General features: G+C 41.8%; 1 protein-coding gene across 1 annotated transcript; it reads left to right on the top strand.

Moving 5' to 3' along the window:
- Positions 1-48630: 48630 nt before the first annotated feature.
- On the top strand, positions 48631-258903 carry LOC310988283 (plexin-A1-like; the record flags this gene model as incomplete). Its single annotated transcript, XM_083974815.1, has 32 exons — positions 48631-49821; positions 71391-71573; positions 133108-133239; positions 146263-146363; positions 148392-148515; positions 148832-148985; positions 150658-150757; positions 159825-159939; positions 174432-174632; positions 184560-184656; positions 189822-190045; positions 199058-199209; positions 200228-200348; positions 200906-201042; positions 203227-203394; positions 210993-211086; positions 213255-213491; positions 218115-218258; positions 225353-225587; positions 230391-230539; positions 235079-235176; positions 235681-235839; positions 239908-239974; positions 244634-244780; positions 245386-245545; positions 246565-246668; positions 246761-246857; positions 249376-249566; positions 251567-251736; positions 252525-252737; positions 255949-256099; positions 258808-258903. 32 exons carry the CDS (start codon positions 48631-48633, stop codon positions 258901-258903), a joined length of 5712 nt encoding a protein of 1903 aa, XP_083830941.1.
- Positions 258904-288358: the final 29455 nt, after the last annotated feature.

Raw genomic sequence — 288358 nt, 5'->3', positions numbered from 1 at the left:
ATGGAACGTTACGAGACGGAGTTGTTTTCGAGGCAAATACGTAACGGGGAACTAAATTCCTGACACGACTGCTTGTGTAGCGTGGTGCAGAGTGAAGCTACCTTCCACTACACATTTAATTTGAATGTCTTTTATTTTTGTTCTGCAAAGAGCAAAAATATGTATTTTATCATCACAGTTCGCCACACACACATATTAAGTTCAGACTCAAGTGTGTGTTCTCATTCACTAAACATATTCACTGTTTTAACACAGAAAAATCATGAACACCTGTACCAACATCAAAACAATAAATCATGTGACTGCTGTATCACTATTCTTGACCAGTCTCATCATGTACATTCAAGATATCAACTTATTTAGCAAACACACAGTATCAATCACGTCTAAACATTGTCAAATTAATCATGTATCTATTTTAACCTATTTATGTATTTATTTATGAACTACACGAGCAGTCCGGGCTGACCGGCTCATAGTTTTCCTGTTGCTCGCGGTAACTACGCAACCAGTGCTAACAACAGGCTAGCCGTTTTCCGTACGATACATTGGCTGAGTAACGTCTATAAACAACAATACATAACGTCCGAACGGGATAATAAACCAACACATAACACATTCACCCACTCGTTACACAATTCTAACTCTCCCTTCTTACCTGCAAAGAGCAAAAATATGTATTTTATCATCACAGTTCGCCACACACACAATAGGTGCGTTCGAGATGAGCCAGGCCTGCGCAGAATCGATCGCCGGTGACCAGCACACAATGCATGCCGGTTAGATTTGTGTCCGACTTGATCCCGACTTGCTCTGACGTCATGCACGCGCCTGCAACGATAACCTCACGAGATCAAGGCGGCCGCAGTTTTTAGAGCCAGGCGCCGCAGTTGCTCTCCACCGACTGCTACCGCCTGCAAGCCTCAGGGCATGATGGGAAACGCGCCAGATCACGAGCTGATTGGCTCTTAGTTAGGACTGTCAGTGCCCGATCCGTACCCGGAACACGATCCGTTCCAGGACGCTTCTGCGCATGCGCACGCACATGCGCACTCCCCCCTTCTTTTAGTTTACGGCAGACACCGCGGATATGGATGAAAACAGAGACATTCTATGAGGAAAAACACAAGCACGTCGCAACGAATTCCCCTCTGTTCTATTTCTGATTAAATTAAATGTAATGTAGACCGATCAGTTAATTGTAAAACATTTATTTATTGATGTAAATGTGGTGATTTCTGCACATACAGACAGCAGCAAGTCAGCACTGCTCCTCTGACCAGCTCCTCCTGAAGCTTCACTTTTCATTTACACAAACTAATCAATGAGACCATAAATTAATCTGCTCGCTTTCTCCACCGGCATGACGACGTCTGGGTGACCGGTCAATCACCTCAGCCGGCCGGCTGCTGCCTCTGAGATGAGCCGAGCAGCGAGCTAACGTTAGCTCCCGGTGGCTACTCCCAGCTATGCTCCCAGCTCTGCTCCCAGCTAGCTCTGCACTTCTCCCAAAACCGGAGAAAACTTCCAAACAGACGTCAATTGGATAAACTGACCACAGATTAGGACTCTAAACTGTGACTTTCTCGCATGAAAAAATATTTAAAATTAATAAAGTGACGTTTTAACAACGCTACGGCGGACTTTTAGCTGCTCTACTGCTAGGCTATCAGTTAGCATAGCTTTGAAGCTAATGCCGTAAAACGGCGCATGCGCAGAAGCGCTGGAACGGATCGTGTTCCGGGTACGGATCGGGCACTGACAAGGACTGCAAACACTGTTGTATAATGTTAGATTATATGAATCTCATGTTGTAGGCCTACTGCTTAAAAAAATATTCACACTGAATCAAACTTATGTCCTGAGAAATATATTGGTTATTTATTGGACAATTGCAGTACAGCATAACTTTGGTGACTTCCTATTTGTATTGACGGCGGCTGGAAACTGTCCGACTTGACTGCAGCTTTCTGTCACCGCCCCCTGCTGCTGCCGCCTGCTCTCGCCGACCGTCCAGACGAGGCGCAGTTCATCTCGAACGAGCCTAACTTCAGACTCAAGTGTGTGTGTGTTCTCATTCACTAAACAGATTCACGCGTGACTTCCTTATTCCTGAACACACCGTGTAGCGAACGCGCCCTCTGCTGGTCGGAGTTAGGTAGCCTACTGCATACTGCTAGGTAACATTTCATTTTTCAGACAATAAACCACTCTTTTCTCACCATAAACACAGACAATTACTACCACACTCTGAACATGAGCTGTACTGAATGTAAATCATATTAAACATGTAAATAATAATAATAATGTAGGTATATTAAACCCACTCTGTATGCCACACTTGGCAGAGTGACTTCAAAAGCTGAAGTTGTTATGAGTATTTGTTCCATGTGTCGTAATGTTACAGGTGAATGTACAGGTCACAACTTGTCCATGAGTGCATTTTAGAGTTGTTCGATTGTGTATTTAGTTTGATGAGGGAAACTCAAATACCATGAGCCTCCATTGTGTAAGCAGAGCAGCCCTGCCAATCTAAAAACAGCTCGCAACGACAATTAAAGGTAATGAACCTACTCCTGAGCCTATAGGGATTATGGCAATAGGCGAATTTGCCAAAATGTTGAAATATCCCTTTTAAAGAATTTGCTGAATGACTAATATACAAGCCCTCTCTGATTCACCTTGCAGTCCCACAATCCCTCTGTAGTGTTATCTATTTATTTAAAGGTTTAACAATCAGGGACAATGCACATTAATAAAACATTTTAACAAAGTTCACTGAAATAGACTATGTTCCCTGAAGGAACAGTTGCAGCATTAGTGAAAAGAACACATAAGCCAGAAGATACAACTTATACTGTGTGTGGGAAGGTCTTTGAGTGAGCTATGAGCACCAATGGCTGCGTGAAGGTCCAATCTGCCTCTGTTGTTGAATCCCTAATGGAAGACTGGAGTGGGTAACCACGTGCCCGCACTATCCTTTTCATGTTACGCATCAGTTGGGTCAAGCTAAGATGAAATGTAAATGTTTGCTAGGGAAACTGAGATGAGGGTTACACATCGGTCCTGTATATTTTTTCACATTGAGTGTGTGTGTGTGTGTGTGTGTGTGTGTGTGTGTGTGTGCTTGCGAGCATGTGGTGTAACTCTGCATTATAATGTAGTGAACAAGGAGCACACATAAGACACTTTTCCACTGCTCCATCTCATGGGCAACTTTTCTGCAGGGTCTCTCTTGCATAAATGCTCTCTGTGACTTTCAGGGAATAATTTATAGTGAAAAAAAGTTGAAGTACATGTATGCAGTCGGCAGTCGCATTACAAAAATCTATTATATATAATGCATACTGGTTATTAATTCATTTTCTAAAAAATATATCAAGCCACTATACACCTGCAAATATAGAAAAAGAAGCATTCACAGTTCTCACTCGATCTGCTGAAATGCTTGGGGTCAAAAATATTTCAGACTTCGTGAAGTTCATAAAGTTTGTATTTGTAAATCAAATATAACTCTATTTTCCACAAATATAAATATTTTCACAGATGCACAAACCTGAAACCTTTCTTTTGCAGACACTGACAAGTACCAATTTTGGATTAATTTGTGAACATCACTTTATAAGTCCCCCCCTTTTTTTTAAAAAAGCCACTTGACCTTGATAGTCACAAAGCTGCTAATGCCTACACTGGCTGTGTACCACCAGCAAAACATGCAAGTAACTTTAACATGGGTTTACTGTTTGTTTCCTGTCTCCAAAAACTAATGTTAGTTTCTTCCATCCATGACCACAATGTCCTATAAGAATACAGTCATTATTCCAAAGGACTCTAAACTCTGATATTTCCCTAAACATGACCAAGTTGTTTCTGTGCCTAAATTGACCCAAAACCTTACCTCAGCATCATCAGGTATTTGTGGACTTATGATTTGTAACTGTTGGAGGGCATTGACAATGATGTCCGTCTTTTAATGGAGCTGACGGATAAAAACATATTTCTGTTGTTGTTGCACAGATTCAGATTATTTATATTGTTGTTTAGTTTGGAGGCCTTGTGGCTACACACATTTAGTGGAAGAAGATTTATGCATGAAAATAAATAAAACCTTATTTTTAAAACATAGAATATTAATGCATTAACCTCAAACTCAAGTAATGTCACCTGTAGCCTATAAACAGCAAATAAGCAGAGAATATGCCCCCACACCTGCATAGGGAGGTGTGTGTATGAAATGAATGAATGTAAATAAGTATTTACATATAGCAGAAAAAAGCAACGCCAGAAATTTTAGTATATGTATAAGTATTTCAATTTGCACTATGTACTATTCAGCTAACAACAACAAAACAAGTTTTTAGCTCTAATTTCTTTGCAGTCAACTATTTTATCTCGTGTGGGTAAATTTGACTTAATATTAATGAATGGGAGTCAAAAGAAATGTGCTGCACTGGGAAACGTACTGTATGTGAAGCTGCCGAGGAACGGCATCTTCACTCCTGCTCCGTTTCTGTGTAGTGTTGGAAACAATGCGAACAAAAGCCAGTCACCTTGTTCCCTCTATGGCTCTTATTCAGCGGTCTCTTGCTCACACATGTACAGTTTCAAAGGTTGAAAGCTCCCAGTTAGCCATAGCATTAGCAGCCTCCCCTGCTGTTCATCACTGGCCAGGCTGTAATTACAGACACATCCAGGAGAGACAAAAGGAGAAAGCTGGAAAGAAGTCTGGCCTTTTAGCACTGTTGTTTAGCCCAGTGTGTGTGTGTGTGTGTGTGTGTGTGTGTGTGTGTGTGTGTGTGTGTGTGTGTGTGTGTGTGTGTGTGTGTGTGTGTGTGTGTGTGTGTGTGTGTGTGTGTGTGTGTGTGTGTGTGTGTGTGTGTGTGTGTGTGTGTGTGTGTGTGTGTGTGTGTGTGTGTGTGTGTGTGTGTGTGTGTGTGTGTGTGTGTGTGTGTGTGTGTGTGTGTGTGTGTGTGTGTGTGTGTGTGTGTGTGTCTGCCAACACCTGTGAAATGTGTGTGGGTGTGCGTCATGTGTGCAATAGAGATCAAGGAAGAAGATCAGGAGTCCCGCCACCCACTCTCTTTTTTCTCGTCCCTTCCATCTCTGTTTGCCTCCATCTTTTCTTTCTCTCTCTTTCCCTTCCTTTTCAGACATTTCTTTTCTCATCTACTTCCCTTCTCTTTCTCTCTGTAATTGCTGCTTTATTTGCACTGAGTTGAGTCTAACATCAGAGCTCTGGTTTTGTCACTGATCAAAAACAAACAAACAAAAAAACACTGGGTAAGTAGAAGGCAACAAACTCCCCCCTTAACCCCCCCCCCCCCTTAAAAAAGAAAAAAAGAATAGAATAAAGTAAGAAAATTTGCCAAATGCATAGAGACCTCAACTCTAAAACACAAAAGTTAAGAGTTAATTTGATTTGTGTCTAAAAGCAAGAAAAAGAGGGATGAAAACACTGAGTTATTTTAATACCTAATTAGCATCTTTTCCAGGCAGCTCTCTGTGGAGATTTAATTATGATTTGGCATCAGCCGGCGTTTATGGGATGAAATGGACATTGTTGATCAAGGCTCTGTTGGAAGGTGGTGGAGATGGAGGGAGATACAAGCACACCAGAAAAGGGGATAGAGGGAGGGAATTTGTGGCGCTGGAAACACATTTTCATTCACACTGTGAGCGGTTACGTGCTGACGAGTCACGCACACTCAGACAGGACCATGTTGGAAGTGGAGCCATTTTTGCTTGTGCTAGTATTTGCACTTAAAGTCAAAGCGGCAACATTTGAGCAGAAATGTCTGTTTGGCAACTCTCTGCTGTTAGCTGATAATGAAAGCTTTCCCATTTCCTGTTAAGCACTAAATGTCTGCTCTCCGTCTTTTCCTGAATTAATTATTTGAGGCACAGGAAGTGGTGTGGTTTCTGTCTCTACTTGTCTCCTGTCTCTTTGTTTGAACTAAATATGACCATGGAGTGCTATATAGTTAAAGCAGAAGTAAGTGGAATGTTTTTGTTAATATAAGTCTTAAATAGTTATATCTTCCGACAGCAATCACTTATATAGAGTGTTTGGTCCGAAACACGGGTCTGTCAGTCACTCTGCTCTGCTGTAAGCCGAGGAGAAAACTTTCCTTGTATCCTACAACCTTTATCCAATGAGGAGAGAGAACGGCATAAAGGGGCGGTCCTCTCTGTGTGTGCAGCCAAGGGATGCGCGTGCATGTGGTGACGTAGGGACGAGGGCGGGGACTGCTAACTCCAACGGCTGACAGGATATATGAAAAAACAAACACATTTTTGGCAACTGAGGTAGATTGTAGCATCAGTTGAGGTCTGTTCATTGCAGTTTAACACAGCATTCAAATTGGGCCCCTCCTCTTGGGCTCAACTACTCATGCCCCCTGCCCCTGACAGCTATTGTCAGGACTGACCCATGTTCATCTGCTGTTCACATGAACTGGACATTGCCAGCAAAGGGAGCCTCAAGCCTCCACTATCAAACCATTGCCACCTGCGGCGGCTCCACCCGGGCCTGCGCCTTTAGGTTTTCACCACAGCGGCCACAGCTCCTATAGTCGCAGCATAGCCCTCAAGGCTCCCTTTGCCTGCGATGGCCGGGTATGGGCCCGACGACCCAGCACCTCACTCAGATTGCATTTCCTTTTCTTCGCCAGTAGTGTGTATCCACCATTTACCCCAGCTTGACGGCATCCAGTCACTTTTTATGCAAGGCCACAGCGCCAAACGCCCAACTGCACCTGCGCTCTGTGATTGGCTAGGGAAAACAGACCCAGAAACGTCCTGACTACACTAAAACATCAAAAATACAGCCAGAGGACAGGAGCTCTGCAGACTAGGTCACCACCACACGAGTAGAGCCCATAGGTGATGATTAAGCAGGATTTCTTTTATTTTTTTGTTTTTTCTAGGAAAATCCTACAGATTCTACCTTTAAATATGGATTCCTGGGAAAACCAGACCTTATCCACCTTATTCCGAACGTCAGCTATGGTCAACACCGGAAGCTGGTTTTGCACTTCTGGTGGAATTGTACGTTTACGTTTCCATGGTTTCAGTCGTTGTCATAGTAAACGCATGGATCTAGTAGCGCTGGCTTTTAACACGGATGTCAATTTGTGTGATCCATTGTTGGAGAAGAAACTCCCGCACACTTTTACCTCACTTGCAAATAATTTTTATTTTTTATGCCAACGTTTCAGTTAGAAACCTTCCTCAGGGCATCAATATCCATTGTTAAAAGCTGGTGTGATGATCCATGCGTTTTACAGATTTTCATTGAAAAAAAAAATCCATGCATTATCCATGCATTAACCGCAACTACCGAAACCATGGAAACGTAAACATAAAATTCCACCGGAAGAGCAAAACCAGTATATGTTTTTGACGTTCGGAAAAAGGTGGATAGCTGCAGTAATTATCAATGTAAAGGAGCAGCTGGTAACACACAGATAATTACTATCAGGTTGAGAAAGGATAAGCTGCATACACAATCATTTTGTGTTCCTGTGCCACAAGGTGGCTTCTCCAACTCCCTGGCTTTTTAGGAGACCAGCAGCAGGTCTGATCGCTCGATCCAATGGGACAAATTGATGAAATTGCAGATTATGACCCAATGTTTCACCCCAGTCGCAAAAATAAATGTAGCATCCATGTATCAGAAGCCACAGATCCTTCGAACAGTCTGTCTCAGAAACAAACTCTTGTGAGATCTTATAACACAGATCTATCTTCTCTATCTCTCAGTTCTGCTTTTGCTGCTTTACTGCCTTCACTTCCCAATAGCAGGACAAATATTATTATACATGGTATATATTTTTTAACCATTTTTGGAGGGAGGTGTTCGACTGAAAATACCTTGTAATGCTTTGGTCAGATACAAGCAAACAAGCTGCAAATTCAGGTGTAAATTAAAAATGTATCTAATATTGTTTTGTTACTGTATGTTCTGACCTGAGCAAGCACTTGCAAGCCTACCATTTCCTCCAATCAGCCCTGCTTGTAATGCAGCATCTTTTGTTATTGAGCATCTTTGTTACTATTAACTCTGCAGTTCCTCTCAGAGGGAGTTTTTTTTAGTACTGTTCAGCTCATTGCTTTGGTTTGACAAGCCAACACCAGATACTAACTACCCAGCACTAAACAGTCAGCAAAGTTGGTGACTAGCTGCAGTAGCACAGTGGCATGTTAAGCTGCTCAAGCACCACATATTTGCCAGAAGAGAGGTCTTTGCATTGTTGTACGTGTTTTTATTCAGCTGTTTGATGCCTTTCCAATACGGTGCAAGGACCTAGTCATAATGTTCACTGGGTACAGTATGCAGATGAATAGATAGCTGTGTTTGTCAGACGTGCGGCAACTATTATACCTCGAAGGCTACATACTTACTGAATGTTTATCTACTTTTACTTCACTTTCACATGATATTTTCAACAATGTTAGTTCACATTTTTAGTCAGTAGTCTAATGGTAAATAGTCATTATGTGGACATACTGTATTCAGTTTTTCTCCCATTTCTTGTCCTTATTATTATAAGTCACAACAATTATTATTATTTTTTGTAGCTTGAAGAGGTGGTATCATCTGTGGCACGAGTTGAAATGCACCAGCTGCTTTACAGGGACCAAACAGCCTATGGCACAAATCTTATCATAACTGATGAAGGTTCCAGCTGTGCAAGCAGAACCAGGCACATGTGGATGATGTATTTAGGATGAGAAATGAACCCCGAGACCAGCAGAGCCACATCAGGCCTCGTAAGACAATGGGAGTTAGCGGAAAGGATGTTCACACATGCACACGCGTGCACATGTACGGTAATCTGAGCAGCAGAGTATCATCTGTGTAATCACATCCTCTGCCTGAGTGTGGAGAGGAAGAACCTGACACTTCATCTCCCTGTATGAAAACTCCCTAGTCATCACTAATATGGGCAGAAATATCAACATTTAATATGCACAAGGGGACCGCAAAGGTCACAGCAGGGGCCCACGATGAAGAAATACTGTGCAGATTCTTGCAGCTGTGCAAAGATGATGGGGCTTGAAACAACACATCCTATTTTATTCAAGTTGACTTTCCTTCTCTCTCCTCTCTCTGAACCTCTCACTGTATCTATAGGATCACAGTCAAAGTCATGATGTCAACACTCTGCTCATATCACCATAATACAGCAGATAAAACACTGCAAAAACAGCTAAGGCTGTTGTGTGCTTTACTTCACTGTAGTTAACATTACTGAGACCCAGTTACCAACGGTTTTATTAAGTCCAATTATTTTTCTTTTTGTTGTTTCCCCCCCAAAAATCTTCTGGTTTTTTTGTGTTTTTTTTAATATTCAATGTTCAAGTTTTGTCTGGAAATTATTTTACATGTGATTATCACACATTATCACTGCCAACAATGTCTTTGTCTTTTAATAGTGTCCGACATTTTGAAATTGACAATAGACAGTTTAACCTGTCAAGTATTAGATGTCTGGTCAACTCAAGTATCCCAGGAAGTGACAACAGTATGTTAATGAAACATATAAGTTATGTTTGAGCTTCTCACTGTGATGTGTTTGAATCTGCCCTAAATAACGAACGAGTGCTCATAGCTGTGACAAAAGGAAAAAAACAAATACTCAGACAGTTAAATGGCAAATATCTGTGCTCCCTTGAATGCACCAGCAAAGTGAGTTTTACAGCCTCTGCAAGCTGCAGTGTTATCCTGGCCTGTTATATTCTAACAAGGTGCGGTATTATTTGGAAAACGGTCAAAAGTAGTGGCAGCTGGCAAACAGTAAATCATTTTTTCTTACATTATATTGTCATGCACAGTTTCCTCAAGGTTTTACAATGCACCAAATATGCTGTAAACCCAAAACAAACTCACATTTGCTTCAGTCAAATAGTATAAAATATGAATGTATAAAAACATAGATTCGTGCAGCTTTGAAAGCATAATAATCCTATAACTGATTGGCAGTTGCATTTGGAAATAATAAATACATCGTCCTTCACAAATCAACGTCCCCATGGAAACAAATGAATCATTCATTGCTTTTTGACATGCCACAGGTGCCAATAACCCAAGGACTGATTCCACAGAGCTGCTTCAGTGTCAGGGTGCTGGTGTTGTTCCTGCTTGTTCACTGTCACACTGCCCTGGCTCACTGGGACACTTGATTAGAACAGAGCTGTCATGTATGGTAATGTTTGTCCCACTCTTATCAGTGCTGTCAGCAATTCATTTTCTTTACTGCTGCAATAGGATGAAGGTTATGTCCGTTTAGCATGTACATTTATTATTCAGGAAACTTTTAATTTCAGATGTTTTGGTGAATATCTGGTGCAATTTAGCTCCAGCAGCCAGAAGTAACACACAAAACAGCACCAAAATGATTTGCCAAGTTAACAGGGAGCAGTGAGAGTTTTAAAACACACACACACACACACACACACACACACACACACACACACACACACACACACACACACACACACACACACACACACACACACAAGAAAGTAAGCGCACTCACTCAGGCACGCACACACTCCCGCACAACAGGGGAGGCATGGAAACGGAGCAGTGCCACTCTGCATGCACTATATGTGATGACAGGAGCAATCAATCGAGCTAAACAGGAGCAGCCTCTTATCAAGAATATATCACAGAATCTGATTCCTCTAAAACTACCTTCATCTAGTCATTTCTGAGTCTCAACCAGACAACAAGCAGCGGATGAACACGGGCAACCACAACCTGTGCCGGGTCCAATGCTGCCACCTATGCGCGTCTTGGAGCGGTGCGCCCGCCAATCCGCTGTACCACATTAATACAGCCAGGGGGCGCACTCCTGTCGCTAACCTCTCTCTCTTTCTCTCTTCCTTGCTCTCTCTCTCTCTTTCTCTCTCTCTCTCTCTCTCTCCCAACCAGGGGGATGCCGCCGGAGTCTAACCGCAGCTCTGCTTTCATTCATGCTGAGCGCTGCTCTCCTGTGCGCACGGAACTGCAGAGCTGAGCTTTGGAACCGGTGCTGGTGCCGCTGCTGTTGCAGTCTGACAAGCCCGCCGGGAATAGATAGAAATGTCTCCTGCTGCAACTCTTCCATCCTAATAACATGCCAAACAGGACGCACGCGAAGGACGCTTCGATCAGTAAGTACGGCCCAAACTTTTTGTGGTTGTTCATCATCTCTCTACTCGTCTTGGAGCTTCTCCCCCCCTCCCCTTCATCCGAAATGTTGGTGACATTCCTCTGCTTTCCGACCCCCTTCCTCTTCCCTCTCACTGTCCTTCCTTCATACCTTCCGCCGATGTCTCCCTCCTCTCGCCGCTCTTCACCGGGGCACACATGGACCAGTCGGTGTTGCGGGAGATAACAGGTTTTTGTCTTGTTTCATATGTGCGCTACGAAACGTCGCATGGCTTGTGTTGCGCACCCGGGAGGGGAGAAGCAGCCAGACGCGCGCCGAGGGTTGCGGATGGACTATCTCAGCCGCCTCCTCCTCCCCCCCCCTGGTGGAGTTGGTCAAGTTGTGGGTGAAGGTGAAGGATTGTGTGACTTGTGGATAGGAGCTGCGGATTTGGGATGCAAAGTGGCAGTAGGAGCGGGCCGTTAGTGTGAGCCCCACGGGGTGTTTTGTCCCACATGCCCGAGCCTGAATGTTTATATGGCACAGTTCAGATCGCAGGAGTTGACAGTCGACAGTTGTCGCAATATAATAATGATGCCAATACACTCCTAGTCTCCTCACATTTGGCTATAAACCCTCTGCTGGGCTCCACGGGCGCACGAGCCCTTAGGAATATTACTGGAGTTTAGCGTTTGTAGCTGTTGTGGTTTAATGTGATGAGTGTGTGGTGAAGAGGAGGACTGAGCATCGGTACATCTCCGCACAAGACACGCAATCAACTTGAAGAGGCACTTTGCGTCCACTGAGCGCGTGCGTGTGGGCATATATGGTTGTGTGTGTGTGTGTGTGTGCGCGCGCGCGAGGCCTTGTGAAGTGACAGCAGACTGTGCGTGTGTCTAAAGTGTGTGTATTTTGTGTACAAGTTTGTACGTGCCTGTTTGAAGTGTGTTTGACCTGTGAGGGCTTGAGGCTGTTTTTATTTTTATTTTTTTTTAGAGATGTGTGTGTGTGTGTGTGTGTGTGTGTGTGTGTGTGTGTGTGTGTGCGTGCGTGTCCTTTACCCACCCACCCACACACACACACACACACACTCACGCACGCACGCACGCACGCACTGCATCATCATTTTGGAGTCGAATCAACGTGCTTTGACAGTTTTGTGTCACCTTATGAATTTTTGACTTGAAATGCGTAGGTGAGGCAGACGGGCTGATTTTGAGAGACTACGGCGCCAAGCCACCGCTTTGGCTGCCAAGCACACAGAAAAAAATCTCTTTAGGTTGTGTGTGTGTGTGTGTGTGTGTGTGCGCGCAGAGGGAGAGCAAGGGAGAGCGAGTCAGAGTCTTCTCTGAACCTCCTCATCTCCTTTTCTCTCCCTTCTTATCTCACTTGGGGGTGAACTTGTGAGGATGTGTGTGTGTGTGTGTGTGTGTGTGTGTGTGAGAGATGATGTGGTAGCTATGGAGAATGCAAAGGGATGTATAGGGAAGAAAGACTTATTCCCCTCTCTCTCAACTGTGTGTGTGTGTGTCATGATGTGCCTGTGCTGGGACGCATTGATAAGCCAGAAACCCTGAACATCACCTCCACTTTGGGGCTGAGGCGTGACATCCAAAGTGACTGCGCGCATGGTTAAAGTGACATAATGACTGTGGGAACATATAACTTCCTGTTAGACCCGCAGACATGCAGTGTTTTTGGAGGTTTTAGCCTGAAATGAGTCAGAATCCGACTCCGACGACAGCGGTGCGGCGTGTGCTCTGAGCTGCCTGTAACCTAATTACCTAGTTTATTCTTGGAGTCCTTTATTATTAATTTGTTCTTAGAGGAGATCATCCTTTCTTTCCGCTCTCTATGTATCCACCTTTCTATGTATTACAGACGTTCTGTGTGTGCTGTAACCACTGTTCAGTCATATTTAAAGACTAGGATGACACCTCCCTTGTGGCACGAGTGTGTGTTCAGACACACATTTATCATACTCGCATTTTTAAGCCTGCTGAAGGTGTGGCTACACTTATTAATGATTGGACTGATGCTGTGTGAATGGGACCCAGTATTAATAATAGATGTTGTATCACCCAGTGACATCCGGTAGTTCTTGTCTGGGATTATTTGGGTGAACACTCTCTGCTCCGTGTTCATGAACGCAGCTTTCTTTGCTGTTGACCGAGTCTCGTCTCCGTGCAGCTTCCTTGACATTGAGTTTTATGAGCCACGTTATAAATGAGAGTGGACTCAGCAGGCTCACCACCTTTCCCAGCGGGAAACCATTGTGTTTAGGCCAAAGCATCAAGCGCCACGGGGAGTGTGTGTGTGTGTTTGTGCTTGTGTGTGGGTGTGTACGAGTGTGGGAGGTCAGGTGGGTGGGGTGCTGGAACTGTGTCTGCACTCTCAGACCCCAGCTGAGATGAGAGCCACAGACGATCGACAATGCACCCCGTGGTCCGTCTGCATCAAGCAGCTCTATACCTCAAGCGTCTGTAATAAATAAACCAGGGAGGAGAGGTGGAAATAGAATGAGAGGAAAGCTGATTATTGAAGCTTTTTGAACTGTTTCATTTTGAGAAAAAAACCCAGAGGAAGTATGTGTTATCATAACACACGTATAGGATGTGATGGAGGTGGCATTTAGCTAAGGGTGTGCGCTCATCGTGCCTTCAGAGTCGACAGTTAAACGGTGTATGGGCAGCCCCAGTGGGAGCCAAAGCATCAGCGCAGCAGCGTTAGAGCCGCGCTCTCTCCTGTCGAGCGGCAGATGACCAAGGAAGCTGACATTATGTGGCAAAATCCCAGTTTGAAGCCCACATACTGTACAGCACAAGTTGTTTAGACTGCTTTCGGGAAAACAGTTTGTCTGATGTGCTCAGAGCGGCATGTAAATGAAATCACAGAGCGACTTCTTCAAATTAAAATATGACAGATTTGATTCACTGGAACCACACAAGATTTAACAGGGAGAAATATGCACTTGCTTTTTTTTTTTTACTGCGCTCTATTGGTGGAATATGAGGCATGGATAGACTGCTGTCTCTCCCCTTGCTGGCTCCTCCTGTCTTGGTCGGATCAATTTCAGACAATAACAAGAATTAAAAGTATCCTCATCAAATGTACATCCGGGAACATTAGAGATGGAACACAAATTCTCTGGAGCCCTGGAGTCACTTGTGGCGGTGCAGTAAACTCTCAGATGAATCTGCCAGAATGGTATAAGGGATCATGGTGGGGGGGGGGGGGTTGTGGGTTGCCCAGCAGCAGCAGGTCTGAAAGTCAGAGTGTCACAATGATTTTTTTTAAAGAGCAGCATCCAGCAACTGCAACAATGCCTGCAGAAAGATGATTGGACGAGGGAGGAATCTTGTGAAAGGGAGGACGTCTGACAGTGGAGCAGAGCAGAAGGACAGAGGAGAAACAGATGTGATAATAATCGGAAGACAAGAGGGATCTCCTTGTAAATATATGAACACATAGTCGGTGCTTTATTTTGTGTAGTCGACAAGCGAATCCTCATTATGGTGACGATTATGGAAATTTCAGTGTAATCAGTAGAAGAAGCTACACTGTGCAGCTTCACCTCATATATATACAGAGTTCATTCTCTTGTGGTATAGACTTCAACATATGGCGATTCTATAGGACATGAGCCAGTTTGTCTTGTTTTTCTCGTCCTGCTCTGATCAGCCAGTGACAGAGAGCTCCCAGCTCCCGGTTCCTGCCTGAACGAAACAGACAGAGGGAGAGATTGAGAAGGGGGGCGAGAAAGGGAGGGAGAGAGAGAGAGAGAGAGATGGAGAGAGGCAATGGAGCTTTTAAGTTCCCGGCATCTTTTTGATGCAGCCTCCACAGTGAAAGGCCACAGCAGATCAAACAGGGCAGGCAGATTGAAATAGTTTCTCTTGTAAAGGGGAAGAGACGATCCGACAGTGCACAGATGTCAGAGGTAACCACCTGACGAAGACGCCAGCCAGTTTTTAACACACTCCTTGATTGCAAACGCTCGCTTCCCAAGTTCTAAATAGGACTTGCGAGGAGCTAAATTGTTGTTAGCAACGGCGTTCGGGATTCGTCAAGTGAGACAAGTGGCATGTGGGTGGGCGGGGAAGTTATTTCCTATCCTAGTGTGAGCAAGGATAATTCTGCTGTTGTTTTGTCAGCAATTAAAAGAATTTTAGCAGCTCGCTTTCCTCGGCTGCTGCGGAACATACAGCCTGTGTTGGCTGTCCCAAATGGCCAATTTCTTCCTTTATGTTCTGTGCTGTCTGAACAGTTGAGGCAGCAGAATAATCAGTGTGTGTGTGTGTGTATATGTGTGTGCATGCACAACCCATATCTCAACTGAAACTGCAACTGAACACTGAACTTGTCTGCATTTCCTGTTCTTCTGCAACATTAGTCCAATCAGCACATCCCCATATTTCTAACACACACACACACACACACACACACACACACACACACACACACACACACACACACACACACACACACACACACACACACACACACACACACACACACACACACACACACACACACACACACACACACACACACACACACACACACACACTCGGACATCCTCCCTTTTCCCTCCCTCTCTCCTTGTGTATATTTAGTTCTGCGCCAAGGTCAAAGTTAAAGTGCTTCATTCTTGTTTTTTCCGTACATGGCTCTCAGATGCGGGTCTGTGTTGTGTTGTGTGTGTACTTCTGAGAAGACTCCTCAGGCCATGATGGGAGGGGGTGTGGGAAGTGGGAAGGATGGACCAGTGCTGTGAGACCATGACTCTTGGCATCATACCCCGTGCACCGTATTTGAAGAACAATACCAGCTGTCATATTCTGTTTGCAACTCTCAACTGGGCATTGCAAGTACAAGGAAGATTTTTACCATACAACCAGAAAAAAAGATGTATATTTAAACTGAATGGGTTTGTGAGAGGGGTCTTTTTTTCTCTCTTGTTCATCTTGAGTTCTCCTGCAGGCCAGCCCATGTAAATCTTTCTGAGGTGAAAAGTCTGTGTTACAGTCCTTTACAGCCTGAGAGAGAGAGATGAAACTCTTTGACTGCTTCAAAGTTAATACTCGAGAATTCATATATTATGATGTAGCAAAACAGCTTCACTGCAGGCTTATCTTAAACAAGCCAGATGATGTCTGCTGCTTTGCACTAAATGACACCAAAAAAAGGAAGAAAGAAAAAAATGGTCAAAAATACAATGTCAGCAAGTCGAGCTTTCTCCACCGTTTATGAGGCATTTTGAATTTCACTCTTCAGATCTGTCACTTGGTTTGGAGACAGACGTGAACATGTCTGACACCAGAGAGGATCAGTCAGGATGGGAACAGGAGGGAACCACTTCAGTGCTGCAGCTTGTTAAGACGCGCTGCTGTAAAAGTGTCTCCCTTGACGTTTGAGGCAGAGAGAGAGGGTAAATGACTGGTGGGATTTTAGGGCACTAAAGTGGGGATGAGGAGGAATAAGTGAGGTCTGTGAAGGTGAGACGATGGATGCACAGTGGTAGTATATGGTACACCAGCTTCCTGCTAAGGCTCAGTAGAGGAATGAGTGAGTGAGTGGAAGAAATAGGCAGAATTGCAGTCTTGGGTGAAGAGGTCAGTTGGGACGATAATGACATGTTACACTTCTGCCTGGAAACGGTTGTCAAGTTGCAAAAATTAAATAGCAAATTAAAGCCAATAAAGTTTCATTGAAGCTTTTGAAATCTCAGCTGGTGACATGTCTATTCTGACCTCTGTCGAGGAAGAGAAAATGTGCAGGAGATAAAGGAGGAGATAGGGAAGTGGAGGAAACAACTGAGGCAAGGTTTCCAAAAAAAAAGAGAAATGGAAGGAAATGAAGGGGGAAGAAGAAAGAGCTGGGAGCAGTGAGGCAAAGAGAGGATGACGGTGTTCCTGACAATGTGATTCAGAGAGAGGAGGCGATGGAGAGGAGCGAAGGCACTGAGGCTGAGGTTGTACTCTTCAAACTCTGCTCTGTCTAGAAGTGATTAGGAATTCAAAGGGGGAGAGAGGTGAGGGGAGTGGCACGGGCGACTCAGTGACTCAGTGGATCAAACAGGCCTTCCCCTCTTCGCCTGTTTTTTTTTTTTTGATGGCAAACCTCATATCAGTCTGCAGATCACCATCACCAAGATTTTCCCAGTGATAATCTCCTGTTTTTCTGTGAGATGTCACTGTGCAGCCTGATCTTTGCTGGACAGACAGTTGTAATAACACGCCTCAGACTCTTCTCCGTTCTGAGGAGATCGACAGCAATCAGCAGGATTTCTGTTCCCTGAACTGAAACCTTGACAGGATTGTAATACCTGTGGCTGGCCGTTGAGGAGCTCTTCCGATGTAGCCTTGACCGATCTTTCACTATTCACCATGACTGAAGGATGAACTGATTACAAGTCGTGTCACTTGGAAATACACACAGAGGGAGCTGGGGATCAAACCACCGATTTTCCAAGTAGTGGATATGCTCTACCTCCAAAGCCACAGCTGTCCATAATAGACTCTAAGCTTATACATTAACCACCATACATGAAGCAGAGGATGGTTCTTAGCCCCCGTCATTCATTATTTGTCAGGTATATGTCTCCTCGCCATTGTGTCCTGTTTTGTCTGCATCAATGTATTGTAGCAGGATATAATTTGTATAAAATTAGGACAGTTCTTTTCAGCCAGAGAAGATAGTAATGTTCAAATGCACTTAAAAAAAGGGGTAGTGTCTGCAAACTCTATTGTCAAGTATCATGTCAGGAAAGTTTTCAATGAAGCACTCTGTTCTGGCAGTGAAATTGCAAGGTAAATTGCAGTCTAAAGTGAGTTATTAGCATCCTAAAAAAAGTCACGAGTGCACTGTAACTTCACTTTCATCACAATGCCGAGCTTCAGCTTACCCAACTGTTTGGTTTCTCCTGCTGTGAAAAATATAACAATCTGGAGTTCAGTTATCCTCAATTTCCACCGTGGGACCAAACAAAGCTCACCAACAGTCCAGTCAATATTCATATCCCTCAATTTCGACCAAAAAGAAGAAGAAGAAGAAGAAAAAAGCAATAAAGAAAAAGACCGAAACAAACACACAAAAAAACAGCATTTGTATGATTAGTGTTTCATCGTGCTGCCAACAGAAACAATTTGCCATCTGGGGAAAATACAAGGTAAACAGACGTTGTCATCGATCTTGTGCTTGAGAGATTTCGAGAGGGACCATGACGGGTCGGCTGCTTGGCCTCAGCGCGAGGGAAACTGTGGAACGGTGGGAACGACACCGAGTGACGGCGCGGAGATGCTGAGTCAGCAGGTTACAATGACACTCCCTCCCACCAATCATCTTTCACACAAAGCTGCTCTCACGCTGTGGCTCATCTCATTTTGTTGAGTGCTTAGTCAATCACAAACAGGCGTGTGTGAGGGAGGGGCGGGGTGGGAGAGGGGGGTGACCATAAGGTTTTTGTCTGTGTGTGTTCTGAGAAATAGGATCAGAAAACCATATGTGGTGCATCCTCTAATGTGTCTCTTGGCTCTTATCGCGAGCAGCGTCCCCGTCCAGGTACAGCGACGCGCTCAAGGACACCCCAGCAGGTGTTTTTTTTTTTTTGCATCCTTAAGCAGCTTCTGTGAGCACACGCACATTTTGGCATTTGAGGGCTTTGAAATTCAATTGCTTAATTGATTTTGCACCAACCTGGGTCGCTCTGGGGAATCTAGCCTCTGGTGCAGACAGAACAGCGCTACCGCTCCGACATCTTAAACTGACATTTTGTTTTGCTCTGAGTTGTAGGAGTACAGTAAACACATGCTGCTTGAAGGTAACTGGCTTTTTTTCTTTGTTGTGATAGATGAACTTCTTTGCTGGAGTTGAGAAAAGGGAACTTCCTCTGCTCAGTTTAAGCCTCCTACAGTGAGGTTCTGCCAATCCAGCTCCGCTTCCCTTCTGCCTTTTTGTCTTTGTGTGTGATTCTGCCAGCTTTAAATTCCCCCGCGCTCTGTCTGAAAGAAGTATACAGCTGATAAGACTCGGTAACGGTGGAGCGTTGGTAGTAAATGCTTCCACCCCCCCACAACAAAGCAAACCACAGGGTCAAAAACATGTTGAAATCCATTTAAGGCACCTTGAGGTTTCCTGTTGGTAAGTGACGGAGCGACAGCATCTCCTTGGCCACGGAAATTGCCCCGCGTATCGCTACCTTTACAGGGTGGTGATGCATGGGAAACCATTTTAAGGCAACACAGACGGGCAATTTAGCTTTTAACAGACCTGGGGGGGTGGGGGTGGGGGGGTGCAAATGGACGGAAATTGGAGAGAAAATGTTGAGTTTGGTAGAAGCAGCAGTGACACAAGCACAGGAGAAGCTTTTGTCTAGTGAGATGAATTTACTCAATAACCTCTGCCTAATGGGGCTGTCTATTATTTTCTGTTTTTGTGCCCGTCTCCATTTCTCTCTCTTTTTCCATTCCCCACAGCTTAGGTATTGTGTTCTATTATTTTGTGCTATTCTCTTGCCGTCTCTTTATTCTCTGTCTGCCTTGCTTTCTTATCCTCTCTGTCCTTCATTCAGGAAATTCATGTGGCTTTGAAAACGAGAGAACAAGAATTCTCTGTATTTAAATTTAACCCGTCAAACAGTATGAAGTGATAGTTTGTTAGGGGTTATATGGCGAAAAACCATGTAACTGCAGGGACAACTTGGTGGTTTGCTTGTAATGAAGTTTAGCACAGAGCTCACTTCACCCTCACAATGATTTGAAATCATTTTGCTGATAACTTTTTTTAAATTTATTTAATCGAGCATCATAATTAGGTCAAAATGTGAATGTGTCCAGTTAATTGCTTTAGAACAAACTCTATACAGAACTATGACATTCCCATAACTTGTGTTTACCACTAATTAGCCAATTATTGCATGTTTTATATAATATATAAAATATGGCAATATAACAATGTGGACATTATACTTACTACAATTTTGTCTCAGCTTTGTCAAGCTGAGGTGTTTAGCTCAAAGCACCACTGTGCCTACATGCAGCTCACAGAGATGCTGCACTGCTGGTCTAGATCTTGGTTGTTTCTTTTTGGCTCTTCTGCACATGGTTTTCTCGTATAAAAGACCAGAGAAACAGCTCCTCTTCTCTTTATATTCCATCATTATCAAGTGCACTGTTCTGCACTGTCACTGTTAGTGCTAGTGTGTCTTCTTTCAAAATGTGTGGAAAGATACTTTCAGACTTACCCCTTTTTCTGTTTTAGATTGGTTTTTGTTACAAGTCGAGGAGGTTTTCTGGATCATAATGTAATGTTATCATAGGTGTTGAGTTGTGTTTCTACTTTATTTTCAATAGAGTTTTGCTCAATTTTAACTGCAAAGGAGTCAAGAATTTCTAATTTTAGGATCAACAAAGAACATCGACCTTCTGTCTGTTGCAATGTCTGCTACAGGCACCAGGAGACTACATGCCCTCAAGTTCACATCTCTCATCTTCTAATATAGTGTGTTTTATTCATTCATAATCTCAAACTTTGTTTGGCTTTGAGTCTGGCCTTACAGGTTGAGCCGTCTCACTCTTTGAAGTCAGATCAGTAAATGTGAGATACCCTGAAGATGCTCAGCAGCTACTGTTCATACCGCTCTTTTATTTTTCACTCCTCATGATTCCATGTCCTCCTCAATTCAGTCCCTTTATCTATTTTTTGCAGCTAAGGTGCCGTGTATGACTCTTTTATTCCTGCCTCCCCCCCTCTCGCTCTGACTGGTTCTGTTGGTTTTGGAGATCTCAGCAGACTGACTAGAGGAGGCTGTGCTGCAGGCAGCTCCTTCTCCCTAATGAGAGAAATGGAGCCATTCGCTGCATACATACACTTCCAAGCTCTTTGTGTGTGTGTGTGTGTGTGTGTGTGTGTGTGTGTGGTGGGAGCGTTTGAGTGTTTATGTGTGTGGTTTTGTGAAATTGCTTGTGTGAACTGTTGTGTGTGCGTTTGAGTCAGCGTGTTCCTGTATGTAGCTGTGGGGTTTGTTTTTGAGCGCTCGCGTGCGTGTCTGTGTGTGTTTGTTTGTGTGTGTGTGTGTCTCTGTGTGTGTGTGTTTCATGTCTCTCCTCTCCACACACTGCTTCAAATTCTTTCCTCTTGTGAAACCGAGGAAACTGAACAGTTTATGGGGCTGTCGAACACAACATTTCATTTTCCCACTGTGTGCTGATGTACTTGACTTACTTCGCTGTGCACTGGGAATTCAACTCCATGTTTCTTCTTCTGGAGCACAATATTATAAACTCAGTTTGTCCATAGCTGCACCTGAGTGTGCCTTTGTGTGTGGGGTTGTGTGACATGGCACAATGTGTGTATGTGCAGTCGATCCCTGTGCTGGATATTTCATATGAAAGCATCCGTTTAACTTAAATTATCTTTACAACTAGATATTAATAAGTTTCTTTTTTTCTGATAAATTGATTCAATTGTGACAAAGTATCACAAACTGCCATCACAACCCAAAGCAACTACAGTTTTTGATTTACAGCCCCAATCTGAAACAGAAAACTGAAATGTAAAATTTGTTATATCATCAAAATCAATACAATACAATCAACCCAATTATCAATATATTTTTTATTATTTGAATGATTTTAATTTCAGTGTGATGAATAAAATGGCTCTGTCTTACGAACAAGCTGTGGTGTGATGTGTTGTGAGGGCAGTTACCTACTTGTCTGCTTGACTCTATACGTCGTAGTACATAAAGCACCGTTACGCGACTGAGTTAACTTGCAGTGTGTTCCTTATGTATGCTGTATTCATATTCCCCCCTCACTGTGTGTGGTGAGTCGTTGCACATGTCTGATGTGTTGCCACAGCTGCCGTGGGGGATTACTCTTGAGGCTACTACAGAGAGTGAGTGAAAAAAGCATGAAAAAGTGTGAATTGACCATAAAGCTCTGCCACTCTGAAGGGATTAGAAGGGGTTAAACTGCGGGACGTGATAAAGACTGCCATTCTCTCTGACACACACTTAGGCTGCTGCGGCGCGTGTGGGGGGTGGGAGGTGGGGGGATGTTCAACTTCCCTGACCTATACGAGCCACGTTGTCGTGCTTGTGGATGTGTATGTCTGCGCATTTCTGGGTGCAGCAATGTGTTTTTTCAGAACTTTGTGTGTGTGTGTGACCTATAACTACCATGGGGCAGCCAGGCAGTTCCAGCGCTGAGCAGCAGGGGATTACTGATGGGTTTTTCTCTGCATGCTGATGCTCAGAACTGGGAAAAAAAAAGTTGCATGGAGAGAAATACAGAATAGAAGGAGAGATGAGGAGGAGGACAGGGAGTGTGTATAAGTGTGTGTGTACGTGCGTGTGAGGGAAAGCTGGCGAGACAGAGTGAGGAATGAATGACAGCTCATGGTGCTGTTTAGGAGTGACTTAGTGGCTGTTGGGGTTGTGCAGGAATACAGCGCAAAACCTCGGTTCATCATCAGAACTCAGAGCTGTAGTTGTAAGATAAAATAAATTCCCTCTTATCATAAATTAAATAGCTGGATATCTGTTTCCAGTGTTGGAGCAGGTTCACCTCCTCCACGGTCGACTCAGATTGTTATTCCAGATGAAGAATTTATTTCCCTCCTCCCTGAGAAATTGTGACAAAGGAGGTATATTTTTCCATTTGTTTGATTTACTTGAAGCTTGCCATGAGTTGCCTTTTTAAACTTCAATACAGCATTGTCAAATTAGCAGTGCTACCTCGTTATGATTTCAATAAACAGAGGAGACAGATGGTAGCCTCTGTCTCACGCAGTTAGAGTTGATACTTTCAAGGATTAGAATCACATTTCCTCTTTTTGCTGTAGAGCTGTGAATGAAGTCATTGGCTCCTGAGAGTATTTTAACTCATTTGAAATGTTTATTTTAATGATATCATCACTGTTTATCCATAAACACAGATTTAATGATGCTACAGGTTTGTGTAACAGCTTTTGTTTCCCGACTATGACTACAGTGTTTTTTCTTTTTTTTTGGCAAATAGCTCTAAATACGACAATACCCATGAGCCTCAGCGGCCAAAAGAAGACAGTGTAGAATATTCAAATGGCTCCAGTTTTACAGTTGGGAACAAAAGGACATAGGCGCTAAACTCACACATTGAGACTACAGGTCAATATGTGTTTGTTGTTTGTTTTTTGTCACTCAATGAAGAAACATTAATCAATCATTCAAGAAAACCAAAATGATGATAAAAAATAATCCCCAGTTACAGCTCTAGCTCACATCTGTCTTTGTGTTTTTATAAACTCGTATCTTCCGAAACAGCTGCTCATCTTCAGCCAGAAGAGTTTAAGGTGATAGTTATGAGTGAGGGATTCATCTGTAGTCAGTATATTGTCTGCAGCAGACTCAGATCACCACACAGTCTCTGTTCGGACAAACAAATTAAAGTGAATGTAAGTGATGTCCTGCTGTGGAAAGTGTCATCAGAAAAACAAAAACAAACAAACACAATATAGCCACTTAAAAAATGCAGGATGTTGAAATCACAATCAGTTAAAGTGTTTGCTTTATTTCAAACTGTTCACCACTTTCCTTTACTTTAGAGCTACATTTTCTAAACTGTATTCCTATGCACATTACATCACAAATCAGGTAAGCTCTGGTTACATTTCACACAGCCCCATGTCAAATAACCCAAACCATCACTTTAATGCTTGTTCATGCCTTAAAAGTTCCCGGACGGTTGTTCAACATAGATGGAAATGCTTCATGTTCTCTGTAATTCTCTCCGAATCATTAAAAAAACACAATCACTGTGTCGCTGAGAAGATTCAACACAAGCAGCATGCAGAATTTCACAGCACTACTGTTTTCAAACAGCCCACCGCCCACCGAAACCCCCAGTCCCTCCAGTTTTCTTGGCTGCCCTGTTGGGGTTCTGGAAATAATTACCGTGCCAGACAGACCAGATAAGGCTGCTGCAGCGGCTGCAGCGGCTGCAGAGGGTTCATGGGTAGGGGTGAGAGGTCACATTCCTTCAGCCGTGATTAGATCCACTCTTCACACTGTTCCACTGTAAACTGTCACAGCTGTGAGAGTGCACATGCACCAAAATCAAAGCTTCAGCATCTTTGATAATTGCTTCAATAAGATGCTTGGGTGACGTCATAGACTCACTAACAGTCTTATGGATAGTGTAGACTGCCATAAATTTACAGCGGCAGATGTCACTGCAGTGGAGAATGAAAGAGATGCTCTGTCATCATGAAGGGGACCACCAGAAACTGGAGCTGTCGTTCACACTCGCTCCTGAAAATAGACCAGGATGCAGACAAAAGGCCATTTATTACAAAATCAGGTTGTGGTTGAATCAGTGATGTCATCCTCTCGCATCTACATGTCTGTCTCTGTTGAACACTAACAAGTGGATCTGACTTTGCTTCATGTGCAGCTGTTGTTCTGAAATCCCCTTCCTGCTGCCAAAGTGAGCCAAACCGGGCCATGCCAGGCTAAGCTTGAACATGGCTAATGGAGCCATGGATTTTTATGTGTTTGTCCTGGTTCAGTGTTTCTGGCACTTTGCTTCACGCTTGGAGTCACAGCGCATTTTTTCCACATTTTGCAGACTGGAAAAAGAGGCTACAGGGCCAGAGCAAGGGCTTTATACCCTTGCGCGCACACACACACTCTCTCACACACACACACAGACAAAAACATGTAAAAACACACGTTTCCATTCGAGCCTGTCCCCGAGGTTGACCTCTTCCCATGGACACTTGCACACGTGTTAATTCAGTCATGCCTTATGTCAACTTCACTCTTCTCCTGTGTTTCTTTCCAAACAAAGAATGAGTTTTAGTTGCATCAGAGCCAACATTGCAATCAGACATCGACAGCAGCGCCTTTGCAGCAGCTGACGGTTGACATTTGCGTGTTGATTATGTCTTTACATTTATGGCTGCTCATGTCTTGTTTACTTGAAATGTGGTGCCTGCTGGCGAAAAGACTATGTCAACTCCAGTGACACATGCAGTGGAGAGGATTACTGCTCCAATGCAACACGTATATATCAATTCTGCTCAAACATCTGGTTCTCTCTCTCTCTGCGAGTGTGTGTGTGTGTGTGTGTGTGTGTGTGTGTGTGTGTGTGTGTGAGCGAGTTGTGAAGCTGAGTGTTACCCCCACTCCAGAGGTCCTTTAGGGAAATGAATGGGACTGATATACTAAGAGGGGGGGCGAGGAGGGTGGTGGTGTTGGGGGGCTGGGCGGAGCAGCCAGATTAACAGATTTTATCACTGTAAATGGAACTTGTTTTCACAATCTTTGGAGCTCTCCTTCTCGTTTTCAGGCACAGACACACAGTCACGCAGGCGTTATTAGTATGCATCAGATGAACAGCCCTGGTGTTTCTCCCTCTTTTCACAGTCTCTCAGTGTTTAAGGAAGGATCTTTGTGGACAGATGTTGCTGGTATTTGGTGCGTTACACATTCTTGACTTCATCTTGCAGATATCTCATCTCACTCACCAGTACATGCTTATTTCTCCTGCTTATCAGTCTTGATATCATCATGTATCACCATGGCCGTGATGTAGAGTTTAGAGTTTGGCCGCCGCCCTTACCCCCAAATTATCAAAAGTAATCATAATCAGCGATAATCTAAATTTTCAGAATGAGATCTCTTTGTTTTTTTTCTGACGTGGACTCATGTATTTGTGATAAGAGTTATGGGAGAAGCTGCTCTGCTTCTTTTACACTTTGCGTGTCATATCCCTGCGTCTTTTACTTCTGTATTTTTCTCTGTCTTCAACTGCCACCTGACAGGACTACATTTAAGTGTAAACAGAACCATTCACCTAGAATTTGTAGAAAGAGGTAAAAAATCAAAAAGAACGCTCCTATTGAATGTGTTAATAGCTTTCCAGTGCTCTGCGACAGAAATGTTCAAAAAGCTTATGGAAGCCCGGAAAAACAAACACACACACACACACACACACACACACACACACACACACACACACACACACACACACACACACACACACACACACACACACACACACACACACACACACACACACACACACACACACACACACACACACACACACACACACACACACACAAAAAAGAAATAAACAATTGGAACCTGTGAGAAGATGCCCAGCCAATGCCAAGTTCCAGGAACTGAAAAGTGTATCATGACTTAAAATGTTCCAAAGCTCACTTGAAAATCTAGGATGCGTGGTCTTTTTGATGGAAGCTATCAGTCCTCCAACAGTGGAAACAGCAACAGATATATGATCAGAGAAATATGGAATATGGTCCCTCGTTCTGTGCCAAGAAATCCTGGCAAACAAACCTAATGCCTGTGTTCAGAGTGGAGGTTTTAGTTAGTGTATACACACATTTATCAAAGGCAGAGCTGAGGCTGAAGACGTATTCTTATTGGAGGAGTCAAACCTGAGCATTGTGAGGCCTGAAAACCTTTACCCAACATGCACCCCGCTGTGTTACACATGTGTGTTTTGTTTGAATTTAAAAATGGAAGCGATGGTATTTCTCGACTAATTTATGAGCAGAGGAAAGTCAGCAGGCCAGTTGACTCGCCGCCCTCTGTAACCTTGGGCTCCTGGCTTTCATTTGCTATGTGAAGGTGAGCTGTGACAGTCATCCTGATCACTCATAACTACTTTTATGAGCTGGTCCTCGCTGTTTTTTTATGGTGCCTCAGTTTAACGCCGGAGTGGGTGCTCGGCTCCGCCCACAGAGCTCGCTAAATGATGTTTCTTACAGCAGCAGCTACACAGATAAATCTCTGCTCAGCTAAGATCTGACAACATGCTGCTTGTAAACTGACAAATCATTTGTTTCACAAAAAATTGTGCATATTATATTCAGTTCAACATGACGGCTTCTTTCTTTCTTTCTTTCTTTCTTTCTTTCTTTCTTTCTTTCTTTCTTTCTTTCTTTCTTTCTTTCTTTCTTTCTTTCTTTCTTTCTTTCCTGTAATTTTAGTAATTTTCTTAATTCAAACTTGGGTCAAGCTGTTGATACTTTTCCAAAGGAAATTTCTCATGAATGAAAAAGCATTTGAACTTAAAAGAGTTTCTAACCTCAAAATGTTCCAGTTTAGAGATATTGTAACCTTGATTTCTTGGTCAGACGAGTTCTCCCGGCATTTCTTTAAGATGTCGTCTATAATCATCACTGACTTGGCAGGACAGTTGACATAACGTTATTCTGTCCCAAAAGACTGTCACACTCACCTGTCCCCCTGTAAACAAGTGCAGGTGGGAGCGTCAAGGGTTAATGTCAGATTCTTATTTAAAAATGTGTTTTATCACATGTGACATTTGTGTGTTTGTTGTAATCAGGAAATTCAGTTGACAAAACCGTGAAACTGAAAAATAGGTGAGAAAGAAAAAAACAGAGACTTAATTGCAGCAGTCACTGAGGCCGCTCAGAACTCAGTGACCAAATATTTTCAGTCAAATGTCCCATGGGACAGCATCATCACTGCCATGATGTGTTTCCTGTTCAAACAGCATGATGTGATATGAGTTCAGACAGTGGACAAAAAAAAACAAAAACTGGCTTCGTTATGGAGATAAATGCATTTTGACGAAAGAGAAAAGTCGTATTGTTGAAAACCGCCGTCTCTTCTATTAGTGGTGGTTAGCGTCAGTGAAGAGATGACAGGAAATGAAGGAGAGAGTCATCGCCTTAGTCACAAGGGCGTCCTGTGATTGCTGAAAAACTAGTGCAGCATGAGGTCACCACTGAGGATGCACAGTTTTCCAGGAAGCAGCAGTGTCTGAGGACTTGGGAGTGAGCAGCAACAACTTCAGAGTAGAAAAAGACTTCATGGTTTTTGACTTAACAACTTGTCAGGATGGAGTCTGGGTAATAACCTTGTGAACTCCTCCTCGCGAACATCTTCTCTCAGCGTCCTCTGGGGGTCACGTCTCCCAGGTTAAAGGGAGACGGGGTGTTTACAGTATTGGATTGCTGCCTTGGAGCAGATCCACATGAGACACAATCCCTTCGGCCTCTGTCTGCGTCTCTGTCTCTGTCCCTCTCTCTTTCTCCCAGCCAGGCCTTTCTGTGCTCTCACGCCCTCTGTGACCCTCAGGCCCAGGGGTGTCCCTTCCACATGCCTGAAGGGAGAAACTGTTTAACAGCAGTATCAGGAGGGTGCTCACTGTAACATAGCCCTGACTGAATATTTATTCAGCAGCAGCAGGTCTCTGGCTGTTGATGGGTGATATGAGCAATACTGATATTTTTGCTGTGGAGCCGTATTTTCACTTCTCAACACGGTTGAACTGCACCTACCGGTCAACATTAGCAGTGCCCGGGGTGTGTGTTTTTCCCTCCTGACCTTCTTATCACCACATTCAAACAGTTCAAATTACTTCTGAAAACACACAGAAACCTGGTCCAACTCAAGCTTGATCGTCCTAATTGTGTTTTTACTTTAAGTCTCATGTAAAATATTTCAAGTCATTAAAGAAAATGAGAAACTTTTGAATTCAGACTTTTGAACCCACTATTCTGTAGGTAAACAGTTTATTCCTTCATGCTGGTGATAACTCAGTGAGGCAGATTCTTCAAATTTGACACAAATGTTTACTTGGGCTCAAGGATAAACTTATTAGATTTGGCAGTCAAGGGTTAAAGGTCGCAGTGACCTCCACAAAACCGTTTTTTGCCCTTGTTGACATAACATCTTGGAATCACCTCAAGGGAATCTCTTCAAATTTGATCAAGTTAGCATTTGGGCACAAGGGTGATCTCATAAGGTTTAAGTGGCCAAAGGTCAAAGTCACTGTGATGTGACATCACAAAAAATGTGTTAGGCCCCTTGAATGTCACATTCCAAGAATGTATTAATGGTATTTCTTCAAATGTACCCTTGTCCTTTGGCCAAAGGATGAACTCATTTGAATCTGTTAGTCAGAGATCAAAAGTCAAAGGTTACAGTGACTTCACAGAGCATGTTTTTGGCCAAATTCATACACCCATTGTGACACAATTTTACTGAATGTCGATTGGGATAAATTGGCATTTTATATCCAGACAGTCAAATCATGTTCAACACTGTATAGCCCAGGAGGAAGAGGTTGTGACCATATTTCCTGTAACCTGGCTTGTGTGTGTGGGTGAGATTCTAGTTTGTACTCAGTTTTCTCCTTAAAACTGTGTTGATAGCTGCTAAATGAAGAAAGGACTTCATTATCATTGTTAGAAAGGGCAAGTAACAATAACAACAACCAGCACCCTGTAATTTGGCTGGACGTGCGTTGTTATTCGCATATGCACTTGAACTGTAATTTCCACACAGAAAGAAAAGTAAAACAAAGGCGAGTTCCAGTACATCACCACTCTCAACCAGGACAGCGAACATATGCGGCTAATTATTTATGAACCCCTATGGGCGTTCGTCTGCCAAAATCTACACCACATGACTGCACCCAGCTGAAATATTGCTTTAAGGTTAACAAGAGCAAATCATGAATATCTGTAGCTGTGTCATAAGAATGCAGTAAGCCGTGGGCAGGCCTTCAAGTCCACCTGCCTGAGATAAACACACACAGTCGGAGAGCATGGCTGGAGGGTGCGGGTTAAGATGTTGTGTTAACAAGAGCAAGGCTGTGCTCTGAAATGAGATGTGTGTGAGGGGAACTTAATAATGGTGATTAGTATGCACAAGGCTCTGTGCAAAGTCTATATTCTGAGTTATTTAAGTGTGTGTGTGTGTGTGTTTGCAACGGCGACTGATAGGAGGAAATAAGGTCTTCTTTAGGGTGTGTGTGTCTATGTGTGCATGATTGCAGTAGTACCACATAGGTATTATGTTTGTATGGCACTTTATTTTTGTGATTTAAGGCTAAAGGTGAACTCCTCCCAGTGCTTAATAGTTTCAGTTTTATCTGCTTGAATGTAAACCTGCTCTGAGTGCATTGTCATTCAGAATGTAATACACTCCTGCATATTTATTTTCCCCTTCTCTTTTTTTTTTTTTTACTTCATTTTTTTCATTCAATAAAAACAGGTACAAAAATATGAGGGGGTAAACACTATGGTCACATAAAGGTGCCATTTTGTCCATCTTACTCTGTTAACAAATGATCTACAATCTACAAATTAAAACAATGTCCATCCAGTGGCTCAGTCCAGGTGGGTCAATCCTCAGACAACTTCTTACAATGGCTTTTTTTTTTTAGCCACAAGAAATAGGATCTTGAACAGGTATATATAGGATCATTAGGAATATTATATCCAAAAATTTCACCAATGGCTCTCAGTACCCCCTCCCAAAATGACCTTATTTTTTAACATCACCAAAATACAGTATATGAGAGTGGTTGACATTCAGTTGCCCACATTGTCTCCACCAGTATTGTTGTTGACCTAATTGTTTTATTTTTTTTCGTGTAATAAAAAAACACGTTACATTTTTCCAGCCAAACTCGTATGATGGCTCTTAAATAAGGACTGCCAGTCACTCCCAGATAACTCGATGTTAAATAATTTTTCCTATTTCACACATACACTCTTCCCTGTTGCTTCAATCCACTTCTTTTTATGATCTTGAAATAATAGTCTTAAAGGTTCAGTGTGTAATAATTGGCAAGGTTTATTGGCAAAATCTGAATACCCATGAATATATTTGTATAAGTGTATACTCGCTATAAAATAAAATTTGTTTGGCCTTCTTATCATTATAATTCTTCTTTTATATATACAGTACATAGAGCAAAGGTCTTGCTTTAGAGAGTGTCGCCATTTTTTTTTTGTCCTCGGAGGCCATGGTAGGAGTGACTGTGAGCAAGTGAGTGAGCGCTGCAAACTAGAATCTGAACTCTAGATATCACAGTTTTACCCCCATATTACTGGACCTTTAAAACAAGAGAGCTCATCCGCTGATATCACGCTGATCATCCCACTCGATGGAAGATTATTCTCATAACAGGCTGATCTGCACTAGAAAGGAGTGAGACTACCTGATTCAACAAAGGTTATACTAATTATGATAAACAGGCAGAGACAGGATGAGGATAAGTCATCTTGTACATCAATATTCAAGGGGATATTACTGTGGGATAGCTTCTATCACATACTCTTAAATGGACTAAGTGACTTGCCAAAGTCCATGGATTAGGATTTAAGCACAGCAGCGCCGTCACAACCATCTGCTGCACAACCACTTGTTGCAGGATGTTTGCTCGTTGTTCTGAGTTTGGAGTTGTCGTCGTGCTGGATAATGAACAGTTTGGTGAGAATCCCAACATCTAAAGAGGCCAACTCTTTGTACATGAAGGTGCATACAGGTGTGTGTGTTACCATGGCAACCGCTTTGTGACTTGTATGGATAGGTCACAGGATGATTTCCTGAGCAATTCTCCACCAGCAGGTGGATTTATTAGTAGATTGCTCGGTAGAAGATCATGCAAGAATGTATAATCAATCATCCATGCTTTCAGAGCACAAAGAAACCCAGGTCCCTCTTTTCTGTCCGTCTTGGTCCAGTTGTCTAGTCTGCTGTGAGTTTGACAGATTTCAGACCAACACAGATGATGTGACACAAGTGCTTGTTTTAACTGAACCAAACAGTGAAGGTGTGAAAGCCCCCTCAGTGGCAGCAACACTTGTTCACTGGATTATAGATTATAGATAATGAACTGGTCATGAACTAAATGTGTCATGTGTTTAGTTGCCCTTCTTGTCTTCAGTCTGCAGTAACACCTCTCTGACACTTTATTGCCCCTCGTAGGGAAATTCTCTTTTCACTTGCCCACAGGGAGGTCAGAGGTCAGGTTCAGCTTCGGAACAGCAGCTTTGGAGCTTGTCTGGATTCACCTCCTTGCACAAAGGCCGTTCAGCAGAGCTGATTGTTTCCAGCATTCGGGTCTTTTGATTCATCATCATCGAGCCGAAGGATTAACCATCTGCACACCGCCATCAGGTCCTCTTTGTTTCTGTCACATAAAGGCCTATAGGATGAGACGAACACGTGCACAATGGTTAAATTCTTCACCCTGTGAGACCGTGGCTGCGCAGCAGCGCTGGAATGCTGTCAGTTCTTAGACGTGATAATCAGAACCAGATTCAGCAACCCAGGATCCCATCCAAGCGCAATCAGGCCTGTGCGACGCCTCAATAATCCGCCCTCCTGCTCTGCGACTGTAACCTCATGTCAAAAATGTAGATCCAGATTTGATTAGCAATGGAATTAGAGCAGAGTTTTCTTCAGTGTTTTTATGTCACGGCCCCCTGAGGGAAGACATATTAGGCTACAGACCCCCATTTGTTAAGATTTTGTCCCTGAGATCACATATGGAAAAGAGGTCTGTTGTTAATTTAGTGTCAACGGGGACTGAAGTGAAATGTGTGTCTGTCCAAAATGTAAGAGTGACGATGATGGTGCAGAGAGTGACATATGGATATAACGGACATCATACATTTTCTAATTGGAAACAGTTAAATTAAAGTATAATTAAGTTTTTCTACATGTTGATGTAGAGGCCATGAACACCCCCACCCCCACCCCCCGGGTGCACCTGGGGCCTACTGGGGCTACTTTGACAACCAATGCATTAAAATATATTATGGCAGGAAGTGAGGGTGGGTTCGAAATGTTCTCTGTGGACACTGGTCATACAAAGGCAGAGATATATGCTGTGTGCTTTAACATTCCTTCAAGAGCGGCAGAGGGATTTTCATGCAGGTCAGGAAAGAAATGGAGAAGTGGTGCCTCAGATCACAATCAGTCAGATTTTATGTCCCTCTCAAGTGAAACAGTCAACATGAAAGTAGCTGACATACAGCCTCACATCCTATATTAGACGTGGTTAACACATGTGCTCTATAAGCAGCATCCCTCACTGTACAGTGATTCATTTTATGTGTTAAAAAGAAATGTGCATATATTTTTCCAGTGTGACGATTCCATAGATGTCATACCTTGCCTTGTATGAGCTCCTCACCCTGCCATACAAAGGTCTGGCAATCAGCCTATGAACAGTTAATTCTTGTATTACTGCCGAAAAGCCCTTTGAGAGCATTTTGTGAATATTAATACTACGTCTAATGAAACTGAAAATTTATACTGGCGTGAAATCTAATCGAAATGTCACAGTGGAATCTTTTCAGGTTAAGAGCTCCTTAGATGCATTGAAACAAGAAGCGTGGGAGACTCGGTTTCTTTGCAGCAGCTGTAAACTAACTGCTGTAAAAGTTCTCCAGATGTGGGTTGATTTAACAGATAAAAAATTATACAAGAACTGATACCTAAAGGTCCCACATTTCTTGTATTTTGACTTTGTTTTTGAAGTGTTGATCCATAACTATGAAGATATATCTGTGGTTTTAAGAGATAAGTGTAGTTTTACATCTCGTCTCATGCTTCTTGTTGGAGCTCTAGTAACAACAGGTCAGTGAGCCAATCAGAAGCGATGAGGCTCTGAGTCTCTCTTGATTGGCCGACTGCTTTCTGACTGATTGAAGGAAACTATCGCTGATCAGGTAAATGGGTCAGAGGTTGGATGGCGGATCCAGGCGGGCGGCTTTGGGCATGGTGGACAGGTCACAGTTTTGTTGTAAAATCATAAAGTTAAGGAAAAGGCCGTTTATTTTAAGGCCAGGTATCTGAATACAGGCTGTGTGCATTGTTCTGAGGCTTTGGTGTGTTTAGTGTATTACTAGAAGCTAGTCATGTTCTATAATAAAAGAAAAGATAAGGAAATCTCTCTTTACAAAAAAAAAAGAAAAAAAAAGGGTGGTGCAAGGGGATCAATTACTGACACAATTGATCTGAAGAATCATAAACTTAGCAACAGCATTTAATGAATTTATTAAGAATAATGCAAACAAACAAAAAAATAACTGGTTTCATCTTCAAAAATGTGTGAATCTTCTGGTTTTTCCACAGTTTTGTATGCAATTTAATTGAATGCTTTTGGGTTGTGGGATTTTTATTGTTCACAAAGACATCACCAGTGGTTCAGTCTTAACCAAAGACCCATGGGGAAGCTAATTTACTCACCCGACCTTGAATGATAGACGAGAAGAAAAGAGGGATTGGATTTAATATAAGAGCAGCAAAAGAGAATGAGGGGTTAAACACTGTGGAGTTAGTCGAGTTCTTCTTCCATCTGATCTGAACTGCTGTGTGCACTTTAATAAGCACTTTCATTTATATTAAAGATGCAAATGTAGCCTTTACAGGGAGATTGATATGCATGGAGGAAACGTGTGCGTGCGTATGTGTGTGTGGGTGTGTATCACTTTATCAGGGTCCTCTGTTCATTAGCCCAGTGTAATTGTGTTAGCAGTGTTGCTGGCAGGGTGGGAAGAAAATATCTGTGTGTAAAGGTCACATCAGAGGAGAGATGACATACGGATAGAGGACACACACAAACGTTCACCGACATCTTGACGCACACACACACACGGCTCCACTCTCAGATGGACATAAAGACAGCTTTGGCTCTGTTTGCCATTATGTGTTTGGATGTCTCCTCTTGCCCTAAGGTATGCATATGTCTTTATGTGTGCGTGTATGTGTTGGTGTAGGTCTGTGTAGGTGTGCAAGTGGATTATTCAAGTGGCAGTGTTTAATCAAGTGTGATATTTCTGCTCTGCAAGCTTGCCATCTGCAATGTAGGCAGCAGAAAGAGCAGTCATGTTATCATTTCTGCTGTGTGGTATGTGCGTGCTTTACTTATAGCTTTCTTTATTCGCATGTTGCTGCCATTTGCCATTCCGTCAGTATTGTTTTGCAAAATTCACACCAAGCAATCACATTATCAGATGAGTCAAAGCAAGTTGTGCCAAATAATTCAGAGCGGTTACCTCACAAGCTATGAAGGCAACTTACCTCTCAAATATGATCAAAATATGCTGTTCATAGTTCTCCATGCGAGAACTACTTGCATGTATCTAAGTGCTTTTTCCTTAGTGTGTATCTGTGCAATGCAATTTTATGACAAAAATGCTGTCAAATATCATAATGAGTAGAGAATAAATTGGGTTGTATTGAAATATCGTTTTCAATATCCAAATCATAGGATCTGCACTCGGTTTAAAAAAGGTAAAATATATCACAAATGGGGCATTGTGGTGCTCATACTTCACCTAAAAATATAAAGGTGGATATTACCTTTGCAACTGAACTTGAGCCTAATGTCTTGAAGTAATAACAACACTTTTTTTTTTTCGCACCTCAGCCTTGAATAACAAACAATTATGTGATTGTAGGGAAATTATCCTTTCGCTGCCAAAAGCTCATTGTCAGCTTCACACAAGGAGCTGGACAGGATTTAGTGTATTGCTTTTAAACATTTAAACTTTAACACTGCAAAGCTCTATGAACCGGAAGTTTTCAAACTGCGTGGCTTCCTCAGAGAAAAAAAGATGTGAGGCAAAGATACAGTCCAGCGTGAGGTGAGGGGGACAGGTACACGCCGCGGTTCATACAGCACTAGGAAAGAGGCGGCTGAGAACCACTTGGAATTTACCACCTTACAAAAACTTCCTCTTCAGTCTCCAGAGAGTCAGCAGCAGGTACATCTTCAAAATCCACTCCCCCGTTTTTACAATGTTACCGTTGCATTAATTTTTTTATTTTTTAGAACTATAAAGGACCTTCACATGGCGGTTGGTGACCTGCCAGAGTGGCTGATGAAGGAGGCAATTACCAAAATTTACCAGCATTTGGCTCGTGGCTGCTGTTAATTTTTCACTCTTGTACCTATACTTCACAGCCAAAAGGCTTTCGTCCTGATTATCTGCAGCAGGAGTTATTTTAACCTCTTATTACCTCTTTAAATGATTGAAACACACTGACGGTGCTCAGATCAGCACCGACAGCAGAGTGCACCTGCTAGGACTTACATTACATCATGATGGCACCCGTGGGTAAGTAGAAAGTCAAAGTGAGTCACTTGGGACAAAAAAGCTGTTAAATATTAAGTGTTTCAAAAGCAGTTTTCAAGGCAAGAGTGTATAATACTGTGTGTAGTATATTTGCTCAAAGTTCAGGCTGTTTTTCCACGTACACTTTAAACGTCACAAAGAAAAATCTGCACTGTGCTCATTGAAATTGAGATAGTCGGCATCCCTGTGTTTTCTATATTAAAGTTGCATTTATCAGAGCACCAGGAGAATGTAAAGCACAGAGAGTAAACAACAGCTCTGCAGTTAATGACCACACATACTGGGAATTCTGTGTGTGTACAACATTACACAGACTGTAATGGGACAGTAAATGAAGGCTCATTGACTTGGAGAATTCACCTCTATAATCTGCAGGGCTGGCTTCAAGTATAAACCTGGAGAGCTGTCAATAACGTTGAATTAAGACTGTCAGTGAGAGCAGCTGTAAACACAGGAGTGCCACAGCGTGAGTTCGATTCTACAGTAAACAAGCTTGTTCAGACACGGACAGCTTAAAACTTCCATAAAACCTGTCTGTGGTCACGGTGAATACGCAGCTGAAGCCAGAGAGCCTATAAATGATAAAATAGCTGCAGCTAAAACCACATGCAGACTCTGAAGAGAGCCAGGTTCATCTGGGAGTTTTCACTGTCAGGGGGAAGGGGTTTTGGTTTTGGCTGAAGGGACAGATTGAAAAAAGCAAAAAAAAAGGTGACTTTAGGACTAACAATGTTTTCACAGAACAGGTAATCCGTATTTCACCGTAGCTTCGTCAAGTGTTTTCATATCTGTGCTGCATCATGCTACACTCTGTTCCCTGTCAATCATCTGACACCTTCAGGAGGAAATGAAAATCTCTAGGAAGCTTCGCCTAAAACACGTCTCCCCGCAACCGTCTGAAAATCAAACCTGAGGAATGTTATCGTAGGTTATCTGGGCTTTGGCTCAGAGACGCGTTCGAGCAACGTGGGCATTTTCTGGGCAGAAAAGATCCAGTGATGTGGAACGTGACACGTTGGGGACTGAAGGTCTGGATACCTCAGCCTTGGTCGGTCGGTCGGTCAGTCGGTCCACTGCTTTTGTCCAAACTGAATTATCTCAACAACTACCATGAAATTTGGTACAGATGTTTATGGCGCCCAGAGGATGGAGCATTGCTTTTTTCCCCTTAGCCGATGATGATGAGGTCGATATTTCCGATTATTCCGAACATCTCTGGACAACTAGGTGGAAATATAACACACACATACACACACACTTACTGTAGCACACACTTTTACATCCCCCCTAGGATGAATAAAAACTTTGGTGATATCAAACTTTTCATTTAGTGCCATCATCTGGTATTACATCACAAAGAATCACATGCCCATCGACCTTAGCTGCGCTGTGTTTACTGCCTCCGTACGGCCTCACAGAGCCAGTAGACTCTAAACTTTTAGCCTCGTTTGGATTTGGCTCTGGAACCTCCCCCAACTTTATGGAAATGCAATATTAGATCACTGGAAGACGCCTTTAAGCTTTGCAATTGATACAGTGACTCACTAAGTGCATGTTAACATTTCCGTTTTCTTCATTATGATTTTCAATTACATTACCATGCATCAAGTGTATTCAACATCTGGCTGTCTCCGCTCAGCTGTACCAGTTCAGTATGTTGTAATTAAAAAAAAAAGAAGAGTAGAGAAAGAAATCCTCTCTCAGTCTCATGCGGAGCAGACGTTTGCCAAATCAGTGTGTTTACATCCCCACCCTCCTAATGGCGACTGAACATTTGTACTAACAGCCTCACTTTATAGCCACTGTTACAGCACCGCCGCAACAATAAAACAGGTTTCTATTGCAGCTTGAGTATAAAGTCTCTCAACCAAGATAGATGGTGATATTCCTCTAGCCTCCAGATATGAAACTACAGTGTGCACTTAGTTTCCCATCTGTCTCCTCACAGACCTATCAGCAACAGTGAGGAACTCTCTCTCTCTCACTCTCTTTTTGTCCTTGTGTCAGGGTTTCTGCACCGTGTCCATTTTTTCTCAGTATGCATGTACACACAAACACAATGATTCTAATGCAGAGCTTCTCCTCTCCCAGATGTAGAATGAATGGAATGTGCAGTTTCTTTTTTTGTTTTCTCTTTCTCTCCATCTCTCCATCCTTCATAGCTCTCTCCCTCTCATTTTCTTAAACTGCAAAATTGCTGTTCTGCGGTTGGGAGCCAGCTTCGATTATGTACGCCAAATTCCCTGATAAAGAACTGTGTTTCTGCGCCTATTCAAGCACTTAAAGCCCCTCTAAATGGCTTTAGCTGCAGGGTCCCCTCTTTGGAGACTACACATTCACACACACACACACACACACACACAGTGATTTCAACACCCATCATGGGAATGATCCAACTGCAGGGTAATTTCTCTTTTTTAAGGTTTGTCAGCACATACAAATCTCTCTCTCTCTCTCCCACTTGCACACACACACTCACATTCCTACCGGCTCACAGCATCTGCTAATGTGCTTTCTCTCCTGCTGGACAATTAGTGTGTGTGGAATCGTTTGTGTGATTAGGATGGGACATGTTTGTGTGTATTTGTATGTAAGGCAGCTGTCCTGAGCACAAGGACAGCGTGTGTCATTTGTTCAAGCCACCTAAATGGTTAAATTAAGTTCTCGTGCGGAGAAGTCTGCAGCGAATTGAGAGGTTTTTTCGAAGGTTTCTGACTGACACCAAAAAGTGCAGCTCATGTCCCGTCCCCTCCATGTGTCAAACCTTCAGGTTTCCACCAGCATGCACAGAAGTGTTTCATCCTCATAGTCAATATGGAGCATGTGTTGAATAACTAGGCGACAGGTACACAATGAGTGGAGTTGTGTCTCCGGGCAACAGCTGAAATCCCCCAGAGAATGTGCTCTGTTCACCAAAACAGATACTGACATCCATCTATTTCTAGAGATGGTTTGTTTGAATGCGATGTTGGAATGATATACCAACCAGTTACAGGATTTTAACATGGTTAAGATACAGATCTTTGGTTTAACATCCACCACGGGAGTGAATAATTGGGACTTCTTCACTCTAACTATAACACTCAACAACTGCAACTTGCGTCTTGCGTACAAGCCTTAACTGTCTATTGCACTTACTGGCTTTACTGCTGAGATTTAGAAGATCAGCTTCATTTGTAATGCTAAATCTGAGGCTACAGCAAGGCGATAAAAAAATAATCTTATACTTAAAATAAGCATAGGAATTGTGAAAATATTTGTCGGGAGCACGTCTTGACCAGATGCACTTTCTTAATAGCTATATTCTTGTATTTACAAAACACATGCAAAACTTGAAATGTTAATGAGAGTGAGACTTAGAGATGCTGGTAGCTCTGGAAAGAGCCAGGCTAAACTTTCCCCTCTGCTTCTGATCTCTATGCTTAAACTAAAGGTCCCCAGAGAGTCGGGCATATTTGACTTATACGCATACTCATGGCGGACTCAATGTGGACCCAAAGCGGACATCCACCGGACCCGTCCGCGCAAAGCTACATTTTTTACAACCATGCGGACTACGCATACTCGGTGTCACACAATAGACATGTGGGGGCCTTAACTCTAACTAATTATTTGCCAGTGCTCTGATTCTCTTCCTGTAACACTCATAATTTTGGAATGTGACTGAGAAACAGCCCACTGGTTCTCCTGAAACTTGTTAGTATTAAGGTTTATTATCTGAATCAACAGAAAAGGGGGACATTTTGTCGTGACCATTTGCTCATTTACCTACCAGACTACAGACAATTGGATAATGTCAGAGCTGCAGGCTGCCGGCTGTCCTACCACATCCAGCCCCTCCACAGGCATTTATGCTGTCGTCTTTGTTTGTTTCTACAGTACTTGTGTGATAATAGTCTGAATAGCCACTCTGCCACCACCCTCCACCTCTTTATTGAGAGGAGAAAGCACTAGAAAACTAGTGGCAGGAATACACACACACATGCACACACACCCACACATCAGGCACTGGTTAATGGATGGACATGTTTGTAGCGGCAACAACTTTGGACTGTGGAGTTGCTGTTGACATCTGCAGATAAAGAATTCAAACAAAACCATTAACTTTTCAACAACTGTGGTAAAATCAGAGTGATGTTTTGTTCAACTGGAGTATAGGTTGTCGAGTGATTTTATTGTGGCCCTCTGATGTGTCACATGACAGACAGACAAGTGATAACAAAGAACCCAGTGCTATAGTGCAAGAATATGTTACTTTTATTTTTTTATTTTTTTTGCAGAAGGGGATTATTTCAGTGCATATTCTGTATATAGTCAGCACTTTCATCATTTCTGGACATTTTTCAATTCAGCTTCAAGAGTCATTAACAACAAAATCCCCAATAGAAACTCACTTGTAGCTTTCTGGGTCCATTTGTCTGGTTTGGCTGCGATTTCCTGTCTAAATATACACAGCTATTTCCAACACAGACAATGCCAGAAGATATAATAAATCTAAACACAACCAGACAGAGAGTCCTCTTGGAGTCGTTATGTTGCTCTGCTGTTCATTGTGAAAACCTCACATAACAATTTACCCACTTACAGAGTGATACTGTCATAGATGTTTTGATTGTGGGGCATGACTCGTCCTACTTTTTTTTTTACTTCTTGATTGGGAAAACTCTCACTACCCTGCTGCAATCATCATCATCATCATCATCGCTCTCTCCGCCTACATACGTCAAATTAATAGCAAGTGCTGCCCTTAATGGGAGCGTGACTGGCCTGGTGAGAGAAATTAATCCACACACGGGTGAGGTCTGATGATTTAAATAAACCAAACATACCAAAAAGATTTAGGAAAATTTAATCACTAATTAACTCCTGAAATGTGCTGAGCATGAGAGGATTTCTTTTTATGTATTTGAGGCAATGGAGGATTTTAGTCTTGTAAATCTGGTTTTGTGGCGCAAGGAGTTTGCACGCAGCAGCTCATTTTCACACCTAAATAATTGACTTAATGTCCATACCTGAGGGATGTCATGAATTCATATGAATATAATTGCTGTTCATATGATTTTTTTCCACTGCAGGGCGTGAACACGAGCATGTTGCAGTCGTCAGGTTTTTACTTTATCTGAGAAATCCTTAAATCCTTCCACTGTGGAGAGCTCAGAGACAGAGTGAGTGCATTGTGGAGGAGACTCAGTCAGATTAAGTGTGATTAAGGCTCAACTACTCGGCTCTGTTCACTGTAGATTTTTACTGCTCTGTCTGAAAGAGTGATGGCTGAGCTGCACCTGTCAGCTCGGGAAAATCAGTGTGCGTGTGATGGAGTGAATCTGTGTGTCTGTGGTTGTGGATGTGCATGCATGAGTTTATGTATCAGTATCTGCCGCTGTGTTTGAGACCACCTACCCAAAATAACCTGTGTAGGTGTGTATGGATGGGTCTTTACAAATGTCTCCCTGTTCGTGTGTGTGTGTGTGTGCGTGCGCGTGTGTGTGTGCATGAATATTTTTCTGAATGGAGTGGAGTCATTGTATTGTCTGCCTCCTACTGCTAATCCCCATTGTTGACAAAAACAAAGTGTGTGTGTTTCAAATCTGTGCTAAACCACGAGGAATTATGTTATGCTGAATGATTGCCACATAATTGAGCTGCGTGCGTGCGTGTGTACTGTACGTGTGCGCACGGTGTGATGTTGCACGGTGTGCTCCATTGGTTTGCCTACCACTGTGATTGTGTGTGTGGATGCAGCTGTCTGCGGGGTCAGTGGGTCAGTTGTGGAATGTGACTGTAAATGAACCACTGTGTCCCCGCCGCATGGTGCAAGCACAGCAGCCCACATGTGTGCGCACACACACACACACACACACACCCACAGTCCAGCCCACATTCTCTTTATTCATACAGCCTCAGACAAAACACTTGTTTTATTTCAATGGATTCACACACAAGTTGAGGCATGGCTCCAATTAGTTTGGATGACATGGCACATTGTCATTAGTGTCATCCAATTGTATTTGTATAAAAGATCAAAACAAACAAAAAAGACACAATGTAATTGAAAGATCACCCTTTGCCATTTGAGACAAGTAAACCTGTTGTGGGCATTGAAATGAATGCTCTACAAGCTGCTCAAGTTGTGAGTGAGTATCACGTCGGTCTAAATGGCGGTTTCGGTATATTTTCGGTTAATTACCCAGCCCTATCTGCTAGTGTCTTGTCTGCCACAGCAGCCTCTTAATGCTGAATGTAGTAATATGGACTGAAATCATGTGCTTGATATAAACACAGGTTGTGTACGCTTGTTGGCTGAGAGTCTAAACTCACTCAATTATGTTTCCATTGAGGAAAAATAATATTTTTTAGCAAATACTTAATTCTCAAGCTTTGAAGCATCTCAGATATGACTGCCGAGGGAAACAGCTCTAAGCTGACAACATCTAAACGGGGGGTGTTACACTGCAGTAGAAATTTTTACCACTCTGACATAAAACTGAGCCAACTATGGGGATAAAGACAAACATTTATCTTCACTAATAATAAGATCTTAATAATAAAAGGTAACATCTTCTGTGCTCCTCTTCAGCTGCTGCAGGAGGTGGGCCCGTTGGTCATGGAACTCTCTAATCAGTTAATTGCTATAGTCAGAAGTAACTCATTCACGTCACTACCACATGTTACACTTATTTCTAGATTGTAACCCTGTATAGATACAATGGCAGTTAAATTGGATTTGCCAAACAAGATATTTTTGCAGCGTGTGTAACTGTCTTTGTATCTATTTTAATCAAGTTCCCCATCCTCTCGTGTTTTCTTATCTGTGTCCGTCTCTCAGCAGCCAGGAGACGAGAATGTGAGTCGACTGAAGTTTGCAGTATTAGCACTTGTCAATATTTCGCCTTTTGGAAGATGGATTCCAAATAGAAATTTCCTCACGTTCAAGTGTGTGTCTGCCTGCTGCCCCCATTCTTACATTTCCTCCTCTGTCCTCGTCTGACCTGCACAGTGACTCTAACTCTGCTACCATCTGTTGTAAGAAGCCCGTAGTCAGGAAGTGAAATGATCAGATCACATTCTGTATGCATGGTTTGAGGTGTCTATTCTGCTGCATCTAAGCAAATAATTTAGTGTTTTTTTTAATTTCAGGAGAGTCATGATCAGACTTTACCAAATCCCCGTGCATACCTCCAGCAGGACAACTTTTCAAAATAAGTTATAAAGTTTAGGAATGCCCCTCTCTCTTCTCATGGACACAAACATGTTTTAACCTCAGCTGTGTCTACACACGGCAGTGCTGGAAAAATACTTTGGCTGTTCCAAAATGCACCTCTTGAGATTTGTTATTGTGGCCTCATTTTCAAATGTTGTTTCTGCTTGTTACACTGCATAGAGCAACTACCCCATAATATATGAGGCACCAGTCTTTGTTGACCAAGTTACCTGAGGCTCATAATCACCAGAAAACTGCTGAACACTGCTGAGGTGCTTCATGCCTTGTGGATTTTACACCTCACCTCTAAGCTCATAGTTCACTAAGTTAACTCTGACCCTCAGAAGGACAAACAATCAGGTGGCAGCTTGTCCATCGTGCAACAATAAAGACATTTTTTTATTGGAAAACAGATAGAAAAAAAATGTTTAATGGATCCAGACTTGTTATACTAGTTGAGCTTTTATACTATTTTTCTCCTCTGAGGGAGAATAACTCCCAGTTCCTTCTTTTGTGTTAAACTGAAATACATAATTCACTGATGCCCTTTGCTACGTTTTGTTTTGTTCCTCTTTCTTATGCCTTCCTGCAGCGATGTTGATGCAAATAAGGCTGCAAGTAATGATTATTTCACAGGCCCCAGTGTGATGTCTTTTTGAAAGTCTTGTTCTTACTGACAATTGATCCAAAACCCAAACAGACAGTGTTTCCTGCAGAAGGTAACAGGCTTTTATTATTTAATATTCCCTCTCTATGTATTTGGATAGATTTGAGTAAGAAGTTGTGATTTGATTTGTTTTCATTTGCTCCAGTAGAGTTAAAGCATAACAGGGTTGCTGTGTTTTTCCGATTGTGAAACATTTTCATGCGTACCAGATGCAGCAACAGCCGGACAGATCAGAGTCAATGAATCCAATATGCTAGATGAGTAATCCAGAACAACAGAGTGTTGAAAATTGCTTAATTATATTGTTGATTTTTGAGCTTTGAGTGGTAAAAATGTAGGTTATACTTAACTTCCATTATTACAAGTTTATACATCCTTGTTTTTCCCCGCCGTTATTTGTCCATGTCCAGCATTCCACCAGCCATGACTGACTCACAGTTTTAATTCGTGGAAACATGGTGCTGGCATTACTATCACATAGAAAAACATAAAATCCTCACATTCAAGTCACTAACAACCATGTTTCTTGAAAATGAAACAGTTGTTCCTGTGAATCAACTGACTGACTTGTCCCTTGATGTAAAACTGCTGTACTTTGCCTCGGTACCGTGCTCTGTGCTTCGCCTCGGTGCATTCACGGCTCAGACCACTGATCTGCCTTCACGTGGTCAGCAATCACTGCCAAGCTTGATGCAGCTCTGTCCTGAGACCCCGGCTCTAGACTGAAGAAAAAACCAATACGCATGTATTTTTAAACCCCACTTTGCCTCTTAGATGTTTATACCTTTTGATTAGTTGGTAAACTGAATGAGCTGGCTTTAAAACAACAGATGAAAAAACCATGTTCAAGTTCAAGTAAGTGCAGCGTGTAAAATAGCTTCTACGTTCAGCAAGAGCTGTAAAACCTCAGTGGTATCATCAGTGGTTTGCGCCGCAGCAGAGCGAATACACCGGTGAATATAGATGTAAAGATCCAACCCGCCTGGTTCACTGGCTTTAATCAACAGGGTCATGAATGCAGGTAACAGTACAGAGGGGTTCAATTTCAGCTCATGCCCTCGACATTTTCCTCACTGTACTTCATCCAGAAAAAAAAGTCTGTTTAAAATGGAAAGGATATAAATGTAAATGTTTATACTTTGCCTGTGGTTTGTGCAGTTGGGCTACATTTATTTATGCTTTGTGTACATACAGTTTATGTATAGGCTGATATTTGTGTGTGTGTGTGTGTGTGTGTGCATGAGTAGTGAATAAGATTGAGTAGCTGCAGGGCTCTCACGCATACATGCATGCAGACAAACACACAGACCCACACAGAGTGAGGCCAGCAGGCATGGATGTGAGCTCAATGCTAAAGAAGTGCTGTGTATAAATTTGCTTAAGTGTTTGGCCAAGGTCTGTGGCTGTGTGTGCAATCGATGTGCCAGCAGCAATAAATCAGCTCAGGACAGACCTGAACGCCTTTACAGCTTCATCCGATGTGGCAGGTGGGCTTCAGGAGGGCCCTGACGCACGCACACAAACACACATAAACACTCAGAGAAATGAAGGCCCAGATAATCCAAGGTTTTCTTAGATCAGATAATATGCTGATGAGTTTGAGGAAAATTAATGATATGATTTATCAAGTGATAACATTGTGCTATATTTTTTACAGATTTGAGATGGCTTCTGATGATATATCGCAGAGGAACTCAGACAGACCAGATTATAATTTATATCACTTTCAAAAGTTTTGCCATGGAGTTATTTAGTTTTGATATACACTGCACCATGCATGAATGTATGAATGCATGAATATAATTGAATAATATTACCTCAGAATGTAAATAAGGGAATATACACAAATTCCCATTTGAAATGTTTGAGAGGGAAATACTAATGAGAATGGTAACATGTAAATATGTCAAAATTGGTCGGAGCACACAGCAGTAACATTCATTCTCTACATGTTTGGTTAGCACATGTTTTTTAGCGCATCAGGATATTCTGTCTCACTTTCCTCTTGCATTTGTGTCCACGTTCACTTTCCTAACCATTGTTCTTCATCCATAAACTCAACCCATTTTTCTGTTTGATCTAATTCAGGCATTAAAGTAAGACATTTAAATCAATAACTTGTTTTTCACTTCAAAGACATCTTCTTCTTTCTCCTCTCATCTCTTTGTCCAATTTTAGTCACACAGCTCCCGACATCATCAGCACTCGGCTCCAGCGGCTACTAAAGCTGCACAGCCACAGAGTTCACGTGTGCTGCTTGGTTTTCACTTATTTATAGAATTTATAAAATACATCAGTCGGGGGTTTGATGAGATGCGGCAAAAATAGCCATTTCTTACCATTGGATTGATTATAGTGAGTAGCTAGATCTTCAGTTTCTTCCACTGTTGTGTAGTCAGGATGATTTCCTCTTCTTGTGTTGGGTGGCGGTGCATGAGTGTGTGTGTGGGCAGGTCCAATTTATGTCAGTTATGTCTGTGAATGAGTGTGTTGAAATGCACTGAAGTCAGTAGGATCTAAGGGAGTGTGTGAAAACGCCTTTGACCCACTGTACATGATGTCCACATTATGTGTGTGTGTGTGTGCGTGTGTTGCTAACTGCCAAGATGCTAACAGTGGCTGTATTGTCCTAATGGGACAGGCAACAGCATCGTCATCTGGGCCACTGTAATGATGGCTGGGCTCAAGATGAAAGACACTATTGACAAGAGATTAAGTCCCTGTGAGAGAAAGTGAGAGAGAGAGAGAGTGAGCGAGAAAGAGAAGAATGCAGTGAAAGAGAGGAATGAAAAACAGCAGCAGAAATGAGAGATGAGAATACTTTGTGACCAAACTGTGTGTGTACTACTTTCTGACCCAGCTCCATTATGAAACAAGCCTTCTCCTTGTGCTCTGTGTTTATATATATATCCAAACTCCAACCAGTGGACTGGAGTTTAGACAGGAGTGTGTGGCTGCTTCAGAACGGTTTCAGACAACAACCAACAAAACCACTCATATGTGTCGGTGTCACATCACAGACTGATGGGAGAAATAGAACTTGGTTGCTGGGATGGTTCTGTCTGTTGTGGCCTGACAGTTAGTTGAAGCTAGTAAAGAACAGTAAGTAGGAGAGGTCTGACTCTACATCCAGCTGTGGACATTGCAAAGTTTGGACACAGATATTTGTGAGGGCTCATAGTAACTCAGTGATGATGGTCATCAACAGCATTGTTGCTATGGCCGAATCTGTGGAACAGTTCTACTGTACAACTTTCAAGACTGTGCTTGTCCCCCATTGGATTCTGGGACAGTCCCCAGCCTCTTACAGCCACGACCCGGATAAGTGGATCTACAGTAGAAAATGGGTTGATGGATGGAATGGACCAGAAAATGGATAGATTGTTTGTCTCCTCTTCTTTATTTATGCTGCTGTGGCCCGAGGCGTCATGTGTAGTGGTCATGCTCGTGAACTCGAAATCTGCAGAAGGCCTTGAGGGAATTTTTTGCACATTTGGAATTGGCACAAATATCTACTTGGACTAGAGGATGAATTCAGCTAAACTCAATAGATTTTGATGGTCAAAGGTCAAGGTCGCTATGACCATAAAATGTTATTAATGTATTTTGGGGGATTTACTCCTTAATCTGTATACTAATTACATACACTTCAATACCTTCTAAATTCCCTTCACCACACATCTGTGTTTGCACTCAGATGGTTGGTGGTGTCGTGCATATTTGAGGCTGTAATTCTATAATTTTTCTATTTCTACTGTTTCATATTGAACAAGTATGCAGCCAAACTGCTTTCACTTATCTCCCTCTCACTGTCTCCTGTTTTATTGGGTTGAACCGCTTCTCTCTCTCTCTCTCTTTAGAAGAGGGGTCCCTGTATTTCTCTGCTCTGTTGGCCTGTAGTAAATATACTACAGAATTCTCCCTGCAGCGCTGCTTGCAATTTATGGATGTTTACCTGCTATCTCAGTGCTGGCTCACCCTCTACGTGTTCTCAGGTTGTGTTGCGTGCTGGTTTCCTTTTCCATGTGTTTCGTATCCACGTGTTGTTTGGAAAAAAACTGTACATCTACACCTTCTTGTGCTTTCATGCACTTGAGTGCATTTTTGTGCGCGCTCAAGGTGCGTATGTATTTCTGTGTGTATGCGCACTTTGTCTGCTGTATCCTTTAATACCTCCAGACGATCAATACGCAGAGGAGCAATGTTTGGCCCTGTCTTCTTTTAAAAGATGTACTCCACAGAGTAGTGTGAGCCAAGAGTCGAGAAGTCAATAAAACAAAGCCGATAGTGCCCTCATTTGTTTTTTGGACTTCAGCATCTAGGCCTCTGAGTCTGAGCTGTGGGCGAATATTAAGTGTCCTGTCATTTCGATACAAACAAATGAATCCTTTTTTGTCAGATGTTGAAGTGCGAAACACAATTGCATGAATATATTGACATCTGTGTTTGCTAAGATTTTTCTGTTTCTCTTTCTCAGGGCTGGCAGCAGACGAGACTGAGAATCGGGGGATGAGGTTATAAAAACAACAGTGGAGAAAGGAGGAGAAAAAAAGGAAGAGGAAGTCGATTGCTTGGAAACTCTTGTCTAACATCGTACCCTGCAGCCCAATAAGGCGCCGACTGACCCTGCAGAGGATTACACGGTCAAAGATACTCACCGACACCCACACGTTCACACCTCCCCTCCCTTCACTGCCATGTCCTCCCACCTCAACCCACCCCTCCTCATCCTCCCCGCCTTCTTTCTCCTCCTCTCCCTCGCCATACCCACCACCTCCACTCCCTCACCCTCTCCCTCCCCCTCCCTCTCCCCGCTTCTCTCCTTCTCCCCACCTGAGGGAGGCCTCACGCACCTGGTGGTCCACAACAAAACCGGCGAGGTCTACCTGGGCGCCGTCAACTGGATCTACAAGCTGTCCAGCAACCTCACCAAGCTGCGGAGCCACGTTACGGGCCCTGTGACAGACAACCCTCGCTGCTATCCTCCGCCCGGTGTCCAGTCCTGCCCCCACGAGCTGGTGCTGACCTCCAACGTCAATAAACTCCTGCTACTTGACGCCGCCCATAACCGCTTAATTGCCTGTGGGAGTACTTCCCAGGGAATATGCCAATTCCTACGCCTGGATGATTTGTTCAAGCTCGGCGAGCCCCACCATCGTAAAGAACATTATCTATCCAGTGTTGCCGAAGCAGGCACCATGTCGGGTGTCGTCATCTCCCCGGATATTTTCGGCGAGGGCGGGAAACTTTTTGTCGGCACCCCCATCGATGGGAAGTCCGAGTACTTCCCGACGCTGTCCAGCCGCAAGTTGATGTCTAACGAGGAGAACGCAGATATGTTCAGCTTCGTCTACCAGGACGAGTTTGTTTCCTCGCAGCTCAAGATTCCCTCAGACACGCTCTCCAAGTTCCCGGCCTTCGACATCTACTACATCTACGGCTTCAACAGCGAGCAGTTTGTCTACTATCTCACCTTACAGCTCGACACCCAGCTCACCTCGCCGGACGCGAGCAGCGAACAGTTCTTCACCTCGAAAATCGTCCGCCTGTGTGTCGACGATCCCAAGTTCTACTCCTACGTCGAGTTCCCCATCGGCTGCACCAAGGATGGAGTGGAATACCGCTTGGTTCAGGATGCTTATTTAGCCCGGCCTGGGACCCGTTTGGCACGTTCACTTGGTATTCAAGAGCATGAGGAGGTTCTGTTTACTGTATTCGCCCAGGGTCAGAAGAACAGAGCCAAGCCGCCCAAGGAGTCGGCTTTGTGTCTGTTCACAATGAAGCGGATAAAGGAGAAGATTAAAGAGAGGATTCAGTCGTGCTACAGAGGAGAGGGGAAACTCTCCCTGCCCTGGCTGCTCAACAAGGAGCTGGCCTGCATCAACTCGGTGAGTGTTATGAGACAGTGTTTTTGATTCTGATTTTCTGATCATCCTTCGCTCCACTGATTCTTCATGAGAAATGTTTTCATTGGCACTCAGGTGTGCGTGAGATTGTTTACGATTCTGAACGAGCCATTTCCCCTCACTTTTAAGTTTTGGGAGCAGTTTCTAGTTCCTGAAATAATAAGTGTGAATTTTAGTTTGTGTGGCTTCTGCTTGCTCAGCCTGTCTTTACCTTGCACCTTGCCAGAAGCATTTTAGTGGTCATGGGAGCAGGGCGTGTTAAATCCAAGCATGAGAGGAAAGTATTGAGTTTGTGTGTGTAGGTGAAAACGCAGACAGCCGTTTGGTTCTCAGTGACCAGCTTGGCAAGTTATTAGAAGTGGTGAGAACATGATCAAAACCAAACCAAAGAAAAAGAAACAAACCTTAAATGCAACATTTGGGGTAAAGTCCAACATTAGCCCAATGTTTAACTGAAATTTCCAGTAACCGGATACATTTACACCCCCATACTCTCGCTGCCACCCTACACCCAGAGCCAAAATCTCCACCCTGGCAGGATGGCAAATCATCAAAAACTGCTTGTGCATCCACATGACTTTCCCTGGTTGGCCTTTAAGTGGAAAATATGAATCTCAATAAATTCTTCAATGCAACAGCGCAACATTTTCCTCTGGTTTGGGCCAAAGCAGCCAAAGTGTAGGTGGGATTGCACATTTAGTGCCACATGGAATAAATGCTGTCTCAGTGGCTTTTCAATCCAGCATTATAGCACCATGGGAGAATGTGGGCAGCAAATGCAGCACATTTACCATGATCTTCTTAAGAGAAGAGAGGAGCTATATCTGTTCTGAATGAGAAAATGCATGACTACATAGTATATCATCATATGGTTTATTTCCGGCATCTATACCTGCAGCAGAGTAGCCCTTGTTTTCTCAGTTAATCCTTCATCCTACAACTTTCACAATTCTTTTATAATGTTGTCAGCTCTGTCAAGTACATTGGTAGTCAGTACTGATCTGTACGTACCACGTGAAGTGAATTCATGTTAACCTACCAGATGGGATGCAAGAAGACTTGCATGAATTTACCTCTGATTGTGATGTACTGCAGGGAGAAATATGTTCTGACACTGGGAGGAGGTAGAGGGGTGGGAAAAAAAATCCTACCATGCATTAAATTTCATGTCACTGTTGAATGAGGCGGTATTCCTTTAGTCTAGAGGACAGGACGGCTGACTGTTTAGGGATAGTTCTGTCCACAGGTCATGAAGGGCTCGTCCTGTCTTCATAGATGAGCTGGCCTAAGGGTGCCTCAGAGACATTAAGAATGTGTGTGTGTGTTTCACCTGCTCTCGTCACCCACATGTCACACACACACACACACACACACATACACACTGCCATGTATCCTCATGAATAATTCACCTGGTCTCACCTTCTGTTATTCAGTCGGTGCTCCATAACAACCTGCCATAAATCTCTGGACTCCTCTCCACCTCTCTGTCTCCGTATCTCTCCGCTATCCCATCTTCTCTTTTCTCTTCCGTGTCTTTCACTCCAGCCTCATTTGCATAAAGATTTCTTTCATTCTGCCAGCCCCATTGTCCCTCTGCTCCTTCTTTCATCTTCCCTCTTTCTGGCTCTGCTTCTCTCTGTTTCCCTCCCCTCAACTCGTCTCCTGACCTCCTCTTTGTCCTAGCTGTGGCCCAGGTGGTAGACCGGGTTTTCCACTAATCACAGGGTTGATGGTTCCATCCCTGGTTTCCCTTTTGCATGCACCAAAGCATCTGTGGGCAAGACACTGAATGTCAAAGTGCTGCAGGTGTGGCTCTCGCTGTGAGCGACTTGTAAAGTGGTTGATAAGGTTAGAAAAGTGCTTAAGAAAAGCAGCACACCTAACCGCCCATATTTTTACACTCTGACTTGTTTTTCTGCTCTTCAGCTTCTTCTGCCTCTCTCTCTAGCTCTCTCTCTCACTCTCTCCAGCCTTTGCTCTGCCCTCTCTTTGACTTTCCACTGAGTGATGAGGTATAGAGTGACTTACTGTGTAAAGCCAGCGCCCGGATGTGATTTGAAAATACAATGTGGAGGGAACAGGCAATCCAGTGAAAAAGGGGAAGAGAGTGACAGGGAATGAAAGAAAAGTGGGAGCTGTGGCTTTTATAGGAGAAGGGTGGGGATTGTGGGTTGGAGAGATGACAACGAGAGTTGAAGGAGGAAGGTAGTAAGAAAGGAAGGTGTGAGGAAGAATAGGAAGGGAAAACAGATTTATGAGGATAAAAAAAGGAAGTTGGGCTAAAGGAGAAGACAGGAAAGAGACAAGGAAGGGAAGGTGGAGGAGATGGGATATGAGGAAAGACTGAAGTGGGAGAAAGAGAGAGGAATGTGATCTGCTGTGGTATGTGTTGCTGTGCACACATTCATGGTTCCCGGAGGATGAAACCTTCAACATCGTAACACTTCTTCCATAGGTTAGAACAAAATGTTGTACAGATGTTCATGGCTCCCAGAGAGTGTGTCAAAATGACTGCGATGATCCCTCCACTTTTCTGTTGCATCTCTTTGAAGTCGCGTTTGATTTTCAGTGAAATGTCCCAACAAATATTGGATTGATGTGGCTTACATTCACATCCCTCTCAGGATTAATTATACTCACTTTAGTAATCCTCTGACTCCCCAGTCACTATTTAGATGTGTTCACCACTACACCACATCTTGCTAAATCTAAGATTATACCTGCAGATCATCACCATGCTAGCATTGTGAGCAGGTAAGAAGGCTAACTGTAGCATTTAGGTCAAAGCACTGCTGTACTCATAATGCTTTTATTCTATCAACAAGACAAAGAACTGCTCCTCTGAAAGCCACAGTGTAATTTGGACCTTGGTTTAATCATGGTGGGAAATGGACCGGCCTTTGTTGGTTTGTCCATTTGCTCATTATCTGTGATGTGTCAGACACTGCAAGTCTTGTACTGACAAAGCTTGGGGGAGTTAGAATGAGCTAGCAGGTTCAGTTTTTGTGTTTTAACGGGCCACATGGTCGCTGCAGAGATCAAACCTGTGGCTGTTCTTTTAAAGGATAATCACTCTAATCATTTCTCTCCCATGCTGCCTTTTCTCTCATTCATTTTGCACAATAATATTTTGTGGAGATTTTCTTACCATTATTGGAAAAAAGTAGCAGTGTTTTCTTGCTAAATGGAAGAGAGTCACTGTCTGTTCAGCAGGAAAACCATGATATGTCTTTAGATTACAGAAGCACATTTCACATATTATTGCGGCGCTGTAGTTGCTAATTTAATTTTCCCTTTAAAAGTGTCAAGGCTCATGCAAAACAATAACAACATTACCTCTCTGTGACAAGCACAGTGGTGCTGTGCTAGCACCATGTGGCCTTGTAGTCTGAAGTGTACTGTATACGCATGTGATTATGCTAATGAGCATACAGTTACATGATTGTCCTTTATGGCCATCTGTCGTTCTGCCTGCAATCGATCAAGGTCGTGTCAGCAGCACTCGCTCTGGGACGTCTCGGTGATGAATTTATCATCTCCTCCTACAGACATGTTCAGTGTTTCCTGACGAGAGCAGTGACAGCTCGTTGCCTCTGCACGAGAGTCATGTGGAAACTTTCATAGCGGCTCATTTCAAGAGACAAGGTCGGGTCAGCCAGTCAACACTCAGACACTCCTCTCTACCTGGAAGCTATCAAACTTCATCATGGTGTACAGCACTTGAGGAAATAATTTGATATAAGCTGCACGATGAAGCCCTATAGAAGATGTGTAGTATTTTAATATAGAACCTAGACCTACAGTAGAACAATGATATGAGATCTTGCCTCATTGCTAATTATTTTAGATTTTTTTTCCTTCATTACATCCAAAGTAGCAGCTTTAACAGAAACCACTGCAGCATGACTGTCCGTGGTGCTGATTTGCCAGAATGTAAAGACATACAGGGAAGAAACTGGGGCTCAGCTGTGGCCCACAGGCTAGAAATAAAGAGAGTGAAAACCCACCAACAGCTTGGGGTTAATCCAGGTGAATTTAGCTGGCTTTACAGCCAACTTCAAACTGAAATCCGGTTTCCATTTTCATTGCCAGCATGCACAATCCTACTCACTTCCTCTAATTAAGTAATTAAACATTGACAGCAGACAACTCTCTTCCTCCATCCTTAATACTGTCAGTTTGGAGTTGGTCGTTCTGGATTGATGTCCAGAGACTTCACCACACCTAACGCATTTAGATCAATCATTCAGACTTTATGTAAGGCATACTGTAGATATTGGATTTGGATATATTAACACTAGAGTGTCAAATGGATCATTTTTGGTCAGGCTTTTTAGCATATAGTGGCAGTGACATTAAAACTTCTAATTCTGTGAAAGGTGTGCTGTATTCTTTGACACATGATGTATGTTGAATCCTGCAGAGTTTCTTTTTGTTTTTCTTTTAAATACTCTTTAAACATGGAAAAAACAACACTTTATGATTCATCAGTAAAGTGCTCCATGCCACAATTGGTTATTATGCGGTTGTGTTTTTACTGGGAAAAGTAGACACTGAAAATAATTATGCAATTTTTTTTTCTCATTATCTCTTTTCTAAAAATCCTTTGTAGATCTCCTGCTCAGAATGCATCACAATACCACGGTAGATTTATGTGTTTGTGAGGATGCTCCAAGTAGGTTTCACTTGGGGTGAACATTTTCTCTCCCACACATCCTCACCGCGTTGGGTGTGGCTCACACCACAGGTCTCTCTCTGTGCATCTTTATGTCCACTCATTATCAGGAAGAGGCCAGTGTTGGTCTGGTGGGAGTTAAGACTGAGCGGTGAGTGACCTTCGCTGGCTGTGGGCTGCCATCCAGCTCTACAGCTATGTAAGCAGGCTGACCCAGCAACGCTACAGCCTCAGCATGACTAATGAGACTGATTCAGGCAGAGAGAGAGAGATACTATCCTCTGTGTGTGTATATATGTGTGTTTAGGACTCACTTTATCTCCTTTTTTTTTTGCATCTCTTTTCCCTCTGTATACTTCTGTGTGTGTTCATTTGTGTGTGTGTGCGCCCACCTCTTATCCTGGCCTCCAAAGAAGAGGGACAAAACAATGGAGAAAACAAACAGAGAAAAATGGGCTGATAATAAGAACAGAGAGAAAGAGAGGGAGAGAGAGTGCATGAATGTGCATGTGAGTCCGCAAAAACACTAGGTGGACGTCGGAGGGAAAATTGCTTCCAATAACAGAGTGCAAGAAGACTTGTCTATTGTCATTGCCCCCTATCTCTCTCTATCTCTCTCTGTCTACCCCTACCTCTCTCTATCCTTTCTCCCCTCCTCTCAATCACTCTGTCTCTGTTTTCTCTGAGCATAATAGTGTTTATTAATACTTATCAGTGTTGATCACTGCTGGCCAGGATTATAGTCTATTTCTGTGGCATTTTGTATTCTTCCTTCCAGGCAGTTAGTGACTGGAGGGTGTGTGTGTTTGCTTCATTCTCACTCTATCTCCCTATTGTATCTTCAGTCTCATTACCATTAGCCTGTGCCTCAGTGGACAGATCACCCGCGTTGCATCCTGCTCTGGACCTGCTTGGTTTGGAATATCACAGTTTTAATGGCTGTGCTTGCATCATACTCACTAATATGGCCTTAATATTTGATGTAGAAAAGTTGATGCATGTTAAAACCATATGTGTTATGCAGTGACCAACAGTAGGTTGTTAGAAAAATGTATAATGGGTAGTGACAGGGATATTAATCTCAGCACTGACTGAGGATACGCACAGTCTTTTACAATTGTGATTGTTGTATAGATTGGCATAGTGGGAGAACCAATTTCAGGCAGTTAAGACCTAATTCCCATTCATTTTCAGCAAAGACAGTGTTGTGTGACTTAAAGTTGGAGCACTTCCAGTTGCCTTGGGTGAGCATGAAAGTGTCCTAATTGAATTATCGGTGCAAAAGATGAGCAATTATGTTAATAAATCGCTGGATCTTTGTTTAAAAAATGGTTAAAAAACTCATCAAAGGTGCATAAAATTATGTAAAAGAGAAATACTGTGACTCCCAAGAAGCATTTCAGTGGAGAAGACTCACTTAATATTCTGGTGTGTGCACCATTATCAGTGAACTAAAGCTAAGGACTACACTAAATAGAAATTTGATGACACAGTGTTGCTGTGATTTTCAGAATCTTAATGAATTAGTTAACAAACGAGCTGGAAATTATTCTGGACTTACCACATATGGTTATGACAGTGGCTGAGCATGACACAGAGGTCCAGTAGTTAGCACTTTCTGTCTTAGTAAACAGTTAGCCAATCATTGTGCCAACACATCGACATTCTCATAGGATGTCATATTTTAGGCCACATTATAAATGTCCAAAAGTAGCTCTGATTTGGTCTCCACCAGCTCCTGAAGGAAATGTCTGGCTCGGTGTTTACTGTCTTCACCAGCTAGTTTCTAACATATTTGCCTGCTGCCTGCTGTGGCTGTAAAACAAGAACACTGACAAGAGTGAGAATTTATTTAATTGAGCTGAAATGAACTATTAGAAGAGCAGCTACCGCACATTTCTGTATAATCCATTTACAAATGAATGCTGATGCTTCACGGAGTTAATATGGATACTGACTGTTTGCGAGCCTCTCCAGAAGAAGGTCTTCCTTTTCAATATTCACAATGTGTAATATAATTGGAGCTCAAGAAATTCAGCCTGTGGACTAGGAGCCAAGATGTGTCATATTTTGGCTCGGTATTAAGTTTTTTTTTTTCTAGAGGAGCAGGTGAAATCTCATGCTACAGAGGTAGAATTCCTCCTTTGTTTTAAAGAATTCAAGTTTCTCTGACTCTGTGGGAGATTAAGAGACTTGTAAAGATGAATTTTCGTGGCGGTGCACGGGTGCGGTGATAAATACATGCAGTGCCGAGGCGAATTGCTGTCAAACGCTGTGTAGAATACAGCCCATTGGGAGAAATACTTTTTGATGAGGTGCAGTTTTCTCTCCTGCCTCTTGAGACATTTTGATGCATGACACTGCAAAATGTTACATACCTTCGGGCATTTTAATGTCTTAGCTGCAACTTCCACATATGTTTTTGTCTTGTGATATTTTCCGCCTCAGGCTGAATCACATGGTGCTTATCATGCTGTGAAATCTCCCTAATTTATAATGAATTCTCAATGGGGGATTTTCTCCGACTCAACTACAGTATGAATGGAGCCCATGAGCTGAATTTATTGCACAGTGGTACCCATTGTTAACTCTAGCACAAAACGGATAAAATAGATTAACGGCAGCTATAGTGTGTCAGCTTGTTATGAATTTGGAGTAATTTCAAGCTGGTGGCTGCTTGGCCTCTAAGATGTGTGAGTAGGACCTGAAGTGACCTTTTTCCTCAGAAGCTCCACAGTAGTCTGAGAGAGATTTCTAAGTTGACAGTGAGCAGAAAAATCAACAGAGGTGCAGTCGTTTAAGAGGCTCAGTATTAGAGTGTCACATTTTGGAATGAACAGTTCTTATCTGTCAGGAAAGGCTGGAATTAGATGTGGTTAAGTGGTGCGACGAGTCATGAAACCCTAAACTTTGCTTGTCTCTGTGTCAAATATCATTTCTGAGTTCAGCGACCAGGCTGCACAGAGGGAACCAAACGCTCTGAAAAGTCCAATTCATGTTTCCCATAGCTGCTTAACTGGGTCAATAAGCTGACATGGTTTTTCCTTCAAACGTGTGTGCTGGTTGTCCAGGAGACAACCCTCTGCAGCACACTCCCAAAACTGCTGACCCTGCAGCATCTAATGAAGAGTGTAATTATTTATTGATGAGCAGTTATGCTGTGGTTGTATATGTGTTTGTTTGTGTGGGTTTATGACAGCCATGAATGTCTGCATGTGTGCTTGTGCAAACACATTTGTTCATTAATGTGTATTTGTTCTTATACGTGTGTGTGTGTGCACGCACATGTCCCAGCTGTGTTTGGATTTTCTTGCTAACTGATCAGCAGGCGCCAGCAGAGGAGATGAAGCTTATAGACATCTCCAGGCTTCATATTATGCTGTGTAGGCCTGGAGACACACATGCACGCACGCGCACACACACACACACACACACACACACACACACACACACACACACACACACACACACACACACACACACACACACACACACACACACACACACACACACACACACACACACACACACACACACACACACACACACACACACACACACACACACAAAGTAAACAGCTAATATTGAAAATATGGAAAAAATTCAAAGTATACCCGGCCTAGACTGACTGCGCTCTTTGAAAATTCAGCAGCGTTTCCCCTATCTCCAATAAAAACTCAATCAAAACATGTCTAAAAATTACTCCTGTTTATTTGCTTCTTCTTTCCTCAACCCTAACCCTCTGTCTTAAACATGATCTTCCTAGCATCATTCTTGCAGTCGTACTCTTGCTGAACAAAAAGCAACATGTTTACTCACAAAATATGTATATTGATATTGTGAGCCAGCCAGAAACAAAAGCCTTGCAGTCACTCTCAACTCTCAACTGTTAAATTGCGCATACAGTACCATGTCCACATAATGGGTAAACTCTGATGTGCATATGGTTGAAAATGTGCGCCTGCTTTGTGAGCACATGCTCCTCTGCGTCAGTCTGTGTCCACTACTTTAACCATAAAGCAATAGTATTTTTTTACAGGCTCTCGTATTTGGGTGAATCCCTGTAGTGGTCTGTAATAATTGGATTATGGCTGTCAGGAAAGGCTTTAGTTCAGATTACACAGATTATAGTCTGCAGTGCTCAGATGGACAGCATGGCTTAAAGAGCATCATCTGGCTCCTGTTACATAGAAAGAGCATTTTGGCCGAGTTGCAACTGTGATGTTTGCCTACATTTGGTAAATGTAGGCCAAATGAGCAGATGTGCCCCCCGCCTAAAGTGTTGACAGTTTATACTGTACATGTTGCAGCGCCAGCCTGCCACAGTGTCGTCAAGTTGCAGTTACGTGACTTTGAAGAGGGCTTTTAATTTGAAATGATGGAGGTGGAGACTTGTTGTGACACTTGTCTGAAGCAAGAGGGAGAAAGAGAGAGAGAGAAGACAAAATTGATTCGTATTACGCAGATTTTGTCTGCTTGCGTACTACATGCTTTATAAACCTCTCAAGTTCACACTGGCCATCAGATTCTGACACATCCTGATAGACTTCTGTTCATGAGACCAGGGTAATTTCACTGATTTGAGCACTCAAAGTGTGGAAGCTGATGCACACCTAAAAAATCTTGAAAAAACAGGTGCGTCGGAGCATAGGTAGGGAGTGAACAAAGGCAAAAAGGGTCTCCCGCACACTGTCAAGTCACTTGCAAAAGACTTTATAAAAATAAAAAAAAAATAATGAAAAAAATAAAGTCTTTTGCAAGTGACTTGACAGTGTGCGGGAGACCCTTTTTGCCTTTGTTCACTGATTTGAGCACCTCAGATTTTTTAGCCCTGGCTATTGATCTCATTATTTTGGAATAATATTTTTTGCCAACAACACTAACTACAATATACTGACAAAATATGTGTACTGTAATCCATGTTCTGGTTCAAAAATATTATGTAGGTAAACTAACCAAATCAAATTGTTGACCTGACGGAAATGATACACATTCTCTTCCATTAACTGAAGAGAAATGAATGTGACAATATCCAGTCAGTCCACTTGTGGTTGTATAGGGGTGCAGCAGAGTGGAGCATCTTTCTTCATTGTGGACCTTTGGTTGGGTGCAGACAGTGGCTTGAAAAGGGAGCAAAACCAGAACACAGACACATTTCATTTTGGTTTATTATCAAGTTTATCATTAAATTACCGTTAATTACTGACAGATGTTGGAATCTGTCATTTTGGTGAAGTTGTGGTCAGTGAGAGCTCTGAGCTCTGCTGCCATTTGCTCACGGAAGAGAGAGAAAAGATGATTCAACAGCAGTTAGTTAGTGTCTGACTCTAGCTGAGTCGTGTGCAGTGTCAGTCCAGGTGTCAGAACTCAAAGTCACTCACAATGGTGGTGAGCACAGATCTTTCTTCACACTCACTCTAATTTTCACTTTCACTGTAGAGCCGGCCTGTCCTCACGTACATGCTGAAGTGGTAAAGTACAGTAAAGGGAGGATTAGCACTCGACTGGGATTAGTTTTGTTTTGCTGATACTGATCCATTAAGATACAGTATAAATCCAGATCAGGCCCGATGCTGATCCTTGTATTGGCTCACAATGCCTCCCATATCTATATATATGTACATCTGTGCAAATCAATGCAGAAATGAGACAAACATAAAATTATGATTAAATGTTGTTACGTAATACAATTGCATGTTACTGCATCTTTCTCTAGATGAGACCGGAATTACAGTGATGGCCAAATTACAACCTCAATAGATTTCATTCACAAGGCCAAAATCATGTTTTGTAACGTGACCATGACCTTGGCCTTTGACTTTTAACCACAGAAAATCTATTTTCTCCTTTAGTTCAGTTTAACAACACACCTCCAGCCCTGGATGTCTGTGGCACAGAGGAATAAAAACTGTCATGAGTTTCAAATTAAGAAATTCTTTGGGACTGAAATGTAGTTGGGTAAACTGTTGTAAATTGTTTTCTATTTAAAGTGGCTATATGAAAAATGTCCTATTGCTACAGCTAATGTTAGCATAAACTGCTGTTTACGACCGATCAATAGGGAACATAGCAAGTTCAGCATCAAGCTTGACTCCTGTTTACCAAGAGCTGTCTCCAGAGGCGGAGAGCAACACCAATGTTTCTACCACATCATCAACTGAAGTTAGCATGCAGCATGTAGCCTCGACTCTGCCCTTAAGACCTAGCATTGCTCAGGGGACATACATCTTAACCTCATGTCTTGTAAACAGAACAGTGACCACATCTGGCAACAGAGAAAACTACTCTTTTGGCAACACAACATGAGCAGGAAGTAACATTTAAGCATATTAGATGAGTCCTCAACTTATAGTACATAGACCACCAACACAGAGATTAAAATTCACACAGCAGGCAGGGTTAAAAATTTGCATCACTGCTGTAAACAAATATTTACTCTGCCAGAAAAACAACACGCTGCTGCACTGAGGCTTTCCACGTGGAATTAGCTGAGCTGCTGGCAGAGGCAACCCGGGGTAAAGCGAGCCACTGTCCCACTGTGGCACATTAACCTATATGGCCAACTGACACTGGAGTACTGGGGCTAAACCCTCGCTTCCCACAGATCTCTGTCTCTATCTCGATGGGATTCCTCCACTTTGTACATTTTGTTTTTTCCCCTCCCCACACCTTAATGAAATTATGACCCAGAAAAGTTTCCCTGGGGATTCTTGACAAGACCGGGCTGGCAATGATTTTAAATGGCGATCCAGTTTGTTTTGATTTTACCAGTGTGGCACACACGGTATTCATGATGCAGCCTCTACGTTGAACCTCAGCAATTAAATCAGTTCACCATCCCAGAAAAGAGTGTTTCAAGGTATACTGAGTGTGACAGATGACAGAGGCTTGCTGATGAGGCTTCATGCATGTGTGGATCCCTGTGGTGAAGGACGGGGGAAGTAAGGTAGTTATTGCCAAAGCTGGACAAATCATTTCACATTTTTATCTCCTAGCTACTTTGTCTTTTACTTTTCCTTATAGAAAGAATTGAAAGGAATTAAGAAAAATAATATTGGAATTTATGAGAAAAAGTACAACACACAAACAAACAGTTAGGCTACGTGCTATTCAAATTTGGTGGTGATGGTGCGGGGCGGGGGTAGTAGTAGAGAGAGGAGGCAGAGAGAGGATGAATGACATGCAGCAAAGGGCCGCCCGAGTCGGGATTCGATACGGGGCCGGCTGCGGCGAGGACTGTAGCCTCTGCACATGGGGCGCCTGCTCTACCAACCAAGCTAAACGACTCCCCGGTCAGTCAAGTTTTGTGTGCTTTTTTTTAATCAGAATTATGTTTCAGCTCCACACATGAGCACATCTGTTTTCAATCAGAGGGGGGGAGCGAAGGAATCAGAGACAAAGAAAAAAAGATAAAGGAGAGGAATGGAAGAAAACAATGAAGGAATCAGAGAATGAAAGAAAACAAGATGTGTGCATGGGCAGGGAACTAACCCAGCGGAGTAAAGAAACAGTACGGGATAAATCTAGCTGCAAAATAAATGTTGATCTCCTGGCATCCCAGCTATTTCTCTGACTCTGACCTATGGGGCTCAAGGCTCTCTCTCTCTCTCTCTCTCTCTCTCTCTCTCTCTCTCTCTCTCTCTCTCACGCTCTCACTATCTCTCTCCCTCTCTTTTGCCTGCAGCTTTTCGTTCCACCAGAGCTCATCTCCTTGCTGCCAGCTTCTCCCTCCATCTCCAACTTAATACTCCTCATTTCACCCAAGCCAAAACAGCAGATGCCGAAATGTCGAAGTGCCTTCCCTCCACTCGTGAACTTGCAAAAAAGTTAAAAAGAAAAAACAACAACATTTTGCCAAAAAACAGGGAGAAAAACAAAGCATGAAACCAGACTAGCCTTGTTCTGTATGCAAAAATCATGACGAGACATTTAAATAATACAAATGGTGCCCAGTGCTCATTTTGGCCTTTTGCTTGTTAAAATAAAAACCAGAAGGACTTTCAACACTGTGTGGAGTGAAAGACTAAAAATGATTTAAAGTAATCTGGAGTAGATTTTGATTTTTAATTTTTTTTGCAGATAATCTGGTGGATTATGTTTTTTATCTCTTTCTCTTCAATAGTTGACATATTTGCACTACCAGGGTTCCTAATTCCCTTATTGATTCACCAAACCTCAATGGAAAGCACAAGTGTTTTTTATGAAAGGATAACTTAACCTAAACTTGGAGTTTCTGTATAAAAACTCTTCTTATCTGACTTGACTTCTTTGCCTTCTCTGCACACATCAGTTTAATAGCATCAAATGGACAGAAAATGTTTTTAGCATCACCTGCATGTTTGTGTGCGTGACTGTGCATTTTTTTTGCGCACGCTACTTGACCACAAGACACAAACAAATTGGGGGACCAGCTCATCAAAGCATGGCTCCATGAGAGAAGCCAAAAGAACTCCACAAGGTGCCTTTAACTGATTAAAGCAGACACGAATATTGTTTTGCCCCAGTGCTTCATCCCAGCTCTCGTCCTTAACTTGTATTGGAGACAGCAACCGCTCAGTATTCAGCATCAGTGTCCAAGGTGTTGGGTGTTTTCATCATAATATTGTTACATGCTCATTGTGAGAAACTTGTAGCTTGTGCGTATCCAGTTATACTAGTCATTATGGTAACTGTAGTGATATGTTATGTGTGTGTGACGATGACAGCATGTGTGTGTGGGTGGGAGATGCAGATGCCTGTAGTTCTGTTGCCATTAGAGCAGACTGCACTGCCAGATGTCTGCACAAAGTCCACTCTGTGTGTGTGTATGTGTGTGTGTGGATGTCTTGCAGAGGGCGTGCACTCTCCTCTTCCCCACTACACACACATGCTGTTTCTCACCCACATGCACACAAATTCACATTAAACAACTGTGCGTGTGTGTTGACGCAGGTCAAGGCTTTGAGTGGCCCAGTCTGTTAGACAGATGTTAAAGATCCCTGCTGCACCCCCCCACCCCCACCCTGTCACACACAAATACACACTGTCTTCCTCTCATAAACATGGACAAACAAACATGCACATACACACACACACACGCGCACAGACACACGCACACTCACTCACTCATTAACAACCAATTAGAGAGCAGATATTGGCTCACTGGGGGAAACTAAAGGCCAACCAGTGTTGTTCTCCGCTTCCAACGCCAAGTCACAACAAATACCTGGATGTAGTCCAGTGTAGCGCAAGTGTGTGTGTGTCTGTTGTGTGTGCGTGTGTTGACTCCTTCTTCCCAAGTTTGGCAGTTCACTCTCATCCCCTTTCTTTATTAAAAAAAAGACACATGCACACGCAGGAACACACACACACACACACACACACACCAACCCGCAGATAATTAAATGCATTTTTTCCACTCTGCAAGTCTTGTTGTTCATTGCATCAGCCAGTACGTCTCTGTAGTACAACTCTCGCTTCAACATTATCTTTATCACATGGGATTGAGGCATGGGCTATGTTTAACATACACACACACACACACACACACGCACGCACGCACGCACACACACACACACACACACACACACACACACACACACACACACACACACACACACACACACACACACACACACACACACACACACACACACACACACACACACACACACACACCCTCCTCTCTCTCCCTCAAACACTCAGAAAAGCATGCGCACACACTCTCATTCTCCGTGGGATTGGAGCAATGTGTTTATGCCAGTGTTGGATGATGAGATGCTTGAGACATTTGGCTCTCTGGAGAGCATGTTGACAACGTCTCTCTCTCCCTCTCCCTCTTTCTCTCTCTTTCTCGCTCGCTTGCTCTCCCTCTCTCTGTGTGTTTCTGTTTACCTCCATCACTCGCTAACTTGCTTTCTCTCCCTTTCTTTCAATCTGCTGCAATTTTTCTTACATCTCTGCAAAAGAAAAAAAAATCTGCTGACAATTTCAGTCTATTAGACTGATGTAGTTGCTTTCATTCCCAATTACTGCAGAGAACTGAGAGAGAGATGCACACATACACACAATATAATAAACTTCTAGTACAGGGACAATGCCTCCTGGTATGTTCAATAAGGTTTTGCTGTTTTTTTGAGTTTTGGAACTTCCACCCGACATTTTCAAAGAAACAGAGACCCGATCGGAAAGGGACCTGAGGACAGTCATGATGTGAATAAACCCCAGGCTAACTACACTCCAATCCAAAATGCAGCCGCTCCACAAACACACTAATAGGGAAATAACACCAACACTGGCAGCAGCTTGATGTGGCACCAATTAAATTGCAGCAGTGATCAAACAGAGCCGCAGCACATCGTCCTCTGAGTCATTTAAAGCCATGGAAAGCAATTTTGAAAAATAAGTCATTCTTTATGGCTCAAAGACCAACGTCATTGCCTTTCAACAGCTTCCTCAGCATCAATGGACGACGTAATCACATAGTTTACTTAAGTAAAAGTGGCAACACTGAACAACAGAGTGAGACACACACAGTGAGCTTATTTTGGTATGCACCTAGACCTAGTTAGACTGAGAACACTTTGCCCCAGGATCAGTTCCTATTGACGCCCATTGTGGTCTGGTCTCCCAAAGCTATGTATCAAGAAGATGCCAATGTGTGTTTTGGTTTAGTTGTCTTTTTCAAGGAGAGCAGTTCTAATGATTGAGTGATCTTTGAAGTCTTTGTACACATACAACACACTTTATTAAGGACATAGTCAAAGGTCAAACTATATAAACTCATTTATCCTTCACACTAATCGTCACTGAGTAAAATATATGCTACTGCAATACAGGGAATAAAAGAAGGCACAAAGACATAAAAGGTTAATGCAGTGTGTTAGCCTATTGTGTGTGGTGTGTGTTTGCTGTGGTAATGTTGGTAACCTGTTCTTTCCACTGCTACATCTTCTAAAACCACAGTATGGTCAGTGCAGCTCTCATGTGGACACTTAATGGACAATTCAAAAGGCCGAGTCCTAACTCTCTCTCTCCCTCTCTCTATCTCCTCGTATATCTCGTCCCCTCTCTTCCTGGGTTGAGGCTCATTAGTGGCGACAAGAGCGCTGTTGACCCTTAGCCTCCCCCCTATGTCTCTCCCCTCTTTCTTCCACTCTTCTCTCCCTCCCACTCTCCTCTGCTTTCCCTTCATCTCATTTGCCCCACTCTTTCCCTCATCACCCCATCATCATTCACCCAGCAAGAGTTTGGCAGGGGTCTCTGTGTGTGAGTGTATGTGTGTGTAGGTCTGTTCTGTGTGTGTGCGCGCGTGCATATGTTGCCAGGGGCCAGCCTGCGCCCATGTACAGCAGAGGTCTTCGGCAAGGACAACACAGGGGACTCTGTCCTTGTCTAACCCCCTGGAAATAGAACAAAGGTGTGTATGTGTGTGTGTCTGTGTGTGTCTGTGTAATAATGCTATGTACAGTGTCCTGGGTATGAGCTATAGCTAGTAATAATAATAGCACGGTCAGAGGTCCACTAGGCCAACAGGGACAAACTATATGGTGCTTATAAAAGCACTAATAAAAGACTGGAGCGGGTCACCTTATGTTCAGGGCACAATAAAGGATTATTACACTGATTTACACCAAACTCTCTTTAACCATGTAGGTCAAGATACTGAATGAATTCAGTCACTGAATTTTAACACATCAAGTCATAACAAGTCAGAGTTTAAACAGTTTAAATGTTTTACAATGGGAATTAACTGGATCAAAATGGAAATGGGAAGTGGAAACAGGCCTGTTAAGTTGTGTCAAGTCTCTTGTATAAAATGCTGTAATGCACTTTTATTTATGCTGGCATTCTATTGGGCTCTTTAACACTCTGTGTTTGAAGTCGGGTCCACTTCAGTGTAACTGCCCAAACACCTCAACAACCACTTTAGCTACAAAAGCTAAACCGTATATCAGCAGCTAGATGGCTATAACAACTATTCATAAACTAACCAACTCACATGGGTAAACTGCATTTGCAGACTGTTCCTTCACTCTCTCTCATAGATCTCATAGATCAGTCACTGGTTGAACTGATGAGAGATGGGATAAGCGCTCGACACAGCTCAGAGAGTCATGTTCGTGAACTATTTTCTCTGTGTCAGGAGCAACGGGAACATCAGCTGATGTCACTGTAGCTTTGGCTGCCGTTGTCACAGTGGACAGACCCTGCGAGTGGCTTTTCCCACCAACTGCCCCTTGGATTCACCGACTGACTTCCCACAGGGCAAAAGCTCACATGTGTGTGTCAGGAGGAGACAGATGTGTTTACACCTGTTGGGTGCAGCTGTGGCATCTGTGGGTTTCAGTCTGTCTCTAATGCTTCCTGCACGAGGGCCATAATCTGCATCTGGATGCAGCAATGTGTGTTTTCTAAAGATGCACTCTAATGCTTCTTTAAAAAATGATTTATATACAGCAGACTTTGATTTGTGGTCATTAATATAAACAGAGTCTGGTTGAAAGGCTTTTTATTTAAATTTTGCCTTATGAGTCACTTCCGAATGAAAACGCTTCAGCGTCTCCTCAATGAGTTGCTGTAGAAGAATGATAGAGGAGGCAGACTGTAGGAATTACATGTCTACAAGGCACACAACAGCTAGCAGATGTCAGGTCTGTGTGAGGCCACATTTGTCTGCAGTGAAAACACGTCGACTGAACGCTCCACTGTGCCTCAATCTGAGCTGTTGACTCTACGGTAATGATGCAAGTCAGGCTAAACATAACAAACCATTAGCGTCCTCAGCACGCCGGTTACAGCGCTGGGAAGATGGCGATCTCACTTCTGTCTGTGCGAGCACCACAAACACTGGGAATGCAGATTAGTTTACAAGAGCGAGGCGCCTGGTGTAAATAAATCCAGGCCAAACGATGCTGTTACGAGTTACTATTATAAACAGTTTTAGTCCGGTTGTGCTCCTTCAAACTTTTGGTTTGGACAGGAACTAGGGAGCAGGCCTGGGCTTAAGTGGAGCAGAACTTGAGTGCTTGCTGCACAGATATTTAACCATCGTGACACATGAGTCTTTTTTTTGCCCCCATAATTTATTTTCATATTAACGGAGAGACCCCTGCAGCAGCATGTAGCTATTTATCAACCATCATGTGACCTGTAAATGATCCAACCAAGATCATCCTCACGATAAAGATAGGGAAGAAAGTCGGAAAGAAGGAGAAAAAAGAGTCTGAGAGCCGCAGGCTTGTGAAAGCACAAGGAAAAAAAAATCACCCTCTGGGAAGGACATGATTTCCCACCGGTCAGTCTCTGTGAACCTTAAAATAAAAAAAAAAGAGAAAGGGATGAGAGAAATATGTGAACACAGAGAAGAGGGAAGAGGAGGTTTAGCAGGGAGAGCTGAGAGAGGGATGGGACAGGAGATGGAGAAAGGGAGAGGAAATGAGTGAAAGAAATGAATAGAGGTCTGGTTCTGGTCTGTCTTTATCAGAGGAAACAAGGGGGACTGCATGGCAGAGACCCAAGGCCAGGGTTCATACTGTCACTGAGGCATGGCCATCTCTCTCTATTTATTCCCCTTTCCTTCCCTTCCTGCCTTACTCCCTCTCCTTCTGTTGGTTTCTGCTTTCCAATCCCTTCCTTCTTCATATCTGTCTCCATCTCCCATACATCACTTCACTTGCTTCATTTGTTTCCTCGCTCTTGTAGTATTTGCCACCCTTTGTCCTTCTTTTCCTTCTCTCAAATTACTCACAAACAGTCTCAAATTGAGAACATGTTTATGGAAATCATACAAAAGCCAAAGCATTGTGTGTTTGTGTGTTTGTGTGTATGTGTGTGTGCATCAGTCTGTCTCTCACTCATTTCGCCTCACTTTGTCTTTGTTTATTGAAGTTAAACTTTGCTGTGTTTCTGGCTGCCTTTGAAACTCCGGTAAAAGCAGACAATGTCTGCCACAGGCGTTTTCTCAACCTTTAAAAAAAGAAATGCAACACACATGCACGCGCAAACACACGCTCCCTGACAGCTTTGCTGTTTTGGAGGGGTGGGGTGATTGATTAGTCTCTATGGAGACGATACGTCTTGTAATGAACAAGAGGAGGCTGGCATGTTAATTTGTGTAGTGTGGGAGGCTCAATCACGCTTGTGCTTGTGTGTGTGTGTGTGTGCTTCCCCATGCATGTGTGGCCAGAAGTGCCGCTGTTTGCATATGTCTCCATGTGAATGAAGTGCTTTTTGTATCTGTGAATTCCCACTGCATGCATGAGATTATGCTTGTGCATCTTCTCTGCTTTTGGAAGTCGTCGCTGCAGGTGTCACTTTAAACATGAAAGTACCACAGAGGAAATGCTGCTGTTGATATTGAAAATACTGCAGAAAATATACCTTTTTAGGCTGAGGTGTTGGTTTTATTGATGCAACAGACACAGACTTATACAGCTCATATAAAACATGTACAAAGCAAACTGTCAAGAGGCATTTTAGTTCTGAGTGAAGCAAAACACATTCTGGACCACAAATCACTCATCTCACATTATCTACTGTTCACTGATCTTACCATATTTACATTACTGTGCAGAGGTTTGGGGCAATACTTACAAATACAATACAATCACTATCCATACTGCAGACAAGAGCCATAACAATAATTCATTTTACCAGCTGCAGAGTTCACACAAATCCATTATTCTTAAAATCAAAAACAGGCACAAATCATGTACAAAGCAATAAACAATCTGCTTCCTGGAAATATTCAAACATTGTTTTTTAACAGAGTTGGGGGTTAAAATCTGAGGGGGGAGTTCAACTTAAAACATCAGCAGGCACACACAACAATCAAAAGTTTTTGTGTTTCTGTTTGTGGAGTGAGGTTGTGGAACAAATTGGGTGAGGATGTCCAAGCATGACCCAGTTCAAAAAGCGGTACAAACACATGGTTTTCACGAGGTACAGGGAGGAAGAAGGGCTTTAACAATTGTGTGTTTTCATAAATTATTTATGTATCTGTTTATTTATTTTCTAGTTTTTGTAAATATGTATGTTTGGGGAGACTAATTGTTAATTGACTAGTGGAGAAGGGGTAGGTTATTATGCTTCATCCTGCTCCTTTTTGGATATGTTGGGTTCACATTATTATTGTTTTGACTATTTTCCTTGGTTTAGTTAGTTAGTTAGTTAGTTTGTTTCTTAGATTACTTTCTTGTGTTACTCATACATGTTCGAAATAAAGCAAAGCAAAGCAAAGCAAAGCAAAGCAAAAGGTGTTTCCATACCGTTTGCCATCCTGATTCTGACGTTCATACCTGAACCGTGCATTGATCTGGTACTGCATTTAAAACCAAATGTCCTCAGCTGTATGCTGATAGCTTACATTAAACTACAGATTGGAGCTGTCAACCTCCTGCAACCTGAATAACCATATAGGTCATATTCTTTCAACCCTGATATGACCCATAGGTGTGTCTTGCAATAGCACACCTAGAACAGGACCCTGGTAGTTAGCGGGTTTAAAAAAAACAAAAAAAAAACCTAAAGCGGCATACCTGTCTATCCGTCACCACACTAATAAATACTCATGATTTGGTTAAGTTGAGGAAAAACTTTGTTGCTCTTTACACTACATCACCTCACTTTGGCCCTGTCATAATTACTACAGCCAGTGTTCCGTAGCAACAAATGATAACAATGGATCTTCATGCTTAACAGATGATCCTCAGGGCTTGTTTTTTTTTACAGGACCGCCTTAAAACCTAATGTACATGTATGTGACTTTGGCGTACTGGTCTCTATATGTGTGTATGAATCGGCATCTATTTAATCTCACTTAGGGCTGTGTGGGTTGGATGTGTATTTCTCAGTGTGCCTCCTGTCAGTTGTGCGTATGCATGCGTGTGCGCGTGTGTGAGGTCGTCACAGTTAATACAGATGCTGTCGATTATTTCTGCTACACATGTCAGAGGCAGGGGAACCTCCTGATGCGTACATCGCTATCACATTCTTTTAATGACATGCCTATTACACGTGCACACACACACACACACACACACACACACACACACACACACACACACACACACACACACACACACACACACACACACACACACACACACACACACACACACACACACACACACACACACACACACACACACACACACACACACACACACAAGCATACAGTATGTTCATAAATCAAGCGTGACACATCAGCGTATCAGGGCAGCGATGTGCCTATATGAGACACTTTGATTATGATATGCTAATCTGACCTATAATTTGCTTCCCGTCATTCCTCTATCATCTCCACCAGTGTCCTGCTCATGTGTTCACCCTCCCCTCTGTGTTTATTCCACTTGCATTTGATTTACTCTTTTCATTGGCTTGTCTCTTATTAGAAGCTACACTGTCAGAGCTGTACACAAAGAAATCAATATTTAAAACATTAGCAAACAACTGTTGCTTCATTTAAACCATGCTGAGATGCTTGATTGCTCGGTTTGACATCACGTACCATGAAATAATCAAAGGCTGTAATGGAGGGGAAGACAGCCATCACAGAACTTACAGTACTGGTTAGACTGGGCTTTTTTGTTCTTAATGAAAGATACATTTAACTGTCCCACCTTGTCTATCAATTCTTTAAAAAATGTCCAAAAAAAGGGGATTTGAGAAGACTGAAGTTAATTTTCCCTACGACGCCCATTAATTTTACACCATTTCTCACTAAATCTGCAGCGGCTTGGCTTCGCTCCAGCACCATAAAACGTCCACTAAGTGCTGGTGAGATCGAAAGCCTCCCCCTTATTTAAGAATTAATGTTAGTTTAACAAGAGAAGGGAGGAATGTTAATGCTTGAGTTAATGGCTTTCTCTCCTTCTCCCCCCCTCAATATCAACAGCCACTGCAGATTGACGACAACTTCTGCGGCCAGGACTTCAACCAGCCTCTGGGGGGCACCACCGCCATCGAGGGCATCCCGCTCTACGTGGACAAGGATGACGGCATGACCTCTGTGGCGGCCTACGACTACCGCGGACACACTGTGGCGTTCACTGGCACTCGCAGCGGACGCATGAAGAAGGTAGGCATCCTGGTGTGTGTGTGTGTGTGTGTGTGTGTGTGTGGCTGTGTGCTCTCAGTTTGGTTTAAAAACTGAACGCACTGTTGCTGGGGAGAGAGTGAAAACCTCACAACTCCATTTTTGAAGGCTCATGGAGGTAACCTTTGTATTAACCTTGGAAAATGACAACAAACGCTTTAAACAGACAAAATTCAACCATCATTTGATCCTGTTTGACTGTTTTCAAAAACCCACAGTAGATGAACTGTCAAAAAAAATATCACAGTAAAAGGAATGATGCTGTTCTGCAGGTAGAGGATTTTCACCTGACAGCTACTGTTAAGTTTTTTGTTGAATAGTTTCGGGCTTTTGTCATTCATTGCGTCTTACACATTCTTAACAATGTGAGATATAAATTACAGCGGCAACTGACATAAGACTAATAAAATGTGACTAATATGGTGATTGAGATCGTCCTGCGGAAACATAACACTGAGTGTGTGTGTCTGTGTATGTGTGCGTGAGGGAGAGAGAGAGAATGTGTGTGTGTTTCGTACTCTGCAGAAAACCATTTTCACGTTGGAACAATTTTGTGTCATTTTGTGATGTATTTTCAATGGTCATTGGTTTTGGCATCGCTGACAAATGGTTTTGTCATCAGAAATCTCATTGCAGACATCAGCTCTGTGTGTGTATGTGTGTCTTTAATGGCATATTGTGTGTGTTCTGTCTTAAAATGGCTTTTCACTGCTTTGTCATTGCTTTCTAATGCAGCAAATGAGACACACATACCTTTGAAGAGAAAAGTATAGCAGGAGCTCTGGAGATGCCAGTTTTCTTCTATGATACATGGTTTTGTGTTTTTTTTGTGTGTGTGTGTCTTTGTGTGTGTCTTTTTTGGATGATGTGATGAGTGGAGCTCATGCTGCTAGACATACTGGAGCTGTGTGGGTTTTTATCTTGCTGAGTGTTGTTCGGTGGTCCAGTCAAGAGCCAGGGAGTGTTTCCGAGTGGTTATAAGGTGGGTGAAGATGATTTCTTTTGTGTCTCCTGTGTACCATGGGTGAGAAATTCCTGTATTTTGTGTGTGTTTGTGTTTGTGTGTTTGTGTCTGTGCTTTCAATGGCAGACTCAAAATCTAGTATTAAGTAGTAGTAACAGTTATTTCCCATCATGTTCAGCATACACGCAGCATGGGGCCTCTTTTTGTGTATGCGCGCCTGTGGGGTTAACAGTATGTGTGTGTGCTTCTGAAGTACCCCCGTTGAGTAGACCGCACAGTGTGTGTGTGTGTATGTGTGTGCCAATCAGCTGCTCCTTCATCTGAGATCCGACTGAGCCGCCTGTGTGTTTCTTTTTCTGTATTTTTCTGCGTTTTTGCTCAGCAGGACTTCTCCATACAAGTGTGTCTGTGTCACCAGTACTCTGGAGACTGAATAAAACAATCACCTGAGGATAAAAATAATTGAATACATACATACAAAATAAGAAATAAAGAAACAATCCATGCACATTTCACTTTAACTTTGAAAAGTTTAGATAATCTTAGTGTTTCGACTTTTGCCACATTGTATTTAACTGAACTATAAGGTTCAGCGGCTACAGTCTGCCAGTTGAAGCATCAGCTCTCTGTGTGTGTGTGTTACAGTAATGCTGCATCTGCTCATACAGACTACGACAATCTGCACATACACTTGTGCAGACACACACATGCCTCCTTACACAGCTTCCTGTCTCTGGTGTTTTGCTAAGTCGACTGAAACCTAGCCCACTAGTCCTTGCGCCTGACCCCTGGACATAGACAGTGTCTGTGTGCGTGTATTTGTGTGTGTTTGTGTGCAGACGGATGATTTGTGTGTGTGTTGAGCGCGTGGGGTCAGCAGATCCTGGATGATATCCCGCTGATCGGAATCCCATTTCCTCTCAGCCGGCGTGTCTTCCTGTGCTCCGGGATGGAGGGAGGAAGGTGAGCGTGGAGGTGGAGGCTGCCGGTGTCCTCACTCAGATCAATGCACATGCTGCAGTAACACGCAGTCGTCTGTGCAAGCGGGGGAATGGCGACACAGGACGACAATTAGCGTAAATCACCAGTCACTCAAGCTGCAGTTTATGAGGCTTTTATTTTTGTTGGTGGCTTTCCTCTGATGGAGGAGGTGATTAGTTTTAGCTTTAAATCAGGCCTTTCCGTATAAAATGGGAAAACAGCTGTTAAATGACCAAACTGGATTTGTCCAACACTGTTGGGAAGGAAGAAGAAGGGGAACAGAGGATTAGAAGAAAGGAGAAAAAAAATGAGTGAAGCTGAGGCAGATGGGGAGAGATGGTTACGGGCTGTGTGGTTTTATTGCTATTCATTGGGAGTTAAACTGTGCTCCTTGGCCTAATGAAATGTAAAGCTGCAGTGTATTGATGTCTGCACTCGCGCGCACGCGCACACTCATTAGAATTCCTACAGTGCGACTGTTGCTAAATGTGTGTTTGCCTGCGTGGACATGTCTCGGCTGCTAGACTCCCTCTATTGATTGATCTATGAATATATAATCACTGGTGTAAATCTTAAACCTAGGCAGTCCATTGGATGAGTGTTGGCAACTTTGTGTGTGTGAGAGAGAGTGACAGAGAGCGATAGAGATGTGACGTAAGCCAGTGTAAATCAGTGGTGCTTGACTTCAGCATGACTAATCAGAATGCTTTGACTGACTAAGCACAGCGTCTATGTGCAAATAACCCACTTCACATTTCCACTGCTGCACAGGTTTTCACTGTGCATGTACGGACTAACACTGTTGTGTTAGTTGCCCTAGTAGGCTGCTGTGGTGGCTTTTGAGTTGTATCAAATTAGCACTCAGTTGGCACATTCTTCAGCCGGTCTTTATTGGTTTTATGTGGCACCACGGAGGACGTGTGATTAAGAGCCTCATGTCAAAGTAAAGGCTCATTTTATGATTTAATGGTGCGGTGTGGCCTTCGTTAGAAAAGGGTTAAAGACGACAGCCGACAGTGACAAAACACTAGCACTGCACGGCTACTGATCTGCATATTATATTTAAGATATAGAGCTTGTGATGTAGATTGTATGACACGCCTTGGATGAAGAATATTAATTGATGAATTAATTAGTCAGATTTTGTAATTGTAGATAACCTTTAGCACATTATCATGTATCACAGTGGATGTGCAGTGTAATATGTGGGATACATGATGAAGAGTTGGCAGGATATTGAAGCAAAGACATGATAAACTGGACTTTCACCATCAGAATTTAATAAGGAGTGCTGGTTTTAAGTGTAGCTGCTGTGGGTAAATGTGAAATACTAATATGCTTACAGTATATGATTGGTTTATTTTTGTAAGACCAATTTTATTTTAATCGGGAAACAATTTGGTTGCGTTTGTTATTTGTTTATTGTTTAATTTAAAATGATCAGCAGGACTTTTATTTTGAAGGGTCATTTTAAATAGTCTGAATAAGTTAATTTAGCCTATACTTTTTACATAGACCTGATTAGGTTCTCATATCCAGGCTATATGTTTTCTTTGTCATACCTTGACAGTTTTGACTGCTGTCTCTGTCTTCCTCAGAAGAGTCACATGATGTTACTGTGACGTCTGCTGTGTGTTGTGTATCCAGGTTATGTCATTCCAACTGTGTAGCTGAACACACAGCTGTCAAAACTGTATGACAAAGAAAATATACACCCTAGATATAGAACCTAATCACGTCTAAGGGTTCGCTTAAAGTTATGAATGGGATTCCTGTTGGTCTGCTCTTGTATGTTTGACTCAGGGTTGGTGTGAAGTTTTCAAATATCAGTACTAATAGGAGTAGACAGCCCTCTAATGTCTGACTGTGCTTTGATGGACTTTTATGTGTTGACCATAGAAATGCTGTTTAAAAAAATGATATCTTAATTTAGACTACCTGCAGCTGTAGCCTATTTTAACTAGACCTAATGAAAACCATTAGATTTAGCCTGAAAGCTCTGGAAAAGTCCACTAAATGGGCCTTGAGCTGATTTTCCTGCACAGGTGCAATGCACTCGGTTCTGACTTTTACACAGAACTTTGGGATAGGATATAGGACCTCGAGTGCAGTGTGGAGGCTGGGTGGAGAGAATAGTTGTGATATGACAGAGTAGCCCTGTCCTCTTCCAGTCAGCTCTCGTGTCTGCAGCCAGCAGCACTATATACAGTGTACAGTATATATACAGTAGTTAGTATATATGGTTGTTCTTTCCTCAGGACTTCATAATCACACAGGATTACATTTTCCTTTTAAACACAACACTATACTGTATGCTGGGTGACAAGGTGGAGGTGGGGTACCGATAGCTTTTCTCAGCAGGAACCTGCTCTGTGTGCTGCCTTGTGCGCCGTTTACCAGAAACCTCCTAAAAAAAAAAAAAAAAGCCCTCCTCAGATCTCAGTAAAAACCTGGAAATCCTTTCATTCCCCTCATTTCGTTTCCTCTTTTGTCTACCTGAGAGAACAAGGCGCTCTCGCCACATCAGGCAAGATGAAAAGAAACTCTCAACAGCCTGAAGTATTTCCAGATTTCCAGAGAAACAAAAAGAGGCAAGCGCAAGACAGACAGAGAAAAAAAGAGGGAGAGGGAGATTTAGTCAGAGTGGTGTAAAGGTGTGTGAATGTGCCTGTATGCGTGGTGGGTGAAAGGAGGATGGTTTCATGTCATTTCATCATTTCCCTGCTAGCAGCAAATCCAATTACTTTACCCTTTCCTTTCTATCTTGGAAGATAGCCTGAGTGACAGGATTGGAGTACAGCACTAGTGAGGTAGCTGTGCCAACAGGTTGATTGACATAATGCTGGCACTTCACTGTCTAGAGACAAGGAGACAAGTGAGACTGGTTAGACTTCAGGGCTTCTCAGAGCTGCTGAGGTGGACTAGAAGTTCACCTGCCCTGCTCCTTCGATCGCTCATCCCTCCCACTCGGAGATGATCTAATTCACTCTTTGGCAAGATGCTCCACATGTTCCCCTCAGCGTCTGTGTGACAGCAGTGACATATAACTCCATCCCTATCCACCCTTTGTGAAATAAAAAGCAGCACATATTGTTCAGCTATTCAAAATATACATGTAGTTTACATGTGTTGTTGTGAGCAGTCCAGTAGTTGAAAGTACATTTACTGTACATGAGTACAATTTTCAGGTGTTTCCATTCTTTGCCAGTATACCTCCCGCCATCGATGAGGAATATCATACGTTTTACTCCACTATATTTATTTGACAGCTACAGATTTTGATTTGGCATAAAAAGAGAAAACAATGAGATTATGAATAACTATAACTACAAAACACCAATGAAGATTTGCTCTGCCGTAATTAATAACCTCCACATCTCTGAGAATTAATTTGTGACCCCTCAGTTGGAAATCAGCAGACTACACTTCTTATGTGTACATAATGTAAATCATCTACAGTAATTCAACACTTCAAACATTGTTACTGCTAAATTAACAATCGAATAGTGACATAATATCAAAAAGAGTAACCAGTGATTTTACTTGGATAATTTTAATACCTGTGATACTTTTACTGAAGTGTGTCTAGAGTATACTATATTTTTGTATTGATGCTATTACCTGAGTGAAAGAGGCAAATACTTCTGCTTCAGCGAGTGATTTTCCTCTCTGACTTTCACCAGTTATTTTATTGGAAATGCCATTAAGACTGACAAGATCTTTTTACAGCCTGTTAATCAACATGTCACTCTTTAAATTAATCTTCTGACCCATGGCAGGGGTTCTGCACACAGGTTGCACCAAGCGGCGCAGCAGCTCTGCAGCTTTCAGCACTGAGTGAGGACTCCTTAGATCTCCTCATAGAGTTTGATGGCCGTGCATGTATTGGCTCTGTAAGCTTAGCAGTAAAACTAGCTGTCAAAATGATTAAGCCTAATCAGGAAACATGGGATGGGAGGTAATTTAGCATGTGAATGCTAATTAGCACTAGCATTTAGACTGGCAGATGATGATTGAAGCAGCGCATCGGCTGCTCAGCCTGGTTAAATGGCAAGAACACCAGACTGGTAGAGATGATTGATAATCCTGGGTCGGGCTGCTGTCTGTTCCCTCTGTTTGTGTGCAAAGACTCTAGTTTGTCTTCTCTCCAATGCAAACTCGTAATGAGCAGATGAGCGCAACACCTGAACACACTAATTCCATCTTTATCCCATTAACCAGAAGTTAGTGGAGTAATGTCCTATTAGCTTCTCAGAATACACAACAGGCTTTCTGAGGTGTGTGTGTTTGTGTGCACGTGTGTGTGCGTGTGAATGCATCTTAGTATCATTTATACGCTTCTTTCCAGTGTGAACCCCTCCAGGTCTATGCATAAGAACAGAACAGATTAACTGTATACTAATACTCAAGAGGTTACAGTAATAAGACTCAGTGTGTGAGTGTGTGTGTGTGTGTAGTTGGTATGTGGACATGTCATAAAATTACATATATCAGTGTGTCGGTTTGCCTGTGTGTGAGAATGTGTGTGTAGCCGTTGTAAGAGCCTGTTGAAGGAAGACTAGTGTGTAAATCATGCAGAGATAATATTACTGCTGTGAGCGGTGCAAGTGTTTGAGTGAATTATCTTGCTATTCTCTCCACTAGTACTTCTCTGCACTCCTCCACTCCTTTGGTCTTACAGTTTTCCTGCCTACAACTCCACCCCTCCACCTCCCCCTCTCACTCCCTCTAATATGTCACCTTCAGCTCTCCCTCTCTTTTTCTCTTCCTCCCATCTGAGGTGGGCTAGATGCCCACAAATCTGCCTCCCCTGAGAATTTCCCTCCTCATCTCATCTACGTGTCACTGTGTGTGTGTGTGTGTGTGTGTGTGTGTGTGTGACAAACTGTCCTTCTCTCCTCTACTACTTGTTCCCTCTCTCCTCTCTCTCATTCTCTACATCTCCTCTTTCCATTAGTACATTAGTGTACATCAGTCTGCAAAAAAGTGCTGTTTCTGTCAAACCTTTTATGACAGAGAGAGAGAGAGAAAGTGAGAGAGAGAGAGAAAGACAGAGAGAGAGACAGATTCAAACACTCATAAGACAGATACAAAACTTATTTAACAGATCAACTTGGGAATGATCATTCAGCATACAAGATCAAACCAGCACTTACAAAAATAGCACTGTTATCAGTGTGTGAATGAGCGGCAAACACTGTCAATAGAAGTGATTTATCAACACAGCCTTTAGCCAATAGCCATTGACTTCACCTAGTGTATAGTAAACCTACATTAATGCAGGCAATGTCAATCTTACACTGTTAATAATGGAGAGGGCTTCTTATAACTGGGTATTTTCCAACCTATTTGTAAATTGATTTTAAAATGTGTCATACATGGTGTAAACTGTGCATTGGACAAAAGTACATAAATACACAAGTAGACATATAGTAGCATACAAATATTTGCAAATCAATGCCATAAATTATTTTTATTTTTCTTTCTTTCTTTCTTTCTTTCTTTCTTTCTTTCTTTCTTTCTTTCTTTCTTTCTTTCTTTCTTTCTTTCTTTCTTTCTTTCTTTCTTTCTTATCCATCAACATTATTCAATGCAGGAAATGAATCCAATAGTGTGAAAATGAGTCAAGGGGACTGTACATTAAACTGACCTCCTCTGGTTTAAGTGTCTCCTCGACACTCATCTGCATTTGAAATCCCCAGCTGTTACTTATCATAGAAGGAGACAAATGGACAGTAGGAATAGAAAAAAAAGAGTGAAGCCTTTTTTTCAAAGTCATCGTAGTGTCAGGTGAGGATGGAGTGATACAGAAATAGTCCTTCTTTAGTGCTGCTATAGAGTGATCTGAATTACAACAGCAGGATCTCTGCCACCTCCGGGACGGAGGCTGATATGATACTGTTCTGCATCACTTATTAGAGGCGGCTGCTGCTAATGTGCCATTGTGGTTGTGGGTTCAATTCCCATGTGGGCTATCACTTCATATGTATTACCCCCTGTGTCCTTGAGCAGGGCATTATCTCAGCAGTCCCTCTGGAGGAATATGGCTTAGTGTTAATGGATGGATGATGTGCATGGAGAGCTCAATGGATATATTAGTGAGCTAATGAATCTTTGATAAGTGGGAAAGCTTTGTGCGTGCTAAGAGACGGAAGGAAAGATCCAAGCTAAACCTATCAACTGTGAGATGGCGTTAATTCACATCAAGCCTCTGACATTGGTGTTGCTGTCGTGGAACGGATGCTGTTGGTGTTCTGTCTGTAAATATTCCCCATTCAGTTTGAAGTCAAATCGCCAATGAATCAGAACAAAGTCTTAAAAACAGGTCAGAGGTACACACACCAGTATATATGCATTGTTTATAACTTTACTTAGTTCTTTGAAAAATAATTCTGTTGTCAGCATTGTTCATGAGGCTCCTGTTACTTGCTTAGACTCAGGTTGTTTGGTAATCAGAATGTTGGCACTATAATGTAGCTCACCACCAACACATAGAGCCTTCTTTTAATCATGCTGTTGTATGTTCCACCATGCACCGTATTCGATTTCCATCTGATTCATCTATAACCACGTTCATGTCAACAGTATAACTCAGAGCTGTTGTCGCTATTAAGAGTGACTTAAAGTTGCTAAATGGCTGTAGCCTCTAGCTGCACTACCTTCTAATTGTTTTGGCCTCATTTACACCTTCCTTGGACACAGAGCAAAGTAAGCTTCCATTGTCTGATGAATGTAAGTCCAGTATTCACTAAGTGAAACATCAGGCTTTTCACTTGCTTCAAAATATTTACCAGCTTGGCCTGCCTGCCGTTTAGCGCTGGTCATGGTGGAGAAATTAAAAATATTTAATTGAAATACATGCTCCATAGAGCTGAAGGGAACTCGAGTGACCCCTTTCACATTAGTTTTGATTTACCTGTTATTAACATAATGATTTTGATTAGTGCAGCTTTTTTCTTTCTTTTTTTTTGAATATGGGTCCAGATGTCCAGATGTGTGAACACTGACAATAGTGAAATTGACAAATGAAGACCTATATTTCATGGTGCAAAAATGAGTATTGTATATATTTTTTTTGACTTTTTCCATTATCCACTATTTCCATTTGTCCACTGTCTACCAGGAAGAGCTTCTCCCTCTATGATGTAATCCGCTGTGTGAATACAGCATATTGTGAAATGTGCAGTCAGAAAAAAAAAAAAAGAAATCGCCCACTGTTAACCCTGTGACTCCAGAGATCCCGGCCCCTAACCCATGTAGACAACACAAGCCCCGGCACTGAGTCACAGCGTCCCACTGTTAGGACATGCACTGCCACGAGTGCAGACAAACAACAGACACACACGCATATGCAGACGTTCACCAGCAGCAGCCCAGCGATGCAGTCAGACAGCTGCTGCGCTGATGACCGGTGTCAGGTGCCAGTGGCCTGATTCAAGCTGGCTAACCTCCACACATCACAACATGTGTCTGCACAGATACAGGAGGGGACGGGTCGACATGTGTCTCTGTATCTGGCGTGCATCTGGAGAACAACTGGCATGTTGGGGGGGGAGCTGTGTGCCTGGCAACGGTGCTGTGTGTTTGACACTAACACATACACTGTGTACATTGTACTTGGATGTAGGTAAATATGCGGTGTACGAGCATGTGCATGTGTGAGCGCACATTTTTCTGTATTAACATCTGTATTAACATCAGGGGAAAGATGCTGCCTGGATGGGTGTGTGTGTGTGTGTGTGTGTGTGTGTGTGTGTGTGTGTGTGTGTGTGTGTGTGTGTGTGTGTGTGTGTGTGTGTGTGTGTGTGAGAATGACTGATTAGAGTGTGTTTGTGTGTATTTGTGCCTGTTCTGTTCATCTCTTTCACATCGAAGGAAGGATCCAGTGTCTGTGGGTGTGTGTATGTGCATGTGATTAGAGGGCACATGCAGGAAAGGATGCAGACTGTTTGTGTGCAGTAGAACTGCAGAGGGTGTGTTTTCCATTTGTTTATGTGCGTATTTGCAAAAAAAAAAAAAAAAGTGTGTATGTGTCTCTGAAAGTTACTGGTTGTTAGATTATAGGGAATCTCACACTCTGTGTTTGTGTGTGTGTCGGAGTTCATCTTCAATTAGTGTGTGGTGTGTTTAGAGTAGGAAGAAGGGTGTGTTTACATATTACAGCAGCTGTGCTTTCTTCATGTAGAATGGGATCTGCCCACCTGATGCCAGGGCAGCTGCCACACAAACAACCCAGTACACACACACACACACACACACACACACACACACACACACACACACACACACACACAACTGGTGCCAGTGATTTTTTTTTGTTTTGTTTTGTTTTTTTGTATCTCAGAGTGTGTGTGTTTGCTGTAGAGGGGAAGAGAAAGGGGCAGCTGCAGTATAAAGCCTTTCTCAACTGTTCCTCTAGGCTGCCCCATCTGTCTATCCATTAATACACACACATACACTGATGCATACACACAGTCCTTCTGTTGTCTGAGCAGACACACATGGCATACTTCACACTCGCTGGGGTCTGTCACGACCATAATGTCTGTCCTCTGATGTCTTATGCGAGGAAAATGTGTGTCTGACACCATTAACATGTAATAAAAAATGCTTCAGTATAGCAATAGAAGCAAGCGTGTTGTGTAATCACCAAAGCAGCCCCTCACCTCCACCCATCTCTCCCAGCCCCCTCCCCTAGTGGTTAAGTTTCCCTCCAGATTCAACCTTGGACAGAAGGAATGAACAACTACTTTATTTCCTGTGGTTGAGATTTCCCCGCACTCCACTGTGTGTTTTGTAAATCACAAACACTTGTTTTAATCCAGTGTTGTTTTTGCTCAGTCACCGCTCTAACCTTGGTTTCTCTGTATATGTTTTAGTCCAATTCAAAGCCAGCTTGTCTGCCAGACACAAGGACATCAGGCTATGGCTCAGCACCCATATGTTAATGACAGAAAGAGAAAGAGAAAGAGAGAGGCTGGGAGAAACTGAGGGTTGGTGGGGGTCAAGGAGATAATAATGAAATAGACAATAAGAAGGCTGAGAGTGAGAGAGAGTGTGTGCGTGTTAGAGAGCCAGAACATTGTCCTTGATGATGTATATGATATTGATTGGCTGCTCTCCAGAAGCTTCCTGATTTCTGATTTGGGCACTTGTGAACGTTGTGATTGCAGCGAGAACATCTAATGTCTGGAGTGGCCTCTGCAATCAAGGACAATGACCCTTCACTCCATGTACACCCTCTCTCACCCACGCTCTCACACACGCACACTCACTTGCATACCTAAAGCTTTCACATGTAGCAGCTGTGTTTTGGCTGCATTTTAGGATTATAGCGTCTCCTTCACTGGGTTGTCTGCTGCCTTTTCAAATAGGCTCTGTACGTCATTTCCTCGACACTGATGTCACCTACTGTTGGTTTGATTTTTGAGAGAGATGCTGCAGGTGTGCTAAAATCCAGAAATCAGCTTGCATATTAGTGCCACCCTTTCCTTTGTCCACAAGTCTGTTGGTTTAATTGAATGAGTTATAGATGTGGTCTGTGGTTAACACAAGCTCAAGACATTTTAATGTTTTATTCTCTATATATATTTATTCTATAAAATAAAATCCGTACATGTTTTAATCAAGGCGTCAGTAACAAGTGGCTAAATGAGAACTGATTAATTCACCAGACGGTGATTTGGCCAAACATAAGCTCTTTGTTTTAGGTGTTATGTTTAAATATCATACAATTTTGTTATAGCCCCATGGAAAAATCCCATAGGCCGTGTCCAGGGAACCAGGATGATGCTAACATCCAGGTTCTCCTCCCTGCTGCAGCCTACTGGGTGAAATACAAAAATCACAGTGTACCACTATACTAATGTTTACAGCCTCTGTAATCGCTGGACCACTTATTTTGTTCTGTTCTCTTTTCCACTCTTTCTCTCTTTTGCTCTGCTTCCCCAAACTACAGTATAACTGATCTGATACACAAGTAGAAACACAGAGTATATTTTGTGGAGCTGTTTGGCTTCATGCCTGCTCGGCTGCATCAAAGAATTTTCGCTTTTAAAGTTTGGAAGAAACTGTGAGGTTTCTTTGAGACGGAGGAAAGAGACAGATAAGACTGACAGACAAACACAGAGAATAAATGATAAAATATACACAGGTTTATATAGTGAGATAATGGAGGAGGACAAAGAACAGACCAGACCAAAGCTGGTGTGGAGCCATCTGGTCTCTGTGTCTGTGTGTGTGTGGGTTTGTGTTTGTGTGCGCGCACACACACCTGCTTCTATTGTATCTGAAGACAGAGGAGAGAATGACTTAGATTACTAAGGCTGATATCAAAGTCACACTCTAGGACACGCTCCAAGTGCTAGCCCTGCGCGCGCACACACACACACACACACACACAAACACACTCCCTGTCGCTCTGCAGCCTTTTGGTTTTCATTGGGAAGCGTACAAAGCATTCAGCTGAAAGACAGGCGACCTTTTCGTTGTGTGTGCACATATATATAAGTCTCCGTGAATGTGTGTGTGCGTGCACTGAAGTCTCTTCTCTAATTGAAGTGTACAGTGACTTGGCAGGCTGCCTGATGTTGCAGAGTCATATGGAGGGACAATAGAGGAAGAGAATGACACAGAGCGAGAGAGAGAGAGAGAGGGAGAGGGAATAAAAAGGGAAGGGGTGGATGTGTGGATGATGGGAGAGAAATGGAGAGAGAATAAAGGATAAAAGTGGAAGGGGGGGGGGGGCAGAGGAGAATGCAAATGAGCTGATGATGGAGAGAATTAGACAGTAACAACATAACTAATGCAGTTAGTCTTTTCCCAATGAATCATAATGCAACAATATTACATTTCACATGCTGCTTGTAATGTTTGGAGTCATGTTTCCGAGCGGCTCAGATACTCTGAGCCGAGGATATTCCTTTTTATTAAAACCAGAATCAAAGAGATGTGCACCATCTACCACTGGGGGGAGGTTTCAAAGTCAAGACACCGTGGCTGTTTTAAAAACAAAATCAACACAATGGCGCCACATTAGAAGTATGCCAATAACCTTTTAGCACTTCCTGTTTACAGTCTGCCCATCGATGTACAGGCAGTTACAGTAACAGCGTTACTTTGATACTGAAAGAAACTTTAAAATGTGTTGATTCTCAGGCAGCGTCTGAACTTATAAGTGACTGCTTCTCTCTATGTTGATTTATGGACATTTATTCAAGATGGATGTGAGAGATGTGATATATTTGGAAAGTTCAGGTCAAACTGTATCAAGTAATATGTGAATCGAGCTTGTCTCTTCAGGTTTATCTGAGTTATGACTCCATGAATGAGTGTAATTCTAGGTGCAGGTTATGGAAATCAGGTGATATATTAAAGCACTTTAATTGCTTCCATGAGCTGTTTGAGAAAGCTTCAGTTGGAGCTGCGGTGATGACATTGTAGTTTTAAAGCAGCTTGTGTGTTTTTTTTGACAATCAAACGTGTTGTCAGTGTTGTTTCTGTGCGTCAGTCACAATTTCCAGTGGCATCTCAGGCGTTAGCTGTCACACAAACGCGCACACTCACAAAATACTGTTGCACTTAGACACACTAATGAGCACTCTGTCTCCAGAATGAGAAGGCTTAATCCACTCAGTCTGAGGTGTGTTCAGGATTTGGTCTCATGCTCCTGATCACCTTCTGAGCCGGGCATGAGCTGCTCGGCTCTTTAAAGCACCGGTGTCTAGATAGACTGCAGTGAGTGTGTGTGTGTGTGTATGCTGACAGCCTGTGTCTTCTCATTTTTTGTCTTTTTCCATTTACACTAAACACCAGCATCCCACTTTGGAACTTTTTTTCAATCTTTCTGTTCAATCCATATAATTATATGTCGTTGTGCTTATACGTAGCTTTGATTAAAACCTAGCAGAGGTACTCATTTGTTATGCATACAGCAAAATGTTACAGTATGTTGCATAGTACATTTGTCCTACCGTATAGTTTGCTCAGCTCTTTGCTTTTTAAACTGATTCAGCTGCTGTTATTTACGGGTGCTTTTTATTTCCGTTATTTATTTTACCACATTTAAGGTGAGATATTCTGCCATGCCTCCTCTTTCGCCATTACACTTTATCTCCCACATATCTCTTCACAGTCATCTATTTGCTGCCGTCCATGCCTCAACTCTCTAGTTTACAGGAGAAAAAAAAAATTAGGTATTGTTCTCACATATGCACATAACAGGCGCGGCAGTAAAAGAAATGAGCAGCTCTGGGTGAAGCTTCAGCACTGAACCAGAACCATCGGCTGATGTGCCAGAGCAGTGAGGTTAATCCATCAGATTACAGCAGATTACAATGCACCAGGGATGGCTGAATGGAAGATTATAGCAGAGAGATGAGGGATAGAATAATGGATGGATGGATGGACGGTGGAGAGTGATAGAAGTTAAAGGATCAAGGAGAGATAAAGGGACGGGTGTTTGCAGTTGTTTTGCTGATATGAACTTGTTGAAGCAGTGGTTCAACTGTTCACATCAAAAAAAAAAGAACAGTGAGCGGCATATCTTTGTTTGACCACTTGCTCTGTTATGACTGAATAAGGGGAATTGATGATTATTATGATAATGTTGCAGCCCACCAGGTATGGAAAATAATCTAATATGTGAGTAACAGATATGTTTAATTCATTGTTGTATCTTTGTGTCATTTTTATTTAAGTCAACATTTTTACAGTTATTGAGCAATTAACACAATTCCCCTTCAGTTTATTATTACATGATAATTTGATCCATCTTAATTGATTTTAAAGTACTGTGAAGACCAAGAAATCTAATTTCAAAATAATCACATTATTAGGCCTACATACTGACGATCTGACAACTCTCTATGGTTGTCATTTTATTTCTGAAGTGGTTAAAATAAAATTTACCATATTTCTGATTGGCCCTCCCTGTTTGTTAAGATATGACTTGGTTCACCCCAGAGAAAGAATGTGGTCCTGTTTTCTGTCTCATTTACTCTGTGAACGTGTGTGTGTGTGTGTTGACTCTATGCACTCTGACCCGGTGTCGTGACATTTAATCCGTGAGCCGGTCACGCCAGTGTTAAATGGGACCATGGGACCTTTGAGACTTCTGAGCAAATAGGTGGACCACATAGCTGCTTGTGACTGAGCACCGCAACATATGACTTCTCCCCTTCCTGTTAGAAAAGAGAGTTCTCCAAGGAGCCCTTGGTTAAGATAGTGGAACAGTGCAGCCTGGTAATAACGTCTCAACTGGGCTCTGACAGAAGCCTAAAGAAGCGGGTCCTGATACTATTATGTGTGTGTGTCCCTTTGAGGATACAGCAGAGACAACTCACCATATCTGTGGCCTAGAGAAGAGGCATCTCATCTTGAGGCACAATATTAGCGTCATTTTTATAATTACACAAGTCAACATGCTCCTCGAGGGACCACTGGTGCTCAGGCAGGAACCACTGGTCTCCCTTGAGCCCAGTTGGAAAATCACTGGACAGGAGATTGTATCACTGTAATCAGGTTAGCATAGGATTCACCATGTCCATGTAAAATAGAGACCAATTGCTTTATTAACGCAGCAGAAACATTGTGTCCAATGTAACTGATTCTTGTTGATATTCTGAACCTGCTGTCTTTGTAATGAGTGAGAGTTTCATTTGCCACTAACATGCAGCTGGTTTATGTTGTATAAGCTGTGTTGTTCATAGCAAATAAGGAAGTGGAAGAGTGAAGAGGTTGAGTCAGATGAACAGACTGATGGACTGGGCAAGAGGCAGAGGAGAGAGTGAGAGAGAGGGAGAGATTAGAAATGAGAGGGCTCTCCACATCCTCCTGCATCAGTCCAAACAGCCTGCAACCCCAGCCAAGAGTCACACTGCCTCTCTCCTCCTTTGTTGGTCCTTCTCTCTCTGCCAGACAGATGACAGAATGTGGAGAGAGGGATTAGGGAGGAGAGGTGCAGGGAGACAAAGGATAACAGATTCTTGGACAATGTAGGTGTGTCATGTTTTGGACATTGTCCCTGTGCTTGTGTAAGTATTCATATGCAATGGATATGAATTCTATATGACCGAGACACCAATGTGTCATTGTTGAACGTCTCATTCAAAAAGCCACGGGCGTCAGGCTGCTGCCCCCGGGAAGTGCTTTCCACAAGAGTTTGGCTGCGGCCATGTGCTTCCATTTAGCCGAAAGTACATTAGTGAGCTCACTCGCTGATGTTGTGGTTAACAGTCTGTGTTTCAGTTCATATTAAAAATGTGGGGCAGGTCGACGTGTGGGGAAACCTGCTTTATGGACCTTACGTTACTCACATATTTTTTTATCATTGTGTTTTGCTGCTCAGCTCTCTCTGTTACTTTATCCACACACCCCAAAAAAGATCAACCATCTTAGACACATCCATCCCACTCACAGCACATACATCAACATGTGCACAAGGTAACAGTTCATAAATTAATGAATGAAATGTTGCTTCTATGCAGTGTGACTACAACTAATTCACCTGAGTACTGGCTGCTTTGTCTTTACACCATTTTGTTCTTCATTTTGTGACTGTTAACACAAAGGAAGTGTGTCATGCAGTTTATTTAGGTGTTATACTACTGCAGTTGCTGGACATCTCTCGTTCATAAGTACCGTCGTTTTGCCTGTGAGTCTGTATCCAGACCAGTTTAGTGGCATCACCAGTTATTTTGGGCTTAATTCAAACTTTGCGTCATCATGAAGGTGGCACACTTTAAACCAGGGAAGATCACCATGGTAACATATCAATAGGCCAACCACATCAGCTCACAGGGAAATTAATCATTATTCCTACAGGATCCTGACAGGGACAAATACAGTGCTTTTATTGGACACACCTTGTTTACCATGATAATAATGCCAGAGGCAGGAAAACCAAGTGCTTGTTAAGTCTATAACAGGACTCTTTCTCGAGTCTGGGATAACATGCAACAGTTTAGTTTTCATAATTAAAAATAAAATGATCTGTAATTATTGGTCATGTACCTACAGTGTATGTTATAAGGAAAACTCTCTGCATAGTGTTAATTAGCACAGTAAACCAATCATATATAACACACCCATAGTCATTATGCCATAATTAGACAAAACACAACAAAGTCATTTAATTTAATACATTTTGAACTCTTTAACTCGAGGAAATATTGAGCATGTTTAAAAGGCCTGTATAGCCATGTCCTCACTAGCATTACATTTAATATTTTTGATATTTACTTTTTGGATACGTTTCCTCATGATTCAGTGTGTCACCTCACAATGACCTAATTTCCAAACAGGTTTCACCATTTCATCATGATTAGCTGCCTATAAAGCTCCTAAGAGGCATCAGAGCTGGGCGGGAAAACTCAGAGTTAACTAAACCAGCTGATAACCACGGTGATGAAACATCAGTTAATCACCTGTTAGACACAGTGAAGCCCAGCGGAGGCAGACTGAAGAACTTTGTGATAAATCCCAGCACTGAATGTGTTTGCGTACACTGTAGCTGCCTACGTATATCTGTGTGCATGTTCGACTGCAATCCTGTTATGATTTCAAATTGCTTAAGAATAACAGATTTTATATTGAACACCTTCCGCCCCTTCCTCTCTCTCTAAGTGTTTTATTACCTCAGGCAGCAAAGCAACCGGATCAGAGGAAATGTTGCTTTGACTATTTGGCGTCAAGTGGATTCGAGCCCATGGGGAACAGCACTCTGTGTTCATATATATATATGTGTGTGTGTGTGTTGTTTCCCTCCCCCCCTTTTATTGTTTATTTGGATTGAACCCGCAATCTGCAGTGTTGCTCCCAGGTCGGCCATTGTGAGTTGTTTACTTCTGCGAAGAGGGGAAAAAAAGGAACAGTTTGAAACATTTTGAGATCGTCAGTCAGCCTCAGGGTGAAAGCCTGTAGACTGAGCGGGTTCAAAAAGGCAAAAAGCTTCACTTTTGGAGCTGGTGGGGAGCTGGGAACAGCGAGGTCAAAGTTCAACAGAGAGGAAGTTTAATAAAGAAAGAAAGGGAGGGCAAGATGGGGTAGAGGGGAGGGAGTTTGATTGATTGTTTCCTGTCTGTGCCCGAGTCTGCTCTCTCCACGCTGCTGCCCGCCCGGCTGCTCGCTCCACTACAGTGTCTCAAAGGGTCGTTTATTAGGAGGCAGGTTGCTGTTGCGGTGTAGAACATATGAAGAGAGACTCAACTGATAACATTTTGTTCCAATCAGACCTGAGCTGTGAAATTATTTGACTTTAAAACTTTTACAACTTGGCTCATATGATCAGCAATATCTGTAATAAACTGAAACAGTCGTAAAAGTCAGAAAACAGACAGTAAAGTCATTCAAAACCCAGGAAGGGCAAATCGGACAATGTCTGTGTGTGTGTGTGTGTGTCTTTGAGTCAACCGATGTCTCCCTCTCCTTTTCGTCTCCTCCGGGGTAAAGCGACTATTCAACACATTCCTTTGTTTAACCTCCTAATTGGAAGACGTCTAGCAGGATCACACAGTCTTTTATGGCATCACAAGGCTGATCTCACACACACACTCACACTCACTCACACGCACGCACGCACGCACACACACACACAGTGTAGTCTCCCACAGTGGCTGTGAACAGGGAACAAAAAGACACAAGACAAAAAGATCAAATTATCAGCTACATTTAATTACCCACAACTAGACAGACACAATAACGGTGCTAAATCCAGATTTGTCTCCGCTCGAAAGAGAGAGAAAATTTAGTCTCTCTCCCTCTCTCTGTCATTCCTTTGCAGCGGGGAGTTTTTATATTCTCTCTTTTTTGAAGGCATCACAGCAGAGTGAAGTGATGACAGCTTATCGGATTAGGGATCGCTGGATAATAAATACCCTTGTTTGATTTCTCCTCCCATACTCCTTAAACATGATTACTGCTTACTGTTACCGCCAACATCACATTATAGCACACTGCACGGCAGCACAAACATTAGCATAATGTTTATAGAGATGGTAAGAAGTGATGGCTATGAAGGGGATGGAGCCTTCCCTTTCTCGCTTTTTTTTCCCTTCATGACTTTTGTTGCTGCTCCGTCTTGACCTTGTTACCTGGTGCTGTGAAAACACACAGAGCTGCTGCCTCTGCTCTGCCACTTGTGCATGCCTGCTGCCACCTCTGAGATGATTTACTTAACAATGCTTGTAATAGAAGCATAATACCTCCATGAATCTCTTTTCTTACATTTAATCCCAAACTTTTGAATACAGGTACAGTTTGGCAAAATGCCTGGATATGCTTCACTCTGACTAATCTCCAAATTATTTTTTTAAGCAAGTTTTTATGTGGAAAGTGCAATGCCATTTTTTAAAAAGTCATCATGACTTTTTTTTTGCCATTTAAAAAGTCACCAGTGGTAAATGTATCAGCTGTGGTTACGTAATATACGCTGATTCTATTAAATAGCTTGACAAAGGGCCAAAGTGAAACTTGGCTTTTTGTCTGGTTAACAGGCTCTTTGCAGGCGAGTGTCTGCACTCAGCCAAAGGTCGTTTGTTAGTTAAGGACACATCACTCCAACAACTGCAGTTGAATTGCAAGTGGGATGTCTGTTTGAAGTTAAAGCTGATTTGTGTCACACTGAAGCTCCGCATGTTAACAGTTCTAAATCCGGACCTTTAGTATTTGGATCAAGTTGCTCATGAAAAAGTTAAGTGCAAAAACGTGTGTCTTCCGCAGTTCATCTCATTGTTTTATTTGCACCAAAAAGGTTGTGTACATGAATCAGGCTGCTCTACAGTTTCTAATGTTTATTCCCTCCCATTCAACATAAAGCAATTATAGGTATTTAATATATGCTTATAAATACTTATGATAAAATTCTCTTGAGCCAGCTTCATATATCACCAAATGTCCTCTCCAGATATTATAATTGCTTTGCTGTGTGAGATTCACTGCTCCTGAACTGTGTAGTTATGTGTGTGTACGTGGACTGGGTTGTGTTTGCTGTACACCAGGCCAGTGTGAGGCCACTTTGAGTAAGAGAGACCTTCAGTGAGCCAAGCGGCCGATAGAGCTATCAGTGTTTGTGCTCCACCACAGTGACACTGACCAGACGCCCAAACTATGCGTGTGTGTGTGTGTGTGCTTGCTACATGCATGTGCACATTAGCAAATAAGTATCGATTTGTATATGCAAGTGCGCGTGCGTGCATGTGTGTACAAGAAAACAACTTTCTGAACTTGTGACCTTGCTATGAACTTCACTCCATTCTCATTCAGTAAGCATCACAGAGAGCCTGTTAGCAGCATTAGCTAATTACAGCTGGGATGCTTGTTGGCTTTCTGTCCCCACAGCTCTTGTGCACACGCATGGATACACACGTGATGTACCCCAGCACGACTCTAAGGCACCAGTGTCTAGACAGACGTCGCCATGGTCGCTCTTTCACTGCAGAGACAAACTCCGCTATTGAGGAGTTTCCTCTCACTTACTGTAGTGTTTAGTGAAAGTTTGGCGCTCTCACTTTGTCCAAAGTACTCATCTTTGTATTAGCTTCAGCCGTCTAGAGGAGGAAGTAGTCACATGTAATGGAATTACTTAATCAAAGGAAGCAACAGGCTGAAATAATGGTGCGGAAAAGTCATCAAAATGTAATCACGTGATAGATTGTAAATGTTTTGCACCTATATTTTGCTTTTTTAGTCTTGTCCACCACTCACAGTGCTTTACCACATCCACCCACACACCCACCACTCCCATCACATGTAGAGTTTTTTTCACTCACATTAACTCATATCATTCTCCTTTATTAAGTAATTAATATTGTGGCATTACTCATTATATTTTTATGAGGGCAATTCCTCATCTGTAACCTGATGCATTTCAAAAGTTAAAGCAGAAGTAAGTGATATATTTGTGTTAATATAAGTCTTAAATAGTTATATCTTCCGACAGCAATCACTTACATAGAGTGTTTGGACTGAAACACGGGTCTCTCAGTCCCTCTGCTCTGCTCTGAGCCGAAGAGAAAACATTTATCGTATCCTACAGTTTTTATCCAATGAGGAGAGGGAACGGCATGCAGGGCTGTGTGTGCAGCCAAGGAACGCCGTGAATGTGGTGACGTAGGGACGAGGACTGTTATGGTGCGTTCAAGGAAACTCGTATTTTTCCGACCGTGAAGTGGTACCAGTTCGATCTGGTACGAGTTCACCGGTCGGAAGTTACAAGTGGCCGTTATAGTGACTTTCACCGGTAAAACAGGTCGGAAAAACACGAGTGGGTTGCCTGGAATGCTACAAAGTCGTAAGTTGTGACTTGAAGCTGTAATTTACGATTTCAAAAGCCTGCCTGGAACGCAGCATTAGCGAAAACGACCGGACCACTTACTTCTGCTTTAACCTATTTTGTATTGAACTACCTCGGTCTCTTGTAACTGTGGCAACTGTGCACCTTTTGCCTCCTTACTACTTGAATCTGTGTCTGAATGTATTACGTGTATATTGTTCTACTGTTGTTGCAGTGGTATCTGGCACTTTCAGCCCAAAACAAATTTCCTTCGTAGTATATCTAATCTAATCGACCACTGATGATAAAAACATCTAGTTTAAAGTAAAATGAATTGATTTTAATTTCACTTACTTTAAAAACAAACAAAAAACATTTATTATTTAAAATATGTGGCCCGAAGTCTTTGGCTACCAGAACATTATTACACCCACCTGTTCTTAATGTCTCACTCCAAACATGTGCAGCCTCAAAGCTCCTGGAAGGTTTTTCCACCATATTTTGGAACCTGGCTGCAGAGACTGGCCTCTGTTGAGCCTCCAGAGCATTAGCGAAGTCGGCCAGAGCTGTGTTGGGTGGTAGGGCCTGGCATGTGCTCAGCTTTTCAATTCATCCCAAAGGTGCTGGATTGAGCTGAGATCTGAGCTGTCTGCAGGCCGCTCAATTTTTTTTTTTCCAAACGAAGACATTTCTTCACCAAGCCATAAAAATAAGTGTGCTTCAAGGCTTTCTTGAATTTCATACTTTTAATTTCAGGTATGAAAATCTGTTTTTCTTCTACCACAGCTCAGCAAGGAGACAATAAAACTCAGAGAATGAGTTTTGTAATCACTTTATTCAGATAACTCAGACTACTGAAGCTTCATATTAACTCAGCTAAACAGTGGAATAAGCTTGGTGGAATGGAATTGTTTCCTGATTGCTTAGTTTGAAACAGTTTTAGGAGGGTATCATGGTCAATTTGGACAACATGGACAAAAACGGTTTAACCTGTCCCAAAACCTTGAAAACAGCTCCAAAAAGACAAAGAACGTCCGTCCACATCTCTGTAATCAGCTGTCGGTCAGCTCTAAGTGTTGCATTGTGTTGGATCAGTGCAGCTTTTGTCAGCGCTGCTCCTTTGAGGTTGGCTTGGTGTGTCAGGGCCTTATCAGAGGGAAAGGGTTTAAACATAAATTGGAGGCAGTCATCACAGCTGGAGACACCCTCAGAATGTACAAGTCGTTTCACCATCTCCACTGCAAAAATAATCTCCTCACTTTTTTTCCCCCAACAACAAAGGAAACAACATTTCCACTGCCAGCAAATATGAGGAATGTAATTTTCCATGGATTTGACATTTAGCACAACAAAGTGCCACACGTGACAAATAACTCCCGGGTGAAACATGGTGTTGACTTACTGACTCTCTTGATGTCTCTTCCCTCTTTGTCCTCCACTCTGTGTACTTACTGCCTCCTGAACTATATGCATTGATGAATGTCTTCCACGTCTTTGCATTGGTCGACTGAGTTCACTTGATGAATTAAAATTCGATACCCTGGATGCACACTGCCAGCAGGAAAAAAACTAACCATTAAGCTTGCTTCTCTCTTGAGGTGGAAAACGATCCCAGAGAGGAAAGCAGGTTCTTTTCATGGTGATTTCTTAATAATCATTTGCATAAGGTCGTGTGTTAACACATGAGCCCATTAGTGTTTTTTTTTTTTCAAAAACATGGCATTTGTGTTTTTGTCACCTTGTATTTGAAGCTTGTATCAAACAACACTCTAGTCTAATCTGATTGGACCTTCACTCAGAGGCACTGCATAAATCTTTCCCAGTACATTTCCTATGAATCCATTTAAGGAAGTTCAGATGAGTGAACAGTCAGAGAAACAGGGCTATTTGGCCAAGATTATTTGTGTGTGTGCATGCATGTGTGGGGTGTATATGTGTTTGTGTTTGTGTTTGGCGGACATGAACTTATCAACCCTGTCGCTAACATGATTACCCTCCAGCCATGTGGCCTATGAGTTAACACAAACTCCCTACCACACACACACACACACCAGGCCAGGCCACGCTGCCTATTACCCTGAGTGTCCTGGCTTGGAGACCCAACAGAAACAGACAGCACCAAAATATCACTGCAGGGTTCCCATGTCAACACTAGCAGATGCAACATTAATTCAATCAGCCATGGAAAGTCACCGAGCGGAATGGCTGCAAGAAGGCCAGCGTCCTGGAGCTGCGGTGGCAGCGTCAGGGAGTCTTCATGGACAACAGAGAGTTTTATTTTTACATTCTGGGTCATTTTGGTGGCTGTAGTATTTGGGGAAACCTATTCCAAATTCAATTTTCAGCTAGATTTAAACATTTCCTGGGGATCAAAAGAAAAATCAGGAACTGATATTTCCACAAGGACTCTATCTCTACTATCACTACAAATATGTGTTTTATTTAGTCACGGGAGAGTTCAAGTTTTATTCTCACTGTGTCTTGTTTCCAGATTCCTCTTCAGTTAGCATGAATGATGAAGAAGAGGGTGTTTTGACTGAATTGCAATGGGATGTCACAAACCTGTGATCATTTGCCTGTCATGCAGTTTCACGCTGGTCTCAGAATTTTTCTTCAATTTCATTAAATACTTTGTAGTTGTCAGAGATGATAAAGCCACTATTTCTCTATGTAAATTCAGTTCAGTTCACCTCAGGTCACTGCCCTGCATCAGCTTTGGCAACACCTGCTATAGACCTGTCACTGAATGTTTATGTGCAGCAGCGGGAGAAAAAGAAAATTACAAATATCATAGGAATTACTCGTCAGTGAGAATAATAATCTGTGACATTTCATATACATGAATGTCCTTTTAACCTGAGGGGTTCTAAACCTTTCTGGCACCTCGGACTGTTTAATATCAACAGTTGTTCTGCAGATGGAGAAGCTGTGGTGGGTGATGGAGCACTGCAGTGCTTACCTCCTGTATGGATGACCTACTTAAAATCTGTGTCCTGTTGTTGTGGGTGTGACAGGGAATGTGGATGAAAGGTTCAGCCGACTCCAAGTTTAAAGTGTTTCCCTAGGAAGTTGTGTCTTTTTTTCCAGATTTTTTTCAGAATTGTATTGTGTGTATTTTTGCACCCAGGGGATTGGGAACCACTATTCAGTGATAGACTGGGCAAATTTATCATTTTAGTTAATCTTGGCTGATCTGTGTACATCTCAGATTTGTTACGTGATTGATAGAGGTCACAGCTGTTGACCAATCAGAGCTTTGCAGGCAGGATGAAAACACAGCTAGCACCTATAAACCATGGCACCAGCTCCATATTTACTGAATGGCCATATCTTATGTTAACAAACATAACATGTTCACCTGTGTCCCTGGAGTGAAACATCTTAATATGTACCCACTTTTAAAATATGTATATATAGATTTTCATTTTTTAATCTTTTGTTTTAACCAATCCTTTCCACGGGGATTCTTGTAGTGCAGATAAACACTGATTATTAAACATTAAAGTAGTATCTGCATGACAAAACCTCATTTACATCCTTCCAGAAATCACATTCATAGATACACCAAATTGGATTGTGCTGCAAAAACCTCAAAGCACAATTTCACATTACATGTATAATACTCTCAACTATATTAAAACACATTTGAAATCATTTACAGCATTGCTATAGCATCAGGTTTCCTGCTGAGCTCTGATTGGCTCACTGGGAGAAAGGAAGTGCACGGGTCAGGTGTGATTGTTCATGAGGCTTTTGAGACTTTTTCATTTTGATTTTGTCACATCTGGTGTGACTGGAGAGACGTTTGTTTCCAGAGGTGTTAGCAGAAGAAGGAAAGGAGCAGCGTAGTTAGTCAGAGCAGTGATGGAGCTGTTAGTGCTTGTGGAACAGAAAATACAAAGAAAAAGACGCAACAGTCGTAGATTCACCTTTCGCTGAAGTGCCAAAAAAGAAAGAAAGAAAGTCACAACAATGGAAAACACTAGTGGAATCTAAAGCAAAGTTAATCTTTGCAGAGGGAGTATTGGATGACCTGAGGAAGAGAAACAGAGGCGGGTCTGTGTTTGTCCAGCTGATCGTGAAACTGAGACAGACACAGAGCAGAGACAGACTAAACACAGCACACGATGACATTTGTGTCTATAACTTGTCACGCTTGTGGAGAAAGGATGAGTGTGAAATGCTCACGGATGTATTCAACCGCTTCAACTGTTGTTTATCCCCCTGTGACATTTTTAGGGAAAACATGGCTGACAAAGGGCGTGATTTGTAGATGGAGGTGTTTAAAGGCTCTGTGTGTATCAGTGCAGCAAATTTGTGACTTTTAGAAGACTGCTTCTCTTAGCCTGTAACTCTTGTGGAGCATACAGCCTGCTGTGTTCTCTAATCCCTCTTCATCCTTTTGGTGTCATTTGCAGTGAGAAGTGCTGCACTGTGCAATCTGGCTGACATTAAGCATATCCTGCCATTTAGCCCCCTTCTTTACCTCCACAACTAGTAGCTTACTGTGACACAATCTGTCTCTTGCATTCTTTTTTTTTAAGCTATTCATCCAGGAAATGTTTGCTGAGCACACTTGTTCTGTTAGAACATCTCTCTGCCTCACTTCCATGTACTTTTGCACTCACTAACACCACAGACAGTCATGAGGGCCACTGAACACCAGCAGCACCTGGTTCAATGCCTGGCTGAAGGGCACGTCTTTATTAGGTGTCAGCGAAGGTTTTAGAGAAATTCTTGTGGTTTTTAAGTGGCTATTCACCAAAATAATGGTGACTGATTTTAATTGGAACCAGGTTCAGCCACATGAATAGTCCCTCTGAAAGCTGTTTTCTGTTTTCTCTCGCTTGAAAGTTCAATTTGACCTTGTGAATAGTAGGTTCAAAGGCACAAGTACAATGAAAATGAATCCATGTGATATTTTTCAAATAAAACAATATGTGAAGGACAGCTCCTAAAAAAAACATGGCCACATACAAAACACCTCTGTCCATGCCATCTGTTAGATGCCAGTCATAGGTCATTACAAAGGGCTATGAAGGGAATAGATTAGAAATAATGAAACAAATATGTTCACTGAATATAAAGTAAATTGTAAATCGATAAGATAAAAATATATCTTGTTTACTCAGTTGCCATGCAGACAGCTTAGATCAGTTACCTCCACATGATAGAGTATGGTTGACGGTCTCTCACCAGCATGTACAACCACCTGTTATCCTGCCACTGAATTATCAATAATGTGAACATCTGTATTATATGATACAACTGGATCATGAATAGACTTTTTGTTGAAGTTCAATTTTCCAACAATGTGAGAAATATCAAAGTTTCTTCACCTCCGATAAGTAGAAGACAAGATGTGAGAGGTGGACATCAGAAACCTGGAACACAAAACCAAAGTCTGTATGACAACCTGATGGATTTTGTGTTAATGAGGTTTACACAATACTGACGTGAGTGTCAGAAATTAGATAGTTCAAGATGCAGTCCACACAACAGGAATAGTAAGTTACTTTAAGTTACAGTATATGAATATATAAATAAATAATGCAAAATGTTAACCAGTCTGCCATTAATTAATATTACCTGATTTATTAGCTGTACTGATTTATCAGTAGTGCCTTAATCTGTATAATCAGTCACTAATAAATGTGTATGAGAAAAAGTTGAGTACTCTGAAAGAACATAACCATGACGTGAGGTTAGTTTTGAACTGTATTTGAGTGGAAACTGAAATGTTGGATGTTTGGGTCATTCGGGCACATTCAAACACTTTGACACAAAATGTAGCTGAAAGTTTTTGTGATAGTAAGCTGCAACTAAATGCTGATACTTGTACACAGGAGTTAAAACCTTTTTTTTAACACATGCACCACACACTAATGTTTCTGCAGTAAATGCAGTGTGGAGCCCGGTGGGAAAAGTTGGTTTGATGTCTTGTTTCAGGATTTTTTTTCTTTCGACAGTAGAATATTTGAAAGACAAAAGCTCGCTGAGTGGGTTGGAAGTTGAATGTGAATGTGAAGTTCGCCGTGATTGAAGTGCACCAAGGCTTCATCGCCATCCCTCCATGTCTTGGCTGTGTTTTTGCCCAGTCTGTGGGGGATTTGGATGGGGCCATGGGGTGCCAGAGAGTGGGGCGAATCAACATGCACTGGGGCAACAGAAGGTGTGTGTGTGTCTCTCTGTCTCTGTGCCTCCCTGTGTGTGTGTGTGTGTGTGTGTGTGTATGCGTGTGCACAGGCGCTAATCTTCTATGAAGGGGGTCCACCAGGATTAGTATAATCAGGGGTTTTCGAGGACCCCCCCCTCCCACCCCCAACAGCGTTTCACCTCCTTATCCTGTCATCCCTCTGCTGCTCGGCCCTCCATCCACCTCCTCATCCACTCAGCCTCCATCACCCCCCTCCGTCTCTCCATCCTTCCCCTTATCCCTCCATCCTTCCCTGAGTCTCTTTACGACGCTCTATTCCCAATTCTCACCCAGCTCCTCCATTCATCCCCCTGACCTCATCCTCTTACACTTATCCTTATCATTACCTTCTGCATTGTAGGCATTTAGCTCAGCAGCTTGGAATTACAAGCTCCTGTACGGGTGGAGTGCAGCTCTGAGATACCGAGAATCAAAGTTTAGTCGTCCCAGCTGTGTCTCGGAAAAAAAAAAAAAAGTCGGATATCTTGTGAACACTGACCGACCACATGAGAGCAAAGTGCCTGCAAAAGCAATTTAGAGAGGGGAGTGTATCTGGGTGCAGGGCTGCACCACGGACTCAAGGTGTGGAGGTTTAAAATGCTGATATTCTAACAACAGCTACAACCAAAATAGAAACACAGAGAAATGGCACTGCATACAAATGTGAGCTCACTCAGGCTTCATGTTATTCATTTACACTCGGCGACAGGGAAGATTAACCCTTTTAACGCTGATCTTTTTTTTCTCACTCCCTTTATTTGCAGACTAAATGTCATTTCTCAGCACCCCACATACGGTGTAGTCCTTTTTTGGATGAGGCAGGATACTCAGAGAAGCCTGCATCTTCTGTGTGAAGTGTACTGCATGAAAAAACAAGTTGATGAGACATTCTGTTCCTCAGTTGGTAAACAAAAATGCACTGTAGGGTAAAATCTGAGTCACTTCTGAGCTCTCTTTTTTACAGGAATTCAGGTTGAAAGGACACAGCTGCCCACATAAACTTTTGGTTGAACCTTGCAATGTGCACTCACTACGTTTTAAAAGGTCTCTGTGTGTATTTCAATTACTCAATTTCAACCTGAATGTGTTGAGGCTCAATATAGACTGGTATGGTGTGGTTTTGAATCAGTACTCTAAAAAGTAGTGCATCATTTGGGCTGAAGTGCATCACTCAGGCCTGTGGGGTAATAAAAGTTATAGCATGTGTTGGATGTAAACATGTTTTCTCTTCCTCACAGAATCAGCCAGTAACACAAGGGGTGTGTGCGACTGAAGCTGCTTTGGTTTTCTTGGCTTTAAAATTCAACGTCATCCCCCATGTTCTCAGCCCTCTGTCTGCATATATCTCCTTAAATGCTCCACTTTATCCCATCCCCTCATCCATTTATCTTCCTCCCTCTGTCATCCACCCCCTTATTTCAGCACTGGCTCCTCCATACAGTAACTCAACACTTCTCACAGTCAGCCTCATCTACTTATCTTCACCCTTTCGAAAGGTCATTACACGCACAGCCTGTTTTGCCAGATTAAAACAGAGGCCTATGGAAAGGAAGATGAGGTGTGTCATATCTGGCAGCCTCCCACCTTATCAAGCACACACACACACACACACACACACACACACACACACACACACACACACACACACACACACACACACACACACACACACACACACGGACATGTGGACACGCATGTGATCATAGAAATACATGCAACATGCTACCAAAAAAAGAAGTGTGGAAATGTTCACATCCAGTCAAAATACACATAACACACATAAATAAAAGTACTCACACACACCTCTAGATGTGCAGGCTCATAAAGCTGTACACACACTCACTCCCACACATGTGCAGTCATACAGTACATGTACTTCCTCCCATTCTATAGTACACACACAGTCATACCCACAAACACATCATTCATAATTCACAATATACACTTACACTCGAGCAATCATGAGAAGAAATAGAGCATATATGAAATACTTATAGTTAAAAATAAAAATAAATGAAGAGATGTCATTGAGAGTGGAGAGGGAAAGAAGCAAGTTTAAGGAGCAAGAGGAAAGAGACATTTATGAAAAGAAAGAGGAGGAGGCATGGAGAAAGGGATAGCAGGCCTTGAAATAAAACCAGTAAAAAAAAAAAAAAGAACAAACTGAGCTTTTAGAGCAGGAGTTAAAAAGGAAAGGGAGGTGTTTTTTTGTTTTTTTTTAGATTTATTTTTTGGGGAAAAAGAGCCGGGGGGGCGGTGTGAGCAACGCCATAGGAGAAGGATTTGGCTGCGAGTGATGCTGGAGCCTTGACGAATACAGATGAGTTTGAATTCACAGATGTAAAAAAGGACAGAAAAGACCGTCGCCAATCTATGGGGAAAGAAAACAAAAAACAGTAATAGCAAAGGTAGTCTGGACCGTCAATGCTCCGACTGGTGCAACAACAGGGAACAAATTGGGATTCCACGGTCGCACAAGTCTCCCTCGCTGTTTGCTGTAGTCCTGGCTGGAAAAGGTGGTGTCTTTTTTTTAAAGAAAAAAGAAAAAGGTTACTTATACTGTCAGGACTTAGGCACAGGAAGGACTCTTGGTTAGGGTTATGATTTATTGTTTTGTTTTGACATTATTATTGCAATGTTGGAAATGTGGAATGAAAACCACCGAGAAAAAGAGTAAAGTGGCGAGCTGTTGCCAAATCCTCAAGAAGTGAAAACTTCTGTCAGTCACTCTCCCTCTCTTTTTCTCTCACTCTCCCTCCCTCTCTTTTGTTTTTCATTTGAGTGTGTGTATGCGCATGTATCCATTTCTTTGAGAGGGTCAAAGCCTTGTATAATATGTCTGCGAAGCCCTCATGTTTTTCACATGCAGATCAGCCACATAAGCCTCTCCACGCAGGCTTTCACATGGACCTCCTATAGTCTTCAGCTTCTTGACAAAACCCACTTGTCCAGCATAGTTGGCCGCCCGGCCACCAGCTCCATTATGTGGGTACAATGCTCAGTGGCTGCTGTGGCTGTTGACTCGGCTGACGGCTGGAGGCTCCTGTTGATTCTGCTTGAGTCAAAAGCCTTTGTGCCTGTCTGATGTAGAGAGATCTCCGTCTTCATTTTTTTTGAACGTCAACGTTCTTTGTGCCCTGAAGGACGCGTCAATGTTTGCTGACTCCAATCAATCACGTTCTTACAATGGGACCATCAGTTTCTCTACGTGCTAAATCAAGTTCATACAGTTGTTAACCAACATGTTGAATTAAAATCCTGTAAAACTGACACGTTTATTTGCCTCACCGCGTGACAAGAAAAGAGGTGACTTTAGATTTGTTGTCGTAGTAATTACAGCTGCAACGTCTGATTATATTCACTGTCAGTTAAAGGTACGATATGTAAGAATGTGGCCAAAATTGTTGCTGCAGTCAAATTCAAAACACAGCAGCGCGTTGTCCCCCCTCCCCTACCCACCAGACTCCAGGTTGCCAGACAGCGACGCGCTAACCTCCGCTCTGCTCACTCAGTCAGTCTCAAAGCAGAGTAAAAAGCTAAATATTCATCAACAACCTCACTGTTTTATTGCTCTGACTCACAGTAACTACGAGCGGAGTTCACGTCACTCAGGTGATCTGCAAGTTATTGTTACATTCACCGCTCCGACGCTGTGTCTGCAGCGCTGACACACACACACACACACACACACACACGCACGCACAGACACGCACACACAGACACACACACACACACACTGTAACCCCGCATCTACCGGAGCCGTAGTGCGTGTTAATCACGCCGTAGATGAGCCAACATATGAGACGTCTTACCGCAGAATAAACGACGCGAGCCGCTCCGGTTCTCCTCCACTTTCTGACGTCGGATCATAAAACATGAGGACCGGAGACAGGCGACCTGACCGGGACAGACTCCTCTCATGAACCGCTCCACACGTTCACAATCACTTCATTTACCATCGGCTCCATTTCGCCACATTTCCTCCCTCTTTTCTAACTTTCACTTTGTAATTCTTCCCTTTAGCTTTAGCGTTAGCAGCAGCTCAAACTAACTAGGCTACATGCTCACAACAGCAAGCTGTGTAGCCTATTAAACGACAGAGCGACAAGCCGCTTCTACCGTGTGATATCAAGCAAATATGACCAATAACCGATAATAGAACACAATCTTTTTTTTCATGATCTGGTTTTATCTCCCAGCCGTATTTGCAGCTCAGTGGAAGCTAACTGGCAACCCGGAGGCTGAAATGCCACAGACGCTGTGACAGGGAGAGAGCGCTGGGTGGCGACACAAGCCAACCATAGAAATTCAAAACATAAACATGATTTGCGGTCCGCAAAATTTTTTTTTTAATGCGAATATCTTGGCTGTAGGATTGTTGTTGGTGAGTTCAGTATGTTATATGAACATTATTCCTGAGTCTCTGTTACATATTAGGACGATTTTACAGCCAGTTGCTTTAGATTTCTTACATACTGTACCTTTAATCTTCAAATTAATTTGTGATTAATCAGGTTGTAATAAGGTTTTGATTTAGTCTATGAAATGTGGAAAAACATCATTAGAATTGTCCAACACAAACAGGCCACAACCCAAGGGAAGGGCCTCATCAGAACCAAATGCTGTCCACCTTGTTGCCTGATGAATAATTGATATTGTTCACTGGTGATCAAATTTTATAAATTCTCTCTGCATCTTGAATTTAAATAATCCACCAACCCATTCTTCCCTTTATAGCATCACATACCCAAATTCTTATTTGTTACCTGGTCAGCATTGTAAACAAAGACAACAACAAAGACCAAATCTGCTGAGGGCAGCCAGATGTGCATCACATCAGAGTGTCAAAGCATCTCACTAAATTCCCACCCCACACCCCCCACCCTTGTCGTGCTTAGACACAGTAAATTTTGAATATAAACAGATTGTTGCAGAGAATACCTCATTTGTGCCGTATGAACAGTTTCGAGTTATTGAGGTTTTGCAGTCGGTAATAAAAAACAAAACAACAAAAACCTCCCGTGGGATCTCCTGGTAGCCATGGGGGCGGGTCAGGACTCCTGGCATTCACTAAAATTTTACTTCCAGGAGTAAAGGGTCTTCAGCTGAGCCAAAATCCTGAATTTTACTGGCATGAGTTGCCTGGCAACTGAGCTCACTGACCAATAGCTCATCGTAGCCTATGTGTATCTTTGCGTTTGTGTGTGTGTGTGTGTTTGCATGCACCCGTTTATGTTGTCTGTTGTAATCTCCACAAGCCTTAAAGCCTGAAGCTTAACCTGTTTTATTGCACTGCATTCCTATAGGGGCACATGTTAGCAGACACAAAGGAGGACATGCTGCTGATCACAGAAAATACACAACACATACAATCACATCTGTTATTAATCTGAATGAGTGAATAAAACCATTGAGTGCATTTTTATAAGCCTTTCACTTCTGTGCCGGTGCAGATCTTTTCACCAGAAATAATGACAAACACAAAACCAATATTCTTTTGAAAAAAAAAAAGAAAACTTACAAGAAATCTCTGATTATCTCACAACTCTGACAAGAAATATGAAATAATATACATTAATTGCAGCAACAGCACACTGTGGAATGAAAGTCTGAATTTCCCAAATGTGTTACTAAGTTGTCTTAATTCACAAAACTGTTCAGGGTGCTATGAATGCCTCGGTTTTCTCTTCTTTTTCCTCTCTCCTCATTAAGGCGCTGTGCCCGAGCTGTCCTTCCAGAAATATAATTGAAAGCGGAGAGAAAGGCAAATGTTGCTTTAATCTCATTTGCAGGCGAACAATGGGCCTGGGACTGCGCTAAATTCATAAAAGTGGCTTTAATGCAATGAAATTTAATGAGGTAATTTGTGATGGGGGTGAGATGGTAGAAGTGTCCTGCCACGTGCAAGGGTACATACATACTCTCTCTCTCTTTCTCTCTCACTCTCACACACACACACACACACACACACACACACACACACACACACACACACACACACACACACACATACTACAGTATACAGTACAGGAGCGCACAAATCACATGGAGATTAAATCTGCCACATTACAGTGATAGTTATAGTAAGCTAAAAAAAAAGTTTGTTTGTTTCCATTGTGTTTCCTTTGAATAGGCAGCTGAGTCATGCTGTGTTTGTGATGGAGAGTGATTTGAATCGAAGTTCGCAAACACTGACTCGGAATTTAAGATTCAAGCCTGCATTGTCTCTGATCAGACACAGATGGGATTACGTCTTTAAATTTGATGATCACAGAGGAATGCCCTTGATTTTAATGCTTCCTCTGTCACAGCTCTCTGGACTCAACCTCTAATGCCTCTGAGACAGTTAACACCACTTCCCAGTGTTGACATAGACTCCAGATGGAGCTGTCGACCTCAGTGGGACATGGCATCCACTCTGGCAGGCATTTTTTTTAAACCAGCTATTACCAGCTATCATTGTCTCAGAGCTCTGTATCCTTATATCTTTTTTTTTTTTGAACGTTTCTCCCCAGTTTGAAAATGAGAGGCAGTAAAAATAGCAGGTCAAACCAGGAGGTGTTACAGTGAAATTATTCATTGTTTTAAAAGCTTGTTGATCTGCTGCTGAGCTAACATGCTAGCATGTACAAAGTCATGTTTCCTTGTTGAACATGACAAATTAATAGCGTCTCCTAGCTTGACAGGAACAGAAATCACCGATCCAGTGAAAACCACATGTTATTATAGTAGGCTGCGACATGGCGAGATGGAGGCCTGCGTTAGAAGCTATGGCTTAGGCTCACATGTTAGAAGCTAATGAAGCTAACACAGCATTCCAAAGGGTTTTTGGAGCGCGTTCACAGAGGAAGCTGGTCTTGGGTTTGAGAAGCTGCTTTCCCTCGACAAGATCTCATCAACCTTTGGGAGTTAAAACCAGCGTGCATGGCCATGAGGCTCGAGACGCAACAGCTACTCCTGTGCAGCCAGATGGATTGGTAGTGACAATTTGCGATGCAGTCTTCTTGTTGGCAGGTTTTCCAGCTGTCTGAAAGTAAAATTCAAATTTGTATGAAATAATCTCATATTTGAAGCTGCTTTGTGATCATCCTGACAGCCAAAGAGAAGGGAAACAGTTTTGAAAGTTAGAAAGGCAAATTGAAAGGGAGTAATGGCTAAGAATCACATTTCTGTGGTTTCCAAGTTTCTTTTTTTTGGGCTTGTTATCCCTTTTTTAATATTGACAGAGAGACAGGGATGTTGTGGAGAGAGAGAGAGAGAGCACACGAGAGAGAGAGAGGATGAAGAAGATGAACCTAGGCCACTGCAGACAGCACTGAGCCTTAACAGTATTGACTCTCCTAGGTGAGCTGCCACACATCCCCATGTTTAACACACACCCTTTTGTTATTCTATTGAAAGCACCAAGGGCACAGTCTGTGTTTTGGAGAGTGTATAGGAGTAGCCTGTGTATACACAAGATACACTTCAACAATATCTAATAAATATTTATACATTACAGCAACAGCTTATGTAACTAGATTAGATTGAATCGTCTCCTACAGTTTCAAACTCTTTGTTTTACCATCATCAGTATGGAAGTCACACTCTCATATTGGTTTCACTTCCATGCAGTGGGTTAGCATATAGTGTATAAGCCAAGGTACTTAAAGACCATATCACTTCTTGGCACCAAACCCACTGAGTTCCATTTCATTATGAATGAAATGAAACTGAGCGCTGAAATTAAAAGCAATGAATGACTCTCCTCACTCATATTTCATGACCTAGTTACAGTTACCTTCATAGTGTTTCCAAAGCTGAAGTGCTGGATAGGAGTGTGCGCACAGTGACATAGTAATTTGTGTGTCTCTTTGTTGTGTGATGCTAAGAAGTTGTAGTGTGCGTGTGTGTGTGCGCGCGTGCATGTGCACGCTGTGTTTTAACTGGATTGGCTTGAATACTCTCGTACTGTAACCCCCTCCCTACCAACACCAAATAGTTGGAACAATTCATTTGAATCATATACTTTTATATTTGACTTTGGAGCAATACACACACAAACTCACACACGCTTCTTTTTGTGCTGCCAAGTCGTGGTGGTGCTGCTGCTTTGCTTCCTCCGCAGAAGCCAATAACAGTTTAACTGTAGGCCCACTGTCACTCAGCAGCACCAAGCGAGAGTGAAGGATGAAAGTGAAAAGGAAGGAGGGAAAAGGAGACAAGAAAAGAGCGAGAGATTAAAAGCGGAGAGATGGATGAGACGGAGGAAGAAAGTAAAGGCAGGGGAGGGAGGGGAGGGAAAGAGATGGCTGCTGGTCGGTGGTGCTGGAGCGAGGGGTGGATGAGAAATGTGACAGGAGGGAAGGAAAAGAGGGAAGAGGGGGAAAAGGAGAGGAATGGATGAAAAGAGGGAGAGAGCTTTAGTGAAGTGGAAGTGCTGTGGGGAAAAGAGTGGCGTGGTGGTTGATGCTAGCAGCTTTATAACAACAGTGTTAGCGGCTAAATCTCTGCCAGGTCTCCCATCGATCACAGGTCACCACAGGCTTAACAGACCCAGAGCTCAGCCTGCTAACTGCTAAACTCCAACTCCCACAATCCATTTAGTGCCTCACCTGATGACAGGAGCAAATTGGAGTTGTTTAATGAACTTAATTATACAGTCGATTTAAATACAAACTACAGATCTGAGCTTTAAATGTGAAGTGTAGATGTGTTGCTGTGGTGTTACATTGCTCCAAAGGAGAATTTTATCAGGACAACAGTTTGTTCGACTACACAGCTGGACATGAAATGTCTTTTTTGAACCTTTAAAGAGCCATGTTCTTTTCCCCATCTAATGACGTGGAATTATCTTCGTCCTAAGATTAAATATCTCTATCAGCCAACACCCTAAGCTCCATTAGCCAAGAGATGAGGTGAGGACTGGAGACATTATCTTAACGGAGGTGAATTGCCTTCCCACTGGCATAGGAGGGGTTAATCACACTCTCATCTGGGGAATGGGATGTTGAGGGAGGAGAGAATAAAAAAAGAGATAAGAGATAGAGAGAGGGAGACCTGCTCTGCACCTGTATAGTCTCGGGTCAAGGTGGGTGTGGTGGCCAATTTTAATGAAGGATGCACACGCAGACAGGAGTCATGGTCACTGTCTCTGGAGTGTGTGGCACGTTGGTCTCAGTGTGTGCACACATCATGTTGCCTGTGTGTTCATGCATGTAGTCCTGTCTGCAGGAGTGACACTGAGGAGCAGCCAGGCAGTAAATGAAGTTCACCCACTGGACGACCGGGCCTCTGTGGGGCAGCACACAAATCAAGTCACTTTTATTTATTATGTCGCCCATAATCAAAAAGTTGTGCTGGAGGCTTTTTACAATCCATTCAGCATAGGAAGTCTGTTTATTATTAGACTGAATAAGTCCGTTCAAGTTGTGAAATCAAATGGTTTAAAATTCAAATCAAGCTCACTGAGAGATGAAATGGCCTCAAAACAATAGAGCAGATTCAATACATAAATAAATGAACAGGGCATAAAAAACATAAAAAAAATCCTGCAGAGTAATTTGGAAACATTTGACATTTAAATTTTTTAGTGCAATGTTTTGTTGACTAGTGGTTGGATCGCTGTGAATGTGTCACAGGTCCCCATTAATGCCTCCTAATGGTGCGTTTACGGTGCCCATAGGATGAAGTGTAATAACAGCCTCACATCACGGATCAGATGAAACAAAAGGGGCCAGTGATTAAAATTCAAGCTGAATTCACTGACAACCGTGCACTTAGCAGTTATTTGGTGCGTTTCAGCCACGTGTGTCTGCACCCAGGGTTTGATCATAAAACACTGCCTGCACTTGGGATTAAACACTCAAAGACAGAGCTGAGCGTTAATTAAGTGTTTCATGCGTATTTCCCAGCACCGCACACTAGAGTGAAAGCGAAAATATAGTCAGAGATTCATAATGAGACATGAAGCCATATGTTAGGGTTGCAGCAGGAGGTGCGCAGTGTAGTGTGGTGTAGATCTGCATGCTGGCTGGATGGAAAGCGCGTGTAAAGATGTTTAAATCCGATTTTTACATTAACAGACTTCAGATTCACACCCCCATCAACTCTTTGCGATTCCACAGAAGATATAGTAACCTTTAAATCCCAAACTCTCATCTGTGCGATCAGTGACAAGGGCCAGGTTGTCCCAGACACCTTCCTCCTTCTTTGATATAACAGCCTCTGCTGCACATACACACACACACACACACACACGGGCGCACAGGCTTCACCCACCTATATGAAGTGACACTAATGGAGCGTTCCATAATCTGCTCAATCCATCTATCAGTAATGGGCTGCACTATCAATCTAGCTCAGTTGGGGGTGGAGTGGGGTGGAGTGGGGTGGGGTGGGGTGGGATGGGGGGGCTGCTGTATCCGTGCTCACCCTCATCGTAACCATCCCTCATAAGGTGCGTAATAACCATTCGCTGGGGTAATCTCCACCGTGATGAGACGGCTTCTAGCCAGCCTTGACCCCGGTGACACCGTGGCTGGTGATGATGTCATTTCCTCAAATAGGACCCTTGTCTTGAAGTGTGTCAGTGTGTGTGTGTGTGTGTGTGTTTTTGTGAGGTGACTGCTCATGAGTAGCGGTCAAAGCTCTGATCTCATCTGTCTCTCTCAGCACACTGATTGAATCGAACGGCCAGAGAGAGAGGGAGAGATACAGGGAGTGTTCAAAGTTGGGGGAACGAGTGAGTGTGTTTGTGTGTGTGTGCGTGAGCGCTTCTCTCATTACTCTGAGGAGAATATGAAGCAGGTGCTCGGCTGATTCTCCTGTTTGTTAGCAGGGAGTAGCAGGAGGTTTCAGCTTTTCCAAAATTCCTGTATTAATGAGCATGTTCCTGTGAGGCGTGCCAGCGGAGCCGGGCAGCCGGCATCTCCTCTGCCGCTTTTTGATCTTCACAATAATGGAAAACACAAAGACGGTCTCTCCCTCCATCTCTCTGAGTTCACATGAATTCACTGGCTGCCTTATTGGCGCGACGCTGGGACTCCAGACATTGCTGACACCAAATGTGACAAAAAAAAGAATTTGCATTCATAACATAGCAATATATCAAAACTATAAAAATGACTACTCTTCTCCTCCCCTCATTTCCCCTCATTCCACACACACAGACAATTCCTCTCATCACAGATACTGGGAATGTTCGAAAGACTGGGACCTTTTTTTTTTGTCTTCATCTTATTTTTTTCAGTTGCAATTACAAAGCAGCTTATTTTGGTGAGGTGGTGTGACACTGCTTCAGCGTCTTTTGGTGTAGTTTCAGCCCCGCTGTCTTTATTCCTGTTCACCATTCTTAATGAGCGCTCTGTTGTGAGGAGCAGCAGTGATCCATGACCTGTTTACACACCTTTCACTTTGCAGAGCAGAGTTTATCAAACTTTTTGGGCTGTCATCGATCTTCTTAATGTGGCCTCCCTAATTCGTGTCAAAGCATTTAATTCATGTGTGGCTCAGTTTCATTGGAGCAACTGAAAGACTGAAGAACATTAACCTGTTCAATTTAAGGTGACTTTAATGCAATTCAATGCATTTTTATGATGCCAAGGTAAAGAGGAGCTGCATAAATCAACTACTTCAAAAAAGAAAAGAAATACAAAAAATGTACATACATTGAAGTCATTAGAATACTAGCAATTTTTTTTTTAATGCAAATGAAGTGCAATTGCTCTGTAACTGGTGAGCCAAAGACAATTTTCCACCATTGGTGGACAATGAACGTTTATTCTATTTTATTCTTTTTTTTTTTTTTTGGAATCACAGTTTCACAGATTCTTTGTCTGAGAGCCAAGGCTGGTGGTCCAATTCCCAGCTCTTCTACAGTAGTTCAAATTTCAATGTGTCCTTGAGCAAGATGGTGAACTCAAATTGCCCCCAATGTATCGTTGTTGTGTCTGTCTGTGTGTGTGTGTATGGCAGGACATTGTGTTGTACTGTTGTGGACAGCAGGAAACGCACACACGCGGCTCTGCACCACAGTGCACCAGCTCTCCGTGTATGTGCACATGTTCCTCATATTGGAAAATGAAAGTCAGTCCGACTTCCAAGAAAAATGACAACCTCAGTTATTTTAGCAAATGACCAAAAAACAACATATGTTTATGTTCAACTGAAAAAAAGAAGAAGAAGAAAAAAAAAACCCTCTGGCAAACGTAAAAATTCTAACTTTTATCCATCTGGAGTACAAGACGCTGTAACACTGCGACGTAGTCAGACGGGTCACAGCTTTCTGTTCACTTCCCATTTCTTACTGACACACAGCATCTGTTTCCATTTACCCACAGCCACAATTGTTCTTTATTCTAATGCAAGTAGTTATTTGACCTCAAACCACAGTCTTTACTCAACCATAACCAGGTCGGTCTTGTGCCTAAACCCAATCAGACCTTAACCACAGGTGTTAAAGACGGTTGTAAAGTTTTTGGACGGCTGTGGACCGGTGAATAGGCGACATGCTGAGGGTGGATTTGTTCTCTGTCCACCATTTCTCCAGCTAATACACAAAGTTGCATTACAAGCCAGAATTCTCAGCATTTGTCTTTTTTTGTGCCAGATATATAGTTTGTGGAATCTTTTCCATCACTTTGTCCTTCATCCTCCTCCACGCCACACACACACACTCGCAAAGAACGAGGGAGAGTGTTTGTGTCTTTGTCTACATGTTGCTCCGTCAGCTCCACCGCTTCTTAATTGATCTTTAATGAGTTAACTTGTCATTTTTCTTTCTGGAGCCCCGGCCCTGCAGCTCACGTTTAGTCTCTCCCACCCAGACTTCTTGTTTCTTCTTCTTCTCTCAGGAGGCTGAGAAACAACCTCATTCCAAGCTGCCACTTTTGCTTTTAATCACCATGTGTGTCTTTCCTATTAATAGAAAGGAAAGAATCCATGGAAATTTAACTCAGACTTTTATTTAATCTTTTACAGATGGAGCGTCAGTTGCGGGGAGATTTATTCATGCTGAGAAGAGACACTTTACTATTTTTCAGCTCTTAAATATGCAACATTTTCACCGGACACACAACCCACTTCATGGCAGCATTATGTTCTGTTGCTACTGGGCAAACGCATCACTGCTGCGATCGCGGAAAAGTTCATATTAAAACTTCAGTGAAGGATTGCTGCTGAAAATATAATGATGTGGATAAAACAAGACGTCTGCACTTTTCCAGAGATGTTTTACTTGCAGCAGCTTTAAATGATTTTGTCAACGGACGTCACGCTTCAACTGGACTTTAAACATCGGACTGTTTTAATTCTGATTTGCTGCTCTGTGTGTGTGTGTTTGCTTGCTCATGATGGAGGTTAAGAGTGACAATGGCCGCATTGTTTCTTGCAGCAGCTGTGATCGTTTAGAGGCAGAGACAGAGAGATTTTGTGTGTGTGTGTGTGTGTGTGTGTCCGTGTGTGTGTGTGTTTTTGCTTTTCGCTGGCGTCCATGTGGTGCCAATGTGACTGCAGGATGGTCGCACCTCACTAATCATGACATCATGGTTTCCACTGGGCCATTTCCATCCCTCCTCGCTCTGTCTTCTGCCCTCCCTCTGTCTCTCTATTCGTTTCTACTGACGCTGAACTTCCTGTCTCTGTAGGGCAAAAACTTCCCACGTCTGCGCTCTCCAAATTTTCAGTTTCTCTCTTTGCGTTTTTCTTTCAGTCTCTTTTTGCAAAGGCAAAATGGGGGGGGGGGGGAAGTAGCCCAAGCGAAAAAAAACAAACAAACAAAAAACAGAGAGAGAGGCAGAAAAAATGAAAGACCTGCGGAAAAAGAAATTAAGAGGAAGGATGGAGGGATTAGGGCACTTACAGCTGGATTGGTGTCTTTTACTGCCTGGCACAGCACACACACACTCACACACACACACACACAGGCGCCCACCCACAGCAGACGGGGGATCAGCACTTGCCCACATTCCTCCCAAGCTTACAGTACCACACACACAACTGCAGAGACTGGCACATAACCACACTAACTGCATGCGCACACACACAGTTATATAAACATACTGTATTTCTTTCCCACATATATATGTAAAGGGTCTTTTAAAGATTTCACTCACTGACACAATTCAAAATGTTATTAAAATGAGGTTAAAAAGTCTTCATATACTCATTTTTAAAATGTATAATAGAGAGGATAACATATAACTTGTTATGCAATCTAAAAATATTCCCAACACCGTGTAGGTTTGCAGCAAATGCTTAATAAGTTTATTTAATGCGTTTACCTCATATATGTCTTGATTTTCCATAACACATCTGTCTGTCTATGGGTTGAAACAAGTGCAGTTACTGCTTTCATATGTATAATTTGCCCTGAGGGTTGCACAAAATGAAATGAATGAAATCCTTAAAATCAATAGGACTTACACCTTTAGGGTAAAAAAACTCATGAAGAATCTGCTTATTAGATTTTTCCAGATTGTTTTCCAGAACGTTAGCCATTAGTTTCAGGATAGGTTTTTAATGGACCAGTGATGATGGTGGTTTAACAGAAAAAATGAAAATGATGCTATATAGATTATTAATGGTTTAAAATATCATTTAGACCTGATATACTTTATAATGTTGTATTTCAATCTGCACTGCACTAAGCTCTGAGCTTTGCTGCCTTGTCTTCCACTGATGGTTGATTGTGGATCCCGTTTAAGGGGGATATTGTGAATGAACAGTTTCTAACTCACAAAAATACACAACAGAATGAAGACAGGGTAGTTTGTGTGTCGCCAGAGAGGCCACCATTATGAGGAGGATGTATTATACAGTTAGTATACGGGTGCAAGAAGGCTTTGCTTGAACTTACTGGGCCTTTGTAAATACTTTTTGACTACAGCACTAATTCTCCAATCTGCTATGGATGTTCCGGGCCTTTGTTTTGATGTAGTAGACTGATAAATGGATTTGACATGTTTTGATTGAAAGTGAGGTTAAACCTGTCAAAATGACTTGAAAGGCAGCATTTTTTTGTCACCGGATGGAGTTTTTACGCAAAGATAAGGAAACCTGTCACCCTGAACACGCAAACACACTCCCACAAGCACACAAATGACTATTGACAACTCCACATTTTAAGCTGACAGTTCTGTCCCTGGTGCCCTCACATCCTAGCTCTCTACTACAGCCTGTTGGGCCCCTTAGGTCACATTCAAATGATGACGCTGTCACTTCTACAACAGCCAACGCTTGAGTTGATGGCTTTTTATTCACCACCCCACAGCTGCAAAGGAGCTGGAGGTTTGGGGGTGTGACAGGAGATCAGCCCCGGGATAGTGCTCTGTCAGCGGACGAGAGTGGAGACAGCACCCTGGCTCCGCCACGGTGGAGGTGGTGGAAGGTTTTTGAAGCTGCGGAGAGCAGCCTGAGGAGAATATCAAATTCAGTGACAAAACTTTTCTTCTCTGCATTTATTCCCTATTTTGTGTTCACTCATCATCCCTTCAAAACACTCAGGCTCTTCTGTTCCTCTACCTTCCCTCCTAACCTGCTACTGTCTACTGAAAAACATTACTGCTGGTAGCTTTTACTTCTCCAGCTCAATAATAACAGCACAACCTTTCATAAGCAAAGATTTAACAGAGAAAAAAGGTAACATCATATTAAAATAAATTATAAAAACAAATATTCCTTTTCAGTGCTTATATGAACCACTGCACCCTGCTCTCTGTACTCTGTGAGAATTGCACAGTGCCTTCTTGGTTTAAATCCTCTTCTCACTGGGCACCACCTTCAGTGTGTCATAGCAAGGACACCTTGTCCCATTCTGTTCCCACAGGGGTGCCCCAAGGATCATTATTGGAACCCCTTCTATTTCCTCCACACACAACAACAATTTGGTCAAATGCGTACAGCTCATATTACTGCTGAGCTAGTTAACAGTTTAAGTTTATTGTTATTGTGGCCTGTAAATGATGTGTTGTGTTCTGTGCTGTTTCATTCTGTATGTCAGGCAATAGTAATTGAACACTTGTGAGAATGGTTACATTATTCAGATGCTCTTTTATTTTCTGGGCTGGTCACACAAAACACCTTTTGTCAGTTTATTATTTGTACTCTACACTGAGAGAGTCTCTTGAGGTTGTTGCACAGAATATCATAAAATAATATAAAACTTAAAATAAAATGTGGATGTGTTTTAATGAAAGGGATTACATCGGTAAACATCCAGTTTCCATGGAGACCATTTGTTTGCTGGCTTTAGTGCATGTGATACCAATTATCATCTCACCCGTTGGCTTATAGAAAGAAATGGCAGAGAAAAAGATGAAATAAGTAAAATAAAGAAATGTTGCCTTTTTATTTATTTTTATTTTACCTCTATTTTGTGGAAAAGTGAACTGTTGTAATATATTCACTATACAGTACAGTATGTTCTACCAATTGGCTGATCGGTTGAAAGAGCTCAAACCTGACTTCTTATGTACAGGCACCTCACCTCCATCTCATCACTCGCATCTGTCTGTCTCTCCTTCATCTCTCTCCACCTCATCATCTCTTTACTCAGCAGTAGTTTGTCTTTCTTTCAAATGAATACAGTGGTAAAAAGAGACAGTAAAAGGCTATAACCGAGTAGAATTGGTGGTAAAAGGAAATGAGCAGAATTGTCATTAAGGAGAATCTAACGAGGGAGAAAAAGTGATGACGGGAAAGTAAAGAGAAATTTGCTATGGAAGAAAAACTGAATCATATCCAAATCTGCGCCTGGGGGTGTGTTTGGTTTTCGTAACGGGTGTGTGCTGGCAGGCAGGCTGGTTGGCAGGCTGGGTGACTGTTTATGGAATGCATGGCTTTAGCTTTACCACCAGCTGTGAAATGACCTGGGTATAGAAGCAAAACCCAATATCCATAAATACAGGTACAGCAATAATGGGAGGGATGAAACCTTTCATAGCCTCCAGTCACGTGGTGTGTGCCTGCAGGAACTGTGGTTTACAGCCAGGCATTATCTGCAATGATGCTGTGGTAAATAAAAAGGTGAGTAAACTATTGTGTGACCCTCAGGCATAAGGCAGCAGTATAAACAAAAATCAATTACATTAGCACAGAAGCATTGATATATATTTGGCCCCTGAACAAATCCATCCTCTGGTAGCTTTCTTCAGTTTGATGCTACTGACTCTAATGTTCAGTATGAATTCACATCGTAAAGATTTTTATCATCTCGGACAGGTTGTTAAAGTTTGGTTAACACTATCCTGCACACATAAAAAAAGGTAATGTGGCTTTATTACGGTTTACACCATAGAAGCCCTTTGTTGGACCTGGCAACATAAACCATTGTGTCAGATGGAGTTGGAAACTCTGTGTTGTTAGTGATTTTAATAGCACAAAGAATCCTTGAAACATGTGGCCGAGATGTAAAAAGGTCAGTGGGCTGAAGTGTGTTTGTGTGTGCGTGGACGTGTCACTGCCTGGCACGGTAACCAGATTACCAGTCATGGGAAAAGCTCTGCATGTGTATGTGTGTGTAGAATATTAACCCATGCTAGCAGCTTTAATGACTCAAGCCACGCTAACATAGCACAGCTCTAGCATGGTGAAAGTGTCAGGCTGTCATCTGGCTTCTCTACCACAGTGGTCCAGACTGAGATGTGGCTTGATAATTATGGGATGAATTATTATGACATTTTGTCAGCCAATCAGAAAGAAGGTTCTGGTTTCGATTCCCAGGACTTGAAACCTTTCTGGTTGGAGTTTGTGCCTGGGTGTGTTCTCTCCAGGTTTTCCAGCTTTCTGCTGTCATCCAAAGACATGCACACTAAGTTAGCAACTCTAAATTGGTCGTGTCATGTGTAACTCGCCCTGGCCCATGTTCCTCTGGTGACCCTGTATGGACGAGCTGCATAGATAGTGGATGGATGGACATCTTAGAGGCGTAGCCATGACATCTTGTACAGGCGTTCATATCAAACCAGTGGATTGTACTTGTTTATAAAGCCAACAAAAAAAACAAGCATTCATTAGGTTTTCATCCACCTGTTTTATTAATTTGTGCTTGATGTGAGAAAATGCCAGAACTTCAATCATAGAAAAGATCAAAATTTTAATCAAGGTTGCTCGACTCGCTCGCTTCTCTAATTGCATACATAGTGCTTCTATTACTGCCAGTTCCTGTTTGATGTCTCCACTCGCGGCCCCCCAAAAATAATGGGAAAGCTAAAAGAGTGACAACATCAGGAGAATCTGCCGGTCAAGGACAGCGTCCCTTGTTCCAGTCCAGCCTGTGATCCTTGTTGGACGTCCAGCAGGCTCTGACGGCGTGCCAGTGGCTGTGTGCACGCCGGAGTGGGCTGGCAAACCTACTGTAACATCAGTGCTACTGATATCATCCTGTATCTAACCTGGTGTTAGTTACAGATAGGATCAGTGTCTGGTTACAGCTCCTCTTACACTCATTACACTGATGGACTGTAACTCTATCGCACACTCATTCACACACACGCGCGCGCACACACATACACCCATGCTGGTAATTAATTGGCACATGAGGTACGACCCATGTAAACCCAACCAAGTGTTGTCGGACACACGAAGAGCGCACACCCGGACTTACACACGCACAAATAGTGTTATAGCATAATGAATATAAATTGAATGATGACTCATTAGTAGTTTTTTCGTCTTATCCTGCTACAGAACATCCTGCAGCTGTTTTATCTGTGTGTGTGTGTGTGTGTGTGTGTGTGTGTATGTATGTGTGGGAGAGAGAGTGGAAGTAGAGTTATGTTTATGCACGCGTGTGTGTAAATCCTGTAGAATTTGAATATGCTCCGAAGTTGCAACAAACTCTGCTTTTGCTTATGAGGAATGCGTGTGATTTTGCAAGATCTCTTTATTTCTGTGTGGTTTTCAATGTCTGTGTAAAAGAGAGAGAGAACTAGTGAGAGAGAAAAAGAGTATGATGGGTTTCCTGTGTGTTTAAACGACGGCTAGAGGCAGAAAGATTTTCATTTGTGTGAGTGTGTGTGTGTGTGTGTGTGTGTGTGTGTGTGTGTGTTGGCAGTGATTGTACCCTCAAAGCACATTCCACCGCAGACCACAAAATCCCGTCTCGTCCTTTCTCTAGCCTTCCTCATTTTCTCTTTCTGTTTATTCTCTCTTATCTCTCCCTCCGTCTTTCTCTCTCATCCCACCTCCAACTCTCAGCATCTCTTCTTCTCCTCCTTCTTGTTGTTTTCCCTCTCTCCCTCTGTTTTCCCTCTCATGCCTAGAAGGTCTGCGGATTCAAACTCTTCCTCAGCTGAGTGACTTGGAGTTTCATTTAGCAGAGCAGCGCACAGTTAATAGTAGAAATCAGTCTCTGTTTGCTTACAGAGGGGTGCGGGCTATTCGCTGGCATAAAGTGAATAAGTGAAAACAAACAAAAAAAGAACACATGAAGGAAACTTATCTGTTAAATGATGTTGATCTGAAGACCCATTAACCCCTCACCAGCCTGAGTCTCTTCCCTTAATCTGCCCCCACACCTGCTCACACACTGTGAAATCCACAGGCATTTTAGCTACTAAAATATGGCTTCTTGTTCAGGGAATCAGTCATTTTTGAGTAACAGGGTTGCAGCTTTCTCTTTTTTTCCCCTTCCCGCTACTGCTGTTATCTCCACTACTGTGATACCTCCATGCAGATACACTTACTACACAGCAGTGACACCACCAGGGGAGTGTGTTATTGTCTCCCACCGTATGGCTGTTTTAAATGGCAATTTGAAGCTCCGCTGGCTCTATAATTAGCTGTGAGCTCCCACAGGAGAGGGGAAAAAACTGGCTTATCATCTCTCCTTTGTAATTACACATCCGAGTAGGGCGACAGACGCACAAATAAGCAGACACGAGTGCAGACAGAAGCACAGACATATGAAAGGCGTGCATGTATCGGCATCTACATGCACATTTATAGTTCCCACCTGTGCTAATACGCTAAAGCTTCTCCATCAGTCTGACTTTCTGCCTGTTCACTAAAGGGAGCGACTTTTTACTTTTTGTGTCAACAGCTGCGACAGATATACAAAAGTGGATATGAATGACAGCACAGCAAGAGAACAGACAGTCCACAAATATCAGTTCTGCCTGCCTGTCTCACCCCGGCGCGGCTGTGAGGCGCTACACGGCGGCAGATAGACAGAAAGAGGAAGACAGAGTGTGTTAGAGGCTGTGGTCATTAATCTGACTGCCCACATGCTGTCTCTGTCCCCAAGACAAGAAAGCAGGGACGACCACGAGAGAGGATATGCAGAGCAGCAGCAGGAACATAACAATGAAACCCTGTTACTGTCACAGAGACTCATGACCTCAAATATAAAGGTGCTAGCTGAGTTATTTGTTATTTAATCACCCTCTTCTTTTGAGTTCCCCAATTTAGTTGTACTGTATGGAAAGTTGACCAAGTGTTTGCCAATTGGTCAGATATAAATGTTTTTACAGCTTCTAGCTAGCTGAGCTTAGTTAAGGTGACTCTCTTGACATGATGGTCTGATCCAAGCTACAGTTGCGTTATCTTGATTTGCTTCTTGGCTTTATTGACCTAAGTGACTTTAGTCACTTGATCAGACTTACAAAACTTAACTTTGGCTGGCAGCTTGAAAAGTACACTCCAGATTGTGAAGGAGCATCATGGTGTTATTAAGGCGAGGCACTACAGGCAAAAACACAGTTTTTTTTGTGAAATTATCAATTTTGAGATTTTGGGCTATTTTTCTTCCTATATTCTTTCAGAAAAGTTGGAAGAAATGGTAGACAATCCACAGGTGGCTATTTTACTTCATTTTGTCGTCTTTTTTCAGTTGATCACTATATTCTGAAGGTTTTTACAGAGGGGATTGTTGGTATATCATTCAAAGCCTGATTTATATAACATTTTATTCCTAAAAACATGGTGAAATTAGATTTTTCTAGGGCTGGTGACAGTATTTACAGAGTGATAAAAAGAGATATCCCAAATCCCGTCTGTTAAAATGTCTGACTCTAATATGTCAACAAACTAAAACAACAATTTTAGCGCATATTTCATTACTGTAGTTATTGCCTCATTTACATATTTAAACATATAATTTGACAAAACTTGTAATACAAAAAAAATTGTATTAATGTAAGTGATAAACTTGGGAAGTGTCATGGTGATATCTGTTAGTTAAAATTCTTACCCTATTCACCTGTAGTGGAAATGAAATAATGAAAATAACACCGTGGATAATGACACCAATAATTAAACTAGAAGCAACCAGAATGATGCTGTTAGTGGCATTGTGGGATAGATTGAGCTTGACACCTACTTGTGGCTAAAAATCAAGATGCTCAAGTTTTGACCAATCTTGTTTCAATTTGTATCTTGCGAATCCTTAATATTCATGAAGTAATACAGTAAGCAGCTAAGCTACAGTAGCTAGTATTATATTTATGTTACTTTACAAATTTGATTTAATTATTATAATTTATTTTCTTGCTAAAAATGTCCACATCATGGACTCCAAGGCTTTTGCACAGTAGACCCATAAATGACATGAAGTGATGTTCCAGCTCTACCATGTCACGTAGCAAGTGTTAGGAAATAAATAATGAATGACAGCCATCTTCCAAGAATGTAGAGATGACCGTGGCAGTGTAAAGAGCCCTAGCTGGTGCTGATGAATGTTTACACAGAAGAAAAAAAAACCTACAGAATATCAGTGAATTGATCCTGAATGACTCTATGTGCTGATGCTGGCAAGTCTCTGGGCTCTCATTAAACCAATTTACCCAGTAACTGCACAAGTGATTGCTGGTGATCTGTATGTCACTGCTGCTTTCCCACAGCTTTTATTTTATGAGGGGATGAAGACTTCCCTTCAAAACAGTGTGAAAGCTACTTTGTCTGATAGAGATTAATGACTTGGGAAAAAAAACAAAAAACATTTCCTCTTTGCATTTCTTGTTATCTCCCAAGCACAAATTAATAATTCACACCTCCTCTCTTCTTTTAATTGCTTTCCCTTAATGTACTGTATCTTCACAAACAAACTGGAATGAAGCTAAAGTAGCAACACACACAATCCCTTAGGCTTATCACTGCTCTTCACTCAACTCACCTACAACTTTGGGTATAGCTGTTAATGAATTCATATTTGTGTGTTTGTGTGTTTGGAGGGCAGTAGCCTAGTCACGGTCTGTGTGTGTATAGCTGTGATAAGCTCATGGCCTTTGAAGCAAGCCTGTCTAAAATGTGTCAGTCACATCGCTCTTTCTCCCTCTCCCTCTGTCTCTGCGTCCCGGAATTAATCGTCGTGGCAACAGGCCAGAGGAGGAGAGCAAAGAGAAAGAAAGAGAGAGACATCTATCATTCGCTCAGTGGACGTTCACCCTGTGACCGCACCATGACATTGTTTTCTTTATTTAGTTCATTCGGGCCAGCGGCTGATAATTTATACGCACTGCGCCTTTAATAATGACTGTCTCCTCCTCGAGGTGGGGCAGGCTCTTGTTTACGTACACACACACACATAAAATGCTCAGTCAACATTGAGGTCTTGACCGCTCTTTGTCAAAGTCAACACACGCACACACACACTGGAGGAGTGGCAGTGATTAAGTATCCTTTCCTCCTGCTGTTTGCTCCAGTCAGGCTGATCCGAAGGAACACAATTGTGTGTGCAGATACAAAGTTTGTGTGCACCATCAAATGGAATTTTATCGTTTAATTCCTTTTTCTTCTCTTTGCTTTTAAACCCACACTCCCCTGTTTACCTTGAAGACAGCGGTACGGTGGTCCACAAGGCCCACACCTCTCTGCTCTTGACAAATTGAGCTAGTTTAGCAGTAGTTTCTCTACTCACTACAGGGCAAAACACAAATATACACACACACACACAAGCGCACGCACACACACACCTACACACACAAGCGCACGCACGCACACACACACACCTACACACACTAGCTAGGCTGCGCGATACACCAGTGTGTTCTGCTTGGCTGCTCATGTGTGTCAGCTGAGCTGGTACATCAAGGGAGGGAAAAAAAGCAAAAGAGAGAGAGAGTGTGACAAGTTGAAGAGAGAATGGGATGAGAGAGGGACAGATGGATAGAGAGGGACGGAGAGAGAGAAAAACAAAAGAGAAATGCAATTGTTTCCAAAGCTCTGAGGAGCGAGGGAGAGGAACGGCGGCGCCAAATCAGATATTGCGAGGGAAGTGAAACGCTGTGTAGATGCAAATACAGACTCACAAACACACATATCACTGATAGAGCTGGAGAGATGAAGATTTGTCCTCACTTATCCTCATCTCAGAGCTGTCAAGATAAAACTATTATGGCTGGAGTGTGAAAACAATAGCTTAGGGCCAGCAGTTATATTTTGGGTGCAGGAATGCATCCTCCTTCCTGATTGCTCTCTCTCTCTCTCTCCACTGACCTCAGCTTTCTGTTTCACCTTGAAATCCTCGGCCCGACATGTTGTTCACGGCGACCACAAACATGTAGAGAACAGGGGACTCGCTCACGTCTGCACGGTCTCATCACCACAACCAGCATAACGGTAGCTCTGCCTCTGTATCTGACAGAACATCTCCTGTGCACAGCTGCTGTCAAATGAACACTCTGCCTTTGTGTTAAAATAATACAACTGAATCAACAGGAGCTTGTAAGTGATGCAGATATCACTGGAACAGTATTACTGTTACTAGTCGACGCCTGAACGACAGTGTGGTGCTTTTATATTACTGTAAAAGGGTTCACTTACTGAATTTATCCTGAACTTTCAACCGTGTGGTTCATGAAGGAGGATGGAGTTTGCTCTGTTGTCCTGGAGATGGATCTGTAAGAATCACAGGAGATCATTGTTCACCATGGAAAATGAAAACAATCCAATCCAAGCCTGATGTGAAGTGGATCCAGACTGAGCTCTTAGTGGGGATAATTCTCCGCTGGTGTCTCCAGAACCTTAGCTTGTTAAATATACTGTAGCCCTTTTAAGACTGTCACTATTAATTGTTAATCATATGCATCCTTTGCACTTTTTAACGACTCCTGATTTTACACTGAAAATGACTAATAAACTTACTAATTCATCAATGTCTGCCAGTTTTGTGTCAAAACCTTAAAAGCCTAAACCATAACAGAGCAAAGCTGGTTCAAACAGTTGAATACGGGTACTAATAATACGATTCTGACCCAGTTGAGTATGGCAGATGTAATCATAGCTCATCACTTGTCATTTATTCCGATTATTTTACTAATTGCTGAGCAGTTTGTGTTACTCATCCCTTTAGCTCCACTGAATGTGTCTCCAACAACCTCCACAGCTGCCACACCCACATGTCTCATCCTCAGATTTTAATACTTGTAAAAAAAAAAAAAAAAACAAGACACTGAGACATGTTGGTTCAAAGAGCAGGCAGCCGAGGCACTGGAGCTTTTCACTGCTCATTACCATCCGAGTGTGAGCGTCGGCACACAGTGCTCCAGAAAAGTGAAAAGGAGAAGAAAAGGGAAGGACAGTGACTTCACACATTACAGACCCTGAAGAGAAAACTGTTACTGAGCAATGTGTTTACAACCCAAACCTGCTCCCTGTTGGGGAATTGGTCTTCTACAGGGAGGTCAGATGTGTCCCGACGTGTGGAGACAACACCTTCCATGCTCATGACCATTTCAGCAGGAAGGACGGCGACCAAACACATGATGTTGCAAAGCCGTTTTTTTTTTTACCAAGAAAACATGTCCTCTTCGAGCACTTTATGATTTCAAATGTATTAATCCAAACACGCGTAGCCTATATAACCTGGACCCTGCTTACAAACGCAGTTTTCATTACCCACCCTAGTTGGTCCAGGTTTCAAACCGACATGTGTGCTGTTAGATATTCTGCACAAGTGTGTGGATGTCAATAGCTTCACATTGGCCTCCACCTACAGGATTTGCCTCAGGGAAAAATGTGGACCTGCTGTTTTAGCACAAAGCCAGACCTAGTTATGTCAGTGGCATTCTCAGGGGTGGCATGGCACAATGGGACCAGAGGAGGAGGAGGAGGAGGAGGGGGAGGAGGTGTAGGAGGTGAGAACACTTCACAGAAACTACCTTAACAAGTCATTTAAAGCTAATGATAAGCTGCCATTGGGCGTGATGGTTCGATTTCAATGCAAATCAGCTCATTTTCAAGATTGTAAGTGAATAAGTTGTCATTATTTGATACCAGTTGAATGATTTGCTTTATTCTGCACTGTTTCATGATAATGACACTTGTTACTGAAGTAAGTGAGACAGCACTGAAATTAAAGGCTCTTTTATGGTCCCCTAACGGTAGAGTTTTTCACTTGTTTTAAAATAAATAGGACTTAATGTGAGGCTAAATGACTAAGAATGACAGGCACTTTTTTGCATTGCAGTGATTATGGAAGCAGAAGGGGAAGATGAAGGGGAATGGAGAAGGTTGGAAGAGTGGGAGTAAGAGAATAAGAGAGATGTAGAGATGAAGTCGACAAAAGGGAGAGAGAGGAGTTGAGAGAGGGATGAAAGAGATGTAGAGGCAAAGATGACAAAGAGAATGAAGAACGAAGCAAGCAACCATTCCAGGCGCTGGTTGCAGCTTGTGGTTATGATAGGAGCAGGCAGGGGAGCCAAGCTGTGTGTCTGTGTGTGTGTGTGTGTGTGTGTGTGTGTTGAAGAAGTTTGTGAGAGCAGTGCTGTGGGGAAAACTCAAGTCCATCATGCTTGAGAAAGATTAAAGAGGTCTTACGCCCGCAAACACACACTCCAAACACACGTGACCATGCCAGCCTGACCCGGCTGACAGCACAAAAAGCACTGTGCCCTGTCTCACTATCTGACAAGAGGGGTACAGATGCAGCTCTGGCGAAGGGAGCTGTGTGGGCGCGCGTGCTTATCTGTGTGCTTCTGACTTGAATAGAAAGAGACGTCTTCTGTTAGTGTCTTCTGGTTATGAAGTGTCATTTTATAGCACATATTTCCCAGCAGGGATGTAAGTCAAAGGGATACAGTGACATCTTGACACTCTCGGTGCCCTGCAGTTTCAATGAGAAACCTTAACAGCGCTAATAGTGCTAATAATGCGTGCCAGGAGTCTGGGGAAGAAAAATAACATCAGTATAATTCAAGCTGTTGTCAAGTTATACCTTTGAGATTTTTCAGTCTAATTGCTCTTGCTGCTTTAGCCACCCCCTGTCACATTCTGGCAAGTCCAGGCAGCTGAAAGTGAAAATGGTTCACTGCTGCTCAAAACAACCACTGGTGGAGGACTAACATGTCAGCTGCTCACAAACACAGCTAATTTTTCAAGCTGGTGCATGACTCACTTACAGCAAAATTCTGTTTTTGCACACAACTTGGCTCTCACTTTTTGTACTCTGAACCTTTATCCAACAATGTTTTCATAACCAATACAAACGACAGTCAAAACTTTGTAAATAGAAAGTTATTTCAAAGTCATAGTTGTATTAACAGGAGAGGTTTTTTTTTTTTTTGAGATTGGAGAAAAGTAGCAGATTTGTGAAGGAATCTCTCAAATGAAGAAACTGAAAAAAAATCATATTATGTTCACTATATAATCATATTGAGATTGATTCATTTCATTGGCATACAGCAAAGTATACGTACATATCATGGAGCAGATACGAAGGTTCTCTGTGTCTAACAGCTGCCTCAGGGTCTTTTTTCAGGTCACTACCAGATAGTGTAGGTGCAAGACATAATGTAATTCTGTCTAATATCTCCGTGACTGTCACATGTCCTTGACCGCCTGTCATATTAGTCTTGGACCACTTTGCTTTAACTTAACTTCATGTCAGAAAACTTGCTCTTCATTTCCTTCACAGTCACGCTCACTGCTTCGATGAAACATCATCGGCAGCTGTAACACCAATCTTTGTTGTTTTTGTCGATAGGCTACCCAATACAACTACAGTAAGTTACCTATATAAAATGTTATCCTTTTGTCTACTTGTGTGAACATCTTGATATTTTAGTGATACTATGATACCACAATACAATTCATACTTACCCACAGAGGGGAATATGTAGCTTAACAGTATATGGTGTCATCTAAAAACACTTAAGTAGAAAATAATAATAGGCCTATTGCACGATGCCCAACATATTTAATTGAAAACAGAGTTACAACCATCAGCACTGTCCACTCCCAGTCAGAAGCCAAAATAATGCAGCAGAGGAGCTTTAAAAAAAACAAAGAAAAAAACGCACATCTATTTGACTTAGTTTTCTTAGACTTTATGTGGAGCTGTCAGGTTTTTTTTTGTGTTGCACTAGTGTAGTGTATTTTCCACCTGAACATTTTTGCTTTAATATCTTGAATTATCTTATGTTTTTTATGGTGTTTTCTTAGCCTAAAAGTTAAGGGATAGGTTAGAAGTAATTCACCATTTGGATAGGAACTTCATTTGTAATAAGTAACAGTCTATAGTTAAATGGAATAAATATAAATACATTCAGATGTTACAAGAGAAAAGGCACACGCATACATTTACAGCAAGATGTTTAGATTAGGTGTCTAGTAGTAGTGTGGAATGTACCCTGAGAAATGTGTTTCTTGTCATCTACCCATCTCTGTGGGTCATAGTTTCTGGGGATACTGGACACTATCTATTCTTAAGTTAGCTTGGTCAAGAGGTTAAATGTCAGAAGGCATAGGCTATTCTGTTTTTAGATCCTGTCTTTGACTGACCATCCTGGTCAGTTATATCCTTCTGTGGGAGAAGGTGGAGTTTTAGAAAACGTATATAAGGTTTGAGCTTTGGGCCAAGAGAGAGAGATCTCATATTGGGCCAGAGATGCTCCACGATTAGGCATTTTTGTACACTGTTCTTCTTCTTGTAATAAACCCTTTTTGAATGCAAGAAAAGACGTGTCGGCGGTGATCACTTCTATTCATCAACACATCAATATACCACACTAGCAACAAATGTTTTGATTACTTTTCTTGGAGGTGTAATTAACCTTGATAGATTATTATCTAACCACCACTGATAGCCACACCACAGTCACACAGTTGAATCTCAGCAGCAACAGACACATTTACAGTCACATGATTTGGATGGTAGCATCTGATGCAGTAGCTGCTGTGATAAGAGCGGTTTTAAAGGCATTTCTGTAAAAGAAATATTTCCAAACAGACTATGTGATCAGAATAGTGAGTTTACTGTACGTTCACTGGACCACACCTTGGCAGTGTTGTTCCCTTTTAAATCCAAGCCAACTATTGTTAGCTGTTAGGGAAACAGCTTCATAGTGGCATGCTGTCACCGGCCAGCTGTCTGCCTGTCATTCTGTGTGTGTGTGTGCATATGTGTGTGTGTGTGTGTGTCACCTGGGGCCGGCCTCCTGTTGTGAGAGCAGCGGTGCGACAAAAGAACAATGATTAATTTCACTCCAAGTAACCTGTCTCGCTGATGTGCCTCTACCAAGTGTGTGTGTGTGTGTGTGTGTGTGTGTGTGAGAGAGCTGTAGACTGTGTAGTCAGCAGGTGTGCTGTGATACTTTGGATGCCCTCCACTCAGGGTCAGACGCACACACTCACGTACACATTCACTGAGATGACTTCCTTATAAATCCTGGCCCACTAACTCGCCCTGACACTGTTCAGTCTCTCTCTCAGTCTGTCTCTCTGTCATTCTCATTCACACTCACACACACACATACTATCTAGGTGACTGGTTGCATACGTAATATTTACTTTCATCTTTTTTTTTTTTTTTTTTTTTTTTTACAAGCTGTTTGTATTAAATTGAAAATCGTCTTTGAAACAGATTCCTGCTCTCAGAGCGTTTAGCATCATCTGTGTGTGTGTGCGCAGACCCCCCTCTCAACAGATGAGACCAAAATCAATTTCATTAGGGATCATGAATACAATGAGGAGCTGTTAACACACACACACACACACACTCATCCACACACACTTCTGTAGATTTCATTAAGGAAATGCCTTTTCCCCTCCCTCTGTTCCCTCCATCATCAAAGAGCTACTTGAACATTGAGGACACCGGTTCATTACTTGCCCTCACCGGACATTTGTAACATCGGTTTCAGTGAGAAATGCTAACAAGGTTAACAAGCTGCTCCGATCTCCTCCTCTTTTTCCTCTCCGCATCCTTCCCTCCTTCCTTTTTTCTCTTCCCTTCCTTTTGTCCAGCCGTGTAATTAACTAGATGTTTAACAGCTGAGGTTGGACAGGGCACTGCTGTGTCTGGACACACACACACACACACACACACACACACACACACACACACACACACACACACACACACACACACACACACACACACACACAGTGGGAGAAAGAGGTCTGTGTCTCTGTAGGAGGAGAGAGGACAAGGGGAGGTGTTGAGGCAGAGGGAGGAGGAAAGAAGGAATACACAAAAGGGAAAAAAAAGAATGGAGAAGAGCTATAAGGGATAACATTGGCGGTAAATGGAAGAAGAGAATGAAAAAGAAGTGGAATCAAAGAATAAAATTGAATAAAATACAAGTGAAAAAGCTATGGATCATGTGGCATTCAATGCCTACTGTGCACGCCTAGGGGAAAAAAAACAGAAGAAAAGACACAAAGGAAGTCAAACAAAGCTGGTATAAAAAATGAATGAGGGACAACTTTAAAAAAAAATGACAGATTGTCTTTAGAAGAAAAAAAAAATGACAGCAAGTCATTGTGTTTTCTCACCTGACCCAAAGGTGTGACCGGTGTTTGAACCCCTGCATGGTATTAATCACTGCAGCGCTCAAGCTCATTACTCTGCTTTGTTCACTTTTATGAGCTTGTCCTCCTCTACACACTCCCGGCACACTTGCGTGCACAGACACAACCACACCAAGTGGTCCTCTCTCTATTGCACCAACCTTCATCCAGTCTCATCTGTCTCTGTCATCATCATCGTTGTTGACATTGTCGTCAGCTTTTGCCTCGATGCTGAACCCATGTAGCATCTGCACTGCAACGCAATCTTGCGAGCTAGCTTGTTCTTACTACCAGTCTCAAAACAGGCAACTTCAAACCCTTCAAACCCATGGAGAGTGAGTAGAGATTTCAGCAAACAATAGCACACGTTTCTGATTGGACAGTTGCATCTGTGAGGCTACAGACTCTTTTTAGGCTGAACTCTATTCCTACTGGTTATGTAGTACACAACACCTGTGATATGAATTTGCACTTTCTTACTCCCTTGTTGGCTCCTCTTATTTTGGGATGCTGTTGAAAAGTGCCTCCTTGGCGGACACTTCTGACAGTAAGCTAATACAGTAGAATGAACACACTGTGGCTGTCCTCACCAGAAAAATACAACACTTTCTTTTTGAGAGCCCTAAAGCAACAATGAGACCCTTAAGTAGCTTATTTGGAGCAACACACTGCAGCCAGACCAAACCAGGTAAAAAAGTGGGTCAGGGGATGGATGACATGTGACTTTGACCACTTGTATTTGTATTATTTATTATATATTTTATTCCATTGTTGCTCTTTTTAAGGTTGCCTTGTACAATCTGGCAGAGGGACAAACGATGAAAACTAGCTTTGTAAGCTAACTTGGGTGCATTTACATGCGTTTTTTTTATTTTTTATTATTACAAATGTTTATTAATGTGCATTGTCCCTTTTCAAATAAATTAATTCATGTCCATGATCCCTCCCTAACCTGAACTATAGAAGTGACAAAAATGCTACATACATTCACTTCTAATGGTTTAAGCAGGCACTGACAAATGAAAGATGAAAAAGCCCCTACGATAAACAGTGTGTTGAGTCTAGGAATTTTGTTGGCACATTTGCTTGTACTTATTTAACTGTAAATGCGAGTGTGTGTGCCCCAGGCCCAGCATGCATTTTTGTGTACACCTGTGGACTTTAACGTGTGTGTAAGGGTTACAGTGTCCTTGGTAATATCAGTGTTGGTTTGGTAATGAGCCTAATCCCAGGAGGATAGAGGAGCCGGAGAGGTCTGGGGGGTGGGGGGGACGCAGGATGGTAAAGAAGAGTCCAAAGTCAGAGCGTGGGTGGGAAACTCATTAGGAAAAGTCACCTTTAACTTCCATCCCGGTCCTAACTTTTCCCACAGTGTCGTCACTGTAGCTGCATTATTTAAGGTGGATTAGAGAGAGAAACCGTCCTTCAGCTGAAAGGTTGAAGATGATACATGTTTTACTGCGCTGCTCCGAAGCAAGACACACAACCTGCTCATTGCCTCATCAATGTACATCACCCTGGAAAAGGAGCACTAGCTAAATGCCCGGAATATTAATGGTGAAATTAGCGATCACTCACACGGCAGTGTCCCTGCTTTGAATTGACTGAGCAGAGCGATGTGTCATTTCAGCCCGGATATATCCCAAATAAACATTATGTTTTGAAACTAATTGATTGGAGGATAATTTGAATGCAAATAGCAGCAATTACTGTTCAACACACTCATCAGAGAGTGGCACTGCTGAGCAGGAAAAAAAATACTATGATTGTGGGGCTCCAGAGGAAAACTAATTGTTAAAAAAAAAAAAATAACAGTCTGCTTTAATTAGTCATAAGCTTTCAGTAACATCAAAGTGGGAACCTTTATGGGGTTTGTTTTGGTTTAGTAATCATCCTGGAAGCAGTTAGAAAAGCACAGTTAAGCACCTTTTAAAACAGGTTGACACTGCTTTTGGACCAGAGTCTCTTTCATGTTATAGCTGGAGCTCTTTGCTAATAGGCTCCAGGAAGTGAGGTAGTGGACAAATAGAAATAAATAAAAAATAAGATCCAGATGCCCCACTCCTGTGGCTTTGAATCTAGAGAGCACAGGCATGACACAAAGAAGTGACACATTTATCTTTGTCTCTGTGGTTCCTTGTGATGTAAACCTATGATGTTCATTTGAAAACCCTTTCGATATGAAGCCCGGTTGTGAATGCACAATTTGCATCACTTCAGTGTGAATTGTAGAAAAAACAAGTGAAAAAAAAGTAGATTGTCAGACTCTTAATGGAAGTTTGCTGCCACTTCCTCGGTCTTGTGTTTGGACATGGGAACTTCCAGAGTGCAGAGGTCGCAGAAGGAGAGCACAGACCTGCAGGCTAGTGGAGTAGATGAGAAACTACAGTCACCTGCTCCAGTCTGCGGTCGCTCCCCCTGTGCCAGCTGACCTGAATCCCACTCCAACTGCCCTCTGCCCCGAGCTGTAGGGCAGAGCATGCTCCCTGCTCCTGTCCCCCCACCACCACCACCACCACATACATACAACACACACACAGTCCTTCACTCATCACAAGTGATAGAGCAGCCTCGGGCATGTAGCAGTCATAGACTGGTCGGATGAAGTGTTTTTGTTTGTTTGTTTGTTTTGTGTGTGTTTTTATGTTTTGGGCTGTTGTGTATGTGAGTATTTGAGTGTGAGCTGTTGACAGTGAGAGAGAGCGAGAGAGAGAAGTCGTCAGAGCTGCAAGTACAAGTGGACAAAAGGTCAATTCACACCTAAAGTTTTAGTATGTGTTTTTTTTTGTGTGTCTGTGTGTGTGTGTGTGTGTGTGTGTGTGTGTGTGTGTGTGTGTGTGTCTTCATGTGGGAGCAACTGTAGCAACAGCTAAAACAAATAACCCTGTGACAAGAACAGCCGTGCAATTTGCATCTTTCGACACAACATGAACTTTGAGCCACAGTAAACCGTACACATGAGTCCAACATTGTGTGTCAGCAGCATCGGATTCCAACAAAACCTGCTCCTCTTTGTTCTGTTTCTGTGTAAACATCCTCACATTTTAGCTATCAGTGTAAAATCCATGTGTTTTAATATTCTCAGTGTCCCACTGAGTAACTCCTCAAAGCTGATTTGTCAAAGCACTTGACTTTTAACCAAAGCCACTTCCTCCTCTTAAGCAACAAAAGCACATACAGTGATGACAGCCTGTCTGTTAGTGAATCTTCTGTTCAGAAAAAAAAGATTAAGGGAACTCTGGAAGTGATTTGGCAGATAATAACCGCAGAGACTGTTGAGACTATAATGAGAAAAAAAGGAGAGATGACAGAGTGAGTCTAGGCGACGGAAAGTTTTAGAAGACTAAACTGCTGTCAGGTGATGGATGAGCAGATAGAGGTCGGGAAATTAGAAGGAGGAAGATCCAGACAAAAAAGTACAGAGGGAAGGGAGAATTTACTCTCTGGTACAGCAGGAGTGACCCTCGTGGCTCTGTCATTTTGTCAGGACACTTAACACTGGCTATAGCATCAACAAAAGAACCAGCGTTTAGTTGTGTAGAATACTTACACCTACCATGAGGCTGCTATGATTTCGAGTTTCAGCATAAATTCAGAACCAAATAAAAGTGCTGAAAATCTCATCTGCCCCTTAGATAGATGTTTTTCAGCTGACGGCAACTTTTTGAGTAAACTTTTGAAGTGTTACAGCAAATGAAATGGGAATTGGATGTATTCATATAAGGTGAAAGGCAATTCATGATTTTCCTGAACACAACCGTAGCAGCTGTGCATTAGAAAAGATAGAATGGGTCTAATACAAGATTTAAAGGTATTCAGCAATAATTTGTTGTCATGCTCCGAGGTTAGATGTGTTCAGTGCAGCGGTCATTGGTGATAACAAAGAAACAAGACTAGTTATAAACATAATATGGTCGAGCTGTGAATGGGTGTGCACAAGGTGCCATAAGTCCAACGCAGTGGTTATTTCTTTCCTGTTCAGAACATGAGCCTTTTCTTTTACTCATGCAGACACATGGGGAATGAGATCAACACAACTAAAGGTGAAATATAATTTCAAAATGCAGGTATTAAATCCCCCTTTCAGTTCATGGATAGCGCCAGGCATGCCAAAACATTCATTTATACATTTTAATATCTAATATAAAATAATGTGTAACTGCACAATGTGCTGTTAACATAAAAAATAAACATGCTATTATCAGAAGAGCACTGACTGTGAAAGTCCATTTGAAATGCCATTGTTGTTTACACGTTAGACTGACAGTCATGGACAGTCGCCGATGTCGTATTGTGCTTAGTAGCCTATAATGTTTTAGATTTGTTTCACCCAAATGCTTTGCCTTTGGTCATTTATTCTGTTGTTAAGCAAAAACCACTCTCTTCTGTCCTCTTTCAGATCCTAGTGAACTCCATTACCCAGCCTGCCTTGCTGTATGAGAATGTGGTGGTGAGTGATGGAAGCCCCATCCTCAGAGATCTTCTCTTCAGCCCGGACCATCAGTACTTATACGCCCTCGACGACAAACAGGTATGAAAAAGCACACACAAACACTCAAAATGCAGTGATCTATCCATGGAAGGTTAGAAGGGGCATCCCATAATGCATCCCACAATTGCCATTGAAAACCATGAGGATATGAGGACTAAATAGTTGCTATCTGTCTGTGGTGATTTTAAGGTCAGATCTAGTGATACATCCCCTGTAGCATACATCTACACTTAGATGAATGTGTGTGGTTTATGTTTGCAACAACACATGCTCACTCGTCACTGTTGAAAAAAAGATAGAGGGTTGTAAAGAGGGAGCAGAGGAAATAAAAGGAAATTAAGACAGAGGAATAGCACCATAAACAGTTGATGAGGAAAGACGTAGGCCTATTTAAATCATACACGGGGGGAGAGAGCAATCTAGCTAATTGCATACATGCAGTGCATACATGCCTTCTTTTGCAAATTAAGCAGTATTACATGTGCACACACACACACACACAGCCATGAGTGCTAATTAATATCATGAATATTAAATGTATTTTATATAGTATGAAGCCTCATATCCCCCCTCCACCAGGGATAGCCTACAGTATACATACAACCTCTGCATATTAATTAAAGTATGAGAGATTTAGTCTTTTAAAGTATGACAGCTTTAGATATTTGATCTGAGCTCTGCAAGACAAATTAAATGAAGTTTCAAGGTCTAACTATCTATACTAACTGCTTTCACCCTGAGTGCCTGGTTGCAAGTACATTTCAAACATTAGCTGTTGTGTTTTATTTGACCTCCTCTTTCAGTAAATAAACTAATATACCAAAGAGAAATGTTTTTCACACAGGAACACGGGTAAATTTTATTTGTATAGGCCTACACTTAATATATTTATTGTACAGTTAGCAACCAAGCTAAAAAGCATGCTAATGATTAGATTCATTCCTCTCACAGTCCTTAAATGAATTATACAGTTACAGTCACAAGGGGAAGGGGGAATAAACAAATCTGTTGCTCATCGATTTGCAACGGCAATTGCTAGCACATTCTAAGCTGGCTATGGTATTAATGTTAAGCTCAGTAGGCACATAAACATCTTAACCATGTAACCCTATAGTCGCCATACCTTTAGAACAAATAATAAGCAATGTCTGCTTCTCATTACTGCTGTTATATTATTGAGAAAATATGTATTTTAATGGACTGAGAGTGTCGAAGAGTATCTCCACTGCGACAACTTGTTTTTGTCGTTGTAATTCTTTTAGTTAAATGTAATGTTCACTATCATGTAACTCATAAGTTGATTTTCTCTCATTTACCTTCCAATTCCCATACCTGCCTAATCTGCAGAGTATAACCATGAAATCCAGCAGTGTGGGCACCAAGGTGTTGTTATCTTGACCTGTCTTCATAGAGAGTGTGATAGTGCAGTTTGTCAGAGTTCATCTGCAGCTGCTCCTCCACTCTCCTTCCTTTACCTGCATGACTCTTATCTCTTAACGGTTAATGACCACGATGTGATAACCTTCAATGAGACTCCCCACTACGTAGGCAGTAGCTGCCATGCGAGAGCTGTGTAATTTACCAGCGATTAGACATAATTGACTTCCACGTGTCTGAATGAGTCCAAAGAGGAAGTGGAGTGTAATTGATACAAATGGACGTTGTCTGTGTTGATTTGACCGGGGAAATAAGGCCCTTCGATCATGGATAGCAGTCCGGGGAACTGTACTGTATGGTGTACTGTAATGTACTGTTTATAGGGAGATACATAAGCTTATATTCAAGCAGAGGGAATGCACCCACATTAAACACACATACACTGAAACACATAATTATGCATGCCTGCATGGAAAGACAAAGGTGAATTCAAATAGGATTTAATTAACACCGAAAACAAAATTACAAACAATAAACAATGTGAGTTCTTATATTCATAGTGCAAACAGTAAAATAAAGCTGAATTTCCTGATCATGACAGTCGTACAGAAAAATTACAAAATGTACTGTAATTGCAAGGTCAAGTCTCAGATGAACCTGAGAAGGTGAAACTAGAGCTCCGGGAAACCTTCAGAATCAGACTGTACATTTGCAGGGGAAAAAAAGTGAGCTGTCAACAGAGACTATGAGACTTAAATTATGCTATCAGTTATAATGATAATACTATAGCAGCATTGTGCCTGTCTCCAGTAAGTATCTCTGATTTAGCCAGCAGTGCTCAGCAGCTGCTCAGCAGGATGAAGAAGGCTGCGTGGAAAGTCCACGCTGGGAGTGTTTGCAGATTTTCCCTTTTAACTCCTGTCATCTGCATTAAATATGACTGCTATTGCTACCAGATAGTGTTTTTCAATTATTAAAGCTAGTGTTTTATTTTTGATGAGTGCTGATATGTCCACGACAGGTTTCTGCATGTTAGTGCAGTAAATCTGGGATGTCCTGTGATGAGGGGAAGCCTGGTAGACACCTCTACGCATGATTCTCTACACAGACTAGATTTACAACATGACCAGAAATCCAGTGTGAAGGGTTTTCTTTTTCTATTTATACTCCAAATAAATTTGTGTTTTTTTTTTTCTTTAAGGATTTGCATGCATGTTCATAAAAGACATCAAAGACACTCATACCAAAGATTAAACTAGCGCTAGCAGGTAACTAACCTATATTAGCATTTAACAGGACACAACTTTCCTAAGTAAATCCTTTTTTTAATGATTAGTCTATTAGTGTGTGTCATCCATAAAGAAACTAAAACCCAGCATGGTTGCGGTTTGCAGGGAATTAATGTGACAGCTAGCCTGACGAGCCAGACTATATCACTAAAATGTATAAATATTTTTGCTGCCGCTAGGGTGCGTCTAGATTTCTAGGCTATGTGACAGCAACTATTGGTTTACATCTTTTTTTACAGAGCTCTCAAATCCTTCAAGGTTATCTTTTTGCACCGGATGTTGTGGCTTTCATCTATAGGGAGAGTTTATGCAAAGCTAACTGCTTCTCACTAGCATCGTATTTAGTTTTATGTATTTCTCAGCAAGCGACTTCAAGCGATTCAAGACAGTATGAGATCATGTGATGGCAGGTTTTGTTTTAAATTTGATCTTTTATCTCTAATATTGTAATTTTGTTTCCGTGAAAATCTGTATCACACTGCTCGACAGAGTAGACAAGAGAGAGTGACTGATCTCTTTGAAAGTAGAAATAATGGCCTTTCACTTCAACACTGACCAAATTCACAGTCCAAATGAAACAGAATAAGAGAGAGGGAGAGAGAGAGAGCAGTGGTGGGAGTTGAGGAGGTGGGAAAATATAATTGGTTTGCAGGATATGCTCTGTTCCTTTCTCCTGCCTTTTCAATATTCTTAGGGGTCCTCACTTTCAGATGGAGTGAGTTTGTGGAGTAAGTGCTCTCCCAGTAGTGGCTTCAGACAGCATCGTATAGAATAAGGATCTTCCCTCTGCAGCTGAATGTGAACTTGTGTTTCAGACAGTACAGGACCAGAGGGTGTGCAGAGCCTCCTCAGCTTGCTGATGAGGAACGTTTTCTTAGCCCGAGACTGTCTGGACTCGTGGTTGTTGTATTGTGCAATGTATCGTGGTTTAAGGTCGCCGGCCAAGCCCAGGGGTCTGTAAACCGCTGCTTTTTTCAAGCCAAAGAAAGTATCCCAAACAAAAAATAAACTGATTTCTGTGGTCTGTGGACTGACTTTTACTTAGACCTATGATCCAATCTAATGAGAAAATACAAGGAATGACGAATTTCCAAACAGTGGTGGTACAGTTTAACTGTGTTTGATGAGTTATCTTGACACTGCAGGACTATTATCTGCCTCTGCCCAAGAGTATGGATTTCCAATATGGCTGCCAGGGTCATTAGTGAAATGTGTCTTTTAAATTTACAACCACAAACACATAAAGTGTTGTCTTTGTATGTCTTACTGATCTGAAGGTATGCTTCTCACTTCATCCTGAAAAGATATTAAGTCATTTTAATACAGGTGTGTGTGGTCAGCATTCTGTCAAGTTAGGTCAAGTTAATGGTGACTTTCTGTTGGTAATGTAGATTAACTTATTAGTATAGGTGTTAATAAGTTGTTTAGCCTATATTGTGGTAGGTTAGAGGGTTAGCAAAAATCAATGTTGTCTAATTCCTGCTTTGCCAGTATTTAAGATAGCTAAATGTAGCCTATGTTTTGTTTTTGCTACAAAGTGTTAGCAGTAGTGGCTGTTCACTTACCATTTCAGGGGAAATGTTGGAGTAATTTCCAAGAGTTGCCTCCAGCAGTGGAGACAAACCCTCTGACTATTATGTACACCACATCTCCAGCCCACTCAACCTGTCATATACTAACTATAGTGCCAACTGCCAAGTAACTTAGTTTTATATTATTAATATATAGTGCCAGATGTGTAAACCAAATGCTTTGCCAAATGCCATGTGATGTTTGATAATGTAAGGCTAGCCGGGCTGTAAACTTATGGTTAACATGTTAGCAAACAATTGCCTATTAATGCATCTATCAAGGAGTGGGACTTTCATTTGCAAATATTTGGATATTTTATTTATTTATCTATTTTACCCCTTTAACCTCTGTTTTGGTTTCTGCAATAACCTATTTAGATCTTCAGTTTCTAATTGCTGGTCAGCATGCAGCAATGCGCTGGGCTAAGATCAAACCAGCGAGATGAGAGCCAGTAAATTAAAAGAGCACAGTGGGACCTCACCGTTGGGTGGCATGATGTGCATGATTAACAACTCCCTGAAAGTTGTTTAGCATTATGTAGCCTTAACTTTTTTCTTTAATAAAAAGGCTTCTCAAGGAGGTGACACAGCTCACTATAGCACCCACAGGACCTCTTCTCACCATGCCACTTGTAATCCCATCATATGCATGGGCTCTATGATGAGCATTTTTCACAAGTGAGCTATGCCTACCCTTTTTGTCCTCCTCCTCCCCTCTTCACTCCCCCCACCCCTTCCTCTCTCCTTGTTGAATAATAGAAATGCCAAGTGATGAGAGCTCAAACATCAAAAAGCCCATTTCCCAGCTTGACAGAGCAATTTACCTTTTCCCATATCCACTCACACACATAATTAAAAGTGGAGGATTGGTCTGCAGCGTATAGACTGTGCATCTGTACAGCAGTAGAGACTTGCATGTAAGCATACACGCACACATTGAGAGAAAACATAAAACTGTCCGATTTACTGCGAGAGGAGTTTTCGATTAGCGAGCGATGGATTTATACATGGCTCTGTTGTGTCTCTGCTATACACACACACACACACACACAGGCACCCACACACTCAGTTTCTTTCTGTCCTCTCGCTCTCTGTATCTCTTTGTTTCTTTCCCTACCTTTAGCTTTTGGTCGGTCACTTTCTGGCCAGTGACGTCACATCATTACATCGTTTTTTGTTCATAAAAACCAACAGTGACAATAAATCAATTTAATCATTGCTGTTGTTTCCTCCTTACATGTTCAAATTGCCACGATCTAATAAAAAGAGCAGAGTAAGAGAGATTTTTCATCCTGTCATTACCGTCTGTTGCTGACGTCATCGAGACAGACATATTTCTTGGATCCTTTATGTCCCCATGGTTGACATCACCTAATTGCTTTAAAGGAAGTGACTAAGTGAATTACATCTCATAATATATTGATTTCTACTGTACCTTTCTACCTAATTACTCACTTATCATATAATTACCTTCTGCTGCCTCTAAAGTGCTGCTGTGAGGTGAAGCTTTCTTTTTACCTAATTCCCATTATAATGACTTATTCTTAAATGTGATTACACGCTAATAGAGTCAGGGGCCTTGTATTTTATGTTTTGGTTTGTTCTTTGGGGATTTGTCATGTACTTTTTTCTTGTAATCTACTGGATGTTCAGTGCAGATCTGTAGCCAAGGCCAGCCTCTGATCTTTAGCGACACAACCAGATTTTCACTACTGTGCTCACAGGGCAAGGTCAAGCCTGTCTGCTTGTAAAACAGCTTCGTAAGGTGACCCGCTGGCAGCCAAAGGCTTCGCCCCTGCCTCAGTGAGGCCGCTCAGACAGTGGCATAATGGTCTGATGATGTACCTCCGTGTATTGATTTAGCTACAGTACAGAAATGTACTGAGCTGTACTGTACTGCACGGTGGAGAAACCCTACCCCTGGCACCACATCAGAGAGGGTTCATATTCAATTCACTCAGCATTTACTGCACTTGGAGGTCAGGGAGAAAAGACTGCCGTGTGCTCCTTTTTAAAACAGTTTCTTTGGTGTTTGTCCAACTTTGAAGTTGCTAAAAAATGTTAGTGAAGACGGGGACAGGGAGAATAATGAGGAGAGGATACTGAAATCTAATGGAAGTGCCCTTGGCCCTGTCAACTGCTTGCCGAGTTGAGCTTTGAGATGGCCTGTCTCAGCTGTTGTTTTGCGTGGGCAATCTGAAATTAAAGTGACAGGATAGTTAAAACCACTGCTTAGAGACAGAGTCATTTCCAGCAGAAATTAATCGTGAATATAGAGTCTGAGGTGTCTCTGAACGAGACATTGAAGTATTTCAGGGCCACTGCTGTGTAAAGATGAAGTTTAATACTTGACTCTTACTGACCACTGACCTCTCTGAATATTTTTATTTTGTGTAAACCAAAATGAGCAGTGACTCCACAGTTGATGTAAACAGTGACTGTGGGAAAAGGAGATGCTATGCCTGGCTTTTTTCCAGAGACAGAGAAGCTGTGCTTCTTAAGTTGACAGCAGTAGAGGAAGTGTTGCAAGTGTTGATAGCAGCTCTTGCTTCTGTGCTCATTAACAGTCTGTGTGGCGTCCACCGGATGTGTTGTGGTGTTTTTTTCTTGTGAGGGTTTCAGACCTGGGCACAATTACAGTTTCTCACAACTGGAGACTGCACATCAGACCACCTCTACACAAAGTCCAGTTCAGGCAATTAGTGCTGAATTTCATAAGCAATTAATAAACATGTTTTTTTTTTTGTCATTTCAAAAATACGGAACATGTTAATGCTATATCCTTACAAAAGTTGAGATGGATAACTTCAGAATTGGCAACTGATAATTGTTCATTCATTCCTATGTTATTCGTATTATATGAATAATGTTTGCACTGTCATTTCTCGACACACAAATATGTATACACACACATACACTCCTACCCCAAGGTGTCTGTCTGTCAAGGCAGAGATGACTGATCGGCTGATCAGAATGTGATTTGTGAGACGATCAAAGAGACAGACAGAGTGCGAGAGAGAGGGGAGAGAGAGATGTCTTAATGTGGCTGAGAGGAATAGCGTGACTTGGGTTTGAGCAAGGGTAAAGTTGATTTGTCAAAGGACTGAACTGTGTGTGCGTGTGTGACAGGGAGAGAAGGTCAAGAAGGACGTGGGTTGTGTTTCCTGCAGGTTTGTAGTTTGAATGTTGATTTTTGGAGCAAACATCAGTCATATCTGCAGTCAGAGAGGGAATTGTATATTTGAACTTAAAGCCATGGTTGTACATTTTAGTAAGGAACTCACCACTCACGTGTCACGAGGTTGTCAGGGACCCAGAAAATCACTGCTCTTTCACACGAAACAGTCCCACACATGACCTACCTGTGATTACCTGTACAAGTTCTAATTTGGAATTGTACAAATTTACCAAACAAAATAAAACATGTGCTTCACAGGTTTGAACAAGGCCAAGCTCGCTGTTTACCACTGCTGCTGTGCTGTAGCTTCATATTCAACTGTTCAGAGTGACAAGAAAGCAAAAAAGCAAATAAGACAGGGGATGTCCTCACATGGTCCTTCAGGTGAATGTGGCTTCTTATTCACCGTAAAAGGGAGACTAATATTAAGGGTGTATTCTTACATGAAGTTGTGCCTACTGCAGTTTTCACTGTAATCGTAACCTGATCATACACAATACAGGGTGGTGATGTCACATTAAACAATGTCTTCCTTCTGTCTTGAGCAGGAGTGACACAAATGTATAAAAATGACAATCATGTAAAAGAAGGTGACTGTACAGGTTCTGCTGATCATATACTATCAGGAGGGTGTTGGTTTTATATCACAGACCCTGGGTATGAAACCGATGTTCTCATTGTTTGAATATGTCAAATACATGCAGGTGATCATAGAGCTTGTGAAAACAAGATGCAGTACTGTAGATTAAAGGGATAATGATGGAGAGATTCTCTCTCTTCAAAAAGGTCTACAGTATATGTCTCCTCTGTTTCTGCTTCTGCCATCTCTTTTTTCCATGCTTTTGTCTGTTGGGTGTTTACCAGTGATCTATGGCCTCATTCACCGTGTTTTTGTGTGTGTCCAGCCAAATTCAAGACAGATGAGAGTGGGGCACAATGACAGAGAGAAAGAGAGGGAAGGAAATTGGATGAACACATGAAAAATATATATAATAAATTTGAAAGAAACTTGAAAGAAACTAAAAAAGTGTTTTATAAGAACCTGCTATTATTGGACTGTGCAGAATGAAGTCTATTTATACTGTGTGTCATATGTAACATTCACCACTCATTGTCTGTGTGAATGTGTGTGTGTGTATACCTGCATGCTTTCTGCGTGTTTGTGCATTGGCTGAATTGTAATCTGGAGCCACATGTCAAAGTTCACACAGTTTATTAAGTCTCAGAGCAGCTTCATGAACAAATCCGTCTGCATCAATGTATGTATGTTACCACAAATTGCATATCTGTGCTGTGTCCTTGCTGGTAACATGTGTGTATGTGTATGGCAGCCTCAGAATCCAGCTCCCTGGCAGAAGGAACCATCCATCACACCATTGTGTAGTGATAGCGCCTTATATCCCCCCCTCAATATTATACAGATGGGACAATTACAGCTGGGCCTATAGCTGCGACTAGCTGGGACCACACGGGCCCCATATGTGGAATGAAACATCAGTCGCAATTACATTTGTGTGTCTTTCTCATCCATCCTTTGCAGCACCCCCTTCCACCCACACCCCCGTCTTTCCTCTCATCTGCCACTATAGGCAAATTAAGAGCCTCTCTATCACAACCCAAATGAGAGAGGCTCATTTGTAGCCGTTATTTATTTGTAACCGTCTCCCCACATCCACCCAGCGTCTCCTCCGCTCTCCTCTCTCCTCAACTCACACTCATACACAAAACATTTGAATCACAGGAAGGTTTTTTCATCTTCTCTACAAACACTGTCCATTATTAGTTTGAAGACTAAAACTAATGGTTGAAATGGACATTTTTCCCTCTGTGACCCCCCTCTCCCTCCCAACTCCCTCCACTGTCCACAGATGAATGTGTTTCCCTCTGCAGCGGCAAATAGGGCAGGGATGAAAATGCCATATTTAATATAAGTAGGTGATTCTCACTTACTTTCTCTCACATACACACAAACACGCGCGCGCTCTGTAGTCACCTCAGTAAGACAAAGAGTCTTTGGCAGAGCATCTCTCATTTCCCATCCCATTATCTGTTTTCTAAAACTCAATAATTGAACTGTTCTTTTGGAATACATCATCCGCCCCACTATCACAAAACCCCATTGAATAAACTTCTCTCCCTGGCTATTGTGCTTGAGCGTGACATGTTTTTTTTTTTTTTTTCCCCACCTCCCTCCATCAGATAGGCTGTATTACTAACATGGTATTTGTCCAGGCGAAAGTAATAACTACAATTTGCTGCTATTTGGTGTCCTGTAAGAGGCCTGTGCCTGGTAATGGTTGCATTATAATAGTTATCAGACACAGGTTACTATTATCATGCTATGAATCTGCCATAAGATAAGAGGAGACGTACAGTCTGAGGATGAAACAGGGTTCTGTGATGTTTGCATGAAAGCTGTCTGGGAGGATGTATCTTAAGGTAACATCATATTAATATCATACAATATCCAAACCACAAAAGGACAAAAGAAGCAACAATATATCATGGAGTGGCTAGTATTAATAAAGTTGTTACAGCATCATTATATCAGATTCATTCAGTGTGATTGTTAACATAATACACATTCATCACCATTGGTTTTGGATTTCCCTCACTTGTACTATAATGACTTTGCTAATATGGCAGAGTTCACAGCCATGCTAGTGAGGTGGGTGGCACTGCGCTTTGAGCTAAATACCAGTGTCATGGTATGCTCACATACTTACAATGGTCATTTACAATGCTAGTATGCCAATGTTATGCTGCCATGTTCACAATTCCAGTTTAGCATGCTAACATTTGTGTGCAAACATGACACTGAAACAAAACTGATGGGGATTTATTGTGACTGTGACCCAAATGCTGCTAAATCATACATGTCAGAAGGGAAACCTGAATCGCTCCTCATCAGACTAATCAAGCTGTCTCACCACGCCACCCGTGGAGTGCAAAGCATTGCCTTGAATGCAAAGTTTTGATGCAGACTGATCACGCTGAGCCACAACTGGATCAGATCCTAGCAGAGCGCTCTGCAAAAGGTTGGCAGCAGCAGTGGGAGCCATCTGAAGGAGGGCGGAGCTTGGGGAATTGAGGGTGCTGTTAGAGGAGAAATAGAGAACAAAGGAGACAATATGTAAACTGGTATGATCTTCACTGAAGCACTGATGGAACTAAAGAGCCTGGATGACACAGAAATATATTGAACATTTTTAAAGGACACAGCAACATGAAAATCATCATATTTATGTGTGATTAATTATGCAGCAGTTGTCTGGGCAAAAGGTATGAAAATAGCCTAATTTAACTATTTGAAGATTAAGAAGTCTTTAAAAAAAAAAGTATATGAAGGTAGTTTCCTCTTTGAAGGTTGCTGTGCTGCTGTGCCTGCAGCTTCTATTAGAATTCACCCTGAGCACTTTCCAGCTCACCTGGTGTGCCCCCTGCGTCCGCAGCGTTATTGATGTCGTACTTCACCTGACTGTGGCAGCTGGAGGTGTGAGTACCCGCATGTGCTCATCTGTGTGAACTTGTCTTGGGTGGTCAGCGATGTATTGAAGTATTTAACAACTGCCCCAGAAAACTTGTCTCAACCTCTTAATTTGCTTCAAATAACATTCCCACTGATGTGTGGGCCGGTATATGTGTGTGTGCGCACATTTGCCTGAGGCAGATTCCTGTCTGACAGTCTGCCTGTCAGCGGCAAACAGCATCCACCAAGTCGAGATAAAACATACGGATGCAAATAATATGCATTGGAGATTTTAGAGATATAGAAGTGAGAAGGGTAAACCTCAGTATGAACATGCAATGCTGCCTTAGAGTTTCCTACAGCCTGAATGAAGTTCAACCTGTGCTTCCTGGTAATTGCCCAGACAGATGGCAGATGGTGAAGCTGCAGACAGCAGCAGAAAACATGTCTGTTTAATGGTACCTGCAAAGACAACTATCTGTGGGAATGGACTTCTTAAATGGTAACTCCCGTCTGTCTCACCGTGTCCCAGAATGTTCACAATCTTCTTTGGTAGCAGTTTAACAGACAGGTACATTTGGACAGCATTGTTTGATGTTCTTGTTAATACCCAGATTCTATGGTTTCCCCAAAGAGATCATTAAAGTTTCATCTTATCTTAGTCATACAGACTCACAGATGGCAGTGGGTAGAGATTTAGCGGACAAAAGGAGTAATCCTCAATGTTTATCTGAATGGTGTTAAGTACAATAGCAGATTCTTTACAAGGAATTCACAGGCATTAACCAACTGTGGTCTTCTTATGTTCTAATGACTATAATGGGTAATGCAGAAAATGATTTTGAAGATGAGAAGAGTTTGGAGACAGCTGTAAGATTATAAACAAATTTTATTTTCTATCTAACATTAGAAACAGGTGAAACTTGTTGGGATATCATGTATCTGGCAGTGTAATAGTAAAGAAAAAACTGCTTTTTTTCTGCATAACAAGGCCTCAAAAGGAATTTTTTATCACACAAATGCAAATTTAGGGGGCAGATTAGGAAAGTAATTGTCAAAATTGATGCAAAAGAGGCAAAGACATCCTGATTTATAGTGCCAAGTGCAGGTTAAGCTCCAAAAATCCTGCATCCTACACTTCCCATAATCCCATAACCTGATGTTTTCTTTGACGTTATGCTCTCCTGGCTCAGTTAAGCCCACTCCATGCCCCTTGTGTGTAACTTGCACTTCTAAGACTCCACTGAAACAAGCAGCTCTGTGAAGCTTTGAGCTAAAGGCTAATGGCATTCCAACAAACTCATGCAAAACACAATGCAAAGATACAGTACTGATCTTTAGCAGAGATGGTGTTTAACATGCTCAGGATCTTAGCTTTAGCGTGTTAGCATGCTAACACTAAACACAGAGCACAGATGAGGCTGACTGCAAGCATGACAACATCGTCCATACTGAGATTTTTAAGGTGAAAAGCTGTGTGGTCTTCCATCACTTCTACAGCTCACCCTGTGGTGTTTGTGCCAACATCGTTGCGCTGCTAGAAGAACAACTCCCCATCAACAAAACCACTCGACTGCTTCCTTGAGGGAAACACAAATGTTTACAAAATGTACAAATGACTATAAAGATACCTTTGACGTTGCCACCCATCGCTAACCCATTGCTAACAAGCTAATCATGTGCAGTGTCCAGGCTCAACAAGCTGAGTGAATATGAATAGGTGTGTTAATAATAAAAGAAGAAAGAAAATAAGTAATGTTCAGGTGTTTTTGTGATTTCTAGATGTTTCAGAAAGTAGTATCTTTCAAAATAAACTGCTGTCTTGCCTTAGTACTGGAGAACTGTGGGCGTTACACCAAATTTTACAGAGCGATGTGGGTCAGAGGGTGTAATCTTAACCCATGTGAGTTTTTGCATGTGTTTAAACCTCAAACTGTTCCCCTCTAGCTTGCCTTCTTTGCAGCGGTGTGGAGTCGTAAGCGGCACCTCCAGAGCTGTTTATCTCTGATAGTCACAGTGGGCTTGTTCCTTTAATCTCATATGTTCCAGGCACATGACACCTTGGGTAGATCCTGTTTATACTAGGCCCATATTATGGTATAAGCCTTTTGAAGGTGGTGGTGGACACAAGATTTGTGTGCAACATTAACCAGGTGTGTATTTGTGTGTCTTTTCCAGGTAACACGTGTACCAGTGGAGAGCTGTGAGCAGTACACCTCCTGTGGAGCTTGTCTGGGATCAGGAGATCCTCACTGTGGCTGGTGTGTGCTGCATAACGTGTAAGTGCATCTACTCTGCATCCATGCAGTGATCTCAGTGGTTACACGAAGCAGATGCTCTTCAGTTGATGATAATCTGTTACTGTGATGAACAGAGCTGATGAATTCCCATCAACTCACAGTGATAATCTGCTTCCACAGGGGCCCCAATCTCTGACTAGCAGTTTAGACTAAAACCTCCAGGTTCAGGTGCTCACAATGATCTAAATTACCGTAGGACCACACCTAAAAATAAAACTATTTATAGTTCATAGTATTTTTCCAAATGCCCAACTTTTCCCACTCTCTGACAGTCTCTCTTTCAAGGCCTTCATGGAGTTTTACTTGCTCATACACATCAAATCTGGCAGAAATATGCACATGTAGAATAGAAAAGAAGAACTTTGTAACCCCTTTAGATTCCAATCAGCATCAGGTTGGCGTAACTGAATTTCCAAAAGGTGTAATGGATGCATAGTAAATATTTTTTCTTTTTTTCTTTTTCTGTTCAATAGTTGGTAGTTACGGACTTCTAGTTAGAAGTGATGGAAATAATCTGTTCTTGAAGTAATAATCTCATTCACAAACATGTCAGCACTTCTACTGTAGTAGAGTCAACAATCCCACAAGCATGGCACGTAAGGATGGTGGTGGTGGAAGCTGTAGCAGCAGATGGGTGGGCAGTCAGGTATCCGTAGAGTCTTCACTGGCAATTGTTACTATTATCACCTGTATGATTGGACACAACTAGTCATTACAAGCAGCTGCTGATAGTAAAGCATGAATGAGCAGCTGACTGTTGCCGATCAGTTGCTCTGCCTGAACTTATATGCAATACACTGTTTTATTTTCTCTAAACCAAGTTCAATGTTTGACTGTTGTGTTTAACATGATTTGTATTTATCTACTATTAAGTTGGACAAGACATAGGAATATTTATCACTATTGATACACCATAGTTTGACTAATACATCCCGAATGGTGAATACAATTATACATATTACATATATTGTCGGGGTTCCAGATGCCTAAAATCGTAAGGACCATATAATGTTCTGTCTTAAATATATGTCATTTCAACCTATGTGTTCAGCAATTTAAGTGCATAGGTTGTTCAGATTCCTCCAATCAGAAACAGACTAGAATGATGACACTTAAACTGCACATGCTCAGGTAGACCATCTCACCCCCAGCAAAACAGGCGACACATTTAACATTTGGCACTGCATTTATTACCATTAATTACTGACCACAAAGCAGCTTTTGTTGTGCCATAACCTTGGGCAGCCCTAAGGGGTCCACCACACTCTACCTGTGACCCTGAATCACACTCATGAGACACCCCTAAAAACATCAAAGTTGAAAAATATAAATAAATCAGAACACGACACACCCAAAAACCAAAAGCCCCCAAGCTGAGAGGCAATGAACAACCCCCCACCCTCTGTGCCCTCTGATGCTGTCACTAGAGCTTGTAAACTCTTCCTTCCCAGGCCAGATGCATCTCATGTGGCAGTAATAAGGAACAGCCTGGGTGGAGCCACTGGGGACAGGATACAAACAAGTTAATTTGGGAATTGTTTTGTGATGCTCTCATGTTCTCTCTACCATAGGCAATGGAATAGCTACATTGTGCCTATTTGGCCTATGTTCATTAGGGGTGTTACGAGACACAAATTTAAGAAATCTACAATGACAAAATATATGACTGGACCAACAGACTTTTATTTAACCGAGTTGCACATGCATTTCGAAATGTTTTATTATAAGTCTTTACATGCATGATGTAAGCATGAGCTTTTAACTTCTTCTTCCACAAATTGAAACTAAAACTAAAATGTATTAAAGTTAAAATAAAATATTTATTTTCTTTTTTTCAAGTGCAAACAATATTATGTATGTGCAGTGTTTCCTCTAGGATTTTTTCAAGTAGTGGCAGCGACCCCCCCAGTGCCACTACTCGGATACTCGGATCAAAGTGAATGATATGTCATGTACAGTATAATCACATGGCATAATTACATCACATGACATATCGTCCTCCCCCAGATGTTCAAGGAAGGACCGATGTGAGCGAGCTGAGGAACCTCAGCGCTTCACCACCAGAGTGGAGCAGTGCGTCCGACTGTCCGTCCAGCCCGACACTGTCTCTGTCACCATGTCAGAAGTGCAGGTACAGCATGTTGGTGTATATTAGTGTGTGTGTGCGCGTGCGTGTGTGTCAGAGTTATGAGTGTTTGTGTTTGACAGGGAGGTGGAAGAAAGAAAGATGACAAGGAAAAGTGAGCAAGATAGATGTGAAATGAGATTATATAAAGCTTGTTTTCGTGTCATCACAGGCAATCTGTCCATCATTTTGAGTGTGAGTGAGTTTTGAGACAAATACCTGAGCAGCAGTTTCTGCCGTGGGGCAGTAGAAATCTTGTCTGATGTGGTATATCAGTTTAAATCTATGTTGTCCTTCACCTTTCTGCCTTTGATCCTCCTAGTTGGTGCTTCAGACCCAGAATGTGCCCAGTCTGTCTGCTGGAGTCAACTGCTCCTTCGAGGACTACGTAGAGACGGAAGGACGCATCTATGGTGGACGCATATTCTGCCTGTCCCCCTCTACAAAGGACGTTGCCCCCATCACACGAGACAGAGGTAATTTTTTGTAAAAATCCAAGACCAACAATATCTGTACTGAACCCCAAAGTGCTCAATACTGAATAAATAAACCAAATTATGGATTATTATTACAAGATACAAGTGATGAATAAATTGTGTAAAATGCATAAACGAACCAACAAAATGATTAAAACACTACTCATTATTATGAATGTCTTTTTGTATGTCTCTTTATATCTTTTTCCATGAAAATAGACATTTTGCATCTTTCCAGCACAGTGATCTATTTCAACATGAATTGTAATGATAGTGACTCTGCTAGCTTAAAGGATAATTTCCGTTTTTTACAACCTGGACCTTATTTCTAGCATAAAATAAGATCATTTTACTCACCCAGAAACTTTGGTGTCATTTGGAGTTGTTTTGACGAAATTAGCCCCAGTGGAGCGGCGCGTATATCCGTATAATGCGAGAACACGGGGCACGCAATGCAGCCTCTAAATAACACATTATCCGCCGCAAAACTCGTTCATTTCGCCAATATTTTGTTATGATACACTAGTGATATTCCCCTCCGAGCCCGTGGTGGCATGTTATCAACATGCTGCGCCTGTAGGTTGACTACTAACCTCCGACCTGGATGATGTCATCTCCGACCGCTGCCCGGCGCGGCTAACTTGCTACGGCTAATGCTATGGTTCGTTTCTGCGTGTTTCTGACTTGTCAGAACAAAATGAGCAGCTGGATGAAGTTCAGCTTCCACAGGCTTCCTCTCCTCAACCTGGACTCACTAAAGCTCCGGCTAGTTGAGCTAAAAATGGACCCGAATGCCGAGGCAGAATGATTATTATCAGAATGAGCCGGGCAGCGGTCGGAGATGACATCATCCAGGTCAGAGGTCAGTAGTCAACCTACAGGCGCAGCATGTTGATAACATGCCACCACGGGCTCGGAGGGGAATATCACTAGTGTATCATAACAAAATATTGGCGAAATGAACGAGTTTTGCGGCGGATAATGTGTTATTTAGAGGCTGCATTGGGTGCCCCGTGCTCTCGCATTATACGGATATACGCGCCGCTCCACTGGGGCTAATTTCGTCAAAACAACTCCAAATGACACCAAAGTTTCTGGGTGAGTAAAATGATTGTATTTTATGCTAGAAATAAGGTCCAGGTTGTAAAAAACGGAAATTATCCTTTAAGAGACACAGGCCATGTGACTGGCTGGGAGGTGAGAGGGCGACAACAACACTGCCGTTAACTCTGACGGGGAAAACTATTTATACATATGATATTTAATAATTGTATTCATTAAACACTGTGGGACTCTATATATGCATGGCAGAGAATTAGTCCTACTGGTCTGGAAGATGCACCTTCTGTTAAAAAAATAAAGGAAACAAAAATATTTTGGCCACAAACTGTGTTTGCAGAGTGGTTTCATTTGTTGTTCCACAAATTTCTTTGTCTCATTCAGCTTTGCTTTTAAACTCTACCCTCTACTTTGTGATAATCCAAATAAGAAACTGTTGATTCACAAATTTACTGAATTTACTGCTCTGCAAACTAAGTGGCTACAAAGTAGAAGCTTAACAGGAACTGACAAAAAATGTTTGTGTACAATAACACTTCAGTAAGCCTGAGACTTGGCACACACTAATCAGTTTTGCACTTGTCTCTGATGTGGGTGTTTTGTCTCCCTGTAGGTGATCAGCGTGTGATAAAGTTGTATCTGAAGTCGAAGGAGACAGGAAAGAAGTTTGCCAGTGTGGACTTTGTCTTTTACAACTGCAGCGTCCATCAGTCGTAAGTTGTCTTTTGGTTTTCTGCACAAAATATAGTTTAAATGGAAGCAGAAGAGAAAAGTGGGAGAAACAGTCATTGCTTAAATCCCATTTCCTTCAACGTTAAATTACCTTAATGCCATTTAAGATATACTGGAAATGGTGATCAATAGAGGACTGACTTTGGTTCTTTACCAAAAGCAATAGTGGTAAAAATATTGGCCTGAAAATACGTAACTCCTGTAATGGAGAAAGGAGAGAGGAGTGTGCAATCTTTGCTAGTTCATTGTTCTGTGTTTTTTTTTTTTTTTTTAACAAAACAATTACTTCATTAAATCTCAAACAATGACGGGACCACTGTTGACTGAAATAATATACTGATTACAAACCATGCAAGGAAGGGAAGGGGCGGCCCAGCTATGGAGGATACAACATGTCAGCTGTTCTTTAAAAATGAATTACCCCCAATGTAGGTACAGGGAGGATTGAGTGATGTTTCAGCACTGGTTTGAAAACTGTTTTCTTTTTTTCTTTTCTTTTTTTGTGTGTGGTTGAGTCTGAAGGAGAGCAGGAGAGACAGAGACCTCATAGAGTCTTTTCTATTATAATCTGTTGAGGAGAGTTTTTAATTTAAATTGAACTTAATCAGGGTAGAGTCTTTTCTTTTAACACCTGCAATATTACTTTGGTTGATGACATATCATTTGAACAGTAAAAAAGAGCTTTAAAGGAGGAAGCTGCTTTGCTGGCTGTGAGAACAGTTCTCAGCTGGAGCTCATTAATCTTTATTTTGTTTTGAGCTTTTCCCCTTACAAGAAACTCACAGGAAACTCGTGTTGTGCACATAATTTAAGAGCAAATGTTGAGATTTAAAAGATCTTCACAAAATGAAATCAAAGCTTAACTGGCTCCATCATGAACTAGAATGAATGGTGCTGAAAATTACACCAAAAGTCCTTTACATTTGCCAGTACTGTATTATAAATTTGTATTAAAAAGAGGTCATTGATAGTTTCATGTAGTACACAGGAGGAGGGATAATTCATCTTTAAATAGATAGAGAAGGAAAGGAGAAACAGGAGGGAGAGCGCTGTAGTGGGACAAGGAGAAAAACTTCCATTCCCGGAGAGGTAAAGAGGGAAAAAAGACTTACAACATAAGAGAAAACAGAGGTAAATAGTCAAATTACACAGTCACTGGCAGAGAGAACATCATATCAGCATAAAAAGTGGGTGGATTTTTTTGCTAGCTTTTTTGAAAAAGCTAAGCGACTTAAAAGATGCCAAATCTAGTAAGATAATTGCTAAGTTGGCTCCACTACTGTTAGCTCAAATACACATTTGCCAACAGCATCAATAGTAGTGTCAGTCAGATACATTATAACTCATCAGCTGATCATGTACACTATTAAGTTGTGAGAAAAACCAGAACACTATGTAATAGGCCACAAATTGGCTTAGAGCTTAAACTTTATTTAATTTCAATTAGATTTTTTCCCCCTGGAATTGGTGAGTTTGTTTTGTAATTAGAGTTCTTTAACTTTTTCAGTTGGATGTTTCCAAACAGAGAAGGGAGAGGGTGTAGAGAGAGATCAGTGGGATCAGCCTGATAATGAATGAAGAATGTTGCTCTTTAATTGACTTGCCTTGTTAAATAAAGGTTAAATTAAAAAAGAAAAAATCAAAATGTCATCCCTTAGATGACTCCAGCACTCCTCCAGTGCTGAGCCGCTGAATGCAATCTCATTGATGAAAAAAATAAATTAAACAGAAGTAATTTTCACTGGTATTTTTTTTTTTTTTTTTTTTTTTTTGGGGGGGGGGGGGGGGGGGGGTTGTCTAAATAGTACCAGAAAGTAAATAATGACTCAGAGACTCTGTCTTCAAAGTCGTTTTCTCTCTTCTTTGAGCTGATGTTTGCATTTTTAAACATCTGAAGAACCACGAGGATAAAGACAACAGACTAATAATGGATTTAAGGAACGTCAGCTAACCATAAAGAGGCACATTTAGCTTCTGTCTCCTCTCCTCGAATCGCAGATAAAGGACCTCAGTGTTTGTGACGGCTCCTGTACGGCTGAGTTAAGTTTAAAACCCAAACTGCTAATTATGACAAGAAGCGTTAATTCCTGATCACCGGCATTAAAAGAAACTTGTAATTAGCCATGTAAAGTGCACTTGTCCTGCTTTCATTGTCTTGTGTGCCGCCATCCATCCCCGACTCCCTCCCTCTAGCCCTCTAGCCCTTTTTTACATTCTTGCCTTCCCACCTTCTCTTACTTCCTCTCCTCCCATTCTTCACTTTACCTTTTTCTCCTCCCCCCTTCCCAACCGCTCTTAGCCCCCACCACCCTTTACTTGCCCCTCTCTCGTTCATCAAGCCCATTTATTGCCTGCACTCTGCTCTTGGCCCTGCATATATCTGCATAGTAATAGGCCGTTAATTAGCTGTAGCCGTGGTGCCTGTGTGGAGATGGTCATAATGGAGTGGGCTTGGAGAGAGAGAGAGAGCTCACCTGGGCCACTTCTGGGGGCCTCCAGGCCTAGTTCAATGACTTGATTCATATTGTGAATGTGTGTGCGTGCACATGTGTGTATAGAGTTTTCAGTTTCTAAGTTAGCACTGGAGTGTCTGTGCATATTTGTATGCATGTAGGAGGTGTTTTGGTGTGTGTGTGTGTGTTTATGCTCTGTACCTCTGATAAGCCACCTTGCCCTCCTCCCGCTGCTGCATAAACAGGCACACTGCTGTTTAAGCCTTTGATGTTGGCTTCGCTGGCCCCCTCAGGACTCCGCAGGACTGTACAACTACTGTGCAGTTATTACCACAGCAGCTGTAACATAAACTCACATATTATACACTACTCCCCCTCTGCTGTCACCTTTCGCCTCTAAATCTTTGACCCCCGCTCGCGGGAAAAGCCGAGCGCAGGAGTCGCGATGTTCAGTGGCAGATAATGGAGTTGTCGCGTAGGCGTGGTGGGCCGGGTGTGAAAGTGTAGCTCAGACCCACAACGGCAGACACACAGAGACGTACAGTACAGCATCAGCACAGATGCACAAGCAGAGCAGCCCTGCAGGCGAGCGCCCAGACAGGCCGGCGTGCAACTTAATACAGCCTAATGGTGGATACAGCACCGGCATCACCAGCCACACACATTCTCATGCAAACACACACGAACAGGTGCGCACACAGTCAGAAGGAGCGCGTAGAGACAGAAGGAACAGACTTGGCACTGCGAATTGCACTGCAAGCTATTTACATACGCTGTTACAATATTAGAAATTTGCATTAAAATAGAGGTTTGGAATAGTTTAATTGAGCATGCGGGCGGAGGAATAATTCATCTTTAAACAGAGGAAGAGAAACAAACAGGAGGGAGAGCGCTGGAGGGGAAGAGTGGGACAAGGAAGAAAACTTGCATTCCCTGAGAGCTGGAGACGGAAAAAAGACAACTGAGAAGACGGAGGCATGAAGAGGGAAAGAGAGATATAAAGCAGAGTGTTAGTGAACAAGAGAGAGATTGTGCCTATTGTGTCAGGAATAATGCGTCCCACACAGCTAAAAGGTTTGCGCCCCAGCCTCAGGCCACCATGACCATTACAATATGAAAGGGCTGAAATCTATGCAGTGAAAAGAAGCACTCATGGGAGGGGGCCAGCCCACGCTCCGGCCCCCAGGAAGGGCTCTCATTTCCAGGCTGCCCGTCTGCTGCTGCTCCCGCTCAGAGACCAGCCATCGTCTCGTTAGAAACGCTTTCCGTTAGTTGATGTTGATTTTGTGGCAATAGTTGTTGGTCCAATTTTCAGCAAATGTGACCCGCTTTAATTAAACTGAGGGTTGAGACTCACAGACTTACCTCTTTTGGACGTCACTGTGATTAGTCGAAATAATATCTCATAATGAGTCCCCTGTTGAGACTCTAAACTTCTCATTTGGCTCATCTGCAGCATCCTTTATTGGATGAAACACAGAGGGGGCTACTTATAGATCACATAGCACAGTCAGTCTTATCGGTCTTCTAAACACTGCTCGCATGAAAGATGTGGGCGACGCGATCAGAGGTTTTAATCTGAATTACAATTTATAGCTGTTTAAAGGACTGATTAGGCATTTAAGCTTTATGATTTTTGCCTTGAAATGTGTTTAAAGAGCTTATTTCACTTGGGTTAACACATGTTGACACTTTCTTCTTGGATTTAAATGAAAGACTAACCTCTTAATTAAGAAAGAATTGCGGCTTTATCTGTGCCTGCATCCACATTGACCAGAATTAAATGAGCATATAAACGTTCTCTCCTTTCATATACATCCATGCGGGTCCATTCCTCGCATATCAACAGCTTTGTTCCATCGATCCAGCCTCACTAGAACAAAAGCTCTGAGAAGACGAAAAGGCGTTTGACCCGGCTCTGTTGCTAGGCCTTGTTAAATAGCAGGGGATTTTATTGACTACTTTGCAGCAGTGCAGCCACTTACCCAAGGCGGGTGTCCAGGCATTGACAGCTCTACTGTAGAACAAGTCTCCACTGCCCAGGTGACCCAAAGGAATGCTACGATGTCAACATGGGTGACAGCTTGTGTGTATTAGTGTGTCTCACTCTGTGAGTGTGTGTTATGGCGGACATGAGCCTGCGTGCACACCCCTGTGAATGTGTGCGAACATGTCCCTGCAACAAGAAATCGATAAACCCCGGGGTTAATAGTGAGGAGGAACTGGCTCACCAGCTCTACTAACAAACATCAGACTGTTAGCATAACCCCAGTCCACCTTTTTTCCGATGGAAATCCACTGGCATTGATTGTAAAGCTCTCACTGCAGTTCAGTCTTGTCTGACTAGCTTATCACTGGCTATATGAAGACCTTTCAATCACTCTGACACCCTCATAAGGCAATTCAGGAGTTAACCCTCAAAAATCTGAATAAACCAAGGACGAGGGGGCAAAGACGGGGCGCGGATTAGACTAAAATCCAATTTAAAGCCAGTCTTTCCGGCAGCAGGGTGGCATGGCGAGCTGAGCAGTTGTCCTTCTGTTTTCTGGGCTCGTTTTAAACCCCCATGGTGATTCATTACTGTGGTGTTTTTGGACTAGACTTGGCAGAGATCACGTCAGTCAAACTGCGCAGGTGGTATTGCGATTTAAGAGAGCTTTTCTGTACTCACTAGACTGAGTCATGGCTTTGTGTCATTGATAAAGTATCACCAGAAACGACTACACTTGTAGGCTACACTGTATGTCACTCTATAGATCTGGATATTATACCAAAGTGGACTCAGCATAGATAGATTTGATTAAAATCCTTCTCAAGACAAGGCCAGAGGTGATGCAGTTTCTTGTCTGGAGCAGTTGGTGATGATTTTCATTTGTCAAGAGCCTCAGCCACTGTTGTGTTTTCACAGCAAGAGGCTATAATACATGTACTGAGAAGTGTACATCTTCAGGGTACAGTTAGGTGCTATTGAAATTAAACTGTGCTTGTTAGCATGCTAGCGTCAGGGAGAGAGCTTAAAGGACAATTCTGGGCAATGTCAACCTTTGGCTATAGTTTCCTAATATTTTAGGTCTAAAATAATTAATCGGAAGATTTTCTTTTTAATTGCCTCTGTTATGCAGTAGTTCTGTATGTCCCCGCATCGTCACAGCAGCATATAATGGGAGCAGACTGATCTTACGTTGTTTACGTCCCACAAAACACATTTTTTTCCCACAAACAACATCAGATGGCTATTCAAACATACACAGAGGGGTTTGATTACTTCAAGAAAGCCAACATGCTTGTGAACGGAGCTGTAATACAACATCTTGCAAAGTTTCGCTCGAGAGCCGAGTTGACCGTCTCAGTATGTTTACAGGTCGTCTGAAGCTCTCCCGTTGTTTTACCAACAAAGGAATATTAACTCTGAGGCACAACGTTTTCGTAAGAGTAAGTCTGGATATTGTTTATTCTACCTGTAAACATACTGAACGCATCAACTTGACTCTCGCCAAGACTTTTGTATTACAGCTCAGTTTACCGTTCACAACATGTCGGCTTTCTTGAAGTAAACAAACCCCTTGGTGTGTGTTTGAATAGCCATCTGACGCTGTCTGTGGAAACAAATTGCGGTTTTGTGGGATGTAAACAGCCTAAACAGTGTAAGATCGGTCTGCTCCCATGCGATCCGGGGACAGACAGAACTACTGCATAACAGAAGATATTCAAAATAAAATCTTCAGATTGATTCCTAAAATATTAGGAAATAGCCCCAGGTTGAATTTTCCCGGAATTGTCCTTTAAGGAATTAAGTTTGATCCTAAACTTTCAGCAGTTCTTCCAGACTCAAAACTAAACAGTAGCGAATGCTAACATCTGTCATGTAGCAATAGAAAAACGTACACATGGCTACTATTGAGTTTGTTAATCTGTTTGAAAACAACTGCCCATTTACAGTCAGTCATGTTATTGGCCACCTGTGAAACGTAAGTTAAATGTTAAGATAACTGTCCTCTGTAGCTTTAGCCTGCAAACACATGGTATTGATCTTCTTATCTCACTCGGGCATGACTGTATTTCTCAAAATGCCAAACCAAGCAAGAACCAACTGGCAAAGAACCTGCATCATTAATTATTTTAAGGTAAAATTAATTAATGAAGGTGTGAATAACGGTGTGAAAGAGCTTTTTCATGATTCTCAGTTAGTTGGAAACAAACAAACAAAAAAGACATTTTCATTCACAGTTCACAGTTGCTCCATTCTCCATGTAGAAGCTATTCAAACTAATTTAAGCCAACTTTCAGAGATTTTAACTTATTGGGAGTAAATATCCTTCCCTCCAAAAATAATTTAACAAGGCATTAGCACAATGAGAAACTGCCAAGTACAGTCTTAAGGTGCCATACAGTCATGGTCGTGATAATAACTCTGCAGAGTTATAACTTGATGATCGGCCCCACAGGTTTCCAGTCAGTCTCCAGGGCAGATGTGAGTTGGAGGGCTGAGACTGGGGGTGTGTGGGGGTTGAGTTGTAGGAGGACTGATTGAGTACAGTGACAGCAAATGGGAGAGAGGACTGACATGTAATTAGAGTGTGCTTTTCTGAAGCCAGTTAACTGAAATTTGGTACAGAAATGGTGTGAAGACGACAAAGCCAGTACTTGCTTTAGCGGAAAGAGAATGTCAGGTTCGGAGCTACTGGACATATTCTTCTATCAGTCACTGTAGTTATCGTTTTAACTTTTTATATTACTGCAGTCCAATTAAAATGAAGATGAGTTGGTAAGTGGAGACTTCCTGTATATTCCTGTTATTGTCAGCTAATTGACAATGAGACCTCAGTACAGAGCTGATGTGAAAACACTTTATTATGAAATGATCGGGTAGAAAATTAGAGCACAACAAAACAAATCAAGTTCATACAGGAGACGTGGACAGGAATGAACTTCTGTTTCTCACTTTTCATTATAAAAATAAGACTATTACAGATTTTCGCAAATAAAAACAAACAGACAAACAGATCTTTTCATTTTTACTCAATCTTCGCTGCTTTTTTTCCCCTCTTCTGGTAGCTGTCCTTGCATTTCTCTGGTTATGTGCTGTATGTCTGAATGTGTATGTTGTTCTTCCTTAACTCTGAAGAAGGAGAAAAAAAAACATTATGTTATTTAAAACAGGCTTATCTTGGTCTGCCAGCTTAGTTCACTGTAAGCCTCCAAGCATGGAGAATAAGAGGAGAGGAGTGGATCACCAAGGATTCTTCCCTGCTCTCTCTTGGGTGTTTTGAGCGTCCGCCTCGGCCTCGCTGACAGCTGGAGTGAAGTCTTAATGCACAAGGCCACAGTTACACTTGTCATTCAAACCTGATTTCTGGAGATTTGGACCATAAACATTTGATGCTCTGTGAATACGGTGATGCATGTCCACGCTGGGCCTGTCAGCGCGTGATATGCGTCTCCCGTTGAAGGTTCTCTTTTGATCTGTGTTTCTGCTTGTGCTGTATTTAGCCTGGCAACAGTTCTCCCTGAGCATATCATACCTAATCTGTGATGAATTCAGGTCGCTGTGGCTGCGTTTTCCATTGGTGTATTTAATGCTAGTTATAAAGAGTGATTTTAAATGTCAAATTTAGGAAATTTTTGATGATGCCTGTGTTTTCCGTGTCTTCTAAGTGTTGCTACACATTTTCCTTTTTAAGCAGTGAATGTGGTTAACATTAAACAGTTAGCCTTTACAGGTCCCTGAAACTTGCAACAGAATCTTTCTGATGCAAGTTGACGTTGCATTAGTCAGTCGTTTTAAATCAGAAACTGGCTGCTTGGATGGACAGCGAATAATGAAATTCTCCCCTGTGGTGTTTTAGTTTTGTAATTGCGTGAGATGGACTGAGCTCAGTCCACGACTGCAAATAAGAGAACAGAATCGTGAAAGTTATTTTGTGTATTAAGTAAGTACATTGAATTTCTTTCTTTATTTGATATTTTACTATGTATACTTATGGTTTAATGGAAATGAAGCCTCATCCTTCTGTTTTTCCAAGTAGCTTTTTTGAACTGTTCCATAAAAAGAGGACTATCAGACCACACATAAGATAAATGTGGTTTTCAGTCAGCAAAAGCAGAGACTATCTTTCCATACACCGATGCTCACTCCATTGCACAACTATGTCAGTCCATCCTGGTCTTGTTCACTCCATGTCCACAGTTGTGCACTGAGTTCAGTCCATTTCAGACAATAACTAAAGTGAAACACTCCAGGGGTGAGTTTTATTATTCATTGTCCATCAAACAGGAAAACAAAATAGCGGCACTCTCCACAGCATGCTGCATTGTTCTTCCTCTGCTCTGGCTTCTCTCTACCCTCTATCCGGTTGCAATTGACTCCAACATTTTACATTTTGCAGGTGTCATGAAAACTCATACAGTATATTTGCTCTCCCAAGTACTTGGTGTCTTACAGGTGCTCTATGTTTCCCCCTTTTGTTCTATTTGGAAAACACATACACTTCTAAGGAAAATAAAGGCAGCATATTCTGTTTCAAATGATTGTGATTGTTGCTTATGTTCAAAACCCCTGACATCCTGTCCTCTTTCACACACTCACTCTCTCCAGGTGCCTGTCCTGTGTTAATGGAAAATTCTCCTGTTACTGGTGCAAATATCGACACATGTGCACGCAAGACGCCAGTGACTGCTCCTTCCAGGAGGGACGAGTCAACACCTCTGAGGTGAGGGTGTGAGCACACTCGCACACACTTGCACACATACACACGTGCAGAATTACAAAATCACACCCCATCCATGTGGTTAAACGTGTTTTCACAAATACTTGCACACAAAGAGACACAGATTCAGAAACACTGAAATACATGAATACATTTAATAATATTAATGCATGCACACACTGACACACATAAGCGTGTATAGTGTATAGTGGCATAGTAATGCAAAGGGTGCAGCTGGGACCTGTACAACATTTGTGTGTGTGTGTGTGTATGAATGAGTACTGCTGTGAGTGGCCCAGCAGCAGCTGTTGTACTCCAAGCAGTGCTGGATTTATTCACTTATAAACAAGGAGGGGTGAATGAGTATGCAAATAGCAGCGCGTGCTACTGTCCCAAATGTTATATTTGCATGAAAACCCACATCCATCCACAACATGACGGGCTTCACACTCCCTCTGTCTCCGTCGAAGGCTCCGTCTCTCACTGTCTCTCACACAAGCAGAAGAAATTCTCACTCAAACACAAATGAACTTTTGTGTTTTCACAATACCTTCAAACCAGCATGTGCATGTTTATCCAATAATTTACGAATAGGACAGTCCCTTTTGGGAGTTTTGTTTGAAAGTGTGTCTCTGTGAGTGTGTGGAACACTTGACTCCACATTCACTTGTCATCACATCCTCCCATAAACACACCGTGCTGACATCCCCATCTAGTTTTGAGAGCCACACCAATTTGCTTTTTCTTTTTTTTTTTTAATTTGTTGCACATGTTACTATGGTTACCAAGACGATTTGAATGTCAGCTGGCTATTGCTGAATTGTGGTACACTGACACACACACACACATGCCATCACCACATCCCCACATAGATTATTGTTATTAAGCTCCCAGACAGTGCATGTGACAGCTTTGGGCTTTTCTCTCTCTGTCATTGAACAGGTAACAATTTGAAGCAATGCATATGTACACTAACACAGCAGCAGCAGTTTTGTCGTCACACATTTATCTCCCGTAGCCTTGATTTTGTTCCAATTTGCCAGTCCGCAGCCCCTGCTGAAAGCAATATTGCCCATCTCCGCTGCCTGAAAAAGTTTCCCCTGTGTCATTAGCAGTCGGTTGCCAAAGTGATTGAATTCACACTACACTGGTTATCTTCCCAAAGGCATTTGTCATATTTCTTGAGGCTGACTTCACTTCATATCTGATAAAATTCATAGCATCTGCGAATCTGTGCCACAGGTAAATCACAAAAACACACCTCCTCCTCCCTGTGTGTGTAAACAGATAAACACTAATGTATAATTCTTGCCCTCTCAAAGTAAATATAAGTCTCTGCTGTCACTTCCTGGGTATGTAAATATATATAAATCAGCTGTATTATGACAGCAGATAAACAGAGAGGCGCATTAGGGGCGACCAGGCAGAAAATTGCCAGAGTCAGAGAAACACTTGAGAAGACCATCAACAGAAATGTGTATAAACACAAACAATGAGAGAAACAAACACCAAGACAAACAAACACAGAGACAAACAAATTTGCTCTGCTCCAATGAATCCCAGCATTGGGCTGGTATGGCAGACTGGGCCCATGCTCGGCCTGGGGGTTGGTTCAAATGACTTTATTCAGATTTAGAGGAAATAGGAAAAATGAGATAACAATAAAAAGAAGAAAACAAGTAATAGAAAATCCTGATTTTTGCATTCATTGTCCTGCCTACCAGCTCACCTACTTGTCCCTTTACTGATTGCAATTTGCCTGCTTGTTAATTAAGCTGTTCATTAATTTTACATGGAGCTGCTTTTTACTCTGGATATTTTATGTCCCGCAAATGAATTAATGTAGCACAAGATTGACAGCGGAGACTTAATATGGCTGCCAAGTAACAGCCCCAGATGGAAGCTTTGACAAGGAATGGTTTATTTTCCTTTTTTTTATGAGAGTGTAGAACAAGTCCTCCAACCTAAATGTCCAGATCATAAGTCCTTATACTATGACAAACAGTAGCATATAAGTTGCAGCCACAGCAACAATTGCCATCATGGTGTGACTACCAGTTTGACGTGAGGAACAAATAGCAGCATGCAAGTCACCTATAATTTTTGTTTGCTTTAATGACTGTGGCCACTAGAGGTCACCTAACAATGAAATGTTACTCTACTATAATAATGCAGTGGTTGTGTAGAATGCTACAACTGCATGCAACAACAAGTTAATCATTCGTAATGACCTGAGCCGCTGATAATTGATGATACCCTAATACTGCCTTCATGTTTTGTTGACTCCATCATAAATATAAGTAGAACACAAACACTTTTTCTGGAATCCTGTGGGTCATGGGATTCCTGTGAGATTCCCTCAGGATGGGATTCATTTAAACTACTAATCATGTGAGTCGGACGAAACAGGAACAAAACTCAACAGAAGTGGGCAAAGCATGAATTGTATTTACTACTATACTGATGCAGTGAATGATATATCATGCCTCTGCTTGTTGTCCCATTAAAATTCCCATCAAACTTATTCTATATATAGTCTCTGTATTCAAAAAACAGTGTCCATGTTTGTTTTTGCGCACATGTAGCACAGGGAAAAGGCAAATTAGTGGGTATGCTGACGTCTGCACACCAGAGTCTCAAATACACCCTTTGATGCTGGAATTTACATTGCGAGGACCCCGGCTGACCCCCCGCATACTCACAGATGTGGAAAGCAGAACACAGACTTTAAGCTGCATGGTTGGGTAAATTTGCCGTTATGGATAATTAAAAAGCTCTCATTAATTGGGGATCTTTGACGGGAAAGTCAGACAGGCTGTGAGCCCACCCTCCACTCCCAACCCCTACATGGTCTCTCCCCACGCTGGTACAGTAAAGGAACACGACCTCCTGCAGTGGCATTAAATGTTGGAATTGGATGTTAAAACTGAGGTGCAGCTTTGTCCATTATGACTGCATTACTCCTGATTCTGGCCCGGTTGAGATGGAGGATATAATGACTGTCGTGGTGAAAGCTCTGTAGAGCTGTGTCGCCTTCCCCCATAAACTTTGCAGTGTTTTTTAAATCTGGTAAGCCTTAAAACCCCCTGGATCTTTCCTCAACCTGGCCCTTCTGGATTTAATTGTCTCACTAGCACCTGAAGCAACACATCGCCACCAAAGTAGCCCCCATGTTTTTTTAATGCAGTGTTGTTTTCTGTCTGTACACCTGTTTTCACCTAGGCTGCAGTAGCTAGATTGTTCTTCATGTGTCAACAACTGGGTCTGTCGATTTTAGACCCTTTCCCCCCCTATTTATTCATTTCTATTTTAGGACAGCGTAGCTTATGGAGGGTATTTATTTAGGTCTGATTTATTCATGAAGACACTGCTTGGGTGAAATCATCTGAATCTTTGGAAAGGAATGCTCATTATGAGCCGATGCTTGTTCTGCATCAGCCGCTCTGAAACGGTTTAACTATCGAGGCATTGACCTTTTCAATGAGTGAGACTGCACCCCACCAGCTCTGCCTGTTCTCAGTCCCCTTTCACCTCACAGCATCCTCTTTTCAGTCCTCTTCCTTTTCTCCCCTTTTGTCCTATTCATCCCTTATCTCTTGACTCTCCCTTGTCCTCCTCCTCCCTTCAGTCCTTTCTTTCTTTTCCTGGTGAATCGACCTCCTTACCGTCAGTAAAACACATAAGGTCCATGATGCATTGCCACGGCACATGGGATTGAACCGCTGGCTTCGTAGCCTCGCCTCATTGATAATCATTAGCAGGCTGTGTCGGGCTCCAGATGTACAGAAGGTGAATATAGATATGTGGATCAGCGTTAGCCTTCGTGCCGCTAATTAGAGGATGAATCACCATGATGAGTGAGTTGGCTAGATGGTCGTATGTTTCTGTCAAGTCACCTCGCTGCTGCAGGAAGCGCCAGTGTGTATGAAGGTACCCACAAACACCCACAGGCCATCCCATCCTATCACTGCTCAAACCCTGCGTCTCACCAGCCGTCTCCATATGGGTTTCCCTTTTTGATCTCTAACCATGCGAGCTCTTCCCTCTTGTTCACCCACTCCTCATTCCCTCCACAAGTCAATTAGCAGAAGCCAGACACTCTCTCTTTGTGTCTTTCAGCTATTGGGTGTCAGAGTTACAGCTGTTGTTCCATTGGTGCTGGTATCTGGAGCTCAGGCTGGTACATATTTCCGAGTTGCCCAGCTCTGAGACTCTGGGGCTGGGGCTGGCACAGAGTAAGCTTCCTTTTTCCCTCAGAGTTCCTCTGGCTGGGGGAGCAGCCTGCCACTGATAGACTCAGCAGTGTGGGTGTGTGTGTGTGGGCACATATGTGTGTTAATTATTCAAAGTGTATTAAAGCTTAAAGATGCATCTCCAGATGCTTCTCTGATCGTTGGCGTGTTTAATGGAGAGAGACAGATGAGATGAGAAGCGAAAGGTGGAGCATCCACAATAAAACATAAGGGGAGGAGTGTGGCAGTGGCCTAGTTGTCAGAGAAGAAGCAAGCTTGCTAAAACAGCCATGGGCCTCATTTATGAAACTATATACAAACTGCACATAAGAAATTAAGAAAAAAAAATCATGCAGTTTTCCCTTCAATAAACAGCCTGCAATTTTACACACATCCTCCAATAAATGAATAATAAAATATATACTAAACAAGTGATATCACCTCTAATATGGCCCCTTAAAGTTGTTACAATATTCAAAAATGAGTTTAATACACAGATTATAAGTGGAAGAGGATACCGCCAGAGCAGGGCTTAATGTTTTATTATCTCCCCTCTCTCCCCAGAAGAAGATCAGAGGTCACAATAAAATGCCTCTAATTAAGTTTGTGTCAGGAAGCTCATTTTTAATTGTCTCATTATTGTTGAAAATTGCAGATTGGACAGTGCATTTGCCCAAATTGCTCAAGGCCAGTTCGTCAACAAGCTTGGTGAAATTAGGATTGATTAAACATGTTGTTTTTGGTCTCCATGGTAAAATAAGGAAAAAAAATTGGGACAGAAAGAAAAATCTGAGGATGGGTGAGGGGGAGGGTTGATATGCTGAAGGAGGACAGGGAACGATGGGTGGGCAAGGGGAAGGAAGATAGATGACACACAAGGGAGAGGAAGTATCAGGGTGGTAAAATATATTAAAAGAGGGAGAAGATATCAGTTTTGATCGGAGCAACATTAACAAACGACTGAACGGAAAGAGAGGAAGGAGAGAGTGAGTTGATGAAAGGTGGAGAAGGATGGAATAGTAGGAGAAGGATGCAAAAGATGTTTAACCATTCAGGAGATGAAAGGATACTTGGGGGTCGTGACACCACCCTGCGCCTCGTGCCGTGTCTCCTTAGCATCTACTCAATAATTCCATGTCATTTAGTTAATGCTATCTGCCCTACTTTCTCCCTCCCTCTAAGCTCGGCTGCTGAAAATCACTTGAAGACTACTTTAGAGCTACAGAGCTTACTTTTGTCTGCACAACATACATAGGAAATGCTCAAAAGTCACTAATGATTAAAAGTGGCAGATGATTCTCAGCCAGTTTCTTTTATTTTACATGGCGGCTTATTGACTTTCTACTGCCTTACATTCATGGTGCACTTGACTTCTTTTTAATTTCTGTTAATACGCTCAGCTTTATGAATGTATGAAAACACAAAGATAAAGAGTCAGTGAACACTTGTATTACTCATGTGATGATGGTTTCCTGTGTTGCTTTTCTCTCTTCTTCCAAAACTTCACTCCACTGTTGCTCTGAAGGCAGAGATGAGTATTCATATACAGTTCTTATGTGTCTCCTGTGACTTTCCTGGAGTGTGGCACTGAATGGCTGTAGTAGCCAGTCTTGTTTGTTGATACCAGATGCTGCAGCAAAGAAACTGATGTAGTTATATCCTTGAAACTGAAGACTTCAATCTATGTTTATATGATGCGCTCCATTATGTGAAGGCTGTTGAAAGTCCATGGCTGTGTAAGGCTGAGTATTTAGGTTTCAATACCACAACTTGTTGATACCACCCTTGATGTATATAAATACAAGTTACAGAGTCACTTGCAAAATTGGTGAAGTCAGAAACGATATGATCACAGAATATTGGAAGAAGACTGGACAAAGTATTCAGACACTCAACAATGTGTTTTCTAAAAAATATTGATGTTCAATGTCTAGCCCCGAGGATTCACTGGTTTCATGACAGATTCACTAAACAGGAACCAACATAACTTGAAGGCTACTGAAAAATTGTAGAAGGACAGAATCCTCTGATCACATTTGTGGTGTCAGAAAGAAAGTCACAACAAAGTTCATCTTGATCCAGTTCAAAACCTTCTGATTTTTTTTTAAATTCATATAAATTAATCTGCGTCCAGGGTGTTTTTTTGTTTGTTTGTTTTTTTACAATAGCAGAAATAAATTCACAATTGTTCTTCACTAGATGTGGGGCCTCTTTGATCAGTGATGCTTTATTAGAACATACAAGCATTTTATGTATCTAAATGTAGTGACTACCTATGGGACTGGACAGCTTTCCAGTACGTCTGCAGTCTGCATATGTCATAAAACATCCATGATCAGTGATAGAGGATGAAATAGGGGCTGAATCAAAAGTTCCCCAATATGGGTTCTGTCATTTAAGGCAGTCCTGTCACATTAATTCATATTGCAGCTTTGTTGCGAATATAGTTCAGCAGCAGTGTGACTTCTTTCCAGGTTTCAATAGTAGAAAATGATAATGACATGCCTCGATTAAAAGTGATGAAAGTAATACGGTTTTCAACAGGAAGTACAATTTTCTGCATTCTGATGAAGCTGTAATGAAGTCAAAGTGTTGCTTATGTTCATATTTTAAGTATCAGCATCTCAGTTCGTAGCTGCACAAACTCTTTCTGTGTTTTTATCTTTCCTGCTTCACCCGTCTCGCTCCATATCCCCCATAGTAAAGGGCTGCAAAGAGTGGGTGGACACTCCAAAAGGCTTCTAACACAGTTCAAAGTGTCTTTTATTTAACAGAAGAACTCCTAGTGTGGTGCGATGCCCTCCTTCCACCTGAGACTATAACTGAGGTTCATTTGAGCAAAATAGATGAAAAGTTTTCTTGTTGAAACGAAGCATGGGGGGATGAATCACAAATGTAGAATAAAAGATGAAACAGGCTCGCAGAAATGATAGCTTTCAAAAGTTTCTGGCCCACAGTGAATTTGCATGCCAGATACTACGCTGCGTCTTTTATTGTGAAGTTGACTGTGTTGCATATTGCTTAAACTTTCCCAGCCTCTGGGACCTTTGAGGCCATGAAGCTCATTCTCTCATCCCAAGACTAATAGTGGATATAAACCTAAAAACAAGAAGGCAGATGATGGGGAAGTCACTGCATTTATCTTGGACTTTTATAGTGTCCTTGAAAGGTTGGCTGATTCTTAGGTGGGTCACAGGGATGTCTTATTATTCACTAGGTCACGGTCTAAAATGAGTCTTCTTTTGGTTGGTTCCCACATGGCAAGGAGCGCTGTGCCATTTTCTCTTCACAAGATGAAACAAAATTCATCAAATTTGGTTCTGTAGGCTAAAAAAGAAAAGAAAGGGAGAGAGCAGACGGCTGTACTTAGTGAGGCCATCCCGGATAACTTCTCGTTATCAGTCGTGTATCTACTGTGTCACCCTCAGAAATACACGCACACATACTCACAAACAGCCTGCGTATTTTTAGAGGCTCCTATCGATCCACTAGCAGATGCTTATCGGCGACATCCTCCTCTTTGACCATCCAGGCCCGATAGCATCCAGATAGACACACAATCGCACTTGGTCATCAGAGATAATACACAGGGCACTGCTATTCTAATGGAGACATGTGTGATGAGGAGCTCTATACAGTCAATGGAGAAGAAGTCTTTTCCCAGTAGTCACAGCATTTTCTTTCCTATAGCTTCTTATTACTCTTGACAAATGTAGATCTGTCTCAAATGGCAATGCTTTTTTGGCCGTCGGTAGCAGGTGATTGTCTTTTGTTTTTTGTTTTTTTCTTAATCATTGGATCTTAATCAATTGTTGTCTTTTTAATACAATTACAGTTGTAATGTCCTCTGAGCAGAGCTACTTTGTAGTTCAGGGCAGATAGGTTACAGGTTGTGGCTAGCTGGTTAACATGCTAACCTCTGTCAAAGAACAGACATGACAGATATGTGATTTAACTTGTTCTGCGTTCTACCAATGGACAAAGCTTAACTAGCATCATTTCCTCTGGACTAATTCATAGTGTGATGTGTGTGGTAACACGACATAATAAGGAGGAACAGTGCTGTAATAACCACACACATACCTTCTTAAATAAACCAGATTGTGTACGAGCCGTAGCCATTCCACATCAAACACTCAGACAGGGCCCAAAAGACTCTCATAGTTGGACCCAGCTGCTGCACTGATGGATACCAGTTTATGTCTGACCTCTGGTTGACCTCTTTTCTGGGTTTTTTTACATAAGGATTTACAGCATTGACTGCACAGGCAACCTTTAGGGAGGGGGTGTCTGATACGTTCTCTGAGTGTAGCAGAAATAGCTGGATGCTGTGATGTATGGGTTTGATAAAGCTCCCTTTGTTTTGACTTGTCTTCACTTGCTATAGGGTTATGAGAGACAGATACAGAGATTAAAGAAAAGCTGTTAATGAAGGGAGAGGGAGAGAGAGAGAAAAGAACATTCTGGAGGAAAGATGTGGGAGAAAGTATTTCAGGTGACCTATATATACGGCCTTATGACTTGTCTGTGTGTTGATTGAATGCACAGATCTAATGGGATCACGAGCATGAACCATTGAACATTATTGTGGTATTCTCTGGAGTGTGTGTATGAGTGTGTTACTGTTACTTTCTGTTGGATTTATTCTCTAAGGGTGTAACTATATTAGTGTCTAAAACTGAGACATTGCTCAACAGATGACTCTTCCCCGCTCTCCTGGGAAATGTGGTCATCATATCAGATCCTTTCCCCTCCCTTAGTGAGTGTGTGTGTGTGTGTGTGTGTTTTTGTCTGTGTGTGTAACAGCACTGGTCGATGGGGTCTCGCCCCCTCCTTTCTGAAATGGTTCATTGGACTGTAACGCTAATCCGTGGGGACCCTCTACACTGCGGTGACCCCCTTGACACTCACACACATAGACAAACACACACAGACGCCCTCATCCATCATACACAGGGGTTGTCAGCGCCTCGGTGAAGCGGCCTCATGGGTGACAGCCGGCAGCCAATCGGGGCTCTCGCCTCATCTCTGACATCACCGTGGATGCGATATCTTCATCCTGATAGAAAGTAATTAGAAGCGAGTGAAAGAAGGTAAACAGATAATATAATGACTTTAAGTGTGGCAGAGCCAGATATAGATTAAGTAAATGTCATGTTTGTTTTTTTTTCTTGTCTTTCATCCCACACATTACACCTCCATAGCGACGGAAAATGAAAGTTCGTAAACATTATACTCCTGCCTCGATGTATAAGTTTTATGAGTGATTCTTATTCCTTAACTCTGCAGCTCTACAGACTCCAAGACAGCTGGAAGCATGCATGGCTTGCAGGTGTCATTGTGTTTAAACAACCTTGCAGGTACACAGCTGGACACCAGTGTAGTTAAACATACACATATTTGGTTGAATTATACGATGGGATAGGTACCACAATTCAGCAAGGACATTGTGACAGTATCCAACAATCATTTGATACAGGTACTAATTTCAGCTGACTTTGATATTTAAAAAACATAAATCCAACATCTGCCTAATGTCTCATGGGACATAAAATACTGACATTCTGTTAAGTGCTTCAGATTGGGAAATATCTAAATGTCACAATGACATTCTGACATCTACATTTCCAAACAATATCCAATGTCTGTGTGAGGCTTGAGTTGTAGCCACCATCATCTTTCTGATGCAGCATCGATGCCTGAGAGGCAGCAGAGCAGGTAGAAACCAAAGGGTGGGAGGTGAAGAAGGTTAGTAAAGTGTTTGAAGAGACTGCAAGACGAAACTAAAGAACAGACAAGAGAGTGGAGCAGGTGTGGTTTGGGTAGACGTGACCTGACCCCATCCATATGTCCCTGCTAACATCACAAAGCTGACAGTGACTGTTGGACTGTGAACCGTCCTCTTTGTCTTGGATCAGTTCCTCAACTTCTTGGTGAGATTGTCAGACACAGACATGTGACGTTAAGAGTCATGGTGTAGAGGCCGGTGCAGCCATGGTAGCTAACATCTCCTGTGTGTTTAGGACTGTTCGTCATAACTCTTCCTCCTTGTAAAACCTTGTTTTTCATTTCATCGCAGTTTTCAGATTTACATCATCCTGAGCCAACTGTCCAGGAACCAACATCAAACAGCTGAGTCTCAAACACCCTGCAACCCTGCAATGCCATAATGCAAGACAAGAAACCTATGATTTGTAGGCATTACCATTCAAATATACTTAAAGGGATAGTTCAACATTTTGGCAAATTGGCCCATTGCCATAATTAGCCTCCGTAGCTTCGCTCTGAGCAGCCTGCCGCTCCGCTCCGCCGTTCTAAAAAAAGCTTACACCGACAATTAAATGTAACGAACCTACTGCTATGACTATAGGGATTATAGCAATGGGCCAATTTGCCAAAATGTTGAACTATCCCTTTAAGCATCTACATGTGGAAGTGACCGGATTAATATAACTGTGGCCTTCAGTACTCAAAAATCATACAGACTGCCCGTTAATATGCCTAGATAATACCGCAGAGGTGTTTTGCAGGAGGCCCACAGATGCCAGAAGCAACTGATAAACACTCAATAGAAATTTCCATTTGCAGTATGGAATGTGAGGTGAAACTATTTTTTCCCCCCTAAAAGCTTACCTCTCCACCTTTGATCACAGTTTCTGTGTATTTACCCCCAAGGCTACTGTAAAACACTCCACAGGTCTGAGTGCACTCAGTTACTGCACAGAGCCAGAGGGTAAAATTTAGCCTCAGATCAGTCTGTGTGTGTGTGTTATAGCAATGGTTATATGTGTGGATAAGTGTGTGTGTGTGTGTGTGTGTATTTGATTTGTGTATTCACCTTAGGCTATAATGTGCAATTTGGGTATACATATCCCGATATAGCATAGTTTGTGTGTGTGTGTGTGTGTGTGTGTGTGTGTGTATTGGCTGTCTGGGAAGTAGCTTGGTTAGATAAGTGTATGTATGGCTCCCATGTTGCTGTGCTCCACCCCTGCCTCGCTCTGTTGGGAACTTGACCTTCTAGACTCTCATCCCCGACTTTAATAAACGAGTGTATGGCTCCCAAGACCTTGCCTCGCCTCCTCATCTCCTCCCCTCCTTCCTTCTGCGCTTCACCTCTCCTCATCTCTTTCTTATCCACTGGTTTATCTCAGCTCATCCTCTGCATCGCTGCTCATCCCAGCCTCACTGCGCCATAAATGTATGCCTCAAGACACTTCTTTGGATGTCACACGATTCCCAGTGGCCGCCAGTGGCAGACAGTGTTGTACTGGGAACCTCCACTGGTGCGGAGATAAAAGAGGACGCACGCTCCGTCAACTCTTCGGGCCCGGATGAAATAAAGGTGGAAAAAACAAGGCAGGTAATGGGAGAGGAAACGAGACGAAACATACAGAGAACATCAAAAAGATCAAGTGTGAGCGAGGGGAAGGAATAAAAGAGAGGAGAGAAAGCGAGGGATTAGAGGAATCCCCCAGGTAAAGAGATTGTTGCGACGCATTGTGTAGAACTGCTCCGCTATCTGATGCAGACTCAGCTCTGACACCTGTCACCACTCCTAATGAAACAGCTCCCACAATACTCTGCTCCCAAATCTTTTGTTCACTCGCTCCCTCCTTTGTGTGCGTGTGTGTACCTGTGTGTGTGTGTGAGTGTTTGTGTGTGTGCTACCCTCTGTTTTCCCCATACATCTTCGTGAAATTGTGTCTTTGTATTGTATGCAGGTCCTATGTGGGGGATGCCTTTGTGTACGTGCGTGCATATTATCATGCTCCTCAGAGGGATGTGATGTTGTGCTTTTTATCCAGACTGGTGCATCGGTAATAAGGAACAGACCTTAGGAGAGAGAGAGAGAGTGTGTGTGTGTGTTGCTGAAGCAATAGGGACCAAAATGTGCAGGGGAGAGGCACAGATGTGAAGTAGCCTCTCTCCCTCTCTCCCTCTCTCTCTCTCTCTCTGTTTATGTGAGGCAACCAGACAGGATGTCCACTCCGCAATTGGAGCAGATGCTTGGGCCTGGTTATCCCGATATTAACAATGACTGCTACTTTCAGACTAGATATTACCATGTTACACACACGCACATGCACACATGCGTTCCCTCTACACATGCGTTCCCTCTTCCTGTCTGGCCTTTTTTGGTCGTGTTTTCCGTTTTATTAGAGGCTAGAAGCAGTTCATTAGTGGTCTGTCGCCATCTGTGAATACTTTAAACTTTAACTGTCAGCCTCACTAATTGACAATCTGCTTCACTCTGCTCGCTGCCATTGATTTAATCTCGTCTCTGTCCCTCTCTCCTCGATTCCTTCCTATGGAGCTCATTGACAAAACATGACGATTTTCAGATTTTCTTAAGAGAAGCATTTCAACGACTAATTGTGAAGTTAATATGGGTTTCTGCTTTCATTTTTTTTATGTCTCTATTATAAAGTTTACACATACATTTGTGTTTGTTTCATCAACTCTTTTGTCTCTTTACGCTCCACTTCTTTTCTCAACTTCAGATGTGCTGAATTACAGATACAACTTTTTTGAAATGTTCCTTGGGACATGTAATTTCACATCCTCGCCATTCCACCCTGCATCCTCACATATGGCATCCATGCAATCACCTCCTGCTGTGGGAGCGTGCTGTAATAAGGCGAGGGGAGTAGTGGTGTCTCCGGGCGCCATTACGTTCAAACCTCTCGCTCCCCACCACATCCTCTCCTAACATTCCCAGGCCAATCTGCAAGTCATTACCGATGCTCCATTACACAGTAGCTCAGCGCAGAGCAAACTCATATAGAGATTGCCCTGCACAGTATGCTTCTGCTGGTGTGGTTTAACTTTACGTAGTCACTGCTGATTAAACAAAATGAAGCTCCCACAGATTTATTATTGCAGATATAAACGATCGCTATACCTAATAGGAAAGTTATAGTTTGCTTAATGGCGCTTTAAGTGGAATATGACCTGATTTATAAGTTCTGGTTTGGTATTTGAATGGCCTTCATGATTGTTTACCGCATCTCCAGATGAGCATCAAACACACTTTAGTGGATCTAGCTAGTTTAGTGGTAATTAGAGACTTTACGGTATTGCAGAGGCCTTAATCCACTCACAAAGTCCTATAGCCTTTTAGTCAGACTTAATATTAATCAAGATTCCCACAAATATTATCCCCAAAATATTCCAACAATTATCAGGTAAATAACTCCAGCTATGAGTAAACTGGTATTAAATCCAACTTGGGGCTTTTTCAGCTGTGTTCTGACTGTTTTTAAGTCAACACACTGAGAGAAAATATGCAGTGGTGGTAAATAATGTAACACCAATCCCCACACACAAATAAGATGTAATTGAATCTCATTTATTGAACCAGTTAAAAACACAGTTTGAAATACAAATTAATTCTGGGAGCATGAGCAGTGATGTAGCATGGATTCCAGCTGACAGCTGCATATTGTCTTTTGATTTACTCAGGGCTTTAAAAAAAGCCTTAGAGATTTCAATTATTTTGCTTCAATTAATACGGTGCAAAGCCTCTATTCAAGCCAAATTTTTTTATTGATTGAAGAGCTGCTGAATGGAAGTGCTGACCCCTCAGTCATCTCCCTCTCTAATCCTGAGACTGGAGCTGTTCGACACTACAGCACAGTGGAATTAACACTGTCCGTGTTTCTAAGAGACGCTGCCTCTGGCTCTGTTTTTTTTTTCTTTGTCCGTGCTGAAAGAATTTAGAATATCCTCTGGTGTATTCTTTTGGAGGGAGAAAACATGCCTAAAACCCGTAACGGCCTCATTAATGTGCAGAAGTGGTCGATTCCAAAATGACATGTGCTCATTTTGAAAAGTAAAATGCCACATTCAATCATCAGCGTTTCATAAATAAGACAAGAGTTGATCCTCAAGAGTGTTGATAATTTGTAAGTGGAGGTTAGAGGTTGGTTGGCTGAAATATTCTTTTCCACCATGGGAAACAAAGGAGGCTGCAAAGGATCTGAAGCAGCACAACACCGTATGTGGTTGGATGCTGGTTGGAGTTGTGCAACGTCATGGTACCAAAATATATTCACTGTATCTCTGCCAATTCAAATAAATCATGCCTTTAAGGCACGCTGGAGTGTATTGGATCTGGATTTGTAGTCAGGAAAGAAGATATCAGTTTTCTCTATCCAGAACATTTTGTCCAGTCTCATGTGCATCCCGCTGAGAGCTCCATCTTTACTTTCCATGCACGTTTCAGTCTCTTTATTCTTTTTTTTCCCCCCTCATTTCCAGGAGTGTCCTCAGATCCTGCCCTCCACCCAGATCTACATCCCCGCTGGCGTCATGAGGCCGATCACCCTGCTGGCACAGAACCTGCCCCAGCCTCAGTCTGGACAGAGGAACTACGAGTGCATCTTCCACATCCAGGGAAACACTCACAGTGTCCCGGCTCTGAGGTTCAACAGCAGCAGCATCCAGTGTCAGAAGACCACGGTAAGACCACTCACACACTCACACACTCACACACACAATTACAACAGCTTACATCACCTGTTGTCTGTTGACCTGATAAATGTGAGTTAGTTTAGTGGATAAGAGGCTCGTTATTGACTCATTACTATCTCAGCCAATCCTGATCAACTATCTCATTGCTGCGACCCATCCCAGCTGTTTAATCTGTCAACAGGAGCTCCATCCTGGACGGCCATGCTGGTTTAACCATTAGGCCTTACTGTACTGCTGGTTAGCTGCAGCGCGAGGCAGAGAAGGCAGCAGTCATAAACCACTGCGACAGAGACTTGAAACTGAGGCATATGGCCACAGGGACCGACTGTCGCAAAGCCACTCTCTCTCTCTCTTCATGCCCACTCCTCATTCCTGCCTCTCAGCCCTCAGTCAAACTGTCCCCGCTAATAGGGAGCAACCATTTCAGCAATGTTAATTTCCTCAACTCCGATCGAGGCTATGAGACGGAGGGGAGGCATTTTAACGACACCAATTATGACTTACTTAACGAGACATATGATTAACATGCGAGCCGCACACCGCAGCGCTCCCGCTCACAGTGATAGGTCCAATAGCGAGTCGTCGCAAGTTGAAAGGCAGCAGGAGGCGAGCGTGTGGCTTTGGCAGCTTCCGCCAGCCGCCTTTTCTCCAGCCTGTCACACACTTGTCAAGGGCTCCGGGTCGTTCAGCCGGCTGCCACATTACCACCGGGCTCACAACACATCTCTGATTTGTGGCCACTTGCTGTTTTTGAACTCTACCCAGTCACTAACTTTCTCCCCACAAAGGCAGAGATTGAGCTTCAGCTTTGTGGTGACACGAAAAACAGTTATGAGCCACATTACTGAAGTTGATTTCCTCCTAGTGATGATGGCTCCTACAGTTCCTTTGTGTTTTTGGAAAGCTAATTTGTGCATATTTAGTCGCTTGTCTGTGTAATTGCTTCATGCAAGTGAGTGTTCTGATAGATTTGACGTTTTGGGTTGTTATTACAGGTTTTTGTCAGATTTGTCTTCAGTGACCTGACTACTTAAAAGCCCATTGAACAAAGAGTGAGTCAGACAAATAATTATTGTTGCACATCAAGTTGGATATTTGAATAAATTTGTCAGGATTCAGAGGCACAATTTCTTACAAAATCAAATCTGGCTTTAACTATTGAATTACTCTGTGTACCTCAGACTTAGTGAGACCTTTTTGAACAAGTTAACCCTGACCTCCGTCACTAGCATTATAAGACCAGTGCTTCCAAATACAGTACCTGCAGATAAAAAATGAATTGATTGAAAACAACAGATGTACGTAACGTTATTTTCTGTTCACTCTCTGTTGGGATTTAAGTGTGCTCTGAAAGCCTCCCACGCCTCCAAACACCAGCACTTACTCCAGGAAATGGCTGTTTGCATCCCCAGCGTTTGATACACTCACATTCACTCATTACTACAGCACAGCCATACAGCTGAGAGCTGCTGATGCTGGAGGACAGAGACCTTCCTCAGCAAAGACTCACTAGCAAAAACCAAATAGACACACACACATACACGCACAAACATCAATTTCTTCACTCCTCAGTGCACTTTAATGTTTAGTAAAATACCAATGCTCTCAGCAGGAGGCAGGAAAAATAGTAAATATACAGGCCCCAACACAACTTTGCAGCCGGTGATGAAGCTAGACAGAGGGGTGTGTGTGCATGTGTGCGTGCAAGTGTGTTTGCAAGTGTGTGTGTGTGTGTGTGTGCCTACATGTGCGCATCCATGTGGTGTTGCAAGTGAGTAAGCCTCCTCCTCTCCAACCCCCCTACCTCTCTCCTCGTCAGGTGGGACTGTGATAGGATCCAATTAAGGGAGCTGTAGATAAAATGATGATGAATTGCAGTGGTGTGGTAGACTGACGGACAAAAACACACACATACACATACACACACGCTTGAACACTCACATATTCGCAGCACACGCACACACACACACACACACACACACACACACACACACACACACACACACACACACACACACACACACACACACACACACACACACACACACACACACACACCAGCCTGGTAAACCACTAAAACAGACAAGAGGGAGGCGAAAAGACAAAGAAAGAGAGAGCCAAAGAGGAGGTGAGGGAATTAGTGCCAGACAATGACGATGCAACAAAGAGTGCGATAAAGGAAATAGAAGGAGGGAGGAAAGAATGAGAGGAACAGAGACGGACAGAGGGGAGGAAAGACAGACTAAGCTCAGCAAGCAGACTGAGGGAAATAAACAAACGAGGGAGAAACAGATGGAGAAAGAATGTTTGAGGAATATAAAAGATGTGCATGTCCGGGAAAGCGATGCTGAAAGAAAAGAAGAAAATCATGATCCAAGAGAAAATGAGACAGCTGAGATGAACTGGAGCAGCAGAGGGTGGAGGGACAGTTGGGACGAGAGGGGGTGGTTACAAAGTACTGTGCAGTGATGCTTTTCAGATATTCAGGTGGACAGTACAGTGCAGTACTCAGGCAAACAAGGAGCCCACATATCCATTCCCATGCCTAAAACTATTCAAGATGCCCACCATACTAATGCCCTTGCAACTAAATATACTCTAGCTAATATAAATATACTTACAGTAATGACATTGTGCTGCATACGCAATATACTGTTATTAATGACAGTGAACAAAACATTTTTGTCAATGTTCTGTCAATGCAGTATTGTGACATGCTGATGCAGTTTGAAGATTGATGTGTACGTTGCACTTCCACATCTCAAATCAAATATGTTTCATAATGTTCTCATACTGCACCAGTAGGTTCACTTAAGTTCACTCATTATGAGCAGTGGTGCTCAGTGTATGGCAATAACTGTGTATGTCCTCTGTGGCTCCAGTGATGTCAAGACTCTATCAAATTGCATGATGGTAAGTGCAGCATCCAGAGGTTTTAAAAACAGCTCAAAGCTCAAGACTCAAAGTGAGAAAATCTTGGATTCTGATTGAAATGTGTCTCTTGTGACATTATGGAAATCAAATACTAAATCTTTAAAAGTGCCCTTTTAAAACAATAATGTGTTTATCATTTTGATTTGTTAGTTATTCTTTTATTGATTCTACAGCTATTTATAATTAATACTGGGTTTGTCTGAGAAGTTTCCATGTGGGGCAAAAAATATGGATGAGAGCAATAAGAGTGAAGCAAAACAGTTAAGATGAAATCATTATCACCAAATGAAAGGCATTAGACTGCTCCATAGAAGTGAGAGCAAAGAGGTTTTAATTCTCTGTGGATTCTTCTTAACTAATGTCCCCTTTCATTTTACACATGTATAATAATAAAATATTGATACTGTGGTATAAATGTTAGTCTCCCCTTCACGAGCAATTACTTTTCATCTGTAATAGTCAGTGCATTTTAGGGAAGAAATCTGAGAATGAAAGAGTTAATCCAGACACTCAACACACACAGCAGAAGATCTCTCTATGATTGAGAACCTGCACACCAGTAACCATTGTATTCAGTATCCTCAGTAGGCAAGTGTGTGTACATGTATCACAGCTGGGACAGTAGAGTGTAATAAATCACAGAGAAAATTAGCCAGCAGTAGACGTACACTCATCCATTTAATCTTACTGTCTCTTTGTGCATTATTTAGCCTCTCGCCAAACACTGAAACATTGAACTTGCATACGCAAATACACCAGGGACCCAAAGTATGCATGGATGCGCAGTGGGACGCTCACAGGAAAACACATGCTGGCAGGCGCACACAAACACGCCCACTCACACTCGCAGGCGCGCACAGATAGGGCGCGTGCAAGCTGCGATGATGCCTACTGGTTTCTTCATGGACAAACACACACACCCTCCCCAGGGGTTTGGAAGCCCAGTGTGAGGCAGACATATGGAGATTCTCCACATGATCCTCTTCCTAATCATGTGGAGCAGACGGAGACTGTAGCATCAGCAACAACCAGCAACCTGCTTTACATGATTTATTACACTGACACACATAGGCTATCAAATGCTACGTGTGTGTGTAACTGTGCGTGTATGAACTTCCCGCTGTAAGTCCCATGTATCAAGCATGCGAGTGAGCAGCACAGTGCATTTTTTTTAGAGGATGACAGGGTGCGTCTCTGTGTTCACAGACCGAGTTGGCCACAGTCTAGACTGTTCCCTGACTTCCACAAACATGCTCCTTTTACACATAGTGCCTGTGCAATATACGGTCCACTATACAGACGTTTATGTTTCTCTGCAACACTACCTCCTACAAATTACATTTATATAGTGACTAATTTACCCTGCCAAGTGCATTTTGGAACAGTAATTTGTTATAGAAGTCACAAGGAGGAGGTCAATAATGATGAATGATGGAGAAAACTCACATGTTTGACAGCAGAGACTGCAGCCTGTGTACTGCTGCGTGGTGTACACAGTGGTGCAGATGGTATTTGGACACTCAAGTAAAACAACATTGTGATTCAATAGAGAAATAAAATAATTGCACATCAAAAATGCACTTTGAGTACTAACGCTCAAACTGAGAATACATGTGTTATAAGACTACTATACTATATCTAATGCATTATTGTGTAATATCTATAGTTGGTCAATGTGGAGCTGAATTTAAGAATTTAATATCAGTATCTTTCAGATAAATGCAGTGGAATAAAGAAAGTACAATTTTCCCTCCGAAATGAAACATTTGCTACTAAAACATCAAATTAACATAAAGGACATATTTTTTTTTATATATATATAAATAAATATTTTATCAGTCCATTCTCTCATTCTGCTGACTTTCTCTAAGACAACAGTCTTTCCCTGACCTTAACAGGAAGCAATGACCTTCCTAACCATACCCACAAGTACCATAATCATGCTAATCATGCCCAAAATTGCTAGGAATGGTTATTATAAGTACCAGGAATGGGATGTAACCTAAATAGTTTGTTATAAGTGTAGAACATATTTTACTCATGAACTATGCCTGAGTAGAACTTTGTTTTTCCAATTTCTGCCACCAGGAACTTCTACTCCATTTATTTCATAGTTAAGCCATCATTTTTACTCCTATAAAACAAAATCATAACAGAGGTAATCTTGGGTCACTTTTCAAATATCATGCCCTTATAATAGTTACACTTAAACATACTGTATAGTTAGGAATAGGAACTTTTTGAGGCCAAAAGGTAAAACTGTCCATTATTTCACCAAAGATGAAGATGAGAAAAGCCTTAAAAAAAAGACTGAATAAGAATGTGTATTCATTTTGTGACTTTTTCTTGCCTCATATTTATCATATTTGGAGAGCTTTTACTTTTGATGTTTTATTTGGTGAAAGTGATAGGAGGAACTTGAAAGCAAGACTCGTAAATATTGATTTTATACAGTTGTATTAATACTTTATTTACATAAAAAACACAAGCCTCTTCCACTGCTATCAGAGTACACAGGTTTACAGATATGAAAGTTTTAGGTGACGTGTGAAAAGTAATGCTAGCATTTTTTTTTTTCCGTTTTTTACAGATTGTATTAATTTATACATTATTGGTGCACAAACAAAAGAAGCTCAACTGAAAGCCCCATTGAAATACTGTGTGTGTAAGTGTGTGTTATAGCCGTGTATTTTTAACACACGTTATCCTTCAATGTATCCTTCAACATGACTAATTACACGAGGGTGACCTGCACACGCACACATATGCACAGCTCTCCTTTTTTTCCCTACCTTCGCCTCCCTCACCAGCCAGCTGCTCTGTTTTGTTAACACTGGCAGTTTTCAGTTCAGACGTTCAAGCATGTACTCATACACACACACACACACACACACACTGCCATATCTATTCATACAGTCCATGGAGACATGCAATCCATGGAGACGATTCATGTAGCGAGAGAATAAACGAGTGCAGGAGCAGATAACGAATGAACCCCAGCCAGGCTGGTGTGTTACTGTAATGAGGCCAGGGACGGCTTTGTGCTCACCTTGTACTTTTTACACCTCCTCCCCTCCCTCTCCTTTTTTCTCCTGTTGTCACCTCCACTCCCTCCCTTGTCCCCTCTCAACGCCCCTCCCCCTCCCCCTCCTCTCTATACTCTCCTCAGCCTTATCGCCTCCTTGTTCAAACTCTCCTACTCTCCTCTACTCTTCTTTCTATCCCATTTGCTCTTCTCTCCCCCTTTCTGTCCCTCTACTACTCTCTCCTTGTCATCCTTTACTGCCTCTCATTGCTTCTCCCTGATTTCCACTTTGCCCTCTGTTTCTTTCCTAATCTTCTCTCCTCTTTTCCTAATTCTACTGCTCTCACTTTCCCCTTATCTCCTCTTAAGCTGTCCTCCACTTTCATCCAACCAACCATACTGCGTCCGCTGCTTTTCCTCCTCTCCTCTCCTCTCCTTTCCCCTCCCTTTCCTCCTCTTCCCTCCCTTCCCTAGAGGGGGCTACACTATGAGTTGGCTCAGGTAGATTAATTACATGCAGTGACATGGAGGAGCTGGCCAGAGGCTTCAGTAATGAGTCTGATTACTCATCTCCAGCAGCTCTGGACGCTCAGGGGAGGGAAGTCAGGACAGCAGGCCAGCTAAGGGGCCTCTCAGTAGGCAGAGAGAACAACTTTTACCTACAGGGCTCCTCCAATAAAGAGTTTTTAACAGCACTTGTGCCGCCACTTTAAGATCAAAGCTTTACCAGGAGTTATTGACACGCTGATCAGTTGTCAACAGCTGTTGAGTTCAGCAAGTTAAAAATGTGAGCATTTCAAACAGGAGCCATCGGTTTCTCTGAAGGAAGCCGTATCTTTCCTATACTGCCATAATCAGTTGTTGCAGTAAGCTGCAGGCAAGCACGTAATCTCCAGTAGACCAGAGGAATGCCTAGTATGGAAGAAATCCTACATGGAGGCCAAAGAGGTAACCCAGAGTGGAATGGCTCAGAGACAAAAACATAATTGAACGCAGGAAATTCAGAAAACACAAGCATGCATGGATACTAAATCATACAAAACAAAAGACAGCTACAGTTCCTCATTAAGCCCTGAGAGAGTTGTTGTTTTTTTTTGTTAAAGAAAGATGACTTTAGGTAAAGCTCTGACTTGGTCTCAGCCTGCGAGTCAAAGCAAGAGTGATGTGAGGCTGGAATGGATTTCTCAAATGACTTTTTTTTTTATCGGTTTAGCATTTGACTGTATCCAAGGAAAGACATGGTCCTTAGCTACAGTTTGATTACAGCACAGTTCATGTCAATATATTGGTTAAAGCCCTGCTCCTCCCCCTTTTCTTCTGCAGACAAATCACATTCACTCCTACTAACACGGACACATCATTTATATCTATATACTGTACATGGATAAAATTGTTAAGTGACCAAAAAATAAACAAATAAGTAAATAAATGAAATAGCTACCTTTTGTTTCCCTAAAGGTTTTCAGAATTTGCCATATTTTAACAGCCAGTAGCCTACTGTGTCCTGTGTCCCACTCACGAAAGAGTCCAAGTGAAGTTTCCAGTAGGGTCTACATAAAACAAAATGACACTACAATGACACAATATTTGAAAAGGAGTTTATTTACTGTTTAATACAGGCAGCCAAACAAATTAATTTCTGTCTAAGTCATAATTCCTGAAAACCCGGACTGTGCCAGACTTCAGTCCAACTCATGAACTACAAAACTGAACTCAATATCCAAATGCAGATCCTTAAAAAAAGGTCACCTTAGCTGTAATCTCATGTCTACTAAGCATAATTTCAATGAGAAGATGAACTACTACACAGTGGTCTAATACTGTATTGTTGATAAAAATGAAAATGGGAATGTTTGTTGATGGGAAATTGCTTGTTCTTTTAATTTAAACCTTAAAATATGGGGGTGTGGGGGGCGAGGCTGAATCTAATACCAGGTGCCACCAACTACTACTAAATATGTTAAGAAACTAATTTTGAATGTCAGAGGTCAGAGTAGAGCAATAACTGGTGACTGATAAGACCAGTATGATGGATTAATAATGTATGCAAATTTTTACATTACTGAACACCAATCCTGCTGTATTTGAAAATCCCAAACTTTTTCTCTGGCGCCAAGTGAAATATGTAGAGGATTTTAATAACATACAAGATCATCAGACTTATTCATCCAGCACCATGCTCTTTGTTTTTGATGCAATTTTAGCAAATATTAGCCGAGATGGGGCGTGAACACTGCATGATAAATATCAGTGTAATAGCATTTGTAACTGTTAGCACATAGCTCAAAGTGCAGCTGTGCCCGAGTATAGGCTCACAGAAGTGCTGGCATGGCCGTAGACTCCCTCGCCTTTGTCCCTCTGTTGCCTCTTCTCCTTTCACTGAATTTCTCTCAGCTTTGCATCAGCCTACAAATCATCTTTTACTCCCAAGCGTGCCCCAGGAAGCGGGGTTAGACAGCGGGTGACGCTTGGTGTGACTGGTGGCACGGTGTCGCTGTGTCACACTGTGGTTTGTGTCGGCGTTTTAAACCATGTGACAGTATGAATAAAGCATGATGTGGCGGGCAGCAGAGTGGGCAGGGAGTGACAAGAGAACAAGCTCACCTAGTGTTTTGGTGATGGCAAACAAGTCGAAACCCTTAAAGTTTAATGGGAGCCTCTCCGTGGAGAGAGGGGGAGTAGTAGGGCATGTGTGTGCGTGTGGGTCCTGTGGTTTCACCCGGGACACTGGCTGCCATACACAGGTCTTCAGCCAGTGGGATGTAATAGTGATGCTAATAAAATCAACATCCTACCTCATGCGTGATGGATTAGAGTCCCACTGAACTATAGTGGGAAGGGAATAAGATCAATCAGCATTTCCTTTGTGGCAAAAGAGTGTTTTGGTTGAATCCCTCTCCTCCGGAGCTGCTGACCTCCCAGAATCCTGTGGTTTCACTGGCCTTTGCTTCTCTCAGCTTCTCACTGTCGCAGTAGAGATCCAGACTTCCCACATCCCGTCTTATGTGGCTGATTACACGCTTTCCTTTCACTCCTTTGTCCTCTTGTTTTTTCTCTTCTTTTTCCTCTGTTTACTTTTTATCTCATCACCTCAAGGCTCTCTACACTGACCTGAGACCATCCCTGAAATAACACATGTTTTTTTATATATTCCAGTAGCTTATAGACTTTGCTGGTATACAGACAACCCATGCATGTCATTATGTGTTTAGTCTATTAGCATAAACCGGAGTGATTCCGCACATGTCACATCATATGTGAACATCACATTCACTCCTCCATATGTTTGGTATGGAGCTGGATCAGAGAGATTGTGGAGAAAAGTTTTGACTCTAAGTGTGTGTGTGTGTGTGCATGTGTCTGTCTCAGGGCCTGTTGCCCATATGAGCTGGTCGAACCGTGTCTTCCAAATCCAGTGTGTCAGGGAGCAAATTGGAAATGCCAATTTCACTTTACACTAGCCCCTATCTTATCTCTGCCTTACCCTCATCCCACCACTTAGCTCATGTGTAAATGAATAAGGTCCTCTCACATGTCCACCGGTGTCCGATTCCTGTCTGCTTTCACTGCTCCTGACCACCCCTCTTCCTCTTCCTCTTCCTCTTCCTCTTCGTCTTCATCCCTTCTCCCATTTTCCTCTCATCACCCGTCCCATGTCCTCTCTTTCTCCATCTCGGTCTCCCTCCTTCTCCATTCAGCCATGCCCATTCAACTGTAACCCATCTGTTATTTCTCTGTGTGTATTTATGAAATATGTCTGTTTTGGTGAATATGGATTTATGCATGTGTTCATGCTCGGGCTGTATCACTGTCTGCAATGAACAGGCCGGGGCGAATCACTATGCAAATGAAACAATATCTCATACAATTCCAAATTTGCATTGAATCCATTATAAATCAACAATTTTCTTACACGTTTCTCTCACACGCTGTCTGTGTTTGTGTGTCTCTCTCAGTATGACTACGAGGGCAGTGACATCAGCGACCTACCAGTCGACCTCTCCGTGGTGTGGAATGGAAACTTTGTCATTGACAACCCGTTCAACATTCAAGGTAGAACGCTTTCTTTGTTGCCCAACCAAAAAAAAAAAAAAAAATGAGACTCTCCTGCTTGTTTATCTGTCGGTAATGATTTTCTGTGAAGCCAACAATACCGTGTGCAGTGTTTCCCCTTCATAAGAAATCTGTAATTTCATTTTTGACAGCCATCAGGGAGAAAGGTGAAAGTGTACCATTAGTTTGGAAAAACACTGTTCTTGTCTCTGGGATAAGAGAGGGGCAGGGGGAGTGATTGATGGATGGCAATGATAACAAACAAAACATCCAACACAGAAATTAATAGGGATGGATGTTAGAGAGGAAGATAAACAAATGGAGAAAGAGATAGGCAGAAGAAAGGATGAAGAGCAAGAAAGATGGGTGGATGACAGGTTGATAAATGCACCATGTAATGGCGGGGGGTAGATGAGAGTAAAGGGAATGATAAAGAAAAACAGAAAGCGACATGGAGGGATGGCATTTATTATTTTTAATCGCTATTTGTGCATGAAGTGGAAAACAATTACCAATTCTAAATTCTTTATCAAGTGTAATATATTGGGTGGTGGAGGCTAATGATTTTAGACGTCCCATTACACAAGATAATATAAGTCTTGCTCTCAAGTGTGTCATAAAGTCTTTTGCTCTGAATTTGCATGTCTAGAGTCAGATTAACTAACCCTCCCCACTCTGTTCTTTTCTATTTTCTATTTTTTTTTTTTTTTTGTCGATTTCATTCACCATTCATTGCGGTTTTAAAAAGACACACATGCACATTTTAATCTTACATCCTTTGTTTTGTATCTGACCTCATTTTGATAAATGTCAGACATGCAGTTCATTTTGCAGATTGCTTGGAAATTAGTTGCTTATCGGTCATGACCTAATTCTCCTGCTAGTGTAATTTTATTTAAAATGTGCTTCTTCAAGCTTTTCTGGGGGTCTGTGCTCAGAGATTCTCTCTGGGGGATTAAACATCCTGTGTTTACCATGTGCTCAGAAGTGTCGTAGCTGTCACAACAACAGAAATAATCCCATTTCTGTTCAATGGAGTAGATGGATCCTGGATTCTGTGTTGTTGAGCTAGACCTTCAGATATAACGACAGAGAGCTAGTGATGATGCACATATACTGTAAAGCAGTTACCTGTCTAACTATGTAACTTCGTGATTTCTGCTTTCCAGACAACACAAAACTGAATACACCTAAAACACAATGGCAGCCGACAATGTGTAAGGTGGTCATTCCACCACACTGTCCGAAACTGAGCTACTGAAACTAATATTTGACAAACTGCCATCCAAGTTCTCATGTATCATGATAATACATCCTAAACCCTGTTGATTCTAACCATCAGGTCCAATTTATGATTTCCCAAGTCCTTTGAATTATGACTATACACTGTACCTACAATGCCATCAGTCTGAGCTGTACTGTGTATGTTTTTTTCTGTACATTAGTATGCTCACACACAGTTGTAAACATTATGTGACTATGTTGTCATTGTGAGCATCTAGGGTACTTTAAGTCGTAAATATCACAATTACTCTTAATCTGTCGAGCTGTGAAACTGTGACTGGCCCTAGATTTACCTCTTTAGAGGATATGGCATGTTATAGATTAGAGATCAGCCAGGACTCAGAAGATACAGTTCTGCGACAATTGGTTAAAAAACATTTATGCGTAACCTGCTGTCTCCCATAATGATGAATAAATAAAATGTAAAGTTGAATAAATATGATTTAGACGTCCAATGCTTTAATCACTGACAAGATTTTACTTGTTATGTGTCATTTCACAATAGCCTATCAGCCTTGGAGTGACTATATTAAACCAGGTGGCACTGAAATACTGCAGAGAGAACAAACATCATACTGTTTTGAAAACACAGACCCGCCACATCATGATTTTGTTGTAGCACCTCAAAATTCCCAAATTTCCTCACTGCTTCCTGTTGATAGTTTGAAAATAAAGTGTTGCTGAAAACTGTGAGCTGTGAGGAATCACGGGGTGCCTCTTCATACTGTGTAGAGAGTGTTTCTTTTCCCTTTTTAGAGGTTATATGGGGTTATATGGATGACTTTGAATAAAACTCATCACTGCGCTTTTGACATCCATCTTTCCAATGTGAGGTTTTATACAGCAAAGTTATCCTGATAGCTCCTGAAACAGGCCCCAGGGATGTGTGCCACAGTGAGCGTTTTGCATGTGACAGGATGGTGTGGAGCTCTGAGAGTTTTGGAGTGTGAAATCCAATGATCTTACAGGTAGTGTGCGTGTGTGTGTGTGTGTGTGAACTTGACAAGCATGTTATGACTATGAGTGAGCAGTACGTGCTTCTCAGCTTTCTAGGTGGCAAGGATTTTATGCAGGCAGCGTCCCAGGTCATTGGAGGATTTCTCAAAAGAAGCCAAAGACAGACTTGCGAAACAGCTGGCTAGGTTATGGATTAATAATAAGTATGAATCAACAACCTTATCACACCCCAATAGATATTTTATGGTTATTTTGTTCTAAAGCCTCACAGAATACCCATTAGGATTATACAAGTTCAATGCAATGCTTAGTGTTGAAGGTCTAATGCTTGTTAAAAACGTGCATTATAAACCCGTCCTCACTCATACAAATCTCATAAAGACCTTCTCCTTTTCTCCTCCTTTTTCTCTCCATCCTTTATTAATCCCCTCCACGCGCCATCCCTGCCTCTTTCTTTCTGAATTGGAGCTGTATTATCCGTCTGAGGCAGAGCTGCTCGCCGCTGACCCGGTTTTGCCCCGGTGTAAAGTGGAGATGTTAATGTTAATTAAATCATTCATTTGGTTCAGATTAATTAGTGTCGCGCTACTTTTAAGCTGAGCCGTGGCTAATCAGATTAGGGCGAGGAAAGGGCCGAGGCAGGCAGATGGATCCTAAAGACGCTCGCTTTGAAGTCCGGCTGCCGTATGTCTGCCGAGGAGGAGGTGAAGGGAGGAGATTCTCGCATGCTCTGTTGCTCTGTTTTTTTTTTTCTCTCTCTCCCCCCCTATGTTTTTCCACTTTAGTTAATTTCAAATCTGTTTAGCTGGTGTGACGGCAAACAAACCTGCCTGCAGGTTTTGGCAATATCAGTATCAACAGAGATAATTATGATGGAGATTAACAGATGATAAGTGCTAACAAACAAAAATCAAAAGATCTTATCCATTTACCGGTATATTTCATTGTCTTGTTTGCATGTGACCTCCCCTCCTCTATTTGTTTTTCACATTCTCTGTTGTTTTGGTCTCTCTCCACGTCTCTCTCTCTCCCTCCCTTTTATTTCCTCACAACCTCTCGCTCATTCCTGCTCTATCTCTTCCCTCCGATTCTCCCAGCCTCGCGGGGCCTCACCATCTTTAAATTCATAACAATTCTTGTTGCTGTTTTGTTAACAAGCGCAGCTAAAATTTATCCTCCCCCTCTCCCCTGTTTTCTTTCATCTCCCTCCCCTCTAACTTCTCAGGTGTTTGAGGTTGTAATTATTTATTTATCTATTTATTTATTAATATATATTTTTTTACTTTTAATGACTTTTTCCACTTGGCAGAGTTTAGGGAATGGTTTTATACACAACAAATTATCAATTCCCTGTTGGCATTAGAAGACATTACCTGTTGAATTAATTTCTCTAATATCCCTCCAGGTCTCTTGTTCATGTTTTTTAATTTTTTTTTCTCTATTTATCTGTGGGAACAGTTCTCTCATCGTCACAGCCTCAGAGTGGTAATAATCACCTACTCAAGGTTTAAGGTGTTATGTGGGTGATTAACATTCATTTATGCCGGTCCTTTGCTCTCTCTGAAGCTCACAGACACATAAATACCTGATTACTTTTTTCTTGCCACTGTTGTACTTTTTTTTTTTCTTTTCAAATGAACAACTCACAGAACTTTATGTTCAATGAAAATAACAATACCCACCCAAATACATAAAGCTTCTAGTCCAGACATTTGAATTAGGCTATAGATAGGCTACAGAGCGTATTGCTACATGTACATGTAGGCTATGAACCTATGATAGTTGTAGAAAATTAACAAAAAATTATATTTTCCTCAAATGTTTAGTAAAAAGAGATGAAGAAATATAAACATCTTTACAATGTAGAATGAAACACAGTTTATTTGAATGAATGTAGTTTATTTATCGGAGTTAAAGCAGAAGTAAGCGGAATGTTTGTGTTAATATAAGTCTTAAATAGTTATATCTTCCGACAGCAATCACTTGTATAGAGTAGTATAGAGTAGAGTCACTCTGCTCTGCTGTAAGCCGAGGAGAAAACTTTCCTTGTATCCTACAACCTTGAGGAGAGAGAACGGCATAAAGGGGCAGTCCTCTCTCTCTGTGTGTGTGCACGCCAAGGGGGCAGTTGCATAGACTGAGGACGATGCGCGTGCATGTGTTGACGTAGGGACGAGGGCGGGGACTGCTAACTCCATCCGCTGACAGGAAGTTAGCCAAAACAACCGGATCGCTTACTTCTGCTTTAAGTCTGCCTATAAGGTACTAGTACAGTATCTGGAAAGATTAGCTGAGGTTGAAGTTTGTAATCAGAAAGTAGCCCACCGGTATGGTCTAAAAAAGACAGTGTCTATTAGAACCTTTACTTTTTTTGTTTTTTTTTGTTTTGTAAAACCTCAAACTGTGGAGTATAAGTTTGTTTATGAAATTGTTGGATAAAAGTGCAAGAGACAGTAGGGACCTGCTACGATCCCAACACATTTGATTTTGCATTTGTTTGATTAAGCATTTGTGTGCTAGTTTTTCGGTTTTATTTTTCATACAAATGATTTCATACTGGGGGTTATACTGTAACTGTATTAAAAGCTGAAACATTAAACTATATTAAATAGGGGTGTGACTCTGAAATTAACGCTAACCATGCTCAATTAGCTATGTTAGCTTGCTAGCTTGTAAACTCTCATTAAGGAAGCTATGCTAATCATGCAGAATTGAATTTTACTGCCACTCTTTTAATTAGTGTATTACAGTGAACATTTAACATTTAGTTAATGCTAATAATGAGAAACTTTTGTTCAAAACACTGAGACAATTTCATTCTCCAAAGCTGCCCACTGACTGAATAACATTTTTGACTATAGCCTACTTCATCAGTTTCAGCTATTACATCTGTCTCTGTCCCACTCTTTCCGTCTCTCAACCAGCCCACCTGTACAAGTGCAGAGCATTGCGGGACAGCTGTGGTATGTGTCTGAAGGCTGATCCCCGGTTCGAATGCGGTTGGTGCGTCCAAGACAGAAAGTGCTCCCTCAGGCAGGAGTGCACTGGCGGAGGAAATTCCCACCTCCCACTGCAGCTGGCTGAAGGTGGAGGGTGGATGCATGCCACCTCTGGAAACAGCCGCTGCACCCACCCAAAGATCACTAAGGTAAGCATGTGTGGGTGTGTGTTTTTCTTGGTGTGGCTGCATACTGTAGATGCCACCGCTCACCACACACATTGAGCAGGATGCAATATTTACTGATTATGTGTAATTGAGGGGATGTATTTTCAGGCATTGATGCATTTTTCTGTCTGTGTGTGTCTGCAAGTCGACAATTGTAGCTTTTCAGCTGAGTGATATGTTTTCATTTCTATGTTTATGGGGTCATACAGACTATGTGCATGTTACACAGTATGAATGCCATCCATTACTCTGATTTTGGTTTATGAACTATTCTGTGCTTACATACATGCCCAAATTTAAAAGGTATTCTGTCTTTTCTTCAAGTCTCTCCCACACAAATGCACCCAAGAAGAGAAAATCTGCTACACAAAAACCCACTGAGCGGCTTATTTATTTATTTGCTTTTTTCTCTCTTTTTTTTTTACTGTTAATGGAATGGTTGCCAGGTACACAGACAGAAAGTGTTGAGCCTGGCTTCCTTTCACACACAACTGAGTCAACTCCAAATCACAGAAAAGTTCCACTTTATGGATGAGCTGACATGATATAGACAACATTTCATGAGCCACTGCTCAAAAACATAGAGTTGGATGCTACTTTGGCAGTTGATGGGAAACCAGCGTGACCCCTGCCCTTTGAGCAATGGTCAAACAAAAATAGCCCAGCCACACAGAACATCCATCATTGCCTGAGCTTACATGTGGAGTTTAAACCTTTGCTGAGTGTGGTTCAAACTGAAAATCAGCTTTTAGATATTTCCAAACACCATCAGAAAAAAATAAGAACAAGTTGTAGTGCATGGTAGTCCTTAATACTGGACACACAACCACTGCCTTTAAATTAATTCACTGGTTTAACATCAATCTATTGATAATAGAAGATAAAATGACCGTTCACTGTAATAAAAAAAAAGAAAAAAAAAACAATGTACAGGACGGTCAGTGTTGGATTTTAGTGATGCAAAGCTACTATAAATATCACCAACCCTTATAATAAGCCCTGCAATTACTGTATGTAAACATAAAACATGAACTGGAATCATTCAAAAGTATCTCTCTCTGTTTAATATCCAATATTTCAGGTTAAAATTACTCCAACATTTTTATTTTACAACACACAAACGTCAGTGCTGCTCCCACTCTTCTGAAACTGGCTACTGTGACAGTCACTTTGGCTCCAGCAGATACTTTTTCATGATGTTGAAAACAAAACAGACGATGCCGAGATGAAAATCAAGTTCAAAGTTTATGAAAAAGCAGGAGAAGCCATATTTTCCTCATTGTTCATTTTGCAGCTATTGAGACTATGTCATTTGCTTTATCCTACTATTTTTAATTTGAGTGGATTTGGCCTATTTTAAACCCTGTGGTTTTCAAATGTAAAGAAACATGAACTCAAGTCTCTATTTGATCTTGCGAGTGGACATGTTAAGGTGAAACAGGATGGCACTATGAGTTTAGAGAGTGGAATGGTCACTGTTAGGAAAGAAAAATTCCCTCGGATTCCCTCCAGTGTTACATTTCTGAAGTCACCTGTAAAGAAAAGCAGCACTCTCTCTTTGAACTCCAATCTTGTCAGTTCATGAGGAGTGTGGAGTCACCTGCGCAGATCCAAGGCTTGTAAACCTTGATAGGCCGTTGCGTCAGCTCTCTTTGTTGAAGCCCCCGTGGTCATGAAAGCCCTACGTGTCCTGAACTGAGAATGAAAGCTGCTCTATTTTAATGTGTTGCTATTAAAACCCACACATGTTGGGACCTTGTGCCTGCCCTTGGCACAGAAATGGTATTATTACTCACTGTTACATCAAACTGGTACTCTGGAGACAGGCATGTAAAGGTTTGTTTGGTATTGATTCCTCTTTGTCTTTAAGTTGTGTTCATTTTTATATGATACTGTCTCTCTGTGTATTGATGTCTTTACACACAGCCTGTTATAGATTTCAAATTCATTCAAGTTGGTTTTCTTTGTTTAAGATTGTGGACTTTTTTATTTTCTTACCTGCCGGATAAGAGCCTCAGTGCCAATCCAAAACAAGGAGGGAAAATCATTCTCAGCTTCCATAAAATGACTGTTAACATGTTTCTTTTAGAACTTGGATAAAATCTGATAATATTCACAGTTTCTTATTTTGTTTTAAGAGCAGTAAGACTCATCAAAGCCTCAGTTTCTGATCAAATGACTAGAGACAGTCAGTTTCTTTCTTGCATTTTTCTTTTTTTAATCTGAATAAAGAAGGCTTTTTATCTCATGTGTCTGAGATTTTGTCTCTTGACACGAGGCAAATCATTTTGGGGTCATGGGGTAGGTTCAGATCACACTGTTGCTGGATCATGGGTGATTCTGAGGTCCTGACTCTTAAATAGTAAGGTCTGTCGTAAGGCATTGAAGTTGATCTGGATAAGAACGTTAGTAAAATGTCTACTTCTAACTACTAACCTGTATCAAAAAATGCTTTATCGATTGACAATGTGGTGGAACAAGGACAATCAGAATTCTCTGCACTTCCGTGACTGTCTTGTACTGACACAAGCTGACCATTTGCATTTGGCATATGTCCATTCATATGTACATTAAACATGCACTTGCAAATTAAGAAGAAAAAAAAAAGGAATCTATGTATATGAGCAAAGTTTATCTTATGTGTTCATGCGTCAATGAGTGTGTGTGTTTCTCTGTGTCTGTGTGTGCTCGTGTACACAAGGGCATGAGAAGGGGAAGGCAGAGTAAGAGTGATGTGTTCTTATTTTATGATAATGGTACACGTGGAGTGAAACTGGGGGTAATAAATGTCTAAAGAGTTATGAAAGTAAAAGACATCTTGATACGAGGACAGTGGCTGTTGTCTCTGTTCTCTTGATGCATGGATTCATTTTGCTCTGTTTAGTTCACAATTCCTTTCCAAGGAGGCGGCACAATAACTTAAAACTTTTATTTATCAAGCAGCAACATCAGCCATCGAGAGGATCAGCCCCATTGGTTTTGCGTCAGGGAATGTAACACTAATTCACTGTTCACCTAACAACCATTCAGCCAGGAACAGGTTAATTTAAATAATGAGAGAACCAGGTATATTTTTCATCATATATCCTCAATGTTAGTTATTTAATCAAGAGATGATTATGTGATCAGACCATAAATTGGACAAACGGCACCAACTGCATGTTAGACCTTCAAAGGTTAAGCTACTTCATTAAGTACAGGGTAAGGGTCAGGTTTTAGACATAATTGTTTTAAGATTAACTAGGTTCATTAGTCTCTGCCTGGTAACAAAGAGAATGGCATTTTACTCCATTCATACTCAAAGGTACTGCCTGTCCTGTATGCAGTAGGTTAATCATGAAAGAGTCTCAACATATTAAAATGGGCTCAGTTGATCCTGTCACAGACAAGAATAGCCCTAATTAACATTGGTGTCCAACAAACTAAAATCCATATTGATAAAGTTGATACTTCCTGTACAATATTCCCAGTTTTTCTTTGTTTTTTCAAATATGTTTAAAGGTACATTGTGTAAGAATTACTCCCATCTAGCGGTGCGGTTGTCGCAAGCAACTCAGTCCTACATGCTGCATTCACGTGAAATCGGTTAGACTGAATGCAGCATTCAGGTGCAGTCCTCACAATCCTCACTGCGTTACCGCGGTGACTTTTCACAGACGCCACCTCGACCTGAGCTGACAGCTCCGGTATCTCCGGTGAGTTTCCGTGGTTTCCTACTGTCACGCTGCCACTGAACGTAAAAACATGGCGACACGACATGGCAGCCAGCACCGAGCTTACCCGCCGATGTATATATGAATGATATGAACGGCAAATTCAGAGCTAACTGGAACACTTCAGTTTGTTGATGGGGGTAATTATTAATGAATGAAAAACATACTTTTGAACGAAATAATCGATTTTCGTAGATAACAGGAGAACTTACACAATGTACCTTTAACATAATAATGACATTATCCAAAGAAATTTAAATCAAAAGCAACTGGACTTGGTTATTTGTCTAGGAAGACGTTTCACCTCTCATCCAAGAGGCTTCATCAGTTCATGTTTGCATCTGACCAGTCCCAGCCTAAAAACTTCTTTGGGGATAACGATGACCTGGACAAATGAGAATATTCACAGGCATAATAGAATATTTGTTTGAGGCATTATTCCTAAGGAAGAAAACAAACCCATAAAAAAATTCCCTTGCAAATTGAATTTCCCGTACGCCCTGTTTGCTAGCAGTTTCCTCAAACTATTTTTTTAACCACATAAACAATTTTACCAGCAGTTTTTAACAGCAGCTGCTGCTGCTTCCATGGCTCATGTGTGGTTAGCACAGCGACCACAGCAAGATTACCATGTGACAGAACACACACACATACACACTATACATACTGTAGAACTTCTAGGAAACCACCGTTATAATAATTGATGATTTGATGTGGCTACTATGCGGTCAGGACTGCAATATAAAGTCTACATCACCACAAAGTGACGCCACAGTGCTTTACCTCTACTGGATTACTGGTGAGTGGTTCTTTGTGTAATCCTCAGAAGTTTCCAAGCATAGTAAGGAATAATAATAATCGATAAAAAGATAAATTGTATTTATCTATATTTCAAATCTGATTGATGTGCAGCCATAGTTATCCTTCAGCTTTGATGTTCCTTAAAATTGGAATGCAGTGGACAAGGCAGTGGGAGGTCCAGTTCTCATCATTCATCTGTGCATTGTCAATTTTGACTGTGGGTGTCTCAACTTCTGATAACTCTGATGACTAATTTACCCTCAGTGTTGACCGAAAATGGCGTCAGAGCAGCCAGATACGTAGAAGTAAATCATTATTGATTGTTCTGAGCAAAACCAAATGTTGCCCCAAAAACAAAACAACTCACATGGAATGCAGTTTCACACTAAATGATGGAGAAATAAAAAATAAATAGCAGGGGGGAAAAAATGCTGTTCAGTGTCAATATCTGGCTATTGCCTCTATATAGTTCTGTGGTTAGCAGCTAGTTGCTGGCAGAGACTGTGTTTTACTCCAGGCATTTGTGGTCCTTTTGTCAGTCATGTCCGAGATCAGTTTGGTTGTTCATGTGGAACAATTATATTTGTTATCCTTTTGCAGTTTTATCCTCAGGCTCCTTAGTTAGTACTTAAATGCGGTTCTGTTGTATCGGATCACGATCTACCGAAAACCATTTTCAGGGCGTTTGTACTTAACATTCCCCAGAGAGTGGTGGTTATGTGGCCTGGATGTAGTGGTGTTGTGTCAAATCACTGCAACGTGAGTCCAAAGCTGCTTGAGATCCCATTTCCACACTGTGGCATCTGTCTGCATGCCCGCAGGCTCAGTGAGCGCTAGTTATCTTGTTATGTGGTGCCATACTTTTATACTTCCAAGAGTTGTTGTGAGGTTGCAATGGAAATCCACTCTCAGATGTTAGAGGAACATTATTATGGTACTACCCAACCATTACAATCTGTCAGTCATAACAGCGTGTAGGTACTGTATAATGGACTTGCTCCATCTTCTACAGTATACCACAGGGATCAGGTTTCAGATACATAGCTAGATATCATATTGTGGTTGATTAGAGGCAATGTTATTGCTTACTTAAGTGTCCTTGTTCCATGGAGTATGAAAGGCATCTGTGTTTGGTCAGCAGCTCCACTTACTGTTGGTTAGCCATTCTGCATCCAACGCTTTAATCATCTTCTCAGTCTCGCTCTCTCCCCCCTCTGAGGTTTTTGAGGGATGTTGAGATTGCCAGTTCTTGTTTGGGTCCCATCGTGCTGAGTGCATGAAGTGGTAGTTTGCGCAACATATGCCCCGGCTATCAGAACCTCACCTATCTCCTCACAAATATGGATGAGTAGTGACAGATGGTCATGGAGCCACCACAAGCACCCGAGCTCGTTTAGCTGAGTAACAGCTTCGCTGAAAGTGGCAACAGAAATCTAGGCATTTAAAAATGCAGTCTGTCTTTCATTTTAAATAATAAAACAGGAACCATGAAACCTGATTATTTGTACCTACTGGATATCCTGTCAATGCCAATGATATACTAATGAGGCTACACAAGTATGACAGTACATCAAATAAATACACATCTGGACACTTAACTACAGGGATGTTGGCCGTGTAAAACTAAAGAGGAACCACAGCTGTTCCTTTTTCTTCTAAGTGGTTATAATTGAAGCCAAATCTTACTGCTATGATTGACTATTTCAAGCTTCACTTTGCTTAAGAGCACCTCTGAAATATGACAGATTCCAGGTAAAGATTCAGAACAACATTGAGATATCCATTTTTATAATATTATGTGACCTTTAAAGTACAGTTTGATACATGAATGGAGGCTGGCCACTTAAGTGCATCAGTAGTGAAAATAATTAAGCAGTTATGTTGCAATATTACATTTATTTTCCCACTGACTGTTGTGTGTGTTGGTTTGACAGTATTTGTTTCCATCGTTCTCAGTGGTGATGTTGGTAATCCGTTTTAGCAGCACTCACTCTTCCCTCTCTCCCTCTGTTGCCTGTCTGTCTGTGGCTTTGCCAGTGTTTATATCCCAGGCCTCGGTGGCTAGCTGCTAATGTGTTTTGTGGTAGCATAGCTTCATTCTTCCAAAACCATCTGAAGCCCCATTTCTACACCCTGACATCTGTTGTCCATATCGTACCCTAGAGCTCGATGGCTACTCACTCCGGTCAGTGTTTACCAGCTATTGTGTCTCTGGAACCAAAGTGCTGAGGCTCCAGTGGCGCCTGAGGTTCCAACGTGAGTCAGCTTCCAAATAGTAGGCAGCATTATCCCCAGCTCCACTCCTCTCTCTGTGTCTCCCTCGTGGTCTCTCCATTCAGTTCACTCCATGTTGTTCTGCAGATGATTTTACATTGTGGGATGCGAGGTACCAGTTTAAAACTCCAACACAAAACGCTTGATACATTCAGACATGACTATATCTCTCTTTCTCTTAAACACGAAGCAGATAATGTCTGCCTCGAGCTGTTCTGTCTTTGTGTATTGCAAACGAATGCCCATCCCTAGCACAATACTGCCAAATGTATTGTGTTTTTTTGCTCCGAACACGCAACAGCGTCCAAGATGTGGTCTGTCTGGCAATCTGTCGCACTCATGTTCAGTAGCTTTCTGGCAAGATGAGCAATAAGTTCATTTAAAAAAAATCATTAGGTAATTATATTGAATTTGAAAAGATTTAGTACCCATATGTGTATTTTCCTGTGTGATTATAGCATCTTTTAAATGATTGTAAGAACATAAGTTTGTGGAGATATGAGATGATCCTGGGGAAAGTCTTTTTGGATACCGATGTACCACTGCAAGTCAGTTTTTTTATTCTACTCATTAAGGCTTTTCTAATATGATTTACTAAGGCTTTTACTGTACCACAGACTTTGAGACAAAGCTTATTTGGTATATTTATATAAATATACACTACCGGTCAGCTTTACCCAATAACCCATTACAGTATATACACTGTAGGTTAAAAAAGAAAGGCAAACATTGTGCACATTTAAAAGGAAAGGCAACAATGGAAGTACATAAAGCCCTGAAATGTAGTGCAAACAGTTCCAACAGGACGATGACTTACAAACCCTCTGCCTGTACAAAGGCAGTGTGTTAACAAACTGTGTGACTAAACACCTGATGCATCATTAGGCTGGTATTGCACTGCAGGACGCAGCACTGTATGTTGTTATTAGAGAAAAAGACAGGTAACAACGGATGACCAGAATTTCAGTCTGAAGGTGAAAGTAAACCGACCTGCAAGTGCAACACATCAGTGGGAACTTCTGCAGCAGTGTTTAGATGAACTTTGCTCGTATTGATTTCTGTTGTGGGAAGACACAAGTGCGAATAAAGGGCAATAAAAAACATTACCTGTTGTTTTGAAATTGAATTATGAAAAATTAAATGATATTTATGTGTTCTAAAACATCTGTTTGTCTTTGTGTATGTCATGTAATATGTGGTAACTACATTAGAGGTCTAAATGCTTCAGTTTATGAGTTTCTGTTCATGAGCCAGCAGTGTGGCCTTTGCTTCTGAAGCAGGGTGCAAGAAAAAAGAGGTGACTGATGACTGTCCCCATATAAGAGTTTAGAATTATATCTCATTTACCTGACAAGACACATTTTTCATCCTCCAAACTGGTCCATACTGTTGAAATTTGTCAAGGTCTGTTTTTTTTTAATAACTTTCTGCTCTATAATAATAGCAGTATCCCTTCACACTGTCAGTGCCTGACTTTGCATTTCCACACTGCACTGACTGCTCAGCCAAGCACTGCAGGAGAACAGGGCAATGGACAGATTATACATAATTACCTTGTGATGCTTGTTAGGGATTAGGTTTGCGTGTGGATGTCCGTGCCGTAATGTGTGTGCGTGTTGGTGACAGCCACCGTCCATCAGTCACCATATTTGTTTTGTCACACCACACCTGTCCCCGTTACGCGCCATAATCTGGCTAGATAAATCACATTATGGGTCGGCGACGCGGCTGTACGTTACAGCGCCACAGCCTCGGTGACAAAGCCAAGCCGCTGTAATAAGTTTCAATTAAACCCCCGAGATGACGCCGGTTTGGTTCTGTGTGTCAGCATAACTTGTTTTTTCGCCCCCTCTCTTTTTATCATATTCAGTGTTTTTCAAAGGCAAGGGGGTGATTCTTCTTCATTAAGACTTGAATCACCTGATATGGGCAATTCTGTGTGGTTCGTTTGTGTGTGTATGTGTGTTTGTGTGTGTCTGGGGTGGGCTGTCAGCTCTGTGTGTTTTTCTCTGCGTTACTTGTGGGGACTATTTTCATTTTAAACTGTTTGAGTGCAGCGTTCTTTTGTTGTTAATGTGAGTTTGTGTGTGTTTACTTATGTCAGTGTAAATTGTGTTTGCATGCACAAGAGAAATGGGTAAAAAAAAAAAATTGATTCTTCTGTCTCTCTTAGTTTTTCTTAATTCCCTTTGTTTTTTTTTTGCAGTTGTTCCCTGAGACGGGGCCTCGCCAAGGGGGAACCAGGGTGACCATTCTGGGGGAGAACCTGGGTCTGCAGTTTAGAGACATCCAGATGGGTGTCAGGCTGGGCAAGGTGCCCTGTGTGCCTGTTGAGGAGGAGTACGTGAGTGCAGAAAGGTATGGAGAGGAGCAGGAGGCTACACACACACACACACACACACACACAGAATGTAAATGGCACTGAGGTGTATATGCTCACAAAGTGCACATACTCAGAAAAATGCATTTTCAGGTGCACACAGACAGCGGTTGTCTCTTACCAGAACACACACTCATAGATCTGAGGACACACACACACATACACACACCAAAGGCAGCACAGCAGCATCCTGCCTGCGCCTCTCTCATCCTGACCAATCAAACGTGTATATGCGCAGCCTTATTCAGCGAGCGGAGAAGATAGTGACATCAGGGAGGGTGGTTTTGTGTGTCTGTAAATTCTATCTGTCGTTCCCCTCCATTACTCCCTACATATGCTCTTTCCTTTATTTTTTCTCATCCCTCCATCCTGACATTTACTCCTCTGCTGGGTCCTACACGGCTGAGGAATTGGGTTCACGCAGATCAAACAATCTCTCTGTAGTGCAGTTAGTTGGGCAATGATGCATGTTGAGATAGAGGGCATCCCTATTCAAATATTACACACACATCAGTTATTTTACACATTATTCTTGACGTGCCTGCGCCGCTTCTAACATTGTCATATTTTTTTTTATATCCTCCCCTCTGTCCTCGTCAGAGTCGCTTTGTTTTCTTTTTACTTTCTTCACTACTCCTGAGACATGGATTCAAATCTATCGTGTCAGATTTCTTTTTAGTGCAGTGCTCTATGCATACAAAGCCTGCCGTGGTGGTCACGTGACCGACCAATCACTCAGCTCTAGAGCGTCTAGAACACACAGTACAGGGACTGCAGGTTTATCAGGGAAGCGAATTGGCCGCGTGTGGATGTGCTCGTCCTTTGTGGTTGATGTACAGTATGTCCTTGCTTTCGCTATCTTGTTGGCACAATTGTGTAACTCTGCAAAGTGGTTCATTAATAAGGCGAATCTATTATTAAAGAGACCAAAGAAAGAAAACAACAAAAACAATGAAACCTTCACCCTGACCTCCGATTTCTTCCTATCATCTACAGAATAGTGTGTCTGCTGAACGACGCTACGGGCTACAGGGTCCAAGAAGCTCAGGTGGAGGTGTGCGTGAGAGACTGCATCAACGACTATAGAGCCCTGTCACCAAGGCCGTTCACCTTTGTGGTAAGCACAATGCAACGAGCTTCTTTTGTTGGATCTGTTTTTCTATAAGAGTCACGTTGATTCTGCTCTCTTGAAAAGTTCTCCACGAGGTAGTGAAATGATTTACCTTGAGAATGATGCTGTGAAATGAAGTGATCACACAAGCTCATTTCAAGAATTCTGTAGAAACCAAGTTACTTTTGGTTTTTAATTCCACTACCATCATTTTTAAGGAGGACCATTGTGTCATTAAAGTTTAAATACCATGGATACTAAACGCTAAATGAGCAGGTCCTTTGGCAATGGTCAGTGCTTCGTCTTCAAGCTTTTTTAAGTCCTGTTTGTTTTGCCTTAATGACTTTGTCAATATCAGCTATTACAATAACCTATGCATTATTGACTTTTTTAATGTCATCTCATTTATCTTGATTCTTATCTCTCTTGATTCTACTTATTCAGTTTAGGAGAATGGTACTTAATGCCGTACTGAAGGCCACTTTATATTTGCAAAGTATATCATGTAGGTTTTCATCCACTGCTATGAAAATGAAGTTGTGTTTATTTCCTCTCTCGTCCAGACTCCGTACTTCACCCGTATCCAGCCGTCTCAGGGGCCCATTTCTGGCGGCACCCGGGTAACCATTGAGGGGAGCAACCTGAACGCAGGCAGCTACGTGTCTGTCAGCATAGGACCACAGCCCTGCCACTTCAAGAAGTGAGGATCAATTTTTTATTTTTTATTTTTTTCCCATCTGAATGAAATTTTAATCACCCCCATGGTGGAGAAATAGGAACATCATAAAGAATATTTAAAATAGTAAAACATGTTCATAACTATGACTGAAGGTACTGGAGAAAATGCTGAGATGAATAGAAATAGAAAATATGTGTATATGAATAAACATGCTCTTTTTAAGGATTTGTTTATGTGCAAAACCTGTCATCATCATAAAGATGTTAGACGCACATGTAAGCATGTAACCAATGTGTCAGCTGATGGCATATCTGTGTGTGTGTGTGTGTGTGTGTGTGGTGGTGGTGGGATGCTCACTACTGTTTGTGCTTAAGCGTGTGTGTAGCCTGCAAACACACAGCATCCCTTTGTCTGCACTCACACCGGCTTTTCCTAATCTAGCGCAATGAAAAAATTCCAAACTATCACCACAGTTGCTGGCATGTCAAATGCACGGATTAGCTTCTCGTAGCTAATCTCCATTGAAGCAAGTGTGTGCTAGCTTTGATGTCACAGTGTCATTTCTGTGCCGCAGCCTCCTCGCAGTAATCCAACATCGCCGCGACTGTTCGCTCACCTCAGCTCTGTCTTTATCTGTTGCACCCTCACTGTGTAACTGTGTTTGTGGCATCTTGCGATTGTTGCTGGGGCATGCGTTCTTTGTGAATGGGGTTGCCATGGTTACAGGCTCACCCTTTTTCTCCCTCTTTCTGTCACACTCTCTCTCTCTCTCTCTCTCTCCGTGTGACTGCTTTGGTGTATAGAGGCACAATAGAATGTGCACTACTACATTAAAGTGTACGTGCACACAAATATGCACATGCACACACACACACACACACACAGACACACACAAACCCATCCATGCACGCACGCACATGTCGCTCCTGTGAAGTCATGGCCCAGAAAAGCAGCCACCACTCAACTGTGCTAAATACATATTAGATAATGTAGCTACTGGGGACTGCGCACAAGACTGCCGTTGAAAATGTTATTTTGCCTGTGGGACATGCAAGCACGGACACACACATCTACAGCACATACAGTACACACACACACACACACACACATACACACAACCTCTTTCCAACCCCTAGTGTTTGTGACTGGTGGCACCGATCTTTTCCAGAGCACCAATCAGAGCAGGTACAAACTTCATTAAACATGACTTTAGCTCCCTGTTTTTCTTTCTTCATCTTTCTAATCCTCCCCACAGTAAAGCTATTCCATTTCTTCTCATATAAAAGAATGACAGGCTGTGGAGGAGGGGTTACATTAGTCATAATATACAGAGCTGTTATTGCTGTTAGAGCTGTTATTTTCACTTTTTATTTTCACATTTTACTGAAGTATCTTTCACTGCTTGTTTAAATGTGTTTTTCATTTTTTATTATTAATTTTAATAACAAGATCCATCCACTGTATGAGCTCCCTCATATCAGCCAATACAATCAATTCAGTGTTATCACATTCTTAAAAAAAACCTCCAGAAAATGATATCTTCAAAAAGTATATTATAGATATTTTTAGATGAATGACAGCCATCAACTGATTTGCATTTTGAGATCTGAGATGCAACATGAACAGCTGTTTATGTACCCTAAATGCAAACACCTAGGGGTTAAATATCAATATCCCAACCTAGATCATCGATTAATACGAAGGTATAAGTGATGCCACAGACAGTACAATGGACATGCAATATACTGTACATTATTGCAAATGACTCATAGTGCTGCGTTTAAAAGCTCCAACTGTGATTAAACAACTGTGATGCTGCGATGCCGTAGGCCAGGAGACTGGTCAGCTTACGGGATTTAACAGGCTATTTTGGGCTGACATGCACTGGTCACCAATGGCTTTATTTAATCAAATTAGCGGCATATGATTTTAAGGGAATAAGATTAATTGGCTTCCCAGGCAAGACACTGGTAATTACAGTAAGTAAGCACAATGAGCAAATCATTAAGTGTGTCAACTCTCTCTGCTCTTCTCTCTGTTATGTGAATTGTTGGTTTCGTCATTTTTACTTCAGTTTTGGTCTTTCCTCGAAGAAGCAGAACTGTTATAGATTAAAAAGTTCAAAAACGTGATAAAGTTGTTTAGGTTCGACACTTGTTGATCACCTTCCTTCAACTTGTTCCTCCCTTTCCTCTGTCCATCCAGGAGGAACGCCCGCGAGATAGTGTGTGTCACCCCAGCTGGACTGGCACCAGGCAGTTCTTCAGTCCTGGTGGACATTGACGACGCTGAGCTCAGAAACCCGGAAGTCAAGTTTAACTACACCGAAGACCCCACAGTCCTGAGGATTGAACCTGACTGGAGCATTGCCAGGTAAGCCACTTTTGCCTATTCATTTATTTAGCTGTTATTGTTGTATTTAGCTCATTTAGGTTCATTTTGTATCCCAGGCTAGATTTCCTCACAACTGGCTTGGCTCAATAATTTGTATTTGGCAACTTGTCATCTCACTAATTAACAGATTTTGGTTGACAGAGAATATTTGATAAGTTATAGCAACAAATGGCTGTTGCTCCAAAAATGAATCCATGTTGGAAACGTCCTACAGGGAGCTCGATAAATGCACCAAACAACTGCAGTTGTGTCTAACTAGTGCATTGCCCATTCAAAATGCGCCTGTGTATAGGGGCTGATTGCTTGGCCTGTGTCGATCCAGCTTGCCTCTTTCTGGAGAACATCATCCAAACAGCCTCTCACTGCTCCTGAGCAACACACCCTGCAGTCTGTCTTGTTTGTTACTGGTGGGGTTGGCTGCTCTGCTCCGATAGCGTCTGGCTGATGGTGGGGAAAGTGCTGTCGGCCCTTCTTAAAACCCTGACCTGAGCGCTGTAAATAGTCTGGTTGCCGCACTGCCCTTGTTATGTAGCTCTGCCATTTCCGTCACATCAAGAAAAGCAATGTTTGAAGCTTCTATACTTTAAAGCTGTTCATCCAAAAAAAAAGAAAACTCTAAAATCAATTCTTCGCTTCTTTTGGCCTCGAGCAATACACCTGCAAAGTTTGCAGTCAATTGGACGAGCGGCCGTCGACAAAATCAAAATACAGACAGACAGAGATTCATGCCTGAGTTCTGGGTGGATGTTCTGATGGGTTAGTAGCTGGAGGAAATCAAGGTTTGGACCTTGACGTTTATAGTAGTGCTGGTGACGCAGCAGCATTATCAGTGCAAATTTGAGGAAGGGTTCTTGAGGCAAACATAAGTACTTAGATGTGAGTTCTGACAGCAGGTTTGGATCGTGGCAAATTGACAGTGCCTCTGGAGATTTTTCATCAAACTCTAGTAAAACCTTTTTTTTTTTTAAGTGGAGGAAATCAGCAGCAGCAGCTCCGTTGATCCCAAAATGAGGAGTGCGAGCTTGTCAGATTACACAGCCCATTAATTGTTTGAACGTGATTGGTGACTGAAGAGGCAGCTAATGCTGATCAGCTGATAATATGTGAGGCTAAAGTTCTCTGCCTGAACTAATGCAACTCTGGGTTTCACACTCAGCTTTCCGCAGCCTGTCATGCGATGCTGCAGCGTGTATCCCTACGCTAAATAAATTAAGACCCTCCACTACTCAGCATTGAACATGACAGCAGCATCGCTGGAGAGCGCCACACACAAGCAAAGGTTTCGCATTAAAGTAGATTTATTGACAGTGGAGGGCACACGCGCACATACACACGTACACAAACACTCACACACTGGTCTTTATGACAGATACTTGGCACTGCAGAACCCTATCCCTTACCTCAGCAGCTTTTCTCTGTGGGACATTGGGTGATTTTAATGTGCCTCGGACTAATCAGTGATTTGAATCCTGTCCCGGGCACATATGTGGTTGATTTTTCACCCACTACCACAGCATTTATTAAATTCACAAATGCGCACTCATTATTTGCCCCTGATGGCCCTTGTGTGATTTAAGGCCTGTCGGAATCCTGGGTCTTGAAGTGTTACAGCTGGATGCCGGCTCGCAAAGGAAAGCCACTATTTTTCTACATTCTCCCGCATTATGTTAGTCTCATCTGAAATTATATGTACATTTTCCATATACAGTAATTCATCAGAACATTCATTCTGTCTTTCATATATGTCTTTTTTCTTTCCCTACTTTCTTAATTTATTCCAAGATGTTGAAACAGGCCACTGCCCTGTTTCCTCTCGTTTTACCTCCTTCCCTCTTCATCCTTTCTTTCCTTCTCTGTGTTGCCTCCTTCCCTGTGGTGACTCATCAGTAGATCATGGTAGCGGATAGATGAAGAGCTTGTTAGAGAAGAGTGTTGATGAATCCTGCCCTGTTCCCTTTGCTCGGGAGAGCTGGCCAAGAAGCAGCTAAGGCCCAATCACTGCCCTCCACACCCACTGTGAGGGTACGTGTTTGTGTGTGTTTGTGAAGCTCCAAACTAGGGTTCTACTTGAGGAAACTCACTCAGGGGTGATGATCCCGCATATAACAGACACAAGCATGCACAAACACACACAGACAAACACACGCCCCGCTGATTCCCAGAGTCCCTGATGTTTGGCCCCAGATCCCTCCTCCATCTGGCTGAGAAAACCACTAACCAACACAACCTCACCTCACAAACAGCGACAAAACAGTAATACACAAAGGGTGTGTGTGTGTGTGTGTGTGGCTTCAAGCTAAAAGCTTTAATTTAGCCCATGCTTTTCAGCCACTGCTCTTTTTCACGGTGTCACGTGTTGGCTCAGGTAGAAACCAACAACTGAGATGTCTTATCGTTTTCATCGTAGTTCTTCGTATCTGCTTCATTGTCTGCTTTTGTGCGAATACATGCACGCCTCCAGAGTACTATCATTGTGCTTGGGTGATGATAGCAAGAGTGGATGAAAGACAGTGAGAAGAGAAAAAGAGAAAGAGGGGGGGAGGTAGAGGGGATGGAGAGAGAGAGTGCATTATCATTGTGCTTGGCTGATGATTTTCCATTTAGGAAGAAGACAGAGCACTTCAAAAATAAATCAATGAGGAGTGCTCATCTGGGACAGCGAGGGAAGCTATTTAGGTTGCAGCAGAGGTTAGACGAGCAATTTTGGGCCAAAATATTCAGATATTCTCCCAAACAGACTGCAGATGAGGAGGGTGCTTGCCATTCCTGCAGCAGGTACTGTCAAAGAGTGCCCTTAAGCAAGGCACTGAACCTCCCTGCTTCTCCAGTGCAGCATCTGCGTAACTTTCAGCAAACTGGTTGCATTAATTGCAGGTGATCGGGCACCGAGCAGGAGCTTTCCTCTACATCCTGGAAGTGCAAATGATCTAACCAAAGTAGGAAGAAAAAAAGGACAACAGAAAGTCCTCTGAAAGTAGGTAGACCTGACTGCCTCTTTTGTGGAACATTTCATACTGAAACAGAAGACGGTTAAAGAAAAGCGGATGATGCAACAAAGCTAATGAGCTATTTAAAGGGGGGAAAAAAGCTCTCTAGCTCTTCTGTCGGACTGTTAATACAGCTTTCTGTTGGTCTGCAGTACAAATTCAACGCTTACAAAAGTTCAACTTTGGATACACACATAGCCATGGTCCAGGCCAGGCCTTGTTCAGGCTGTTATGTCACTTTCTAATATGAGTCACTGAAGTATCGAGGCTTCTCCGAGGAAGAAGCATGTTGTTCAACAATGGCTGAAGTTCTTTCAAGACCAATAGGTGAACATAACGCTGGCTATGCGGCAAAGGGAAGACTTACAGCAGATTCAACTGTGTGCTTCTTTCATATTAGCCTCTATCTCCCCTACTGCCATTTTAGCTAAAAGTGTCACAGTTAACTTACAAGGAAGCTTAGCAAAAATGCTCCAAATAACGGTTATGGTGAGAGGACTGGGCCTATAGTGACAAAAAGGAGAAGGGAGAGAAGAGGAAAACAGGAAGAGAGGACAGGAGATGACAAGAGAAGGAGAGGGAGCATCTAGCGAGACAAGCTAACAACAGTGGTTGGATTTCCCCAGCTATCCCTGAGAGTTTATCCTGATTGTCTTGTTGTCTGTTCCCTGAAGCATGTACCTGAGCTAAAGAGACTCACTTAGACAAAGAGAGGAGCAGCAGGGACAGAGGGACTCAGCACAAATATACATCAAGCCGAGCAGAGCAGAGGGGAGGAGGAGGAGTACGGAGGCAGAGGACAGGCAGTGTTATATAAGTGTGGACGGCTCTGCCCCATGATGGCTTTGTGGCAGTGACATAAACATCTAATTAAGAATTAGTTCATCTGAATGTGGCCTCATCTTCGCTGGCCCCTTGTTGACCAGCTGCCTTCATCTCTCTCTTTTGTTTACTTCTCCTACATGAGCAGCCTACATTTTACAACAACGTACAGGTGCTAAAGCTACGTGCTTGAGATTAATATGGAGCTATGTATTACAGTCATAAAACTCAATCAACTCATTAAAAATATGCATTATGAAAATATAACTCAGCTAAATAAATGATATTACTGCATGGCAACAGTCTGAACTAATAGAGGAGGAATCCAGTTACTTGGCTGTCGCACATCAGAAAACTAATTTACATTCAAAGTGGAGTGTAGATTAAAGAATGAGATTTAAAAAAAAAATCATTATAAGATTTTAGATGGAAGTTTTACAATATTACAACTTAAAACTTTTTAACATTAATTAGACTCTGTTCGACAGAACAGGCTTGATTGGTGCAGAATTAATTTCACCACATCATGGCAGATTTTCATGGCACTCAGCCACAGTTACTTGAAGAGTCTCACTTCCAGTTCAGTCAAGCTGAATTTGGCTCTTGAGGATTACAGTGCTGTACTGGAAATGACAAGAGTGCAGTGTCACAAAAAGTGCATGCAAATGGCATAAAGTGGAAGCAAATAGTGATACACCGGTGTCAGCTGTCAAAATAAAAGTGAAAGACTTGATGCCTCACAATAACATCTAGAGTCACTGAGACTCGGAAGGAATGAGACTCATTTCCCTGTGCTGGTAATGGGCCAGCTGCCAAAAAAAACAAAACAGTCTTATCTGAGAAGAATACTGACTTCAAGCCTTTTGTCTATTAACAATGCAGGTGATGGTACTGCTATCTTTATCATTTACACTGTGCTTCCCTATCATTACCATTTGATGTTATTGTAAATCTTCCTGGATTAGAGTGAGGGATGGGTGTCTCACGTTAGCCAGTGTGTATCAGATGAATGCCCACATTGGAAAGACATCTGTATATCACAGTGGTAATCAATGGTAATACATGATAAATGAAGGGATGTGTCTTGTTATCTGCGATGATGATGGGTTGAAGGCTTGCCTGATGCCTCAGTGAGTGACATGACGCTATACCATGTCTTATCATTATGTTCTAGTCATTTTGTCTGCACCGTTTTTTGTAATAGCTGAGGACATTTTGCCTCGATTAGCTGCAGGGGGCTTTGGAACTGTCCATGATAAAACAACCTATTGGAACATCCTACCTTATTTGTCCGAGAGTCAGAAACGGCTGTGTGTTATCTCAGACTGGTATGGAGACAGTAAGGTTTGTCGATAGAAGCTATTACATCCTAATCCTCCGATTCAAAAGCAGTGGGTGAGTGGTCACCATTCATCCGCTTGTAAAAGCAGTGACAATACTCGCCGCTTTTTCAGTAAAATTGCAGTAAGCCGGGGGATAATTTATGTGGCAAGTTCATCACTTTCACATAGAAATAATAAGAGTTGGATTACTTTTAGCCATTCGAGATATCATGAGTCTAGAGCGACTGTTGAATAAGGGATAGAGGGATAAATTGATAAAGAACAAGGAGAGTGTTGCTATTCATAAGGCCAGCTCCTGTAGAGTCTGCAAAGATGATTGGGTAAGATATAGCAAGATGTCTGTTTTTTGTAAAAGTTTGAAATTATTCTCAAATATAAAGCTTCACAATATATGAGAAAAGCTGAAAGAACAGCACATCAGGAGATGTGTGGCAAATCTGTCTACAGAATAGAGACTTCCTTAGTTAAAAAGTCCTAGGAAGTGACAATGAGCAGTTCCCCACCCCTGCAGAGAGCTCGTATCACTGAAGCAACAGAGGGAGTAAATCTTAAAAACCCTTGTCTTTAAGGTGTAGAGAGTGGAAGCAGCAGTCAGAGTCTGGCATCTCTGAGCAGAGAATTAGGTGTATTACATCCCACCCCAGCCAGCCACACATCTACAGAAAGATGAGATCCCCTTCTAGTGATTTCTCATGAAGTGTGTTGGCCATTTGAACACCAAGGCCCAGAATCCCCATTTGATGCTCACTTAACATTTCTTGAAAAAAAAAGAAGCTTTTGTGTAAATGGCCAGGAAGGTAGCTGCACATTTGATACATTGTTATCTCAGCCTTTCATTTCAGACAGAAGTGATAGAGACTATACAGTCTTTCCTCCTCCAGGTGATGGGAAACCTGCAGAAAGACATACTGTAGGGATAGGTAGTCCCATACGTTATATTTCTCAGAGGCACTGCAGTGAAAGGTGGTGGTTTTCTAGTAGAAACCGAGGTGAGTACTCAGAAGTTGGAAGTACCACAGTAAAAAAAAGAAAAATAAGGCAGGCATCAAGAAGGTAAGGCAACTTTCACGAAAACCTTATAAATCCAATTTAAGTATTGCAGTGAAAAGGACAGAGCAACTCCATTGTCTTTACAAGTGTCAAGAGTCCTCCATGATATAGATTTTATTTCATCTGTGACTTCATGGTCCTTTCCCTGCACTAGGAACTTTCACAGACATCAGCAAAGGAAACAAGTCTGCAAATCATTTTGCATCAGACCAATGGGACACCATCGAAGAGCGCTTAACATTTTCCCAAGACGTGTGTCACAAACACACTCCAACAAACACATGAAATCTTCAGAATTGATTCAAACATTATCAAGAGGGTGGGAGGCTGCCTCCTCAGTATCCACCAGCTAAGTAGTATAAGAGTTTAGTGGGCTCGGTGCAGTGACCTTCACCGGCTCAAGGGCGAGCGGATACTCTCCGTGGACGGACTTGTGATCGAAGAACGTGCGATGCCTCTGTGGATCTCTCCCTTTCTCACTCAGCATCTTTCTCCTCCCTCCCTTTGACATCCGCTCTCACACACACACAAGCGCTCTGTGCTCCCTCGTGTTCTCATTCTTTCCTTTCTTTTTTTTTTTCTCTGTTAACTCCATTATAAAACACTTCATCCCCGAGCCCTACCTGATGCCCAGGGCACTCCACTCCACACTTGGAGCCAAGTGTTCTTTATTTCCTGCAAAGTGGTCAGGCTGTTACTGTCGAAAGTTTTTAAAAACACGCGAAGTGCTGAACCTCGCAGTTTTATGAAAAATATTTTTGTTTGTTGACGCTGCAAATGTCTGTGTTAATTCTGCTCCTTATCATCATTTTTCATGTTACCCAATCCTGTCTCCCTAGAAATTACATTTATATCTAATTTACAAAAACAAATATGCTTTTGGTGAAACATAATGCTGTGAAGATTATGTTTTCTTTTAACATAATTAGTTAATTAATTGTTATTTATTGTATCTGAATGAATCACTGAAATGTTTTCATTTATCCACGCATGCAGTACAGTATCTGCTCAGAGCAGCTCCAGCATTATTAAGCGTTGTTTTTTTTTGTGGTAATGTTTGGGTAACAGCTGGATTTAAAGGTTAGGGAAAGATTGTGGTGTTGGTTTTATGAAGACAAAATATGACATGATGAGTTAATTAGCATTTTAACAAAACAACAGTTTTTCACACCCCTCAACCTGAGGCCTTTTGTTGCCTGAACATCCATATACGGCACACAAATACACACTACATTCATTTGTTGCAGTGAAATTTGACTTCTGCCAATCAGAAATCCTGAATCAGGCAGAGAGTTATTTGCCTTGATAACTCACCATCATTTTGGACACTTCCTCTGATAGTCTCCGCCCACTCTCCTCTTTTTTGTCCCTACAGTGGTGGGACTCTGCTGACAGTAAGTGGGACCAACCTCGCAACCATCCGAGAACCGAAGATCAGGGCCAAGTATGGGCAAGCAGAATCTTTTCATGTGAGTATGGAAGCGACAGACACTCACCCCACAGACTGACAGGTTGACACAGCAAGCACATGCTTATATATTCATGCAGTATATATACAGAATTACGGATTTCTACATATAAATTCAGATATTTATGTATGTATCAGTCATACCTCTCCCATCACACACAAGTGCTTCTGCAGACAACTGCTTCTATAATACTGCTGAACATGGCAGACAGTCTACGACTCTGTGTTTGGCTCACGTCTCCTCTCTCTACAGCTACAGCCTCAGACATCTAACGCTACCTCAGGCCACACAGCTTTTCAAATGTCACCGGCGCTCACCGCACCACATGAGTGTTTGTGTCACAAAAAGAGACAACATGAGAGAGACTGTGTGCGCCTGTGCGTGTGTGCATGAGAGAGAGAGAGAGAGAGAGGGAGGGAGGGAGTGAACAGGACCTTTTGGGGAATAAAGAAGAAAGGGGGAAAAAAATCCACGTAAAATCTAAAGTCCCACCGAAGAAGCCAAAGAGTTTCATCGGTTCTATGGATAATATTCACAAAGCACTTTGATGATTGTCACCGTGAGTTGAAGCTCTTTAGCTGTTAGGGTTAGGGAACTAAACTTCAAACAATCCTAAGGCACTTCAATCTGGAGATAAAGCTGCCGTTTATTGAGGCAAACAGCCTTCCCAATGCATTCCACACAGCCCTCCATCAAAGTGATACTTTGCACTTAAAGAACCATGCTGGTATTTTTGAATGTTGTCGCCCATTTACTCCAAATCACGAGTGCTTAACTGCCAGCCATTTTCCAAAACATGCTGTAGTGTTTTCCATTTTTCAATACATTTGTCTCGCCTCCAGACAGACCTTTGGTTTCTATTCATTTTCGGTTTCAATATATGAGGCAACTTGCAGAGTTTTGCTCAGGATTAGCCACAGCAGACATCATCAGTCTGCCATAATAACTGAGCACCTTTTCTACTTCTCAAAAAACCTGCTAAGGCTTGTCAGCATCTTTTCAATTTTTTTCATTCAGTATTAACATATTTGATCAGTATTAGGTCTGAATCTCTTGTCATGCATCTACAGTGGGTTTTTTTGTTTGTTTCTTGTTGTTTTTTTTTGTTCACTAAGCTTATTTATCCTAGCTGCACGTTAACAAGGATCAATAATGAATCAGTTATTCATTAAATTCCTTTCGATAAGAAAAAATCTGTATGGTCTTAAACAGGCAAAAGCATTTGTAGGGCCTTCCAAACAGGCATATGAATTAATGCAAACATGGCCATGACATAATTTATTCATGTTCTCCAAAGAAATTATGTGAATTATTCTCAGGTACAAGGAAATGCACACAGTGCACTGCCCATTATTAACAGCTGATCATAAATTTCCATCCAATTTCCATTTTCAACAAGTTTATCAGCATCACAGTTTCACGGGGCATTGATTTACAAAAATGATGGTTATTATACCCAACAGATCCATTTTAAAGAAAATTATAGCCTGGAGGTTATTCTCAGTATCTTAAAAGGACATTGTGCTACCTGTTTTATGCACAATACCCTTGTAAATATAGTCATAACAAGATTATTAGAAAGAGTAGTTACGTGCATTTTCTGTAAGTATCTCCATTCCTCATAGGACTGAAGGGTGGTTTTTTTTGTTTGTTTCCCTTCTCATCTACAGCGCTTTACCTCAGATTTGAATATGGTGGATTTACACAAAACATTAAAGGTCCCATATTTTTCACTTTTTCTGTTGATATCCAAAAGACCCATTTGTAGTTCAAGAGCAGAAAACCATCTCAATGTAGTTTGATATCACCCTGCTTTTATTGGCTGGCAGAATAAAGGTATAGCAGATTTCAGGTAACCACCAAATCCCTCAAGGTTGGATTTTGGGTCCAAGAGGGCCTGGCTTAGACTGCAGTTGAAAGCAGTGACTGCTTTGTCGTGACATCACAAAATTACAGAAATCCTGATGGCTGGTTCTCAGGCTCAGTATCTGAATACAGGCTGTGTGCATTTCTCTGTGGACTGAGGCTGTGATACTTTAACAGTAACAATATACGGAACCTTAACCTGCTATACTGTATAATCAAAGTGTAATTTACATACCGTAGTAATCTCACTGATGCCATATGGGACCTTTATCTTGTGCTTGTTTCTCCTCTCTCTCTTTCAGAACTGTACAGTGTATAACAACTCGGTCATGGTGTGCCTGGCTCCATCAGTGGCGGATTCAGAGCTCGGTTTCTCAGAGACCGGCACCGGCCCAGACGAGATCGGGTTCTACATGGACAACGTTAACGCTTTGGTCGTAGTCAATGAGACTTTCAGCTACTACCCCGACCCCGTGTTTGAACCACTGAGTCCCTCTGGAATATTGGAGCTCAAACCCACGTCGCCGCTCATTCTCAAGGTCAGAAAGGCAAAAGTGTTATTTTTGAAAACATTGTTCTGTACCTCTGTAGATTTCAGTTTAATATATCATTGCTCTGATCTGTTGTTCTTACCTTGCAAAACGCTTTGGCTTGTACTTATCTAGGGAGCTTTGTAAACACTTTTTAACATGCTCCATAATGGAGCTGTGTCCTGCCTTTAGACAGCTCACACAGGGGGACTGGGGCTACTGACACAGGGAAATGAACATAGTGTTTTGAAAATGGTGCACATTTCAAGCGAGTTTGATGTTTTTTCAGAGTTAGATCCTTCACATGACAAGCACATGCACTGGAAATTAAAAAAATGAATTTTCCCCAATCTTAGCACTATGATGGAATCGACTGTTGGGATTTGCCAGAGTTTCTCTACATCTCTGGGAAATCTTCCAAATTGACATGTCACTAAGCCCCACCTCCCTTCCATTCGGGACTTATGGTAAAAATAGTAAAACTAAAGCTTATGCTGATCCATGTAGAGGGCACGGAGTAGTTAGTCCTAGTCCATTTTTCATTTGTGAGGCTAGCTGTGGCTCTGTAAACCTTCCTGAAAACAGACAGCTGGGTAGAGTTACTAACATCACACTAAACGCTGACAGCGTGCTGGACTTACTGTATGAAGTCTGGACTTATTTTCTATTAATGTAAGTCCCAAAACAAATGTACAGTAGCTTGTTGGATGATATTCATCTTGGCCTCCAGAAGAAATATTTGGTTACTTCTGATTCACATGCAGTTGGATATTATGTTAGAGCAAATAAATACACATTAACCTCAAACTCTATGAATACCTGTATTGCGCTCTGAGCCTCATGCCCATTTTGACATCAAAAATCACAGTTACAGTTGCTTAGTAACAATTTGACTCGTGTTGTTACTTTCAGTATGTAGAAGAAGATGGCGTGATAAAACTGGACAAGGTTCCCGGTCTTTTATTGTAAACAGAGCTAGAGGCTGGTATAGCTAACAATATAAAATGAAAGAAGGTCAAACAACAAAATATATAGATGTCATTTATTATTTAAATTCATACATTTTTTACAGAGTATTGATGCCGAGCAGTCATAGAAAAAGTCTTGGGTTGTGGTAGGCACATACTGTAGTTTTTCTGCTTGACTACAACAGCCTCAAACATATTGAACCAATCTTCTATTAATAATGGCAAGGGCTACATTCACCGACACACAAACACACGCTCACTGGCATTATTGTCTCATAAGAAAGAAAAAAAAATCCACTCAAATGTGTTAGAAGGTCTCTCGGAGGAAAAAAGAAAGCATACAAATTCATAATTGAAAGCTGAAAGCAAGCGTCCACACCTTCCAAGGCCTGTTTCTGTCCTTCAGTAACTAACAGTAACTTCTTTGACTGCCGTCCTCCTCTGCAGCCTCGAGCTCTCTCAAATAACGCTGCCTCCAATTTGTGTAATTAATTTCTAGCGCTGGAAGAGCAGCGTGGCAGCACACGGGCCCAGAGTCCAGGAGATTTGGATTATATTGGTTTTCATTTTCATTAACGGTGATTGGACATAAGTATATGAAATTAATTGGCAATTTGCGAGTCGTGTGTACGTGTCATTATATTATCACACTGAAGCTCACCTGAAATATTTAGTGGAGGAGTTATTGGAGAGGCATTAATGCGGCTGTTTCGGAGGGAATATAGGTGCTATTATGAATGTGAAATAACCAGCAGATTAGTGAAAGAATTATTAAGGAGGTAAAAAACTAAAACTCTCAAGTGCACAAATCAGGCATTTTACTCCTGACACTACGTGGGGTATACAGCAAATCAAATGGTTTCACGCATTTACTTCATCTTTAATGAGAGTTTACACAATAAAGGGACAAAATACTATTAATTTATTTTGGATCAATATCACATTGATGTGTTACATTAACATTGAATTCAGCGTTCAGCATCTCTGTGTTTGTTTCTCATATTTGCCTTGACTATCTCTCGTGTCATCACAGCGAGCGTGTGCCCGTGTTTATTTCCATGAAAAAAATGTAAAACAGCGTAACCATCATAATTTATTTCTTAAATGATAATGTATTAGCAAAGAGCCTCTCAGTAATTGCCAAATCTCCTGCTTGGCTTGTTGGTGGAACAGCCTACCTCGTGGAAGCACTGATGAGATGGACAAAAATGCAATTTGGCGAGATGGGATGTGGGGGTAGTGTTTCTCTCAGATGCATGCACTGCGCTCGCCACGCAATTAATTTCTCATCTGAAGTGTCGGGTGTGTTTTCATTGAGGTGTGTTAGCGAGAGAAAAAATATTTATCTGGTCTTGGTGTTTCTTGAGTGCTTTCCTGCGTGTGTGTTTGTGCGTCTCAGGGAGCATGTCCCGGCGTGATGCCTCTCGCCTGTTGTGTGTATGTGTGGCAACAGCTCCGTGTGTGGCTGTGACTCAAGTGCGTGTGTGGCTCGAACTCTGCGTGTGTGTCGGTGTGTGTGTGTGTGTGTGTTGCGAGATGGAATGGGATGCATGTTTACAGGGTTGCAGAGCAGGGCCGGGTGGCAGCCTGCAGAGACGAAGGGATTGGAAAACGGAGTCTGTCTCTGTGTCCCACTGCTCAGCCAGCGGGAGACACGGCAGCTATCTCCTCTCTCTCTCCCTGTCTCGCTCTCTGACTAGCTCTTGTTTCCCAGTTATTCCTCTTTTTTTCCCCCTCCTTTCTCACTTCTGAGTGTATTCCCTACATCTTTCTTTACCTCACTCCATAATCTGTTCTCCGTTCTCTCCACTCGTCGCTCTCCTGATGTTTTCTTGACATGTTTCCTCTCTTGTTTTCTTTGTATTCATCTTTCCCCCTGTTGCTTTTTGTTTTCTTGCTTTTACTTGGTTTCCCTATTTTCACACCACTAGCCCCCCCTCCCTCGCCCGTCCCCTCTTCCATCACAGACAAAGTGTGTGTCAAATTGGGCTTGATATTGAAATGAAAAACCGGCACTGAAATTGACAAATGTTAGAATTTACACACCTCCTGTACGTCTCTTACGTGTGGAATTCAGTTTTTGTGGACAGCGGGAAAAAACCAGCAGCACTGGTCTATGTGGTTGGTTGAGGGTGTTAGTGTTTTCCTGCATGAGTGCCCTTTTATCTCCCTCTTTTTCATCTTTCTCCCTCTTTCTGTCTTCAACATAGAACATAATAAACCACAATCAGATGCACAAAGGCAGCACATCACTGAGTCTACAGTTACAGCTTGTTGTCTACAAAAAGACCAACAGACAATTGATCTCACTAACAAGAGCTGTGTTTGTATCTTATTCCTCTGCCGTGCCATAGAGCAACATAGTTGTTGTCCAGAGCTGTTACAATCACGTGTGAGTTGAATAGTCACGGTGTATTCAGTTATGTACGGGACATACAATGCCCGTCCAAAGAACACAGTCACCACTTGGATTTATCTAAGCTAATAGGTAAGAGCCTCCCATTGGATAATTCCTGCATGGGTGATTATGTTTCAGCCATCAACAACTTATTTTTTAACCCTAACTGATTCAGTCTAAATTTTCTTAAACTACCATGTCAGAAGACACATCCTGTGGTCATGGAATATATCCGTTTCAGAAGGGTCAAATTATTGGCATGCATCAAGCAAGTAAAACATCTAAGGAGATTACTGAGCCCATTAAAACTGTGTTAAGAACTGTCCGATGCATTATTAAAAACTGGAAGAAATGTGGTCCAATGAGACCACAGAGTCCAGACCTTAACCCCATTGGGAATCTTTCAAAATTTAATTCAACTCTGGACGGAAATAAATGTTGTGACATTGCAGAAGTTTATCGAAACGATGCCACAGCAAATATGTGCTGTAATCAAAGCTAAAGGCGGTCTAACGAAATATTAGAGTGTGTGGCCTTTTTTTGGATGGGCAGTGTACATTGTCCTGCCTTGCCAGGTGAGTATTCATCTGCAGCTGTATTGTCCCCAATGAACTGTTTGACTTCTCAAGGTCTGGTAAAACTATACTGTAGTACCTGTCTGGTTTAGGATATGTCTGACACTTTTTTAATGAATAATTGAATACTAGTGCCATTTTTTAAAGAGTAACAGTCGAGTAGTTTTCACACATTTTGTCCCACGTGCTGTATAAAAGACTTCAAAATCTGTATTCATCCACTGCTGAAATTAGTCACCAACAAAGGAACTATTTACTCCTTTGTGAGTAACTGTGGCTAAAAACTATAGTGCCCACCTCCTCATGGGAATAATGGAAATAAATGGCTCCATCTTTTAAAGACTTGTGTTGTCTGGTGAATTTGTTGACACTGACAGTAATGGCATTTTTGCATTAATACTGAGCAGTTTTATTGTTTATGTCTCTTCTATTTGCACCTTTACAGACAAAAGAATCAAGTCAATAGAGGAAAACTATTAGAGTCATATTGAATAACTTTATTGTTTACCTGTAACAGTCAAAAGGTCATTCATAAATAAAACGTATTGATGGTGTCTCACTCCATTTCTTACTCAAAAGACTCGAAAACAATCTTTGTCCATGTGAAAATATTCTTGAGCTGAAGGCCTCTCATGTCTCACATCTTCTCTTTCTGTTTTTCTTTCTTGTTTGTGTGTGTTTGTGCGTTTAGGGTCGTAACTTGATCCCAGCAGCTCCGGGTAACAGTCGCCTCAACTACACGGTGCTGATTGGAGAAACTCCCTGCGTCCTCACCCTGTCTGAGAGCCAGCTGCTGTGTGAATGGCCCAACCTCACCGGACAACACAAAGTCACGGTCAGACCATCGCTCTGTGTTCCCTTACCTCTTTATCTCTGTCTCCATGGTGACTCTTTGACCTGTCGTGACTTTGACTTTACTTAAATGTTGCACTTTTCTGTCCTGTTTTGTCCCCTTGTGCACTGAACTGATTATCTCAAAGTGTATTCGCTCGACATTTCTGGTCGAGGCTTTTTTCATAATATAATTTCTTATCTTTTTTTATTTATGAAAGTACAGGGTCAGTTTTCTGTTTGCAGGATTTATTTAAAAGGCAATTTACAAAAGAACAAAGAAAAAGTACCACCTGGTATCTCCACACTGACCCAGTAGATGATGTTTATGAATATAAAAACATTCCAGCCTGACAATCTCAGCCCCATAATGTCACTCTAACCTTGATGGTGAGTTATGTGAATTACCCCTCATGTCTTTTCAAAACCATTTCCTCTGACAGATCTAGGATATGCTCCATTGAGCTTTCACATCGAGGCTGCTGTTAAATATGTAACGCTTAATTAACATGTTGATCTTCATTGGCCTTCAGCTAGCCTGTTGCTCAAAACAGGGAAGGGGAAGTATAGTATGATTGAACATTTAAAGTACAAAAAACACAGTTGTCAGTGCTGTTAATGTTGAAGCCATTAAGTGTCACAACCCACAGGGGAAATGATTCATTTGTTCACATTATATACTCGCCATGACCTGAGCGAACCTTTAGCCGTGACTGCAGATGTAAAGCCGTGCCTCTTTCCATCCGCTGAAGCGTATCCGCACTAACAGCTGTGCAGGCGTCAGCACTTCTCTTCTGCAGGTACTGCTGCTTTTGGATTTGAGAGGTTTTTTCAAGTCCCTCAGTGCCATCTCCATTTTTCATGTATTTTTATTAGTTTCCCTTTACTCTGAAGGTGTAGACATTTAATAGTGCACAGAGCACTCCGTGCCCATCCAATCCTTCACCCACAATCAGGCTTAATCAAAGATACACTCGTCTCCACTGCCCCATGCTCATCTCCTCTCCCGTCCACTTAGCCCAACATTACACCCCGTACTTTCTCACACTCAAAAATCAATGCTCAGTCTGAGACTGCAAACAGAGAACAGAAGACTCAACTACAGATGTTTGATTTAGATCGTCCACACCAAATGAAGCAGCTTAAGGTTCCTTAAACATAAGTAATGTAAATGGCTCTTTGAGCATCGGCACGATTGTGTAAGTCATGTAGCAGGCACTGACTGACCACACACATGTTTCTCTGATGCAAACTGAGTTGTTCCTATGTTAAGTGCACCACACTCTCAACATCTGAACACAGCTAATTCTCCAGAAAAGCAGCAGTTTTATCACATTATTTGCTCATGAGGATCGACACACATCAATGCTACTGTGCAACTTTTGTCAGTCTGGGGCTCACTGGGATACAGTACATCACAAGAACTCTTTTAATACATCCCAGGTTGCGATGTGTGTTATTGGTGTCATTAAATCATGCAACACTGCGCAACGGGTGAAGAACGACGCAGCTTGTGGTGATGAATGGCAACAACAACAAGCACCTGATCAGGATCTTTGTACAGGCCAAGACACAGAAATGACTCAAGCTCTAATTCAGTTAACAGTCATGTTGCTTTTCTCAATTAATCTGTCAGTGACCTTTTGATGGTTGAGTCTATAAAATGTATTTTATTTTTTGTAATTTATTTTATTTACACAGAATTCCCAAGTCCAAAGATGTTTCTTTTTTAAATAATAATCAGTAGATTATCAGAATTGTTGTTGATTAACTGTCAATTTATCAGATCAAATACACACGCTTGAACATAATGGTGTTAAAATTAAGTTCACATGCAGTCTACATAAGCAGTGGATTGTGGGTAGACAGGGAATGTGCTGCTGTCAAGACTGTTATTTATTTTTTTTCAGCAGTTTGCAAAATACCCAACGCAATAAATATTTTTATTTTCCCCTATTTCTGTCTTAGAGTGCATGTTTAAATTGCCCCCAGACACCCACCTCCTCCTCCTACAGGCACTCAGCTTCTGTCACCTTTTTAAATCCTCTCCGGGTTACAGGCCTGAACCAAGTAGTGGTAATAGCTCCACACTGTGCCAAATAAAGGCAAAAGGATAAACTTTACTGCTGCCTCTTGTGACTAAGCAGGCACCTTGCTTGTACCAATAAGGCAAGTCGTTTTTTTTTTCTTTTTGTTTTTTCAGCAAAGTTTCATATACAGTGCCTACACCACATAACTAATTAATAATAGGATATGTGATCCTGCAAGCTAGAAACATATTATTCATAAGAGTAGAAAATGAGCCATAACTGAAAGTGCACAAACGGAGAGGTAAATTATGTATGCCATACTGCGCGAGAGATAAGAAAACTGTACGAGTGTACACTTTTGCTACAGTTTATGTCCATGACAAGGCACTGTCAACAGCAGAGCTCTGTCCTACAGTTATGCAGAGACATAAAAGGTGGTATTAAGAATAGAATTGTTCTTCAGGATGCCACAGATATGCAGACACTAAGCTTGTCTCTAAGCTTTAATCCAGGAACCTTGTTCACTGTATAAACTCTCTCTGATGTGCAAATTTTGTCCAACTCTCAGCAAATCCAAGCGAAAGCATCATCGCATCACCAGTGAGTTACACTTCCTGTTTTCTACAGTACGTGAAGTGTCACAAGCTGCAACATAGTCTTTCACCAGCACCCACGGTGTGAACGCTGTTGATGTCATTCTCATTTCTTACTGTTTCATTTCACAAAGAGAAAAAAACACAATGCAGCAGGAAATAGTTCAGGGAAAAAAAGTAAAGGAACGAACTCACAAGTGCGTCCGTCCTGCGGCAACTCTTCAGCCTCACTTGTCCAGACTGTTGTGCTGTCAACAGACGGCAGACTGAAAACCCTGATCCGCTCTGACTGGAGCAGACTTTCAAAATCGCCACGCAGCTCCTGGAGCATCTGTGTTGAGGAAGGTCAGACCTCAACCAGGCGACGCAGCACTCACTCTGAATATATTTAGATGTTTGTCTGAATTTCCCACCAGTGCGCACACTTCCCCCAAAACCCCCCGATACTCCTGCCCCTTTTAAACTTATCGCCAGTGTCCTTTCACAGTCATTTCACTGTATCTTTATGACATTTACTCCCCACTAGCTACAGCCAATATACCTAGAAAGCCACTGACAGTGCATCCATGTAATTCAATATGATAGCTCTCAACGGATACAGCTCCAGCTCCAAGGTGGAACTCTCTTGATTCTTTTTTTTTTTCTTTTTTTACTCTCCCCTTTCTCTTTTTTTTGAATGAAATGTCATGTTGAATATCGGAGCGATGCGATGTGTTAGCGGGGGTGGTGGAGTTAGTCCTTCGCCTGACAATAGCCGAAGAAAAAATAGAGCTGTCTGTTCTTATCTCTTCTACTGTGTATGTGTTTATGTGTGTGTGTGTGTGTGTGTGTGCGCGTGCACGTTTGTGCCTCGATTTTCGAGTGTGCTCATATGTTTGTGCTTATGCGCACATCTTTGTCTGCAGAGCTGCAGAGAAGGACACAGCTGTGGCACAATAATATTCCCCGTGTAGAATGACCTACATACAGGGTACCCCGATGGGTGTCCAGACATACTGGGCTGTGTGTGTGTGTGTGTGTGTGTGTGTGTGTGTGTGTGTGTGTGTGTGTGTGTGTGTGTGTGTGTGTGTGTGTGTGTGTGTGTGTGTGTGTGTGTGTGTGTGTGTGTGTGTGTGTGTGTGTGTGTGTGTGTGTGTGTGTGTGTGTGTGTGTGTGTGTGTGTGTACGCGTGTGTGCGTGCATGGGTGTACAGTAAAAAGTGTTGAGCGTGTATGTCACTGTGCCTTTGTGTGTCCCCTCAGATGCTCAGCTGTGTGTTGGCAGCTGTGCGCCTCCCTTGAGTTTTCGAAGAAACTTGTTTGTTGTTTTGGCCTTCAGCTTTTTAAGTTCCTCCGTCAGTCCTTCAGTCTGTCAGGAGAATAAAAATAGAAAAATGCCCAGAAAATGTGTCACTAACTTAATATTGCTCCTCATATACTTGCGCTGCGCTCAAGTCATCAGAGGATATGTTTCCCTCTGGTTAATTGTACCAGATATACCAGTGACCTCTGATTAGATAATGAGGCTAAGAAAGAAACTACGTAGCTTATTAGTTCACAAAGCTAAACTCTTCCTTGATGGATTTTGTATTGAAAGCTGCCTGCACACCCATGACCCAGGAAATCCCTCCACTATCAGAGAAAATGCTGTTTTTTTGCGATTTTCCACAAAACAAACAAGTTGAAGTCTCATTAATATTTAGATAGAAGTACCTTGCAGCATTTTGTTTCATGTGGAAACATGTTAATCAGCCATAGGGAGCCACGGTGTCAGTGCCACCTTCAGATGTATATCTCCTGGCTTTTTTCCTCTTCTCACTGCTCACATTTGACCTGTCACAGAAAAGCACAGATTGTACCGATAACATTATTGAAGTCTCTGTTATATTCAGCAGAGCCATCATTAATGAGACACTTGTTCTGTAAGCCATGGCAGCGTGACAGTGAGCCGGCACGAGCAGTAGCAGGACCCTGAAACTGAAGCAGCTGAATGGAATTAAGCCATCATTAATGCAGATACTTACACCGGGGCTTTTCTGCTGTGACATGTCAAAACGTCCCGTGAGAAAAAGTGTGAGATAAAACCTCCTCCCATACTACGCTAACACTAGCAAGATATGATAATTTGCTCTAGTAGTATCTTTTTTTGTGCAAGCTACACACAATGGTTGGATTTTTTTCTGCACTTTGGACTCACTTTTATAAACCCATTCAAAGCGGTATAAAGGATAATCAATTAAAATCTAGATAAAACTCAAAATTCAAAAGTTGCTGGCCTCACTCATCTGTGACATATTGAGCCCTGTCTTAAAGGTAGGGTTGGAGATCCTGGAAAAACGGTTCTAGCAGGCCACATTATGAAAATACACGTCAAGTCAAAAGTCAAAAGTCCCAGCACCTTTTCTCTGAAGCCACGCCTTCACCTTTCCACGGACGTAGGTGAAGACACCGAAGACACCCAACACACATTGCCAGAGCTACATTGCCACTCATCAGACTGGAGTGTGGCTTTTCCGCAAACGTAGGTAAAGACTCTGATTGCGCACACGAGAGGAGGGAGAGAGACGGCAGCTTGATTGGGCATAGGCAGAACTAGACATGAAGGCATCTGTTTTTCCTTTTCGTAGCGAAAAGCATGAATTGGTCAGAGTTTTGTCAGTCCTGCTGCCACAAAGGTCTGATTATTTTTGTTCCTTTTTCTGAATGCATAATGTATTGACTACTCTCAGGATAGAAGGACCATTTCACCCAGTATAACAAAAAGTGTTTCTGAACATGACTACCAACCATAACTTTAAGTGTCTTTAAGATCCCCTGGTGATTGACAACAGTGCCCATTTTGCCTAAAAAAGCAAAAAATACACTTATCTGTGTGTGCGCCCATGATGGGAGTGTTGGTGTTAAAAGGAGGTGTGGTGAGGCACAGTGGAGTGGTGTGACGCTGTTATTTTAGGCACAGCCTCAGAGCCTCCTCTTTTCTGATTGGCTGACACCAACCTGTTGTTACTATAGAGCTGCAGTGAAAAGTCTGAAGGAAGAGATGTAAAACCACACTAATATTGATTTTTGGTGAATTTTCATACCACATACCTTCTTATTGATCCAGTACTTCAAATGAAACACCAAAAACCTGTAAAATAAGGAAAGTGTAAGTGCTCTCTTGCTGCATTCATTTAACTAAATCTCTGTGCAGAACAACAGCCAGCTCGTGTCCACACAGCTACATGGCTGCCTTATGCTATACAAGCGAGTTTAATTGAGTGCAAATTCAATTTGTAGGTATTGACTACATTGATATTGATGTAACAGCTCCTCTATTTTATTTTATTTTTTCAATCAGACTTTGAGAATGTTAACATGAAAGTGCACTTAGCAGAACTTCAAAGTGCATAATCACACCTCATTTGAATCGGTTATCAACCCCCCTGGTGGATAGCTTGATTTGATGGATTCCTTTACTGTGTGTGTGTGTGTGTGTGTGTGTATTCTTTTCTCTGACACACACTTATGTAAATGTAGTTAGTCAGAGAGAAAAGAAAACATTACATGTGTTTGACTTCCCATAATTAACAAGGCTCCTTGGGGAGACATTTAAAAGCTGGTGATTACCTTATTTGATTACTTATAGTGTGTCTGAGTATGTGAACTGTATAGCGTACATGTGTGTGTTCTGTGTGGTTAAGTGTGTGTACATGACTGACATTGTCTGTATCCATCTCCGCTGCCCTGCTTTATCTTTGTTCACCCATACATACGTTGACTTCCTGAGTTTAATCAGTTTTGACTATAATAAAAGAGAACATTAACAAACCAAATATCAACATTAAACGCACAAATATTGAGCCTCAGTATCTGCAGACAATGCAGAGGAGCGTGAATCATTAAAGGCACTGAGCAAGTTGACTTGTGAGATCTTCATTATCAAAGCCCTCTGAAGCTGCTCCCCTGAAGGCAAGAATCGAAAACCTTTCCTACAAGTAATGTTCACAGCCAAGGTGATGTAAGCCTCCCCGGTATGAGCCTGTCAGAGAGCGGCCTGTTTAAATGTGAGCACTGAACAGATAAAAATTTAATGATCCTTGTGGTAGAAATTGGGTCAACCAACTTCTCTTTCATCAGACCACCAACTTTTGATCTCTACAGACCACCTCATCTATTTTCAAACCATCTGCTGCTGGAGAAGTGACCGCTGCCTGGTTTTTATGTCTCTCTGGAAGGTGCTCGTTCACATTCCCAGACCGGCTGAAGAAAAACTTATAGACGGAAATAAATAAGTGGTAATTTCCTCTCCCTTAACGACCGCGGTGGAGCTGCTTTTGAGCAACGCTCTGAACCTTCGGCGCTGATAACGCAGCTGCTCGGCAGCCGCCAGCACAAGTCTGGCATCGCAGCTCTCTGGTGAATAACTGTATAACTGTATGAATTACGAAGGAGTTACAGGAAGTTCTGTCTTTTCTCTCTTGATCATTAAAAAATCAGTTGTGTTTGTGTGTTCAGATCCGTGCTGGGGGGTTTGAGTACTCCCCCGGGACCCTTCACATCTACTCAGACAGCCTGCTCACGCTTCCAGCCATCATCGGCATCGGAGGGGGTGGCGGTCTGCTGCTGCTGGTCATCATCGCCGTGCTGATAGCCTATAAGAGGAAGTCGAGGGATGCCGACCGCACCCTGAAACGTCTTCAGCTCCAGATGGACAACCTGGAGTCCAGAGTGGCCCTGGAGTGTAAAGAAGGTAGGCGATGGAAACAGTGTGTACACAGTTGAATCTACTAACACAGCCTTTCAATTATTAATCAAGCATTTTCACTATCATATAGATTGGAATTTTAACTATTAGAAAACAGAATAGTAAAAAAACACATTTTGAAATTATGAAAAGTGTATGTGCATCTTCTTGTTATGACTCATTAAATGCAAATATATAAATGATTTCCTAACATGGTGTTGAGAGTCTGAAAAAAAAATGGTGGATATAAATGATTAATTTCTACAGTTCAACAGCTAAAATAAGTCTTTAAAACAATAAGGGGAGGCCAGCTGTTTGCTCCTGCTTCCAGTTTTCATGCTAAGCTACACTAACATAGATTTTACTTAGATTTCTTTTGATATTTGTCAGAGTTTTATACTTCTATAGTTCATGTAAAATAACCATGTCATGTAATGACCTAGATACAGTAGCAATGCCAAATGTTATAAATGACACTATGGTCACACAAAACCCAGCTGTCTCTATCTAACACTATCGACACATTGGCTGAGTAAACTAGTTTGAAGGTAAACCACTGGCAATAACAGTGATTTCGCTGTGTGAGTCTGATACACTAAGTGCATGCAACGATACATGATGAAAAACAGAAGCTGGTAGTTCCAGGATAGAAATGTGCAGGCTGAACAGCATTTAAGGATATTCCTGGGGTGTTTTATAGCCATAAAAAAATAACACTGAGATATTTATATATATGTAGTTACAGACAGAGCAAGAGACTCCATTGATTGCAGTTGCCGTCATCGCTGACAACAGGGTGTCTGCAGGGTATTTTTACTGAGGTAAACGCTTGAGTGTGTCATAACTGAATCATAGCAAATAAAAAAAAATGTTTTATTTATGAAAATATGAGCTGATATAAAATTGTATATAAACAGAAGGATGTTGAATCTAGGTTAGTTGCAGTTAGGATAGAGGAGGATGCCGATTTGTCATAGCACAGATGTACAATGAAATCCTGTGTGTGATGTAGCCATGTCCTCAATTACAACTTGACTTCTAATCATACAATTTCAACAGGTGAGTTATATGAAAAACTCACTTGTTACAGTTGTCATAGAGGAAATGAGCTACAAATACAGAGACTGTTTTTGTACCAGGCTGTAAACATGTTTATTTCTGCTGTTAAGCTGGAATATTTTAACATGGGAGTTTCAAGGGACTGACTCACTGCTGAGCGGCCATTCGATTAACTTTTTGGCACTTTGGTATTGGTTACATTTTTGCAGCCCCGGCGGAGGCTTCAGCTTGGTTTTCACTCACATGCATGAAACATGACATGACACACTGATGAGTGAGAAAGTAAATGGAAAAAAAAGTGTCTCAGTGAAAGTGTTGTTCCACCACAGGCATCTTAAAAAAAAGGGCTCCAGCTCTCCGTGATATGGATTTTCCATAGACAACTGGAACTGTACCGGCTGGACGGACGCTTTTCCATCCAAAATATTTTTTTTCCCCTCATGTGGTGTTTTGTCTGACATGTCGGTTTGAGTAAAAAACACGGCACGACATTGAAAGAGTGTCAGGAAAAGACAAGAGAGCATTACGGAGTGTCGGGAGGTAGAGACGGGGTGTGAGGTCAAAATAACAAGGGGGGTTGTTTGCAGAGAAATGAAAGGTAGGACGAGAGACGAGTGCGAGGGACTGAGAGGGGGCGCGTGTTGGGAGCAGCATAGATGACTGATGTAAGGACAGCGCAGGTGTTTACACTTGATATAATGACACCGGCGCACACAGTTATGGCACAAGGTTATAATAAGATTACACTACCATGACACAGAGTCACGACTCTATCAGGTGCCAAGGATCGGCTGTCAAACCAAACACTGCAACTTTTGATTTAAAGTGCTATAGTTTCTGACTGAGGTGACATTTTCAAAAACATGTTCGCACCTAGTCGCAGTTTACGATGTTATTTGTATTTTTTCTGAAAAAAAAAAAAAAAAAAAAAAAAAAAACAGTCACGTCCTGCTCTCGTCTCGGTATGAAGCCAAACAGTCCTCCAGTCAATAGAAATAGAAGCATTCGGTTTCCCAGGAAGTGAAGCATGGCCTTATTCCCACCTCCCCAAAGTACCCCGCCCCGCCTGCTGCACTCCCAGCTGGCCCGTGGGCAGAGGAACAGATGAAGTGGGCGGTCCAATGTGAGTGCGTGTGTGTGTGTAATAGCAAATGGAAGTGTATGTGGTGTGCGTGAGGGGTCTTCTTCATTTTAAGAGTGTTCCGGGGGAAGAGACAGGGGACATCACACTGTAGACTACCATCCAGTCATCAGCCACATATCATTACATGTTAGAAACAACAACTGCTGACTATTCAGGTGTCACTCCTGAGTTAAGAAGAGGTTATATGGATGTTGTTGAGATGCTACATGATCAAACTAAACGCAAATGGGCCCTCAAATGAATTCAGGGGCAAAGCATTATTTTCACACCAATGTAATCACACTCAGTGCTTTGAAGGCTCTTATCAACTGCAAATAAAACAACATTCATGTTCCAGCAACAGGTGAGAGTGAGATACAACAAATCACAATCCATCATTTTATTAGCCACAGGCTCTAGAGTGAGTTTCTATATTAACAACAAAAAAACAGTGTAATTGACAGGTATAGTGAGTGAGTTTGTTGGCTTTTCAGCTGTTCTCTACATGCGCTAGCATGAGCCAGATAACCATTTGAATAGTTTCTACCTCAGAGGTGAAACAAATGTGATCACAGCAGGATACGTGTTAGATATTTCAGTCTGATGTCTGTGCAACTGCCTCATAAGTAAAGAGCAATTTGGATCCCAAATGAAATGCCCCCATACCTCTCATTTGCTAGGTTTTAGTATCATCATGTCTTGCCCTCTTATTGCTCTGAAAGTTTTCAGCAGTGCTATTTGCCATTTCATTAAAAGAATAAAGGACTGATTAATGGATAGAAGAGATAGTGAGAGATAAGAAGCTGCGTAGATAATGGAATGAGAAAATGAAAGCAAAACTGTCTGAAGTGTCTCCTTCACTAACACTCCCTCTTCTCTGTTGTATCATTTTCACTTTTTGGATCTTTCTCCTCTTCTTTACCTCAGTCTCCTCTTTGCCTTTATCACCCATTCTGCATCTTTTGTTTTTCTCCTCTCTTATCTCGACATCTCCACTCTACTTCCCTCCTCTTCTCAGGTTTACCTTTACCTTCCTCCTATGTCCCCTCCATTTCCTTTTCTCTCTATTCTACCATCCTCCCTTTTTTTTACCTCCTGATCTTTTTTTTCTTGTTCCTCTTCTTTCCTTTATCTTCTCTGCTTCTCCCCTCTCTCTCCTTCTCTCTTGTGGACCAAGCAGTCCAATAACAGCTGGGGGAAATTATGCATGAAAACTCATCCGTCGCTCTCTTAATAATTATCCACTCATGCAATTAATTGTCTTTCCTTTCCAGGAACTTTGTTTTCTGTTTCCTGGTGCTGCTTTTCTCTCCCCGGGCTGGTTTTCCCTTTTTTTCTTTATTCCATTATGTCTTTTTTTTCTTTTCTTTTTTGGACTCAAAAAGATAGAATTTTCCAGGACTGATGCACCAATGCAGACATTCACTTCACTACATTTTCAGCTTGTGTAATTCAGATTTACATAAAAAAATCTAAATTAGACACGAAGACTGTCTCGCTTTTTCAACCACACATGACAACTGACTCAAAGTAACTGAATTGCTGATTCTGGATCTGTTATTGTGCCGTAATGGCTGCCTGTCTCTGTATTCACCTTATGCTTCTCTTGTCTGCGTTTTATTTCTCATTTATTGTGTTCATCATGGGCTTTTTCCTCATCATGTCTTTATTTTCACACCATTCTGTCTAGCCCCTGTTTTTAAGACCCAGACACATGAATTGATGCACCGTGCTCTGTTAGCGTTGTCTTTTCTTCTCTGTGTCTGGCTCCTCATCTGACCCACATATACTGTTCACAGTGCTGTCAACACACTGCAGTGTGGGCATAGCATAATAGAATAATCTTGAGCTGTGATCAATATATATATATATATATATATATATATATATATATATATATATATATATCCACCGTCCATCTTTGTAATCATTGCCACTGGTTTAGCATAATGTTGGAGCATCATGTAATCACTCAATTACCCTCCAACCTGCTTTTCATATCATAATGAAATTGGGCTCACATATAGAGTAATTGTATCAAGCTCATAGAACATAGAAATTCAACCACGCAGGCTTGTTTGTGTTTTTCATGGTACCGTGGGTTTTGTGAAATTCGTCGTACCAAATGTTACTGATGATATAAAAAAATAAAAAAATAAAAAAAAGAACTTAGCTTCAGTCCCCCTCGTTGTGCATTTTAGCGAACACAATTGGCATTTTTCATAAGTGGGATGCCAGATCTCTGAGAATTACACTTCAGGATGCTCTGAAGTACCAGCTGGAGAGGGAAAAAAGCTCTTCACTGAGTGAGGGAAATGAACAACAATCGGATACATTTATAATGTAGAGATAATAAGATTAATAAAAACAGTGACTCAGTTCTAAGATCTCACTGTTTGCTGTTAATCAGTTGCACATATTCACAGGTTAAAGTTCACCACAGTTGAACTTGAAGGTTAAAGCCTCAGATTTTAACCCCTGTAGATTTCATTTTAGGAATTTATGCTGATGAGCGAATCTGTTCAAATTTGCTGAACTGGTTAATCATAACTAATTTAAAGTACATTTAAAATTCTCTTCACCAGGCTTTATCCTGACATCTCTGTTTCTCCATCTTCTCTTTGTAGCTTTCGCTGAGCTTCAGACAGACATCCACGAGCTGACCCAGGAGCTGGACGGGGCCGGTATTCCCTTCTTGGACTATCGGACTTATGCAATGAGGGTCCTGTTCCCCGGGATAGAGGACCACCCCGTGCTCAAGGAGATGGAGGTACGGGTCAGTACACCACCAACCACACTTGAAACTGAAACCAACTAACCCAAAATAATCAGATGCAACAGAGACAATTAGGCAACAGTACTGATGAACTAACTTCAGAGGTGGAAACATACAGTAGCTGATTCTACTAACAGCAAGATGAAAACATACATCCATGCAGAGAAGTAGCTGGGTGAAGTACTTTGGAAGTTGTATTTAATGGCACAGGAATGTCCTCCTGGCTTTACCGCTTAATGCCTTTGTAGCCATTATTCCATGACAGGTTTCATCAAAGACAGGCCTCCGAGATGCGAGGCAAGAGAAACTCCACACATGCTTCACCTTAAAGCAATCTCATAGCCCATATTTTACCTACTTTGTCTTAATGTATTCAGCTTGTCTCAGTGAATGCGAATGACTTTTCAAGAGCCTTAGTCATTAGTCTGAACTCATGGGACAGAAGCTCATCACGCTCTCATGATGTGGGGAAGTGGAGTTTTTAAAGTGAGATTGACTGAAAAGAAATGTTATATAAGAAGTACAAGAAGATAAAGAGATGTGAAAAGGAGAGAGGAGATGAAGCAAAAGATGAGAAAGGAAGAGAAAAAGATAGCATGAAGATTAGAGCAGAGAGGGAGAAATAAGAGTCCGGGTTACAGGGATTGTTACTTGCATTATACATCACTGTTAATTTATTAATTAGGCCAGTACATGCAACTACCTTTCAGCACAGCTGAATGGAGATAGTGCACCGGATTTATAAAGACGTTTTTACTGCCGAGGGAAGTAGAATTAATAGTATGTCAACAGAAACTACCCTCCTCCAAAGCTTGAAACCAAGAGAGCCAAGTTTGTAATCAACGGTATCATTAAGATGTAGAATCCGGTGCTGCTCCATTGACTTTGATTGGAGCACTGACTTTTTGGAGTCAAAGAATAATTTGTTTGACCTTTTACAGCTTCATTTAATCGTTCTAATCCAGACAGTGGATTTATATTCCTAGAAAAAAAGAAACCCTCTGGGGTTTCATATGTGCCATTTCTGCCTTTTTTCTTTTTTTGATTCATTCTTAGTGATTTATTCTCTGCTATTTTTGGCTAGAAGGAACAGTGGTGATTATTTAAATGCAAAAATATATATTTATATATATCCTCGAATACAGACAAAGTTAATTATGTTTTCCAGCTGGGACTATAGAACTATAACTTAAATGTACTTGTAATGCAAAAATATTAACAAATATCAAGTTGTTTGCTGCTTTTGCAGACTCATATAAAGCTTCATGACGATTCATTCAAGTGTTCGAGTTCAACAGCATTTTGAGGAATATGAACAGATTATTGAATTTATCAGATCAAAATACTTAAATCCCTTAATAGATTTCATTAGGTTAAGCTTGCAACAATTATAAAGTCTTACTAAAACTCAAATATTGAATTAAGCTCATCAAAAATCTTCCTTTATTATCTGAGACACCAGAAACACTTTTTTTTTTTACTGATAGTCCAAATCATGTTCACAATTTATACAACCTCAAAAATAATGAGATGAAGATCAAATGTATATTGTTAACTAAATGTATTTAAATAGCAAAATAATTAATTAACCTAATTTTTACAATACATTTTTCATGAAATACTCAAGGTCCCAAGTGAAAATTATCTCACTAGTAGGATTAAAGCACTGACATTATATGCATTAACAATTACCTTTGGGAGCGCTGCGTTTAACATGATGTAATCTGAAAGATTATATCTCCCAAGATATCATCACCACCCACTGGAATAACAACACACATTCAACACACTGTTGCAGAGGGATGCACAGTGCTTTCAGAAAATATTCAGACACATTTGATTTTTCCTACAATTCTGTTGAGTTGTAGATTTCACAAGGATAACACTGTCATTTTTGCCAATCAATATCCAATAAAAACAAAGTGAACACATGTTTTTACTTTTCACGTTTTGATTGTATTGGAGTTCACCTGTGAGTACTTGAAAGACACATTTGTTTATACAAGGTCCCAGTGCATGTTGTCACAAAAACCAAACCATTGATATATCTGTAGATCTCCATGATAGGGTTATGGTGAGGCATAAATCAAGCTTATAAATAAAAGTTAAATGGAGTAAGTTTGGAACCAGGACTCTCGTCATGTAGAGTTGTTGGAGTTAGCCTCCCCCCGCCAAACTGAGTGTCTCCCTCTGTTGATATTTGTCATTTAACCAACAATAGTAGCGGTCAGTGCTTTTCTGCCTGCTTCCTGCTGGTAAAAAATGAAAGAAAATCAAAGGTTAGATCCATGTTGTTTTTCAAAACAGGAACCAGATAAAAATGGAACTGACAGCTGGAACCCAGGCTTTCTATTTCTTGTATTTTTACTATCTTCGTCATGTACAAGCTACAAGGACGACTGCTCCAAATCTGCTTCTCGTTCTTCCTCTTCATCCTGAAGAAACTTGATAATCAGCATTTTAACTATGCACAGTGTCTCCGATTAGTTCATCCTGTCTGGTTAAGAGATCACTATAGGAAAATAAACTGTACACACGCTCCAGTTGTAGCATGTGTAAAATTGAGATACTGCACCATAGGAACTCCACTGTGTGGCTGAGGTGTTACCTTGTCCCTGAAGCATTTGCACACGTCTAATTTGTGGTAGCAGGCGGGCCTGGATGTAAAGCGATCTTCCGTATTTTATAGTTATGTCTAGACTTCTTTCTTCTTCTATCTGTATTTCCCACAGGAGCTGCTGCCTCCTAATCCAATGGCCTGTGTAAACCAATGCTCCTAGACTTTATTGCTCTGTGTGACTGCTCTCTCCCCCAAGCTAGACAGTACCACTACACACCAGTGGTGCTCTCTCTCTCTCTCTTTCACACTCACAGCGTCTTACATATATCTGGATTTACCCTTCTTGATATTCAGTAAAGACTGTATGTACATGCATCTCCATCTGCCTCTCTTTCTTGTTGCCACTTGCGCTCACTCTCTCTTCACACACGCGCACACACACACACACACACACACACACACACACACACACACACACACTCATTTTCTCGCACACATCACACTCAGTATCCACCCTGGAGGCCCGAGAATCTCATTTAGCACTTAAGAGAGAGGCCTAGACACTTTATAATGGCACATCAGAGGAGAGAAAGAATAGATGTTACAGTGGTACAAAAGGACGACAAAAGGACGCCAAAGAGGGAGGTGGAAATGTGTGCGTGTGTGAGACAGAGACACACAATGACAAAGAGGAGGAGAAATTAAAATGGAAGAAAGACCAGTGATGTGAAACAGTCAACAATAAGTGCGAGGGGAAGGAATTAGAGTAGTGAGGAAGGAAGACGGAGCCAGTAAGCGACAGCGAGGTGTCTTCGGGGCCTTTAGCGTGTTGTTGATGAGTAGTGACAGGTGCCAGCCACTGGAACAAGCAGGGTGCACCTCTGTCACAAACCCTGACACACACTGTCCTACTGTGTCCCCACTTCTTCTCCTCAACATCTTCTCTTTCTTCTTCTGTTTGACCAAAGAGACCCTCTCTCTCAGGTTGGTCTGCTTCAGGAAGAAATTTTAGAAAGTTCCTCAAATAGATAAAAAGTTACTTGGGGCAGCAGGCTGTTGAGGCTCTGCTGAAAAGACTGAAATGAGGGCTCTAGAGTAAGTAATATAACTGATTCTGCAAAGTGGTGAGAAGTCAAAAAATTGGGCATTTACGTACATTATTGCTCCGCAAAGCTCAAATAACAAACAGGGATCAAGATTAAAGTAATAGACAAAGACAATCTATGAATACACAGGGAGTAGCCCACTGCTAAAACATGCGGTCATTGGTCAGGACCAATTATTAAAATTCACATTTTACCGATTTTCTACTAGAGGACGCTTTGAGCCATCCACCCCCTGATGTCAAGAAGACAATTATGTCAAATTGTCTGCTAAAATCACTTGCAGCGGGAGAGAGAGTAGCCAATCAGTCTTGCCTTGCTGTTTACAAGCCAATCTAAGCTCATCATACGCAAAGGAAAAAAAAGAAAAGTCTGCTTGCAGACGTGCTCAGAATCTGTCTTCGCTCAGAGTTTTTTTACGCACTTTTTTTGATCCTGTGTGTTATTCACAGTGTTTGGCAGTTGATTGCATGAAGTTCCTCACTGGCATCCACGACTTTTCGAACTGCTCTTATTTTCAACTTCACTCTACCAGTTCACAGTGCAGGTGTAGTTTTTATATGCTGAATGATCCCCTCGCATTCTTTAAGTCTTTTAAAATACTTCACTGACTAAAAGAAAAGAAAAAAAGACAGGCTTATTAACAAGTTGTACATTTTGCAGACACATCTTCAAACTTGCCATTATCAGCAGATGATTGGAAATACAGTATGGCCTGTTGATGTCAAAGTCGAGTCAAGGGACGGCTTTTAAGTCACTGATCTAACTTGTCATTGTAACACTTGGAAAAAAAAGGATGTTCGTAAATAAAGGATAAAAGTTTCCATACTCCATCATACTCTGTTGTAACTTGTCTATTCCTGTGTCTTTCTTCAGGTCCAGGCAAATGTTGAGAAGGCCCTGACGCTCTTTGGCCAGCTGCTGACAAAGAAGCACTTCCTGTTGACGTTCATACGAACCCTGGAGGCACAGAGGTGACCATCTTATTCTTTTTCATTTGTAGTTATAAAATTAAATACCTACATTTTACAATTTCCAACAGTTTAAATAAACAATGTGTCCCACTTCTGAAAAATAACAACATTAAAAGAAAGAAAATATATCAGTCAGCCATGGGAATGCAGAAAGCATTTGAGCTGCTTGTCGAACAAAAAACAAAAATGCCTTGTTTGTCTTTTGAAAAGCATGCTTTTATCACCTATTTACAAGATTTACAAATATGGCATAAAAGGCTGTGCTTTTTATTTGAGTTCTTACAACAAAGACACATTTATATAAAAGAGTAAAACATATTTGCTTAAAATTAAAATAAAGCACTTGACCTAGTGGTTTACGGTAGAACACAGTAATAGATTAGATGAGCATTATTAGCTAAATGAACTGTGTGTATTTTGATGAGAGGCTTTAGATGTAATGTAACCAAAGCAGGAGATGTTATTAAGTAGACATTTTATTAAAGAATTTCAATTCATTTCCAGGTCGTTTTCAATGCGGGACAGAGGAAACGTGGCGTCTCTGATCATGACGGCCCTGCAGGGAGAGATGGAGTACGCCACCGGAGTCCTGAAACAGCTGCTGTCTGACCTGATAGACAGAAACCTGGAGAGCAAAAATCATCCTAAACTGCTGCTGCGGAGGTGAGGGAGACAGGGAACACACACAGACGACACTGCAAAACATCATAATGGGAGTGAAAGTGAAAATCAAATAATGTGCTTTCTGTTTCTGTAGCCTAAATTCATTAAGCTAAAGTTGATTAAACTTAAAATTTCCAATTTAATTCACACCTTTTGATTTTAATTTCCAAGGTTTTTTTTCTTTCTTCTAATTTATAATAGTGCTTAGTCAACTTTAACACTAGAACCGCCAACTGCCGTTCATTGGACGACTTTGATTTTCATTTGTGCATAACTTTATTTAAAAAATACATTGAAGTCCACCAGTCTGTGACTTTTCCTAAAATGATGTTGGGCAGCACCCCGTTTTGTTAAATACAATCAATATTACTCACACAAAAAAATATCGATCATGTTTTCTCATTTTTACCTATAACCGCCACGTTCGTTCATTGGACGACCAGAGAATTCACCGATTTGCGCCGGCATTATTGGGCTTATGCGCTCTCTCTCTCTCTCCCTCTCTCTCTCTCTCTCTCTCTCTGTGTGTGTGTGTGTGTGTGTGTGTGTGTGTGTGTGTGTGTGTGTGTGTGTGTGTGTGTGTGTGTGTGTGTGTGTGTGTGTGTGTGTGTGAGTGCGTGCGTGCGTGCGTGCGTGCGTGTGTATGTGTGTCTCTGTGTGTACACGATGCACACTCACGTCCACACTTCACACACGCACGGTGCAGAAATTATTTTCCAGACTGGACAGACTGGTTGTAGAAGAGGTGTAGCCTACATTCAGGGGGGAAATATCAATATGCATCAAAGAAAACGAAATTCGTTTTATAAAGCCAGTATTTAGGAGCAAACTAGTGTAAAAACAGAGTCGCTGTGCTCTTCATGTAAAGCGCCGACGTGAGCGCACGCGGGGGGGGCGGGGAGGGCGAGGGGGAGGGGGGGGCAATCCTGCGTCGGTATGATGGGCAGCTCCACCTGACATATCAAACAATCACTAAGGACTATGGATGTTGCCGTAAAAGAGAGAGAGAAAAAAAAGGTCGTTTATACGGTGGAACACTGGCTTTACAGGCGGGGGCGGGGTTCCTACGGTGTGCCCCCCCCCCCCCCCCCCCCTGCCTCGCGGAGGCTGCGGGGTGCAGCCTACTTCATGGCCCAGAGTAGCTGTTAAAATACTACGACAAATGTAACACCTATACAGCACTAATTAACGCTTTATTACAGTTCGTCCAATGAACGACTCATGGCGGTTATAGGTATATAGTGTGCAACGGCGGTGCTAGTGTTAAACAAGTAGTCAAGTGGATTTCAGCACCGGGACTTTACTGTGCGGAAGAACCAATAGCACAAGGGACAATAAGATTAAATTAAAGCAGATATCAGCTTCACGGCCGTTTCGGCTAATGCTGCGTTCAAGGCAGGCTTTTGAAACCGTAAGTTACAGCTTCAAGTCACAACTACGACTTGGTAGCGTTCCAGGTAACCCGTAGCTCGTGTTTTTACCATCCTGTTGTCTGTGAAAGTTCCCTATAACGGCCACTCGTAACTTCCGACCCGTGAACTCGTACCAGATCGAACTGGTATGACTTCACAGGAAGGAAAAACACAAAGTACGAGTTTCTTTGAACGCACCATGAGTTAGCAGCCCCCGCCCTTGTCAGGCATCAATTGGTCCTCGTGCTACGTCACCACATTCACGCGCATCCCTTGGCTGCACACACAGCCCTTCATGCCGTTCTCTCTCCTCATTGGATAACACTTGTATCCCACAAGGGAAATTTTCTCCTCGGGTTACAGCAGAGCAGAGTGACGGAGAGACTCGTGTTTAGGCTGAAATACTTCATGTAAGTGATTGCTGACGGAAAATAGGACTATTTAGGACTTATATTAACAAAAACATTCCACTGATATCTGCTTTAAATTAGATGGAAGATGCATTTAGAATCAAATAAAAAAAGATAAATGCAAAGATGAGTTCAGAGATAGATACAGTAGAGGAATGATGAATGGAAAGAACTAGACAGAGAGACAAGAGAGAAATGAGAAGATGGAGAGGTGCGGGACAATTTATTTCATAAGAGAAAATAACAATTAGGAGAACAAGTGAACCACAAAGCAAATCCAAGTATCTGTTAGTAAAATGTATCCATCTCTTAATTGCTTCATCCAATATTTACAGTCCAACTAGCAGAAGATAAATTAACAGAATCCACAATAGCTTTACTGATGTGGGAGCAAAACATAATGAGAGACTCTCAGACTCAGAGACAGTGGGCCGCATTCACGACCCGTTCTTAAGAGGAAATGTCTTCTTAAAACAAAGTCTTAAAGTTTTCAAGAAGAAAGAAGGAAATCTATGCAGACTCAAGAGCATACTTGCACAAATTTGAGAGCTGACACTTAAGTGGTTATTGCATTCTTATATTGTGCAGTTGTATAATATTATATGATTTGATTAGAATAATTTTCTTATGATTTATAATGTTTTGGATAGTTATTTTAATTATTTTACAAAGCCTTCATCTCTCTTCTTTGTTTGGCAATACTTTATTTAACCTCAGATTTGAGATCGAACCATTTCCTCTTTGCTTCGTCGGTTGTGTGCTCTTCTCCAGATACAACTGATATCATCCAATGCGTCATTTTTTTATGTTACTTTTCATCCACTGCTGACTCTATGAAATAACACCTGGTTTTCCTGCAGCAGTGCCTCGTCTTCAGCACAACAAAAGTTCTTTTTACGTTTGGACTCCGGTGCTCCCTCTTTAGATTTCCGTTTGGGCATTTTAACTTTCTTTTTCAACTCAACTTCTCTGTGCAATTTCTGTGTGCACACGGCCCTGCAGTTTATGGAGAAGATGCGGCATTTACCTATGCTAATCCGATGTTAAAGCAGAAGTAAGCGGAATGTTTGTGTTAATATAAGTCTTAAATAGTTATATCTTCCGACAGCAATCACTTATATAGAGTGTTTGGTCCGAAACACGGGTCTGTCAGTCACTCTGCTCTGCTGTAAGCCGAGGAGAAAACGTCTTGTAGGCCTATACTTCCTTGTATCCTACAAGCTTTATCCAATGGGGAGAGAGAATGGCATGAAGGGCTGTGTGTGCAGCCAAGGGATGCGCGTGAATGTGGTGACGTAGGGACGAGGACCATCGGCTGACAAGAAGTTAGCCAAAACGACCGGATCGCTTACTTCTGCTTTAATTAGGATCATGTGGCACATGCACTCAATTTACGAAGAGATTTACCAATCTAAGAGGAAAGATGCAAACAATTTAGTGTAGCGGTCATCGGTATTAAAACTTTCAAGATTTCAGAGCAAATACAGAAGCCACCACAGATCTGGACAGAGAGATGATTGAGGTGTGAGCCCACTTAGAGGTTCAATTAAAAACAGAAATCTGGTCTCTGACCTGCCATTACTTACATTACTTCATTATATCTGGGTTATCTATCTAAGACAGCTGGACAAAATGTTTTGTTTATGCATTTGCAGTTAATTAATTCTAATAAATTTCATCCTGTCTTTAGTCTTTCAGAAGAACCATTTGCCCACAGCCATTTGTTATGATAATGATTTATTCATATTTACTGTGGTTGAAATGAATGGTTCCTGACCAGGAGATCAGGAAGATACACATTGAAAGGTATTACAATTAAAAGCAAAGAAAAACATGTGCCTCATGTAAAATGTTTTTTTTTTTTTTTTCGTGAGTTTTCTTCTCTTTTGCACAAGAAAATGGATAATTTTACCTCTTAAGGAGCTTAACAGTCCTTCAAAAACCCCTCATAGCTACAATGAAGCTGTTACCTGCCTTTACAAAATGGTTGTGTCCACTCATTTAACAGTAGCAGCTCTTCTGTTACATTCTTCTGGAAATCAACAACTCTCTCTCTCTCTCTCTACTATGTTCTCCTTGTAATCGGCACCAAATTATGTTGATCTTTCCAAAATCGTTGTGGGAAATTATAGAGCCAGGAAAAAAAATCCACGTAAACTGTGCATGTTTTGTTAATCTTGTTACTCAGTCATTTGTTTTTATTTAATTATTCCCCTCTCCTTCTCTCTCCTCTCTCTGTGCATCAGGACGGAGTCTGTGGCTGAGAAAATGCTGACCAACTGGTTTACATTCCTCTTGTATAAGTTCCTGAAGGTAAGCCTGCAAAACACATAATCATATCCAATCTTCATTCAATCTGTTCACTGTATCTTTTAACACTAAACAATTGTCTTAATCTAAAGTGGATTTATATTGTGTACGTCTACGGCTCGTATGTAAAGGAGATTTATTAAATGCCTTTGGCTTATATTATTTCTCCACTGCATTTATCTCACTGTGGTTATTAAAAGGTTTTTTTTTTCCAGCTGCATATTTTCTTTGCAGAGCACATACAGTAGATAATCAAAGCCTCCCAGCAGCATGTTTCTTCTTCTCTCAGTTGTTTAATATCTTTTTTTTTTCCTTTTTTTCCCTCCGTGCTCATAATTTCCCTCCTGTAGCCGACACGTCCTCTTCCCTGATCCTTATGTCGTTCTCTGAGCTCACATCTCCTCTTCCTCTGATCTCTCTTTCATCTGTGTCATTTCTGTTGTCATTATTGCGCAGTCAGCCTCCTCTCTGGCGTAAGGTCATTTTCCTCACCGGGGGGCGTGCGGTGTCGCTTGTGCTGTCCTCCCGGCCCCCCCCCCTTTCCCCTTCATCCTCGCCGTCCCCCCGGTCCCCTCATCCCAACACTCGCCTCTCAAAGAAAGAAAGTCCAGTCAGAAGACGGTTTCTGATGTTTCTCTCACTGCTTTCCCTTCGTCTCTACTCTAATTACAAACTGAAACCTGAGGTTGTGCCTTATGCGGCATTACAATCCGAGATGTGATAATTATTATGGTCACATATTCATCAAAATATATTGGGAGCAGAGTGTTTAAACTGTATCACATTGGTTGTCATTACGCTGTATGCCGGCATGATTATAGTGCATTCATATATATTTTTTATATCCTTTTTACTTTCACATAGAAAATAATAAATACATGTTTTTGACTAGTGTATAGCTGATTTATAATTTCCACTGTTTGTTAGCCATGCAGGAGTCTGAGCCTATTCATCTCGCCGTACAGCAGGAGCCATCATTATATCCTCAAAATGTAAATATGAGCATACAATTAGGGAGCCTTAATGAAGGCGGTATGCGGAGGAAAGGCAAATTTCATAGACAAGCACGCAGTGGCCGAGCGTCGAAGGCGGAAAGCCGAAGCCAAAGCACAACAGTGTGATGCATGCTCCGTGTGTCTCGTTAGCGGCTACCCACCTAATTGGCCCAGATGCTAACAAGGTCCTTAAAGCATTCGACACTGGGAGAAAGACGGGGAGAGAGAGAGAGAGAGATAGAGGGGGAGAGAGGCAGGGAGAGAGGAGAGGAGAGGAAAGGGTTGGAGGATGGCGTCAGAGGTGATCGGGAGAGGGGAGAAGAACAGAAGAAGACGTGACAATTAGGAGTTAAAAGGAGGAGGGGGAGAGGGGGAGGAGGAGGAGGTGAGGAAGAGGAAAGGTAGGAGTTACAGAGGAGAAGGCAGTGTGGTGTGAGGGATGAGAGGAGAGCGAGGACGGAGGAGGGAAGAGCTTTCAACCAACAAAAGAAAAGAGGCTGAAATTGAAGCAGACAGAAGAAGAGACAGTGGTAGTACTGTAGGCGATCTTTTATACTGTATACAACATTACAACGGATCCACATTGTAGAACGTACAACATGCAATTATGACTGAATTATGTTTTCTATTAATGTAATGTGGATAATTACATTTTATAATTATAAAATTATGAAAAGTTACAGGTGTGTTGATCCTCAACATGATGATTTCTCTAATCTTAAAGTGTAGATTATTTTTCTTGTAAACAACACACAGGTTCTGTTTACATTCACTCTTTCTCACCCGAATCCACTTTGGCAATGCATCTTTGGTATATAAAAATAACATGTTTTATCTTTACATTGGGTGCATTTTCTTACTTGTGAAAAGCATCTACGAGGCTGACAGTGCTCCGAGTGGTCAAACACTCCACACAGTATATTTATATTTGACTTCAGGAGAAATAAGAAGGAAAGTAAGATTCTCACATCTCCACTCGGGCAGTTACAACATCCTGCATATTTCACTCTATGTCTTGTTGCTGTCACAAATACTTCAGTGTTTTCAAGCGGTTCATTATAACAGATTTGTTATTCTACTCGATCTCTATTGGTTTTGTGCTTAAACCAAGTCCATGACCAAGACACTCTGGTTCCACAAACACAGCTGCAGGTTTATTATTATTGCATCCAGTATATCCTATCCTGTCTATCCCATGGCTCATATTCCACCAACTACCACCTCAGTCTCACTTGACGTATAATTAACCCCGGAGATCATCATCAAATACATCCTACGTGCCTATCAGCATTGTACGCAGAATCAACAGGAGCCACAGGAGTAACACAGCGTTTCTGTGTGAATGTAAGAGAAAGAGATTAAGAAAAATACTGAAGGAAAATCAAATAAACAGTAAAAGGTTGGAGATTGGCTTCACATTGAGAGAGGGGGGAAAAAAAGAGGAATGTGTTAGAAAAAGCGAGTTGTTGAGTGTGCTTGAAGGTGAGACAGATAAATTAGTGCTTTTCCCCTGTTCTCGTCTGGACCTCATGCATCTCTCACACACACACACACACAGACACTACACACACACACACAATCTGAAGTATATCCCTGAGCCCTGCGCGGCCGATCATTAAACTCTCGTCGGGATGAGTATTGGCCGTGATGTGTCCTCTCAGTCCCCTCTAAACTGCCACTGCTTCAGTCAGGAGTGTTTTCCTTGAGCCCAAGTGATGACTAATGACACTATTGATTGGCAAGTGTCTTTGATGGAGGGGAGAGTGGGAAACATATTTATAACATCTGTGTCTGGTCACATAAGCCCTCGGAAGGATGGGAGAGACCTGAAGAGATTTATGTAACTCTCTGTTTACAGTCCGTCAGTCCTGTAGACACAAAGAGACAGAAAGAAAGAGATGTTTACATAACACTATACAGTGTCCTTCACATTCTCAGACATCACATCAGCAAGACTTTTTAAAGTCTGATGTCTAAAATTTATCCTCTTTAATGCACCACTTGGTGCAAAGAGGCTGTTCTTTCTTTACATCCCTCCTCCTCCGCCTCTTCTGTCTGCATCTTATAGGCTGTGGCTGCAATAGATTTAAAGATCTGATACCAATTTAAGCCAGTTCTACGGTGGATCCTGAGAGCTCAGTGCAACACAGCCTCTAAAAACACATGCAAACAGATAGAACACTAACAAAGTCAGAGAGCATCTTCATCACATTGGCAACATGTGCTGCATGTATACTCCCAACACAAAAGAAGTATGTTCCAGCTAGGAAGTTTAAAAAAAAAAGAAAATAGTTGACTTTTCTTGTGTTTCCTGAAGCTAAAGTGTGTTGAGCTCTCAGGGCCGCCGTACAATTCCAATTTGAAGCTGCATTTTAACGGTTTTAGTTTTTGTAATCTGTGCTTGTTTCACTCATCAGCCTCCATTTGCAGGCATCTATAGTGTTTTATTAGAATAGAAACCTGTTTAGCATTTCAACCTGGAATACACATTAGAGACTCACAGCTGTGTGGGCTGTTTTTGCATTGCCAAGACAAAAAGTAGAAACCAGACTAAATTTCACTGAGGTCTGTATAGCCTATATTTGTTAAAGAACGTTATGCAAACCATTACTAATGATGACATTAAGTAATAAGAGTGGGAAGATTCGAGCAGTGGACAATGAAGGGGAAATTTACTGAAGGCATGCAGCCGATTTCTTTGGCACACAACGGCCAAATAGCTTTAGTCTATATTCAGGACGACACTGAGGTTTTGTGCCAATAATACGGAAGGAGAGCGATGAAGCTATAACTGGCGTGCTCGGTTTCATACAACATGTTTTCCTGTGCAGAGGCACAAAATATGTGAGGAGGGAATGGAAATGAATACAGAGCAGGAGAGAAAACTGGGTCTGAAATTTAACTTAAAGATTTGATTTGAAGATTGCAGGGCTGGGGAAAGCAGGTGTAAAGGAGTGAGGCAGACGGACAGAATGAGAGCGAGAGAGAGAGAGAGAGAGAGAGAGAGAGAGAGAGAGAGATGCAAATTGAAAGATGCATGACGTTACTTTACCAGAGAGAAAAATAAAACAGCAGCGGTGACACAAACTCCTCTGTGCAATTTTTTTCCTAACATGTATTAGCTGGAGATGACTTTAGGCTTTGTAATTAATACTTTCTCACATGCAGCCTCCTCCTGCCGGATGAAATGTCCTCTCCTCAACCGATATCACAAGCTAACCAGTGGAAAATACTTTCTCGTACGGTTCATTGCTTTCCAGGGATGCACAACACGTGTCAAAACAGCCCCCTTACCTTATTTAGTGACACTGTTAATAAGGTGAACCACAACCTAGCTCATTTACACCCAGCCTTCACAAATTCACACTAATTAAAAAACTCACCGTTTTTCAAATATCTCCAGGCACTGGCTTAAAATTCGACTTCAAATATGTTATTTTAGAACATTTTTACACCACTCTCCTCAGACAGATGGTCAGGAGCCCTGTGAGATGAGTGATGAAGACAGAAACAATCTCCAGGATTCTTTATTGTGAATTGTTTGATATTTTTCACTCTTTTCAAGGCCCTGATAATTATTCAAATGAAAGAATTTGTGAAAAAGGAAAATTCACTTCCTGGTTGAGCTGCTGGCAACTGGTTCTCTGTGTGTTTTCTCCCTGCCTAGGAGTGTGCCGGGGAGCCTCTGTTCATGCTTTACTGTGCCATCAAGCAGCAGATGGAGAAGGGACCCATAGACGCCATCACAGGAGAAGCCCGCTACTCCCTCAGTGAGGACAAGCTCATCAGGCAACAGATTGACTACAAAACACTGGTCAGTAAACCCACTGTTTCCTGAGGCTCGTGTCTGTCTCGCTTTGGTCTGAATCACTGCACGAGTTGTTAAATTGTAGTCACATTTGATGATGGCTGGAAACTCTAAAGCAAACTCTGAGTAATCAGCAGTAGAAATGTGGGAGCCTCCTTTCCCCTAAATTAATCTGGAGTCTGCTGAAGGATTCCATCCAGTGTGAACACAAGCTTGTGTTTGGAGCGAGACTGCGATCTGGCCGTGGATCCGTGGCCCAGCTACTGACTGACGTTAATCACACTGTCTTCGCAAACAAAGCACTTCAGCTTTGGATTGGAAACATACAGACAAAAACCTAGTTGTTTTGGTCCGCACCCAAGTGTGAATCCCGAGTTATTATTTTCCCAAACAGTCTCATCAGACCAGGAAAATGTCCAGGTGATAAAATAGCTGCAAACACGCTAGGTGTGAAAATGCTCTCAGGTATTTTCAAATGCACCAATCCCACAATCACCTAAACGTATCACATGTTGGCAGCGCTCGAGCTGCGTGCATCCCTACTTAAGTCTTATTCTTCTCTTTTTTTGTCTTTTTCGATTTCCCTTTGTGTCTGCCTGTGTCTCTGCCAGACGTTGCACTGTGTGAACCCGGAGAATGAGAACTCCCCCGAGGTGACGGTCAAGTGTCTGAACTGTGACACCATCACTCAGGTCAAAGAGAAGCTGCTCGACGCCGTGTATAAGGGCAGCCCCTACTCACAAAGGCCAAAGGCCTCTGATATGGACCTCGGTAAGACAGACGCTGCTGTAGTACATGTATATTCCAATCATATATGCACAGGTAGAATGACGAGAACACACTGCAGCTTTGAACACACTGTTTTAGCCTTCACAAATTAATTGTGAGCCAGATGACCAGGGGATGGACCATAGCTACACTTTTTTGAACTGTTAGCTGATGTTAGTGGACACTCCAGACAGAGGTGATGGAGATGATAGGGTAGGGGAGGGAGGATAACTGCAATCTTTCTGCAATCAGACCCATGAGCTTCATAACTGCTCCTCAGAAACCTGTGGGTGATGTCACTGAGGCTATGTTTATATTTATTTACAGTTTTTGGTTGCATCCTTGAAACTAAATCAACAGAAACAAGGGGCTGAAAGATGCTAATTTATAAAATGCTTAATTTATACTAATAGCCTGAGAAACATCCATTTATCAGCATAAAGAATTGTGCAGAAAATACTGCAAATCTGCAATTATTGCATAGTTATGAAGAGTTCATGTTTCCATAAGTGCTTTTTTAACCTTTGTCTTGTGTTAGCTTTCTGCTACCATCTCTTGTGTTAAGGTCAGTTTTGATCCGTGTTTTAAATCAGCTGTAAAATACACAAAAAACATTTTGTTTTTCATCCAATTTGTTTTTCATATCTTGTTTACGTTGTTAGGTTTCCTTATCCATGAAAATATATGTTTTGCACTTACGAATTCAGTTTTAAATGTAATTATTGTTCTTATCATTATAACCAGGCCAAATCAACCCTAACACCACAAGCATTTTAGAACTTTGTGAAAAGGTTTTATTTTGTTTAAATAGAGGTTCCTGACAAAGTCAAAAAGCCTTGATGCAATGAACAAATTTACTTGCATTAAAAACCTGAAAATGACCATAACACAAGAGGAAGGTTAAATAGCCTCAGCTAATAATACCACTTCATGAAGATGGTTATTGTTAGATTAACAAAAACAAAACACTACAGTATAGAGCTCTTGCGTTTCCCTAAAGCCTCTGTTCCTTCTGTTTGAAGAATGGCGTCAGGGTCGAATGGCCAGAATCATACTGCAGGATGAAGATGTCACAACTAAGATCGACAATGACTGGAAGAGACTCAACACCTTGGCTCACTATCAGGTACGAGGGCGCTCAAAGAGGGGCACGAGCAACAGTCAACAGCTAAGCCGGTTTCATACTGAGAGTATTTTCGTGTGTGTTTTGCTGTGCAGGTAACAGATGGCTCAGTGATCGCCCTGGTGCCAAAGCAGAACTCTGCCTATAACATCTCCAACTCCTCCACCTTCACCAAGAGCCTCAGCAGATACGGTACGGCTCCCGTTCTCCTCCTGCTCTTGATCCTATTTAAATCATTCTGTCAATGATTCCCATTTCTCTAACTGCCGGCCTCCCTCCGCACCCCCTAACTTGCTTTTATTCGTTCTTTCTCTTTGTTTATCATCGCCATGATTGGGCTCCATTTTTTTTCTTCCCCACCTCCCTCTGAGTGAATGGCAATCCTTTTTATCCATTGCTATCAGCCCAGGCCAAGGCTATTCCACAGCCATTTCCAAGCAGGGCGTAAATGACAGGCATTAAAGTAGACACCTTGATCCCCAGCTGAATGAGTGAAAGAGAGAGGGGGAGAGAGAGAGAGAGAGAGAGAGAGAGAGGACACCTGGCAGTTGGAGAGACAGACAAACACAGGCCCAGCATCAATATGCTATACTTCAAGAGAAAATTAAACTATATGGAAGATAAATTACTCTGTAGTATAAAACCGGGCCCTTGTCTGATACTAAGTGGTAATAAACCTCACATATACACAGCTGCCACTGCTCTGCTGTTGTCCCAAGGCAACTGCATTTCCTTCAAACTAACCCCGGATCAAAATGAAAATTGTGGGATCGATTTTCTATTTCTTTAACATGCGCGTGCATGTCCGTGTGTGGTATGAAATTCAACTTGTACAGTGTTTTTTGTACACATGGACTGCAGCTGCTGGTGACAGGAGAGACTTCAGACTGAGCCAGCGTATAAAATAAGTTATTCCCATGTGCAAAATGAATGAGGAAAAGTCAGATGTTTCAATGACTAAACATCAGTGTGATGTCATCAAAAGGGGGTTTGGCTGTGTGAAGTGCAGGAAACACACCCTGGGTCTGGACACTGGTGGTTGTGGTAAGACCAAGAGACAAGAAGCGGGGTTAGAGAATTGTGAATGAATGAGTTAGATAGACAATGTTCCTGATTAAACTGAGCCTCCTTACACCACCTCCTCCATTCGTTTATCAAACAGAAAGGTGGTGTTCTTCAGCAGAAGGTTCAACACCTTTCATATTTTATAGACATTTTCTTTTTTTAGCGTCTTGGGGGGCTGCAGAAACACAACACTGACATATTATAATTTTAAAGTTCATATTGCAAATATGTAGCACACATCCAGTCGACACGGAGCAGCGGTGTAGAGTCCACAGGGGGAAGTCAAAACATTCTGACTGAAAACAGCTGCTCACCATCCTGATGAGAGTGATAACACCGAACCACAACAGTAAAAGTTAGAGGCTGGAAACCAAAACAACAAGGCACTAAGAGATAAACTGCACTCAGGCTAATAAACTCATATTTAAGTTGTACACATTTAATTAAACCCAAATTGTTGATCATTAATCTGTAACATTTTGCATCCCTGCTCTTAATATTTCTTTTTTCTTATTTATTGTATTTTCTCGACTCGGGTCGCTCTTGTTAATGAGATCTCGACCTCGATGTGACTTCCTGATTAAATGAAGTGCGAGTAGTCGTAAGATTAAGTGGTCATACAGAAACATTGATTAGCTGCTTTAAGTCCCATTTCTCAACAAATATATCAAATTCTGTTGTTGTGTGTATGTGGGGGCCACCTGGACTTGAATAAGTATTACAGTTTCTGAATCACTGTATTAAATGACACCTACACTGAGTGGTAGATTACAGATGAGAAATGTGGTTTAGGCAAATTGAGTCGCCCCCTCCCTCCACCCCCTGCTCCAGCTGCTTTACTTCACGCTGAATACATTGTAAAAATGTGTTGTTGCTTCGTCATGTTTATCTTTGCTTTTTGGTTCAACTGTGATCACAGTGGTTTGTGTTAGTGCTTGTATATGGGTGTGTGTGTGTGTGTGTTTATGTTTATTCACAGACTGTGGCCATGATGGGTTTTGAATCAGAGCCACTCAGATCACCACCCTCTTTCACTCCTCTGTCCTGTGCTCTCCCATTACTCTCCATTTCACCCCTCTCTCCTCTGACCTTTTTGTCTTTCTGTGCATTTACCCCACTCTCCCCTTTTTACACCATCACATTCACTTTTTTTCCCTCTCTTCTCTATATCATTTCACCAAACATAAAGGGATTGCAACATACATCAGCATCTCTCTCGTTTTTATCTCTCCACGTCTTCTATCCATTAGCTGTTGTTACTTCTTCCCCAGAAGCAACAGCTACTCAGCAGATAGTCATCTCCCCCTGTGCACCTCAGCTCACTGGTTCCAAACCCCCAACCCCCCCCCCCCCCCCCCTCACAATCCTAAATGGATATGCATAGGATATGTCAAAGATGATTTGCTGCGCTCTAATCAACGTTGACGCTCACACCATGAATAATGAAACCGACACAGATGACAGAGGAAAAGGGAGGGGGAGAGACATTAAAGAAACATGCTGTGCTCTGGGTGATTGTTGCTTAGTAAAATGATCTCCTAACAAGCAACATTCTTGTTGTTTTTTTCTTTTTTTCTTTGACTCACTAAATCACAAGGTTTCTGTGGGAACCTGACATAATTGTGTCTCGTGTGTCTGCGTTTAGAGAGCATGCTGAGGACAGCCAGCAGTCCAGACAGCCTACGATCCCGAACGCCCATGATCACCCCTGACCTGGAGAGTGGCACCAAACTGTGGCATCTAGTGAAGAACCACGACCACTCGGACCAGAGGGAGGGCGACCGAGGCAGCAAGATGGTCTCTGAGATCTACCTGACCAGGCTGCTGGCTACGAAGGTAAGAAATACAGGGAATCAACCACATTAAGCAATTCCTATAGGCAATTAAAAATAGATAGCGCCTTGTAAGACTATCTGGACTCGGTTGTACTGTGCTGTGCAGGTTCACGGCTCCTGAAGTCAGCCCGGTTTGTGAGAGGTAACCTTAGACGTTGAATAGAAAATGTAGAAACTAGCTGGACTGGCTTGTTGTTTTCAATATGAGATGCTTTTAGGGTTATTCAGTGGACTCATCAACATTGAAGGAAGTTGAGCTTTACAGGTAAATGTTGGAGGTATTGTAACCAAAGCCAGTGAAGCATTTCTCATGTGCTCGACCACAAAATTAAAGTAGAACATCACACTGAAGAATTTAGAGAGTGATGACGCTTAATCTTAAATTGGTTAGCAGTGGTCCCACTGTCTTCACCTTAAAATCTAATATTTACATGATGGCTATTTGTCCCTATAATTTGACTGTGTAAGTCCCCACAACATAAATAATACAGTATTTATACACACACACACACACACACACACACACACACACACACACACACACACACACACACACACACACACACACACACACACACATAAACAAACAGACCATAACCATCCTCTCCATCTTGCGGCATGAGCCAATCCAGCTGTCTCTCCTTTTCTCCTTCAGCATCTCTCAGTTCACTGTCTCTTCCCTAATTGTACAAGGGGGAGGGAAATATAGCAATGGGCAGCACTTACAAGAGAGCTGGCTTTTCAATTTCCACTCGTAATAAGAAAAAACAGATTAATAAAAGGTGGGCTTGTGGTGCAGAGTGCAGGGAGGCAGATACAGGAGGTGTCAGGAGACAGGTAATTTGTTGAGGGATTGAAGATTTGGCCATGCATGATGAAAAAACAGAGAGGCAAATGCAATTGAGAAGCTCATCTTGTCCCTGTCTCTCCATGGCTGTCTGTCTGCGTTGGCCTGCCTGGGCGTCTCATCGATGCAGATCTCTGTACTTTGATCCGCGACTGGGACAGAATTCATTCCTGTTCCACTTCACCAAGGCTGACTAAATACGATCCCCAAACATTTCCCCAGTAATAGATTTTGCCAGATGGAGAAGTCCGCGAAACAAATGTGTTGTTAGGGAAATTCACTTAGCTACATTTGATGTAATTATGTTGGAGCACTGTCATTGGAGGAAAGCACAATCCCAATCCAAGAGCGGAGGCTCCTGTTTGCGATTCTGCAGAGCTCAGTGGGCAAAGAGAGGCAGTCACATAGCCAAATATATCACTCCGATTCCCAGTGGGGCCAATCATACTAAAAATCTGCACACTTGTGGCCCATTCAGGTGCTTTGGATTCAAGTGACTGAAAATGATGCACTATTTTCTGTCGCAAAGCATTGTAAAACTGTGTTTATTGTCATTTTCTCTGAGGTTTCACAACATGTTCTCTTCTAGTTAACATGGAGAAATTAATATATATGAGAACAAGTGTGGCGTGTTTATAAGATGGGGGTCTGATTTGATCATTGACAGCAGCATAAGAAATGCTTAACACATAATTGACTAAAATCAATGTAAGTAATTAAATAACAAAAACAAAATCACATGAAAAACAAAGGTCACTGCCATGATAAGGCAATCTGTATTAAAATGTGAAACAAAACCAGAAGCGTAGAACTGACTACAAAATGCATAGATTATTTTGACCACATATTGGTGCACAGGGAATAATAACAGCTAGTTATTGTGCTACATACTGTTGTTTATACATATTAACTTGTATTCAAACTCCAAAGTGTAATATATTCATCCACAAAGAATGGAAATTTTATGAATGAATGAATGCTGATTAACAAAACATGGATGAATCCAAAGCACATAATGCTAAATTACATTATATTATATAACTGTAAAAGAGCCACTGTCGTGAGAACTATAGGAGTTACAGGATGAAATCAAAGTATCATATACAATCAAAGTTAAAAGTGATGAATTAACTGAATTGAATGCTCTTTCTCAGGGTACATTACAGAAGTTTGTGGACGACCTGTTCGAGACCATCTTCAGCACAGCCCACAGAGGCAGCGCACTGCCGCTGGCCATCAAGTACATGTTTGACTTCCTGGACGAGCAGGCTGACAAACACTCCATCACAGACTATGACGTACGGCATACCTGGAAGAGCAACTGGTAAGTGGGAGGGTTAGTCTTTTGTGGTTTGTGTCATACACAGTTTTATGCATTTCTATTGTAATTGATGTATTTGTCAAAAAGACGACATTCTCTGCATTTTGGGGTCAAAACCATTACATTTCTGGAGGCTGATAATCACCGATGGACGGTAGAATCCATGGTCAAAGTGTCTTTAAATGGCCTTGAAAATGAATATTTTATGGAATAGGATGTGCTGATAATGGAAGTGTGATATGGGCCGTCTGCTAATGTCTGGAGAGAGTAAATACCAAAGTCATTAAATCAATAAATCTCGGTCTGCAAAAGGCATAGAAAATTTAAACAGTTGCTTTGTCGGATGTTTGGTCATAATTTACTGTGTGACTTAATAACATCTTCAGACTGGTTTTGCAATATTGGTTTCCATACATTATTTATTTCCTTTTATTTCATGAAAACAGGGTTTGCTACATTTGCACAACATTTAGATGGTCTGTGTATAAAAGTCTGACAAATACATTTTCTAACCGTCAGCTGCTCCATTGCCTGAGGGCCATGGTACCTACTCAGCAAGGTTAAAATAAAGACATTAGAAACCATTAGGAAAAACAAGGTTTAATGCACACAATGCACTAATCAGTGCTGAAAATGAAATTGTGCAATATGAACAATAGTGAATTAAGCAGTTGAGGCGAGGCAATCAATCACCTTGAACGATGGTATAAGTCAGCTGTCACAGGGGAAGTGGTAATATAGGCTATTACCGGGTCACATTTAATCACTGTGTTTTCTCTTGGCCTCTTCAGTCTTCCTCTGCGGTTCTGGGTGAATGTGATCAAGAACCCCCAGTTTGTATTCGACATCCATAAGAACAGCATCACAGACGCCTGTCTGTCCGTGGTGGCCCAGACCTTCATGGACTCCTGTTCAACGTCAGAACACAAACTGGGAAAAGACTCGCCTTCAAATAAGCTTCTCTACGCTAAAGACATCCCCAACTACAAGAACTGGGTGGAGAGGTGAGTCAAAGTTCATTCAGACCAGCTAAGATCAGCTGTGAAATACCAGTATAATAAGTATGCAGTGTATATGAGGTAAGCCTCGCCAACTTCATATGACACCATGCCACTGTGCTTCCCAGTCCATTGTAAAAGGGGTTTCAGCAGCCATGCTACCTAGCTGTTAGCTGTTGTGCAGACCTGCTGAATGCATTTAATGCCTTTATTTGATAGGACAGTGAGAAGAGACAGGAAAGCAGAAGAGAAACTGAGAGAATGACATGCAGTAACGATCGTCTAGGTCGGGAGTCGAACCGACATCAGCCATTTGCCATGTAGGACGTGCTCTAACCACTCAACCACTGAGCCCCCAAGTTTTAATAAATAACCAAAGCTTCTCACACAGATGCACCAACAATGACAGGAGCATTAACCAACTGATGAGACATAACAGATCCATTTTACTAGTGTGCACAGTTCACCCTTAGTCCAAACAGAGCAGCACCCTCATCTACTGGCACAGAGCTGGAGCTGGGGGGTTGGACTGGGGAGATGGAGAATAATCTAGAATAAGGATGGAAAGTGAATGAGAGTTTATCACTAACAAACTGACACATCTTGTAAAATGTTATGTGGAGTAGTGGCAGTTGCATGAAATTAAAGAGAACAGCAATTCCTGTTGTTTTGTGTCCAGTTACCACCATGGTCTACATACAGTAGGAGCTGTCATTTTGTTTTGACAGACTTTATCTGTCACCAGTTTTAAATAATTTAACTGAAGTGTATATGTATCTGGATTGAATAGGCAGAAACAGTTATTTCCTGAAAGAAATCTTGCTTCAGGATTATAAATAATAAAGTGCAGTCCACACATACAGTAATGTAAATATATCAGTACTGTCAGTTCTGGCAGACATTTTAAATCTTGTAAATTAAGGTCCAAGACAAATACTGTGATGGAAAGCAACATAAAGGATTTATAGGAGCTGTTTGGTTTTTCTCTCCAAACAGAGGCTCACTTAAAAACGTCCTCTGTTTCACCTTACATCTTTTATTCAGGGCCAGAATGTTTAACTAAACTCAATTTAAGTTATGCGCCACTGACGCTTACAACAGTTGCCTTTTCTGCTTTTTGGGAAGAGTCCAATAGTCCCTAAGGCCCCATCCACACGAAAACGCGGCTTCACTGAATCCGATCTTTTTCTTAATCGTTTTGAAAAAAATCTCCGTAAACACGGCATCGTTTTCAGAAATATCTGCGTCCACACTGATCCAGTGAAAACGACCCAAAACGCTGTAGTACCTACATACTGCAGGCCTGTGTGTGGAGCGTGTGTGGCGCTGCAGAGCTGCTTGCCACACATAAACACTTAAAACAGCTGAAGAAGACGGGAAGTCCCCGCTGTAATTCAATAGAAGAAGTTCCCCGCTGTATTCAAACTCAAACATGGGATTAAATGTTGACAGGGAGTCGTGTCAGAGTAAATATGATGATCAGTGATGATTAAACAGCCGTGATTCAGCCGCAGCGTCTGAGCGACGCGACGTTAGTCGGCCGTTGTTGTTACGTGCATAGACTGTCAGTGTGCAGCTGCTGCAGCGGTGTGTGTGTGTGTGTGTGTGTGTGTGTCTCAGGTTACAGGTAGAGCGGCGGGGGGCATGACATCATCGTTTCTGAAAAAGTCCGTATTGGCCGTCCAGACGGATGCGCTGGGGCGGCGTTTTCAAATTTTCCCACTCTGGGACCCGTTTTCAAAAAATACCGTTTTCACCCCCTGAAAACGCCGGATCCGTGTGGACGCGAGGCCGATCCGATAAAGTATTTATCCGGATTCGAAAAAAACGAATTCGTCTGGACGGGGCCTAAGTAGCTTTCCTAGACTGACATAATGTTTGGCAACGTGCTACCATGCAGTGATATTGTGATTTTTTTTACTGATACCCAAATTTCTGAGATACCATCATCTGCCAATGGGAATAATTACACATGAAACCAAATAGTCTGAGAAAGGATGCCATCAGAATGGTAAATGGCATGTACAAAGTTTATTCGCCTTTTCCTCTTACTAGTGCAGCACACATGCACTTAAAGAACAACATGCTTCAGTGTGCTACGGTAAGTCCTGAGGCTTGCAGAGAGCATTTGGAGTCAGCATGAGATAAGGATTTATAGGTGAGGGTTAATTGGGTGCAGTTAAACCTCGTTTCTATTATGCCTCCTAACCCACACTCAACCCCAGCCTTGTCCCGCTGCAGTAAACCTTGAGATAGTCGAGATATGGATTCTGGAAACAGGTTGAGGTACAGCTCAATATCGGGATATATACTTAATATACTGAATTGTTAACTGCTTGCCTCACATTCACTGGGCTTTTTACTCCTCTGCTGCAGCTAACACAACACTGAGTCGATAACGTGAAGGTTGCTGTTGAATACAGTATGGACCTCAATAAGAGCTAGTCAAGGCTGCGGTCAGAATTAGCGAGTGTACAGAAAATACTAGGGTTGGAAGGGTATTGGGATATTTTTTCTTTTGCCCCTTGACTTAAAATGACATGTAGAAATTATTTTGGGTCCATCTGTATTAAGCTTTTCCTTCTGGCTGAATAATATCAGTTAAATAATTAAAAAGTATAATAATATATTAATAATATAACAATATTATCAATAATTGGTGGGCATTGCAGCCATGTACTGCATTTACTGTATGTCTGTATGGCACAGTTCACTTGGACTCAATTGGATGAACTGGTTAGAAACAGGTCAAAGGTCAAGGTCACTGTGACTTCAAAAGAATGTATTCTTTGACATAACTCAAGTATTCATACATTAATTATCACTCAATTTAACTCAGTGTATAAGGATGAAATGATGAAGTAATGACATTTTATATCCAAATGGTCAAAGGGCAAATGACTGTGAGATCATAATGTTCTGCCCAAACACTTCCAGACATTATTCAGTACTGTAACTCACAGAGGTGGAGACTGTGGTGACCATGTTTGCTGTAATTTATAGTCGATGACACACAGTCAACGTCACACCTTTGTCGTAATGCAGTAATGTCTCTCACATTGTCCATGCACTGAAACATCATCTACCTACTGAGCATGGGAATGTGAACTCACCAGCTCGCCACTGTTTGCATTCATAACATGGAGCTACCAGTAAGTCCAGATCATAACTCTAGATCCCAAATGATTATTAAAACTCTGCTCGCCCTCTCTTCCAGGTATTACTCCGATATCTCCCGCATGCCAGCCATCAGCGATCAGGACATGAGTGCCTACCTAGCAGAGCAGTCCCGCCTGCACCTCAGCCAGTTCAACAGCATGTCTGCACTTCATGAGATCTACTCCTACATCATCAAATACAAAGACGAGGTGAGCTCCCTCTGGGTGCGGAGCGGAATCAAACAGAGTCTGAAATGATGTGATAGCAGGGTGTGCTGTTTGTCGTCCCCAACCTGCTCAACCCCCCCTTCCTTCTCCTTCTCCTCCTCCAACCCCCCACCCCCCAACCCCTCACTTGCCTTGACTAATACCATGAGGTCATTTTAATTCAATTACACTGATAACCAGTCCACATCAGTACAGGCTGGAAGGTATTATCACCATTAGGATGCACATTAAGGCATGAGCTCAACACATTATGGGCCTAATGGAGCTTCATTGAATTTATGCGATTTTCTTTTTTTTTCTCCCAAAGACCTGCATGTACAGTAACCCACAGCTTCTGCTGGTTGATTAAAAACTTGACATTTCTGCATTTCTGTGGTTCATCTGTTAAAGGAATAGTTTGACATTTCAGGAAATATGCTAATATGATTTCCTGCTGAGAGTTAAAGGTAGAGTAAGCAATGCTGGAGAAAGACTGTTGAACTGACTGAACTCCACAGAAAAACAAATCCATCCCTCCCCTCACTGCATCCTCAGAGAGTCCATCCCTTCCAAACTAATTGAGGTGCATTGCCAAGGCAGCGAAATGACAGAGCATTTTATGTAGCGAGCAAGTGGTGAAACAAAACAAAGCTTATGATACGAAACATCATCAAACAGTTAATACGTACGCAAAAGCAACATAGTGAAAGGAGGACAGTAGGTTTGGATCTTAACTGACAAGGAAGCTAGAATTACTGGGTGTTGCATTTCAGATACTGCTAGCCCAAGTGAGCAACAACAAGACAGTAGCACGTAGAGAGAATGAAACTGTTTCCAAGAGTCAACAACAGTAGACAGCAAAACTCTACAAATATCACACAAACAGTATATTAGCCAAATGTGACACAGGTGGAGTTAGCCAAGTCAAGCTAACAATCAAACATTAGCAAAACAATAATGACCATCTAGCTCTGAAACGATGCAAAACAAATGTCTCTCACCCATCTGTCAACTCCCACATCCATCTTCATGTATTTTAATATTCGGGGGTAGGACTATAGTCATTATGACTATTGGGATGAATCCCATTTGGTAGCTGCAGTAGTTGGCCTGTGGACCACAAAACCATTCATTGAGTTTTTACAAGTTTTTACCAGCCCTGTTCCAGCCCTCTGTGCGCCTGTCATTCAGGGTGCTGTGGGGTCCAGAGGATAAATCCCAGGATGAATTTATCTCCTAGCCAAATTGTAACTACAGTATAGACTCCATTGTTTTTTTCTCTAACCCTCTGCTTCTCAGCCATCTCTTACAATGCAGTTATGTTGTAGAGCATTCACGTCTAAGTCACCTTTGTCCCCACTGACATCACCACAGTTGCCTACATTAAACCTACCTAACCCTAACCCTACATTATGTAAATTAGAGGATGAGCTCCATTCTCCTCTCTGTAAGCTAAATACTGTATGAAGCTTTTGTAAGAGTTAAAGAAACAAGATAAGTTCATTAGCGAGCCAAAGAGGTCTTCCTGGCTAAGCTAAGCTAAGCATTGGCATTTAACGTTTCATCTAACTCTGGTCAAGAAGGTGAATCAACATGTTACAACTTACACCTCATGTGTTTCCAAGCGGACGATATGGTACTGTATAAGGCAAGCAGAGTGACTTGTGATTTGCAAATTAAATTGTGTATGTGTTATTTGCCTCTACTGACAGAGAGAGAGAGAGACAGATAATGTGTGTGTGTGTGTGAGTGTGTGCACGCTAAATGTCCTATTTTGGACTGATAATGTAGCCTTAAATCTGTACCATGCAGCCGTCTCCAACCCATTAAGACTCTGTACACACACAACTGAAATGACAAAGAAATGTCCCCCTAGCTATTTAATCTTTCCTCTATCTCCTTATCCCTTCTTCTCTCCTTCCCTGCCTCATTATCCTTCATCCTCTCCATCCCCTTATTTTCTCCTCCCATGAGTCACTGCAGTCCCCCCCCCCCTCTCGACTTTTACCCTCCTCCTCTGGCTTCTGATGGACAGCCATAAGTCCTTTTCAACCTCTGCTTTTTCCAACTTTAACAGGCTTTTATGCGGTGAAAGATAACTTGTCTCAACCTCTTCCCCTCCCCTCCTTCCTCTTCTCCATCCCTCCATAGCGGCAGCATTACAGTAGTTATGCTGGCTGGCTGCAGGTGGCTCCATTCAAACCAAATGCTCCCCTTCATTATAGCCTATTATCCAGATGTAGGCAGCTGCACAATCCCCGTCACCTCTAACACATGCCCTGACCTTCCATGCACACAGAAACACGCATATACGTAAATGTACACACTCACATACACATGCTAATGCACATACACATATCATTAAGGGAAGACAAATGCACACATAAATACAGTCTTTTTGCACATACTGTACCAGCTCCTCCCTCCCTTGTTCATGGCACACAAAATAACACACCAGCACACGCACATACACCACAGAACACACTCCCAGAGGCCACGGACATGCCATTGTGGACCTCTCACTAGCCCAAACACCTGCCCTGCCAACCCCGTCCATGTTGTCAGCATCTGTTTAAAACGTTATCACTGACAGGGAAGCTGAAATTAGCATTAGAGCGCTCTCTGTGTCACATAGCTGGAGTGTGCTGAAAGCCACAGCGCTGAAAAATAACTGATAATACAGCATAATCTGTGTCTGTGTCCGTGTCCAGATCCTCTCAGCGTTACAGAAGGACGAACAGTCGCGCAGGCAGAGGCTACGCGGCAAGCTGGAGCAGGTGATCGACACCATGGCGCTGGCTAGCTGAGGACCGGCCAAGTCGCACGCCTCGGCTATCGGAGAAAACCGGCCAACCAACACGCCTTCCCTGACAACCTTTGATGCCCGTGACATCTTAACCCTCGACATTTGAAGTCTGTCGTCATCACCCTCACAAAACAACAACCGACAGCAGCAGAAAAAAGACTGCAAGGACACAAGCACTCAGCAGCAGCAGCACACTGGAGAGACAGCAGAGTTTGGAACTACAAACCCCACCGTGCGGGTTGGCATTTTGACTTTTTTTTTTTTTTTTTTTTTCATTTCCTCTGAGCCACAAACCCTGCCATGAACAACCAAATCAAACTCACCCTCAGCCTCATCAGATATGGACCTCAGCTCAGGAGAGCGTTCATTTTCATCAAGGCCCTCATCACATCTAGACTCCTGCGGGAGCAGCAGTTGGGTACTTTGGCCACAATCAGGAGGAGTGGTACAAGCACAGTGGTGACCGTTAACTTATCTAGCTGGACGCTGAGGTGAGGTGTTACAGGAAAGGTACAAGTCACCAGCTCATAGCTTTCCACAGGCACAAGCTACGGTTCAAACTGTGAGCCAATGAAAATCCAGGATATTATCTCAATACTTGATCCCTTTCTCTTTTCTGTTGCCGCCCTCCACAGGAAGGTCAAAGGTCAGGCTACAGAGCAGCAGCCATGGAGCTGGTAGAGACTCAGTGTGTTGTTGGAGACACTTCAGCAGGGTGGATGCTCGGCAGCACATGGGTTGCCGTCACTGCAGGGCAACCAGGAGGAGGGACATTGCAGGGAAACTCTTCCTCCCCTACTGACTATCCGACTCTCTCTCTCTCTCTTTTAACATGAACTCCACTGTAGTCTAACAAAGGACATTCTCAGTTTCACCACTGCATTTGATTTATTATTGCATTCAATTCTCCCCCCTCCCCCCAAACTGCCTACTCTCCCCAGTGCTGTGCCACTTGTGTTACTGCTGAATTTGCACAACAAAGCTAAATCAAAAGAGAGAAGAGGATATATGAATATATATAGATATATAAATACAAACCTTTTGTTTTAAAACAAATGAAAAGTTGAAAAAAATGTTTTCCATTTTAATGTACAAAAGATACGTTTGAGAAGAGGATTTGATATTTCCAAGATGAAAAATTATGAAAACACGAGGAAAAAGTCGTCCTGTGCCATGTTTTACTTTGAATGTTGTTTAGTGCAAAGAGACTTCTTTTCGTTAGATGAAATGTGCTATGATGAAAATGTTGTCATGCTTACTGACTGAAAGTGAGAGTCTAAAAATAGGTAACTGGCAAAAAATTATAAATATGAGTATATATATACATAAATATAATTACAGACACTTTCTATATTTCATGAGGTCTTGGGGCCGTTGTGTGCTACATCTTTGGCTCTAAAGACAAATGATGTCTGGAAGTCACCTGTGAGCTAACCGACCTACAGTGCTCTTGTGTTTGTTTTAAAGAAACCAAATACACCTGGTCAGATGATTTAGATGAAAAAAAAAGTAATTTCTGTGGAGGTCAGCCTCATTGCTTCGTGGTAGCAGACTACTGCAGAGGAATTAGGCAGTCATTAAGTTGGACCTGCAACTTCTTGATCTTGTTTTATAGACTCCCCCACTTGTCTGAACCATTTTAGTAGCTGTGCCATTCAAAATGACGGCTAGTTTTGTGAAACAGAAGACGGTGAAACAGTATTGTCAGATTTTGGCTTTTTTCTTTTCTTTTCTTTTCTTTTCTTTTCTTTTAGTTAGCAGTTAATACAGTGAAAGCTAAAAGTTCTCTAAAAAAAAATGTGAATGTGGTTTATGGAGAGATTATGAAATGTAGCTTGATTTGTTGAGTTGAAGGCCTTTTTTTCATTCTGTGGTTTTAAAGGGGTAAAAAAAAAAAAAAAGTACGTACATGCTGCTCCGCGTTATCTTGCAGTGCTTCAGAGAACATGCATTCATGAACAAGACATTACTTTCTCCTGTGACTGTAAACGGGTTACGAGACTAATAAAGAAGGTTAGAAAATACATTTAAAAAAAGATTGAAAGGTGTTAAACAGACCAAGGTAATGTATACCATATGTTGCCATTCATCATGTACGCAGAGCAGCAGCATCTCTGTTTGTTTCTTTTTATACAGACCAGAAAGCAGGTGATGAAAATGTAGGTTAAAATGCATCAATTGCACCTTACTTTAAAGGAAGCAGTTACAAATGCCTCAAAATCATTTTCTTTTCTTCCTCTTCAGCAGTGCTTCCTTTTTTTTTTCTTTTTTTCCCCCCTGTGGTAGAGTGGAGAGGTCTCCAACCAGTTAAAGCTAAAGTCGTCAGTCCATTCCAAATGGCACCAAGCTTAATGGTTGAATTGGGATCCAGTCACAACAGGGGTGTAGTCGGAGGCCTAATAGGTTTATTTAAAACTGGAAGTTACTACAGCCCTTTTAGTTGTTTTTTTTCCTCTGGCCGAAACACTAATAACGCTAATACAACGCTAAGACAGTTTGAGAAGAGGAAAACTGAGATAGCAGTGATTGCTAGCTTACTTTCTTTGTTTTTTTCCCCCTCTCAGTGATGGATCATTGCGATTGCAGTGAGTGCTGTTCTTCAGTGCGATCCAGCAGAGCAAAGGGAAACTCTCTCTCTGACACAGCAACCATCCATCTGCAACAAGACACGTTCACACCCCAGTGTTCCCATTCCCCATTGTCTCAAATGAACCTTTACTGGCATATGCTGATTGCTGGTGCTGATTTTAAACCTTCACTCCTCCGATGGCACATTTACATGATAGAGGATTTATTCCAAGTTTGAAATGTTATGGAAAAACACATACATTTTTGAATTGTAACATTGTGGATTGTGTCTTCAGAGCAGCGATCCCTTCAGTCAAATCCATGTGATTTAAAAAAACAATGAAGTTTTAAATGAAGATTGAAAACTTTACTTGTCATGTCATGTCACAGTGAACCACTGACAGGCACTAACCGCATCATATTATAGTAGTTACTGCAGATGACTTGATTACCTAGAATATGTTAATCTAAATGATAAATTTGATCTAATGGCGATCTAATTGACCAGAATGATTAATAAATCAATGACATATCCCACGTATACGCACATAAAAAATTAACAATATATATTCCCTACAGTTTCAATGTTTCTCATTTTGAGTTGTCAGGATGGTAACTTTTTTTTTTTCAAATATAATTTCCAGGCATGCAACAACCTGAACAATATTGCTGCTGTCAGTTGAAAACTCAAACATGAATTCCCCTTGATTTATCACAATGTTTTATTAAACCCTTTAAAAATTCAGTATACATGTTCACGCTAAGATGCTGTGTTTCCATTTGACAGCATGAACATGTCTGGACAGAACGAAACGTACTGTATGTGCTTCAATACTTGAACCACTGATCTACACAGGGTAAAACAACATACAGGACGGCCGACCAAAGCTTTCTTCATCCACATCAGGAGAACTTCTCCGTGACAAGAGATTATCTTTGATCCATCAACTTTTCAGTTCTTCCACAAAAAGGATTTTGCACTCACTTTACAGTCACTTAAAAACCTCCTCATTGAAGGTCTTTGGTGTTTGTCTCTATGCTTGATGAATGGTGAAATTGAGATGATGTTACTTCCATGTACAGACGCTCATTAACACATTTTGTTCGATTTAAATGAATGACTGAAACAGTCTGAGGATGTGGACCACTGCATTGATGTTTGACTGCTATTCACTTGCTCAATTGTTCTTTTGATAAAGACTTGTAAAGTTGATTTTAGTGATGTGGAAAGAATAATGAGGCTTAGTTAGTGAGCCTAATGAATTACTCTGTCGGGTGTAGAAAAGAAAAAAAAATAGAAAGATGGCGGGAAAGGCCCACATGGTCTCTGGTGCTTTTGTTTCTTAGTTTTGCTACAGTACTTGCTTTCTGCTTCACCACTTGTTGGGGTAAAAGATGAAAAGACTTAGGCGAGGCAGAGGAAGTGCTTTGATGGCCATGGTACCGCTTCATTTTCCATTCTGTTGCATCCGTGGCGTTCAGTTTCTACACACAGAAATAGATGGTGGTGAAGGAGGGAGAAAGAGGTGGAGGAGAGATTCTCTCAGCAAATGACCGCCACAGAAGTGTCCCTGTGCCTTGTCAGCCTCTTCCCATACGGAAAATAATGTATTTCCATATACTTAAGAATGTGATTCAAAGTAGGTGTTAGAAAATATAGATATATTTAAATCTGAATTTTAGCAACAATCATTTTCAGAACAGCCAGTAACTGTGAAGTATATTTATAAATATTTGCTTTCTTTCTGAGCCTGAAATGAGAAGATTGATAGAGGTTCTCAGAGAGCAGAGGTCAGGATGTAATCTTTGTAAAAATTAGCTCAGGGTAAATTATGTAAAAGCAGCCTGTCATGAAAAAAAAAATCTGATATAGGATATATCTGATATATCTAAAGACAGTTTGTAGATTTGGGCTAAACAACCATGATACATGTCTGAATTAGCATCTCAGCTTTGAATGCTCTTTTAGTGTTAGGCTGAATTAAGTAATTTACACTGAGACATGTACTGATACAGAAACAAGAAAAAAAAAGACATTTTGTTATTTTTTAAGACAAGTTGTCCATTAGGTGCAATACAGTAGTCTTTAGTGCAGATGGTTAGCTCACTTTAGCAAGAAGTCAGCTTGGCTCTGTCAGAACGGGAGCGTTAATTTAACCTTTGAAAAGAGCTAGGCAGGGTGTTTCATTACTCCCTGCTAGCCTTGTAACTGAGCTAAGTAATCGTGCTCTAGCACCATTTACATAACCATGCGTCAATCTTCTCAAATAACTCTCAGAAAGAAAATGAAGAATAGCATATCCTAAAATGTTTTCGGTTATTTTTCTGTTAAAAAAAAGAAAGGAAGGTAGAACGTATTCTTTAAATCTATTCTGAAGTATATCGGAAATCTGGGTTGCACCCATCAACATGACACCACCTCACATCCATGGAGAGACACACAACCCTAACACATCCCCCACTCATCTGCCATTTTTGATTTGATCCCACTCAACAGCAACACCCGTGGGTTTTTCTTCCCTCCAGTTCCAACTCTCCAGCTTCCTCACCTGCTGAGTTCACTTTGATTAAAGTACATTTCAGAGAAGGAGTATAGGACGTAAAATATCTTCACACAGATTAAAGACGAGAGAGGTAGAAAGGAAAAAAATACCTTAAAGAGTTTTAATACTTTATGAATTCTGATACCTTTTTAAGAGTTTCAGACTTGAAGCTGCTGTGACAGGTTTTGGCTGTTTCACGCCCGTGTAAATATCCTGCTCTTTCCTATTTTGCAGATTTATTACGTGTAAATAGACACGCATCAAGGAGAGATTAAACATGTTTTTTGCTAAATCTGGCTCGTCTGATGTTTTTATTCCCTCCCCGTCCCTGCATACCCTCGAAGTTCTGGATTTGAAAGTTTGAACAAGTTTTTAGGTTTATCTCTAGTGCACGTCACCATGGCAGCACTTGAAAGATCAAAAGCAGCAGAAGAGAGTATTATTGTACTCTGTATTTTGGAAAAGCAAAAAAAAAACCTACTGTTTCTATTTGATTTCCTGTCTGTTTTACAGCAGTGACGTTGATGACACACTGACAAAGATGTGACAAAAAAATGATGAGAAACCTTTACTTTGCAGACTTTACAGAAATCCCTTTCTGTCGTGAGGCAAGACGATGCTGAACTCAGTTTCCAGTGTACAGCCATAAAAAAAAAAGACTGAAATTGTCCCAGTGAGCACTAGAACAGTGACTCCTTACATGACACTGTCAGGTTTGAATGTAAGTTGCAGTAGCCTAATAATGCAGCACGAATCTAAGAATCGCCTGGGTCCACTGAATTTGCATGTACTGTAAAATAAAAACCTGCTAGATCATCATGAATACATTATATCTAGTGCTTTACATGTCCTGTCTCTTTTTGATCTGTGTTTTTTTAAGCCATGCTAGCAATGTGATTTCAGTGGGTCCACCACCGTGGTCCAAACTGTGATAACCCGAAATATGGAATGGAAACCACATGAAATTAGGATGAATCCTAATGATTTGCGTGATCCTCTGACTTGTCCTCATCTAGTACCACCATTATGCTGATAGTTTTGTTTTATGTTGCTACAACTGCTGGATGTACCAATCCCCCACACCCATGACCTGCGCAGTTTTCACACAACCGTCTTGAGTTATCAGATAATGTGAACATTTGCAAGTATTTTAACATTCCCAAGGCCTGAGGCAGTGTCAAAAGTTTCACTTGATTTACTTCTTAATACACAATGTTTACTCGCTGTCACTGTATCCGAGTCTTAGGAATTTGAGCTAAAAATGTATAGGCAAGAGCTTTGAAGAAATGAATGGAAAAACAAGTTTTGTCTGAAATCTCTATTTATTATTTTTCAATGTTTAAAATCAGAGTGTGGAGATTTATAGTCAGTAAACAGTGCCCTCAAAAAACAATAGTGTAGCTACTAATACCAGTAAGTGATGACACAAATTGAAAATGATTCTTAAATGAAGTCTATGTGCACTGCTCACTGAGTAAACCGAGTGTGTTGACAGGACAATTGAATGACTAAGTGATTTTGGACTCTGCTTTGATTTTATTATATATTTATGTGTGTTGCTCACTTGCTTCCCTTCAAGAGCAAAATATATCAAAACAGATCAAGTCCTGTTCTCTCCTCACATCTCTCAGACTCTCTGTCTCTGTCCATTTCCAGTTGGAGAATGTAACATTTAAAATGTGCCCAGCCCTCCCCTCAGGAACACAGGGATTTGACAGGCAACCCATCAATCAAATTAAAAGTCCATTATGAAAAGATAAAGAGGAGAGATTCAGACCCCCAGAGAGGATCTGACCTGGATATCACAGAAACCTTGTCTTTGTTCTGAAAGGGATTGACCTGTCTTTATTATCCTAAGTGCTTTTTTTCTCCTTTTAAATTCATTTTCCTCTTCATTCTTCTTTCCTTCACCTGTGGGGCCATTTCTAACTCAGACTCCTATTTCTTTCTCTGCATGGTGAGGTTTCAAGCTGAGGATGGATGGGATAGTAGAGTGTGTCATTTTGGGGAGAGACAGCTTCCACGGGAGTTTCCTTCCTGCACTCCCTTTCCTCTCCTTTAATTTGCCTCTTGCATATTATTTAGGTTCCCTGCTGCAACATTTGTCACAGTAGGTAAAGCACAGCAGTGTTGAGATAAAGCTACAGGTAGCACACACTCCCACTGTCAGCAGACAGCACCTTCCACAGCCTGCAGCCCCTCCGTCTGGCTACGAGTTCAAATATCTCAGAGCATCCGATTACCATGTTTGAATTGTAGTTGTTGTGGAAAAATCACCCTTACTCTCTCTGATTTTGTGTCTTCTCTCTTTTTTTTCCCCTTCACGCTCACGCCTGAAGGCTTGTCTGGCAATTCAATCACCCTGACCACTCTCAACACAAACACTCAGGTCTTCTTCTATAAGAAGCCCTGACACAGAATAAACGGTACCACAAAGTCACATCGGCTTGGACCCCACACCTCTGACTCTCAGCTGGAGATTAAATTGTGCTAAGACCCCTGTGTTTCTCCAGAGAGGAGATAGGGAGAAATTAAGAGAAACAGCAAGAAGAGAAGGACAGGAGAGTGAGAGGGGGAGAAGTGTGGAAACGGAAAGCAGGAAAGAGAGCTGATTTAGAGTGTCTCGGAGGAGGTGGGCGGTTAATACTGCCTGGCTGAGATCTCGCTCGTTCTGTCTTTATGAAGCCCCAATAAATGACGACCAGCAGGGGAAATAAGATGATAGCGCAGAATCAGGGCAGCAGACAGAGCCTCGTCTGCCGTGGCTGCTTCCTCTCTGTCAAAGCTGAATTAAATGCAGTGCTAAACTGTGACTGTGAGCACATGTCTGGATCCGCTTCAGAACAGACACAAAGTAAGTGAGCTTGCATAATTTCAAGTAATCATCGATCCATATAGCAGCATAGTTATTCAGCCTACTGCTCATCTAACAGCTCAGTCAGGTGCAAGGGAATATGTTTGGAGTAAATGGAAGATAGGCAGCACGCCACAACTCAGAAAAAGAGTTTAAAGAGATTAAAAAGTTGGAAATATGAGAAAAAAGTCTAAAATATGAGATGAAAGTTAGAATTATGACAAAATAAATTGAAATTATGAACCACAAATCTCATAGGCTAATTATAAGATATAATGTTATAATACGAGGGGAAAAAAAAGAAAATATGAGATACAAAGTTGAAAATATGAGAAAAAAAGAGTTAAATATTTATAGAAAAAAAGTTGAAAATTGAGAGGAAAAAATGTCAAATGTATGAGGAAAAAGTCGAAAACACAGGAGGAAAAAAAAAGAACAACAATGGAGTGAAGCCTCCAAGCTAATACTTCAGGCAGAAAACTCAAGCTTCATTGCTTTACTTACGTGACAAACTCCACATTGACCTTGGCAAATCAAACCTCACTCTCTTGCATGAAAGTCCTAGTTCAGATTGACCCATGTTGGAAGTGGATATGAATTGTACAACTGTGATCAGAGCAGTGTGCTGGTTTTTACCTGTTTAATTTATCAATTCAATTAAAGTCAAGTGGTTGGTCCACCACTTAACTCAACCAGTATTTCACCATACTGGATGGATTGGCATAAAATTGTACAGATGTCCACAGTCCCCACAATATTAAAAAAAAAAAAAAAACTATGATGATTTCTTGACTTTTCAAGTAGGCGACACTATATATACAAGTGGTTTTGAGATAAATCTCAACAACTATTAGATTACCGGGAAATTTGGTACAGACACTTTTATTCCCTTCAGGAGGAACTGTATTAACTTTGGTGATCCCCACACCTTCCCATTTTTTAAAATTTATTTTTACACCCCTACAATTTGGTATGAAGCCCAAAAAACATGTGTCATTCTCACCAGCCTTGGCTGCAGTGTGTCTAGTACCAGTTTACTTTTTTTTTTTTTTAGCTTGATAACAAGCTAAAACAAACAACACACTGTGCCCGATGCATGTTAGCATGTTAACTCTGCCATTAAGTGTGTTGTTAGCATTTAGCCTACACTCTAAGTTAGTCTGTAGACTCCTCGAATTTAGACCTTACTGACTGTACAGGTTTGTTTGGTAATTACTTACTGTAATTTGGTAATGAAGTCATTGTGTTATTTATTAATTAAAGGTAACAAACCTACTGCTATGACTATATGGCAATGGGCCAATTTGCCAAAATGTTGAACTACCCCTTTAAACTAACCACAGAGAGACTTACTACAGTCTTTATGGAGATACCTTACCACGGAGCAGAATGATGTTCCGACGGTCAACAAGAGTTGTTACAGGGGCGTCGCGTGGCGTGGCGTCGTGGTTAGAGCGGGCGCCCCATGTATAGAGGCACAGTCCTCGCTGCAGTCGGCCCTGGTTCGAATCCCGCGTCTGGCGCCATTTACTGCATGTCATTCCCCCTCTCTCTGCCTCCCCGTTTCCTGTCTGTCTCAACTGTACCATCCATAAAGGCATAAATGCCCCCCCAAAAATATACTTTAACAAGAGTTGTTAGAGATGTGTGTTTACCGTTCACGGAGACAGAGCTCAGCCCTGGTGGCTCCGGCCCAATGTTATGGCTGGTGCTTGGTGCGGGATCTTCCTGCCGAGTTGCTACACGACAAAGTTATGTGACATTGCATTATAGGTTACTATTATTTAAATTAGTTCGGCTAATGTTATTTAGGCTATTGTCTTTCTTAAGTGGAGGTGGCCCAGGAACAGCAGTAGCAGCATACGTGATGTGTCAACCCAGTATACCATGACTGAACACCCCCCCCCCCCCCCCCCCCTACAAAAAAAAAAAATCAAAAAATCCTGGCCCAAAAATCAAACTCCGGGCCTGCGCTTGATGACCTTAAAACAGCTCATTTGATTAATGTGTATGTGGTGTCACTCTCATGATAGCTTTGGTGTTTAGATTTTGCTGCTTTACTCAATTTTCAACACAAAAGTGAATAAATAAAAAAAAGGACAAGCAGCTCTCCACATAAAAAAAAATCAAATATCCACTTTAAAATACAAGGATACCAGATGGGATTTAAATTACGGGAGAACCAGCAAGTTCAAAAGCAGCAGGAAATTGCAGCAACAATTATTACTAAGGGGGGGTGAAAAATTACCCAATCACTGACCAGTGCAGGTAAGGTGAAACTCACTGTACCTCCCCTTGAGAAAGAAATCGAATCCAAACTGAATTTGTTAGTTCCTAAGTCATGTATAGGACTCCTGGTGGATGAAATGAGACTGAACAGGGCCTTGGGATATATTTGTAGCTTGGTAATTATTTGTGATCACTTATCACCACACCCCTAGCTTCATTAAAAACTCTTCATTAAGTAACCCCCCCTACAGACTGTGCCTCAGCTCAAATCTTGATCTCACTGTGTTCCTCAAACGTGCATGTGTGTGCATTCAAATGAAGTGTTACCAAATGACTAAGCCAGCTGTCAGTTAAGAATAACAGCTAAAAATAAAGATAATTAAAACATTTTTTATAAAGGCTGACTTTCATTGCACCAGGCTAGATCGATGAATTCCAGAGTAACCCCCATAGGGGAGTCCTTTAATACTTCGGCTCTGATTATAAGTGCTTCTTTGGCAAGCAGCGAGTGACGGACCACCAGAGCCAATGAAAAGCAAATGTAGCATTAGGAATTCAGCTTGTAGTTCAGCTCAGGCTATTTTCACCAACTCTTACCCCCCGCCTGCTCTACTCCTCACCGTCCCTGCAGGAGCGCAATTCACCTTTCCTCTAACTAGCCGCTGAGCTACCCTCACACTTTCATCTCTCTCTGTCTCAGCAGGATGGACGGATGCTCGAGAGAGCTGACAGAGGAGAACACCCCCACACTACCGACCCCCATACTCTCACCCATCCATCCGCTTCTGTCACTCTTCCACTTTCCCTGTCATCCTTTTATCTCCACCAACCTCTCATCTACCCCCTTCCTCCCTTGCTGCCTCTCTGCTACCTATGCCCTCTCTCTCTCTCTCTCTCTCTCTATCTCTCTCTCTCCCCCTCTCTCTGTGCATCACTTATGGCTTGGCTGTAGGCAGTGCGGCGTTACTGGAGGCAGCATGGGGCTTGAGGAGTCATCTGGTGCTAAGCAGAGCTAAGCCTGGCTTCCGAAAAGCATCTTAGCACTTTGGTCTGGAAAGGTTTACAAAGAATATCAGATGATAAAGCAGTAAAGCCGAGCACTTGGCCTTAGACATCTCAGGGAGGGGGGCTTGGATAACTGAGCTAACTCAATTTTGATCTGAAGATGATTTTAGGGTTAAGTCGGACTTTGCACTAATTTGGTGCAGTATCCAAAATATACAGTGGCTCAGGGTCAGAGCACCAAGTTCTGGGGACAAACATTTCAGGGTATGATGCTGCGCAACTGCTAAACTTTCATTCAATCAAACTTTATTAAAGAAAAAAAGCTAAACTGGCAGCAATCAAGATGATCTTCACTGTGTGGGATGCCATTGAATGAAGTTAGTATTGTAATATAGTGAAAATCTCACTTTGGCATCAGATCTGGAACAATGCACATCTCATGGGTTTATGAGACTTTCAAGGGACTGTGTGTCTTTGGTAGCATTGCTAACCAGTCTGTTTATACTGCTACAGTAGTAAATATGCAAAATAAACAAGTGAAAACTTAAAAAAAAATATATATTTTCAGAAAGGAGGAAAACGTTGAAGACTATTCAACCTGCTACCTTGGTACCTTACCCAGTTTTGACAAAGAACTCTCTCCATGAATCAGAAGCTATCTTGTGTTTCCAGCCACTTATAATTCTAAATTATCTGAAGATCACGAAAAATATTAATGTGAATAAAGCAGATGAAAGTGTGTTTCCATCTAAGATCTTTAAATTGAATAGAAATCTGTGCATAATGAAGTTGCATGCTGTTTTGCGATCAAAGTGGTGTATTTCTTGCATTTTAAGGTGTCTCCGTTTATTTTTGAGTTGCAAAATGCACATTAGCCAAGTTTGATGAGCCACTAGAGTCGTTTCCTGGAAAGATGCAGATGCACCTAGCATTAGCTAAATGCTACACGACAACTGAGGCGAACTGTGGTTTGGGCACGGCAGTGCTTTGGGAACGGCCTGTATCTGTCTGGTGGTCCACTTGCGTCTTTGTTTCTTTTCTTTGAAAAGCCGGAAATACGTAGTGCAATTGACGTAAAACGTGATTAGCTGACACATTCATCTGACAAAGAACTGTTTCCATCTGCATCATTATTTAAGCCTTTTATCGATCAAGAGAAAATCAGATGGGATCAACAGTAGGCTACAAACCTTTTGTCGATAGTCGTGACATTTAACTTTACTGTCTATGAGGCATTTTTAATTCGCTATAAAAAAAACTTGTGGATGGAAACAAAAATAGATATGCAAAAGAAGTTCCTAATTTAAAAATAAATTGTGAGAGACACAAAGGAAAGACCTCCAGTAAGAATATGAGGTAACATTTGTGAATATTCAAGCACTTACAATCTAGTTTCTTTATTTTTTTTTACATATTAAAAGTCAATGCTTGGACAAAAGTATCAAAATCTTCAACCTGAACAAAGCAGCCAAAAGTACAAAAACAAACAAACAAACAAAAAACGTTTTTTGTCTTTCACTTTATTATCAACTCTACAGCACACACTTGCAAAGAAAAAGAAACAGCACTTTTTTCTGACAGACACTTTGTTCAAGACTTGAGTCTTGCAATCATTGGGAAAACACTTATTTTCAAACTGCAAAACACACCTGAATTTGGCACCAGCCTCACACATATCTAAAAACACTGCAGGGATTAGACACCAGTCGGAGTCTTTATTTTCCATATAGACCTCAGGTAAACTTCTGTCAGAACGGAGGTGGTGAGAGCAAGCAGTCGAAAATGTGGGGGAGGTGGAGGATGAGGGCAAAAACAACCTTACGACCTGATCATATAACTCGGTGAAAGTTCATCAGGAAGACTATCTTCACTCTAAGTTGTTTCCTGCTATGTATAAGCCCTTCACACTCTTTCAAGTCTTCAACCAATCACAACCTTAGATGGTGACCTTCAGCCAATCACATAGCTGTCAAACTTTAAAACTGTGTTATCTATCTGCTGTCATTCAGCACAGTAAAGAATCCATAAAAATCCTTCTCCACCTCAACCACTCACACCAGACCATCAAACATCAAGCCATCCCATCACAAGTTTCGCTCCTCAAGGCCTCCTGTCCTCAAGCTACATTCCTCTAATGGGGAAGACCTTAAGCCTATTAGTTGTCCCCATGGTTTTCCTCTTATGTGTCTCTACTGGTTGGAATTTAAGAAGACAATAGAGTCACTTTGGCCGACAACAGTATGTTGACTCAACTTTATTGACATTTTGGAGGATGTGGTCGGTGTCGCTGATCAATTGTTCAGTGTTAAATAACTGGAAAAATTATATTTCAGTGCTGTTGTGTAAGACCTCATTAGTCTTAGCTCTAACAAGGCAGCAGGATGTTTATCAATTTATCTTGTTCTGGGCTTGACTGCTGAGTGGATAGATCAATGTGCAAAGTTTTTAATCAGAAATTCATAGTATGAACTTGTAATAAGAGCCTGGATCAAATAAGCTTTTAACTTAAAGTTGGAGTTTAGAAAAAAAAAAACGAACACAAAGTCGCAGTATGGTGCTATCCCTCTGTGTGCTTCAGTTTGACATAGTCATATTAATATGAAAGTGATGGGAACTTTCGAGATGCATTTTTCTACATCTTTTTTTTAATTTCCCTGTTGTTATCTTTCTAATTTACTTCTAATTACCTCAACAAAGTCCTACCAGCTCTGCCAACCTCCTCTGGCTGTGGATGCTCTGATACATTAGGTCATACCAGCAGCTTCTTTCACTTTACAAGCATTTCACTAACAAAGTGTTATGTGCTGAGGTTTGCCTTGAGGTGTGTGAATTCCCCCAGGGTGCAGGCGAGAGTGAGTCAAGGTCAAGCAACATCAGAGCATTATGTGACACACATACCGTAGGCTAATTACCATACTTAAACTTTTAGGTAAGGGGGCCCCAAAAACATCATCAAGACTTCTTATTGTTCTCGGCCATTAAAAGAAACCTGTCCGATGTTTTCATAGGTCGTACAGTTTTAGGAGCCATATGGAACTGCGGGCAGTGACAGTGGCTTCCTCTGCATACAGAGCTGATACTGTAGGTTGGACTGCTCAGACTGTTAAAGTGTTTACTATGTACTTCAACATGCTCTCTAAACAGACTCACCTTAATCTTAGAAATACTCAATTTTATGCTTATTTATTTTGACCAGACCCACTGTTAGAATTAGTATGACATTCAAAAACAGGAATACTCAATTAAAACTCATGTTCCAACACTCTTGATTCTGAATATCTTCTGTTCTAAGTGTTGGTTTTCTCTTTTTCTTCTCTTCTATACCCCTAATTTTAAGTTTCAATTATTGGCTGAGTAGCATAATGTGTGCAGTGCTGCTCTGTTAAAATGCTAATTCTCAGTAATTTATCGGCTATTCCCTTGAATCGTGACACGTCGATGTCCATGTACGAATCCAGACGGTGATCTGACCTCAGTAATGACATCAACAAGGCTCCCCCTGTATTACATCATTCTGCAGCATAGGAACACACCCTTTATTTGCCTTTCAGTTACCAAACCTCCACTCAATCAACCACCTGCGCTTTAGTCAAAGAATCTCTTTGTTGGAGTGATGGCCAATGTTAGCCCACATGATTTGATATTATATTATAATCTTTCCATTAGTGTTTGACTGAATAAACTTGTTCACTATGAGGAAAGGCTAGACAAGTTTATTTCTATAGCCCATTTTTCCAAACAGTTTGTGTAAAAGGGCTTTACACAGCATCATATCAACATCCTCGGCCCTTAGACCCTCACATCAACTGAGGAAAAACTCCCAAGAAAACCCCCCTCACAGGGAAAAAAACGGGAGAAACCTCAGGGTGAGCAACAGAGGAGGGATCCCTCACCCAGGATGGGCAGATGTTCAACTGATGTTGTGTACAGACAAGAAAACAGTTTACAACATTGAATATGGGATAAACAGGGATTATTCAGTCAAGGAAGACCTGGTTGGGGCCAGACTGGGCCATATACAGGAATGCATGATCTGATGTCACCAAGTAATTAACAGTCCAGGAGCGCTGTTATAACCAACCGGTTAGGTTTAGGGTTGGGGTTAGTCCTGGGCTGTTGTTTACTTGGTGATATCAGATCGTGCATACAGGAATAGTAGGGAGAACGATCATTATGTGTGCGCAGTGGGTAAAGCGGCCGCCCCATGTAGAGGCTACAGTCCTCACCGCAGGCACCCCGGTTGGAATCCGGCGTCGGGCAGCCCTGTCCTGCGTGTCATTCCCCCTCCCTCTGCCTCCTCCTTTCCTGTATATCTCTACTATATGCTATCAAATTAAGGCAAAAAGCCAAAAAAATATACTTAAAAAAACGAGATTATTCTGTGTACTGGTGGGCAGGATGAGAAGGCTACAGCAGGTGTTGGTTTTGGAACCAACCATCCATCTTATGGTACTCACTGGGCTATAAATGCCAAGGTGACGTTATATGAATGTCAGTGCTAAATGGACGAAAACGAATACTAGCAGATGAATTGAAGGTCAGAATTTGTGCAGTTGTCGTCACAACAACAATAAGAAATATTTTAATTGAATATCTTTGAGTTTCTGACTCTTGGGCAGTTCTGAAGACTTCACATCATGGCCTTGAAGAAATAGTTTCAGTATTTTATGACTGAATTGCAAACTTAATAATTAACAAGTAGGATAGAGTGTTGTAAAATGAAAATCATTTCTGCTTGGAGATTTAGTGACCTTCATGCTCTCCACAATTTCCTTATTGAAAACAAAAGACAAGAAGGACAAGGAGAGCATAAGGACAAGAGGAAAGAGGAAAACGTTACATAGTGACTCTGGAACAATGTGATCACTTAGTGTCAGTCCCACACACTGAGGTACACTGAGCTCCTGTTCTCCATGTTAGGATGTCGAATCTGAAGAATAAAATAGAGCCACATCTTCATTATATGGCAGAAAGTTCAGACTGCTCAGGTGGCTGCTGCTGTACAGACGAGGAACAGACATCTGCTTTAAGCTCTGTGTTATAGCATTCTAATGTTTATTGCTGGTTTAATGAGCCGTGCCACAGGTTGTGTAAGCTCAGTGCTTAATGCTTTGTTAATTAGTAAGATAATGCTGGTGGTGTGTGTACAGTCTCAGTGTCTGACTTGCAAGTGACAGTAAGTCAGGTTTGATAAAGGAGGCAGACTGGTGGATTCGCCAATTAGCTATTGACGAGCAGTTCTCTTGGAGTGACGGTAGGATCAGAAAGTGGTTGATGCCTGATGGTTTAGTGGAATATAGGAGCTGGTTTACAAATAACAACATATCTCATCAGTTATCACAAATAATATGTGCAGTGCTTTTGAAATTTCATATCCCTACGGATTTTTTCAAATGATAACATTAGAGCTAGCCTCAGCTAACATAGTCTACCTATTTTTAGCCCAGCTACTCGCACTACTCCACTAACATCAATTTAAAGACAACCAACCACCATTAAATTATTTTATTATTTCAATTATTTTCAATTAGATGGGTTACAGTGTAAATTCAGACACTATATAAATCTACAGAGGTAGGTTCCTATATCTAGAATGAGTGGGCACTGTAGCCTATACAATTTGGTGGGATCCAGTCACTATTTATGGTTTAACCACGTTCATTTTGAGACCAATTTAGCTAATTAGGGTGTGAATGTTTCGTCATGTTCATATCTGAGCTGTGTAATTAGGTTTGTTGTGTTTACTGTATTATTTCACAATATTCTAGGTGCATTATCCTTTTTTTCATCTTGCTTTGTTTTGATGTTAAAGAGTTAACTCTTATTTATGCGTCACCACTGTGACAGCAGGTAAGTCAATGAAGCTGTATAAGCAAGCTATTATCTAATGTGCTGTAGACTACGTGTGTTTGTTCTGCATCAATCTTTTTTTCTTTGTTTCTTCTACATCCAGAAACAATGCACACACAAAATGTATGAAAACTTGACAGATGCTGTCAGGACTTCATTCTCCTCATCTGAAAACTTCTGGACTACATGTGATTTAAATCAGTTATATAATATATTAAACTACCAGCGAGGGAAGGAAAAACATCATCTAAATACACTAGTCAGGGGAGAACAATGAGAAACAGGTGAACGTGGAGAGGTGATTGTAACCAAATAAAACAGGAAACAGTTATAAAGAAAAGCTACTTAATGATCTTAACAATCTGAATGAAGCAGGCTGCTTAACGATCAGGTTTAATCAATGCAGCAGTTGTTTTCCACTTAAAAAGGAAAACCCAAACTTTGTAAATTAAAGACAATGACAGCATGACGAGATGGTGTGTTATTGAACTCCCACGACACATCAAATGTAGTCATTCACTCAATTAAACCTTGAATAGGTAGGAAAGCAGTTATGTGTAGGGTAATGAGCCTAGATAAGGAAACATCACAGTCAAGATGTGAAAGTAAAAAAAAGAAAAACATATCCGGGGAACTAAGCTTGTCTTCAGTAAGTTCTGGTACAGTATACTAATTTAATTTCTCAGACACTGTGTTTGTTTAACACTTGTGTGAGAAATCTTAACAGTTCTTAATTCATTGGCTGTTAATGAATGAGATTAAATGACACTTTCTTTTTAAGTTTACACTTTTTCTTTCATGATCAAAGCTGCTGTGAGTCTCTTCAGCAGGTTGTATTGTTGATGAAGTTAACTGTCAAAATCCTGCATTGACACATGAAGGTGAGTGAAGACTTACCTTTCTGCCATGCAGGCATCTTTAATATGTTTTTGTACTGGGAATTGAATCGTGTCTTCTGTTGGCAAACGGTATGAACTTCATTGCCAGTGCAGGCTGGTGTCCACTGTGAGTCTGCGTCATGCAACTGTGATTCATTTTAACCGCATCTCTCCAAACATCCAACTCAAAAGAGGTGGACACTGCACACATGAAGAAAACAGTTAATGGGACTTGGGGCAGAATTTGTGGAAAAATACACATGCATTTTAAGTTTTTTAATGCTTATGGGTGATGAAGTGTTAAAAAAACAAAAAGAATGAGCCCACCTGCGTATCTCTCCATTGCCTTGAACAGGCTGTGTGCTGCATAATGTGCTGCAATTCGGTGTCCGAATTTCCCACACAGTCGTCAGATGACGCTGAAAACAGTCATGTGAACAGCGAGTTTACAAGTTTAGGTTAAATTCTTTTTAGGAGATAAATGTTGGTCTCATTGATGAAATCTAACACTCGTGGCAGTCACCCTAGTTTTTTTGAATGAAAAGTTAAGCTTCATGTGTGTATTGGACAGAAGAGCAGCGCTGCCTCGGGGCTCTGTATGTACAGAGATCACCACATTTACATCAATTAATACATATTTTACAATGAACTGATCAGTCTACAGTACATTAAATTTAATTTTATTTGACTAAGTTGCATAACATGGTTACGATACAGGGCAAAGATACTTCACTACTCTAAACCGTCTTTGGTTAGGGTTAGAGGTCAGGGGCGCATTGCTTTGTGGGATACAGTACACAATGTAGACTGGTCAGATATTTTATTATTCCGTATCAGTACGACATCCGGGAATTTTTCGCATACTGTAGATTGTGCTTTTGTTTGCATACTGCATACAGACTACTACTACATTTTGGCCAAATCAGTAGACTAGCAGTATAGTATACGGTTTTGAATACAGCCACAGTGTCACAGCATCAGCTGCACTGCTGTGAAGAGTTCATGTGTGCTCTCACACCGGCCTGGCTGATGGCTGCAGTTACCCTAACTGTCACTATAATGAGTCTTATTTCTTGATCCTGCCCCCCAAGTTCCTTTAAACTGCTGTGTGTGTGTGTGTGTGTGTGTGTGTGTGTGTGTGTGTGTGTGTGTGTGTGTGTGTGTGTGTGTGTGTGTGTGTGTGTGTGTGTGTGTGTGTGTGTGTGTGTGTGTGTGTGTTCAGGGCTGTTTTGAAACATTTTTCTGAAACAACAAATGATTCTTATTTCTTGCCATTGCCCTTTAATAGTCCAGTTTGGACATGTGACAAGTGTGAATAAAACAGTGAATCCATACATCTACTTCAATTTCTGGATGCTGGTAATGTGAGTGGAAATGATGTGAATGTTATGTGATGTTGTTGCCTTCACAGACACCAGATAACCTAGTTGAACACCTGGGGGATTTTGGACCGACATGTTAGACAGCATTCTCCAACAACTGTGTGCAAATAAATCTGGGATCAACCACAGCTGGGAAGTCCAGCACTTACATTACTCATCTTTAGTCACAACCATTAAGCCAGCCTCTAGAAATCTAGTGATATTAGATAATATCAGCTTGTTTGATAATATCCTTATTTGCTCTATTTTAGTCAATCTTCACTGAGAGATTTTAGAACTTAATTGTGGATAAGTCTTAAGGTTTGTGTTGGACTAGCACAAAGCTACATCTATAGTATGAGCTCTTAGTTCACTAAGAGCCAAATTGCAGACAGCAGTCCTTGAGTATAGTGTCTTTTTTTCAGTGTTGTAAAAATCTTGGCTAATAGCAAGGGTGATGAAACCTTTACAGTAAGAGCATCAGCAGTGTTGAAAAGGCTTCCTGAAGAGTGCCACACTCGCTGCCACGGCCTTTTCTCTCCCAAACCTCGTCGAGCAGAAATGAATCGTGTTGTCTTTCCCACAGCTTGCTGCCAGACCATTACTTACAGCTTCTGACATCTGAAAAGATAAGTGAATACACATTTTCCACACAAATCCACTCAGTGGTGGAGTAAAAGTGATGCATTATTGGTGGGAGACTATTAGACTAGACTGAGAGAGCACATTTTTTTTTAAAAAAGGGACACATTGTCCTACAGGAGTAGTTGACATTTTGAGAAATATTCATCTCTGCTTTCTTGCTGATATTTAGATGAGAGGATTGATACCAGTCTCACCTGAAGACTGTTCAACGTGATGATTGAGCCACCAGATATTACGTTTAGTTTAGCGTGATGAGTGGAACTGAGGGGAAACAGCTGCTCAAAGTGTAAAAATGACATGTTGCAGTGTAACAGTGGCTTATGTGCTGGGCTATTTCTTGTTTGGCAACATTGACAGACTTAGGTTGCTGTGTATTATCAAACAAAATGGGACACTGAACCTTTGAGAAGGTGTAAGATGTTTTTATATTTATATATCTTTGTACATATTCAGCTAGTTTCCCATTATGTATTGTCTTTACGCTTAACTAAGGCTACGTTTACACGGAAACGATCTGAACAGAAAACACAAAATTGCCATTGCGTTCTCACTTTTTATTTCCCGTTCAGACACGTATTTTTGGGGTGGAAATCTGCATGCATATGGCGACGCAGAAGTCTGTGGAAGTCAATGTTGTATGCACGCCAGGCGCCTTGGTGGCAGTGTGCCACACAACACCACCAAGTCCGCACGCCTGTGTACAACCCAGAATTTTTTCCTATTCTTCTTCTTCTTGATTTCCGGCAGGCTGTACGCCGATCATCGTAATGCTGCCCTCCGTGCCCTCCACAGGTCATAGCAATCGGAGTGACGACTTTTCGTTTTCACCCTTTACATGGGGACCAACAGGGGAGCGTTTTTAAGATTTCCACTCTGGAGGGTGGTTTCACTTTTTTTGCGTTATCAAGCCCCCAAAACGCCATCTAAACGAAAGACACATCCGAACTTTCAGCCACGAGCGTTGTCGTGTAAACAGGGCCTGAGATATAGCAGCCACAGGCTATGATAAGCAGACAGACGATTAGTACTGTACTTCCTAGCCAGAAAGCAAATCGCCACATTTCCCCAAATGTCAAAGTAGTCTAAGTATCTACATGTGTAAGGAAAGGATTCTGAAGCACATGGTCAGTTTAAACAATTTATAAAGGTGCAGTTGCTGACGTTTCGACGTGGAGTCAGCACCTTAAATGCACCAGTCCATCAGCTGAAGCGCAGCGGTTCTCCTTCTTTGTTTATTTTTTACATGTGTAACCTGATTAAAGTTTGAGAATGTTTAAGAAGAGGGAGGTTGCACATCCTCCACAGCTAAGCTCCAAAGTTTTGGGAACAGCTGAAGCTTATTAGCTACACAAACAGAGTCTTTGTGTGTCTCTGGTGTGCTTATCTGTGTATCTATGTGCTTGAGTGTGTGCAAGTCTAATTTGTTAGATTTGAATCAGCTGCGTGTGGCTGGCTGCAGTTAATGGTTGCCATAGTGACAGTAACTGCTTAGTTACACCTGGTTAAAACAGGGTTCACAACTTCCAAACTCTGATTTGCCAATCAAAGACTATTATCATAAGATTTACATTTTCTGAGAGGAGACTGATGAATGCAATTATATAAGATATTTTACTGTAGCGGCGAAGATGAATGTGCAGCCATTTTAGAAATGCTCTCTTTTCTGATTTTCTGGTGTCTGTAACACTTGAATGAATGGGACAGTTGTAGGATTTTCCTGCCAATTTCAGCCTCACTTTTCAAAGTCTGCATGTCACTGAGTTTCGGTTGTGATATGTTTTGATAGAAAACACATTTACCTAGCCTACATTCTGGGGGGGGAAAAAATCAATTCTGTATCAACAATGTGAGAATGAGTTAAACTGAAATATGTCATCTTCTCCCCAAACTGCCAGTTTGGTCGTTCACTCCAATGTAAAAGTCTGAAAGTGTAATCCAGAATTGATCATGAAACTTTAACAGTCAGAAGGAGTACAGGTCAAAAAATTGGTGGAATAACACTGAAGATTTTCTTTTACCCTTATAAGAAGATACAGCCATGATTGCTTTTTCTGCAGTCACAGCTAATGAATGTGGTGTTCTTTTTATCCAGTACATTGTAGAAAAATGCTAAAAATTTAGTTCTTGTCATAGTTTTAGCTTTTTTCATATTTTTTTCCCCAGTTATCTGTCACAGCCAGGGATGATGGCAGCATGTAGAGGAAGACAAATTACTCGAGTCTTTTGGAGTTCAATTTTCTTAGAGGAGGACTGGGATCTACATTTAAAGGTGTTGCATTTGAAATAAACCATTCCAAAAACTATATGCTTTTTAATCCTTGTCATGCGTTAGGACCTGGATTCACAAATCCATTCATTCAAATGCACATGGCAGAGCAGCACAAGGCCAAGGCAGGGCTGAGGAAAATGTTGTTGGAGATGACTTCACTGCACCAGACAAGGTCAAGGCACCAATGGTCTGTATGTGTCGCAATGATTATCAGACACGCGGTGCAACAGCACAGCCGACCAGCCTAACACACTCGTAGACTGCAAACTACACAAACAGAGAGAGACAGGAGAAACACTGCTTAGTACTTAGCAGACAGGTGTGGCTGTCAACTACAATGGGTAAAGACAGTGAGTCTGACAGACACAATGCAAGCCAGGCAAACTAAACATAGGACAGGTAGACAATTCCTCCTCACAATGAAGAAAGTGCAGATAGACAGAGAGAAAGCAGAAACAAAAACTGGTGACAGTCAGGCTGACAGGTAGGTAGATGCCACTGCAGAGTACAGAAATACAGAAAAGGAATAAATGACACATTGTTTGGAAATTGCCTTGGAGGGTTGGAGATAATTAGATGGGCTAGCCAGGCATAAAGAGGGAACATTTGTGGTGTGTGAAGAAAGAGGAAAGTGTTAGGAGAGTCTGTAGAAGAGAAGAGAAGAGAAGTGTTACCTGTGCAGACATATTGTTTTTCAGTAACAGGCCTGAATGCTCTACTATTTTTGTAGATGACGCCCTTTTGCAAACATGGAATCATAGCTGTCATTGTGTCTGCAAATGAAATATATTATGCAATTTATTTACTTTAAACAAATTCTGAGACACAAAGTGGTGCATTATTAAATGTATTCTATGGCCCTCCTCTGCAGTGAGGTCATATGTCAACACAAAGAACTGTAGCTAATATCCTTTGAATTAATTCTCACTAATTAACAGGCTGATCAGTTCCATAAAATTAGTTATTTGTATTGTTATTGATACGTATCTTGGCTGAAAAACAACAAAATTAAAATCAGCGCTGCCGCCCTGCATGGTGTCCCAGCTCTCGTCTATGCACACCGTGACACAAACGCGCCCCGTAACCCGTAATCTCTTGTTTGTGATGGGTAAGACTACACAAATATGCATGTCCTAACATTGTGATATATAACATTATATTGCTCTATTGATTGATTTCTTGCTGGCATCATTGTAAACAAATGCACATGGCCAGGCGATCAAAAAGACACGTGGCTGTATTCAGTAACCTACTTCTGTAACATGTCACAAATAATTAGTCAGCCCTCAGTGTTGCCCCAAACCACACCCACCTAAGGAAGTATTTACCTGTAAACTCCCTGGTGACCAAGAATAAGTCACTTTGTCAGTGGGGTTTTTACTTGAAACTGGTTATAAAAGTAATCAATTCTGGCTAAAGTTTTTTTTTTTCTTCCATCTGAGCTCAACAACCAATCAGATACAGCAGGCCACTATAATTTTATATATTAATATTGTAGCCTCCCTCTACTGTCAGCCTATAATTCTCAGATCCCTACCAAGTGAGGCTGAGAGCAGCCTCTCAACATCTGCAGTCTGAACAGGAGCTATGAGAGCAACAGCTGCTGCCAGATCGAGCCTGGTTTTGCTCACTTGAAATCTCAGTGTGAATTATTATTTTCTTCCTTTACTTGCTTCTCTGAAAAATACACACAAATTGCCATAACGTTACATCATTGCAGAGTTCTAGCCAGCCTTTCTCTTAGTCAATACAGTGAATGTATGTGGCCTTGCCTTTGTTTACCCCTGACAGAAGCATTCCCTCTTCTGAAGGGCAAAAGCTCTTGTCTCCGAATGTTTTATATCTGAGTGGAGCACAGTGACAACCAAGACACTATAACCTAAACTTATATCCACTCTATTTGCCTATACCATGGTAAAGGCAAATCTATTCCTATACCATGGTATAGGCAAATAGATAAATACATTATAGAGAGGAACCATGTAAGATTTGCACCTCCACTTAATAAAACAGCTTTGGAGTAATTGTGATAGTTAATAGTTAATGACTTTTTACGGGGAGAATGAAAGCTCTCTGCCTTCCACCTAGGGTCTCTTAGCTGAAAACCAACCTGGCAAGATCAGTGCCTCCGACCCAGTGTCCGAGATCTCGTCTCGTATACGAAACATGGACTGCTTTACGGCACTACAACACAAATACACCCTGTAATCTGTAATCTCTTGTTAATGTCAACCACCTCAGTAGACATCGCTCCACAGATTGCCTTCTCGCCAGCTTTGTTGAAAACGAATGCACATGGCCAGGGTTGGAGGGAGGAGGGTTAGCAGTGAGTTTTTACAACAGTGAAAATATGTACTTCAAAAATGTAGGGGGAGCTCAATAGAAAAAAAAAGCAACCAAAACAGTGAAAAGCGACCAGACTTGCATAGTTCCTCTTTAAATAAACACTGTACAGGTAGGTTATCCATGTCAGGAAAGCAACTTGCCATATTATCTGTAAGCAGAGTGGTCATAATTCATGTATTCTTTAGCAATCGTGCAATTTGCTTATCCGAACAGATGGATGTTAACTACCATCCTGAGCTGACAGTACAGAGAAATATCTAATCAGCTGTTGATTAGCTTGTCCATGAGCTAACTGGCTCAGTTGTTTTTGCATACATTCTGATCTGTCACCTATAAATGCCCTTTTATGTTAATTCAGCTCAAGGCGCTTCACAGAAACACTTAGACGAGGTGCCTAAGTGCTTACTTTTTTTTTTTCCTAATATCCAAGCTTTATTCATTAATGTGTTACATTTACCATCGCATTGCAACATAACATTTCAACTTGATTCTGAGTTAATAAAAACGCCTTTATTGTCATGCCATGCATGGGGAAAAGTCTCGGTTGTCATTGGTGATCCCATTGTCATATCATCATGTTTGAAAAGGGTGTGAGGCAATATGAAGGAAACACCCAAGGTGTAAACTGGTAGTGTGTGTGTGTGTGTAGGGGGGGGGGGGGGGGGGGGGGGGTCCTTCAGAAAGCAGAGTTAAGAAACTGTGTCGACTCAGAGTTTTCAGTTTCAGAACAGGTGATAACAGTTGGTTTAATCAACTGAGTGACTGTAGTTTGACCCTGAGTTACGGGGAAATGAAAAGCGATCATCAATGGAGCAAATATAACATAATTCACCATGGCAACAAGCGGGAAAAAAAGCCTTGCCCCTCCAACTTCTCACCGGTGGAGTGAGACATGTGAATGCTGATGCAAAATATAGAATTAGCAGCTGCAAAAGAACGTGAGCTCTTAACCAAGACAATACTTGGCAGCAAGTTATATTTCAAAGATGATATATAAAAATAAAGTTTGGATGTGGTATAATTTCATTACACGCAGCCTGATATCAGAGCTCCCATATAGGGAAAACTTTTTTTTTTTTTTTTCAGCTGTCCTAACCCTGCCAGTATTTTTGTCTAAAGCAACATCTAATTGTCTTTACACTGCAGTCTCTGTGTTTACTGGATGTTCAAGTTTGTCTCCATTATGCAACATGGATTTGCGTGTAGACTTATGCATCGATCACATGTGGAAATAACTGGTAAGTGGGTCGAGTCTCTACATTGATTATTATTGATAGACTAACCTACCTACTATGAAAAAAATATCAGAGAGAAAGAAGTTAGGCTCTCAGTCAGTTGCTGTGGTAACTGACTCAGAGCTTCAGTTACCTCTCTTTCTGAAATGGGCTGGAGTTACTCCTCTCCCTGGTTTGAGTTACAGTAGTAAGTGAGTTTCTCTCATTTCAGGGTTAACAGACTCAGAGTTTTCACTAAACCTGCTTTCTGAAATGGGCCCCGGAGATCTGGATGTGATGGTGTGGAGGAGAGTTGTAGTAAGACTGAAATCACAACTGACAGCAGAAAAGATTTCAAAATGACTTTAGCTCCAAGTTTCATACTCATCATGAATTGGATCATTACAAATTTATGCCACAGTTCATGTAGTGATGAAGAACATTATCCAGAGTGTTTAAAGGTCCAGTACTTAAGTTTACCTCTAGCCTCTGCACATTTCAGAAATTTAGGTTCAGATGTTCAAACAGTTTCATTGAGCTTGACACTCCAAAGAGTTGTATGAGGTGCAAACAGAAAATCATTTTAAATGAGGAAATTATGTTATTTTTTTCTTTTTTTAAGTAGATAGCAACATTATGGGTTGCTGTGGGGGTGTCTCTTTCTCTTGTCTGGCAGCTTGTTCGAGCAGAACGATCTAATTACTGGTGTTTGAGACTGGAAGCACTTGCACTTCATGTGCTTAATTATATGGTTCTGCCTAAGATGATAAACCTAGTTTGTGATATTTCCTGTCTTTTCCGACATGAGTTTTCAGCAGAAATCAACAATGTACAACAACAATACGTTTTATGTTTGACTTTCAGTAAACACCTGTCTGGGGATTATTTATTTGCCCTCTCGTAGCCTCAGCTGTACTAAAAAGCAAAAGTTGTAGTTACTGATGAGTTGTTGTGCTTTGCAATTAGATTGGCTGTTTGTATGTTGTTAAGAAACATACTTTATGTTACACCACCAACAGATACCTGCAGGACGAAGAGATATAAAAGATAATTTGTACCTACAGCCATCAGGCTCTTAGTTCTTCTGCAAATGGTAGGTGAGCTGCCAGACAAATACATTTCCCTTTTGGGATTAATAAAGTAATTCTTATAGTATATTATCTTATACCAGGTTGAGTATGACAGGAAGATCACAAATCAGCCAAATTGATTCAACTGAATTGTTTTCAAATAAGAAACACACTGTATTAACGTCAGCCTGTTATTCCCAAATTAACCATCAAAATAATATCTGATATATGGAAATCATCGGATACTGGTTTGAGTATGGCAGGAAGATCAGAAATCACTTAAATTTACACTACTGTTATTGTCTTTCAATATCAAGTAAACCCTCTTAACTGCAGCCTGTTATTTCCAAATTCACCATCAATTCAATTTGAATAAATCCTGAGAGGAAAGGTGGCAATTTTTTTGTAATGTTTTTTATTTTTATTTTTAATCTACACAAAAAAGAACCTATAGGAACATTATACTGAAAATACTGCCTTTCTTGAAACCATATACCCTACTTAGTAACTTAAATTTCAAGGCTTCAAAATAATATTTACAGTATTGCAGTCTTAATTCAAATATGTCTTAAAGTTGTAGATCGAAAAGTCTGTTAACACAGCTTGCTGTCTGAGGACACTTAAGGAGGTGGATGTTTGTCAAAAAACACCTTGAATCTTTTAAATCTCTTTGACCGTGGATTAAACAATCAAGTCAGGGGTTCATACATTATATTATAGTGCCAGCATACAGAAAAGATTTTGCATAAGTAGGGCATGAACCACAGTCATCTTGGTTATGTGTTCATTAGTCTTCTGAGCATATAGATGAGAAAGGCAAAAACCCACACTACAGTTTGAAGTAATATCTAAAAATAAAGCTATTTGAACAGCAAACACAGAAGATATGCATATGTATAAAGCAAAGCTTTCCATGTGGCATATGCAGTGCATGTGGAGAGGCACTGACTCATTGCAGGGTTCTCGTCTTGCCTGGAGCAGAATGTTGTATGCTGGCTGTATACAGTATACAAATAGAAGAGTGTGGCAATCAAACAGATATAGCACTGCTGTATGTCATCATGTGTTGCTCTCTAGTGTTGATTTTGTTAACTAAAATATATTTGTCAATGACTGTTTTTCTAGTGGCAAAGACGAGATGTTGATGAGATGAAATTCAACTGTAACTAACTTTCAGTACAGTATTTATATTTGACAAGTAGAAATGGTGAAAAGGTAAACTTGAGTTTAAATACTAAAATCTATTTATTAAGTTTTTGCTGTTGCCAAATGCAGACATACATTTGCAGACAACCTTGGCCATTTTTGTATTCCCAATACAAAAAGTTGGCATGTGAAAACTTTCTGTTAAGGGCAAGCTGGGACAAGCATCTTTCTGTTAACTCTTTCGCGACCACACTAATTGCTCAGCACATCCGCTCCAGACCGCATGTTTTTGGCTATTTGTTTACCTTTTTTCTCATGTCGAAGCGAACTCTGTACATCACCTAGAAACAAACGGTTTTCACATGGTTGAAGAGTGACTTTCCATTGGAAAGTTTCCAACGTGCTCCTCGAAAACCGTGAGTTTTTCCGCCGTTTCGTTCGTGAGTAGGAAGGAGAAGAAGAGAGCTCGGTTTCTCCAAAAACGGAGCTCCCGCTTTAGTTTCAGAGAAAAATGCACTTTTGTGTCAAGTGGCAATCTGCTCATTTTACCGGTACTCTGCAGTGTGGCATGTCTCCCAAATCATTTTGGGATAAGTATTTTTGTAGGCACATTTGGGGGGTGCGGCAGCGTGGAGTGAAGCGGTGCGGGTCTCACCGTGACACTACTATGTGACTGGCCGCCGGTGAGTGCTTTGGGACGTGCTTTCACATCCGAATCTCCAAACCAGAAACGTTTGTAACAGCACCGGAAAAAGTCGCGTGTCAGCATGGTGTCGCCGACAGCCGTACAGCATGCTACACTTTGTCCCCAGAGCAGCATTCAAGGAGACCGATTACTCAGACAAAACCAAGATCACACAGTTTATAAAAACCATTATGTTTTGATTGTAGTTTAAAACAGTTTTTACATATCAGAGGACTACCATATTCACACACAGGGTACCTGAGAGTGTCTATTATCATAATCTGTAAAAAAAACAAAAACCGGTTTTGACGAGTTAACTCGTCAACGGTCCTGAACGTTCGGCACGCTGTGACGAGTTTACTTGTCAATGGTCGAAAGAGTTAAAGCAGAAGTGAGTGATATATTTGTGTTAATATAAGTCTTAAATAGTTATATCTTCCGACAGCAATCACTTACATAGAGTGTTTGGACTGAAACACGGGTCTGTCAGTCACTCTGCTCTGCTCTGAGCCGAAGAGAAAACATTTATCGTATCCTACAGTTTTTATCCAATGAGGAGAGAGAACGGCATGCAGGGCTGTGTGTGCAGCCAAGGAACGCCGTGAATGTGGTGACGTAGCGACGAGGACTGTTATGGTGCGTTCAAGGAAACTCGTATTTTTCCGACCGTGAAGTGGTACCAGTTCGATCTGGTACGAGTTCACCGGTCGGAAGTTACGAGTGGCCGTTATAGTGACTTTCACCGGTAAAACAGGTCGGAAAAACACGAGTGGGTTGCCTGGAACGCTACAAA

Source organism: Trachurus trachurus (genome assembly GCF_905171665.1).
Source record: "Trachurus trachurus genome assembly, chromosome: 7".
Classification (NCBI taxonomy): Eukaryota; Metazoa; Chordata; class Actinopteri; order Carangiformes; family Carangidae; genus Trachurus; species Trachurus trachurus.
The sequence above is the reverse complement of the archived record's forward strand: the minus strand, read 5'-3'. Positions and strand labels throughout refer to the sequence as shown.